Source organism: Rhinichthys klamathensis, unplaced genomic scaffold (genome assembly GCF_029890125.1).
Source record: "Rhinichthys klamathensis goyatoka isolate OS25496 unplaced genomic scaffold, OSU_Roscu_1.1 h1tg000627l_1, whole genome shotgun sequence".
Classification (NCBI taxonomy): Eukaryota; Metazoa; Chordata; class Actinopteri; order Cypriniformes; family Leuciscidae; genus Rhinichthys; species Rhinichthys klamathensis.
Genome location: NW_026607075.1, coordinates 1 through 280,000, shown reverse-complemented (window position 1 = coordinate 280,000; position 280,000 = coordinate 1). Strand labels below are relative to the sequence as shown.

Genomic DNA, 280,000 nt, shown 5'->3' with positions numbered 1-280,000 from the left:
ACTATTATGTGAATATATAGTGAAGTGTAGGCCTAATTTATTCCTGTGATCAAAGCTGAATTTTTAGCATCATTAATATCTTCAGATCCTTCAGAAATCACTCTAATATGATGATTTGATGATCAAGAAACATTTATGATTATTATTTATGTTAAAATCATATTTTTCAAATTGAGCTGATTCATGTTTTTTGTGGAAACTGATCATTACACTTTCCAGGAATATTTGATGAATCGAAAGTTCAAAAGAACATTAATTATTTTAAATAAATCATTTGTAACTTTATAAATGTCTTTACTGTCACTTTTGATTAACTTAATGCATTCTTGATGAATAACAAGAAATTAATGAATATCTTTAAAGTAAAATAAAAAAACTTCTAAAATAAACCTAAAAATAACACCAGAATGCACCAATGAACAGCATCTGATGTCATAAACACACGACTGAAATATGTCCTTCTGTTCGGATGAATTTCTTAATTAATTAAGTAATTAATAACACAGATGTGAGGACTCGTATCATAACGGTGTTGAATTATTACATGTCTGAAGTTGCTTTGATAATTCTTCAGATGAATTATTATATATTCACAATAACATTCCTTCATGTGCTCACTTCAGGGCTAATGCTGATTGCTGACACAGAGCTGATCCTGTAGCGCCTCCTGCTGGACAAACCCTGCACGCACCGTCAGATCAAGGGCTGGTTGATCATGCTTTCACTGTTCTAGCTTTAGTTAGTGTGTAATGTTGCTGTTTGAGCAGAAACAACATCTGCAACGTTACAATGCTCAAAATTCAAAGCAAAGGAAGATATTTGCTTTAAAAGAAATCACTTTTTAAGGACTTCAACAAACGGCTGATAGAGACTACACGAGCTTCCTCCCGGGTTAGTGACATCACCAACCCTAAAATTTACATAAACTCCACCCCCTGGAACTCGATTTATAGATAATCATGACAGAATATGCTAATCAATGACTAGAAGATCGTTAACTCCACATCAGCTGCATAAACTCATCAACTAACCATTCAGAAATGTACATCTTGTCACTTCTCGGGTCTCTCCATCATTGTCTGACTCTGGTTTGAACATAAAAAGCTAAAAATTATAGAAATTTTCAGTGTGTATCTGTGTGAGGTAATCGGAGCTGCTAACACACACACACACACACACACACACACACACACACACACACACACACACAGGAGCTCTTGAAGCTCCGCCCTCTGTGCCGGGAGCAGCAGCTCATTTGCATTTAAAGGGACACGCACGAAAAGGTGCATGTTTGTTCACCCTCAAAAAGTGACAATTCTAACGTGCTGTAAAAAATATCTGTGGGGTATCTTCACATACACACTCTGGGGACATCAAAGACCTATTTTACATCTTGTGAAAAGGCATTATACCACCCCTTTACAGGGTTTAAACACGACTGTGATGCGGCTGTGATGCGGCTGTGATGTTTAAAGGGTGTAAACACGGCTGTGATTCGACTGTGATGCGGCTGTGATGCGACTGTGATGTTTAAAGGGTGTAAACACGACTGTGATGCGGCTGTGATGCGACTGTGATGCGACTGTGATGCGACTGTGATGTTTAAAGGGTTTAAACGGCTGTAATGCGACTGTGATGTGGCTGTGATGTTTAAAGGGTGTAAAAACGACTGTGACGCGGCTGTGATGCGACTGATGCAGCTGTGATGTTTAAAGGGTGTAAACACGACTGATGCGACTGTGATGCGACTGTGATGCGGCTGTGATGCGGCTGTGATGCGGCTGTGATGTTTTAAGGGTTTAAACACGACTGTGATGCGACTGTGATGCGACTGATGCGGCTGTGATGCGGCTGTGATGTTTTAAGGGTTTAAACACGACTGTAATGCAACTGTGATGCGGCTGTGATGCAGCTGTGATGTTTAAAGGGTTTAAACACGACTGACGCGGCTGTGATGCGGCTGTGATGTTTAAAGGGTGTAAACACGACTGTGACGCGGCTGTGATGCAGCTGTGATGTTTAAATGGTTAAAACACGACTGTAATGCGACTGTGATGTGGCTGTGATGTTTAAAGGGTGTAAAAACGACTGTGACGCGGCTGTGATGCGACTGATGCAGCTGTGATGTTTAAAGGGTGTAAACACGACTGATGCGACTGTGATGCGACTGTGATGCGGCTGTGATGCGGCTGTGATGCGGCTGTGATGTTTTAAGGGTTTAAACACGACTGTGATGCGACTGTGATGCGACTGATGCGGCTGTGATGCGGCTGTGATGTTTTAAGGGTTTAAACACGACTGTAATGCAACTGTGATGCGGCTGTGATGCAGCTGTGATGTTTAAAGGGTTTAAACACGACTGACGCGGCTGTGATGCAGCTGTGATGTTTAAAGGGTGTAAACACGACTGTGACGCGGCTGTGATGCAGCTGTGATGTTTAAATGGTTAAAACACGACTGTAATGCAACTGTGATGCAACTGTCATGTGGCTGTGATGCAGCTGTGATGTTTAAAGGGTGTAAACACGACTGACTCGGCTGTGATGCAGCTGTGATGTTTAAAGGGTGTAAACACGACTGACTCGGCTGTGATGCAGCTGTGATGTTTAAAGGGTGTAAACACGACTGTGACGCGGCTGTGATGCAGCTGTGATGTTTAAAGGGTTTAAACACGACTGTAATGCAACTGTGATGCGACTGTGATGCAGCTGTGATGTTTAAAGGGTGTAAACACGACTGACGCGGCTGTGATGCAGCTGTGATGTTTAAAGGGTTTAAACACGACTGTAATGCAACTGTCATGCGGCTGTGATGCAGCTGTGATGTTTAAAGGGTGTAAACACGACTGACGCGGCTGTGATGCAGCTGTGATGTTTAAATGGTTAAAACACGACTGTAATGCAACTGTCATGCGGCTGTGATGCAGCTGTGATTGTTTAAAGGGTGTAAACACGACTGACGCGGCTGTGATGCAGCTGTGATGTTTAAAGGGTTTAAACACGACTGTCTCGGCTGTGATGCAGCTGTGATGTTTAAAGGGTGTAAACACGACTGACGCGGCTGTGATGCAGCTGTGATGTTTAAAGGGTGTAAACACGACTGACGCGGCTGTGATGCAGCTGTGATGTTTAAAGGGTTTAAACACGACTGACGCGGCTGTGATGCAGCTGTGATGTTTAAAGGGTGTAAACACGACTGACTCGGCTGTGATGCAGCTGTTATGTTTAAAGGGTGTAAACACGACTGACGCGGCTGTGATGCAGCTGTGATGTTTAAAGGGTGTAAACACGACTGACTCGGCTGTGATGCAGCTGTGATGTTTAAAGGGTGTAAACACGACTGACTCGGCTGTGATGCAGCTGTGATGTTTAAAGGGTGTTAACACGACTGACGTGGCTGTGATGCAGCTGTGATGTTTAAAGGGTGTAAACACGACTGACTCGGCTGTGATGCAGCTGTGATGTTTAAAGGGTGTAAACACGACTGACTCGGCTGTGATGCAGCTGTTATGTTTAAAGGGTGTAAACACGACTGACGTGGCTGTGATGCAGCTGTGATGTTTAAAGGGTGTAAACACGACTGACTCGGCTGTGATGCAGCTGTTATGTTTAAAGGGTGTAAACACGACTGACTCGGCTGTGATGCAGCTGTTATGTTTAAAGGGTGTAAACACGACTGACGCGGCTGTGATGCAGCTGTGATGTTTAAAGGGTGTTAACACGACTATGATGCGACTGTGATGCAGCTGTGATGTTTAAAGGGTGTAAACACGACTGACTCGGCTGTGATGCAGCTGTGATGTTTAAAGGGTGTAAACACGACTGACTCGGCTGTGATGCAGCTGTGATGTTTAAAGGGTGTTAACACGACTATGATGCGACTGTGATGCAGCTGTGATGTTTAAAGGGTGTAAACACGACTGACGCGGCTGTGATGCAGCTGTGATGTTTAAATGGTTTAAACACGACTAATGCAACTGTGATGCGACTGTCATGTGGCTGTGATGCAGCTGTGATGTTTAAATGGTTTAAACACGACTGTAATGCAACTGTGATGCGACTGTGATGCGACTGTCATGCGGCTGTGATGCAGCTGTGATGTTTAAAGGGTGTAAACACGACTGTCATGTGGCTGTGATGCAGCTGTGATGTTTAAATGGTTTAAACACGACTGTAATGCAACTGTGATGCGACTGTGATGCGACTGTCATGCGGCTGTGAAGCAGCTGTGATGTTTAAATGGTTTAAACACGACTGTAATGCAACTATGATGCGACTGTCATGCGGCTGTGATGCAGCTGTGATGTTTAAAGGGTGTAAACACGACTGACTCGGCTGTGATGCAGCTGTGATGTTTAAAGGGTGTAAACACGACTGACGCGGATGTGATGCGGCTGTGATGTTTAAAGGGTGTAAACACGACTGCCGCGGCTGTGATGCAGCTGTGATGTTTAAAGGGTTTAAACACGACTGTGACGCGGCTGTGATGCGACTGTGATGTGACTGTGATGTTTAAAAGGTTTAAACACGACTGTGATTCGACTGTGATGCGACTGTCATGCGGCTGTGATGCGGCTGTGATGTTTAAAGGGTGTAAACACGACTGTGACGCGGCTGTGATGCAGCTGTGATGTTTAAATGGTTAAAACACGACTGTAATGCGACTGTGATGTGGCTGTGATGTTTAAAGGGTGTAAAAACGACTGTGACGCGGCTGTGATGCGACTGATGCAGCTGTGATGTTTAAAGGGTGTAAACACGACTGATGCGACTGTGATGCGACTGTGATGCGGCTGTGATGCGGCTGTGATGCGGCTGTGATGTTTTAAGGGTTTAAACACGACTGTGATGCGACTGTGATGCGACTGATGCGGCTGTGATGCGGCTGTGATGTTTTAAGGGTTTAAACACGACTGTAATGCAACTGTGATGCGGCTGTGATGCAGCTGTGATGTTTAAAGGGTTTAAACACGACTGACGCGGCTGTGATGCAGCTGTGATGTTTAAAGGGTGTAAACACGACTGTGACGCGGCTGTGATGCAGCTGTGATGTTTAAATGGTTAAAACACGACTGTAATGCAACTGTGATGCAACTGTCATGTGGCTGTGATGCAGCTGTGATGTTTAAAGGGTGTAAACACGACTGACTCGGCTGTGATGCAGCTGTGATGTTTAAAGGGTGTAAACACGACTGACTCGGCTGTGATGCAGCTGTGATGTTTAAAGGGTGTAAACACGACTGTGACGCGGCTGTGATGCAGCTGTGATGTTTAAAGGGTTTAAACACGACTGTAATGCAACTGTGATGCGACTGTGATGCAGCTGTGATGTTTAAAGGGTGTAAACACGACTGACGCGGCTGTGATGCAGCTGTGATGTTTAAAGGGTTTAAACACGACTGTAATGCAACTGTCATGCGGCTGTGATGCAGCTGTGATGTTTAAAGGGTGTAAACACGACTGACGCGGCTGTGATGCAGCTGTGATGTTTAAATGGTTAAAACACGACTGTAATGCAACTGTCATGCGGCTGTGATGCAGCTGTGATTGTTTAAAGGGTGTAAACACGACTGACGCGGCTGTGATGCAGCTGTGATGTTTAAAGGGTTTAAACACGACTGTCTCGGCTGTGATGCAGCTGTGATGTTTAAAGGGTGTAAACACGACTGACGCGGCTGTGATGCAGCTGTGATGTTTAAAGGGTGTAAACACGACTGACGCGGCTGTGATGCAGCTGTGATGTTTAAAGGGTTTAAACACGACTGACGCGGCTGTGATGCAGCTGTGATGTTTAAAGGGTGTAAACACGACTGACTCGGCTGTGATGCAGCTGTTATGTTTAAAGGGTGTAAACACGACTGACGCGGCTGTGATGCAGCTGTGATGTTTAAAGGGTGTAAACACGACTGACTCGGCTGTGATGCAGCTGTGATGTTTAAAGGGTGTAAACACGACTGACTCGGCTGTGATGCAGCTGTGATGTTTAAAGGGTGTTAACACGACTGACGTGGCTGTGATGCAGCTGTGATGTTTAAAGGGTGTAAACACGACTGACTCGGCTGTGATGCAGCTGTGATGTTTAAAGGGTGTAAACACGACTGACTCGGCTGTGATGCAGCTGTTATGTTTAAAGGGTGTAAACACGACTGACGTGGCTGTGATGCAGCTGTGATGTTTAAAGGGTGTAAACACGACTGACTCGGCTGTGATGCAGCTGTTATGTTTAAAGGGTGTAAACACGACTGACTCGGCTGTGATGCAGCTGTTATGTTTAAAGGGTGTAAACACGACTGACGCGGCTGTGATGCAGCTGTGATGTTTAAAGGGTGTTAACACGACTATGATGCGACTGTGATGCAGCTGTGATGTTTAAAGGGTGTAAACACGACTGACTCGGCTGTGATGCAGCTGTGATGTTTAAAGGGTGTAAACACGACTGACTCGGCTGTGATGCAGCTGTGATGTTTAAAGGGTGTTAACACGACTATGATGCGACTGTGATGCAGCTGTGATGTTTAAAGGGTGTAAACACGACTGACGCGGCTGTGATGCAGCTGTGATGTTTAAATGGTTTAAACACGACTAATGCAACTGTGATGCGACTGTCATGTGGCTGTGATGCAGCTGTGATGTTTAAATGGTTTAAACACGACTGTAATGCAACTGTGATGCGACTGTGATGCGACTGTCATGCGGCTGTGATGCAGCTGTGATGTTTAAAGGGTGTAAACACGACTGTCATGTGGCTGTGATGCAGCTGTGATGTTTAAATGGTTTAAACACGACTGTAATGCAACTGTGATGCGACTGTGATGCGACTGTCATGCGGCTGTGAAGCAGCTGTGATGTTTAAATGGTTTAAACACGACTGTAATGCAACTATGATGCGACTGTCATGCGGCTGTGATGCAGCTGTGATGTTTAAAGGGTGTAAACACGACTGACTCGGCTGTGATGCAGCTGTGATGTTTAAAGGGTGTAAACACGACTGACGCGGATGTGATGCGGCTGTGATGTTTAAAGGGTGTAAACACGACTGCCGCGGCTGTGATGCAGCTGTGATGTTTAAAGGGTTTAAACACGACTGTGACGCGGCTGTGATGCGACTGTGATGTGACTGTGATGTTTAAAAGGTTTAAACACGACTGTGATTCGACTGTGATGCGACTGTCATGCGGCTGTGATGCGGCTGTGATGTTTAAAGGGTGTAAACACGACTGACGCGGCTGTGATGCGACTGTGATGTTTAAAGGGTTTAAACACGACTGTGACGCGGATGTGATGCGACTGTGATGTTTAAAGGGTTTAAACACGACTGTGATGCGACTGTGATGCGACTGTCGTGCGGCTGTGATGCGGCTGTGATGTTTAAAGGGTTTAAACACGACTGTGACGCGGATGTGATGCGACTGTGATGTGGCTGTGATGTTTAAAGGGTTTAAACACGACTGTAATGCGACTGTGATGCGACTGTCATGTGGCTGTGATGCAGCTGTTATGTTTAAAGGGTGTAAACACGACTGACTCGGCTGTGATGCAGCTGTGATGCAGCTGTGATGTTTAAAGGGTGTAAACACGACTGACGCGGCTGTGATGCAGCTGTGATGTTTAAAGGGTTTAAACACGACTGTAATGCAACTGTCATGTGGCTGTGATGCAGCTGTTATGTTTAAAGGGTGTAAACACGACTGACTCGGCTGTGATGCAGCTGTGATGTTTAAAGGGTGTAAACACGACTGACTCGGCTGTGATGCAGCTGTGATGTTTAAAGGGTTTAAACACGACTGTAATGCAACTGTCATGTGGCTGTGATGCAGCTGTTATGTTTAAAGGGTGTAAACACGACTGACTCGGCTGTGATGCAGCTGTTATGTTTAAAGGGTGTAAACACGACTGACTCGGCTGTGATGCAGCTGTGATGTTTAAAGGGTGTTAACACGACTGACGTGGCTGTGATGTGGCTGTGATGTTTAAAGGGTTTAAACACGACTGTGATACGACTGATGCAACTGTCATGCGGCTGTGATGCAGCTGTGATGTTTAAAGGGTGTAAACACGACTGACTCGGCTGTGATGCAGCTGTGATGTTTAAAGGGTGTAAACACGACTGACTCGGCTGTGATGCAGCTGTGATGTTTAAAGGGTTTAAACACGACTGTAATGCAACTGTGATGCAACTGTCATGTGGCTGTGATGCAGCTGTGATGTTTAAAGGGTTTAAACACGACTGTGATGCGACTGATGCAACTGTCATGTGGCTGTGATGCAGCTGTTATGTTTAAAGGGTGTAAACACGACTGACTCGGCTGTGATGCAGCTGTGATGTTTAAAGGGTGTAAACACGACTGATGCGGCTGTGATGTGGCTGTGATGTTTAAAGGGTTTAAACACGACAGTGATGCGGCTGTGATGCGGCTGTGATGCGGCTGTGATGTGGCTGTGATGTTTAAAGGGTTTAAACACGACAGTGATGCGGCTGTGATGCGGCTGTGATGCGGCTGTGATGTGGCTGTGATGTTTAAAGGGTTTAAACACGACAGTGATGCGGCTGTGATGCGGCTGTGATGTGGCTGTGATGTTTAAAGGGTTTAAACACGACAGTGATGCGGCTGTGATGCGGCTGTGATGTGGCTGTGATGTTTAAAGGGTTTAAACACGACTGTGATGCGGCTGTGATGCGGCTGTGATGCGGTCTGGCGTGGCTGTACTCACCAATCCCGCTGTTGGCCCCCGTGATGAGCACCAGACGGTCGGACAGGTCTCGGCCGTGCAGCACCTCCAGAGCCGAGCTGTTCCCGTCGAAGCGCTTGGGCTTCAGCTGCACGTCCTCCACGGTGAAGGCCTGCCGCGGGTCGAAGTACGTGCTCCGCTTGTTGATGTGGCTGAGACAAGAGTTCAGCAGCACAACACACAGTTACACAACACCAGTGCAGTAGACTGCTTCATTTAACATGTTATCACAAAGAAAACATGCTGAACAAAATTATAATTAAACAAATGTGGTTGTGAAATGGGCGGGGCTTAGCGTCCTGAACGTCTCTGATTGGATATAAATAAAAACTCTTCTATTTTAACTTATATCGAAGTTTATTACTGTCATTATTATTCAGGTGTGAGTTATTGTCCAGATCACAAGAGTTTTCTCTATGACTTTTTATGACTGCCTCTTTTCTGCCAAAATACCATATTCTGTATATTATAATCCATTTTATATAAAATATTATAATACAAACATAACTATAAAATAACTTCTAAAAACTTCTCTTTATTTATTTATATGACGTCTAAAACCTTTATATTATTTGTTTGTTCATTTATTTCCGTACTTATCATTGTAATATCTCTGTATGTATTTGCTTGTGTTCAAGTTTCATTAATCAGGAAGAAAATGTTTAAAATATTTAGTGTGCATATATCTAAAAATTTATTTGTCAAGTGGATTAAAATTAGTTTGTAACGCTTTACAATAAGGTTTCATAAGTGAAATACATTAGTAAACATGAACAATATTTCTAAAGAATTGTATTATCACATTTAATGTTAATTTCAAAATTTACTAATTCATTATTAAAATCAAAAAGCTGTCTTTGTTTATATTATTTTACTGAATTGAGCTAACATGAACAGCTGTGTTTTATTACCGATCATTAACAAAGATTAATAAATACTGCATCATAAAAATGTATTGCTCAATGTTAGTTTTTGTTATTGAATGAAACCTTATTGAAAAGTGTTACCAATTAATTTATTATTAATTAGCCTGAAAGCTCAGAGACAAATCTGTCTGAAGGGAAACTATAATATATAATATGACTAATTGAACTCACTCAACATAGAGGATTTGGCCTTTATCATCGGTCTCTTGCTCCCATCCATATGGCAAAGCTGGAAAATACAATAAATAAGTGACTTAATCATTGATTTATCATCATTGCATATCAAAACTCTCTTCTGAAAGCTCTGCACACTTCAGTAGAGTGTATTAATGACGTTGAGATATTTTAATACAGTTATGACGGTGAGATGATCAGTTATTGTTCATAAATCAATCCTCAAACCTCCAGCACAGCGCTTCTTCTTCCCAGTTTTGGGATGCTCCCACTGAGTCTTCATTTCCTCATGGCTGAAACGAGTTATGACAATATCATGTGTCTGTCAGTGCTTCTATAAATCTTCTATAGATACTCATTATTATGAACAGTGTGAAGGCGCGCGCTCGTCTCAAACACTCACTTGGCATAATAAACCCATCCGTCTGTCGTGGATCTCTCTTCCCAGCCGGGGGGAAGCTCGTCTTCACTGTCTGTATCATCCATTCCGGCGTATTTAAGAGCTGCCATCGCGGAATGATTGTTTTCAAATAAAATAACTCATTCAACTTCTCAATGAAATTTCGGTAACAGCAAATTCACGTTGCGATAATCCGGCTGGACCACTTCCGCAAATACAACAATGCGTCACACAAGTGGGCGGGGCTTAGCTACCTGAACGTCTCTAATTGGTCAGGTGCGATGTATCTAAATAAAAACTTTATTTTATTTACTTGTGGCTTATATTAAAGTTTATTTTTCTAATTTCTTAAGCGTAAAATAATAATTTACCTTTAGGATTTATCTTTGCAAAAAATTATATGTTTCAATTTTTCCTAACAAAATACCATATACACAAATGAAAATATAGTGGTCTTGTTTTAAAATAATAACTTGAAGATTACTCAATTCTCCTAAAATCTCAAATCAACAACATATGTGGGGCTTTTCTCATAGATTGGTGTGTCTGAACGGAAAAAATCACAAACGTAGGCAAGTCACGTGGTACCTGTTACTTTCCTCAGCGCTGATCAGGATGGACCAACCAGTCTTTTGCGATTACCGCCAAAGGTTTTTTTATCCTTTCTTAATAATGTTATGGATATTTCCCTTCTATCTCATGTACAAATCGCTGTAACTAATATATTACCAAACGACTTAGCCTGCAAATAAATGTTAGTAAGATAAAAGCCGTTATGATATTTCACAGATATTTCGAGTCTTTTGAGCGCCGCCTGATTATTAACGATATTTAACGGCCAACGCTTCAAACAAGCCTTCGACTTTTTCCTAATGGTTAGTCAACACTTATTTACATGAGGTAAAATAGATATTAAAACTCCGAAGCAACACATGACATTTAACTCACATTTGAGATTGTTTCCCCCATAATGACCATAAGCTTTGTTTATACAAAATGTCGATTTGAAAACTCAAAACAAAAAAGCATAGACCTTTGTACATTACTTTATTGCTTAGTTTCATTCAATGAACTTTTTTCTCTTTCATAACAGCTCGTCAATTTGCAGAGTTTTGGTGTCAGTAAACATGTAAATATTACTCACACAATCATACACCTCAGCTTTCACATTAACATGCATGGAAACAACCAGGACAGATAATAATAATAATATCATTGTCAGTGTTATTTTATTGTGGTGATCCAAAAAAAAATATTCATAGTAAATAATCTTTCATGACAGCTGCACAACAATTCTCTGTTTCAGTGTGTGCGTATATTCTGGAATCAAAATCTAGATAATATAAAATTAATGACAATAACTAGCTAACAATGAGTAACTTCACAACCTCTGAGCTCTAAACCCAAACTTAAAACATAAAATCAACATAAAATCAGTTAATCTAAGGCCTCGGTTCAAACAATCAGAAAGTGTATGGCAGGTCCCATCGTCTTCAGCAGTAAATCACAATTAAAACGAGATTAACTATCAACTATTCTTAACAAAAAACATTTTCTCTCTCGCAGTCGCATTTATCTTTGGAAATCCGTGTTTCATTATTCATTTCAGATGGCATGTTCAAAAATAACTTCACAATCAGAAGAAGGGTTCACAGTGATCTTCGTCTCGGTGCATCCGGCACTCGTGTCGTGTCATACTTTATATTTCTCTTTGGCGCTGTCGCTTAATATACAGATATGCTGAAAGAGAAACAGAGCGAAGGTGTTAGGACATCAGACTGGTTATGCACATTTAAAACAGTAAACCAGAAACGAACAGGACTAAACACTCACACTCAAATCCCTGAAATACTCATTGTAGTCTAAAGCATATCCCACCAGGAACTTGTCCGGAACTTCAAATCCAATGTCTGAAGGAAGACGACGTGTAAACATGCACACACACACAAAGGGGGACATTAAACTATATTCAGCAAGAAAAAAACTAAGATGTTTCGCATTATTTTCAAATTAAGCACATTCCAAAAAAAATTATTTAAAAAAATTATATGAATTAATACTATATTAAGAATTATATAATAGTAATAACAACTAAGCACATTAAAAAATATATTAAAATTATATATATATATATATAATTCAATATTTTAAGTCTATATTATTTTCATGACAACTAAGAAAATTCTAAATATTAATACTATATAGTATATTTAGAATTCTATAATATTATTTGAATGAAAATTTAGCACAATCCAAAATAAAAATATGATTGATATATATATACACTCACCGGCCACTTTATTAGGTACACCTGTCCAACTGCTCGTTAACACTTAATTTCTAAGCAGCCAATCACATGGCGGCAACTCAGTGCATTTAGGCATGTAGACATGGTCAAGACAATCTCCTGCAGTTCAAACCGAGCATCAGTATGGGGAAGAAAGTTGATTTGAGTGACTTTGAACGTGGCATGATTGTTGGTGCCAGAAGGGCTGGTCTGAGTATTTCAGAAACTGCTAATCTACTGGGATTTTCACGCACAACCATCTCTAGGGTTTACAGAGAATGGTCCGAAAAAGAAAAAACATCCAGTGAGCGGCAGTTCTGTGGGCGGAAATGCCTTGTTGATGCCAGAGGTCAGAGGAGAATGGCCAGACTGGTTCGAGCTGATAGAAGGGCAACAGTGACTGAAATAACCACTCGTTACAACCGAGGTATGCAGCAAAGCATTTGTGAAGCCACAACACGCACAACCTTGAGGCGGATGGGCTACAACAGCAGAAGACTCCACCGGGTACCACTCATCTCCACTACAAATAGGAAAAAGAGGCTACAATTTGCAAGAGCTCACCAAAATTGAACAGTTGAAGACTGGAAAAATGTTGCCTGGTCTGATGAGTCTCGATTTCTGTTGAGACATTCAGATGTTAGAGTCAGAATTTGGCGTAAACAGAATGAGAACATGGAACCATCATGCCTTGTTACCACTGTGCAGGCTGGTGGTGGTGGTGTAATGGTGTGGGGGATGTTTTCCTGGCACACTTTAAGGCCCCTTAGTGCCAATTGGGCATCGTTTAAATGCCACGGCCTACCTGAGCATTGTTTCTGACCATGTCCATCCCTTTATGGCCACCATGTACCCATCCTCTGATGGCTACTTCCACCATGTCACAAAGCTCTAATCATTTCAAATTGGTTTCTTGAACATGACAATGAGTTCACTGTACTAAAATGGCCTCCACAGTCACCAGATCTCAATCCAATAGAGCATCTTTGGGATGTGGTGGAACGGGAGATTCGCATCATGGATGTGCAGCCGACAAATCTGCGGCAACTGTGTGATGCCATCATGTCAATATGGACCAAACTCCCTGAGGAATGCTTCCAGCACCTTGTTGAATCTATGCCACGAAGAATTGAGGCAGTTCTGAAGGCAAAAGGGGGTCCAACCCGTTACTAGCATGGGGTACCTAATAAAGTGGCCGGTGAGTGTATATATATATATATATCATATTTTAATTTTGGAATGTGCTAAATTTAGAGCGAAATAATATATATATATATATATATATATATATATATATATATATATATAAAATATTCAATATTATAATTCTATAATATTATTTTCATGACAACTAAGCACATTCCAAATTAATACAAAAATGATAATAATAAGTATTATTATTATTTTATATATATATATATATATATATATATATATATATTAAGAACATATTTAAACCCATTATATATATATAAAATATTATAATTATATAATATTATTTTCATGACAACTAAGCACATTGCAAATTAATAAAAAAATGATGATAATATATATATATATATATATATATATATATATATATATATATATATATATATATATATATATATATAATGGGTTTAAATATGTTCTTGGCAGGTCGTAAACGGGTAAACTTCATGGTCCAACAATACCCATATTTAGTGTATGTAATCTGGTGTGTGTTGTGTTTAGGCAAACGGTCCCGTGACTCTGGCTTCTACAGGAAATACCATAGAGTTGATTTGACACTCAATCTTTGACGTCACTGTTTCCATTCATGTTTCTACAGTCGCACTTTATCATCAGTGTGCGAACAGCCGTCGAGGAGGACCTCAGCGGATCAGTGTTTCAGCAGCAGAGAGAGACTCGGGCAAGCGAGGAGAGCACACTGCGTCAGCTCGACAGTGGAAGTCAAGAGCGAAAGAGTGTGCTCAAGGACGGGTGGATATAAAGAGCTTATCAGCTTTCCCTCTAAAAGCATTGCGTAACAGATGAGCGGTGAGTGTGTGTCTAATGTGTGCAACGACAGGGTGTTTTATTTCTCCAAGTGATGTGGATTAAGCACAAAATATTCATAATATCCCATAAAAACCCACGATGAGAAGCACTCACAGTCGGGACGGTATCCTGAGCTCCTGGGTGTCCTTTTCACCAGTAAACTGGAAATAAACCACACTGAATTCAATATCCTGAGATATAGTAAATAAAAAGAACGACGTTTGAATAAACAATAATCTTATTGTAAACACTAAAGCCATTTAACCATTTAAAGACTCGTTCACACCAGGCTTGTGCACAATTCAGAAGTGAATTGAGAATGACTCCTGAATTCCAATTCAATTCTTGAATTTGAATTGAGGTCAAATACAGGATCTAGAATTACAATTCGAATTTGAATTAAAGCAAGCAGAATTGCAATTCAATAAAAATTCAAAGAAATTCAAATAGATATTTTAAGTGAAGTGTTTAACAATGAAGCTTTACAGTATATGTCAGATATGATTGCATTACATATTCTATAAATTATATTAGTTTGAACAACTTTTTGCATTAACAGCAAATGACTTAATGTTAAAAGCTCTAGTCACAGTCACAAATTCAGTTTTATTTATTGTAATTGTAATTTTGTGGAACATGATGGAACATTTTACAGAATTACTGTAGTAAATCTTTAGAAGAAAAAAAAACAATTTGAGGTGGACATTTGTTTATATATATATATATTTTTTTACAAAGGGTTGAGGAGTGACTAGTTACCTGTAATGAAACTATGTTATTGAATTACAAAATGAATTAAACTGTATTTAGTTGTATTACTGAGGTAAAACGTGTAATTCAATTAGTTACTAATCAAATTAAAAGGAAATTACTTTATTTTGATTACTTTATCAATGTAAAGCAATCCAAACCACACTTATAATGGGTAACTTATAACAGTGAGAAATAACATTTCCTAACACTGAATGTGTGTGAGATTCAACACGTATCTCTTTCTGCTGTGTGACTGTGGAATTCCTTTAAATCGCCATGAATGATCAGAACTACATGGGCATCCACACCGGCGGAAGATCTCGCTTGTTTACTCAGGTCTGTGTCTTTAAACGAACTACATGGGCATCCACACCGGCGGAAGATCTCGCTCGTTTACTCAGGTCTGTGTCTTTAAATGAACTACATGGGCATCCACACCGGCGGAAGATCTCGCTTGTTTACTCAGGTCTGTGTCTTTAAACGAACTACATGGGCATCCACACCAGCGGAAGATCTCGCTCGTTTACTCAGGTCTGTGTCTTTAAACGAACTACATGGGCATCCACACCGGCGGAAGATCTCGCTCGTTTACTCAGGTCTGTGTCTTTAAATGAACTACATGGGCATCCACACCGGCGGAAGATCTCGCTTGTTTACTCAGGTCTGTGTCTTTAAACGAACTACATGGGCATCCACACCAGCGGAAGATCTCGCTCGTTTACTCAGGTCTGTGTCTTTAAACGAACTACATGGGCATCCACGCCAGCGGAAGATCTCGCTCGTTTACTCAGGTCTGTGTCTTTAAACGAACTACATGGGCATCCACACCGGCGGAAGATCTCGCTCGTTTACTCAGGTCTGTGTCTTTAAATGAACTACATGGGCATCCACACCGGCGGAAGATCTCGCTTGTTTACTCAGGTCTGTGTCTTTAAACGAACTACATGGGCATCCACACCAGCGGAAGATCTCGCTCGTTTACTCAGGTCTGTGTCTTTAAACGAACTACATGGGCATCCACGCCAGCGGAAGATCTCGCTCGTTTACTCAGGTCTGTGTCTTTAAACGAACTACATGGGCATCCACACCGGCGGAAGATCTCGCTCGTTTACTCAGGTCTGTGTCTTTAAACGAACTACATGGGCATCCACACCAGCGGAAGATCTCGCTCGTTTACTCAGGTCTGTGTCTTTAAACGAACTACATGGGCATCCACACCGGCGGAAGATCTCGCTTGTTTACTCAGGTCTGTGTCTTTAAACGAACTACATGGGCATCCACACCAGCGGAAGATCTCGCTCGTTTACTCAGGTCTGTGTCTTTAAACGAACTACATGGGCATCCACACCAGCGGAAGATCTCGCTCGTTTACTCAGGTCTGTGTCTTTAAACGAACTACATGGGCATCCACACCAGCGGAAGATCTCGCTCGTTTACTCAGGTCTGTGTCTTTAAACGAACTACATGGGCATCCACACCAGCGGAAGATCTCGCTCGTTTACTCAGGTCTGTGTCTTTAAACGAACTACATGGGCATCCACACCAGCGGAAGATCTCGCTCGTTTACTCAGGTCTGTGTCTTTAAACGAACTACATGGGCATCCACACCGGCGGAAGATCTCGCTCGTTTACTCAGGTCTGTGTCTTTAAACGAACTACATGGGCATCCACACCGGCGGAAGATCTCGCTCGTTTACTCAGGTCTGTGTCTTTAAACGAACTACATGGGCATCCACACCAGCGGAAGATCTCGCTCGTTTACTCAGGTCTGTGTCTTTAAACGAACTACATGGGCATCCACGCCAGCGGAAGATCTCGCTCGTTTACTCAGGTCTGTGTCTTTAAACGAACTACATGGGCATCCACACCAGCGGAAGATCTCGCTCGTTTACTCAGGTCTGTGTCTTTAAACGAACTACATGGGCATCCACACCGGCGGAAGATCTCGCTCGTTTACTCAGGTCTGTGTCTTTAAACGAACTACATGGGCATCCACACCAGCGGAAGATCTCGCTCGTTTACTCAGGTCTGTGTCTTTAAACGAACTACATGGGCATCCACACCAGCGGAAGATCTCGCTCGTTTACTCAGGTCTGTGTCTTTAAACGAACTACATGGGCATCCACACCAGCGGAAGATCTCGCTTGTTTACTCAGGTCTGTGTCTTTAAACGAACTACATGGGCATCCACGCCAGCGGAAGATCTCGCTCGTTTACTCAGGTCTGTGTCTTTAAACGAACTACATGGGCATCCACACCAGCGGAAGATCTCGCTTGTTTACTCAGGTCTGTGTCTTTAAACGAACTACATGGGCATCCACGCCAGCGGAAGATCTCGCTCGTTTACTCAGGTCTGTGTCTTTAAACGAACTACATGGGCATCCACACCAGCGGAAGATCTCGCTCGTTTACTCAGGTCTGTGTCTTTAAACGAACTACATGGGCATCCACACCGGCGGAAGATCTCGCTCGTTTACTCAGGTCTGTGTCTTTAAACGAACTACATGGGCATCCACACCAGCGGAAGATCTCGCTCGTTTACTCAGGTCTGTGTCTTTAAACGAACTACATGGGCATCCACGCCAGCGGAAGATCTCGCTCGTTTACTCAGGTCTGTGTCTTTAAACGAACTACATGGGCATCCACACCGGCGGAAGATCTCGCTCGTTTACTCAGGTCTGTGTCTTTAAACGAACTACATGGGCATCCACACCAGCGGAAGATCTCGCTCGTTTACTCAGGTCTGTGTCTTTAAACGAACTACATGGGCATCCACACCGGCGGAAGATCTCGCTTGTTTACTCAGGTCTGTGTCTTTAAACGAACTACATGGGCATCCACACCAGCGGAAGATCTCGCTCGTTTACTCAGGTCTGTGTCTTTAAACGAACTACATGGGCATCCACACCAGCGGAAGATCTCGCTCGTTTACTCAGGTCTGTGTCTTTAAACGAACTACATGGGCATCCACACCAGCGGAAGATCTCGCTCGTTTACTCAGGTCTGTGTCTTTAAACGAACTACATGGGCATCCACACCAGCGGAAGATCTCGCTCGTTTACTCAGGTCTGTGTCTTTAAACGAACTACATGGGCATCCACACCAGCGGAAGATCTCGCTCGTTTACTCAGGTCTGTGTCTTTAAACGAACTACATGGGCATCCACACCGGCGGAAGATCTCGCTCGTTTACTCAGGTCTGTGTCTTTAAACGAACTACATGGGCATCCACACCGGCGGAAGATCTCGCTCGTTTACTCAGGTCTGTGTCTTTAAACGAACTACATGGGCATCCACACCAGCGGAAGATCTCGCTCGTTTACTCAGGTCTGTGTCTTTAAACGAACTACATGGGCATCCACGCCAGCGGAAGATCTCGCTCGTTTACTCAGGTCTGTGTCTTTAAACGAACTACATGGGCATCCAAACCAGCGGAAGATCTCGCTCGTTTACTCAGGTCTGTGTCTTTAAACGAACTACATGGGCATCCACACCGGCGGAAGATCTCGCTCGTTTACTCAGGTCTGTGTCTTTAAACGAACTACATGGGCATCCACACCAGCGGAAGATCTCGCTCGTTTACTCAGGTCTGTGTCTTTAAACGAACTACATGGGCATCCACACCAGCGGAAGATCTCGCTCGTTTACTCAGGTCTGTGTCTTTAAATGAACTACATGGGCATCCACGCCAGCGGAAGATCTCGCTCGTTTACTCAGGTCTGTGTCTTTAAACGAACTACATGGGCATCCACACCAGCGGAAGATCTCGCTCGTTTACTCAGGTCTGTGTCTTTAAACGAACTACATGGGCATCCACACCAGCGGAAGATCTCGCTTGTTTACTCAGGTCTGTGTCTTTAAACGAACTACATGGGCATCCACGCCAGCGGAAGATCTCGCTCGTTTACTCAGGTCTGTGTCTTTAAACGAACTACATGGGCATCCACACCAGCGGAAGATCTCGCTCGTTTACTCAGGTCTGTGTCTTTAAACGAACTACATGGGCATCCACGCCAGCGGAAGATCTCGCTCGTTTACTCAGGTCTGTGTCTTTAAACGAACTACATGGGCATCCACACCAGCGGAAGATCTCGCTCGTTTACTCAGGTCTGTGTCTTTAAACGAACTACATGGGCATCCACACCGGCGGAAGATCTCGCTCGTTTACTCAGGTCTGTGTCTTTAAACGCTCGAGCTCGTTAAAGCAGGACTGACTAAGGATGGGCGATACCATTTATTTCGTTTTCGATACCAGTACTTCTAAACTGAACTTTTAAATTTGAAAAATTCTTAAATTATTGAATTACTAAGATTAAAATGGGTAATGATACCAACTTAACATTATATTTTAAAGGCATTTTAACATTCAATACACCTTAATTGGAACTTATTAGATTATATTTTTATTTACACGTGGTTACAATGTTTACTTGTTGTGGTAACCATGGAAATCTACAAAGTATTATAGGCCTAGTTGATCTATGATCACTGTAATGTTCGTTTTCATAAGAGACTGCTGTTGCACCCATAAAATGCAACCTTTTTATTCTGACAGTGAATGATTTATATTAAAATCAGTTACAGAATAGAACTACCTTTTAACATTCAAAAAATAATTTATTTGCACAAACTACGTAGTTTCTGTCTTCTGATAAGCATTGTTCAGGGCTGCGTTTCCCAACACCATCAATGGTTTCTTGGGATACTTTTGGGAAACGCAGCCCTGTTTGAATGCACTGTCGGCAGTGTGTGAACACTCTCTGTGATTGATTGCTTCTGACTTGCAGCATTTGCGTGTGTTCAGATAAGCAGGAAAATAGTTATACTACACAATTATTTACTAAACAGGTTATTCATCCAATGCAATGCATATTGTACGCATTAAACTTCTTGTCAAATAAACAAAATCACTGGTAAAAAATGTTATTTGAGTATCGATACTTTCGATACTCGACGTCAGTAATCGATATATCGATACGCCCATCCCTAGGACTGACTCTGATTGGCTGTCAGTGTTGTGTCCTTCATCATCAGCTGGATCAGATCGTTCTGAAAGTGATTCTAGTGATATCGTTATAGCTGTGTAACTCTATTCTTTTCGATTTAAAACGACTCTAGCTTTATCATTATCACTATAGTTAGCCTCTCTGGTGTGAACTGGCATTAAATGTTAAATGTCCTGAATACACACGTGTCTGAAATATGGACGCCGATGCTCTCGGTTTGCACCTCGGAGATGTTTACGTCTCACCTGACAACTTTCACCATCTTAGGATGGTATTCATTTAATAGTTTGAGCAGCGTTTCCATAGTTCTCCCCGTCTCGACGATGTCCTGAGGCACAAAGAGAGGACTCAGCATCTGTGTGTGTTTCTCACAGCACACACACTTCACATGACATGCCATACACTGAACCTCACCTCAACTATGAGCACGTTCTGTGAGGAGAGAAAGAAGACAAACTAACAATCTGACCAACATTTCAAAAAGCATAAACACTACTGTTCAAACGTTTGTGCTCAGTGCAAGTTATTCATTCATAAACGTGTTTCAGCAATGATGCATTAAACTGATCAAAAGTGACCGTAAAGACATTATAATGTTACAAAATTATTTTTAATTTATGATTATTTTTTGTTTTAAACTTTCTATCCATCAAAGAATCCAGAAAAAAAATATCAGTTTCCACTCAAATTTAAAGCACATGAACTGTTTTCAACACTGATAATAATCATAAATGTGTCTTGAGCATCAGATCATCATATTAGAGTGATTTCTGAAGGATCATGTGACACTGAAGACTGGAGTAATGATGCTGAAAATACAGCTTTGATCACAGGAATAAATTACACTTTACTGTATATTCACACAGAAAACAGCTGATTTACATTAGAATAATATTTCACAGTTTTTACTGTATTTTTGACAAGATAAATGCAGCCTTGATGAGCAGAGGAGACTCTTTTAAAAACACTAAGCAATCTTACCGACGCCAAATGCTTCGTGGAAATAGAAACTAAACCAAAGAGTGTGGAGGGATCAGACTCACTTTTCCAGACAGAGCCGACAGCTCGTCTCCTCCGATGACCTTCACACAGCTTGTAGACTGGTCATTCTGGAGCGGAATCACATCAGAAATAAACACTTTAAACTAGTGTGAGTGATGAGACATGCTTACAGCAAACACTGCTAACTGTGTGATTTGAGCTTTAAAGCCGTGTAATTATTCCTTTGAGCTGGAACTACTTTTCTATAGCATTAACTTATAGTTTTACTATGTGTAGGCGTTTGGTTAAATGATTATGCAGTTTGTTTATTATGGGCCACCGTAGTGGGTTGTCTCAACCAGTCAGAATGCCCGGTGGTTTTGGTGCACTTCTATCTGGTCTGTATCGGATGCCAGTTATCGAATGTTTGGATTAAACGCAGTCATTTACATTCTGTGTTATCATTGACTCATACAAACAAATACAGACTTTCTACATGGTGTCAGAAGCGAGTACGGACCTCTCGCCAGTGAGTGTTTTTTCTTTCTTTCTCTGTCGTCGTTGAACAACCTGTTGCATTGGACCGCGCTAGCGTAGCTATCGCCAGTTGACAACGTTGTTTTCCTCTACCCAACGTGATGGCGGATGGATTTCGCAGACCCGACCCTCTCGTTTTTGATGAAAATATCGCCGAGAATTGGCGTATTTTTGAGAGGGAGTACGATATTTTTATTGCTGCCGCACATTCGGACAAGTCAACAAAAACCCAAGCTTATATCCTTCTCAACATTGCCGGTCCAGACGCCATCGAACGAGAGCGTTCTTTTGCCTACGCTGCTGAAGTGCGCGCGCCAGGAGATGGCGGAAGGATCATTACCCCTGCTGAATCTCGAGAGGACCCCGAATGTTTAAAGAAAAAGTTTCGGGAAATCTGCAATCCTCAAAACAACAGGACTATGGAAAGACACAAATTTCATACCAGAGGTCAGAAACAAGGTGAGAGCATTGAATCATTCATTAGTGATTTAAGGATTAAGGCTAAAGGCTGCCACTTTAGAGACCTAACAGAGGAGCTAATCTGCGACCGCATCGTGTGTGGCGTTACCAGCGACACGTTGAGAAAAGCTCTGTTAAGGGACAGCGAGCTAACACTTGCCAAAGCCATTTCAATCTGTCGGATACACGAGATGACCGAGGAAAGTAGCAAGACGTTAGCATCGCAAAGTAACTCTGCCAGCGTGAATGCAGTTAAGCTAGTTTCAAACAGAATGCAGTGGCCAAAGCCCCAGCCCTCCTCACAGACTATCACGAGGTGCAACAATTGTGGAGGCAGCCACGCAGCTAAGCGGGAAAGGTGTCCAGCATTCGGACAACAGTGTCACAGTTGCCAAAAGTTTAACCACTTTAAAAGTTACTGCAAGTCTAAACCGTGCAGACAAGATAGGCAACCTCCTAGACAGAAAACTGGCAGACAGAGCGTTAACGAGATAGAAATAGAGGAACAAACATGTGAAGATGGAACGTTTTATGTGGACGGCGTTGAAGTTGACAGTCAGGTTGATTGCGTGAATCTAAAAGCCATTGAAAAGGATGAAGGATTTGTCACAATGCGTATAAACGGCAAGCCCACAGAGATGAAAGTGGACACAGGAGCAAAATGCAATGTGATGTCACTGGACACCCTCAGAAGGCTTAATGGCAGCGAACAACTTGTAAAGCAGAAGAAAGCAGCTAGCCTTGTTGCTTATGGAGGCACCAGAATTGAGACCAGTGGAATCGCCACACTGCGGTGCTGCCTAAAGGAGCAGAACCACTCACTGCCGTTTTTCATTGTGGACAGAGCAGTGCAACCACTGCTAGGATTTCGTGCGTGCATGGACATGGGGGTTGTGAAAATGAGTCTAGACGTCCACCAGATCAGCGTGGAGAGCAGCACGGACTTTAGCTCACAGACATTTACACAGTACAAAGACCTGTTCAGCGACGAGTTAGGAGAACTTCCGGTTACATACTCCATGATTTTGGATACCAGCATACAGCCTGTGGTCCGCCCAGCTCACCGTATCCCCGTTGCAATGCAAGAAAGAGTTAAAGCTGAACTTGAACGAATGCAATGCGTGGGTGTCATAACACCAGTCACAGAACCAACCGACTGGGTGTCGTCCATGGTAGCAGCACATAAGAAGGATAAGCGAGAAATCAGACTATGTATCAACCCCAAAGACCTCAACACTGCACTGAAAAGACCCCATCACCCAATGCGCAGCGTCGAAGAGGTGGCAGCGCAAATGTCTGGGGCAACAGTGTTTTCAGGTTAAACCCGAACAAGTGTAAATTTCGCCTGGGCCAGGTAGCGTACGTAGGCCACATCTTCACAAGCGAAGGCCTAAAAGCAGACCCGTCTAAAACTGCAGCGATCAACGACATGCCAGTCCCAACGGATTTGACCGCACTACAACGCTTCCTGGGCATGGTCAATTACCTCAGCAAGTACATCCCAAATCTCAGCGACATCGCAGCGCCCCTTAGGAAACTCACTCGCAAAGAGACAGCATGGTGCTGGTTTCAACAGCACCAAGAGGCTTTCGAGCGCCTCAAATCATGCCTGTCCAGCCCACCAGTACTGGCATACTACAATGTCAAAGACCCAGTTACACTGACTTGTGACGCGTCATGTTATGGACTAGGAGCAGCATGCTTACAGAACGGTAGACCAGTAGCCTTCGCGTCACGTGCTCTCACAGACACAGAGACGCGATATGCCCAAATAGAAAAGGAGCTTCTGGCTGTTGTGTTTGCCTGCACAAAATTCAAAGACTATGTCTACGGAAAGCCCACAATCGTAGAAACCGACCACCAGCCTTTAGTGACCATCATGAAAAAGCCCATCCATGCCGCTCCTGCCCGTCTCCAGAGAATGTTGCTTCGCCTGCAAAGCTACGACATCAGCCTAGTCTACAAAAAGGGCAAGTACATGTATCTGGCAGACACCCTCTCAAGAGCTCCCAGCTCACAAGCACCACAGAGCCCCGTGGAAAACAGTGACTACGAAGTCATGAGCGTGAGCTACATTTCCTCAACACGCCTGGAGGAACTCCGTAGACACACAGCAGAGGATGAGGTGCTACAAACTCTTGCCACTATCATTCGACGCGGATGGCCCACCAGAGAAAGCCAGCTCCAGTCTGCCATCAGCCATTTTTTTCCATACAGAGATGAGCTGACAGTGGAGGATGGTATCATCATGAAAGGCCATAAATCCGTCATTCCCCGATCCCTGCGAAAGGAGTACATCAACATTGTACACAAAGGCCACCCAGGTATTGAGGCAACCAAGCGTAGAGCTAGAGGTGTAATCTTTTGGCCTACAATGTCAAAGAACATCACAGAAGAGTTGCTCTCATGTGCAGTATGCAATAGCACAAAGTCACATCAGCCGAAAGAGCCCCTCCAGCTCCACCCTGTTCCAGATCTGCCATGGTCCACAGTGGCCGCAGACATTCTTGAATGGCATGGCAAACATTATCAAGTTCTCGTGGATTCATATTCCGGCTGGTTTGAAGTCGACCTCCTTCGAGACTTAACCTCATCAGCCGTCATATCCAAATTAAAAAGACACTTTTCGGTACATGGTACACCTCACATACTCATCACTGACAATGCTAGACAATACACCAGCCAACAGTTCAAGGATTTTGCTGAACAATGGGATTTTACTCATACCACAAGCAGCCCAGAGTTTCCCCAGTCAAATGGACTCGCGGAAAGAGCTGTCCGCAGTGCCAAGCAACTCATGGAGAAATCACACAGGGACGGGTCCGATGTGTTTCTCAATATCCTGAACCTCAGAAACATTCCCCGTGACCCAACATTAGGCTCTCCGGCCGAGCGCCTCATGTCTCGCCAAACTCGTGCAGCAATTCCGGTGAGCACTAAACTGCTGGAGCCTACCACGAGGAATGTCAAGCAAGTCACCGATCAACTCCTCAACAAAAGGCGCACGCTGAAGCGCTACTATGACAAGTCGAGCCACCCACTACAGCCGCTGGCAGAGGGACAAGTGGTCCGCATGCAGACAGCGAAAGGCTACGACAAACTTGGAACGGTGAAGGAGATGAGTAGGGAACCACGGTCCTACATAGTTCAAGCAGATGGGAAGACTTATAGGAGAAATCGCCGCCACATACTCCCTGTGGTTGAGCCGCCACCACCGCAGCTCCTGGACGACCCAGACCCTCAGGACACCTGCCCCCCTACAGTGGACAGTTTTCCTTCACCACAAATGCCGACACCAAACACTGTGCAACCCCAACACCCACCCTCCCCCCAGCCCAAGCCAGCAGCGCACTCACCCATCGAGAGTCACGACACACAATACACCACACGTTCAGGTCGCATCTGCAGACCAAATCCCAAATACATGTAAAAAAAAAAAAAAAAAAAAAAAAAGTTCTTCCTGGTGTAATTTCATCCCAGCTATTCAGCGAGTTCAGTATTGTGACATTTCATGGACTTAAACACCCTTGGTGATTTAGTAGACTATGAAGAGGCCTAAATGTTAAAGTGCAATATGAGGTATTCATTTAACCTTATTTGTTTTAGTTATGTTGCAAAGACATGTTTACCAGTGTTGCCTTGTTTGATAGGGCTAAAGACTAAAAGGAAGGGATGTAGGCGTTTGGTTAAATGATTATGCAGTTTGTTTATTATGGGCCACCGTAGTGGGTTGTCTCAACCAGTCAGAATGCCCGGTGGTTTTGGTGCACTTCTATCTGGTCTGTATCGGATGCCAGTTATCGAATGTTTGGATTAAACGCAGTCATTTACATTCTGTGTTATCATTGACTCATACAAACAAATACAGACTTTCTACACTATGGATACACCGCGATTAAAATTCTGCCCAATACCGATAAATTACTTTTATATTATGGTAATTAAATGATAAACATTGGTAAATGCTAGTAAATTATACCGTATTATACATTGCCTAAAAAGAAAACACTAAAAACTCAATCATTTTAAAAGCCAGGAAGAATTCAGGCATCACTCAATTCTAATATACTGTGTGAAAAGGGAAATTGTTTCATTATGTTATTAGTTTTTCAACTATTTTCAGAATTTAATCAAATGTCATAACTTGATCTTCTCCAGTCATTTATTCTGTTTAAACTCTGTCCCTTTCTTACAATCAACTGCAAGCTTACATTCAGCTCTGCATCATTTTTGTGCGCAGCACTTTCATATATGTATATATATATTTTAGATCTGCATTTCTTTGAAACTTTAAACACTTTTAAAGTGAGCAAAGGCCATCAAAAGGAGATCTTTTGTCTCATACAATGAAAATTGTCCATTACTGAATGAACAAAAAACAAAAAAATATATTTTTCAAAACATCTTTTGTGTTCCTCAGCAGGTTTGGAGTGACGTGCGGGTGAGAAATGATGTCAATTGTCATTCGTAGGCAAACTTCTCCTTTAAAGGCGCAGTAAGCGATTTCAAATCAACCCAAACAAACACATTGCTCCGCCCCTAAACTGCACAAACACACAATTCAAGAGTGGATGTCTATCATTGTTGAAGTAAAATAATGCTTTGTGAAAAATAAAGCGAAGATGACCAACTACAGTAAACAATCAAGAGTTAGTTGTTAGTCTCCAGCAGCTCCAGACAAACAGTGACTCAAACGGTCCTGTTACTATAGCTCACATTACAACAACAGCATATCTTGGTTCTATGAATCACAGTAAAACCAATGTAACTCACATATGGAGAAGAAACAACCTAACCTTGGCGTCCGTTTTCAGGCCTTTCCCTCCAGCACTGGAAAGCTTTTCTAATGTTAACCCGGATCCTAAAGCTCTCGCCTGATTGTAGCCAGTGATATCCTCTGAGATTCTCTCTTTTGCAATGTCTCTCAGCCATCTCTCTTTCTACAGTATGTGGACACGCCCCCTACTGCTGATTGGCTCACTCTCTCTCCTACCCCATCATGAATGGACACGCCCCCTACTGCTGATTGGCTCACTCTCTCTCCTCCCCCATCATGAGTGGGCACCCCTCCTACTGCTGATTGGCTCACTCTCTCTCCTCCCCATCATGAGTGGACACGCCCCCTACTGCTGATTGGCTCACTCTCTCTCCTCCCCCATCATGAGTGGGCACCCCTCCTACTGCTAATTGGCTCACTCTCTCTCCTCCCCATCATGAGTGGACACGCCCCCTACTGCTGATTGGCTCACTCTCTCTCCTCCCCATCATGAGTGGGCACCCCTCCTACTGCTGATTGGCTCACTCTCTCTCCTCCCCATCATGAGTGGACACGCCCCCTACTGCTGATTGGCTCACTCTCTCTCCTCCCCCATCATGAGTGGGCACCCCTCCTACTGCTGATTGGCTCACTCTCTCTCCTCCCCATCATGAGTGGACACGCCCACTACTGCTGATTGGCTCACTCTCTCTCCTCCCCCATCATGAGTGGACACGCCCCCTACTGCTGATTGGCTCACTCTCTCTCCTCCCCCATCATGAGTGGACACGCCCCCTACTGCTGATTGGCTCACTCTCTCTCCTCCCCCATCATGAGTGGACACGCCCCCTACTGCTGATTGGCTCACTCTCTCTCCTCCCCCATCATGAGTGGACACGCCCCCTACTGCTGATTGGCTCACTCTCTCTCCTACCCCATCATGAGTGGACACGCCCCCTACTGCTGATTGGCTCACTCTCTCTCCTCCCCATCATGAGTGGACACGCCCCCTACTGCTAATTGGCTCACTCTCTCTCCTCCCCCATCATGAGTGGACACACCCCCTACTGCTGATTGGCTCACTCTCTCTCCTCCCCCATCATAAGTGGACACGCCCCCTACTGCTGATTGGCTCACTCTCTCTCCTCCCCCATCATAAGTGGACACACCCCCTACTGCTGATTTGCTCACTCTCTCCCCTCCCCATCATGAGTGGACACGCCCCTACTGCTGATTTGCTCACTCTCTCTCCTCCCCCATCATAAGTGGACACACCCCCTACTGCTGATTTGCTCACTCTCTCTCCTCCCCCATCATGAGTGGACACACCCCCTCCTGCTGATTGGCTCACTCTCTCTCCTCCCCCATCATGAGTGGACACACCCCCTACTGCTGATTGGCTCACTCTCTCTCCTCCCCCATCATGAGTGGACACACCCCCTACTGCTGATTGGCTCACTCTCTCTCCTCCCCCATCATAAGTGGACACACCCCCTACTGCTGATTGGCTCACTCTCTCTCCTCCCCCATCATAAGTGGACACACCCCCTACTGCTGATTTGCTCACTCTCTCTCCTCCCCCATCATGAGTGGACACACCCCCTACTGCTGATTGGCTCACTCTCTCTCCTCCCCCATCATGAGTGGACACACCCCCTACTGCTGATTGGCTCACTCTCTCTCCTCCCCCATCATGAGTGGACACACCCCCTACTGCTGATTGGCTCACTCTCTCTCCTCCCCCATCATAAGTGGACACGCCCCCTACTGCTGATTGGCTACAAGTGTGTTGTACAGCGTTTCTCAGAAATCGCTTACTGCACCTTTAAGTTGTATTTAACCCTTATCATTCTTATAAGGAACATGTCAAATGCACAAGCTACTAATAAAATGCTCCATATGTGATAATGTAAGGCAGACTCCATCTGGTCCGTGTTAAACATGACTGTATGAGCTCAGCGATGCAGTGAATGACTGCGGTAGATCTGGCACTCACCGAGTAGCTCTTCAGCCTAATGAAATCCACAGTCATTGGCACAGACTTATCACTGTTTTGATTCAGAGTCTTGATGTAATCCATCAGGTCTGCGAAGAACTTATACCCTCCTTTCAGAACGCAAAGAGCCACGATATGATGTCCGCCCATGTCCCGAACGATATCTCTGGCCAAGCGCTCAGTCCTGCAGAGAAGATCAAAACTGAAGGCTGGAGTATTCTGACATGAATGCTTTCATTAAAGCTGGCTGAAGCCATGCCAATAATGACAGTCAAGAGATTTCAGGGGAAATTTGTTAAACAAATGAATGGGAAAGGCAATTCAAATCACATGCCTCTGCTATTGCGCTAACATCATTAGCTAAATCTACGGGGGGACACAGGGCTCTTTTACTATCCAGGGTAATCACCGGCCACAACACAACTGACACTTCTCACACCACAACCATACAACTCAGTGTTAAAGACACACATGCACTGATCGCAGTACCTGTCCTTAATGAGGCCGTTGGGTATAATGACCCGGTCCAAATCCTCCTCGTAGTGTTTCGGCACACAGAAGAGGCTCAGCTCGTGGCCCTTGCTGTCATCGGATATCTGCAAGATCAAAACTCTATTATAACACATCATTTTATAACGCAGAGCCAATTCTGGTTCCACAACTAACCTTTCAGCGTGTGTGTGTGTGTGTGTGTGTGTGTGTGTGTGTGTGTGTGTGTGTGTGTGTGTGTGTGTGTGTGTGTGTGTGTGTGTGTGTGTGTGTGTGTGTGTGTGTGTGTGTGTGAAACACAAAAAGAAAGTTGCTAGACTGTCTTCTTCAGTGTGAGCTGAGCTTCACTATTAATAATAATGGACAATGGAGCTGATGTGACCATAACTCATACTAAGCAGAATCTCCACACACAGCTACTGTCGTGTCATCAGAAATTGTCTTCAGAAATGTGTTGATAATTCAGGCAGAATTACAATATAGCGCATCGGTCTTATAATATTAACTGGTCATTATCCATTGTGGAGCTTGACAGCGGTAGTCACCTCGGGTTTTCACTTTATTGAAAAGAGCAAACTTCCTTTTGTGTTCTACTGAAGACTTACGGGTGAGTAAATCATGGATGGTTTATATATTTGTAAAGTATTACTTTAAACCGATAATGGCGTGTAGTAGTGTAATCTGTGTCTTGTCAACACACCCGCTCGCGCGTAACCTGAAGACGATCATAGACGGATTTCGCGTTACACTCTATTTATGTAACGTTACATTGAGACTTTCATCACATAGACCTGATGAGAAATATGAATGATTTACTAGTTTGTGGACACACAGTGACGAACCACACCTCAAACGCGGAGTCTTGATCTGACGCGGGTCTCTAAAGGCGCGTTAAACGCAGCATCGCACGCTTTTGGCTCTTACCTCCAGAAATGCGGCCATGATCTGCGGTGTTCGTGCTTCAGCTCGCGGTCCTCGGGCTCATGCTGGAGTGTGTGTGTGTGTGTGTGTGTGCTGGATGAGCGCGTGTCTGCTGTACGTCGAGGCAACGCGACGCGTGCTAAACCCTGACGTCACAAATCCATTTACCCAATAATCTGCTTGACCCGCGGCAACCTGTGCTTTAACACCAGAGGAAGAGAGTCAGCGCGCGCGTGTGTGTGTGTGTGTCAGCAGCACTGAGTGAGTATGTGTTTACATCATCTTCATCATCATCATCAGTGCTTTCTGACGCGATGCTGATAAGGCGCGATGACGTCAGAGGGAGAGTGTGCAACAACTGATAGAGCTGTGTGTCAAACTAATGTAGCACAACCTCTTTATATCTGAAACACACACACACACACACGTCTGGTTCGCTATCTTTGTGGGGACTCTCCATAGATGTAATGGTTTTTATACAGTACAAACTGTATATTCTGTCCCCTTACACTAACCCTACCCATCACACACACACACACAAACCCGACCCCTAAACTTACCCATCACACACACACACACACTAACCTGACCTCTAAACCTACCCATCACACACACACACTAACCCGACCCCTAAACCTACCCATCACACACACACCCGACCCCTAAACCTACCCATCACACACACACACACACAAACCCGACCCCTAAACTTACCCATCACACACACACACACACTAACCTGACCTCTAAACCTACCCATCACACACACACACTAACCCGACCCCTAAACTTACCCATCACACACACACACACACACACACACACACACACACACACACACTAACCTGACCCCTAAACCTACCCATCACACACACACCCGACCCCTAAACCTACCCATCACACACACACACACACTAACCCGACCCCTAAACCTACCCATCACACACACACCCGACCCCTAAACCTACCCATCACACACAAACACACAAACCCGACCCCTAAACCTACCCATCACACACACACCCGACCCCTAAACCTACCCATCACACACAAACACACAAACCCGACCCCTAAACCTACCCATCACACACACTAACCTGACCTCTAAACCTACCCATCACACACACACACTAACCCGACCCCTAAACCTACCCATCACACACACACACTAACCCGACCCCTAAACCTACCCATCACACACACACACTAACCCGACCCCTAAACCTACCCATCACACACACACACACACTAACCCTACTCAACCCCTTAACCTACCCATCACACACACACACTAACCCGACCCCTAAACCTACCCATCACACACACACCCGACCCCTAAACCTACCCATCACACACAAACACACAAACCCGACCCCTAAACCTACCCATCACACACACTAACCTGACCTCTAAACCTACCCATCACACACACACACTAACCCGACCCCTAAACCTACCCATCACACACACACCCGACCCCTAAACCTACCCATCACACACACACACTAACCCGACCCCTAAACCTACCCATCACACACACACACACACACTAACCCTACTCAACCCCTTAACCTACCCATCACACACACACACTAACCCGACCCCTAAACCTACCCATCACACACACACACTAACCCAACCCCTAAACCTACCCATCACACACACACACACACACACACACACTAACCCTACTCAACCCCTAAACCTACCCATCACACACAAACACACAAACCCAACCCCTAAACCTACCCATCACACACACACACTAACCCGACCCCTAAACCTACCCATCACACACACACACACACTAACCCTACTCAACCCCTTAACCTACCCATCACACACACACACACACTAACCCGACCCCTAAACCTACCCATCACACACACACACACACTAACCCGACCCCTAAACCTACCCATCACACACACACACACACACACTAACCCGACCCCTAAACCTACCCATCACACACACACACACACACACACACACACACTAACCCGACCCCTAAACCTACCCATCACACACACACACACACTAACCCTACTCAACCCCTAAACCTACCCATCACACACACACACTAACCCGACCTATCGCACAAAACTTTATGCATTTTTGAATTTACAGATTTACAAATGAGGACGTCCCTAAAGGAAGGTTTTTGGGGATTTTGTCAGGTTTTGGTCACTTCTCGGTACAAATTTGTCCCCAAAATATAGTTATAAATATAGTCAAAATACATCTGTGATGTGAAACAGTTTATTCAGTTGCAATGGAATTTTTATGATCCCTCTTATTTTGTTAAAATTATTTACATATTTAAAAAAAATATACTAATGTATACTCACATTATATATATACACATACACAGCCAATTATGATCGCTTGGGAAACTAACTAAAAGCCTATGTATGACATTCACCTTTGTTCTTATGATTAATAAGGACTGTTTTTAATATGTTTTGTGTTGAATTGATGTAATAAAATATAATTGTTCAGGCCAATCATAAATTTCAACAATAAAACATAAATAACAATAACCTGAACAACTAGTGTGTGTGTGTGTGTGTGTGTGTGTGTGTGCGATCTGAATGTTTTATCAAAAACAGTCTAGACAGATAAAGCCTTCATCATCAAAAATGCCAACAATTTAAATTACATTGAAACATAAAACATAAATTTCATTAAAAATGTAACAATAAAAACGTGATTATTGTGATATATGTGACGTGGGAGGAGAACGTATGCGTGCGTCAGGTTTCCCGAGAGGAACGACTTCGGCATAGGAAACACCTGTGGATCCTCACTCACAACTCCTCGGGAGATCCCTCACGAAACTGACTTTAGACACACTCCTGAGGCAGCGCGACGATTTAATGATCCATAGCGAAACAGAGAGCTTTGGTGACAACAAACTCAATATTTCATTAGTACAATACTAACTTTTTGCTAGAAAAGTCATCAAGAGTGGGAAGAAAAAATTGGTCAAAATGTGCACTTTACACACAAACTGGCCACCAACCTGACACTTCAGACGGCATCTTTACTTTTCAGCTTTACTTCCACAGGCTGGAGCGAGGAAATGAGGAAACGAGGAACTGAGGAAACAAGGAAGTTAGGAAACGAGGAAATTAGGAAACGAGGAAATTAGGAAACGAGGAAATTAGGAAATAAGGAAATTAGGAAATAAGGAAATTAGGAAACGAGGAAGCGAGGAAACGAGGAAACAAGGAAGCGAGGAAACAAGGAAGCGAGGAAACGAGGAAGCGAGGAAATTAGGAAACGAGGAAATTAGGAAATTAGGAAACGAGGAAATTAGGAAATGAGGAAACGAGGAAGCGAGGAAATGAGGAAACAAGGAAGCGAGGAAACGAGGAAGCGAGGAAATTAGGAAACGACGAGGAAATTAGGAAACGAGGAACTGAGGAAACGAGGAAATTATGAAATTAGGAAATGAGGAAATGGGGAAACGAGGAAACAAGGAAACGACGAGGAAATTAGGAAATGAGGAAACAAGGAAATTATGAAATTAGGAAACGAGGAAATAAGGAAGCGAGGAAGCGAGGAACTGAGGAAGCGAGGAAAGAAGGAAACAAGAAAATTAGGAAACGAGGAAATGAGGAAACGAGGAGGAAACGAGGAAATTAGGAAATGAGGAGGAAATGAGGAAGCGAGGAAATTATGAAATTATGAAACGAGGAAATTAGGAAACGAGGAAATGAGGAAACGACGAGGAAATTAGGAAATGAGGAAACGTGTGATTATTGTGATATATGTGACGTGGGAGGAGAATGTATGGGAAATATGTGACGTGTGAGAATGTATGGGGAATATGTGTGATATATGTGACGTGGGAGGAGAATGTATGGCATGGGAAACGAGGAAACGAGGAAACGAGAAAATTAGGAAACGAGGAAATTAGGAAACGAGGAAATGGGGAAACGAGGAAATTAGGAAACGAGGAAACTAGGAAATGGGGAAACGAGGAAATGGGGAAACGAGGAAATTAGGAAACGAGGAAATTAGGAAACAAGGAAGTGAGGAAATTAGGAAATGAGGAAACGAGGAAATGAGAATCAAGAATACCCTTGGTGTGAGGGTATTCTTGAGGGTATTGTTGAAATGGCATCATCTGGTCAACTGGTTTTGGATATTGAAGACTGTGACCCCCTCAAAACAGCTTCCTAAGACCTCAAAACCTCAATTTCATCTGGAACTGTAAGCCAATGGCTGGTTATGGCTGGATTGAGAGCTTGTGAACCAGTAAAGAAGCCATTTATTAGCTTTATCTACTGAAAGAATGTGCCAAAGAGCGTAAGGATAGGGAAGATAAGATAAGATAAGATAAGGAAGATAAGTTCTGCAGTCCGACAACTCAACATGCACCAGTCTAGCATTGGATGGTGTCGGGTGTGTTCATACCAAACACATGCGTGGATCCAGTTCACACAGCATGGGAAACATCATGGGAAACATCATGGGATTGAGGACACTGGTGCTGGAAGGAGCTACAAAGTTGAAAATGGACCAATACGTGGGAATCCTGCTATTAATCCCAATGATGCTCATGCAACAAAGCTGCACACAATTGAAGTGTTCATGCTCAGCATTGAGAAGTCTCAGTCTCCATTGAGAACCTTTGGGGAATTATAAAGCTGTGTTTAGTCATGCAGGGCTTCCAATGAAGCTCAACTTCGGGAGGGTTGGGAAGAAGTTAACTTTAGTGAGTCGATGCCCAGGAGAATGGATCAACAAAAACAAGGGAGAGCCAACTAAATATTAATAACTGATTACATTGTAGTCAACATATGCTTTATTTCCAGTGGGCTTTTTTCCCCTATGCCTTTGCATAATACAATAAAACAGGAAAATGCTGGAAAAATTGCCTTTCTTGACAAATAATTTTGTCATTTTATTACCGTAACCAATTTTAGTGTATATTCATCTTCCCAATGTGACATACTCCTCATATTTTGGATTGTTTAATAGAACCTGAAGTGTAATTAAAAGTACATATAGTGAAAAAATGTGTGTGTGTCAGAATTATGTAAAAATTTTACACCTACAGCAAAACATACAAGACACAAGGGAAAGAACTTCATATCTATCTTTATTCATATAGCAGCACATCTTACAGAAATATAACTGCAGGAGTATACAAATGTACTGATTAAAGCAAAGACAAAAAAACATCAGATGTCATTAGTTCATGTTTCTTCATGATACTGAACGTCATTCGTACACACTCATGAATGAACGGTTGAATCCCTATAAACAGTGGTTCTGAACCAGGAGGCCAGTAGGGGGCGCCGGCCGATTTTCAGAGGGCTTATTTTAAAATAAGTTATAATTAATGTCATTTAAATGTGGAAATAGCTCTTGAACACCAAACCACAATGTGGAAATTTGGTCCAAGCTAACTGTGGAACTGACCAATTCAAGATGAATCCCATTAACAACTGTTGTTGGTACACACAACTCTTGAAATCCCCAAATTAAGCAGAATTATTGATTTGAACCCATCAACACTCCTAGTGTAAGGGAGGGGGTTGAGAACCACTGTCCTGTTACAGCTTTAAAAGCAGTGGACGTTAATCACATCAAACAGAAGCAAACCAATTAAAAACTGTGTAGAAAGAGTGCATTTAAAATGTGCCCCTGACACACACACACACACACACACAACAGCTGGTGACTGGGGTAAGCGCTCTTCAAACCTCTTTTAATTTAACATTTACTAACAGAAATTCTTCACAAACCCACTGCCCGAACAAACAGAAAACCTGTAATCATTGAGATCAACAACAATCTTTAAACCTTGATCTTACAAATGTCAAGAGGCAAGAACCACCAGTGGATGAGAATGTCAATGTTTTAAATAAAATTTAAATAAAAGTGAGTTGAGGCTGCATAGCAGTTTCATGATATAAATGTTCAGATGTATTTGAGACTACACGTACAGACTGGTTAAAGACGATTTGACCAGACATAATGTCAATTAAAAACCAAAACCAAACCGTAGTCTTTTACTTGTGGATTAAGAACTAGTAATCACTACATCGAAGTATTTCATTATATACAAAGGTCCTTTAGAAGTACGAGGAAAGGCTTGCAAAGGCACAAAGTACTTTCAATCAAAAAGCACAATATGATGGAAAGTAAAAATGGAAATCAACCTCTTAAAATGTGAATGATGGATTTGTGCAGAAATATGATTTTGACATAAGCTGGAGCATCAGTACCCAAAAAAAGAACAAGAATGGACAAATGATTACTTTAAATCTTTAAATCAAAAGACATTGATTTTGCTGCCTTGTTTTGAGAAAATATTCTTCTGAATTGGTCCTTAGGTTAGATGTAGAGTGAATCTATATGTCCTACACCATGAGGTAAAACACACACATTCTTCCAGTCCCAGTTGTCTTGTTTTATGGCTTCGCGTGGAACCCGAGTTCCAGAACATTAGCCTAAATATCGAACAAACAAACATCCAGCTCATATTTCACCCCAAAATCAAAACTCTATTTTCATAACTTAGAAAAAACAACACCACAATACTGTAACAGCAATGAAAATCAGCATAACTTCGAGTCAGTACAACGAATATTAAATTTATTGTACTTTACGATTTAAATTAATCATTTTTTTTCATATTACAATAAGATGTGCTCCACTATCAGCTGTTTTCCGGTTTTGTTTTTTGATTTTGGGGAGGAATATGACAAAATTACTACATACTGTGTGAGATTCACCCACAACCAAAACCAGCCTCTTTTTTAATAGTTTAGAAATTGACAATATTTGAATTTCACTTACCAAACAAATAACAATCTCCATTTTGTAACAAAACCCATCATTTTCACCGCTCTGAATATTGACATATGAAGTACAGTACTGCAGAAGGGACAATTCACTTTTACATGTTTAAAATGTACACAGTACATTTGGAAATTCAGTCTTACAAAAATACTGTATGTACGCCTCACCTGCAGGTGAGATATTATGTTTCACTACAAAGAGAGCACGCTTTTAACAAACTGCTACCTCACAAAGGAACAGCACACGTGAATCAGCCGATCTACTATTTACAATTTGTTATGCAAATTTTACATAAAGCATTTTTTTTTTAAAGAAAAGAATTTAAAGACAAGAAAAGGTATGACGTAAAAATAACTGACGCATCAAAGCAAAGGTGTTTATGAAGATTTTACATAGAACTGACTCACATTATGTTTGCATGAGAAAATATTGTCAATGCAAAAGCTGCATCTTAGAATAGAGCACGTCGAAAATATGTCAAGTCTTAAAAAAGCTTTTAAAAAGACTGCATGTGTCTATGCACAAGTAAAATGTCAAATAAATGTGATTTAATCAAATATTCTGAGCAATGATCTCCTGGGTAAGGGTGTGACAGGGAAACTACAATGCTCCAAAATGTAATTATAGCACAAATAATTAACAGCTCAAACCATTTAAAAACTGAACAAGCCATTCGGATCAGTCATGACAAAATGTAGCAGCATTCTGTCTATATTAAACCCTGCACGAGAGTGCCTAAACCAGCGCACACTAGAGAAATCTTCCAGTTCACATCAAATAAGGATTTCTGAGCGGTATGAGCCTTCGTTTTTAAAACTTGTATGACGAGATTGTCGTGCAGTGACGGTGTGAGGCAATCTCTTCCTCAGAGCTTGCTTTAAATCTCGCGGTTTTCTCTGATTTTCACTGGGCCTTGACTCTATCTGATCATAGATGGGGTTTGTTGTAACTTGAATGCAAACCAATTCCTTCTTAAACCCTCATGGGAAATATGGACCTAACTACCATTTTAAGCTGCCCAAAAACACTCATAGCTGTGATAGTTCACATCAGCAATAAATATCCTGTCTTTATTTCTCACACTCGTGTCTTTCAAAATATGTATGATCTTCATTCTTCTGTGGAAGTGCTTTACTAAAGCTGTCAAACTCAGAGCATAAGCGAACAAAATCCTTTAGATGATCCTTGGTATAAACTCTTAAATCTCATTAAAGCAAAATATCTTGAGTTTATGTTTTGTTTTTTGAGGACCACAGATGAGAGAAGGTCATGCGCGTTTGGAACGACATGGTGAACCACCACAACAAACCCTCTTCCAAGCTTGTGCTTATTTGAATAATCTCCATGACCCACATATAACTCAAAATCAAGAACACAGCTGCATCTTATATAGTACAAACAGCAACATGTCTTTCTGTTAAACGCACACACACACACAAACACATCGTAGACCCTCGGCTGAATGATAATACAATCAGTTCACATATCTCAATGGCAATGTTGCACATTTTCACATCCCTGATAGGAATTCATGTCTACAAGTTGGACCTCTTGTTCATTTAAATAAAATAAAATAAAATAAAACTAAAACAGAGGAAAAGAGTAGGAGTGATTGAGCATCTTCACTTTAAATGTCATGAGAAAACGGAGAGATTAGGTGGACATGTCAAACATTCAAACACAAAAAAAACATTAAACATGGCTCATAAAATAGGCTATATTCAGAAAAGAGTCACTGAAGAGTAATGAAACACAAACACATTTTTTTAGAAAAGCATTATGACTATCAAAACATGAAAAGCTTTGACAGCCAAGTAGACACGTATGGGTTACAAAGCTAAAAGGGAGAATCTCCGGTTACGGTAGAAACCCCCTAAAGTGCTAAATATATTTCAAATTCATTCACAATGTATTAGTATCTCAACGGCAACAGAGAGTTTTTGATTTAATATTGTACTAGGTTGGTTTCTACTAAAAACAGGTTAACAGTGGCAATAAATGGAGAAGATTCAACTGGAAGTCAAGAACACAATACAAAGTAGCAAAGTGCCAATATACTTAATGGCTTAATGGGTCACATGATATGCTGACATGCCAAACAGTGGCCTCAATAAAGTGGACCCTTATATGTCCATCAAGAAAAGGAGCCGTGGCGAGATCCATAGCTAACATGTCCCGCCAAAACAACACATTACAAGCTTTCAGAAACATAGATATAAGTGAAGACCCCCAACTGAGACGACCCTTAGATAAGCTTAGATAATACCGACATAAGACGCAAGATGTAAAGGAACGCGACAAGCAGTGAGGACGGTGGTCTACTGAAGTGAGGTTTCGAACTACTCATCTTTAATGGTCCAAGAAATCCCTAGGAAGCGTCTTTCCCTGCTCCTGAAAACGTTCCAGAAGTTCGTCTATCTTCTCGTCAATGTTGTTGGACGGGTCCAGTAAGGTCTGAATCTGCGCATTATTCTGAAGCTGGGTCTGATTCTGATCCGAACCAGGATGACCCATGGTGACGAGCTGATCTGACAACGCCGGACCAGGAGAGTTTATTAGCTGTCCACACTCTAATAAAACACAGAAAGATTAGGCTTTGTGAGGCCGTGAAAGGCACATTCTGCAATAAAGCCAATTTAGAAAGTTAATGCAACATCTGAAGGTGTACACATTGATTTATTTTATCATGAATGTAGGACAGACTTGGTTTTAACCATCTGGAATTCACTGGGTCATTAAATGCTGTCATTCCACAGTGGACGACTACTCCAATACCAGAACCCACTTTTCAATAGGGACTAGGTCAGGGGTGTCTAGTCCTGCTCCTGGAGGTCCACTGTCCTGCAGAGTTTAGATCCAAACCCCAAAGCAACACAGCTAAACCAGCTAATCAAGGTCTCACTATAAAGGTCATACTAGAAACTTCCAGGCAGGTGTGTTGAGGCAAGGATCAGGTTTTGACACCCCTGGGGGCCGGTTGCACCAGCTGGACGTACACCCGGTCGTTAGACTAAGCTTAACGGAAAATGCGCTTTAAGTCCTGTGTAGAATTAATACCTGTTGCGCCATCTGGGAGTAGTGCACGTCTGAGACTAAATCTTACGCCTATTCAAAGGTAGGTATAAAGTGAGAAGTCTTTACTTGTTTCCATGGTGAAAATAAAGATAAATAAAAACGTTGAGACAATGGCGCGTCTGGTATACAGGCTACACGATCAGCGGGCTTTCCGGCGTGAAAGAGAAACAGCACCAATCCCTTAGATATATATGGAGACAGAACTTATTGAACGTTTTCGTTTCGGCAGGGTTGAATTGTTAGAATTAATCAATGAGTTATCACCGCAGTTACAACAAGATTTCCTAGTCCACCCTCAGCTTCATTTACTGCCGCTGTTATCTTTTGCCAGATGTCTAGTTTTGTTTTATTTTTGTTACTGAATTGTTTTGCTTGCATACCAAAATATGCATATACTTACTGAATTGCTCAATAATTTTTCTTGTTTCACAATCTGAGTAATTCAATTTTCTTTTTTTCGGCTCAGCAGTCATTTTTCATCTATTCGTTAGAGTAAATTCAAATTTGTAACCATAGTAATGCGAACGGCATCTCAACTATCAGTACGGTAGAACATGTCAGGGTGTACGCGCATCGGCTACGCTAAGTGTAGCTGCGCCTAGTCGTAGTTTTAGATGGTGCAACAGGTGTAAATATTCATCGGAAAGCTGGACATAACTAAGTCCAGCGTAGAGCTTACACCCAACTTTTTTACGTCCAGCTGGTGCAACCGGCCCCTGGACTGGGTCAAGGACAGAATGATCTTTTAGAACATCTCAACATGACGCAATGGTATTTATATTCTGCAGTCATTTGCTAAGATTTTAACTCTGATTTATGGTTGACTTAATAGCACTGGCCATTGGGAATCTCAAAAAAACTTCTGAAGAGGGTTTTTGACCCGTCACAACTGCATTTCTCCCTCATCTAACACACCTAATTCAACTCACCAGCTCACTTAATAGAGACTGCAAGACTTAAATTAGGTGTGTGCAATGAGGGAGACGTGCAAAATGTGCAGTGATGGGGTGTCCCCAGGACAGGGAAGGACTGCTCCAAAGCATGTCCCAATAGTACCCCGTTTTCCCCCTCAAATCTATTGTTATTTGCTATGACTGCAACTCTAATTGCATGTTGACTTATTTGCACTTACCACTGGGAATCTCAAAGAGAAAAAGGCCTGCTTGTCCTGGCTGTCCAGGCTGGCTGAGAGTCCCCCCAATAGCGGTCTGAAAGAGTTGGCTGGGCGGTTGCTGAGGGGTGGTGGGAGTGGAGTTCTGTAGGCCGCTCACTGCCACACCACTCTGTCCACTGAATATAGTGGCCGCTGCCGCAGTCGGAGGCAAGTCCTGAGAACTTACACCACCTTGCAGGGCTAAAATTGCTGACTGAGGCAAAAAATTGTTGACAGAAGGTTGGTCTGTAGGAGAGACAGGGGTTACGCTGGTGGCACTGGGGACAACCTGCATAGGTTGCTGATCCTGAAAAAGTTCTGTCCGTGTTGAAGGCATACTGGCAGACGAGTCACTCACAATGGTGCTCTGGTCTTGAAAAGACATGGGCTCTGCCGAGTCTTGTTGGGCAACATTCACAACACTGGCTTGCGGAAAAATAATGGATGGATTCTGATTTGACTGGGCTGGCGGAACGGTAGGTTGGTTTGAAGGGTTGTTCGCAGTAACGTTTTCAGAGCTGGGAACAACTTGCATGGGTTGCTGCTCCTGAAAGATATTTTCTGGGAGGCGGTCACTTCCTAGTGAAGCTTGGTTCTGGCCACTGAATAACAGAGCCTGGGGCAGATCATGGGGATTAATGGTTGTGGTACAGAACAATATGCCTGTCTGTGTTTGTTGCTGATTTGGAGATATTGTGGCAATATTTGGGAAAAGGGGGGCTTGTTGGGGTGTTGCCATCTGTTGTTGTTGGGGAGCCTGTTGTTCCATTGGGGTGGACAACTGTGTTTGTCCCTGAAAAAGTGACACAGTCTGGGCGTCTGTTCCAGAGGTCTGCATTGGTGTGAGGAAAGTTATCTGTTGCTGCTGCTGCTGGTTCTGGTTATTATCCGATGGCAGCTGGCTAGGCAACACACTTTGCGTAATAAACAGGCTAGTTGAAGGAGCCTGCTGTTCTGTGGGTAGATTGGTGCTTGTTAGCATTGTCATGGTACCAGGAAATAAGGCTGCTTGAACCTGTGGTGACTTTGTGGATCCAAAGAGTACTGCCTGCGAGTCTTGTGTCTCAGTCAAGGGGTTATGACTCTGAAAGAGCGGCTGAGGGGGGGAAGGTTGAGAGGATGGCTGCTGCAGAAAGCTAGATGTCTGAATGGTCATAAGACCTCCAGTCTGTTGGAAAAGTGCAGTCTGCTGCTGTAACTGCTGCTGGGGTGGGTTCTGGAGGAAGCCTTCTGAGGGCTGCGATAGAGTATTCGTCTGTGAGGAGCTCTGCTGTTCGCTGGTGAAGCTCGGTGTGCACTGCATTGGAATCTGTGTCTGCAAGAGCTCTGACTGCAAATGTTGCTTTAGGTTCTCTAAAACTTCCTGATGCTGAAGAGTTTCTAAATTTATCTGATGCTGTTGCTGCTGTTGAAGATTATCAATTACTTTTTGATGCTGCAGAGTCACTATTGAACTTTGTTGCTGAATGTTCTCGAGAACTTTCTGGTGCTGTTGTTGATGCTGTAGATTCTCCAAAACTTTGTGTGTTTGCTGCTGCTGCTGCTGAATGTTGCCAAGAGCCTGTTGCTGGAGGTTTTCCAAGACTTTCTGATGTTGCTGTAAATTTTCAAGGACTGTTTGTTGATGTTGTAAATCCACAAGTGCCTTCTGTTGCTGTTGATGTAGATTCTCCAATATATTCTGCTCTTGCTGCTGCTGTTGCTGGTTGGTTAGAGATGTCTCATTTCCACCCAACCTTAAACTGTTCATGTTTTCCTGGACGTGTTGCTGAAGGCTCTCCGCAGACGGCGCTGGGCTATAAAGTACAGAGTTTAGCTGCTGTTGTGCTTGCAGCTCTCTTACTGCTCTCTCTAGCTGTGCAACCCCATCCTGGGGTAAATGCGCCTGAACCTGTGGCTGCTGGGATGGAGGATTACGAGAGTCTATGCCCACCAATACCATTCCACTTCCATCTGCACTGTTGTCTTCCGGAGACAAAGTTTCTGGGGTTTCCCGCAAGAACTGCTGAGGGACCTGAGGGGGAACCGGCTGGAGAACCGTTGTGTCTTCTGACAAGGACACTTGGAACGATGCAGGGGAAGGAATGTCCTGCTTCTGTATGGTGGACAAGGTTTCTTGAGTCGTAAATATTTGAGCCGATGACTGTGGTGAGTCGACGGTTTGGAGAGCCACAGGGCTTGGAAAAGACTTAGTGGCAGAGGGAAGGACAGTACTTATCTCCAAGATTTGTTGGGTTGAACTAAGGGCCTCTACAGGCTGCATTGCGAAAATAAGAAAAGAATCTGTTAATTTTCATGCCCCATTCATAAAAACACTTAATCTAAAGGATTCCAAGGTTAAAACTGGAAAATTAACTCAAAAGGGATGTGCTTTAAAAATGATAGTACCTTAAAGATGTCTGAAGGTGTTGCGTTGCAGGAGACATCCATAGGTTCTTCTCGTTTGACCATAGGTAACAATAAGACATTGTTTAGACAACTGGTCTCTGTTTGCATTGCTGTAAACAAAGTTATGAAACATTTGAGCTCAAACTTTAAAGCTGTTCGACAGCAAAGCATGAAAATATTTTTGATAATACCACACCTTTTATCTGCTCTTCAAAAGTACAAGCCTTGACTGTGGCTGGCAGTTCTGACTTCACTGGTATTTCAACTTTCTCTGTATGAAAAGAGTTAAAATAATGAATGATGACATCATCTACTAGTGCGGAAGTGCAATCTTATACTTTGTCCCATTAGGGGGTGTCACCAAAACAAAATTTCACTAGGTAAATTGAAGATACTTGATAGCAATATTCACAAAAACAAAAGCATGTAATCTTTAGCCAAAGATACTAAGACATTGTTTTTGATGTTTTTCTTTTCAACTGGCAGCTGCAGCACTACTATTCATCCTGCCTTTCTGTTGCCTGCTCTGTCAGATAGCATTCAGGAGCAAATGTACCAATACTATAAAATTGGACACTCCAGGAGAGTTACAAAGCACTATCAGCATGACCAAATTAATATTCATGAGCGAAGTCTCAACTATACAAAGATTCACAATTCCACACCTGTTTTAATAAAGTAACTTAGCTTGAATATACTTTACCCAACTTACCCAAGACAGACATGCATGGCTCACCATCCTTTGTTGGTCCTGCAAAACATTCCTTTCAAACCATCACAGGCCAAACAGTATCCTTAACCCCACCCCTAAAATAAGACCCAAATGATTGGTTGTTTAAGCCCCTAACCACATCCATTTAAGACAAATTTTTATTGTAGAGTACTGTATGTCTGGGACTTTACAAATAAGAAAATGACACCCCTTGCTTACAGTCAACACATCCTTACAATTTTTCTATTTAACTTCTGAGCTGGATACCTGTTAATATTGTAAAAAATATCCTCTCGTCACCAACCTGTAAGAGGAGTGTAGGTAAAAGGCTGTAGATCATGCGTTCTCCCTGCGTTTGTCACTACGGCAATCCCAACAGAGACTGGGGCGGCCACTGTCTGGTCAAGATATGGGGGAACCTTCACCACTAGATGATTCTGGGTCGAATAATGTTGAGAAGATGCTTTAGACAAGATATTTTTGAATGATAAGCATTTTTACTAGAACTAAAAACTGTAATGACATGTCTTCCACTTGCCTGATGGAAAAGTTCCATGTCAATTTCTGCTTCAGCTTGCCAGCCACTCTCATCTGAGAAGAAAAATTAAAACAGGAAGGAAAAAGATGTACTTTGGTGCAAAACATTCCACATACGTTGGACAGATAACTGTTCCTAATACTATGCAAGCTAAATTTCATGTGTCATTGCATTCTGAAAGGTGACAGAGCAACAAAAGTATGCAATGCTATCCATCATTGCCATGTTGGCCATTATGCTAATACCCAGTATAAAGTTGTTTTTAAGCATGTTTTTATGGTATAAGATGTCCATGTATGCCGTACCTGTAGAATTTTCCTGAAAAAGAACTTTGGTTCCTTTGAGAAAGTTCTTGCCGATGATAAAGACCTCGTCTCCTCCTGCGACAGAACAACTGTGAAGACTCTTCTTAAGGATTTCTGGCACTCCAGCAGGTTGAGCTGAAAATGTGAGACAAAGAATATAGTTACAACCACTGACAGATTTGGAAAATAAAATCCCATAATATCAAATCTATACCCCGCTACCCTTTGCACTTACTGCATAAGATAGGAGAGGAGAGAGTCTGAAGGGTTAGGACAGATCCGTCAGGTCTTGGGATGTTGACTCTGAAGGCCAAACGAGCTCGAGTGCTCTTCTTTTTGGAGCCAGCAACCCCTATACGAGCTTCAACATCGGCATTCCTCAGCTTCAAGATTCCCACACAGTCCACGCTGCCAACACACATCACATTACACTTTAACAACAACAAAACACATTAACTGAAAGTGATTAGACAACAGTCGGAATGATCCTTACGGTAGGGTCATAGAGCTGGTCGGCTCAAGGTTCACTTCAATAACTGTGGTCCCCTCGATATCCACTTCCTTGCATGCCGTTGTGTTGCGCCCCGTCACTCTGCAGGCTTGATAAAACCCATGAGGCTTCACACGCCCAGCGTCATTAGCCACAAATACTTGGAGCACCACTGGTTCACTGACTCCCTCTAACTGATGTACCACATATAGAAACATTACCATATAAACTGTATTACTTCCATTAATGCATATTTGTCCGGATAATATAATGTTTTTTCAATTCTTACTTTGATTGTAGGGAATCCTTGCTGGGTACGGTCTTTGACGGATCCTCTGCTTCCCTCTGTGAGGTATCGTGCTCTATGCTGTGTCTCTGGCTGAATCAAAATCTTCAGCTCCTTCCCTTCGCTCTTCTGCGGGTACTGAATGGAAAGAATCCCCCCTTTCTGATTGTTTGACACTTCCAGGGAGCTAAAGGTATAGTGAAAGAAAGCAATTCAAACATCTTCTATGACGTTTTTAAAATTCATGTTGAGGCGCAAATGGGGCTGCCCGATTAATCGCAATGAAACCGCACGCGATTTGGCAAAGGCTGTGAGTATGTGCAGCTTGTCAGTGCAGCGGCTGATCGGTAGTAAATGCTGCTCCATCTGAACGCCAGTCTCACACACACCACATATACCTCTGAACACCAGAGGGCGTCTCACACACACACACACGCCAAATATGCCCCGCCACAGAAGTACGGTAACACACATCATTCCAGGAAATCACTATGGGCATCATCGGTGTAGCTGAATAAACAGAAAATTGAAACGGTTTGATTGATTAAAAATGACTAATAAACACACGACTGCCTTATTCTGTTTCAGAAGCACATCATCTCACAGAAGAACGAGCTCAACTGTCCTTATGAAGTGAGTTTGGAGTGAAAGCATGTTATTAAATGTTGTCTTTTGTTAGACAAGAGGTTTTTGTTAGAAAGAGTGCTTTCAGATGGAGCAGCGTTTGAGAGCCGATCATCAATGACAAGCTCCGCATGAAAAAATAATCACGATAAGCCAAAACGGTTTAAGTGTGATTTCATGTAAATTGCGATTAATCCTGCAGCCCTATTGATATTGCATTTTTTTGTGGCGCAAACTTAGAAAATGTAAGGAAACCAACCTCACTTTGGGTGTGACTTTGGTGTCTGAACCCAGTTGTGAAAGAACAAAGTGTGGCGCTTTGGCGCTGTCTGCATCAAACACATCCATGCCGGCCTCCTCGCGGGCCGCGGGTTTCGGCCCCGGCCGCTGCCGAGGAGTCCTCTTTCGAGACTTCCTGGGCACTTCAGTGTTGTCGTTGTATGAACTGCTGCTGCCCATGCTAAAGTTGGACACCGAGTCGTCCATCCACATGCTGCCGCTCTGCTCCGAGTCCGGGTTGGGGAGCAGATCATCCTGGCAGGACATCCGGCTGTCGTCGAGCAGATCCTCGGGAGGCGGGGAGATGCTCAGGACGGTCCGGCGCTTCGAGGGGGTCGCCTGGCTCTCGCCCGCAGCTGAACCGGGCTCCACACACACTCTCTCGGGCACCCCCTCGGGGGCGGGCCCGAGCCTGGGCGCCTGCTCCTGGGCGGAGGTAGCAGAGAGCATGCTGGGACAGGAAGGAAGGGTGCTGAGTCCTCCAGGGGAGGAGGCAGCGGTGCATGTGGCGGCAGCATCTGTAGTGTGCACAATGCAGAACGGTTAAAAACCGGTCCCTTTAAATCTGGCTAGCAGTCCCGATCAAGCAGTGAAACTCGACATGGTATCTGGTCAATGCCCTTTATCTGTTTTGAATGTCTTGGTATTAAATTGCTAATTAAAGTAAGCCTAATTAAGCTTATGCATTGTCCAATACCTTATTTCTTTCATGTTATTTTGTATGATGGCCCAATAACTGAATCCTACCATAAAAAAGCAAAAAATAAACATGCATAAGGGGTATACAGAGCATCTGTTGTCACTTCTGCATAACCCAGTGCTGATCTATTCAAGCCTTTCACAGACAAATTCTAATGGCCAATGATAACTCTGAGTATTGCATGCCGATTGGACGAACTGGTACTGGTTGATGATAACCCAGAGCTGATCTATTCAAAACAGCCTCTCATAGACACATAATATTGGACAATGAAAATTCTGAGGTGTTGACTAATGCATGCCAATTGGACAATTTGGTTGGGACTGAGCGTAGCCATGGAGACAGAATAAACAAGCTTCTGACCTACGAAGCAGAGAACTGCAGACCATTTTATATGCAGACTCTCCCTGATTCAGAGGGAACTCCCTGGAATAAAAACGACAAATGACAGCGAATAAACAATAAGTGCTGGTCATCCAATGTAGATATCTGCAAATTTTGGTCAGAATCATGAGCAAAAAAAATCATCATTTTCATAAAAACATCTGTTTTTATAAATTATTGGGCCAGTTTTGGTACAGATATATAAAAATAAAAAATAGTTTGGTAGTTTGGTACTGGATTTGGTTGAGCTCAAATTTATTGATGCATAAACTGATATTTGTCTGAGCTGCTTTGCTTAAAGATCCTCAGCTTTCTGTCAAAACAGGAGGTAGTGTAACATTAACCTGGCTACTTACTGGCAAACATATTCGCATTCACAGTATGGCCTTTTAATTAGAACTGGGCAATATATTTGGTATTATTTTGTTGATGAAGCAAAGTTGTGAATATCAAAATGATTTTAAACACATCAAACAATAAATAAAAAAAACAGAAATATGATTAATTTCTACAAATGTATTAAATTAACCTAAAGTATAATCGCTCTAGAAGGTTTACAGACATCCTTGTGTGGCATTGGATTTGTCATGTGCCAAATGATTTACTGTACAGGGGACCTATTATTATTATGTCCCTTTTTATGTAATATAAGTCTCAGGTGTCCCCCAAAACGTGGGTCAAGTTTCAGCTCAAAATACCCCACAGGTCATTTATTATACCATGTCCAAAATTCCCGTTTGGATGAAAGCAAAAACATGTTGTTTTCGTGTATCTTTAAATGCAAATGAGCTGCTGCTCCCCGCCCCCATTTCCAGAAGTGGGCGGAGCCTTTACAGCTCGTGCTTCAGATCGTCGGGCAGCAACAAATCAGACGAAACACATTAGGTAATTTCCGCAGAACGCGTTTTTGCCTTCCACTGCGCTGCTTTTTCATTATTTTCTAAATAAATATGTTTCACCCGGACTATTAAATACTGTATTAAGCATTATGCTGTTAATAGGTATTGTTATTAGACATGTGCCAGTATCCGGTAATGCGATAAATCACGGTAATGAATATGCACGATATTGTTATCGCGGGCACTTCAAAATACCGTGAAAAATAATAGATTCTAATTTAGTCTTTTAGAACGCGCATTAGCTTATTTTCCATCAACCGCTTAAACACTGGGTATATGCTGCGCAAAACACGTGCGCACTCTGATGTAAACAATCCCCATGTATAAGCACTGTGTGCATGTGGTGAAGTGTACACTCTAGTCTAATGTAAACAATCCTCACATGGATTAGAAGCATGGCGGAAGGAGGAACGCTGCCGACGGCAGGCCTGCCAACTCTCACGCATTCAGCTTGAGACTCAAGCGCCTTTCAGACAGGACGCGGAACACGCGCGAGTATTTTGCTAAATATGTGCACTATATTACATATTTATTATATGTTTACTTGTCATTACTTAATTGTTATTATAATGAAAACCTTATTGTATTTAATTTCTCTCTGTATGTTTACAGCATTATGTGAGATATATTTTTTTTCTTGAGAAAAATTAACATGCAGACTGTAGCCTACCTAATATTTATCCAAATGAGTCAATATTGAATTAAGATTGAAATCAAATCCAAGAATGTAATTGAATAATACAAACAGTAGCCTACCAGTCACTGTACCATGTAAACATTGTAACATGTTGTCACTAAACTTAATAAAATTGTTTAGTTACCATATGTTTTGAAAAATCACAATTACACATTGTGATGAAAGTTTTTTTTTTTTGATACCCACAATCCATCTGTTTCTCTTGAGCAATTAAAATATCGTGATAATACCGTATACCGTGATAAAAGCTCAATCAATTAACCGCAGCATGAAAATTTGATACCGGCACATGCCTAATTGTTATATTGGTGCATCAAATTATTTTTATATTTGTGCATTTCATTTTTTTTTATTTACTTGACAACAATTAGGCCATGAGACGGGACCCCAAATTTGGGCTTCCGGTACCATTTTGAGGGATTAAATTTCTTTTTGATTTTCATGAAGGTACACATCTCTAGTGTTGGAAAATGTGTGATAGCATCCGATCCATGGTAGCTTTCATTAGAAATCAACACTTATATCATCCTACCTCAAGGTAAGGTGTTCAGTGACTACAAGAGAGAAAAATGTAATTTATAATTTAAAATAAGAAATTTCATTTATCCTTTTTCTTGACATATGTTTGAAAATCGTCCTCCGTAAACAAAAACTACCTTGAATCTAATGCTATCACACATTTTTCAAATACAGGGTCATATACCGACACAAAAATCACCATGCGGTTTAATCCCTCAAAATGGTACCAATCAACCCTCTGTCTCAAGGCCTAAATGGCTGTTGAAAAAACCTAAAAGATTTTTCCGGAGCAAATAAATACATACATACACAAGACTGTATGAATAGTAGGCCTGTAGCGGCGCGTCGATGACGTCGACGCTTCGACGTCAAAAATTCGTCGACGTCATATTTTTTTGTCGACGCTTCTTTATTTATTTATGTATTTATTTTTTTGCACCGTTCCCGGCGGTACAGCTCGCCACACACACGTGGGAGACCGAAACATTGCAGAATCGAGGACGAAACAGCAACCTCTTCACAGAATTCACAACAAAGCCATGCAAAAGTCCCAACAAAAGAAAAAGTCCTAAAAAAAACCAGCTCGCACTAAATCATCGAAGGTATGGGAATACTTCAAATTTAGTCCCAAACGTAAAGGTGTCGTTATTTGCGCTCTTTGTCAAATGGAGTTGACATCCCAAGTCTCCCGCATAGTGATAGCGGCTCCCTGATGACCGCAAATTAGTTAAAATCTCCCGGAATCTAGAGCTCGCGAGCTCCAAACCGTGTAGCGCGCGCAGCGAGGGAGAGAGCGAGAGACCTTGCGCGTGTGTGTGCAAATGTGCGTGTGTGCCTTATGAAGCGCATGTAAACCCCACCCCCGTCAACAAAACCGAAAAATCAGTCCGGATGTTTTTTATGAGCACTGAAAACATTAAAATGAGCACCACATCCAAGTGTGATAGGGCTCATTTGAGTAGCCTACCAAACATTTTACAGTGTAGATACTCTGTAAGAACCAGATCAAAATTGTTGTGCATTGAATGTGCACTCCTGCAATTTCCATGTTACAAAAAAAGAATCGTTCAATTAGTCGTTAGATTAGTCGACTAATCGATAAAATAATCGACAGACTAATCGTTTAATTAATAATCGTTTACCCCAGCCCTAATGAATAGTCATATTAAATATTGGGTTTCTTTTGTAATTCTATATTGCCCAGCCCTACTCTGATTACAAGCCATTTTATTATTAGTTGAAAGAAGCAAAGGCCTTCCCAAAAAGAAGCGCAAAGATTAAGAGAAAAGCCTCAAATTAGGCCTAACGCCAATATATTTGTAGACAAAGATAACAAATGTCTTCTAATGAAATTATTATTCTAATGCGCTATGGACCGCTGCCAGCCAGTGAGTGCTGGTTACATTTCATCATTGACTGGCTTCAACCATAACAGGCCGAGACTCCAGAACATGGTCTGGGCAAAATCAGGAAATCACTCAACCTCAATAACAGGAAGCTCTTTTTAGCAGGTTTATGGGTCAGGTCAAGTAAAGCACTCGAAATGAGCTAGTCTGCAAAATCTGAAATGACCAAAAGGAGAGAGAAAAAAAAAAAAACATGTAAAAGAAAAAGAAAGAAAAGAAAAACTAAAAAGGTCTGGATGTCCAGATGGGTTTTAAAAGAGTGACACGGGAAGCACGGGTCAGAAGCACTAGAAAGAAATGTGCAAAAAAAAAAACCCACAAATATAACAGATAATAACACCACACCACCAAAAGAGAAAAGTATAGTAAAGATCCAGAGACACACAGGAATCAGAGGATTATCTTCACACACACACAGAGGCGAGTGGAGCGGATGAGCGTGTGTGTAGCGTGAGCGCTGGAGTGTGTGTACCTGAGGCCAGGGCCGCAGCAGGAGGAGGGCCCGCCTCTCCACCGCTCTTCTGGCTCATGGGGAACCGGCTGTCCTGCTGAGCGACCGAGGGCAACTGCAGCTCTTTGGGGAGCAGGTCATACACTGACTCTGCAACACAGAGGTCCGCTGCAGATTAGGGCTGACACACAAACATTACAGTTTAGAATATTCCTAGAATAAAAAAATTAAATAAAAAAAAGAATTGTAAAAACCGTGCATTCAAATTTTTGGTGGGTCAAGATTGTTAATTTGAAAGGCTTCCTGCTGACGAAAACCCTCTCAGTCTGCGGCAAAAATGAACGACACACTTGACCAAACCGGCACATCGTGTGTGTGTGTGTGTGTGTGTGTGTGTGTGTGTGTGTGTGTGTTCATCAGCTGAAACACCATCAACAGAAAGCGCTCAGATCAAAGTCGAGCGTCTGGTGTTTGTGATGAACTATATGTAGATGTAGTGAGTAGAAGTGGAGTGTGTTCATGTAGTTCATTACGCTGTGTGTTGAAGTGTGTTTTCTCAGGTTACTGATGCACGAACACCGTTTTCTATGAATCTAATTTTCCTTGCATGCACATTAGAACTATTGTTTCAAAAGTGAATGCACTTTAAAAAGTGAATGTCATTTCATTTCAATAAAAGATGCTTGATTTGGTTTATGTTTCCTTGTTGCCCTCTTGTAACCTGGCCCTTGCCAGATGAATTTCGCTCCGCCTAGCTTCACTCACATCCATCTGGAACCGATCCATTGAAATGGCGTTTCAGAAGGCTGGGCCTTATCAAAAATCCTTGCATATGATTGGATAAGCCACTTGTCTGTCATCTTTATCGACGTGCTATTTCAACCACTCACACCGAAGCCAACCCGTGACGCTGAAGAATCCGGTCGGGAGAAGGCACTGATCTATATAACATCGTTTCCACCAACAAAAGCCTTAAGAGCCGTTCTCTGATGTTCTTTTAATGAAACAATATTAGGTAGATTGGACAACACGGATGAAATAGCAGCATCAATGTTAACGCTTGTTTCCTCGATGCGAGCCGCCATTGTTGTCTGAATCAAAACAGTCTCACGGTCGCTTCTCCACTACGTCACATCTATGAAACTCCCGCCCTGCGTCCTGATTGGCTAAACCATAAAGTTGGTTGGAGAAATCACTCTCAATGGAAGAGGTTCCAGATGGATGTGAGTGAAGCTAGGCGGAGCGAAATTCATCTGGCTAGGGCCAGGTTAGCCCTCTTGTGGGCACAGGAGACAATACAGCACTTTTCTCCTCTAACATTAGGAATTGCCTTTAGAATTCGAATATAATTCAAATTTTGCTAATATTTAAGAAAGAAATTCAAATTTAGCTTTTCAGCCATTTTATAGCTTTTCAAGAACAATACAATGTTGAGCAATAATGAATAATCTTGCAGCATCGGTGCTTCTGCTTTTGAACAGCACTGACAATGTTATTGTTTATTAATGGGTCCCAATCTGTTTCACAAAGGCTGTGTTGACACAATGACGTGATGTCATAAGATATGGCCATAAAAAGCACAGCATGCTCAATAATTCTCATCATAATTCTCATCATTCTGTCCAGGCGTGAGAACCGCGTCTCCTCGCAGCAGATCTTCATTCTCCTTTACACATTTATAAGCCCTTGTAAAAAATGTCAACATATTATGCACATACACAGCATTGGTCTGGATGTTTTGTAAGTTCTGTCACAAGATAATAGTTCTAAAAATTGTTCTCAATATTAAAGAATAGAAGAGTTCACAGCACAGGCTATAACGATAAAGATATAGAGAAACAATATCGTTAGAAAGATTTTTTTTTTTCAGCTGTTGAATGATAAAACACTGACAGCCAATCAGAATCCATTCTAATTTAAGGGCTTGCGTATTTAAAATGGCAGACGACATGACGGAGAAGTTAATCGCCGAGGTCCAGAAAATCCTGCAGTTTGACAAGTCAAGCCCCTTTTCAGGAAATTGGATATGGAAATCAACCGTTCACACCCTCTGAATGAACAGAAGTTTTACCTCAGGTTTCCAGCGCTCGTTTACACAACATTGTCTTGCTTCCTTTAAAGTTGCGGTGAAAAAGACCAGGGCCCGTATGTATAAAACTTCTAATAAATGCTCTTAAGAATAGTCTTAAGCTTTGACTTAAGTGTCAAAAAGTACTTAGTAAAAAGTAGGACATCTCTAAGAGTAGGATACTTTTATAAAGCAGCTAAAAGCAACTTTCAGTAAAGGATAAGACTGATTCTTAAGTGCTGACTGAAGTGGGACTTAAGTGCTGTAAACTAAGGACTACAATGATGTCAACGCAAAATGGCCGCCCTCACCCTCTGCAAGGGTGAGGTCACAGCAGCATGACACCAATTATTTAATGTAATTAAAATAAAATAATTTAATTAAGACACTGAAACTTTAGTATTTAAATGTATTTTTTTAAATTGCTTTGCATTGTGCAAAATTATCACAAATTAGTATTGAAGGAAAATTGTCAGATTCACCCTTTATTCAAATAGTATTAAAAATGTGTTAAATATTTTGTAAGCGTATTGTGTAGTTGTGCCTGGAGTCAATTGTTTATTTGTGATAACACAATAAAACATTCCAAATTGTACAGACATAATTTTTAGCCAGCCTTTCATACATATAAATTATGAACACGTGAAAAAACAAGAGAGGGCAATGAAATATTAAGAAATGATTATTTTGCAGACAATGTATGATTTTTTTTCTCCTGTGAGCTTTTTAATTTTTCTAAAACCTGTAGCTGTAGTTTGCCCTTATTTGTCACTTAATATTTTAAAATAATATTGATCTGCCTGCAATGACACCATTATATGAGAACTGAACTGAGCTGGACGATGACATCACTGTTTTCTCCAGAGCGGCTGTATAGATAAATGAACTAAATAGATAACTAATGATTTTTTACAATGGAAATTAAAGCTTTAGCTTAAGTTCTGCCAGGAAGACTAAATTGTCAAATCACCCGGGGGTCCTTTACCTGTCCATACCTCATACCTCCCAGGGGTCACTCCTTTACCTGTCCATACCTCATACCTCCCGGGGGTCACTCCTTTACCTGTCCATACCTCATACCTCCCGGGGGTCACTCCTTTACCTGTCCATACCTCATACCTCCCGGGGGTCACTCCTTTACCTGTCCATACCTCATACCTCCCGGGGGTCACTCCTTTACCTGTCCATACCTCATACCTCCCGGGGGTCACTCCTTTACCTGTCCATACCTCATACCTCCCGGGGGTCACTCCTTTACCTGTCCATACCTCATACCTCCCGGGGGTCACTCCTTTACCTGTCCATACCTCATACCTCCCGGGGGTCACTCCTTTACCTGTCCATACCTCATACCTCCCGGGGGTCACTCCTTTACCTGTCCATACCTCATACCTCCCGGGGGTCACTCCTTTACCTGTCCATACCTCATACCTCCCGGGGGTCACTCCTTTACCTGTCCATACCTCATACCTCCCGGGGGTCACTCCTTTACCTGTCCATACCTCATACCTCCCGGGGGTCACTCCTTTACCTGTCCATACCTCATACCTCCCGGGGGTCACTCCTTTACCTGTCCATACCTCATACCTCCCGGGGGTCACTCCTTTACCTGTCCATACCTCATACCTCCCAGGGGTCACTCCTTTACCTGTCCATACCTCATACCTCCCGGGGGTCACTCCTTTACCTGTCCATACCTCATACCTCCCGGGGGTCACTCCTTTACCTGTCCATACCTCATACCTCCCGGGGGTCACTCCTTTACCTGTCCATACCTCATACCTCCCGGGGGTCACTCCTTTACCTGTCCATACCTCATACCTCCCAGGGGTCACTCCTTTACCTGTCCATACCTCATACCTCCCGGGGGTCACTCCTTTACCTGTCCATACCTCATACCTCCCGGGGGTCACTCCTTTACCTGTCCATACCTCATACCTCCCGGGGGTCACTCCTTTACCTGTCCATACCTCATACCTCCCGGGGGTCACTCCTTTACCTGTCCATACCTCATACCTCCCAGGGGTCACTCCTTTACCTGTCCATACCTCATACCTCCCGGGGGTCACTCCTTTACCTGTCCATACCTCATACCTCCCGGGGGTCACTCCTTTACCTGTCCATACCTCATACCTCCCGGGGGTCACTCCTTTACCTGTCCATACCTCATACCTCCCGGGGGTCACTCCTTTACCTGTCCATACCTCATACCTCCCAGGGGTCACTCCTTTACCTGTCCATACCTCATACCTCCCGGGGGTCACTCCTTTACCTGTCCATACCTCATACCTCCCAGGGGTCACTCCTTTACCTGTCCATACCTCATACCTCCCGGGGGTCCTTCACCTGTCCATACCTCATACCTCCCAGGTGTCACTCCTTTGCCTGTCCATACCTCATACCTCCCGGGGGTCACTCCTTTACCTGTCCATACCTCATACCTCCCAGGGGTCACTCCTTTACCTGTCCATACCTCATACCTCCCGGGGGTCCTTCACCTGTCCATACCTCATACCTCCCAGGTGTCACTCCTTTACCTGTCCATACCTCATACCTCCCGGGGGTCGGCTGCGCTCCGCCTGCGTCTTCAGGCAGTAAAAACAGACTCCGTTACCCTCAGATTGCGAGCTACGGACGGGGCCTACGCAACAGAACTTTATAACACAATACTTGCTTGATGGGCTGTTAATAAATGTATACTTCGTCACGTCATTTTGCCTCCCGAGTCTTTCTGGTTGAAATTAATAAACACTGAACTTACTTAAGCAGGACAATGACACTATTTTCTTCTAGAGCTGCTGTACAGCCAAGACTAATTTTGTTGCATTATTTTCCAGTAATCTCAGTAAAGCTGCTTTGAAACTGTAATCTGTATTGTAAAACTGTAGAAATAAAGGTGACTTGAAATAATTTTGTCAGATAAATACTTTCACTAAGTTTAGTGTTTTGTTCTTCCCTCATATTTTAAAATATGTAAAAAATATTAATATAAAAATATTTTCCTCATAATTTGACGGTTGAAGCAAACTTGTAGGGTCATAAAAAAATTTTTTTAAACTCTGCACATCACTTTTGGCCACCACTGTATATTTGGTGTGGTCAGTGTCACAATAGTGTTATTCAAGAGCTTATAACTGTGGACTGAAAGGGCACGAGTCATCACCGGTGCACTGCTGCATTCCAGTCCCCAAAAATATAATTATTACTTTAATTTCATTGCTATAAAACTTTTTAAAAGGTAAGATACAAAAAGAATACCTTGATGATTAAACTTTTTTTATCGTTTGATCAACTCATTTAACTACAATACATCATATTTTCGTTGAAAAGTGCATGGCCTAACCTCTCTGCTGCCATCTTGTTACTCCTAACTAGGTTAGGAGACCTCTCCAGCTCTCTTAAATAATTTAGGAGCTGAGACCAAGTCTTAACACTTAGGAACCTTTATGAATCACGCTTATTCTTAAGTTTAGGAATAAGAGTAAAATTATGTAATTCTTAGAATTTTGACAGACTTGAGACTAAAATTTTACTCTGAGTGGCTTTATACATACGGGGCTAGGTGTTTTTTATTCCACTATATTAACTAGGCCAGATAAAACTGGCTTCACTCGAAGCATAGCACGCTGAGGACATCTGCTGGTTAAAGCCGAGTAAATGCAACAAGAACACCAGAAACATGTTCAATGCTAATGTTTTACAGTCTATGGTTCAATGCCGTTCGCAATGCCAATTGCTCGATCCCCCCCCGGTGGCTGGTCCCAGTATAGCTCATAAACCCAGAGTCTCGATCGCCCCCCGGTGGCTGGTCCCAGTATAGCTCATAAATCCAGTCTCGATCGCCCCCCGGTGGCTGGTCCCAGTATAGCTCATAAATCCAGTCTCGATCGCCCCCCGGTGGCTGGTCCCAGTATAGCTCATAAACCCAGAGCCTCGATCGCCCCCCGGTGGCTGGTCCCAGTATAGCTCATAAACCCAGAGTCTCGATCGCCCCCCGGTGGCTGGTCCCAATATAGCTCATAAATCCAGAGTCTCGATCGCCCCCCCGGTGGCTGGTCCCAGTATAGCACATAAATCCAGAGTCTCGATCGCCCCCCGGTGGCTGGTCCCAGTATAGCTCATAAACCCAGAGTCTCGATCCCCCCCGGTGGCTGGTCCCAGTATAGCTCATAAATCCAGTCTCGATCGCCCCCCGGTGGCTGGTCCCAGTATAGCTCATAAATCCAGAGTCTCGATCGCCCCCCGGTGGCTGGTCCCAGTATAGCTCATAAATCCAGAGTCTCGATCGCCCCCCGGTGGCCGGTCCCAGTATAGCTCATAAACCCAGAGTCTCGATCCCCCCCGGTGGCTGGTCCCAGTATAGCTCATAAATCCAGTCTCGATCGCCCCCCGGTGGCTGGTCCCAGTATAGCTCATAAATCCAGTCTCGATCGCCCCCCGGTGGCCGGTCCCAGTATAGCTCATAAACCCAGAGTCTCGATCGCCCCCCGGTGGCTGGTCCCAGTATAGCTCATAAACCCAGAGTCTCGATCGCCCCCCGGTGGCTGGTCCCAGTATAGCTCATAAAGCTTTTACAAAAAGTATGTCGACATACTGCTTTTGTTACATACCGTCTACTATATAGTAGGGAAGTATGCGATTTCGGACGCAGCCTATGTGTCAAACACACAGAAACTCAAAAGTCTTCACGGAAACCCGTCAAAATAACAGTTCGGTTTAACTTGACAGAAATATATTAAAGTTGTACAGTAGAATTTAGACTACACATGTTTAGATTTACACATGTCTCAATGTAATAATAATACTAACACTAATACAAATAAATTATCATCAAAACTTTAATTTTAAGGAATAATCACAATTTTTCTTCCATGTTTTAATTTTAACAGTACAGCTCATTGTGCAGCACGTTGTTTGACAAAAAGTTTGTTTAATTTCATATGATTAAAAGAAATTAAATTAATGTTTTGTCTTCATTTGATTACCAGAAAATGTATGTGGGAAAAAAAAAACATTTCATAGAATTTTTTTTAAATGTTGAAGTTTAATAATTGTATGTTTCATGATTTCAATTAATTAGACATGCTTTTTGTAGAGACCAAGAGCACTGCCATACTAGCCAGCTTAATGTCTACATTTCACTAAAATATTCTCAGCAATCACAAACAGAAATTGTCCTCGTCTCATACGCTTCATAATAAGGAAAGTGGAGCGCTCACTATATATAGTTGTATGATATGGTGTTAGCTCTCTGATGAGCAGCAGATATTAAGAGGAGGTGTTTATGGTTCCCAGAGCTCACGGAGGGACACTTGGTCCCGGGTGCCCTTGTGTCCCGATCAGCATGATTACAGCACTGCTGCTGATAGGCAAGCACTGGAAGCACTGGAGCGGGTTGACCGGCACAGATTCGCTCACATTACCTGGAAACCCTCGCCAAACATAACAGAGTTACTTCCCATGACAAAACAATACTTTGTTTTTACTGCCAAAGATTAATTCTGTTTGAGTGCACTGTACTCTGACCATCTATGAAGGTTTTTTCTTTCTTACGCACTATAAAATTAATGTTTATATGCTTCATGGGGTACAAATTGGTGTCCCATTACATTAAAGTCTCCCTGTGGTAAAAATCAAGTTTTTAATGTCTATGTGGTGTTTTTAATATGCTTTAAGACAAACCATGTGTAAGTTCATAAGTCGACAGCATTGCTGAGTATTTCCTCCTTAAAACTGCAGTGAACCAAAGACAGTCTCAAAAACACGGTGTGAAATCGCTGGTGTTTCTGACGTCACAAACGACCTTGTAACCAATCAGATCAACGTGTGATCGTCAACCAGTGGATCTCTGAGCTGAGGGAGGGAGTGAGTGGAGGCGGGGCTCATTTGCATATTCATAGAACCGCGCATACTAAATGAGGCAAGGGTGTCGAGTTACATTGCAGATATTTTAAGACATGAAGACATTTTTTTCATGGAAAAAACAATTAAATTAGTCAATTTGATGATAAAAGTTGAGTTTTAAGGGATACAATTATTGACTACAGGGGGACTTTAAGGAAAATCGTAGGATCATTTCCCCTATTAAAAATGTAACATAAAAAATAAATTATTTTATTTATTAAATTGTGAAGTTATTAACTATGAATCAACATTTTGCCCCAAACCAGATAGCTCCTGAAGTGTTAAATCTGCAGTCCTGTTACTTGTTCTGTCATATTACTTTATATTATACGCTCCTATGTTTAAAAATGTTGTTAGAAAACATGAAAAGTCAAGGTTTTAAAATGTGTTTAAAAAGTGTTTATTATTTGCTGTGAAGTAAAGTTTTAAATAAAAAAAATTATAGAAATAGAAAAATTGATAGTCACATTGATAGAAAGTATATATATATATATATAATTAAGCCAAAATAACCAAAAATAATAAAAGCTGTGAAAAAATGCCTAGGTGGAAGAACAATATTTTCTGACTTTGTTGAAGATCAAAAATTGGACCGTTTTAAGAGTTTAAGCTCTATATTTTGTAGCCCATTAATAAAGCGTGCCATTGCATGACTATCAGCATAGCATTCTGGCACAGGGAACAGTGGACGAGCGCGGAGATGGAAACGGGACCCTGGATCACAGTAAATACGAGCCCTGGTGCCTGTAGTGAAGCCCAACCCCACGTGTCCGGCATTCCTGCTATTTTAACACTCCGCATCCCTGGACGACAAAGAGATAATGGGATCGTCCGATTCTCCTCGGCCAAGGCAGCGTTTTATATTGCAGGGATTAAATCTGTTCAAAAGAATCCGAAAGGACAGAAAAACTGCTCTTGAAGCTGGAAAAGTGTCACAATAATTACACACTTCATCGTTGAGCGCTGGCTTGTGAAACCTCCACTAAACGCAGGTGGCACCGCATAATGAAAACAATCTTCTACAAAGCAGTTCCTAGGAACTATTAAACACGTCTGTCACTACAAAGTTGGGTGGAGTGAATCGAACACAAAGGCCATGTGACCCAGGTCAAACAGCTTGAGACCGATCACTATACTAGCTTTAGTCCTGTCCTGAAGAACGTGTGTGCTGTTCTCCTCATGCAAAACTCATGCAAGGACGCTGTGTGTGGTTTCCAGGGCAATTCGGCCGACTTTAATTGAAATTAACGTCTGTTTTGCCCCCATACCTTGACATTTCCCACTCTGACTGGAGGGCAGGATGTATATTAAAAGATATATTTGATTTATAATGTTAAAATCACGTTATAAGGATTTATATGATTCAAATGCCGCTGTTAATCAAAGGAATTGCATTGATTCGTAATTGCAAAGATGCTTCTAGAAACTCAGACGTGCTCCCAGGGCTCGACATAAGCAATGGCCCGATGGCCCGGGGCCAGTAAAAGTCTATGTCGGGCTAGTTGATTGGCCAGTCACTTGCCCGCGCGGGCCAGTAACTGGCCATCAGCAAAACAAACAGCAAACGTCATACACAGTGGCGCGAAGAGTGTCAATGTTTCTTCAGGTTATTTATAACGTGTTAAAATGTCAAAGAACTACGAGGCTAATACGAGAAAGAGTACCGAAACCCTGTATTAAACGGGACTGAATTTTGAAAGACCGCGCTGTATCGATAAGCTCGGACGTTATCGGTTCTGCTGTCGGTACTGGAGAAATACACGTAGGCTATCATTTATTATTGCTATAAAGACGTTTTTTTTTTTTTTTTTACCATCTCGCTGAGTCGCCAGCCATTTCTATAATAAAATTAAACCATTTGTCTGTGATGCATTTTTGCTATTCGCGCAGTCCAGAAGAGAGAGAGATCTCACGCGGTGCCACAACACGCACAACACCTGACGGAGGACAGAACTAAACATTCAAGTTATGGTTACACTTTAGATCTGTGATATTAGTATGATTTTATTTTAGATTTCGGCTTCCAAAGATTATAGAATATATTTGAGGTAAAACCATTAAAAACTGCATTCTGTCTAGCGCAACTTCCTTCCCTTCGCAGCAGTACACTGTCATTTCTCCTTAAAACTCAAACTTTAAGACAGAATCAGCACGATCGGTGATTGTTGTAAAATGCAGTCTCGTCTGTTGCTAAATTGCGGGACGCGTTTAATAATAAAAAGAGCTATTAAAAGCACAAAAATCTGCCAAGAGATGCGGTTCCCAATGCAGCGCGCGCTCCGAAACATACCGTAACGAGACAAGCAAATTATACTTTGGGCTTCATGTGCGGGTCTAAACGATCAAATGTACACACAAATGTGTCAAAATGACTGGCTTGGAGATTCACTTAAACAGTTTATGTCTAAAATGGACGCAGTTATGGAAATAGTTGGGAGAAAATATGGTGCATCAGTAGACTATTAGATCTGCACTCGTTCTTAAAGGGGAAGCAGTCTAATAAACATGCTGACGATCACGCCATTACTGAGAATCAAACAACAAAAGGCACAAAGAAAATCACTCGCAGCTCTCTTGAATGAATAACTTTAGCTTTAATAAGTAAGATGAGGAGACTGAGAAAAAAAGAGAGAGGGAGATGAGGAGAAAGCAGGTATTGACAAATTTACTGCACACTGACATTTGGTTATTTTTGCATGTGTCCAGGGGCTCTCTCTTAATTCCTGAACTCCCTTCGCTGTTTTGATTAATCCTAATGTATACAATAAATACAGTTTATTTCTTTCAGGGCCAGTCAAAATATAGAAGGGGCCAGCAAAACTCTGATCTACTGGCCCCGGGGGCCAGTGGGGATTTTTTTTTATGTTGAGCCCAGAATGAGACACTGATGAAGATATTATGATGTTGATTGAAAAGTGATGATTGAGCTGATCTATTAAAAATCTTTTCAGTCCCTTTCTCCTGATAAACTGCAGTCGATTTAAAATGTTTAATCTGAATCTTTGTTAAATCAGGTTGGGTGAATGATTCAATGACTCACTCATAAAGACTTCACTTGTTTCATTACTGGATGAATCAGCGTTTTTGAACGAATCTCCTGAACGAAGGATTCAATCTTTTATCAGTCTCCTGTCGCCACCTACTGGTGTAACGATCCTACTGATACATTATTTATTTAAAGCATCAAGTTCCTTTCAAAAGGTTATTTACTCTATTTCTATCGCTACCGTAGACAGTGTTTAAATCCGAATTATACACTTTTATCCCAGTTCTTTTAGGATAATCTGAATTATTGTAAGATAATGGTTGAAAAGACTTTTATAACATTCAGATCTGAATGTTCCAGTGTGGTTTTGCTTTTGTCAAAGTTTTAATAGACAGAACTGAAACGTTGTCATTTAGGAATGAGATGTGCAGGTGTTTGAACCGAAATCGCAATCTTTTAGCGATTAATCGTGCAGCTCTACTTACAGAACTACCATATTATTGACCATACTACCGATTAAAAATACAGTGGCATCTCAGTATCTCAACTCTACTAACATGTCCATCCGCTATTGTGGTCAATGGAGTAAACTTTGAAAGCGTTTAACCGTGCGTGAGGCGGAGGATAATGTGCAAAACCACGTTTATAAACCTCATGCCCATTTCTGCTGTAATCGCCATTGGTGTCAGACAGAGGATTTGCATTTTCATTTTCATTCAGCCCGTCTGGCGTCTGCCAAATCTATTATTATTATTATTATTATTATTATTATTATTATCTATTAATCTGGACAGACAAATTCTGAAAATTCGTCTGGTGTGAATGGGTTTTTCCCCAGAACGATAACATTTAATCATTAAAAGTCTATGAGAAAAACAAAGTCCACACCACAACTGCACGACACAGAGGAAAGATATTGGTGTTTTCCAGCTTATGAATGATAAAAGTAAAAACATTGACAGCAAACCAGAATCCACAACTTTAAAGAGCTTAACACATTGTAGATGAATTGGTAAATCTAAAACATTTAGTTTATATTCAAATCTGCATCATTATCGGCACATAAACCCCAAAAAGGGATGTTATCCACTTCCCATTGGCTCACCACAGGATAAATATGAATCTGTACCTGTCATCAACATTACAAATGACTGGCTTATTGTACATACGCCTCTAACTGTCCTCATCATATCAACATATGAACATCATATGCTCAAGTCAGGTCTGTTATGTGCTTACCTTCTTATGACAAACACTGCCAGCTATATTCAGCAACATGTTAGCTGTCAAGCTCAATGTCTTGCTGTTGGCAGATGAAATATTAATTATGATAGGTGTGGATCAGTAGCATCATCCATCATGGCACTAGTCCAACTTTTATAGCACTTCAAAGTCAGTGTATATAAAACACCATAACAACAGTGTGTGTCCGAAATACTTGTTTGGTGTTCGACAACAAACCTTGGTTGTCTCGGAGCCACGAGTCACTTATAATGTGTGTAAAGGTAAACAAACACACACCCACTCTCTCTCTCTCACACACACACACATACACACACACGCGAATACACACACGCACACGCATTTATATAGACTCACACACACAAACACACGCATACATAGACTCACATTTACACTCATACATATTCACACATTTATAAATACACACAGCTAGCGCGTGCTCTCCTCTCGTGCTAAGTAACGTTAGCAATTCTTCATATGTATCCACAACTAAACCCTCCGTGAAGACGCATGCAAACCTAAATGAATGAAGAAAGGACGTAGTATCATAAAAACACGTTCTTACCTTTGGAATAGAGTGATTTAGGAGAACCAGGGTCGATATCGGCGCTCAGGAGAGATATAAAATCAGAGGGCATGCTAGCATGCTAAAGCCTCATGAGATCAGAGGAAACGACTCTATCACTCTCGGCTTAAAGAGCAATGCATATAGAAAGAGAGATGCTTTCAATCATAAAATCCTTATAAAGGGTTTACAACACATGTATAGTAGTGAAATTCACACTCAGGAACATTTTAATGTGTTTTTTTCTCCATCTGATTAGCTAGCCAGCCATTAGAGCCATTCACCTTTTTCAGCGACTCCTCCCCCCTTTCTGCGCATGCGCACGATTCCCGACTGTATCTGACAGAATATTATTGTTCGACTGTAACTGACATAGTAAGTGTTAGACTTTGTCTACCAAATTATTATTGAGTGTATCTGAATTATTATTTGGATATGATTAGTTGCAGTGATTATTAGGCCTACTGTTCATCTATTGTTCCTGACACCTTTTTATCAATTCACTAGTTTAATTATAGTTAATATATATAATTTGATATGATACACTACAGCAAAGTGTATTCTTTGCTTTATTAAAGTAACAATAAATACACTTTAATTCATGCAAAGTTTTGTTCACGTACGGATCTTGTAAAATGTATAAAGCATTTGCTTTGAGAAATTAACTGAATTGACTAAAGTCATCAGTCTTATGGATCCTGTTAAATGCTCTTTGCTGCTGCTGCTGCTGATGATGTCACTCCCTCCACGCGTGACGCAATCAGTGATGACGTCAGCTGTACGTCGTCGGTCGTTCCTGATGATGATGTCACTTCCTACCCGCGTGACGCGGTCAGTGATGACGTCAGCTGTTCGTCGTCTGTCATAGAGTGGTGCGGGTACGACCGACGTAAATTTGTTGGCCAAAATGTTTATGATATTTGCACGTTTTGTCCATAAAGATAATTGTCACAGATGAACACAACTTTTATGAATTTTGAAGCATGAATGCAGTCGCCAGAAGAGCTATAAACGAACTACACAGCGGTCCCACGACTTCAACGTCACCGCCACTAAGCTTCCGACAACTCTTTCAGTTTTTATCTAAACACATTTTCCCAGAACGTTTGAGTTAGAACAGTTTATAAGAGCACAATTATATACTCCTGAGACATTTTTGGAAAATTATATTTTATTCATTTGGTATGCTATATCCACTGTAGTGACTCCAGGACTCACTTGTTTAAAAAATAAAATTACATAAAATTACATGTATAGGCAAAAACAAAGGGATTTTTTTTCATTCGCCAATCAATTTTTAGGTTTCAGGATTTTTTTTTAACCAAACTTAAAATGGCAATAAATGTGTTTTCCCATTCAATACAATGCAGCCTATACACAGACACCGTATCTAATCTGCATAATAATGTGTTCCTGGGGCAACATGTAATGAAAAAAGAAGTGTAATAATGGGAGTAATAATTGGCAACATTTTCCTTATAATATCTAATATTTCAATATTGATGTATAATTGCACTTGTGTCTCCCAGAATGCCTGATAAACATGCAGTCCTGGTGTCCTCTTGTGGACGTAAGAAATCAAGGCCCTGTTCTGTAACAGAAAGTCATATTTTGATTAGAAACCCTGTAACATTTTCCTTTTATGTTGATTTACAACAAACAATTTGAAAATGATCATTACAAAACATTATCATATTTCCATAAGAGTGCTTAACTTGATCGCTAAATTAATGCCAGTCATTTTAAAGGCCAATCAGAAGTGTTTGTCCTGTGAAACCTCTGAACATTTAGTGTCTCTGAAAAGCCCTGAATCTGCTCTTTACAGGACATCCCGTGTAAAACCGTAAATTCCCTCAATATAATGTCCACTACAGTGCAGAGGTCTGCATAACGAGGAGGCTGTAACGGTGGACTGAGTTTAGCTGTTCGGCTGATGACGTTTATCTCCTCGACAGACTCTGTCGTCGCATTTAGCCACTTGTTAGCAACCGCCTTTTTCAAGACACGTAACGGCTCAATAAATCACGAGTGGGGCAGTACTGATGTTTTATATCCTAGAATAAAAGTGTCTTGAGCTTGTGTTCATCACAGACCTTATTTCAGCCATTTAACCAAAACCCCACTCAAAAAACCCGGGACGATGAAACTCGTTTTGGCGTTCTGGCCTAAGAAGTGATGTCATACCTGCACCACCCTATTCCTGCCTGCCGCTGTAATCGAGCGAAGCACCACACAGAAAGATGAAACGCGATATTCTCTTGAATCTCTCAGGAAGAGAGAGAGATCCGTGGGAGTTGCTTCAGGAGTCAGAGCCGTCTCTGCGACAGCGGGGGGACGAGCTGCTCTGGGGATATGTGGCACTCTCACAGAGAACACCACACATGCGGAACACTGTGAGATTGTCTATCAAAGAAGATAAGGTGTAGGTCAAAGATTTCAAATGTTTTCATCCCCCAGTGGTTGTTTGTTGATTTTAAACAGCTGTTTTAAAAATTAATTATAAATTTAAGAATATATAAACAAGACTTCCGATTCATTAGCCATTATAGGTAAATACCTAGAAGAATAGGTAACCATATGCACTTATGCTCCGTCCATTGGAACAGGTTTTCATGAATATGCACGTATGCTCCGCCCATTGGAACAGTTTCTCATGAATATGCACGTATGCTCCGTCCATTGGAACAGGTTTTCATGAATATGCACGTATGCTCCGCCCATTGGAACAGTTTCTCATGAATATGCACGTATGCTCCGCCCATTGGAGCAGTTCTTCGTGAATATGCACGTATGCTCCGCCCATTGGAGCAGTTCTTCATGAATATGCACGTATGCTCCGCCCATTGGAGCAGTTCTTCGTGAATATGCACGTATGCTCCGCCCATTTGAGCAGTTCTTCATGAATATGCACGTATGCTCCGCCCATTGGAGCAGTTTTTCGTGAATATGCACGTATGCTCCGCCCATTGGAGCAGTTCTTCATGAATATGCACGTATGCTCCGCCCATTGGAGCAGTTCTTCGTGAATATGCACGTATGCTCCACCCATTGGAGCAGTTTTTCATGAATATGCACGTATGCTCCGCCCATTAGAGCAGTTTTTCATGAATATGCACGTATGCTCCGCCCATTGGAGCAGTTCTTCATGAATATGCACGTATGCTCCGCCCATTAGAGCAGTTTTTCACGAATATGCACGTATGCTCCGTCCATTGGAGCAGTTCTTCATGAATATGCACGTATGCTCCGCCCATTGGAGCAGTTTTTCATGAATATGCACGTATGCTCCGCCCATTAGAGCAGTTTTTCATGAATATGCATGTATGCTCCGCCCATTGGAGCAGTTTTTCATGAATATGCACGTATGCTCCGCCCATTAGAGCAGTTTTTCATGAATATGCACGTATGCTCCGCCCATTAGAGCAGGTTTTCATGAATATGCACGTATGCTCCGCCCATTGGAACAGATTTTCATGAATATGCACGTATGCTCCGCCCATTAGAGCAGTTTTTCATGAATATGCACGTATGCTCCGCCCATTAGAGCAGGTTTTCATGAATATGCACGTATGCTCTGCCCATTGGAACAGGTTTTCATGAATATGCACGTATGCTCCGCCCATTGGAACAGATTTTCATGAATATGCACGTATGCTCCGCCCATTGGAGCAGTTTTTCATGAATATGCATGTATGCTCCGCCCATTGGAGCAGTTCTTCATGAATATGCACGTATGCTCCGCCCATTGGAACAGAGTTTCATGAATATGCACGTATGCTCCGCCCATTGGAGCAGTTTTTCATGAATATGCATGTATGCTCCGCCCATTGGAGCAGTTCTTCATGAATATGCACGTATGCTCCGTCCATTGGAACAAGTTTTCATGAATATGCAGGTATGCTCCGCCCATTGGAACAGTTTTTCATGAATATGCACGTATGCTCCGCCCATTGGAGCAGTTTTTCATGAATATGCACGTATGCTCCGCCCATTGGAACAGGTTTTCATGAATATGCACGTATGCTCTGCCCATTGGAACAAGTTTTCATGAATATGCACGTATGCTCCGCCCATTGTAACAGTTTTTCATGAATATGCACGTATGCTCCGCCCATTGGAACAGGTTTTCATGAATATGCACGTATGCTCCGCCCATTGGAACAGGTTTTCATGAATATGCACGTATGCTCCGCCCATTGGAACAGTTTTTCATGAATATGCACGTATGCTCCGCCCATTGGAACAGGTTTTCATGAATATGCACGTATGCTCCGCCCATTGGAACAGGTTTTCATGAATATGCACGTATGCTCTGCCCATTGGAGCAGTTTTTCATGAATATGCACGTATGCTCTGCCCATTGGAACAAGTTTTCATGAATATGCACGTGTGCTCCGCCCATTGGAACAGGTTTTCATGAATATGCACGTATGCTCTGCCCATTGGAACAGGTTTTCATGAATATGCACGTATGCGCCACCCATTGAAACAGTTTTTCATGAATATGCACGTATATGTGCCGCCCATTGGAACAGTTTTTCACGAATATGCACGTATGCTCCGTCCATTGGAGCAGTTTTTCATGAATATGCACGTATGCTCCGTCCATTGGAGCAGTTTTTCATGAATATGCACGTATGCTCCTCCAATAGAGCAGTTTTTCATGAATATGCACGTATGCTCCGTCCATTGGAGCAGTTTTTCATGAATATGCACGTATGCTCCGTCCATTGGAGCAGTTTTTCATGAATATGCCCGTATACTCCGCCCATAGAACAGTTTTTCATGATAATCCACGTATGCTCCGTCCATTGAATATGCATTGAATATGAATATGCACGTATGCTCCGCATATCAGAACAGGTTTTCATGAATATGCACGTATGCTCCGCCCATAGAACAGTTTTTCATGAATATGCACGTATGCTCCGCCCATTGGAACAGGTTTTCATGAATATGCACGTATGCTCTGCCCATAGAACAGTTTTTCATGATAATGCACGTATGCTCCGCCCATAGAACAGTTTTTCATGAATATGCACGTATGCTCCGCCCATTGGAACTGCTTTTCATGAATATGCACGTATGCTCCGCCCATAGAACAGTTTTTCATGATAATGCACGTATGCTCCGCCCATAGAACAGTTTTTCATGAATATGCACGTATGCTCCGCCCATTGGAACCGTTTTTCATGAATATGCATGTATGCTCCGCCCATAGGAACAGTTTTTTACGAATATGCACGTATGCTCCGCCTATTGGAACAGTTTCTCATGAATATGCACATATGCTCCGCCCATAGAACAGTTTTTCATGAATATGCACGTATGCTCCGCCCATTGGAACCGTTTTTCATGAATATGCATGTATGCTCCGCCCATAGAACAGTTTTTCATGAACATGCACGTATGCTCCGTCTATTGGAACAGTTTTTCATGAATATGCACATATGCTCCGCCCATAGAACAGTTTTTCATGATAATGCATGTATGCTCCGCCCATAGAACAGTTTTTCATCAATATGCACGTATGCTCCGCCCATTGGAACCGTTTTTCATGAATATGCATGTATGCTCCGCCCATAGGAACAGTTTTTTACGAATATGCACGTATGCTCCGCCTATTGGAACAGTTTCTCATGAATATGCACGTATGCTCCGCCCATAGAACAGTTTTTCATGAATATGCACGTATGCTCCGCCCATTGGAACCATTTTTCATGAATATGCATGTATGCTCCGCCCATTGGAACAGTTTTTTACGAATATGCACGTATGCTCCGCCTATTGGAACAGTTTCTCATGAATATGCACGTATGCTCCGCCCATTGGAACAGTTTTTTACGAATATGCACATATGCTCCGCCCATTGGAACAGTTTTTTACGAATATGCACGTATGCTCCGCCCATTGGAACAGTTTTTTACGAATATGCACGTATGCTCCGCCCATTGGAACAGTTTCTCATGAATATGCATGTATGCTCCGCCCAATGGAACAGTTTTTTACGAATATGCACGTATGCTCCGCCTTTTGGAACAGTTTCTCATGAATATGCACGTATGCTCCGCCCATAGGAACAGTTTTTTATGAATATGCACGTATGCTCCGCCCATAGAACAGTTTTTCATGATAATGCACGTATGCTCCGCCCATAGAACAGTTTTTCATGAATATGCACGTATGCTCCGCCCATAGAACAGTTTTTCATGATAATGCATGTATGCTCCGCCCATAGAACAGTTTTTCATGAATATGCACGTATGCTCCGTCCATTGGAACAGTTTTTCATGAATATGCACGTATGCTCCTCCCATAGAACAGTTTACCTAACCCTAACAGGAACTGAATATTAAACTACACCGGAAGCCAGACACATTCAAGTTGCAAATGACTTCACATGCTCCGTTTGATTTAGGAAGCTTATGATTTGCACCTTTTGCAGCATCTGAATGGCCTTTTATTTCCTCACAGACAAATCAGGCCCGCCCACATTTGTTCTCTATCCAGAAGCGTTTCACTCGAATATACGACACAATAGAGAAGGAACGACGAGCGCAACTTCTGCTGCATGCTGACTTTAACCAATAACATAGCATTTAACTTAACCAGCACTGGCACAAAGCACTGCTACTTGAAGCGCTTAAATTAACCATCAACCAGTCATTTGATATTCATGCAATTCTTCTGTGGATGATGGAAGATGATGATATCCATATCCAGGATTTTCTTCTTGTTGTAACGTAAACACACAACAAGTTGAGAGAGCATCATAAAACCTCATTAATTCAACAAGACAACAGAATTTAAATTCCTGGCAATATTGTGCAATAACAGAAAACTTTTTGGAAGGACGTGGTCATGAAAGGAAAGTGTTGCAAACAAACTTTGTTTTGAGGCAAAAAATAAAATATTTTTAGCTATAGTTTCTCTGTCATGTCAATTTCTGATAGACAATAATTTTCTCATTGAATATCCCGTCTCACTATGAAATATGTCATATTACAGAAGTAAAATGGCTTGTGAATTCTGGTTTTATGTTGACTTGAAAAGATTTGAATGGATCATGGTTGACATAATGTAGAGTACTTGGCTTTAATGAGAGTACAGGCTATTAATGGCAACAATGTGCTTTTTGAGGGAATCATGATGACCATTTTGGATCAACAGATGGAAGATCTGCTCGGCTATCTGCTGACGTTAATCCAGTTTGGCACCACATACCTGTGAGGATCAGCCTTGGCACCTTAAAAACAAGCACAGTAACAGACCTGATGATGTCCCAAAACTGAGGTCTCAGTCAACTAACATTCATTTCTGTTTATGGATATCTTTAATTGTATTATAGCCACAGTAAGTCCAACGCTCATTAGACTGTATCCATTTATTTGTGTATGAATATGTTCAATCATTAAATACCAGTTAGTCATCCAGCTTTGAAACATAAGCCTGTAAAACAAAGTGTGTGTATGATAACGTGTATAGCTACACTAACTCAAAGTGTTTGCATTTTCAGAGCACATTTCACAGTGCATCACAAGCACACATGTATTCTCAGCATTGCCACAAGGGGGCGATTGTTGGCGTAAACCGTCTTTAATGGTCAGTTTTCTCTTATTGACCATTCGAGGAGAAGTCTTTCCAGGCGAGTCAGTTAGTTTGGTGGCTATCTTTGGGAGTTTAGCCTCTTCAATCAGGCAAACCCAACAGTAGCGTCATGATGCCGTCATCAAACATCAAGAACCATCACCTTTGTGGTTGTGCACAGGTTGGGATTTTGCAGATTGGTTCTTTTCTTTGGAAGACGAGAATTATTTTACTGGAGCCGCCATATGGGCCGTTGCAATTTCTGCCATTTACTGTAATACCAGTGGACCGTCGACCGTCTCAGACGTAGCCCAGTTTCTGATCTTGCCGACCCGAAACTCTTTTTTAAATATATTTATTTATTGAGTGTTCATCAGAGGACTTTTGTTGCACTTGAACCACAAATACACACACAAAAATGTAATGGATTCGAGGATTTTTGTGGTTTAAATTTTAAAAATTTCAATTTGACCTCTAAGGAATTAATGAAATGGGAGGAATGCTTCAGTACACATAGAAAAACCTAAAAATGCTCAAACTTGACCAAAAACCAAAAAACGATTTTATAATGTCTACATGTGTGTCTGAATGCTTACTGAAGAGAACTGTGAATTGCTTGAAATATGATTGGAATCACTTCAAAAAAGGAAAATACAGTAATGTGCTGTCATATAGGCTACATACAAATATAACGAGGACATTATAATTGTGTGTTTGGGACGTGGCTTTTAATGGTGAGACTTTTGTTTCTGTAATCAGGCTCTCAAAAATTATACAAAAATTTGGAATTAGATTTATCGGCCAATATATATATATCGGTTATCGGCTTTCAAATATAAAGAATTATCGGTTATCGGTATCGTCCAAAATGTTCCTATCGGTGCATCCGAAGCAATTAGTTTGTAAAAAATAGTTTTTTGCATGTTTGGGCTGAGTTATCGACGCATTTACACGATTTTCGAGCACTTCGAAAATGAATAATTTTGCGAAGAAATTGGTTCAATTGATTCAAAGCTTCGAAAAGCTTAGTTTCTTGAATCACTGAGTGGAAAGCGTCAAATTTGAGATGAAGTCGATGTTTATGGCGCTAGCTTCCTGAATTACGGCACAGACATTTGAAAGTAACCTTATCGCCCCCTTGAGTACTGGAGTTGTTACTACCCGACTGAACTTTAATGGGACCATGTGCTAAGCATCTGTACTCAGACAATTGTTCTGGCCTTCAACTACTACGACTATTAGCCAATGGCTGTTCAATGCATAAAATCTTTATATATATATATATATATATATATATATATATATATATATATATATATATATATTTGAATGAACAAAAATGAATTATAATCATCTAAACTCAGATATTCCTCTTTTTTTCCCTCACTTCATCATTATTTCCAAGCCTGTTCTGGATCAGTACACCTCTGCTTATACACTCTAAAAAAATGTTCGGTTGTTTTGACCCAATTTTGGGTCAAATATGGACAAAGTCAAACATTGGGTAAAAAATGTAATAAAACAATGTAACCCAATGGCAGGGTTTATCCATATTTGACCCAAAATTGGGTTAAAATAACCCAGCATTTTTTTTGTGTATATCAACCCTTTTTATTGTCTATGGGCGCACCCCTCCCTCGCTCTCTTCCCCGTTTTGGTGTGTCATGCAGTTGTGTAGTGGCTGACTGCGTTTCTCCAGCGGGACTCTTCATGTGTCAGTGTTGTGCGTGCTGCAGTGACAATAGCAGTGAATGTGTGACTGTGCATGTAGGGGTGGGGAAGAGAGAGAGCGAGAGAGAGAGAGAGAGAGAGAGAGAGAGAGAGAGAGAGAGAGAGAGAGAGAGAGAGAGAGAGAGAGAGAGAGAGAGAGAGAGAGAGAGAGAGAGAGAGAGAGAGAGAGAGAGAGAGAGAGCGAGAGCGAGAGCGAGAGCGAGAGAGAGAGAGAGAGCGAGAGAGAGAGAGAGAGAGAGAGAGAGCGAGAGAGAGAGAGAGAGAGAGAGAGAGGAGAGAGAGAGAGCGAGAGAGAGAGAGAGAGAGAGAGAGAGAGCGAGAGCGAGAGAGCGAGAGAGAGAGTACACGAGACAGGAGGCGCTCCCTCTAATCCTGGCTGCGACGCCAAACAGCATTGCACCGGCCGCTACGAGAGACTTAATGGAGGCTCAGGCAGACTCTAGTGCTGCAGGTAAGAGCAAACATTTCTTCAGACGCATTTAAACACACACACACCCATTGCATTCAATAGCCCGCTGTACGAGCCGCCACCGTGTCCTTTATTCTCCAGCGCTCAGACAAAGCAGGCAGTCAGAGAAGCCGGCGCTCAGCATTCGTGCACATGGGGACAGGCACAGCAACTTGGATGCATGTAGGGTGGAGGCTTATGAATTATAGCAACACGATTACTATAGCTTAAATGCGAATAAACATGAAAGGTCATGAGCGAGAGGGATTTTTGGATGCACAATTTTTTTGAGAATTTGACATTGAGTTGCATCTTTGCAGCGGCTACTTTGAGACAATGGGACTTGGGTACCACTGGGTGATGTTCAAAATATAGCTCGTTTTGGTGTGTACGGTTTAGACGGAGAGCCTTTTGGAATTAACCAGTGTGTAGCAATCCCTGCACCAATATTTGCATGACTGGCACGCACAGAAAGAGAAGCACCAGCGGGATCTGTGTGTGTGTGTGGGCTAATGAGAGGTGTGTGAAGGGAGGGATGACCCGCAGACTGCGGAGAAGAACAGGCGCAGCTGGAAAACTCCCTAAACCTTCACACTATAGATTCTTCACGTGTGGGATGCTATGGGACTGATAAAGAAAGTTTATGTACAGAGAAACTGGATGAATCTGTTAAATATGGTTGATGTAATCTTGCGTCTTCTCACAAAGTCTGTTTTTTTTTCAGGTCTGTCAATTTAATGTTAATGTAGTAGTGTGATTATAAATATTTTTTTCACATTAAATAATGTGAAATAACTAACACAATTAGTCATGCATTCTGACCTGTATGTAAATTTCTGAATGTAATCTCCCGTTTGGCCCTGATGTTTCTGCGAGTCCACAGTCAGCTCAGCCCCAGCTGCTGCTACAGGGAAAGAGCCTCGCAAAACACACACATGCCTTTTCTGTTTATCTTAATTACCCTCATTATGCCATTTTAAAGGTTCCTAATTTTGTTTTGGATACTCTACCAATAGGTTTACATGCATCCAAGGTAAAACAACACTATACATTGCAGAATCAGCTCTTTCCTCACTGTGCCTTTAACTGCTCCTGCAGGGACCCCCTGACAGGCCATGTTTTTGTTTTAACTCTGAAATGGCACACCTGATTCAAGTAATTAAAGGCTTAATGAGTAATTAGAGTAGGAATAGTTCAATTAATCAATTAGTCAACTACTCATTAAGCCTTTAATGACTTGAATCAGGTGTGCCATTTCAGGGTTAAAACAGAAACATGGCCTGTCAGGGGGTCCCTGCAGGAGAGGTTGAGAAACACTGCTTTAACGGTTCGTTCGAAGATTCAGTCTCTCTAAACCCCGCCTTTCTAAGAGACTGCTCTGCTCTGATTGGTCAGATGACCCAGTCTGTTGTGATTGGTCAGAAAGCAAACGCTCATCATCATATCTGAATCTCAGCTCTTGATCACAGTGATATGAACAGTAACGATGGCGTGGGTTTGACCGTATCAATCTCAGAAAACAGCGTCTTCTCGACACGAACCGAACTCTTCCAGTCGCAGATACACTAGTGTTTGATGGGCGGGGCCAAGAGACACCGTTCAGCCAATCAAGACCATTGACTGACATTATGCAAATTAGTTACAAACCTACGCAGGTTCAGCAGGAAGTGAGACTGAATTACTGACGACTCGTTTCAACAGTTCAGAAAAGCATAATAGGGGAACTTTAAATATTTCTATCTACGTAATGAATTGAGATATAGTCAGTTTTAGGGTGAGTTCTATATATATATATATATATATATATATATATATATATATTTAGATCCAGTCGTGCACTTGTTTTCATGTCCCATGTGTGTGATTGAACTGCCTTCAGCCGTATAAAAGGCTTGTCTGCTTTGACTGCTGCCGCCAGAAATCAATAGTTGTCTGGAAGCTCTTCAAACAGTGAGTGAAACACAAGCATCTTCTGTTTCACTTCTCTGGCAACCGCTGACAAACCCCATTAGAGAACGGGACACGAGGAACACCCTAGCGACCGCATAGCAATGCTCCGGCGAATAATGTGCTCACGAGTACCCAGAAGCCCCTGCAACTGCATGGCAACGACCTGGTTACCCCCCAGAACACACTAATATTGTGGCAATGTGCAAAAAATACACATTATAAATTACTTTATATTATAATGTGGTTTGTTCCAGTCCTTGATTCTGATTGGTCGATAGCTGTGTTCTATTAACGATAAAACAACGGTTCTATATATCACTACACAACACCCCTAGCAACCACTCTTAGCAACGTAAACATATATTCTCATTGATATCATTCATTGAAGCTTATAGAGGTTATGCGCCAGAGAATATTGTCTTTGAACGTCCGTTTTTGCGGTCGCTCTGTATATCTAATGGCGAAATAATGTAACTCTGTTGCTGTTCATGGTTAGGGACTATTTTTTCCAGCGGAAGGAAGGCTTTTAGTGATTTTACTTCATGACAGCTGCATTGATACATATTTTTTGGCTTTAATATTTGAATTGTGTGGTAACCGTTTTATAATCTATGTTCTATGATTTCGTTGTAGAGCCACTTAGAGACCGAGAGTTCCAGAAGCTTCTGAAGTCCTCCAGCTCTGCCAGCCTCACCAGCGAGGCGTCCCACAATGCCTCAGGAGAGCATGTCGGCACCCCGGCCCATTACGGCAGCCAGGTGCTGATCACAGAGAAACGACGTGAGTGGACCTGGTGTCGAGGACACGTCTGGGCTATATTCTACCCCCCATCGAAAGAGTTAAATTTTTTGCAACATAAATTAAGACCATTAAGATGTCACAGCATCTTCACTACAATAGACCTTAACATTGACCTAGATTAATAAATGGTTTAAAAATTGTCTCCATGTACTTTATTTTCTTTTGATTTGGGGGAGAAATATAAGAGATGGTCCTCACTGCAGAACACGAAATCCAGGGGGAGGAGTTGGATCCAGATCCAACTCCTCCCACCTTACATATACCTGAACCTACCCATCTCCGCCCCCTGATCCATAAACCCACCCCTAATCCTACCCATCTCCGCCCCCTGATCCCTAATCCTACCCATCTCCACCCCCTGATCCCTAACCCCAACCCTACCCATCTCCGCCCCCTGATCCCTAACCCCACCCCTAAACCTACCCATCTCCACCCCCTGATCCCTAATCCTTCCCATCTCCACCCCCTGATCCCTAATCCTACCCATCTCCACCCCCTGATCCCTAACCCTACACATCTCCGCCCCTGATCCCTAACCCTAATCCTACCCATCTCCGCCCCCTAATCCCTAATCCTACCCATCTCCGCCCCCTGATCCCTAATCCTACCCATCTCCACCCCCTGATCCCTAATCCTACACATCTCCACCCCCTGATCCCTAACCCCAACCCTAATCCTACCCATCTCCACCCCCTGATCCCTAACCCCAACCCTAATCCTACCCATCTCCGCCCCCTGATCCCTAACCCCACCCCTAAACCTACACATCTCCGCCCCTGATCCCTAACCCCACCCCTAATCCTACCCATCTCCACCCCCTGATCCCTAATCCTTCACATCTCCGCCCCTGATCCCTAACCCCACCCCTAATCCTACACATCTCTGCCCCCTGATCCATAACCCCACCCCTAATCCTACCCATCTCCGCCCCCTGATCCCTAATCCTACACATCTCCGGCCCTGATCCCTAACCCCACCCCTAATCCTACCCATCTCCGCCCCCTGATCCCTAACCCCACCCCTAAACCTACACATCTCCGCCCCCTGATCCCTAACCCCACCCCTAATCCTACCCATCTCCGCCCCCTGATCCCTAACCCCACCCCTAAACCTACACATCTCCGCCCCCTGATCCCTAACCCCAACCCTACCCATCTCCGCCCCCTGATCCCTAACCCCACCCCTAAACCTACACATCTCCGCCCCCTGATCCCTAACCCCACCCCTAATCCTACCCATCTCCACCCCCTGATCCCTAATCCTACACATCTCCGCCCCTGATCCCTAACCCCACCCCTAATCCTACCCATCTCCGCCCCTGATCCCTAACCCCACCCCTAATCCTACACATATCCGCCCCCTGATCCATAACCCCACCCCTAATCCTACACATCTCCGCCCACTGATCCCTAACCCCACCATTTTTGAACGAATCTCTTAAAGCAACACTTAGTAAGATTTTTTACCTTAAAATAATGTTTTCAAAATCGTTTCAGTGGTTCATCAAGTCGTGACATGGTGAAATGCACTTATGCCACCGCTTTGCGGTCCTTTATCTGATATACCCACGCTATCTAAGATTGCCAGATCGGGTCGCGTTTCTATAGTCCGAATGAGACATTAGAAAACTACAAATTTGACTTGCTTTACGGCAAGTGTTACAATTGCCGATAGGTGGAGCGCACTCGACAGTAGACTACAACTACATGTAAGATACCTAGCAGCCGGGTAGCTTTTGAATTGTCATCATGATTCCAAAGCCGGTGCCGGATAAACAGAGCATGTGCGTGTGTGCGCGTGCGACAGTAGGATGCGGTAGGCTAAATTATTTACGACAGCAGTAATGGACAATTCCGCTTCCAACCTGTAGGGCGACCGCAGAGGAAAAGTTACTTGGTGTTGCTTTAAATGAATGATTCAATGACAATTTTTTTTAACAGTCACTTGTCGCCACCTACTGGTGTACCGACTTAATGATTTAACCGTCGAAGCGTCAAGTTACTTTCTAAAGGTGATTTACTCTGTTTTGATCACTACTGTAGAAATCAGCGTTTAAATCTGAACTATAAACTTTTCTCCCAGTTCTTCTGCGATAATATGAATGATTGTAAGACAGAAATAATGATACTGTGATGTTGAAAAGACTGTTTGTGAAGCTGTTTCATATCTATACATGACAACGGCTCTCTCTGGATCAGAACACAGATCTGAAGGTTTAATAGACAGAGCCGAATCATAGTCATTAAGTAATGAGATCGCGTGAGTGTTTGAATCGAGGTCACGATCTTTGAACGATTAATCGTGCAGCTCTATCAGTAGTGCACACGTCTGAGCGAGGAACAGTGTGATTGCTCTTTAGCGGTGGCCTGGCCTCAGTGACGATGTCTTGTGCCCGATCGCAGAGCCTCTCAGCAGCGTGTCGTCTCTGGAGGTGCACTTCGACCTCCTGGACCTGACGGAGCTCACAGACATGTCCGACCAGGAGCTCGGGGAGGTGTTCGCCGACTCGGACGAGGAGAGCCATACTGAGTCCCCAGCCAGTGAGTCAACACACTAATCTTTACTTACCATATCAGATTTGAAGTTAGATAACTATTTAGCGAAATCATTCCAGTCCTCAGAAGATGAATAGAGTGATGCAGGGATGACACCAAGTTTCCAACGTTCGCATCACACGCGTCTCGATCAGCCAGAGCTTTAGACTGACTCCATCGCAGCTTTCATTGGCTAAAGACCGTCTGAACGACATGCAGAGCAACCAATCACTGTTCGTTTTTGTTTAGGGGCATGAAAATGTGAAGTCGATGTCCCTACAATAACAGACCGTTCTGTGAAACTCGTGGACGCATTTTAAAAAGTCGTACACAACGGCCTCCATGAGGGGGTTTGGTATCATGAGGACCAATCAGATGACGACTTTGAAACTACCGAAATGTTCCCCATTTAATGTGCCTTATGCATCAGACGTTCAGCCAACAGTCATGGCTGAAACAAGCATCACTCTGGTTCCCTCGACAAAAAGACAATCTTTCAATTTATTATTATTATTACGATGATTATTGCAGAAAATAAGCTCTGGGATCAACAAAAGTTTATCATTCTTATTGTGATTTAAAGTCCCCATGTAGTCAATAATTTTATCCCTTAAAACCATCTCCAAAATGACATTTAAATGTTTCTTTCATCCATTCTGTCACGCCTTTAAAATATCTTGAATGTAACTCGACACCCTTGCCTCATTTAGTATGCGTGGTTCTATGAATATGCAAATGATCTGATTGGTTACAAGGTCGTTTGTGACGTCAGAAACACCAGCGATTTCACACCGTGTTTTTGAGACTGTCTTTGGTTCACTGCAGTTTTAAGCAGAAAATACTCAGCAATGCTGTCGACTTATGAACTTACACATGGTTTGACACCACATAAAAAACACCACATAAATATATAAACAACATTAAAAACTGGATTTTCACCACAGGGGGACTTTTAAAAGATAATCTTCACATATAAACACAACCTTTATGATTTTTGAAGCTTTAACACAATTGCCAGAAGTAAAAAGCTAAAGTTAGACAATAAACAATCTATACCATTATTTAAACGCTGTGTCATTTCTGACTGGTATTTCAATCTTTATTTAAACTCTACAAGTTAGAATCGTTTGCAAGAGAGCAAGTATAATCACACTAGTGTTGCCTTTTCGGTGTGACGGCGTTTAATGTCCACAACAATAGCCCCATTCAGCCTCTTGTTAACAGACTTTTTTCAAGAGTGGGGTTTTACTTGTGTATTTTATTACATAGAACAAAACTTGAAAATCTCTTGAGCTTGTGTTCACCACAGACCTTATTTCAGGCATTTAACCAAAAACCCTTTAAAAAAAATCCATTGACTTTGGGACAAGGGAACCGGATGTGCAAAAATGCTAGTTTCTGTGTTTTAGGACTCACTCCGGCAGCGCTCTATTGTTTACGACACAATGTTCACTGTGTAGCAAGACAAAGAAAACAGATAACATTTCGAGTAGAGAATGATGAATTGTACAGTCGGTTCCATGGAACTCTACACATTATTATTTGATTAAGGCCTGAGCTGAAGTGCACAAATGTGTACATATTAAATATTTAAACTATGAGGCAATGTCAGTGCATCCTCAACTCTGAGCAATATATCTGAGCATTACTTTAAATTACCTTAATTTTCTCCAAGTTATGTGAATAACATTTGTCTTGGCCCAACTTGGCAGTGCTTAAAGGACAAGTTCGGTATTTTACACTTAAAGCTCTGTTTCAAGATCGTTTCTGATGAAATAGAACGGTTAAAGGCCTGTTCACACCGGGATGAATTTCGCGTGCGATATTCGCCGACGTTTAACGCCTCGTGACTAAACAATGGGTGCCAAAGTGAGTGTGCACACCGACGCGTAAAACGGCACGCGTAAAAGCGTCATTTTTTAAAAAACGCCTCGGGTTCGTTTTTTTGGTTTGACGCAGCGCGTCAAAAACTATCCGACCAATGAGATTGGCGCATGTGTCTGGAGCTTCTGAAGTTACAGTAAAACACAACTTGGGGGCGCTCAAACACAAAACGGTCTTGCCGAGCACACATACGTAACGGCGAAGAAGATATACAGCGTCTACACTCTTGCGGGAAGAAATAAGACGAGGAAGATGCAAGGCTAGATGAATGTAGAGCTGCTGGTCTTGTTGGTGTCTTTATAAAGAGACACCAACGACAATAAAGAACTATATGACAAACGCGACAAACTTGCTCTCTTCTTCTAAGTGACAAGCGAATGTCAGAAGCGTAGTTGCGCAGCGCCACTTTGTGGACCGGGGTATTTCTGTTTTACATTAAGCGCCATCTAATGTCAGGGAATGAATTTGCATGTTCACTCGGCTCATCGTCAGCGAAAATCGCTTGGGTGTGAACACAAAAAACGTGTTGAAAAACGCTGACGAATAACGCGAGCCGATATTCGTCCCGGTGTGTACGAGGCTTAAGATTAAAATTTGGACACATGCTGCTGTCCCGAGAAATTTCGGTTTCTGTGGTGGCACCCCCCCACCTCTACAATGGTTGCATAGGTGCACAGAAACAATCCTTCAAAAAACGGTAGTCAATGGTCGAGTTCGCGCTCGGGATCATTGGTAACTAGATAACTAAGGATCGCGCACGCAAACTCGACAATCGACTACTGTGGACTTCGACCAAAAACCGGAAGAAAATGGACTTGGACAAAAACTACGATAAAACCTGTTTGAAAGCATCTTTCGCAGTGATTTTTGTGTGAGCATATCAGTGAACACCCCTGACCACTCGGTGAGTTTCACGTCTTTGTAAACTAAATATTAATGCGTTTTTTGAAGGATTGTTTCTGTGCACCAATGCAACCATTGTAGAGGTGGGGGGGTGCGACCATAGAAACCGAAATTTCTCGGGACAGCAGCATGTGTCCAAATTTTAATCTTAACCGTTCTATTTCATCAGAAACGATCTTGAAACAGGGCTTTAAGTGTAAAATACCGAACTTGTCCTTTAAAATGGATGCTGAGAGGTGCTCACAATGACTAGGTCATGTAATGTTTTTACTTTTGGTTGTTAAGAGGTATTCTGAATTAACTGTCGTTTACAACTATATAGGGTGGTGCAGGTATGACATCCCTTCGTAGGCCAAAACGAGTTCCTTTGTCCCGAAGTCAATGGGTTTTTTGAATGGGGTTTTGGTTAAATGGCTGAAATAAGGTCTGTGATGAACACAAGCTCAAGACACTTTCACGTTTTATTCTAGGATATAAAACATCAGTACTGCCCCACTCGTGATTTATTGAGCTGTTACGTGTCTTGAAAAAGGCGGTTGCTAATAAGTGGCTAAATGCGACGACAAAGTCTGTCGAGGAGATAAACGTCATCAGCCGAACAGCTAAACTCAGTCCACCATTACAGCCTCGTTATACTTATAATTGTGCTCTTATAAACTGTTGTAACTCAAACGTTATGGGAAATGTGTTTAGATAAAAGAGTTGTTGGAAGCTTAGTGAGGGTGACGTTGAATTATAGCCTACCTTTAGCTTTTTACTTCTGGCGACTGCATTTAGGCTTCAAAATTCATAAAAGTTGTTCATCTGTGACAATTATCTTGATGGACAAAACGTGCATGCATCATAAACTTTTGTTGATCACAGAGCAATAATCCAAAAAGCCTTTTGGAAAATCCTACTGGGTTTTTCTCGAGGGAACCAGCGTGATGCGAACTGCCGGATGGCCTTCAAAGTGACGTCATTCCTGCATCACTCTATAGTATTCGCCTCATCTTGTCAGAACTGGGCTTTAACTGAACACCAGCAGTGTCTGTCGCTCGTGTGCCCTCAGATTACCAGCTCTCATTGAAAATGGTTGCTTTGTTACTGCAAATCCCTTTCTGAGAGAAGTAAAACAGATATAAATTATATGAACTCTATTCCAAAACCTAGTGAGCATCTTTGCGTTCTAGGCAGAAATCTTCTGAAGCATGATGGGACGTCATTAGTGACTGGTTTAAAGATCTCTCTGTGATTGACCACTCACACAGCTACTCTTGACACCATTGTCAGCAGGTCAAACTGTTTCAATATTGCCATTAACCTTTCGAGTTGTAACAACAAGACAAAGACATTTCATGAGATTAAAACATAAATGTTATGTATGCCCTTTCCCTAAAACCAGGGGTGTTCAATCCTGCTACTGGAGAGTCAACGTCCTGCAAAGTTCAGCTCCAACCTGCCCTGAACAGACTTGGTTGGACGTTTCTAGTGATCCTGAAGACCTTGAATAGCTGGTTCAGGTCATTAATTGGGGTTGGAATTGAACTGGACAGTGGTCTTCCAGGAAAGAGTGGGATAGCCAACCCTGCTCAACACACTCTCCAGAAACCCTGAACACCTGGATTAGCTGGTCCAGGTGTGTTTGCTTAGGGTTGTAACTAAACTCTGCAGGATGGTGTCCCTACAGAAGCAGGGTTGCTACCCCTGTACTAATGCTTTTCCTATGGAAGTCAAATCAGTGCAAGACACTTGCGTCAAGAGGTGGATTGAAATGGTTGTGTGACTGTGTTAAGTAATTAGGCCAAAACAAGGCAACTGAGGGTACACGTTTACACGACAACCATATGCTTAAAACGAAGAAGTTTTTCCTTTGAGTTTTCCGCGTACAGACGACACCATTGTCAAAACGATCCCCAGTCACACGGATCCGCGAAAACGACTGAAAACTCCTGTATTGTGCTTCCGGGCCACTAGATGGCGATGAAACACTATAGATTGAACACGTAATACACAAGCATGACATCATCGTCTTCAGAGATTTGCGTTTTTGTTGTTTACATGGAGACGGTTTTCAAAAGTTTTTGTTTTCAGGCCCCCAAAATGCAGTTGTTGTGTAAATGAACGGCCAAAATGCATAAAAAGTTTTGGTAACGCTTCCTTTTACAGTACAGTACTTACGTGTACTTACAGTGTACTTACCTAGAAAGTACTGGCTAATATAAGGTAAGTACATGGGTTAGGGGTAGGTTTAGGGGTAGGTTCAGGGTTAGTACCTAGTTATTACCCAGTAATTATAATTACTATAATAAGTACATAGTAAGTACATGGGTAACAGGACTGTAAAAGGAAGCGTTACCAAAGTTTTAAGTTGAAACCGGTGTCGTGTAAGCCCCTTAGAAGACAACTTCTAAACCAGATGTGCCCTATCTTGTTGCTAGAGATCAACCTTCCAGCAAAGTTCAGCTCAAACCCCGATTAAACAACTCAACCAGCTAAAAAAGATCTTCAAAAGCACTTGCTAATTACAGACAGGGGTGTTGGATCAGGGCTGGATCTAAACTCTGCAGGTAGCTAGATCTCTATGAACAGGATTGAGCACCCTTGATCTAAACCTTGATGCCAATCTGTTCATGAAGAGTCTTCATGTCATACGGTGACTTAAAAAATGCCATCTAGGTAGGCGGTACACTAGGTTTTGGAACAGAACTATAGCCTTTTCTTTGTTGTGACTGGCTATGAAGTTGTTTTTCATTGGATGGTTTTGTAAGTTCGCCCCACAGATCGCCAGCAGCCGCCGTTACCTAGATTCCCCCACAGCGGGTACGTGCGCTCACCCTCCTGGACCCGCGGGGGAAAAGGGGATCAGCAGCCGAGAGATCGAAAGCACCACAGCGACTCCGAGAACACAGAGCCAATGCTGAAGATAGAGCGCTCTCAATCCCAGCAGCCTTGAGCCAGGCCAGCTACAGGGGCTTGGGGAGAGGACTCAGCCCTTGTCTGGAGAGGGGAGGTTCCTGGTCAAGCAAGGAGACGGGGAACCTTAGGGATCAAAGGACATGGTGATCCCACTTAAAGATAATGCAATCCCTTCGTCCATTATGGGCAAGAAGACAGCTCCGATTAGCTGGGATAAGTGTAGACTCTTCCTCAAGATGGAACAGACTTTATCCAAACAGGATTTTGGGCCGCCTCTTTGGGACCTAGTCACTTTCAGTCTTTCAGAGAACTTGAAGCAAGATGTAGCATTATGGACCACACCATGAATCCAAGGAGCGACTGAGGAATTACACAGTGATTTGAATCTTCAAGGAACTGTTTAAGGACCAGAGCAATGTGTCGAGGCAGCAACTGTGACGAGCCCACAGCGAAGTTCAGGAAATACCTGTGTGAAGGGACAGAGAGAAGTTACAACAAAAGTGTCCTTCGAGGAGATTCCGCATGAAAATGGGAGACCCAGAATCAAAGTGAATACAACATTTTAGGCCTAAAGGTGAGTCTGAGTCAGCACACTGAGTCTGAGATTTCCGCACGTTAAAAAATAAATACGACCTCATGTTGTCAATCACGTTTACACACTGCCTCCGAAACTTTCGGCTGTCATAAAAAAATTCAATTTCAATTTCCGTACAAGCGAACGCCAAACTCCAGAACTGTTCAGGATCAATTTCTTTTGGAAATTGGTGGTCTTCTATTTAATATGTGGCTCCAGTATCGCTAGCAAAGCATCAAACTGAGCCGCTGACATCCTGAAGTAAACTTTGAATCGCTCGGGATAATCCCGCAGCGAACTCTCCTTCCTCTACGCAATCTCAGGATTGGATGGACCCAATATTTCCTCTTTGTTCCCTCCGTTTAAGAAGAGCGAGGACAACAAAATCATCCTCACTGCTTGAAGACTCCATTTGTATTGCGATTTTTTCCCGCTACAGATTAATTCATACGCATCAGACTCGGTTTCTGTGCGTGACGAATTTTTAGGATGACAAATACGAATAAATGCATACGAAAATTTCGGACTCTGTGTGCAAGGACCTTAGGCCTAAAACATGCCCTACGCAAGTACATGAACAGACACTTCGAGCTACATCAGCTCAATTCAATGCTTCATTCAGTTTCAAAATTTGTCAGAACGCAGTTCATATTGCAGCACAATTACGTAGCATCCTCAACATTGGTGTGGGGTGGGCTTAGCATAAACCAAAAGTGTCCAGTATTTTATGCTATGCCCAATAGGGAGCAGTGAACATGGCTTAGGGGAATATGAGCGCAGCTCAGTTCATGCAACTCTCTCATAAAAAGATAAGAGAGGCATACAAAATGGCCGTGTTTTCCAACCCTGTTGCTGGAGCCACACCCACAGTACAGATTTCCAAACTCTTCCCAAACAAACACACCTGATTCAAGATCATTAGTACACTCCAAGACATCAGATGAATAGGTCAGAAGTAAGACCTCATCCAAAAGGTTGGGAATCATGGTGCAGCAGTTTAAGAGAATAATGTTGAACATGTTATTTTAATTTTGACCAACTTTGTGAAGGTAACTCATCTCCCCATTGAGTACTGAGGTTTGTCACTGCAACAGTAACAGGAACGCACATCATGTACAACAGAACCACACAAGAATACTTGCGTAGATTATGTTTCTGGCCTAACTTATTGAGTAAAGCAATTGCAAAAGTTGCATTTGAATGGATGTAAGGGTGAATAATCTTTCAGCAATATGTTTTTTAACTGCTCTGTATCATTAAATGTCATTTATTAACAATTGAACATAAAAGACATCATCAAAGGCCTAAATTGTGTGATCACCGGTGCACAGCAAGAAATTGTGTCTTAAAATATACCTGATTCACATATAATCCTCAAAGAGAAGAAAGCTATCGGGTGGGGAGTTTCAAATACAGATCCTAAAGAATAAAAGTTTGTTGTGCAAATAAATCTGTACTGTATATGTTACCAGGGTTATTACAGGGTTCAATGATGTCAAGCATGATCTATACACAGGGTCGCATCGGAGAAGAAATGTATTAACTACCAGAATCATTAACAGTCAAATCAAGGAGGGCAAAAATATAACGGGAATAAATGTGAAAAATGTCAATGGTCAGGCTGTTTTTCCCCGATATACTTTACTGTATCTATTACTGTACAAAGCAAGTCTTGTGACACAACAACCTGCCAATTAGCTCTAAATGGAGTCAGTGTGGTACAATTTACTAGAACAGACGTGATAGCAGGATCCAGAAGACTTCACGTGATCATCATTCAGTCTAAAGAACGGTGCTTTTGCACAAGCCTTTCATAAAGAAGATGCACAAACTTACACTGGGCTTTTATTCTCTCTCATACTTTAACAACCACAAATAATAGTGAGATTTGTAGCTCACAACATCATAGATAGCACCGATTCTGGATGTTTCTTGGCTAAATCTCACCCATCTAAAACGAGTGTCCCTGATGAACAGAATGTGATAAATCATCTAGCGTTGCCCTACTTCTGCTGATGTCAGTCTAAGGGCTAGAAATACAATATAACAAAACACTTTTAAGCGCCGAAAAAAGGATATGATCTTTCTGTAGATTAGACGCTGTAAATATAACCCTGATGAAGTGGTGAATTCATACATGCGTATACAAGGATCAAAATACAAGCTGCATAAATGACCTAAATAAAGGGTAAGAAAAAAAAAGGTGGAAATCGGTCATGAGAAAAAATAAGGTCTGTTTTTGGTGCAAGAAACCTTGACTAATATTGTAAGTGTTGAAAAAAAAAAAAAAACATTGTAAAATGTGTGAAAGGACTCATTTAATTTAATATCTTTTTCAAAACTTTTTTCTTAGAACACACAAATGAAAATTGTACAAATATACAGTTGTTTCTTCCACTTCTATTAAGGGGAAGAGTAGCTAAAAGGATAGAATTCAGTTTATGATATAATGGCAGAAATTAAAGGATAAAAGAAATAACTAAAAGGATAATTCTGAGTTCCTGATCTGTCAATAAAGAGTTTGTGGTGTCCGGTGTTAAAGTTTATCCAGCATAGTTTATGGCGACATAATCTTTGCATTAAGGCATTTCAAATTCAATAAACGTCCCCTGCTTAGAATTAACAAGGGAAGTGAAATGCAAATACCAACAAAATTCACAAATCTTTTCTTCAGCCCAGAGTCCCCACAGTAAGGCAAGTCTCAGAGGCAGGCGGTGTTCATTCAAGCAGCCTGTTTTTCCTGTGAAGCTGGAGGCTCCTCCTGGATCTCTCCTCTCTCCTGGTTCCAGTCCTTCAACCCAATGGGAAGACTCGTGTCTTCCTCGAAGCTGCCAGTGCCCTCCACAAAATCCTCATACGTGGACTTCTCCTCGAACGGCCTGGGTCCCAGCAACTCTACCATGTCAGCTTTGTCGAGAACTTCTTTTTCCAGCAAACGGTTTCCAACCTATTCGCAAAAACAAATGCATATTTGCATCAACCAGACAACCAATAAAATGTGGCTGAGCAGGTGACTTTGAAAGCTTAACTTCACTCAAATCTCTTAGTATGAACTAAAATCTCTGCTTTGTGGTAGAGCTAAGCTGAAGATTATACAGCTATGCTGCATTATTAAAAGGAAAAAGCAAGTAGATGAGAAAAATAATGGGACCCAGGACTGAACCCTGAGGCACTCCGCAGCTCACTAGCTTTTGTAATGGCCACTAGTTATGCGTCCCTCCATTTAAAGCTGTAAATCCGCGCTGCCAGATGTTCTCACCATCTCCACCTGCTCTCGTTTCTCAGAGACGAGCTCCAGTGTTCTCTGAAAGGCCCGGTCCACCAGATTTCTGACCTCCTCATCTATGAGCTCTGCCGTGGCCTCGCTGTAGGGCTTCTCCAGAATCATCTCTCCTTGCCGGGGAAGGTCAAAGGACACCTGACCCACTTTCTCACTCATGCCAAACTGCACAATCTACGAGAAAAGTAGGGGAAGACAACTGTCAAATAAAGATAGTGTCAATCAAAAATGTGTTATTAAATACAAATTTCGATTCCTCTTATCGATTCCTTTGTGTGCATTTTAATATGGCTTTAAAGCGCGAGACGACTCGCGCTGTTTTCTGTGCTGAACACACGAGTAACGGTGTATTGTGCAGGTCTTAAAGTGACAGCAACCTAATATTCCTGCTGCTCTCTATAACAACACGAATCAAACAAAAGACAAAGACAAAATTCACTCGCTGTTCTTGACTGAATAACTTTTGTAGCTATATTTGTAATGTATATTGTGGCGAGCAGGACGAGGTGGAGGGCCGTGAGAGAGCGGCGCGAGGCCGGTGGCGTGATCAATGATGAACGACACCGGTCTCGTATCTCTCACGGCCCTCCACCTCGTCCTGCTCGCCACATATATTTATAAAGTGCAGTGTTATTTATATTTGGCTACAGTTTCTGTACCTGAAAATCTTAAAACACTGTTTATATCAAACGTATCTTTGTTCAGTTCTATCGATTTGTTGCGATTGTAAATTTTTTATTTGTTCTTTTAAATTTCTGAGTGTTAACTTGTCTTTAATAATGCTTGAAATTTATTTAAGTGAGGCTAGTTGTTTTCACTATGGTATTTTTAAACCACAGGCAAACGCTCCTTGTGTAAGTGTTTTCTTTCACCTGTTGATTTTTGTTCATGATATTCAGCAACAATGAAATGTTTTGCAAGAAGACTAAATGTGAATGATATCCAAGTTATTGTTTTTTTTACCCAATTTGAATCGAAATTAGGAATCGATAAGCAGAATCGAAATCGTTAAAATTCAAATGATACTCGACCCTAATGAGCTATCACCAATGTGTTGTTCAATCATTGCATTAACAAATATTTTCTGCTAACAATCTAATGATTGTTAAAGTGATTCATTGACTATTCTGAATGTCAGTTTCAGCTCTACTCAAAATGAACTGTTCCTATATTGTACATTGCTTTGGATAAAAGCTTCTGCTAAATGGAAATTGTGTAGCACACAGAGCAAGCCCAATCTCTGCACCTGAGCGTACGCTGACTGCGTGACCTTCTTAAGGTCGTCTTGAGCCCCAGTCGTGATCCTGCCGAAAAACACCCGCTCGGCCACTCGCCCGCCCAGCATCATACACATCCTATCGAAGAGCTGCTCGCGGGTGTACAAGTACTGCTCTTTCGGGAGGTACTGTGCATAGCCCAGGCCTTTACCTCGAGGAATTATGGAAACCTGGAACACATACATTTCAATAAAACAATTTACAGACGAATGACTCAATATAAGCTATAATCCTAGATTTCGGGCCCTGACCTTGAGCAGTGGGTCAGCATGTTGGAGGAACCAGCCCACGACAGCATGGCCTGCTTCATGATAGGCTACAGTCTTTTTCTCAGTGGGTTGTAATACCTGAGTCTTCTTCTCCAGCCCTAAAAGAGGAGCACAAAATATCAGTGACTAAAAATGTATTTGATTTGAACCTTAGGATATTTAACGTCCCATCCCTTAAAACTCATCTTTAAATCACCAAAATTACATATTTAAAAAAACTTCTTGAAAAAAATTAAAAAAAATATCTTGAATGTAACTCGACACCCTTGCTTCATTTAGTATGCGCGGTTCTATGAATATGCAAATGAGCCCCGCCTCCACTCACTCAGCTCAGAGATCCACTCGTTGACGATCACATGTTGATCTGATTGCTTACAAGGTAGTTTGTGATGCCAGAAGTGGTGCAATGGATCACAAAATTCACGGTTTGTGAGACGCGGATCAGATAATTTTTCAGAGCAGCAAAAAAAATAAAAAAAAATAAAAAAAAAATAAATAAAAAATAAAGGTATATATATAAGGTGGGGGGGGGGGGGGGGGGTGATGTAATTTTGCTTTTCATTTATTACTTGAAATGCTTCGATACTACATCAAAAACTACTAGCCTAACTGATAAATTTACAAAGTCTAACAGTATTATTCAGGTACAGAAATTAATAATTCAGCCTAAAAGTAAAATAACACTATTTTTTCACTATGGAAATTAAATTTAGTTTTATCTTTGTTAAAGCTGTATTTTGTTGTTTTATTAACATTAATGACAGACGACAGTAGGAATATTAGGCTGCTGTCACTTTAAGACCGAAAAAACTTCAGCTCCACTAAAGAGGATAGAATTAACCAAGTAAGGTCATATCCCTACTTTACATTATCTGAAGGAAGTAGATTAGAAACCGATGGGACCCAGGACTGAGCCCTGAGGTACACCACAGGTCACTGTGGACGTCACTGATATCTCCAAGACATTAGACGACTGCAGATAGAGAGGCAGGCCCTACCAATAACTCAATTACTCCTGATGTCTGCTACATCCAGTGCTGTTATTTTGGCTACAGATCTGAACATGTAGATCACAAGCATCAGTCTGTGTGTTAGTAGGGTGTTTGTAAGATGTTCTGCATGTCTGAGCTCACCTCCGATGACTCTGTCGATGGCCTGCTCAAAATGCTTAACACCGATGAACTCATTCAGATGTCTGGCAGCAATGAGAGCGGCTTCATTACAGACATTTGCAATATCAGCACCTGGAGGAGAGAAAATACTCCGTCCTTATATAGCAATATTATGGCAACACTTATGATTTCTTAATTATCATATCAATTACATCAGCCTACTCCCAAACATGAATTTCAAATATGTAATTATCATACAACGTATAATTTTCGTGCTTTGTCTTGCACAATCACTCTTCTCAATAGGATAATGAGCATGCGTGTAACCCACCGGTGAAGCCAGGCGTGGCGGCGGCCATCTTCCTGGCGATGGCGTCCCGGTCCAGACTGGGGTCCATTTTGAGCGGCCGCAGGTGAACTCTGAAGATGGATGCCCGACCCTTAATATCAGGAGGTCCTGAAGGATAACAGAACACAAACCTTAGACGCTCTTCAGTCCGACATATTCGTTCTAAGCAGGGATGCACGATATATCGGTATCGGCTGATACATGTTCATGTATAAGGTTATCGTTATGAAAAGAAAATTTGGCTCATATATTAAAGCTGATAAATAATGTATTATTTCCTTTAACTGAGACGCTTCAGATGCGCTCTGTTCAACATGATGCGTTTGAGCTGCTTGAAATATGATGGATAAAAAGGAAAATACAGTTCAGTGCAACATGTGCAGCACAAGTCATATAAGCTGCATAAAATTATAATGAGAACCTTATAATTGTGTGCTTAGGACATGGCTTTTAATGTTGAAACTTTTGTTTTGTAATCAGACACTCAATTATATAAAATTTTTTATTTAGATGTATCGGCCAATATATCGATTATTGGCTTTCAAATATAAAGAATTATCGGACAATTTTCATACCGGTGCATCCCTAGTTCTAAGCCCACGGCACAAGAGCTTCATTAGCGGTCGACCAATATAATTTTTTTATTTATATGCCAATAGCTTAGAGAGCAGATTTCTATGGAAGCTTGTTTCCGCCACTGAATAAAAAAAAATAAAATAATAATTGCGACTTTTTATCTCACAATTGCGAGATATGAAGTCAGAATTGTGAGAAATAAAGTTGAAATTCTGACTTTATAACTCGCAATTCTGACTTTATAACACGCAATTGCAACTTAATATCTCGCAATTCTGACTTTATAACATAACAATTGCGACTTTATAACACGCAATTCTGACTTTATATCTCGCAATTCTGACTTTATAACATAACAATTGCGACTTTATAACACGCAATTCTGACTTTATATCTCGCAATTCTGACTTTATAACTCGCAATTCTGACTTTATATCTCGCAATTCTGACTTTATATCTCGCAATTCTGACTTTATAACACGCAATTGCAACTTTATATCTCGCAATTCTGACTTTATAACACGCAATTCTGACTTTATATCTCACAATTCTGACTTTATATCTCGCAATTCTGACTTTATAACTCGCAATTCTGACTTTATAACTCGCAATTCTGACTTTATAACTCGCAATTCTGACTTTATAACTCGCAATTCTGACTTTATAACACGCAATTGCAACTTTATAACACACAATTGCAACTTTATATCTCGCAATTCTGACTTTATATCTCGCAATTCTGACTTTATAACTCGCAATTCTGACTTTATAACACGCAATTGCAACTTTATATCTCGCAATTCTGACTTTATAACACGCAATTGCAACTTTATATCTCGCAATTCTGACTTTATATCTCGCAATTCTGACTTTATAACTCGCAATTCTGACTTTATAACACGCAATTGCAACTTTATATCTCGCAATTCTGACTTTATAACACGCAATTGCAACTTTATATCTCGCAATTCTGACTTTATAACACGCAATTCTGACTTTATAACACGCAATTCTGACTTTATAACACGCAATTCTAACTTTATAACACGCAATTCTGACTTTATAACACGCAATTCTGACTTTATAACACGCAATTCTAACTTTATAACACGCAATTCTGACTTTATAACACGCAATTCTGACTTTATGACACGCAATTCTGACTTTATATCTCGCAATTCTGACTTTATAACTCGCAATTCTGACTTTATAACACGCAATTGCAACTTTATAACACGCAATTGCAACTTTATATCTCGCAATTCTGACTTTATAACATCACGCAATTCTGACTTTATAACACGCAATTCTGACTTTATGACACGCAATTCTGACTTTATGACACGCAATTCTGACTTTATGACACGCAATTCTGACTTTATATCTCGCAATTCTGACTTTATAACTCGCAATTCTGACTTTATAACACGCAATTGCAACTTTATATCTCGCAATTCTGACTTTATAACATCACGCAATTCTGACTTTATAACACGCAATTCTGACTTTATGACACGCAATTCTGACTTTATGACACGCAATTCTGACTTTATGACACGCAATTCTGACTTTATATCTCGCAATTCTGACTTTATAACTCGCAATTCTGACTTTATAACACGCAATTGCAACTTTATATCTCGCAATTCTGACTTTATAACATCACGCAATTCTGACTTTATAACACGCAATTCTGACTTTATGACACGCAATTCTGACTTTATGACACGCAATTCTGACTTTATGACACGCAATTCTGACTTTATATCTCGCAATTCTGACTTTATAACTCGCAATTCTGACTTTATAACACGCAATTGCAACTTTATAACACGCAATTGCAACTTTATATCTCGCAATTCTGACTTTATAACATAACAATTGCGACTTTATAACACGCAATTCTGACTTTATATCTCGCAATTCTGACTTTATATCTCGCAATTCTGACTTTATAACTCGCAATTCTGACTTTATAACTCGCAATTCTGACTTTATAACACGCAATTCTGACTTTATAACACGCAATTGCAACTTTATATCTCGCAATTCTGACTTTATAACTCGCAATTCTGACTTTATAACACGCAATTGCAACTTTATAACACGCAATTGCAACTTTATATCTCGCAATTCTGACTTTATATCTCGCAATTCTGACTTTATAACTCGCAATTCTGACTTTATAACACGCAATTGCAACTTTATATCTCGCAATTCTGACTTTATAACACGCAATTGCAACTTTATATCTCGCAATTCTGACTTTATATCTCGCAATTCTGACTTTATATCTCGCAATTCTGACTTTATATCTCGCAATTCTGACTTTATATCTCGCAATTCTGACTTTATAACTCGCAATTCTGACTTTATAACACGCAATTGCAACTTTATATCTCGCAATTCTGACTTTATAACACGCAATTGCAACTTTATATCTCCCAATTCTGACTTTATAACATCACGCAATTCTGACTTTATAACATCACGCAATTCTGACTTTATAACATCACGCAATTCTGACTTTATAACATCACGCAATTCTGACTTTATAACATCACGCAATTCTGACTTTATAACATCACGCAATTCTGACTTTATAACACGCAATTCTGACTTTATAACACGCAATTCTGACTTTATAACACGCAATTCTGACTTTATAACACGCAATTCTGACTTTATAACACGCAATTCTGACTTTATAACACGCAATTCTGACTTTATAACACGCAATTCTGACTTTATAACACGCAATTCTGACTTTATAACACGCAATTCTGACTTTATAACACGCAATTCTGACTTTATAACACGCAATTCTGACTTTATAACACGCAATTCTGACTTTATAACACGCAATTCTGACTTTATAACACGCAATTCTGACTTTATAACACGCAATTCTGACTTTATGACACGCAATTCTGACTTTATAACACGCAATTGCAACTTTATAACACGCAATTGCAACTTTATAACACGCAATTGCAACTTTATAACACGCAATTGCAACTTTATAACACGCAATTCTGACTTTATATCTCGCAATTCTGACTTTATAACTCGCAATTCTGACTTTATAACTCGCAATTCTGACTTTATAACACGCAATTGCAACTTTATATCTCGCAATTCTGACTTTATAACACGCAATTGCAACTTTATATCTCGCAATTCTGACTTTATATCTCGCAATTCTGACTTTATAACTCGCAATTGCAACTTTATATCTCGCAATTCTGACTTTATAACACGCAATTGCAACTTTATATCTCGCAATTCTGACTTTATAACATCACGCAATTCTGACTTTATAACATCACGCAATTCTGACTTTATAACACGCAATTCTGACTTTATAACACGCAATTCTGACTTTATAACACGCAATTCTGACTTTATAACACGCAATTCTGACTTTATAACACGCAATTCTGACTTTATAACACGCAATTCTGACTTTATAACACGCAATTCTGACTTTATGACACGCAATTCTGACTTTATAACACGCAATTCTGACTTTATATCTCGCAATTCTGACTTTATAACACACAATTCTGACTATATCTCGCAATTCTGAGAAATAAAGAAATAAAGAAAATAAAATGGATCAGGGATTTTATGACTTCAGCTTCTCATCACATCTCCTGTCCAATCAAATGCTCTCTAGAATCTGAAGCTCCGCCCCCTCTGCTATAAACACCACCTGGCCGAAGCGACCGTTGACACACACGTCACGCAGCAATATGGGTCAGAGATGTGTGTTCTGTTGCTCAAGCGCTCGAGTTTTATTCCATTTTCCAACTGTACGTTGGTTAAGAATGAAACGGCTAGTGTTCATTCACACCTCTAACGTTACTATTAAATGCAGCGTATCCTCAGCGCGCGGATTCGCTTCCACGATGCCGTCAAGTACGACTCCGTCTGTGATGTAAACTAAACGCTATTGGCTATTTGAAAAAGGGGAGGAGCCATTCAATATGTCCCGCCTTAGCTTCCTGTTTCAGTGGAAATTACGTCAACGCATCATACAAAGGCACTTCAGTGGGGCTTTAAACAAAGACTGTAAAATAATGAAGCTCTGATGCTGGCTTTCTCTGTGATGTCAATAATAAAAGTTCAGGTGCTGTGAAAATAAAGGCCAACACTTCAAACACTTAAACAGAAAACTAAAAACGGCCGTGACGATATATCAGTCGATATAAGGCCAACAGTTAAACAGAAAAAAAAAAAAATAATCAGTCGACTGCTAAGTATTATATTATACTTGATATGCTAAGGCACTGAAGAGATGTAAAGGGAAAGCTCTTACCCAAGTAAATCTGCCTGTCGAACCTGCCGGGCCGCATCAGCGCCGGGTCCAGCACATCCGGCCGGTTCGTGCCGGCCAGAACTACTACATTCGTACTTGTATTGAAACCTGTAAAAACAAGCAAGTTACACTGTTGATTTGGCATTTTTCAGGTTAAATAAATAATCTAAATAAACTATGAGTTGTATCCAACATGAGTGTGTTCGCAGCGCGCACCGTCCATCTCCACCAGCAGCTGATTGAGTGTGTTCTCCTGCTCGCTCTGCCCGCCGAAGTTCCCGCCGCCCCTCTTCCTGCCCACCGCGTCGATCTCGTCGATGAAGAGGATGCACGGGGCGTTCTTCCTCGCCATCACAAACATGTCTCGGACCTACACAGAAACACACGCTACAATCAGTTCACTAAACTGGAATTTACAAAGATCTGACACTACAGATGCACCGATATTACATTTCTCCGCCGATTATGCGTAATGATATCGGCCGATGCCCATAACGATAGATAGATTTTTCTTTAAAAAAAAAAAAAAAATCCCAAATTTGCATTACAAATAATGCTGCAAACTATACAGGGAACCCTCTCATTTGGTACACTTTAATATTAGAGGTTAAAATTAAACTGCTCTTCATTTCCAGATATTATATTTACACTAAAATAAAAGTTGAAATGTTTATACACGAGTTTTCATAAACACTTCAAGGCAAATTCATTCAAACATACATACAGGTCCTTCTAAAAAAATTAGCATATTGTGATAAAGTTCATTATTTTCCATAATGTAATGATACAAATTAAACTTTCATATATTTTAGATTCATTGCACACCAACTGAAATATTTCAGGTCTTTTATTGTTTTAATACTGATGATTTTGGCATACAGCTCATGAAAACCCCAAATTCCTATCTAAAAAAATTAGCATATCATGAAAAGGGTCTCTAAACGAGCTATTACCCTAATCATCTGAATCAACTAATTAACTCTAAACACCTGCAAAAGATTCCTGAGGCTTTTAAAAACTCCCAGCCTGTTTCATTACTCAAAACCGCAATCATGGGTAAGACTGCCGACCTGACTGCTGTCCAGAAGGCCATCATTGACACCCTCAAGCAAGAGGGTAAGACAGAAAGAAATTTCTGAACAAATAGGCTGTTCTCAGAGTGCTGTATCAAGGCACCTCAGTGGGAAGTCTGTGGGAAGGAAAAAGTGTGGCAAAAAACGCTGCACAACGAGAAGAGGTGACCGGACCCTGAGGTAAATTGTGGAGAAGGACCGATTCCAGACCTTGGGGGACCTGAAGCAGTGGACTGAGTCTGGAGTAGAAACATCCAGAGCCACCGTGCACAGGCGTGTGCAGGACATGGGCTACAGGTGCCGCATTCCCCAGGTCAAGCCACTTTTGAACCAGAAACAGCGGCAGAAGCGCCTGACCTGGGCTACAGAGAAGCAGCACTGGACTGTTGCTCAGTTTTGCATGTCTGAAATATTTCAGATGGTGTGCAATGAATCTAAAATATATGAAAGTTTAATTTTTATCATTACATTATGGAAAATAATGAACTATCACAATATGCTAATTTTTTGAGAAGGCCCTGTATACACATATATACATTAGGGGTGTAACAATACACGTATTCGTATTGAACCGTTCGGTACGAGGCTTTCGGTTCGGTTTTCGGTACGCATTTTTGAACCGAACGGTTCGTTGGACCATTTTTCCTGCCCACCAAAATTTGGTTATTTCAAATGTAGGTGCGTCACGCGTGGCAAGCGCACTCATAATGTAAGAGACGCTGACGTGACCACAACATTGCCCAACATCAAATGGCAAATGTAATGTAAGCTGAACGAAACTGAGCTACTTGTTAATGTGTGGTTGACGGACCGTTTATCAGTCTGGACCAATGCAGCGCGAGCCGATCTTGATCATCAGCACTGTTACTACACAGCCAAATCCAGTAAAGAAAACATTTGAGTTCGCAACTGAAGTAATAACATCGCTGCGAGATCTAGTGAGAAACATTCACATTTCTCCGTTATTAACGGATCAAACAGCGCTGACGTGGAAACCAGGAAGAAACATTGTGCAATGAATGAACTATTCAGTGTCCAGATCAGCAACATTCACCATGTGTTTACTGTAGTAACACTACTAACTGTAACCATGGAAGTTTGGCAGGAATAGTAGGCTATAATGCTTTCAAGTAACATTACATCGGTTTTATTGACAATATGAATACAATTGCTGCCCTCAAATGTTAATCTGAACTAAAATAAACCTGTGTTTATAACTACTACAAATATTACATTTCATTTTGTCCAAGGAGCTGTTTTGTTTTATATGCTCCTAAGAAAAGTCAAGTATAGCTCCATCATTGCACAAAGTGAAAAAATATCATACTTTATGGTGTTAGTTTTAATAAAAATATAATTAAAAAAATTAAATCCAGGAAATTTCTCTGGCATTTCTTTCTATTTGCTGTATCGAAAAACGTACCGAACCGAACCGTGACATTTATTGTTTGAATTTCGTGATAATTGTACAGAATTTGAAATCTGAAGACTTTGTATTATCAGAATTAACAGAGCACAAAGCTCTTTGCGATTATTGGATGAGGCACTACAAATAATGTTTGATGTAGGAAGACCCACAGATCTGGCAGCCGAGGCTTGAACTACGGATGATTCATAGGGTCAAATAAAGCCTTCGTTAATGTCTCTATTTTTTAAACTGTTAATGCGTTATTGTCACGTTAACTTTCCCTAAATTCAACACGAGAGATTTCCTTCACACACAGAGTGAGTTGCAAGTCGGACAGGTTTTTCCACACACTTTTGATTGACCGGATATAATCGGGACTGATCATCGGCTGTTTTCTATAATCGACCGATAGAGAAAATAATGGCTTTAATCAGCCGATACCAATTAGTGGCCTCTATTTCTATTTGAAACCAATAGTTCAGACTTACTCTGGCTGGACCGACACCGACGAACATCTCGAGAAACTCTGAGCCGTTGACTGTAATGAAGGGAACATTCGCTTCTCCGGCGGTGGCTTTAGCCAGCAGCGTTTTACCCGTTCCTGGAGGACCGGACAGCACAGCACCCTGAAGAGACACACAGGAGGATCAATAATCACACAGGAGGATCAATAATCCCACAGGAGGATCAATAATCCCACAGGAGGATCAATAATCACACAGGAGGATCAATAATCACACAGGAGGATCAATAATCACACAGGAGGATCATCAATAATCACACAGGACGATCAATAATCACACAGGACGATCAATAATCCCACAGGAGGATCAATAACCAGAGGAGGATCAATAACCAGAGGAAGATCAATAACCAGAGGAGGATCAATAACCAGAGAAGGATCAATAACCAGAGAAGGATCAATAACCACAGGAGGATCAATAACCACAGGAGGATCAATAACCAGAGAAGGATCAATAACCACAGGAGGATCAATAACCAGAGAAGGATCAATAACCAGAGAAGGATCAATAACCACAGGAGGATCAATAACCAGAGAAGGATCAATAACCACAGGAGGATCAATAACCAGAGAAGGATCAATAACCACAGGAGGATCAATAACCAGAGAAGGATCAATAACCAGAGAAGGATCAATAACCACAGGAGGATCAATAACCAGAGAAGGATCAATAACCAGAGAAGGATCAATAACCAGAGAAGGATCAATAACCAGAGAAGGATCAATAACCAGAGAAGGATCAATAACCACAGGAGGATCAATAACCAGAGGAGGACCAATAACCAGAGAAGGATCAATAACCAGAGAAGGATCAATAACCACAGGAGGATCAATAACCAGAGGAGGATCAATAACCACAGGAGGATCAATAACCACAGGAGGATCAATAACCAGAGAAGGATCAATAACCACAGGAGGATCAATAACCAGAGAAGGATCAATAACCACAGGAGGATCAATAACCACAGGAGGATCAATAACCACAGGAGGATCAATAACCACAGGAGGATCAATAACCACAGGAGGATCAATAACCAGAGAAGGATCAATAACCAGAGAAGGATCAATAACCACAGGAGGATCAATAACCAGAGAAGGATCAATAACCACAGGAGGATCAATAACCAGAGAAGGATCAATAACCAGAGAAGGATCAATAACCACAGGAGGATCAATAACCAGAGAAGGATCAATAACCAGAGAAGGATCAATAACCAGAGAAGGATCAATAACCACAGGAGGATCAATAACCAGAGAAGGATCAATAACCACAGGAGGATCAATAACCAGAGGAGGATCAATAACCAGAGAAGGATCAATAACCACAGGAGGATCAATAACCAGAGAAGGATCAATAACCACAGGAGGATCAATAACCAGAGGAGGATCAATAACCAGAGAAGGATCAATAACCACAGGAGGATCAATAACCAGAGAAGGATCAATAACCACAGGAGGATCAATAACCAGAGGAGGATCAATAACCAGAGAAGGATCAATAACCACAGGAAGATCAATAACCAGAGGAGGATCAATAACCAGAGGAGGATCAATAGCCAGAGGAGGATCAATAATCACACAGGAGGATCAATAATCACATAGGAGGATCAATAATCACACAGGAGGATCAATAATCACACAGGAGGATCAATAGCCAGAGGAGGATCAATAACCAGAGGAGGATCAATAACCAGAGGAGGATCAATAACCAGAGGAGGATCAATAGCCAGAGGAGGATCAATAACCACAGGAGGATCAATAACCAGAGGAGGATCAATAACCAGAGGAGGATCAATAACCAGAGGAGGATCAATAACCAGAGGAGGATCAATAACCAGAGGAGGATCAATAACCACAGGAGGATCAATAGCCAGAGGAGGATCAATGACCAGAGGAGGATCAATAACCAGAGGAGGATCAATAACCACAGGAGGATCAATAGCCAGAGGAGGATCAATAACCAGAGGAGGATCAATAACCACACAGGAGGATCAATAGCCAGAGGAGGATCAATAACCAGAGGAGGATCAATAACCACAGGAGGATCAATAACCAGAGGAGGATCAATAACCAGAGGAGGATCAATAACCACAGGAGGATCAATAACCAGAGGAGGATCAATAACCAGAGGAGGATCAATAACCACAGGAGGATCAATAGCCAGAGGAGGATCAATAACCACAGGAGGATCAATAACCACAGGAGGATCAATAACCAGAGGAGGATCAATAACCAGAGGAGGATCAATAACCAGAGGAGGATCAATAACCACAGGAGGATCAATAACCAGAGGAGGATCAATAACCAGAGAAGGATCAATAACCACAGGAGGATCAATAACCAGAGAAGGATCAATAACCAGAGGAGGATCAATAACCAGAGGAGGATCAATAACCAGAGGAGGATCAATAGCCAGAGGAGGATCAATAACCAGAGGAGGATCAATAACCACAGGAGGATCAATAACCAGAGGAGGATCAATAACCAGAGGAGGATCAATAACCACAGGAGGATCAATAACCAGAGGAGGATCAATAACCAGAGAAGGATCAATAACCACAGGAGGATCAATAACCAGAGAAGGATCAATAACCACAGGAGGATCAATAACCAGAGGAGGATCAATAACCAGAGAAGGATCAATAACCACAGGAAGATCAATAACCAGAGGAGGATCAATAACCAGAGGAGGATCAATAGCCAGAGGAGGATCAATAATCACACAGGAGGATCAATAATCACACAGGAGGATCAATAACCACAGGAGGATCAATAGCCAGAGGAGGATCAATAACCAGAGGAGGATCAATAACCAGAGGAGGATCAATAACCACAGGAGGATTAATAGCCAGAGGAGGATCAATAACCAAAGGAGGATCAATAACCACAGGAGGATCAATAACCAGAGGAGGATCAATAACCACAGGAGGATCAATAACCAGAGGAGGATCAATAACCAGAGGAGGATCAATAACCAGAGGAGGATCAATAACCACAGGAGGATCAATAACCAGAGGAGGATCAATAACCAGAGGAGGACCAATAACCAGAGGAGGACCAATAACCAGAGGAGGACCAATAACCACACAGGAGGATCAATAACCACAGGAGGATCAATAACCAGAGGAGGATCAATAACCACAGGGGGATCAATAACCAGAGGAGGATCAATAACCACAGGAGGATCAATAACCACACAGGAGGATCAATAACCACAGGAGGATCAATAACCAGAGGAGGACCAATAACCAGAGGAGGACCAATAACCACACAGGAGGATCAATAACCACAGGAGGATCAATAACCAGAGGAGGATCAATAACCAGAGGAGGATCAATAACCACAGGAAGATCAATAACCAGAGGAGGATCAATAACCAGAGGAGGACCAATAACCAGAGGAGGACCAATAACCAGAGGAGGACCAATAACCACACAGGAGGATCAATAACCACAGGAGGATCAATAACCAGAGGAGGATCAATAACCACAGGGGGATCAATAACCAGAGGAGGATCAATAACCACAGGAGGATCAATAACCAGAGGAGGATCAATAACCAGAGGAGGATCAATAACCAGAGGAGGATCAATAACCACAGGAGGATCAATAACCAGAGGAGGATCAATAACCAGAGGAGGATCAATAACCACACAGGAGGATCAATAACCACAGGAGGATCAATAACCACAGGAGGATCAATAACCAGAGGAGGATCAATAACCAGAGGAGGATCAATAACCACACAGGAGGATCAATAACCAGAGGAGGATCAATAACCACAGGAGGATCAATAGCCAGAGGAGGATCAATAACCAGAGGAGGACCAATAACCAGAGGAGGACCAATAACCACACAGGAGGATCAATAACCACAGGAGGATCAATAACCACAGGAGGATCAATAACCACAGGAGGATCAATAACCACAGGAGGATCAATAACCAGAGGAGGATCAATAACCAGAGGAGGATCAATAACCACAGGAGGATCAATAACCACAGGAGGATCAATAACCACAGGAGGATCAATAACCAGAGGATCAATAACCAGAGGATCAATAACCACAGGAGGATCAATAACCAGAGGATCAATAACCACAGGAGGATCAATAACCAGAGGAGGATCAATAACCACAGGAGGATCAATAACCAGAGGATCAATAACCACAGGAGGATCAATAGTGCCGGCGGCGTACCTTGGGGATCTTGGCTCCCAGGTCCTGATACTGCTGCGGGTTCTTGAGGAAGTTGACGAACTCCATGATCTCCAGCTTGGCCTCTTCACAGCCCGCCACGTCCTTGAACTTGATGTCTATGCTGTCCTTCATCATCTTGGCGGTGGACTCGCTCATGCTGAAGGGCCCGCCCCTTCCCCCGCCCATCCCTCCTCCCATTGGCCCACGCCGCAGAGTGAACAGCAGGAAGCCAATCAGCAGCAGCGTGGGGATGAAACTCATCAGGAAAGACCTGCAGAAAGAGGAATATTACTATTAATAACTACATTAGCAACGTTTAATGTTATTTATTTCTGCTGAGCGCCTGAACATTCATTTCAGACATGTTGGTTAGTTTTTATGTTTTATTTTTTAAATAAGCAATTAGAAACATTTATAAATGGTGCTCAAAGGTTTCGGGTCAGTAAGAGTTTGTTGTTTTAAACTGATCAGAAATCACAGTAAAGACATTATCAATGTTACAAAAGAATCCTGAAAATACAAAATGTATGATGGTTTCCTAAAGAAATCTGAAGCACCGCGACTGTTCTCAACACTGATAATAATCATAACTGTTTCTTGAGCATCAGATCATCATATTAGAGTGATTTCTGAAGGATCATGTGACACTGAAGACTGGAGTAATGATGCGGATCCAGCTTTGATCACCTCAGAGACACAGCCACGTCCAAGTGATCTGAGGGCGCCGGCGCTTCGGTCTGCGTTACAAGAGGTAAAAACGATATAAATACTGTTCGTTTTCTCACACAAACCGCTCGTTTCGTGTCTTAGGCCATCAATGTGTACTTACATTTACGAGTCATTAAATCATGTTTAATTTGGACTTCTCTGTGCATGCTCTTTGAGGTGATGACCATAGACCTGCATTATATGACTGACAGACAAGAACGGTTTGACCTAAAAATATCCAAATTGAAAATACTGCGGAAACAAAGACACCTACATCTTGGATGCCCTTGAGGTAAGCTAAAACATACCAAAAATTAATTTCAAAGTGAACTATCCCTTTAATAGACAGAGCCGAACCACTGTCATTTAGGGATACGATCCGAGTGAGTTTGAATCCAGATCATCACACACACACACACACACCCGTCGCTCTCTGAGGTGTATATAACCGCTGCTCTGTGTGACGGCACACACACACACACACTCACCCGTCGCTCTCTGAGGTGTATATAACCGCTGCTCTGTGTGACGGCACACACACACACACACTCACCCGTCGCTCTCTGAGGTGTATATAACCGCTGCTCTGTGTGACGGCACACACACACACACACTCACCCGTCGCTCTCTGAGGTGTATATAACCGCTGCTCTGTGTGACGGCACACACACGCACACACACACGCACGCACACACACGCACACGCACACGCACACGCACACGCACACGCACACGCACACGCACACGCACACGCACACGCACACACACACACACACACACACACACACACACACACACACACACACACACACACACACACACACACACACACACCGTCGCTCTCTGAGGTGTATACAGGTCCTTCTAAAAAAATTAGCATATTGTGATAAAGTTCATTATTTTCCATAATGTAATGATAAAAATTAAACTTTCATATAATTTAGATTCATTGCACACCAACTGAAATATTTCAGGTTTTAATACTGATGATTTTGGCATACAGCTCATGAAAAGCCAAAATTCCTATCTCAAAAAATTAGCATATCATGAAAGGGGTCTCTAAACGAGCTATTAACCTAATCATCTGAATCAACTAATTAACTCTAAACACCTGCAAAAGATTCCTGAGGCTTTTAAAAAACCCCAGCCTGTTTCATTACTCAAAACCGCAATCATGGGTAAGACTGCCGACCTGACTGCTGTCCAGAAGGCCATCATTGACACCCTCAAGCAAGAGGGTAAGACAGAAAGAAATTTCTGAACAAATAGGCTGTTCCCAGAGTGCTGTATCAAGGCACCTCAGTGGGAAGTCTGTGGGAAGGAAAAAGTGTGGCAAAAAACGCTGCACAACGAGAAGAGGTGACCGGACCCTGAGGAAGATCGTGGAGAAGGACCGATTCCAGAGCTTGGGGGACCTGCGGAAGCAGTGGACTGAGTCTGGAGTAGAAACATCCAGAGCCACCGTGCACAGGCGTGTGCAGGACATGGGCTACAGGTGCCGCATTCCCCAGGTCAAGCCACTTTTGAACCAGAAACAGCGGCAGAAGCGCCTGACCTGGGCTACAGAGAAGCAGCACTGGACTGTTGCTCAGTTTTGCATGTCATTCGGAAATCAAGGTGCCAGAGTCTGGAGGAAGACTAGGGAGAAGGAAATGCCAAAATGCCTGAAGTCCAGTGTCAAGTACCCACAGTCAGTGATGGTCTGGGGTGCCATGTCAGCTGCTGGTGTTGGTCCACTGTGTTTTATCAAGGGCAGGGTCAATGCAGCTAGCTATCAGGAGATTTTGGAGCACTTCATGCTTCCATCTGCTGAAAAGCTTTATGGAGATGAAGATTTCATTTTTCAGCACGACCTGGCACCTGCTCACAGTGCCAAAACCACTGGTAAATGGTTTACTGACCATGGTATTACTGTGCTCAATTGGCCTGCCAACTCTCCTGACCTGAACCCCATAGAGAATCTGTGGGATATTGTGAAGAGAAAGTTGAGAGACGCAAGACCCAACACTCTGGATGAGCTTAAGGCCGCTATCGAAGCATCCTGGGCCTCCATAACACCTCAGCAGTGCCACAGGCTGATTGCCTCCATGCCACGCCACATTGAAGCAGTCATTTCTGCAAAAGGATTCCCGACCAAGTATTGACTATTGTGCATAACTGAACATAATTATTTGAAGGTTGACTCTTTTTTTGTATTAAAAACACTTCTTTTATTGGTCGGATGAAATATGCTAATTTTTTTAGACAGGAATTTTGGGTTTTCATGAGCTGTATGCCAAAATCATCAGTATTAAAACAATAAAAGACCTGAAATATTTCAGTTGGTGTGCAATGAATCTAAAATATATGAAAGTTTAATTTTTATCATTACATTATGGAAAATAATGAACTATCACAATATGCTAATTTTTTGAGAAGGACCTGTATAACCGCTGCTCTGTGTGACGGCTCCAGACTGACACACATACACACACACACACACACACACACACACACACACTCACCCGTCGCTCTCTGAGGTGTATATAACCGCTGCTCTGTGTGACGGCTCCAGACCCAGCTCGTAGTGCGCAGCTTCCAGGTTCCTCTCGAATGTGTCCACGCTGCCGATGTTGAACCACACGTAGCTCTGCAGGCAAACACTCCAGATCAGCGACAGACACACACACACACACTACTGTACAGGGAACCATCATAACTCACAGCTTCAGAGGCGTCGACCCCGGGGACCAGGATCACCCGCACGAACTGCTTGTTCACCACCTCTAAACGCTCCACCTGCGCACAGAAGAGCCTGTGTGAGACGAGCGGTGACCCCTGACCTTTCAACCGCAAGAGGAAACAACCCAGCGCACTCCAGTAATTCGTTTTTAGAAAAATATAAAATATATACGGCACACCTACGTTGTGGCCAATTAGCCTTCATCAGGGTGTGTGTGACCTTTCACACGTGGTCATCAGATTTAGCGCCCGTTTACACGACACCGTTTTCAAATAAAAACTTTTTATGCATTTTGGCCGTTCGTTTACACGACAAGTGTTTGGGAGTCTGAAAACACAAACTTTTGAAAACGGTCTCCATGTAAACAACAAAACCGTGAATCTCTGAAGACGATGACGTCATGCACATGCGTATTAATCTACAGTGTTTCATAGCAATCAATAATAATTAATCATATAGTAATCAATCAACAGTGTTCCATCGCCATCTAGTGGCCTGGCAGCAGAATACAGCGCTTTTAGCAGTTTTCACGGATCCGTGTGACTGGGGATCGTTTCGACAGTGGTGTCATCTGTACACGGACAACACACACACACTCCTGGCAGCGCTCTAAAAGCCCCTCACCAGCCCTCGGTCCAGGTAGCGATGCACGAAGTCCTTCCAGGTGATCTCTCGGCCCGGGTCTCTGAAGTAGAGGATCAGCAGGAGCGACACGACTCCGCCCGCCATCACCAGGGCATAGAGGAAGTCCTTATCGTCCCACGGCACGTCTCCCTGAAACACAGGACACACACACCTCCTCAGAACACTGGACACACACACATCTCGTCAGAACGCACATGCCTCCTCAGAACACAGGACACACACATCTCCTCAGAACACTGGACACACACACCTCCTCAGAACACAGGACACACACACACCTCCTCAGAACACAGGACACACACACACCTCCTCAGAACACAGGACACACACACACCTCCTCAGAACACTGGACACACACACACCTCCTCAGAACACAGGACACACACCTCCTCAGAACACAGGACACACACACACCTCCTCAGAACACAGGACACACACACCTCCTCAGAACACAGGACACACACACACCTCCTCAGAACACAGGACACACACACCTCCTCAGAACACAGGAGACACACACACCTCCTCAGAACACAGGAGACACACACACACACCTCCTCAGAACACAGGACACACACACCTCCTCAGAAAACAGGAGACACACACCTCCTCAGAACACAGGAGACACACACACCTCCTCAGAACACAGGAGACACACACACCTCCTCAGAACACAGGACACACACACCTCCTCAGAACACAGGACACACACACACCTCCTCAGAACACAGGACACACACACCTCCTCAGAACACAGGACACACACACCTCCTCAGAACACAGGACACACACACCTCCTCAGAACACAGGACACACACACCTCCTCAGAACACAGGACACACACACACCTCCTCAGAACACAGGACACACACACACCTCCTCAGAACACAGGACACACACACACCTCCTCAGAACACAGGACACACACACACCTCCTCAGAACACAGGACACACACACACCTCCTCAGAACACAGGACACACACACCTCCTCAGAACACAGGACACACACACCTCCTCAGAAAACAGGAGACACACACCTCCTCAGAACACAGGAGACACACACACCTCCTCAGAACACAGGACACACACACACCTCCTCAGAACACAGGACACACACACCTCCTCAGAACACAGGACACACACACACCTCCTCAGAACACTGGACACACACACACCTCCTCAGAACACTGGACACACACACACCTCCTCAGAACACTGGACACTAGGGGTGTAACGGTACATGTATTCGTATTGAACCGTTTCGGTTCGAGGCTTCCGGTTCGGTACGCATACAAACCGAACGATTCCTTGGACCATTTTTTCCTGCCGACAAAATTCGCGCTGGCGCGATCACCACAACGTTGCGCAACATCAAATGGCAAGCGTAATGAAAGCGGAACGAAACTGCGCTTCTCATTATTGTGCTTCACGGACCGTTTATAAGTTAGGACCAGCAACATCTGTGCAGCGCGCGCCGATCTTGATCAAGCGACACTGTCACTACACAGCGCTAAGAGATCCAGTGAAGAAAACATTTGAATTCGCCACTGAAGTAATAACATCGCTGCGAGATCTAGTGAGAAGCATTCACATTTCTCCTTTATTAACCGTAGATCTCTATTAGATCAAACAGCGCTGACGTGGACACCAGGAGAAACATTGTGCCGTGAATGAACTAGTAATACTTTACGTCCACAGACCAGCAACATTCACCATGGATTTAATATAGTAACACTGACTGTAACCAGTTTGGCTGGAATAGTGAAATGCTTTCAAGTACTTCACACATCTTTTTCCAGCACTTCAAAACTCAAATATTATATAAATAAATATATGAAGAGTTCAGATGCAAAAGCCTCTAAATGCCATTTGAAATTTTCTTCTAGAATGATCATTTTTATGAAGCTTGTATATTTAAGTTCAGTAATTTCACTCAAATGACAATTAATAGGTAATCTTCATTGCCATTTAAGTGAAATTACTGAACTTAAATATACAAGCTTGATAAAAATGATCATTCTAGAAGAAAATTTCAAATGGCTTTTGCATCTGAACTCTTGATATATTTAAATGTTATTTTTAATGTGAGGATGACCAAAACATTATTTGTTCATCCTTCAAAGATGACACCCATTTATAAACCTGAAAGTTTCAAGATGTAGGAAAACTCACACTTATTTAAAAAATATTTTTTTCTTTTAACAAATAGGAAATTCTCTGGCATTTCTTACTTTTTGCTGTATCGAAAACGTACCGAACCGTGACTTTAAAACCGAGGTACGTACCGAACCGTGATTTTTGTGTACCGTTACACCCCTACTGGACACACACACACCTCCTCAGAACACTGGACACACACACACCTCCTCAGAACACTGGACAAACACACACCTCCTCAGAACACTGGACACACACACACCTCCTCAGAACACAGGACACACACACACCTCCTCAGAACACAGGAGACACACACCTCCTCAGAACACAGGACACACACACCTCCTCAGAACACAGGACACACACACCTCCTCAGAACACAGGACACACACACACCTCCTCAGAACACTGGACACACACACCTCCTCAGAACACAGGACACACACACACCTCCTCAGAACACTGGACACACACACACCTCCTCAGAACACTGGACACACACACACCTCCTCAGAACACTGGACACACACACACCTCCTCAAAACACTGGACACACACACACCTCCTCAAAACACTGGACACACACACACCTCCTCAGAACACTGGACACACACACACCTCCTCAGAACACTGGACACACACACCTCCTCAGAACACAGGAGACACACCTCCTCAGAACACAGGACACACACACACCTCCTCAGAACACAGGACACACACACACCTCCTCAGAACACAGGACACACACACCTCCTCAGAACACAGGACACACACACCTCCTCAGAACACAGGACACACACACCTCCTCAGAACACAGGAGACACACACCTCCTCAGAACACAGGACACACACACCTCCTCAGAACACTGGACACACACACACCTCCTCAGAACACAGGAGACACACCTCCTCAGAACACAGGACACACACACACCTCCTCAGAACACAGGAGACACACCTCCTCAGAACACAGGACACACACACACCTCCTCAGAACACAGGACACACACACACCTCCTCAGAACACAGGAGACACACACACCTCCTCAGAACACTGGACACACACACACCTCCTCAGAACACAGGACACACACACCTCGTCAGAACACAGGAGACACACACCTCCTCAGAACACAGGACACACACACACCTCCTCAGAACACTGGACACACACACACCTCCTCAGAACACAGGACACACACACACCTCCTCAGAACACTGGACACACACACACCTCCTCAGAACACTGGACACACACACACCTCCTCAGAACACTGGACACACACACACCTCCTCAGAACACTGGACACACACACACCTGGACACACACACACCTCCTCAGAACACTGGACACACACACACCTCCTCAGAACACTGGACACACACACACCTCCTCAGAACACTGGACACACACACCTCATCAGAACACAGGACACACACACCTCCTCAGAACACAGGAGACACACCTCCTCAGAACACAGGACACACACACACCTCCTCAGAACACAGGACACACACACACCTCCTCAGAACACAGGACACACACACCTCCTCAGAACACAGGACACACACACCTCCTCAGAACACTGGACACACACACACCTCCTCAGAACACAGGACACACACACCTCCTCAGAACAGGACACACACACACCTCCTCAGAACGCACACGCCTCCTCAGAACACACCACACACACACCTCCTCAGAACACAGGACACACACAACTCCTCAGAACACAGGACACACACACCTCCTCAGAACAAAGGACACACACACCTCCTCAGAACACAGGACACACACACACCTCCTCAGAACACACACGCCTCCTCAGAACACACACACCTCCTCAGAACACAGGACACTGGACACACACACCTCCTCAGAACACAGGACACACACACCTCCTCAGAACACAGGAGACACATACCTCCTCAGAAAACAGGACAAACACACACCTCCTCAGAACACAGGACACACACACCTCCTCAGAACACAGGACACACACACCTCCTCAGAACACAGGACACACACACCTCCTCAGAACACAGGACACACACACCTCCTCAGAACACAGGACACACACACACCTCCTCAGAACCCAGGACACACACACACCTCCTCAGAACACAGGACACACACACACACCTCCTCAGAACACAGGACACACACACACACCTCCTCAGAACACAGGACACACACACACACCTCCTCAGAACACAGGACACACACACACACCTCCTCAGAACACAGGACACACACACACACACCTCCTCAGAACACAGGACACACACACCTCCTCAGAACACAGGACACACACACACACCTCCTCAGAACACAGGACACACACACACACACCTCCTCAGAACACAGCACACACACCTCCTCAGAACACAGCACACACACCTCCTCAGAACACTGGACACACACACCTCCTCAGAACACAGGACACACACACCTCCTCAGAACACAGCACACACACCTCCTCAGAACACAGGACACACACACCTCCTCAGAACACAGGACACACACACCTCCTCAGAACACAGGAGACACACACCTCCTCAGAACACAGGACACACACACACCTCCTCAGAACACAGGACACACACACACCTCCTCAGAACACAGGACACACACACCTCCTCAGAACACAGGACACACACACCTCCTCAGAACACAGGACACACACACCTCCTCAGAACACAGGACACACACCTCCTCAGAACACAGGACACACACACACACCTCCTCAGAACACAGGACACACACACCTCCTCAGAACACAGGACACACACACCTCCTCAGAACACAGGACACACACACCTCCTCAGAACACAGGACACACACACCTCCTCAGAACACAGGACACACACACCTCCTCAGAACAGAGGACACACACACCTCCTCAGAACAGAGGACACACACACCTCCTCAGAACACAGGACACACACACCTCCTCAGAACACAGCACACACACCTCCTCAGAACACAGGACACACACCTCCTCAGAACACAGGACACACACACCTCCTCAGAACACAGCACACACACCTCCTCAGAAAACTGGACACACACACCTCCTCAGAACACTGGACACACACACACCTCCTCAGAACACTGGACACACACACACCTCCTCAGAACACAGGACACACACACACCTCCTCAGAACACAGGAGACACACACCTCCTCAGAACACAGGACACACACACCTCCTCAGAACACAGGAGACACACACCTCCTCAGAACACAGGACACACACACCTCCTCAGAACACAGGAGACACACACCTCCTCAGAACACAGGACACACATACACCTCCTCAGAACACAGCAGACACACACCTCAGAACACAGGAGACACACACACCTCCTCAGAACACAGGAGACACACACCTCCTCAGAACACAGGAGACACACACCTCCTCAGAACACAGGAGACACACACCTCCTCAGAACACAGCAGACACACACCTCCTCAGAACACAGGAGACACACACACCTCCTCAGAACACAGGAGACACACACACCTCCTCAGAACACAGGAGACACACACACCTCCTCAGAACACAGGAGACACACACACCTCCTCAGAACACAGGAGACACACACACCTCCTCAGAACACAGGAGACACACACACCTCCTCAGAACACAGGACAATCATCGGTATAGAGACACCAAATGTCATTCTCATTACTGTAGTGCGACAAAAACATCAATGTATGCATTCCCCCCTCAATTTCATGAAGATAATGCTAAAAATAAGTCACAGATTTCCATGGAAAAATGATTTTCTAAAAAATACCTGGACATTTTTATAAACTTGCATGAATTAATTCAGTACAAAAATGTATACTGCGATGTAAACTTACAATTTGGCATTACAAATAAATTATAAATTATAATTTCTCTATTTAATGTGTATATTAAACTACTAAATATGACCCATTTATTTAATAATAAAATAATTTGCATCAAGAAACCAGAGGATATTTTTAGAGTTTGAAAAATCTCATTCCTGTTACCATAGTGTGACAAAAACATGAATCATTAATAATCATACAGCCATAACGCAAATGTATAAATATCTTCATGAACATTTCCCTCAGGAAAGTTCTCATGTCCACAGTTCGTTAGTTAGCTATAAACACACGCCAGAGAGGAGCTTATTTACTGTTATTGTTTTATATATATATATATTAGTGCTGGTCAACGATTAATCGCATCCAAAATAAAAGTTTGTGTCATAAATGTATTCGTATATATAATTATATTAGTACAAATTATATATTATATATATATATATATATTAAAAAATAATAATTATACACCACACACACACATATATTATGTAATCACAAAGTTTTATTTTGGATGCGATTAGTCGTTGGCCAGCACTAATATATATATTAGTGTGTATATATTTAAATATATATAATATATAATTTGTACTAATATAATAATATATACAAATAAATTTGTAATGAAGACAAGTGGGAGTGTTCCTGTATTGTTTACAGCATTAGAAAATTCAATGTATATGTATGTATATATAATGTCACGTATAAATGTCAAATGTATAGTTTATAATAATCATAAATACAACTGTTTTGACATGTGGATTTGATATGTTCCAGAAAAAAAGATGATTGGGTTTAAATGTCATGAAAATAATGAGAAAAACATTTTAATGATGTAAAAATAGGCTTAATACGTTTTATTTAAAATATATTTGTTTTGGGGGGTAAAGGATGAGGCAGAGCGGTTGAGGAGGGTTTACCTGCAGTAATCGACTCTTCCAGTCGTTCCTCCCTCCTTTCCTTCCTCCTCCTCCCGGTCCGCCGGCTTTCCCATCTGAGGATGAAGAGGCTGTGAGTGAAGAAGACTCCGGTGGACATCATTCCGTCACTCATCTAGTGTCATCTTACCTTTAGGAGCCTCCGTAGAGTAAGAGGAGATTGGGATCCGGCAGGGACTCCCTGTGGATGCCACCGCTTTCAGGCGCTTCAGGGATAAACACTGAGAAAACAAGTAAAAAACACATCTAGGGGTTATGTCACCTGGACACGCTTATTACATCATAACAAAGACCAAACATATGCCAGATCATCCATATATCCATCTACAGTAGTCAACATTTGAAGTGGATCAAAACCTTTCATCAAAGTTAGACATGAATTTTGAACAATAGCCATTCTTGTCTTAGGACAACTCTACATACATGCCAGATAATGTAACAAGACCAAGCAAACAGCAATGATCACATTTCAACACACACACACACACACACACACTTGATCTGATCATACACCAGTGTGATGAAACATAAACACATGTGTGTTCAGGGATAAAAACTGAGAGAGGAAGGAATTATGAGCCAGAAATGACTGAAACACGTCTAGGAGTTATGTCACCTTGACACGGTTTATGTTACATCATAACTATGACCAAACATTTGCCAAATCATCCATGTGTATAACGTTATACACACAGACAAGTATATAGGTCAGATAATGTAACAAGACTAAACAAACAGCAGATCATCATATCACACACACTTGATCTGATACATCAGTGTGATGAAAAAAAAACACGTGTGTGTGTGTGTGTCTGACCGGCGGCTGAGCTCCAGTGAGTCCCGCGGCTCCTCGACGGTTGACGCCGCGCAGGAGAGCTCTGATCCCGCAGCGCACAGAAGCAGCGGCCGCCGCGGAGAACAGCGCTGCCATCGGGCCAGAACACGGTCACAGACCCCGGTCACTCCAGTCTCAGATCCCAGTAACTCTCGACACAGACCCGGTCACTCTCGACTCAACCGAGCTTCATTCTCCATCACAGAGAGTTGAGTAACGGCTGCCTGCGCTCAATGACATCTCCGCCAGCAGGACCCCACGGGCCGCTTCTGTGCGACGCCTGAGGAACATTTCTGATCTCTTACTTAACACTAAAAAAAAAACTTTTTGGGAGAAACGAGTCATTTTATTAATTAAATGAGTTGTGGATGTTATAATTCTTTTTAGTATTATAAATCCATGGGGAAAAAATGATTTACTTATAAACAGGCGGTAAAAGTCGACTTGGGGTCCTTATAATGCAGTACATAACGTCAAGCCCCGCCCCGACACCGATGCTGAAGATTTGATTGGTCATGTCAGAGAACGCTTTGGTCATGTCAATCACGTGGAAGTATTCTCTTCCTCCACTAGAAGGCGCTCAGAGAGCGAGCGACTCACATAGTCCATGGGCCAGACCAGATATTGGTACCATCTGGGTGGGCAAAACCTTACCTGTATTAAATTGTTTATGGGGTTAATATAAGCTATTTTTAATATGATAACCTTTCCACAGTCCCAGCTTTTTATACTTTTTTTTTAGAATTGCATTTTCCTACTTTTATGAATTAGAATTATGTTTGAAAAATACACAAACGCCCAATACCATAATAACAGTGATCTAATATTAATACCAAGCAAACTAAAATATTTGTAAATATTAACAGGCATAATAAAGTCAATATCTTTGAATTCACACTGATATTTTGTTGTTTTGAGTTGTAAAAAATATAAAAGAAAAGAAAAATAACATGTATTGTCGACTCTGTCTACCATTGGAAAGTCATAAAATGTACGTACGATTTGTTCTTAATTTTTGTATAATATATTTCAATAAGTTTTGTTTTCAGGTTCATGTGGAATTTATTAGGTAACAGCTTTGTAACACAAGAAAATAAGAAACGTTGAATTTCAGGTAAATATTAACCCTTAAAGACCTAGACCATTTTTGTAGCACATGACTCGCCTTCTCTTTTCTTTGTTTTTCTAACCCATTATAGCAGTCAGCATCAAGTGTCATATATCATTTTAAACAAGAGAACTTGAAGTCTCAATCTAGCTAATTAAAATGACCAATTTTACATTTATTTTGTCTTAGAATGGATGAATATACCAGATTTAAGAAAAAACGGCAGCAGATTTTTATTGAATTTTTTTACTCAACTCAAACAAATCCTTCTGAAGTTTGGATTTTTTCCTTTAGAAAGTTGTACTTGGATATTCTAGATTTTCAGATGAAATTTTGACTACATGTAACAATGCCTAAGCAAGTTATAGGCATTTATTATAACATTATAATAGGCGATTTTCAGTGAAAAGCTGGTGTTTTTTTATTTTTAGATGTGTCCAAAAAAATTCAGTAAGTAAAATAAATATAAACATTGTCATAGAACACTGAAGCAAAAGTGACTTTATATATATATATATATATATATATATATATGTAGTTTCAACCAATCTGGGCATGGGGGTGGGACTAAGCATCAACAATCATTCATGTTTGGCTCAGAGGAACAAACCGCATGGGTTTCTTTGACTAATCAATGCTGATCAAAACTTGATGACGCAATCACATTCCACCTGATGTGGCAAATTAACTACTTGAGGCCAAGAAGATTGGAGAAGAGGTTTACCAAAATTTCAAGACAGAATTTCTGGAAACAAGAGTGCTACTTTTCTGCGACACGATGACCAAGAAAAAACTGAAAACATTCTCAGAGATCAAGAAGAAGCAACGCAGCCAGGAGCAAGCCAAGCAGGTAGTCTTGAAGGCCGACAGAAACCTCTTTGGTCACATGATCTTGGTGGCACAGAGCCGACAACTACACATGAGTGATGTCTTGGCTCATCCTCTGGGACCTCTGCCTTGGGTCCTGGCTAACAATGATGGGTCTCTACGCAAGATCAACAAGGCAGTTTTGGCCAGAGAGTTGGAGAAGAGCGTGTCCCCAGCTGAGGAAATCCCAGAGCCATCAACAACCGCCATTGATGGAATGAGCCTGTTACAGAAACTGAAGGGCCAAGACAATTCCTTTTTCGCAGTTGGCTGTCTCAGCTCTGGACAACGAGCTGCACGAAGGGGGGAAGAGCCAGCGTATAGATGTTGTCTTTGATGTGTACAAGGACATCTATTACACGGAACGTGAAAATAGAGACACCAGCCACCATAGTCACATGTTTGCCGGGAGCCAGAGCACCTGACATCAAAGCAAATTTAAAAGTGCTGGCTAATGCTAATCGTAAATTATCTAAGATTATTATTCACGTCGGCACTAATGATGTTCGACTCCGTCAAAATTAATGTTAAAGTGGTGTGTGAACTCGCAAGTATGATGTCAGGCACTGAAATTTGCTCTGGCCCCCTTCCTGTACGCAGGAGTGATGAGATAGTTAGCAGATTGTCATCACTCAATAGGTGGCTGTCTAAATGGTGTCCGCAAAATAATATAGAGTTCATAGACAATTGGAAAAGTTTTTGGGGCAAGCCTGACCTGTTGAAAAGAGATGGTATCCATCCCTCCTGGGCTGGTGCTGCTCTTCTCTCTAGAAATTTGGCTCATAGTCTTAGAGCTAAAACATGACAATCTGGGGCTCAGGTCAGGAAGCAGACAGACTGGCTAAGCCGACCGTCTGCTAGCGGCCTCACGTCACCAAGGTCAGATAAATCCCATCACATAGAGCCTCTTTCACCTAGATATCATCATATAGAGACTGTGTCTGTTCCCCGAATTTGGAAATACAAAAAACCTCCAAACCCATCTAAGGGTAAAAATTTAATTGATGTTCAACAAATAAAAAACAGATATAATACAATTGAGCAAATGATAAAGCTTGGGTTGCTGAATATTCGATCCCTTACTTCAAAAGCACTTATTGTTAATGATATGATTACAGACTATAACCTAAATGTGCTGTGTTTGACAGAAACCTGGCTAAAACCAAACAATCACATTACTTTAAATGAGTGCTGTTATAAACATTGAACCTCGTCTGAAAGGCAAAGGGGGAGGTGTTGTTGTAATTTATAGTAATACTTTCAAAATTACTAAGAAGTCTAGTTTCAAATATAATTATTTTGAAGTGTTGGTGCTTAATGTAACAACATCGAGTGTAAATGATAAATCACGTTTAAATTTGTGCTGGCTACTGTATACAGGCCACCAGGGCACCATACAGACTTTATCAAAGAATTTGCTGAGTTTCTATCAGAGTTAGTACTGGCTGCAGATAAAATCGTAATTGTTGGTGATTTTAATATACATGTAGATAAAGAAAAAGATGCATTGGGATTGGCATTTAAATATATTCTTAACTCTATTGGAGTTAGACAACACGTGTCAGGACCTACTCATTGTCGTAATCATACTCTAGATCTAATATTATCACATGGAATAGCAAGCAAGCAAGCAAATTTTATTTATATAGCACTTTTCCAAACAATTGAATGCAGTTCAAAGTGCTTTACAGGCACACAAATTAAAAGCAAATACAAAATACAGGTAAAAAATGATTGACATTAAATTACAAACATCACAAAATATTAAAGGCCAAACTGAAAAAATATGTTTTTAATTTAGACTTAAAACTATTTATATTTTCGGCACGTCTTACTTCTTCTGGAAGATTATTCCAGAGACGAGGAGCATAGCGGCTAAAAGCAGCATCACCAAATCTTTTACTTCTACTGTGTGGTACTGTTAAAAGTAAAGAATCTGATGATCTGAGGGTCCTTACTGTAAACTTATAAACTGTAAGCATTTTTAAAAGATAGTCTGGAGCAAGTCCATGCAGTGCCTTATAAACTAATAAAAGACTTTTAAAATCAACACGAAAACTAACAGGTAACCAATGTAGTGATTTTAGTATAGGTGTAATGTGTTCTCTCTTTTTGGTCTTTGTCAATACTCGAGCAGCAGAGTTTTGTATTAATTGTAGTTGATTAATTGTAGTCTTTGGTAGACCAGAGAGGAGGGCATTACAACAGTCAAGCCTGCTAGTTATAAATGTATGCATTAATTTTTCTGTATTGCACAGGGAGAGATATGGTCTTATTTTTGCAATGTTCTTTAAATGATAAAAAGCTATTTTAGTAACATTACATACATGCGCTTTAAAATTAAAATCAGAATCAAAGACCACACTTAAATTTTTTGCCACTTTACTTGGGTTTAATCCCAGGATATTTAGTTTAGGGATTATTTTTTCTCTCTGTTCTTTTGATCCAATTATTAAAACTTCTGTTTTATCTTGATTGAGTTGTAAGAAATTTTGCGACATCCAATCATTTATGTCTTGGATGCAATATGCAAGTGAATCAATTTGCCCTGCAGTGTCATCCGGAGATACGGCTACATATAACTGTGTATCATCAGCATAACTATGAAAAGAGATACTATGTCTCCTGATGATACGTCCGAGAGGTAACATATATAGATTAAATAGTAGTGGTCCTAAAATTGATCCCTGAGGAACTCCACAATGTACCTCATAATGTTCAGACAAGGTATTATTAATAGATACTGCAGATGTTCTACCACTAAGATATGATAAAAACCAATTTAAAACGGTTTCAGATAAGCCAACATACTCGCGTAGTCTATTTAAGAGAATCTGGTGATCCACTGTATCAAACGCAGCGCTCAAGTCCAGCAGCACCAGAACTGAAGGCCAATTTCTATCTAAGTTTATTCTTATGTCATTTACTACTTTAATAAGAGCGGTCTCTGTGCTATGATGTTTTCTGAAACCCGACTGAAACATCTCTAATTTTGAATGTGTATTTAAGAATATACTTAACTGATTAAAAACTATTTTCTCTAATATTTTACTCAAAAATGCAAGATTTGAGATGGGTCTATAATTACTAGGAGTTAAGATATCTGAATTTCCTTTTTTTAGTACAGGTTTTACTAGGGCCAATTTAAGATCACACGGAAAAATGCCAAGCTGTAGAGAGTGATTTACTATCTCAAGAGTATCATTAGATATTACATTAAAGATAGATTTAAAAAGAGAGGTAGGAATTGGATCAAGAGAACAAGTGGATGGTTTTAGTTCTGTTACTACCTTTCTCAAGGTCTCAACATCAACCAAAGTAAACCTTTCCATCTGGATAGTATTATATGCGCTAGGTAAAGGAGGGAACATCTTGTTTTTATTTTTGTTTGCCGAGCAGATTCCTGATCTAATATTTATAACTTTATCTCTGAAGTAGCCAGCAAGCTCTTCACATTTGGAACTTGGTAACGCAGAACTGCAATCAATTTTGTGATTTATTAGTGAATCTATGGTACTAAATAAGAATCGTGGGTTATTAATATTTTCATTTATAAGGTTTGAAAAGTAAGCTTGCCGTGATTTTTGAACTTCTCTGTTATAGTTTTTAAGATTTTCAGTGAGTATATTTAGGTGTATTTCTAATTTAGTTTTTCGCCATCTTCGTTCAGCACTTCTACAGTTTCTTTTCATTTTCATGGTCAAATCTGTCTTCCAAGGAATGACCTTATTATTAGTGTCCTTTTTTGTTTTAAGTGGAGCAACTGCATCAAGGGCTGTTCTCAATTTTTATTAAACTCATCAACTAAGACATCACAGGATGATGGTAAAATATTATTTTTGTGAGTCATATAATGCATTGTAAAATTTTCTGCTACTTCAGAGGTAATAAAACGTTTTTTAACAATACGTTCAGTTGTATTAGGCACAGAAGGATCAATACTATTAAAGAAAACACAAAAATGATCGGATAGTGCAAGATCAACAACAGAAGTTATATTGATATTTAATCCATATGCTATGACTAAATCCAATGTGTGACCATGTTTGTGGGTCGGTATGTTTACATGTTGTTTAAACGACATACATTCTAGCAGTTCCAAGAATTCATTTGCTCTGATATCTGACAAATTATCAACATGTATATTAAAATCCCCAGTTAAAATACAGTTGTCATAATTCATATGAATAACAGATAGCATGTCAGAGAAATCCTTTATGAAAGGAGATATAAGTAATTTTGGTGATCTGTATAGTGTCACTGCAAGAAGGCGTGGCTGGAAGTTTAAAATAATAGCATTATATTCAAAGGTAGGAAATGTACCAAGGTCTATATCCCTTCCCTAATCCCGAATCCCTAATCCCTTCTACAGGGATTCTCTGTAGATTGCTGCAGTCCCTCCCCCTCTTTTTCCATTTCTAGTTGAAAATGAGTAAGTAAAGTCGGGAGGACAGGTCTCAATCAGTGTGGCCGGTGCATCTGTGCTAAGCCATGTCTCAGTAAGAAACAAACAGTCCAGGTTATAATCACTAATGAGATCATTAATACAAAATGATTTGTTTGTTAATGCCCTTACATTAAAAAGAGCCATGTTAATTTCTGTTTGTTTTGTTTCCATAAGTGATGATATGCTGGAAGTGGGAATTTTCAGTAGATTGTTCATATTTATTCCCACTATGTTTTTCTTAGCAGTAGTGTAACGAACTGATATAATAGGTTTTATACAATTTACAGAAGTGTATAGGTAGTCACATTAAAATATGTTGTTTGATATGATGTGCAAGCATGTGAGAGCCCCTGTGATTTGGGTGCAGGCCATCCCACCTAAAAAGTGCTGGACGTCCCCAAAACAGATCAAAATTATCTATAAAAATTAAATTGAAATTTTCGCATGTCATTTTTAACCATGAGTTCAAGGAAAGCAGACGACTAAATTTTTCAATACCCCTTTTATAGGCAGGAAGTGGACCTGAGATAGCTATATTTTTCCCAGTATCAGTGAGAGAAACTAGCAGCGTTTTAAAATGTTCCTTTAAAATCTCAGATTCACGACATGAAGTGTCATTGCTACCAATGTGCACTATCACTGTGTTTGCATTTACGTGTTTCCCAAGCACGTCAGAGAGTTTTGTGTTTATGTCCAGTACCTTAGCTCCGGGAAAACAGTGTACTGCTGCTTTACTTCCGTGGGAAGGGAGCGAAAGTCCCCGGATGATAGAATCCCCAATCACCACAGTAGAGACAGGCGATGGCAGTGAAAGTGCAGGAGATGTAGGAATTTGGTCATGAACAGGAGGTGAGTCATGAATCAACACCTCAAAACGATTCGCTAGTTTTAAGTCCTGAAGTGGCCGCGTTCTACATATTCCTCGTTTTCCTCCGCCATTCACCCGTTTCCATTTATATTCCCTTGAGCATGGTGTTGAGCAGGAATCTGTTGAGCTTCTCACAACCGGCACAGTGGCGTTGGAGATCAGTGGTGGTAAAAGTTCCTCTGCCGATGTACCCTCTTGAACTGGGAGAGTTGATGCGAGAAGTGCCGAGTTTTGTACACCCATGCCAGCAGATCCAATTAATACAGTAGAATTAAAAGTATCTTGTATTTTTGAAGCTTCTTTTAAAACGGCGTTTAGCTCAGTCATTCGCCGGAGTTTCATGTGCACGTCGATTAGTTTATCTTGTAATTCTTTAATTTGGTTACATTTGGAGCAAATAAAATTTTGCACAAAATCCTCTGCACTAGTGATTAAAAACATCTCACAAAGTTCACATTTTTGAGCCCTCCTGTTCTCAGATATAGGTTGCTCCGCTATAGATTGTTTCGTTTCTTGCTCCGCCATAGTCGCCATGCAAAAACAAAGTTAAAAGGTTAAATGATCCTGGAAAGACACTTGTGCTGCTCGAGGTAAACACTCGCGAATGCCAAGCAACAATAGATGTTGATGCCGTTGAAATTCTGCAGCAGAGCGACGACATCTCAGATCATTATCTAGTCTCATGTAAACATCATTTAGCCAAGGCTGCAAAGCCGACTCCTTGTTACAAATATGTTATAACTATCACTTCTGCCACTAAAGATTGCTTTATTAATAATCTTCCTGATCAGTTCCATCATTTCAGCATCCCGGATAGCCTAGAAGAACTTGATATTGCGACAGAAACTTTTAACTCTCTTTTTTCTAGTACTTTAGACACAGTTGATTCGTTTCGCTTAAAGAAGATTAAAGAAAATAATCCATCTGGGTGACCAATGTGGTTCCATTCTGGCCATGCATGCTCTTTCGGTATGTGATACCACCTCGGGAAGGGGAAGGTGTCTGCATTCAAGGCCATGAGAGTCATTCCTTATAAGCTTCTCCACTGTATTAGAGAGGCAGAAGCCACAGATTTACAGATCACAAAAGCAACAAGGGCTTTCTTTCTGCCTCTGTACAATCAGAGGAACTCTGTAACCTTGGATGCAACCCGGTATGAAATTTACCGGAAGCGGAACAGTCCCCCATTTTGCTGATGTGCAAAACCCCATTAATATGTATCGTACAGTTTCATGATCCAAGTTATGTTAAATATCCACATTGATTTTTCCTCCAGAAATGCATGACATTCAGCCTAACAAAGATTCATCGTTTATCCAAAAAGCAATTTAAATTTTTTAAAAGTGTCAGGATGGGATTCAGCCTCACTACACCCGGAAAACAATGCATCAACATTCACAATAGCACTCATGATTGTGAAATGTAAAATTATTTTGTTTACTATAAAAATAACCGAAAATTATGCCTGAAAGTAATCATAATCTGCCTAAATAAATCAAAATATGTCATAAAATTATCTCTTTGAAATCTGAAAATGCCAGAAATTAAATCAGCATCCTCTAAAACCACTCACATATTGTAGAAATTGACCATACAGTGCAAACTATCTGGTGAAAATGGACAATTAAGCTAATAATGCTAATTGCTCAACATATGCAAATTAATTAGCATCCGGCAGTTTCTGTATGCTGGGGACCCATACTTCACATTTCTGCAATAAAACTTTGGTGTACTCAACATTTCCGGGTTCACCTAGTTGGCTAGACTATTTCATGATATTGGGGTATTACGGTTTGACATGCTAAAACTGCCAAATTTAGCAATTTTTAGCCATTTATTTTGGAATGATTGCCTTTATCTCATTATTTCACTAATTTGGAACCTACTTTATTTGTGATGAATGAACCACTTGATGAATTATCAACTGGATGAACCAGATTATTTCCATGGAAGGTACTTTAGCCATTTTTTCCGCTTACAGGGGTCAGTCACAGCGGTCATAACCACTACCAAGCTGCCAGTTGGCAAGGGTTATCATGTCAAAACATTATCTAGGGATGCATAGGATGTAAAAAATCACAACTAAAATTTGCCTACCCAGATGGTACCAGTACGTGAAATTTTGGGTCTTGGCCCAAGGACTAACAAAGCCAAAACCTCCCATTCAAAATTCTGCACAGTATTGTCTTATTGCAGACCCTACATTTAGAAGAGTGATAGTTTAAAGTCCCCATGAATTCAAAATTGACCATACTTACTTTGTTTGCCTAAATTGATCGTTTTGTGGTGAACAATTCATCCATGCAAGTCAATCCACACAAAAATTGTTTTTGGCTTTGTAATCTTTAATCAAAATCTGAAATTTCCCCTCCCCTCTGCGTTGGAGGACCTTCCCTGATGACGTAGGTTTCACGGTTTGGGCGTCTGCTTAACATCCGTAACCACGCCCCTCCAACTGACAGTAGACAGGCTGAATGAAAACACCTACTTTTCTAGATCCAATCAGGTGCTAGTTGGGGAAAAAGCCACGCCCACTATTTTGCCTCATTTAGTATTCCGTTTCTCTCGGAAATACGTCACAACACTGGAGAAAAGTCGTTTGCAACTTCCGGTTCACGGGGACTTTAAGATTATTAATTCCACGAATTAGAAATTTACTAGAAATTCGCCAAACACATCTAAAAAAAAGAAAAAAGAATGAACGACTGTGATTGGTTCATACACGACTACACTGAAAAAATAACAGGCACAGTTTGCGTGGAGAAAAAAGACAGAAATCAACGGTTTGAAAAGGATACACTGTGTAATTACCATAGACTGTAAAAAAAAATATGGACGAAGTGTCCGTGACGTCACCCGTAGGTTTCTGAAGAGCGTTTTGTTTTTGAAGCCTAAAGTGGGCGGGGCCGCCCGTCGCCATCTTGGCAGCGCGTCACCTTTCGTCACTACCGGATAACAAAAAAAATGGGCAAAAAGGGAGGACGTGGGTGGAGCTACTGCCTCCCGTTAAAGTGACAGCTGATTGAAGAATTAATAGTTTAGTTCATGTTTTTGCCCTTCGAAATATTATAATAGTTAAAAGACGTAACTAAAAGTGAGACTGTGTATTGTGATGTATTATTATTCTGCTATAAAAATGTATTATCATGCAGTAACACTTACAATATTGCTCTGAGCTTGTGCGTGTGACCGAAGCCCGTCTACGGAAAGCCTGGCCACTCCCAATTGAGTCCTATTGAACCGAATTTTGGTTGTAGTTCCACCAGAGTTCCACTGGGGGCGATCGTCCGAGTGCAGAATGAATGGGAGTCTATGGAGCTAGACGGCTAAATTTGTCTCTTTTACACGATTACCGTTGAGAAATCTCAGATTTTATTGTAGGTTTTATAAGTTCAACATGGGTTATAGGTCGAAAGTTGAATGAACGAGTACTTATGTCCTTTCGATTTCTTACAGGCTGAGTTGTTGTTGCCCATAACACGCTAGCATTCTGCTAATAATACGATGTGTATGACGTCATTGACATTTTAAAAGACTTTTTAAAGCAAATAAGTGACTCTAAAAAATCTATCACCCAGCAGTGTGTAATTTCTTTGCATCTACTTTCGAATACAATATTCAAATTACTAGACAAAAAATTATATCCAGAGAAAAGTGGATTTCTGGGGGTGAAACCCCATAGACTCCCATTCATTCTGCACTCGCCTGCGAGCGCCCCCGCATGGACAGAGACGTGTTACTGCAGCCAGTCCAGAAACCGGAAGTAACCAGAGAGTGCCAGTTCTCCCCTTATTAGACATTCTCTGGTGTGACAGTGGGTGCTTCTCAATATCTTCTGTAGACTTCAAGAAGAAGGGGGGGGGGGGCCTTTGCCGAGGGGCCTGTCGGCGCCCCTGCAGGAACCACTCGTCCAGTCGGCTGCGGGCGGGTTCTTCCGGGGAAGACCAATCGAGCCCGAGGTCTTCCACGGCCTTAGACAGGATGCGGACGATCTCAGAGTCCATGCTGGAGCCCGCGCTCGTGCCCGCTAATGTCGATGGCGCGGGGTCGAACGACGAGCCCGGCCAGTCGTCGGATGCAGCGTCACAGGAAAAACTGTCATCCTTGTCATCGTCATCCCCTGACGCGCCAAACGAGACGAGCCCCATCGCTCCGCTGGAGGGGTGCTGGTCCGCCTGTGTGAACTGGACTGGCGGCGGGGAGTCATCAGGTGGTGGTGAAGCACGCGGGGATTGGCCCGGCATGACATCACTGCAAACCACTTGCTCCGGCGGCCTCTGTGAGCGGCGCTTTTTCTTGCGCGGCTCGACCAGAGGAGATGGCAGCACGGAAGAGGTGGGCTCTTTCGCGGTGAAAACGGCGAAGCGAGCGCGCAGCTCGGTGAGGCCCAGGGCGTCACACTCGGGACATCCGCCTCGAGTAAGGGCAGCCTCTGCGTGGTCCGGTCCCAGGCAGCGGGCGCAAATGATGTGACGATCCCCGTCCTGAAGAGGGCCTCGACACGTGGCACAGGAAGGCATTTGAAACAACGCCTTGTTAAATTTGCTCTTTTAGAAAGTGTCGCGGGGGCGAACACTGAAAGCTTTTGAAAGGATATTAGATGATGCGCGCCGGATGGCTTAGCAGAAGGGCGATCGAAGGCGGCTGAAGGCGCCGGCGTCCTCGAAGCAGTCCTGCCGTAGGCTTGTCGACGGCGGCGGCGAAAAGACTCCAACAAATCCGGAGGATCCAGCGAAGAGAAGGTTCTTTGCTGAAGGAGATTAAATCTAAAGAACTCAGACGACGGGGCGCCCAATATATAGCCCTTGGTCACGCCCATCTTGGCGGGCTCTGACGCACGTGGGCGCGAAGCACGCTCATTGGAAGCGGGTTCAGAGTCGCCCCGTCATTGGTTCGTGCAGTTGCCGCAGCACAGCCAATGACCGAGCTGCCTCGCTCACTGCTCTCTGCTGTGCAGCTGCAATGCGTTTTACATAAAGACTTCAATATTTCTCGAGAAAAGGAGTTTTCCCATAGCGTAAGCTACTTACGCAATAAGAGGAACCTCTCGAAAGAGAACGAAGGCAGGCAGAAAGTTTTCCTATCCGGTCAGCAGACCACCATAAACTTATGAAGAACAACAACAATGGGGTGATAAAATTCTCTTCAGTCATGGGACAAATCGGTCGGCTGGAGTTGCCATATGTTTCAACAGATGCCCTGGTAAGATTCTGGGTGGAAAAGCAGACATGCGGGACACTGGGTAGCCTGTGTTTTGGAAATTGATGGTAATCTTGTTATTCTGATTAACATGGTTATAACAACGATACCAAAAATAGAAATCTGTTACATCAAATATCAGAAGTTATCATAGAACTAAAAGCAAAATTCCCCACAGATCATATTATTGTTGGAGGGGATTTCAATTTATCTCCTGATGAGTGGATGGATAGATGGCCTTCCAAGTTATTGAGTGAACATAGAAACACAATTTTGGAAGCTTTTGCTAATAATAACCAATTGATAGACATCTGGAGAAGTTTACATAGTGGAGTGAAACAGTTTACCTGGCATAAACCTAATGGTCAAAACAAATCTCGAATTGATTATTGGTTGATATCAAACTCAATATCAGATCGTGTCACAGAAACAGAAATTGCTTGCTGTCCTTTAAGTGATCATTGCATTATTAACCTGAAAATTCGAAACAGTAATAAAAATAACAAACCAAAAGATTATTGGAAATTTAACTCTCAGTTACTAAAAAACTCAGAGTTTTGTCATTCCATTAAAAAAAATATTTTTGATATAAAAAATGACAATACACTAGACACATCTATACTAAAATGGGAATTTTTGAAATGTAGTATTAGAAAGCATTCAATAACGTTTGGTAAAAAAGTGAATAAAGAAAAGAGAGCTCAAGAAGTAACAGTGGTTAAAGAACTCATGACACTTTATAGTAAATCAGATTGGAGTGAAGTGGACAAAGAAAAAACAAGTAATTTGCAATCCAAATTGGATAGAATGTATATAGATAAAGCTAAAGGTGCATATATTAGATCCAGGGCCCGGTGGATTGAAGAAGGAGAAAAGAATACTGCATACTTTTGCAAATTAGAAATACGCCGACAAGAAGATCATTCGATTTGTAGTCTTACAGTTGATGGAGAGGAATGCAGAACCCAAATGTATTGAAAAAGAAGTTTTCAATTTTTATAGGAATCTTTATAAATCTTCCTACTCAGAACAAGATGTCTCATCTTTTTTTGATAGAATTAACAACTTGATTCCTGTTATTGATGAACATTTTAAAGAAGTTTGTGATGAGGAATTGTAGAATTTGATTATGCTATAAAAAAATGGCATCTGATCGTTCGCCAGGTCCAGATGGTATTACTTCTAACTTTTATAAACACTTTTGGGAAGACTTAAAACACCTATTGTTTCAGGCTATAAAGGAATGTATTAATCAAAAATAACTGATGCAAACTATGAAACAAGGAATTGATTCCAAAACCTGGAAAAGATAAAAAAATATTAAGCAATCTAAGACCTATTACACTGTTGAATACAGACTACAAGATTCTAACAACAGTTTTGGCAGCAAGATTAAAGACGGGTATATCTAAATTAATCAGCCCAACACAATCTGGTTTTCTTAAAGGAAGATCCATTCATAATAACATCCGCCTGGTCCTGGATCTTATTGATTATAATTATTTAATTAAGGAAGATGGTTTTATCTTTTTTTTGGATTTCCAGAAAGCATTCGATTCAGTGGAACACTTATTTATTGTTAACACACTGAGACACTTTGGCTTTGGAAATAAGTTTCTTGATATGATCATTATGTTGCATACGGATATTAATAGCTGTGTTTCCCTCTCAGAAGGTACATGTCCTAGATTTAAGGTTGAACGAGGAATAAGACAGGGCTGTAGTATTTCTCCTCTTTTATTCATTGCTGTGACTGAACTACTAGCAATTGCGGTTAAAAATTCAAATATTAAAGGTTTAGAGATAAACAACCATAAGTTACTCATAAGTCAGCTCGCTGATGATACAACTCTGTTTTTACAAAATAAGGAACAAATACCAGTAGCTGTAATAGAGCGATTTTCACTAGCATCGGGTCTATATCTAAATCTGACTAAATGTGAACTGATGAGCATTCATAACTGCTCTGAATCCTCACTATATAATATACCAGTCAAAAATGACATTAGATATCTAGGTATTTGGATTTCCAAATCTTCAGATACAAGTGAAAAAAAGAATATCCAAGATAATATGGATAAATGTGGAAAAACATTAAACAGTTGGCTACAAAGAGATTTAACATTATTTGGAAGAACGATGTTGACTAAGATTGAATCTATTTCCAGACTGATATATCCATCCTACTCTCTAGCTATTTCTCCAAAGTTAATTAAAGAAATTAATAGAATCAATTTTAATTTTATTTGGAAAAATAAACATCACTACATTAGAAAAGGAGATCTGTTGAAAAATTATGAGGAAGGTGGCATAAAGGCAATCGACTTTGAAATTATGAATGGAATATTGAAAGTTAAATGGCTCCAATCTTTTTTGAGGAACGGTGAAGAGATATGGTTCTCCTTACCGGCATATATCTTTGATAAAGTGGGAGGTATTACATTTTTAATAACATGTGACTTTGAAATATCTAAATTGCCTATAAAACTTTCAACTTTTCATCAACAGGTGTTGTTACAGTGGAAACTGATGTTCAAACATAATTTTAGTCCCCACAATGTTCCATTCTGGAACAACAGAGTTATATTGTGTAGAAGGAAATCTATGTTTCTGAAAGACTGGTGGGAAAAGCAAATATGGTCAATTGTTCATATATTGGATGAAAATGGTAATATTCTTGAACTGGAGGAATTTAATTCTAAATATAATATTAACTGCTCAATTGTGGATTACAACAAAGTAACACAGAACATTCCAAAGGTACTTATTCAAGCAATAAAGAATAATATTATGAATATTGCATCGCCAAGACTACACAAAATTAAAATCGATTATGTGGACCTGGTAGATACAAAATGTAATAATAAATTCCTTAAGCAAACTCTGGTTAAATTTTTGTACCCGGGTAGAACAAGGAGCACTCCCTTCTTTCTTGGTTATGACAAATATGAAATATCTTCAATTAGAACAAAATTCTTAAGATATCCAATTCCTCCTAAATTTAAGGAAGTACATTTTAAAACAATTAATAACATATATCCCTCTAATGAGTTTGTAAAGAAAAGATTCAAGTTTGAGGTAGACAATTGTCATATCTGCAACATTAATGTTGAAACAACCGAACACCTGTTTTATGAATGTCAAATGGCTCAGAATTTATGGAAATCTCTTCATAGCATGTTGTCCTCCAGATCTATAAATAAACATAGATTTCTTTTCATATCAAAATATTCAGATGGGTGTAATTCTACAAAATAAAAATGATGAATTTTTGGTTAATAATCTAATTATTGCTACAAAATATTACATACATAAATGTCGATTCGCTAAGTCCTCCCCCACATGGTCTGCTTTTAAAAATGATCTCTTGCTGTTTAAAAACTGTCTTATAAAGGTTGAGAATGCCCAGGCTAAAAAACTGTATAATTGTTTAATAACACTTCAGATGAGCTGAGTCCCTCTTTTTGGTTTGTTTTTTGTCATTATTTTGTTTTAGTTTATTTTTATTGCTTTGAGTTCTTTCAGTCTAGTTTGTTCTCCCTTGTCATGTGAACAGTATAGAAAATGTCTTTTCAGATGATTTGCAGGAGGTGTGACTATTAGTTTATAATACAATAAGGTTATATTGTGCATTTTGAGGATGTTATAGTTTTCTTCTCTGTCAGACGTCTTTATTGTATATTGTGATAAGGAAAATTGTCAATAAAAAAAAAGGAAAAAAAAAGAAAAAAAAAAGAAAAGAAAAAGTCATAACTGTTTCGAAACACATAATTTCAATGGTTCACCGCTGGGGGCAATAATCTGTCAACCCATGAATCATGAGGATTCACTGAGAACCATTGAACAAGTGTCTGTGGGTTTACCTGATCTCTGATCAGTTTCATACATTTGTAGACTATTTGATTAGACATTAGTATAATTAAAATGAATAATGGTAGTTAGTCTAATTGGCCTGTTTAGCTGAGCCATTCATAGAAATAACAAAACAAACCCTGACAATTGATAAAAGAACAGATACACACTTGATAATCTGAATAGATAATTGCATTTGAAAGATTTCATTTTCAATAAAACATTTGCAATAGATTTGTAAAAGGGGTTTATATGCATGTTTGTCCTGGCTTTTTGTTGCATTTACACTGTTCTGACCACTGGGTCACCGTGGAGATAGGTGTCGGATTGTTTCGAAGCCTCGACACAATACAGCACATTTGCTTCAACTGTTTCAGTATTTCACAAAGCCTTGATCTGGCCACCACTATGAATTCTCAGCTTCATCACTACAACAATTATTTCCCATCTGCTTTTCTGCTGTTATCTCGGGACGCTAGTCCCGAGGTAAATAGCGTTCGTCAGCTCCAGTTTGTATCCAGCCTCTCACGGAGACTTCAGATGCCCCAACACCTGCGATGAGACGACTCGACGCCTGTGAAGAGACGACTCAACGCCGGCGATATGTTATGCCCTAAATTAATACATGATGATTAACTAACTATATTCTTCTATGTACATTTCTGAAATGCACTTTCTGTAAAGCTGCTTTGAAACAATATGTATTGTGAAAAGCGCTATACAAATAAATTTGAACACACCCCTTACACCATTGGTCCTGGCTTTTGTTCACACAAGGCACGTTCCAGGACTGATTCCAGCATCAAACCCAGGACGTGTTTGCATTCACACAGAAGGTACTCTGGCAATTTCCCAGGATCAACGCACTGTGTGAAAGGGGCTCTAGTGTTACGCAGCACGTTTGAGCTTCAGCAAGAACCAACGAGGTTCATTTGTTTTATGCAACACATTTGAGCTACAGCAAGAACCAATGAGAACAAGTTGACAGGTGCTTTATGATCCACCTGCCTCCCATAGAGGCCCAGGGAGATTTGTAAAAGTCGGGAAGTTACAGTTGTCCTCAACATACCAAATAAAACAAGAACAATTTCATGTTGGTAGCGTTGCACAAAATGTGGTCACACAAGGTCAAGGTTTAATATCATTTATTAAATACTCAGAGAATCAGTCTCACTTCTCCACTAGAAACCACAGTTTGGCCAGAAGTGGTAGCGTTTAAACGAACGTCCCTTCCTAAAAGTGCAAGAAAACAAACAAATAAAAATGAACACTCCCACAACACAAGCTAAATTAAACAGTTTAAAATAACAGGAAGCACTGACTTTGCCTGGAGCAACTTTGCTGACAAGAGCCAGAAGAGGGATGGCACACCTCTGTACTGCAATGGATGAAGACCTGAGACGAGAACCAAAGCTGACATTAGGAACCAAGAGACAGTTGAAAACTGACACACTGGGTACTGTACCGTTTCTTGCAGAGGAGCCAGTGATGCTGGATCTACAAATGTGAACATCTTCACAACAAAGCGCTTGTAGTGGGTTGGGAACTGAAGACCAGATGATCCAGCCACTGGAACCAATGTGGTCAGGTAACGATCATCCTGGTAAGCGCATCTGAAAGGCAAAGAGGCAGTCAGAAACGCCTTACTGCACACTAGATGGATAAAGACTGGCCTTACCCATCAACCAGAAGGTCCCACTGGGGTAGACTGAGTGGCCTAGGGGTTGATGTCACCCAGCAATGTCCCAGCATCAAGACAATGTTGGGGTCGGTCCTCTCCAAAATGTGCACCTCAACATACACAGGTTCCCGCAAGACTTTTGTGACCGGATAATCAGCATCACTGTAGTAGGACGTGTACGCCTCGTCCCCTGAGGAAGCATACAGTGTCCAACTTGAAACTTCTGCAAACTGGAGTTTTAGAAAGGCTTTAGGCATACTTGGGACAAACACTTACCTTCTGCACAGCCTTTGGTGACACATTGACCATTTGCCAGTCTAAGTTCCACTCTGAGGGGTCCAGGAGCAGCTACTGGTGGAGGTGGAGGAACAGTGTTGACCTCCACAACCAGAGCTTCCACAGACGTACCAGAGTACCTACACTGGAAGAGAAGCCTGGACAACAAACAGTGAGCTTGTAGCATTTGTCCAGGATTAACATTTATGATAAAGCATGCATCACTTACTCAAAATGGCTGTCCCTTGTGATGGAACCAAGTGGTCCCATACCCACTTCATACGAGGAGGTCATTCTGTTTTCATACACCACGTATCCACTGTCCTCCTGCAAATAGTAACCGTTGGCATCCAGTCCATTCCAAGCCATGCAGAACAAAACCACAAGCAGCTACTCACCATCATGCTTGTTCCACATGCAGTGACAGGGAACTGATATATAGCAAAGAAAGGTGTGGATCCCACAGGACTGCAAGCTGGATCATTTCCACCCAGGAGACGGACTGAATCCAGGCTCAATCGAGGCAGCGTAACGTCTCTAGCCACCACTACCACAAACTGACCATCTCTTATACACTGGACAGTCACTGAAACAAGGTACAAGAGCAGGTTATTGCTGAAGATCAGTTTAACATGAACACCTTTACTTTGACTCAACACTCTTACCTGCCTTCCCATAGTAACACTGCTGTCCGTTAAAGCAGCAGTTGATAGCTGCACACTCAGCACCACTAATACCAGGTGGTCCACATTGGATCTGCTCATAATCAGCTACAGTACATTTGTCAAGGGGCTCTGCCTGTGCCACTGGCTGCTTAGGCTGAAACTGCTGAGGAAACTGTTGACTAGCTTGCTGTTGAACTGACTGAGGAAACTGTTGACTAGCTTGCTGTTGAACTGGCTGAGGAAACCGTTGACTAGCTTGCTGTTGAATCGACTGGGGAAACTGTTGACTAGCTTGTTGTTGAACTGACTGAGGAAACTGTTGACTAGCTTGTTGAACTGGCTGAGGAAACCGTTGACTAGCTTGCTGTTGAACTGACTGGGGAAACTGTTGACTAGCTTGCTGTTGAACTGACTGAGGAAACTGCGGAGAAAACTGTTGACTAGATTGCTGTTGAACTGGCTGAGGAAACCGTTGACTAGATTGCTGTTGAACTGACTGAGGAAACCGTTGACTAGCTTGCTGTTGAACTGACTGAGGAAACTGCGGAGAAAACTGTTGACTAGCTTGCTGTTGAACTGGTTGTTGAAACCGCTGGTCAGTTTGCTGGAACATCAGAGTTTGAGGATTCTGGGGAAGATTACTCCACTTTGGAACAGCATGACAGAAAACACCGAACCAGACACAAAGTGCCAGAGACTGAACAGCATACCAACTTCCTGCCATTGTTCAACAGCTAGTCACACTGTTGAGATGCTGCCCTTTGGTCTTTTTGTACTCTACAGATTTGGGCAAATAATGATAATCCCTCCCTCTTCGTTAACAGTCATGATTCTCCAGACTTGTATGAGTGGGAGTTTATGCAACTGGGTGATTCCATTGGTTCACAAGAATAAAGTTATTCCTTGTTCTTTTCCACCCTTATTAAACATACATAAAATCACATATTAGTGGATTTCGCACTGGAGGTGGTGTTGGTAGAAACTTGCCTTTTTCGAAAATACGAATCAATTGTGATTCGAAAAAGCAACACACTGGTGTTATGCAGCACGTTTGAGCTTCCTCGAGAACCAGTGATGTTCATTCTTGTTATGCAGCCCTTTTTGAGTATCCAAAAGAACCAATGAGGTTCATTCTCGTGTTACACAGCATGTGTGAGCTTTAACAAAAACCAGTGAGGTTAATTCTAGTGTTATACAGCACGTTTGAGCTTCAGCAAAAACGAATAAGGTTCATTCTCATGTATTATGGAGCACGTTTGAGCTTCAGCAAAAACGAATAAGGTTCATTCGAAGCCCCTTTCACACAGAGATTCTGGAAAATATACGGATAATGTGTCCCGGGATCGTTTGATTTTGGTTCATTCACACTGCCAGTGATCTTCCGGAATTTGTGAGTGTGTTCACACATCCCCATAAAGACATGTGACGTCAGGATGTGACGTGTAATATCTCCACAGCGTCTAAGTTTGCTTATGACCTGCAATTTCTCAAGAAATAACACATGCTTTTTTTTTTTTTTTATTCAACCATAAACTAGCGCATCGCATACTGTTCCGCTAAGCTGACGAATTATCTCAGCTTCATCACTACGACACAGCCCTTACACCATTGGTCCTGGCTTTTGTTCACACAAGTCACGTTCCGGGACTGATTCCAGCATCAGTCCCAGGATGTGTTTGCGTTCACACAGAAGGTACTCTAGCAATTTTATGGCAATTTCCCAGGATCAATGCACTGTGTGAAAAGGGCTTTAGGTGTTACGCAGCACATTTGAGCTTCGGCAAGAACCAACGAGGTTCATTCTAGTGTGTTACACAGCACGTTTGAGCTTCGGCAAGAACCAACGAGGTTCATTTGTTTTATGCAACACATTTGAGCTACAGCAAGAACCAATGAGAACAAGTTGACAGGTGCTTTATGATCCACCTGCCTCCCATAGAGGCCCAGGGAGATTTGTAGAAGTCTGGAAGTTACAGCTGTCCTCAACATACCAAATAAAACAAGAACAATTTCATGTTGGTAGCGTTGCACAAAATGTGGTCAGACAAGGTCAAGGTTTAATATAATTTATTAAATACTCATAGAATCAGTCTCACTTCTCCACTAGAAACCACAGTTTGGCCAGAAGTGGTAGTGTTTAAACGAACGTCCCTTCCTAAAAGTGCAAGAAAACAAACAAATAAAAATTAACACTCCCACAACACAAGCTAAATTAAACAGTTTAAATAACAGGAAGCACTGACTTTGCCTGGAGCAACTTTGCTGACAAGAGCCAGAAGAGGGATGGCACACCTCTGTACTGCAATGGATGAAGACCTGAGACGAGAACCAAAGCTGACATTAGGAACCAAGAGACAGTTGAAAACTGACACACTGGGTACTGTACCGTTTCTTGCAGAGGAGCCAGTGATGCTGGATCTACAAATGTGAACATCTTCACAACAAAGCGCTTGTAGTGGGTTGGGAACTGAAGACCAGATGATCCAGCCACTGGAACCAATGTGGTCAGGTAACGATCATCCTGGTAAGCGCATCTGAAAGGCAAAGAGGCAGTCAGAAACGCCTTACTGCACACTAGATGGATAAAGACTGGCCTTACCCATCAACCAGAAGGTCCCACTGGGGTAGACTGAGTGGACTAGGGGTTGATGTTGCCCAGCAATGTCCCAGCATCAAGACAATGTTGGGGTCGGTCCTCTCCAAAATGTGCACCTCAACATACACAGGTTCCCGCAAGACTTTTGTGACCGGATAATCAGCATCACTGTAGTAGGACGTGTACGCCTCGTCCCCTGAGGAAGAATACAGTGTCTAACTTGAAACTTCTGCAAACTGGAGTTTTAGAAAGGCTTTAGGCATACTTGGGACAAACACTTACCTTCTGCGCAGCCTTTGGTGACACATTGACCATTTGCCAGTCTAAGCTCCACTCTGAGGGGTCCAGGAGCAGCTACTGGTGGAGGTGGAGGAACAGTGTTGACCTCCACAACCAGAGCTTCCACAGATGTACCAGAGTACCTACACTGGAATAGAAGCCTGGACAACAAACAGTGAGCTTGTAGCATTTGTCCAGGATGAACATTTATGATAAAGCATGCATCACTTACTCAAAATGGCTGTCCCTTGTGATGGAACCAAGTGGTCCCATACCCACTTCATACGAGGAGGTCATTCTGTTTTCATACACCACGTATCCACTGTCCTCCTGCAAATAGTAACCGTTGGCATCCAGTCCATTCCAAGCCATGCAGAACAAAACCACAAGCAGCTACTCACCATCATGCTTGTGCCACATGCAGTGACAGGGAACTGATATATAGCAAAGAAAGGTGTGGATCCCACAGGACTGCAAGCTGGATCATTTCCACCCAGGAGACGGATTGAATCCAGGCTCAATCGAGGCAGCGTAACGTCTCTAGCCACCACTACCACAAACTGACCATCTCTTATACACTGGACAGTCACTGAAACAAGGTACAAGAGCAGGTTATTGCTGAAGATCAGTTTAACATGAACACCTTTACATTTACTCAACACTCTTACCTGCCTTCCCATAGTAACACTGCTGTCCGTTAAAGCAGCAGTTAATAGCTGCACACTCAGCACCACTGATACCAGGTGGTCCACATTGGATCTGCTCATAATCAGCTACAGTACATTTGTCAAGGGGCTCTGCCTGTGCTACTGGCTGCTTAGGCTGAAACTGCTGAGGAAACTGTTGACTAGCTTGCTGTTGAACCGACTGGGGAAACTGTTGACTAGCTTGCTGTTGAACTGACTGGGGAAACTGTTGACTAGCTTGTTGAACTGGCTGAGGAAACCGTTGACTAGCTTGCTGTTGAATCGACTGGGGAAACTGTTGACTAGCTTGTTGAACTGGCTGAGGAAACCGTTGACTAGCTTGTTGAACTGACTGGGGAAACTGTTGACTAGCTTGCTGTTGAACTGACTGGGGAAACTGTTGACTAGCTTGTTGAACTGGCTGAGGAAACCGTTGACTAGCTTGTTGAACTGACTGGGGAAACTGTTGACTAGCTTGTTGAACTGGTTGAGGAAACCGTTGACTAGCTTGCTGTTGAATTGACTGGGAAAACTGTTGACTAGCTTGTTGAACTGGCTGAGGAAACCGTTGACTAGCTTGTTGAACTGACTGGGGAAACTGTTGACTAACTTGCTGTTGAATCGACTGGGGAAACTGTTGACTAGCTTGTTGAACTGGCTGAGGAAACCGTTGACTAGCTTGCTGTTGAACTGACTGAGGAAACTGCGGAGAAAACTGTTGACTAGCTTGCTGTTGAACTGGTTGTTGAAACCGCTGGTCAGTTTGCTGGAACATCAGAGTTTGAGGATTCTGGGGAAGATTACTCCACTTTGGAACAGCATGACAGAAAACACCGAACCAGACACAAAGTGCCAGAGACTGAACAGCATACCAACTTCCTGCCATTGTTCAACAGCTAGTCACACTGTTGAGATGCTGCCCTTTGGTCTTTTTGTACTCTACAGATTTGGGCAAATTAATGATAATCCCTCCCTCTTCGTTAACAGTCATGATTCTCCAGACTTGTATGAGTGGGAGTTTATGCAACTGGGTGATTCCATTGGTTCACAAGAATAAAGTTATTCCTTGTTCTTTTCCACCCTTATTAAACATACATAAAATCACATATTAGAGGATTTCGCACTGGAGGTGGTGTTGGGAGAAACTTGGCTTTTTCGAAAATACGAATCAATCGAACCAATTGTGGTTCGAAAAAGCAACACACTGGTGTTACGCAGCACGTTTGAGCTTCCTCGAGAACCAGTGATGTTTATTCTTGTGTTATGCAGCACTTTTTGAGTATCCAAAAGAACCAATAAGGTTCATTCTCTGAGGAATATATTTCCCTGCTATATATCAGTACTCTTTATATAAGGGTATTAGTCAAGCTTCTATTTTACGGCTGCAAAAGGTCCAAAATGCGGCAGCGAGATTATTATTGAATATTAAAAAACGAGAACACATCACTCCATCTTTGATCGCTCTACATTGGCTTCCTGTACAATATAGAATTGATTTTAAACTTCTTTTATTGGTGCATAAATCACTCCATGACCTTACACCGACTTATTTATCAGCTCTGTTAATAGAGTATCAATCAGGAAGAACCTTGAGGTCATCAACTCAAAAGTTGCTGAAAATTCCACGGACTAAGTTAAGCCAGAAAGGGGATCGGGCTTTTGCAGTAGTAGCGCCAAGACTTTGGAATAGTTTGCCATCATATGTTAAGTATGCTGACTCTGTACATGTTTTTAAAGTACAACTTAAGACATATCTGTTTGCCATGGCTTATTCGTCTTAAATGTTTTTTTTATTTTTTATTCTATTACTATTGTAGTATGTTTCTCTTTCTATTTTTCAGTGAGAATGTAAAGCACATTGGTCAACTTGTGTTGTTTGAATAGTGCTATATAAATAAAGGTGACATTGACATTCTCGTGTTACACAGCATGTGTGAGCTTTAACAAAAACCAGTGAGGTTAATTCTAGTGTTATACAGAACGTTTGAGCTTCAGCAAAAACGAATAAGGTTCATTCTCATGTATTATGCAGCACATTTGAGCTTCAGCAAGAACCAGTGAGGTTCATTCTAAGCCCCTTCCACACAGAGATTCTGGAAAATATACGGATAATGTGTCCCGGGATCGTTTGATTTTGGTTCATTCACACTGCCAGTGATCTTCCGGAATTTTTCACACATCCCCGTAAAGACATGTGACGTCAGGATGTGACGTGTAATATCTCCACAGCGTCTAAGTTTGTTTATGATCTGCGATTTTTCAAGAAATAACGCTCATGCTTTTTTTTTTCTGATTCGACCATAAACTAGCGCATTACATACCGTTCCACTAAGCCAGGGGTCGGCAACCCAAAATGTTGAAAGAGCCATATTGGACCAAAAAAAATCATTCTGGAGCCGCAAAAAATTTAAAGCTTTATATAAGCCTTATAATGAAGGCAACACATGCTGTAAGTCAGTGGTTCTCAACCTCTCCTGCAGGGACCCCCTGACACACCATGTTTCTGTTTTAACCCTGAAATGGCACACCTGATTCAATTAATTAAAGGCTTAATGAGTCATTATTAGAGTAGGAAGTAGGAATTAGTTAATTGATCAATTAGTCAACTACTCATTAAGCCTTCAATTAATTGAATCAGGTGTGCCATTTCAGGGTTAAAACAGAAACATGGTGTGTCAGGGGGTCCCTGCAGGAGAGGTTGAGAACCACTGCTGTAAGTGTTATATTAGCTTTATTAGCCCCCTAGTATCAAAATGATAAGTTGGCTAAAAATTAGAGCTTAGATCGGGCCCAAAAAATCAAGCCCGGCCCGGCCCGGCCCGGCCCATTAAACGTAATTATGAGCCCAAGCCCGATTTTAACCCGACCATTTTTTAATGCGTGGGTCGTTATAACTGACGTTCTCAACTTTCTTTCTCCCGCCCGCAACATTTATGTTTTGTCCCGCTTCCACCCGCAAATAGACTTTTTTCTGTACCTCCAAATACTTTCAAGTTAGCCTACTTGTTGCCACCATACATCCTCCTGATAAATTATTTGTTATTAAAGCATTAAAACACAAACCACTGTTAATTTAACATAAGCAATGCATGGTTTGGCATGACTGAATACACGCAAAGTGCGCTCTCTTAATAATTCCTAAAAAGCTGACAGTTCATCGCGATCTCACACATCTCTGTTATTATCAATGAAGCTGACTGCACAATGAATCTTTCATAATATCCACACTTTGTTTGTTATAATTAGAGGATTTGCCAGCATACAGAATTCAGCACTTAAAAAAAAAGTCAGTTTTGAGCGGTGAGGGAAGTCTCTTAAATGCTTCTGATTGGCCATTGCGTTCAAGAAAACACATATGTCTGTGATTGGCTATATCACTCAACGCTGCAAACATGTTACGAATAGAAATTCTGGCCTGTAAATCGTTTCTATTTTTTTCTAAATTCTTCGTTGACAACGCACTGTGTGAAAGGGGCTCTAGTGTTACACAGCACATTTGAGCTACAGCAAGAACCAATGAGAACAAGTTGACAGGTGCTTTATGATCCCCCTGCCTCCCATAGAGGCCCAGGGAGATTTGTAGAAGTCTGGAAGTTACAGCTGTCCTCAACATAGCAAATAAAACAAGAACAATTTCATGTTGGTAGTGTTGCACAAAATGTGGTCAGACAAGGTCAAGGTTTAATAAAATTTATTAAATACTCATAGAATCAGTCTCACTTCTCCACTAGAAACCACAGTTTGGCCAGAAGTGGTAGCGTTTAAACGAACATCCCTTCCTAAAAGTGCAAGAAAACAAACAAATTAACACTCCCACAACTTTTAAAACACAAGCTAAATTAAACAGTTTAAATAACAGGAAGCACTGACTTTGCCTGGAGCAACTTTGCTGACAAGAGCCAGAAGAGGGATGGCACACCTCTGTACTGCAATGGATGAAGACCTGAGACGAGAACCAAAGCTGACATTAGGAACCAAGAGACAGTTGAAAACTGACACACTGGGTACTGTACCGTTTCTTGCAGAGGAGCCAGTGATGCTGGATCTACAAATGTGAACATCTTCACAACAAAGCGCTTGTAGTGGGTTGGGAACTGAAGACCAGATGATCCAGCCACTGGAACCAATGTGGTCAGGTAACGATCATCCTGGTAAGCGCATCTGAAAGGCAAAGAGGCAGTCAGAAACGCCTTACTGCACACTAGATGGATAAAGACTGGCCTTACCCATCAACCAGAAGGTCCCACTGGGGTAGACTGAGTGGACTAGGGGTTGATGTTGCCCAGCAATGTCCCAGCATCAAGACAATGTTGGGGTCGGTCCTCTCCAAAATGTGCACCTCAACATACACAGGTTCCCGCAAGACTTTTGTGACCGGATAATCAGCATCACTGTAGTAGGACGTGTACGCCTCGTCCCCTGAGGAAGAATACAGTGTCTAACTTGAAACTTCTGCAAACTGGAGTTTTAGAAAGGCTTTAGGCATACTTGGGACAAACACTTACCTTCTGCGCAGCCTTTGGTGACACATTGACCATTTGCCAGTCTAAGCTCCACTCTGAGGGGTCCAGGAGCAGCTACTGGTGGAGGTGGAGGAACAGTGTTGACCTCCACAACCAGAGCTTCCACAGATGTACCAGAGTACCTACACTGGAAGAGAAGCCTGGACAACAAACAGTGAGCTTGTAGCATTTGTCCAGGATTAACATTTATGATAAAGCATGCATCACTTACTCAAAATGGCTGTCCCTTGTGATGGAACCAAGTGGTCCCATACCCACTTCATACGAGGAGGTCATTCTGTTTTCATACACCACGTATCCACTGTCCTCCTGCAAATAGTAACCGTTGGCATCCAGTCCATTCCAAGCCATGCAGAACAAAACCACAAGCAGCTACTCACCATCATGCTTGTGCCACATGCAGTGACAGGGAACTGATATATAGCAAAGAAAGGTGTGGATCCCACAGGACTGCAAGCTGGATCATTTCCACCCAGGAGACGGACTGAATCCAGGCTCAATCGAGGCAGCGTAACGTCTCTAGCCACCACTACCACAAACTGACCATCTCTTATACACTGGACAGTCACTGAAACAAGGTACAAGAGCAGGTTATTGCTGAAGATCAGTTTAACATGAACACCTTTACATTGACTCAACACTCTTACCTGCCTTCCCATAGTAACACTGCTGTCCGTTAAAGCAGCAGTTAATAGCTGCACACTCAGCACCACTGATACCAGGTGGTCCACATTGGATCTGCTCATAATCAGCTACAGTACATTTGTCAAGGGGCTCTGCCTGTGCCACTGGCTGCTTAGGCTGAAACTGCTGAGGAAACTGTTGACTAGCTTGCTGTTGAACTGACTGGGGAAACTGTTGACTAGCTTGTTGAACTGGCTGAGGAAACCGTTGACTAGCTTGCTGTTGAATCGACTGGGGAAACTGTTGACTAGCTTGTTGAACTGGCTGAGGAAACCGTTGACTAGCTTGTTGAACTGACTGGGGAAACTGTTGACTAGCTTGTTGAACTGACTGAGGAAACCGTTGACTAGCTTGCTGTTGAACCGACTGGGGAAACTGTTCACTAGCTTGCTGTTGAACTGACTGGGGAAACTGTTGACTAGCTTGTTGAACTGGTTGAGGAAACCGTTGACTAGCTTGCTGTTGAATCGACTGGGAAAACCGTTGACTAGCTTGTTGAACTGACTGGGGAAACTGTTGACTAACTTGCTGTTGAATCGACTGGGGAAACTGTTGACTAGCTTGTTGAACTGGCTGAGGAAACCGTTGACTAGCTTGCTGTTGAACTGGTTGTTGAAACCGCTGGTCAGTTTGCTGGAACATCAGAGTTTGAGGATTCTGGGGAAGATTACTCCACTTTGGAACAGCATGACAGAAAACACCGAACCAGACACAAAGTGCCAGAGACTGAACAGCATACCAACTTCCTGCCATTGTTCAACAGCTAGTCACACTGTTGAGATGCTGCCCTTTGGTCTTTTTGTACTCTACAGATTTGGGCAAATTAATGATAATCCCTCCCTCTTCGTTAACAGTCATGATTCTTCAGACTTGTATGAGTGGGAGTTTATGCAACTGGGTGATTCCATTGGTTCACAAGAATAAAGTTATTCCTTGTTCTTTTCCACCCTTATTAAACATACATAAAATCACATATTAGAGGATTTCGCACTGGAGGTGGTGTTGGGAGAAACTTGGCTTTTTCGAAAATACGAATCAATCGAACCATTTGTGGTTCGAAAAAGCAACACACTGGTGTTACGCAGCACGTTTGAGCTTCCTCGAGAACCAGTGATGTTCATTCTTGTGTTATGCAGCACTTTTTGAGTATCCAAAAGAACCAATAAGGTTCATTCTCTGAGGAATATATTTCCCTGCTATATATCAGTACTCTTTATATAAGGGTATTAGTCAAGCTTCTATTTTACGGCTGCAAAAGGTCCAAAATGCGGCAGCAAGATTATTATTGAATATTAAAAAACGAGAACACATCACTCCATCTTTGATCGCTCTACATTGGCTTCCTGTACAATATAGAATTGATTTCAAACTTCTTTTATTGGTGCATAAATCACTCCATGACCTTACACCGACTTATTTATCAGCTCTGTTAATAGAGTATCAATCAGGAAGAACCTTGAGATCATCAACTCAAAAGTTGCTGAAAATTCCACGGACTAAGTTAAGCCAGAAAGGGGATCGGGCTTTTGCAGTAGTAGCGCCAAGACTTTGGAATAGTTTGCCATCATATGTTAAGGATGCTGACTCTGTACATGTTTTTAAAGTACAACTTAAGACATATCTGTTTGCCATGGCTTATTCGTCTTAAATGTTTTTTTTAATTCTTTATTCTATTACTATTGTAGTATGTTTCTCTTTCTATTTTTCAGTGAGAATGTAAAGCACATTGGTCAACTTGTGTTGTTTGAATAGTGCTATATAAATAAAGGTGACATTGACATTCTCGTGTTACACAGCATGTGTGAGCTTTAACAAAAACCAGTGAGGTTAATTCTAGTGTTATACAGCACGTTTGAGCTTCAGCAAAAACGAATAAGGTTCATTCTCATGTATTATGCAGCACATTTGAGCTTCAGCAAGAACCAGTGAGGTTCATTCTAAGCCCCTTTCACACAGAGATTCTGGAAAATATACGGATAATGTGTCCCGGGATCGTTTGATTTTGGTTCATTCACACTGCCAGTGATCTTCCTGGATTTGTGAGTGCATTCACATCCCCTTAAAGACATGTGACGTCAGGATGTGACGTGTAATATCTCCACAGCGTCTAAGTTTGTTTATGATCTGCGATTTTTCAAGAAATAACGCTCATGCTTTTTTTTTTCTGATTCGACCATAAACTAGCGCATTACATACCGTTCCACTAAGCCAGGGGTCGGCAACCCAAAATGTTGAAAGAGCCATATTGGACCAAAAAAAAATTATTCTGGAGCCGCAAAAAATTTAAAGCTTTATATAAGCCTTATAATGAAGGCAACACATGCTGTAAGTGTTATATTAGCTTTATTAGCCCCCTAGTATCAAAATGATAAGTTGGCTACAAATTAGAGCTTAGATCGGGCCCAAAAAATCAAGCCCGGCCCGGCCCGGCCCGGCCCATTAAACGTAATTATGAGCCCAAGCCCGATTTTAACCCGACCATTTTTTAATGCGTGGGTCGTTATAACTGACGTTCTCAACTTTCTTTCTCCCGCCCGCAACATTTATGTTTTGTCCCGCTTCCGCCCGCAAATAGACTTTTTTCTGTACCTCCAAATACTTTTAAGTTAGCCTACTTGTTGCCACCATACATCCTCCTGATAAATTATTTGTTATTAAAACACAAACCACTGTTAATTTAACAAAAGCAATGCATGGTTTGGCATGACTGAATGCGCGCAAAGTGCGCTCTTAATAATTCCTAAAAAGCTGACAGTTCATCGCGATCTCACACATCTCTGTTATTATCAATGAAGCTGACTGCACAATGAATCTTTCATAATATCCACACTTTGTTTGTTATAATTAGAGGATTTGCCAGCATACAGAATTCAGCACTTAACAAAAAAGTCAGTTTTGAGCGGTGAGGGAAGTCTCTTAAATGCTTCTGATTGGCCATTGCGTTCAAGAAATCAACACATATGTCTGTGATTGGCTATATCACTCAACGCTGCAAACATGTTACGAATAGAAATTCTGGCCTGTAAATTGTTTCTATTTTGTTTTAGTAGAGTGAGTGCATTACCGCACGCGCTCAGCCATCAAATCTAGTCCCGCGCCGCACTATTGCGTTGGGAGTGCTAAGCTATATTTCTCTTTTTCCCCTTGGGATCCATGGCCCATCCGCCGGTTTGTTTGTTAGCCACCGGTCTGGCATCACGCCGATCTGACAGACACGTGTGTGTCAGTCTATGACATAAATTCTTCGTTGACAGAAATGTTGAAATTAAATATTTATTATACACATTTTTACAACATTGAAAAACTTTAAGAATGTTTGTTATGTTTTTCCTCCTACAGAAATAATATTAAAACAAAATATTTTCCATTTTCAAATTTGCGAAAAAGCTCCAGGGAGCCACTAGGGCGGCGCTTAAGAGCCGCATGCAGCTCTAGAGCCGCGGGTCTATGCACTAAGCTGATTCCGGCATCAGTCCCAGGACGTGTTTGCGTTCAGACAGAAGGTACTCTAGCAATTTTATGGCAATTTTCCAGGATCAACGCACTGTGTGAAAGGGGCTCTAGTGTTACACAGCACATTTGAGCTACAGCAAGAACCAATGAGAACAAGTTGACAGGTGCTTTATGATCCCCCTGCCTCCCATAGAGGCCCAGGGAGATTTGTAGAAGTCTGGAAGTTACAGCTGTCCTCAACATACCAAATAAAACAAGAACAATTTCATGTTGGTAGCGTTGCACAAAACGTGGTCAGACAAGGTCAAGGTTTAATATAATTTATTAAATACTCATAGAATCAGTCTCACTTCTCCACTAGAAACCACAGTTTGGCCAGAAGTGGTAGTGTTTAAACGAACGTCCCTTCCTAAAAGTGCAAGAAAACAAACAAAAATTAACACTCCCACAACACAAACTAAATTAAACAGTTTAAATAACAGGAAGCACTGACTTTGCCTGGAGCAACTTTGCTGACAAGAGCCAGAAGAGGGATGGCACACCTCTGTACTGCAATGGATGAAGACCTGAGACGAGAACCAAAGCTGACATTAGGAACCAAGAGACAGTTGTAAACTGACACACTGGGTACTGTACCGTTTCTTGCAGAGGAGCCAGTGATGCTGGATCTACAAATGTGAACATCTTCACAACAAAGCGCTTGTAGTGGGTTGGGAACTGAAGACCAGATGATCCAGCCACTGGAACCAATGTGGTCAGGTAACGATCATCCTGGTAAGGGCATCTGAAAGGCAAAGAGGCAGTCAGAAACGCCTTACTGCACACTAGATGGATAAAGACTGGCCTTACCCATCAACCAGAAGGTCCCACTGGGGTAGACTGAGTGGACTAGGGGTTGATGTCACCCAGCAATGTCCCAGCATCAAGACAATGTTGGGGTCGGTCCTCTCCAAAATGTGCACCTCAACATACACAGGTTCCCGCAAGACTTTTGTGACCGGATAATCAGCATCACTGTAGTAGGACGTGTACGCCTCGTCCCCTGAGGAAGAATACAGTGTTTAACTTGAAACTTCTGCAAACTGGAGTTTTAGAAAGGCTTTAGGCATACTTGGGACAAACACTTACCTTCTGCACAGCCTTTGGTGACACATTGACCATTTGCCAGTCTAAGCTCCACTCTGAGGGGTCCAGGAGCAGCTACTGGTGGAGGTGGAGGAACAGTGTTGACCTCCACAACCAGAGCTTCCACAGACGTACCAGAGTACCTACACTGGAAGAGAAGCCTGGACAACAAACAGTGAGCTTGTAGCATTTGTCCAGGATTAACATTTATGATAAAGCATGCATCACTTACTCAAAATGGTTGTCCCTTGTGATGGAACCAAGTGGTCCCATACCCACTTCATACGAGGAGGTCATTCTGTTTTCATACACCACGTATCCACTGTCCTCCTGCAAATAGTAACCATTGGAATCCAGTCCATTCCAAGCCATGCAGAACAAAACCACAAGCAGCTACTCACCATCATGCTTGTGCCACATGCAGTGACAGGGAACTGATATATAGCAAAGAAAGGTGTGGATCCCACAGGACTGCAAGCTGGATCATTTCCACCCAGGAGACGGACTGAATCCAGGCTCAATCGAGGCAGCGTAACGTCTCTAGCCACCACTACCACAAACTGACCATCTCTTATACACTGGACAGTCACTGAAACAAGGTACAAGAGCAGGTTATTGCTGAAGATCAGTTTAACATGAACACCTTTACATTGACTCAACACTCTTACCTGCCTTCCCATAGTAACACTGCTGTCCGTTAAAGCAGCAGTTAATAGCTGCACACTCAGCACCACTGATACCAGGTGGTCCACATTGGATCTGCTCATAATCAGCTACAGTACATTTGTCAAGGGGCTCTGCCTGTGCCACTGGCTGCTTAGGCTGAAACTGCTGAGGAAACTGTTGACTAGCTTGCTGTTGAACCGACTGGGGAAACTGTTGACTAGCTTGCTGTTGAACTGGCTGAGGAAACCGTTGACTAGTTTGTTGAACTGACTGGGGAAACTGTTGACTAGCTTGTTGAACTGGCTGAGGAAACCATTGACTAGCTTGCTGTTGAACTAACTGAGGAAACTGCGGAGGAAACTGTTGACTAGCTTGCTGTTGAACTGACTGAGGAAACCGTTGACTAGCTTGCTGTTGAACTGACTGAGGAAACTGCGGAGAAAACTGTTGACTAGCTTGCTGTTGAACTGGCTGAGGAAACCGTTGACTAGCTTGCTGTTGAACTGACTGAGGAAACTGCGGAGAAAACTGTTGACTAGCTTGCTGTTGAACTGGTTGTTGAAACCGCTGGTCAGTTTGCTGGAACATCAGAGTTTGAGGATTCTGGGGAAGATTACTCCACTTTGGAACAGCATGACAGAAAACACCAAACCAGACACAAAGTGCCAGAGACTGAACAGCATACCAACTTCCTGCCATTGTTCAACAGCTAGTCACACTGTTGAGATGCTGCCCTTTGGTCTTTTTGTACTCTACAGATTTGGGCAAATTAATGATAATCCCTCCCTCTTCGTTAACAGTCATGATTCTCCAGACTTGTATGAGTGGGAGTTTATGCAACTGGGTGATTCCATTGGTTCACAAGAATAAAGTTATTCCTTGTTCTTTTCCACCCTTATTAAACATACATAAAATCACATATTAGTGGATTTCGCACTGGAGGTGGTGTAGGGAGAAACTTGGCTTTTTCGAAAATACAAATCAATCGAACCAATTGTGGTTCGAAAAAGCAACACACTGGTAGCACGCAGCACGTTTGAGCTTCCTCGAGAACCAGTGATGTTCATTCTTGCGTTATGCAGCACTTTTTGAGTATCCAAAAGAACCAATGAGGTTCATTCTCTGAGGAATATATTTCCCTGCTATATATCAGTACTCTTTATATAAGGGTATTAGTCAAGCTTCTATTTTACGGCTGCAAAAGGTCCAAAATGCGGCAGCAAGATTATTATTGAATATTAAAAAACGAGAACACATCACTCCATCTTTGATCGCTCTACATTGGCTTCCTGTACAATATAGAATTGATTTTAAACTTCTTTTATTGGTGTATAAATCACTCCATGACCTTACACCGACTTATTTATCAGCTCTGTTAATAGAGTATCAATCAGGAAGAACCTTGAGATCATCAACTCAAAAGTTTCTGAAAATTCCACGGACTAAGTTAAGCCAGAAAGGGGATCGGGCTTTTGCAGTAGTAGTGCCAAGACTTTGGAATAGTTTGCCATCATATGTTAAGGATGCTGACTCTGTACATGTTTTTAAAGTACAACTTAAGACATATCTGTTTGCCATGGCTTATTCGTCTTAAATGTTTTTTTTATTTTTTATTCTATTACTATTGTAGTATGTTTCTCTTTCTATTTTTCAGTGAGAATGTAAAGCACATTGGTCAACTTGTGTTGTTTGAATAGTGCTATATAAATAAAGGTGACATTGACATTCTCGTGTTACACAGCATGTGTGAGCTTTAACAAAAACCAGTGAGGTTAATTCTAGTGTTATACAGCACATTTGAGCTTAAGCAAAAATGAATAAGGTTCATTCTCATGTATTATGCAGCACATTTGAGCTTCAGCAAGAACCAGTGAGGTTCATTCTAAGCCCCTTTCACACACGAGATTCTGGAAAATATACGGATAATGTGTCCCGGGATCGTTTGATTTTGGTTCATTCACACTGCCAGTGATCTTCCGGAATTTTTCACACATCCCCGTAAAGACATGTGACGTCAGGATGTGACGTGTAATATCTCCACAGCGTCTAAGTTTGCTTATGATCTGCGATTTCTCAAGAAATAGCGCTCATGCTTGCACGCAAATAGACTTTTTTCTGTACCTCCAAATACTTTCAAGTTAGCCCACGTGTCGCCACCATATCCTCCTGATAAATGATTTGTTATTAAAGCATTAAAACACAAACCACCAGGGTTCTCAAGTTTGATCAAAAGCTTGGAGTGAGATCACATGCGGTTAGGGGAGGAGCCTTAATTGAGCCCCGCCCCCTCCCCCAATTTTACCCATTGTTCATAATAACCAGCACAAATTGAAATTATAGCAGTTGGTAAATCTGATAAATGACAGAGCAATTCATCACATCAAATATAGGCCTACTCTTTAATGTTATATTTCAAAATTACAAATAACAAATTGTTTCAAACAGTTTGGAAAAACAAATCTTTTTGCATTTTTCCCTGACATCTTTGAAAAATACAAATGCAATAGCAATGATTAGGCTATGATTAGTATGTTTTGACAGGATATAAAATATTACCCAGGGCACTCTGCTTTAATACACGTAGCCTTAATGTAACTAGAAAGACTATTAATACAGAATAATATATAATTTAAAATAAAATTAAGAAATACATCTTAATTCCTTCCCATAACATTTCCCTTAGTTTCAGATAACTAGCCAAACTGAGTCAAAGCTTCTGGCCTGGTTGCAAAGTAGTTTTAGAGTTTTTGACTGCATCAGTAATGTATACGAGGGGCTATATATTAAATGTTCTAGCCTAAAAATGTTTTGCGAGCTTTCTTCCAACTTACATTCTCCATGACGACGTGTGTTCGCGCGATGTCGCGGTGGCCGAGAATATGTCCGTCAACTTCCGTGTGTTCGCGGACTTCACGCATATGTTGCCTAGTAACGAACGCAATCTGGCCGAGATACGGACGCGCTGGCGGCAGGAAACTTCACTTTGTGTGCCTGCGCCTCGTATACAACGTTATATAAAGCTTGCAGGACAACTTGGTTGGCATTGCCTTTTCAGCGTGAGAAACACATGGTGTGGCGTGTGAGCGTGTGAACTGGTTGAATTGCGTGTGTCTCACGGCCAATGCGTGAGACTTGAGAACCCTGCAAACCACTGTTAATTTAACATAAAAGCAAGCAGTTTACTGCGTGCATGGTTTGGCATGACTGAATGCGCGGAAAGTGCGCTCTCTTAATAATTCCTAAAAAGCTGACAGTTCATCGCGATCTCACACATCTCTGTTATTATTGTGGTGTTGTTGCTATGGTGTTCGAGGTTGGCGCAATGGAGATGATGTCACGGGAAGTGCGACGAGGAAGCGCCAGTGAATTGTTATGTATGTTTAACGTTCCCTAAAGGAAGTAAATTAAACACGTTCACACAGTTCGAATCCAGAGTCATTATTCAAAAGACACGACATGGTGTCAGAAGTGCTGTAGTTTGACGTGTTACCTGCTTTAGTTTTGCTTGCGAAGCCCGGATATGTGGATAGAACGTGCGAGCTGAAATGGATGGCGGAGATATTGCGGTCGCTGCACTGAGAGCAGCGGGACCGAGCGCTACGTTCAGCATACGGCTGCCCGAGCCGTTCGACTTTTCTAAGCCACAACAATGGGCAAAATGGATCCGGAGGTTTGAACGGTTCCGATGGGCTAGCAACTTGCAAGAAAATTCAGATGAAAACCAGGTGAATACTTTCATTTACTGCATGGGAGATGAGGCGGATGATATTCTCCGTGGGTTACCACTGGCAGACACTGACAAAACAAAGTATGACGCAGTAAAAGCAGGTTTCGAGACTCATTTCATTGGGAAGAGAAATGTAATTTACGAACGGGCACGTTTCAATATGCGTAAACAGGAAGAAAATGAGACAGTTGATTCAATTGTGACAGCTTTGTATGCTCTGGCCGAACATTGTAATTATTTAGCATTACATGACGAGTTAATTCGGGACCGGCTCGTTGTGGGGTTGGCTGACAGACGGCTTTCAGAGCGTATGCAGCTGGATCATGAGCTGACCTTGGAAAAAGCAATCGCAATGGCGCGGCAAAGTGAGGAGGTGAAACGACAGCAAGCTGCGCTGAGAAGTTTGACAGACACTGTTGCTGCAGATGCAGGCTCTGTCGATAGAGTGTACAAAGGAAAGTATAACGCGGGGAGACCTCAAAAAGGAAATGGTCCTAAACTAAAATCACATATAGCACACTCCAGCAAGATGAATAGCAACCAGTGCCATAAGTGTGGTAGCTCCCCAGCTCACGCAAAACGTGACTGTCCAGCAAATGACGTAAAATGTCACTCCTGTGGGAAAAAAGGCCACTACAAGCGGGTGTGCACATCATCAAAAACTGTGCGTGAAGTGTGTGAGGGGGACCCTATATTTCTTGGCAGCATCACAGGTGCTGGGGAACCATGGATGGTGGACTTGGACATTGGACACAAACGTGTGCCGTTTAAGATTGATACCGGCGTGGATGTCACTGTCATTCCAGTAGAGGTGTTCGAGGAGATTTTTAATAAAGATCTACCTACCCTCAAGGAGGCAACAAGGCCATTGCTAGGTCCAGGGCAAGTTCCCTTAGATGTTGTCGGAGTTACTAGTCTGCTGCTGAAGAGAGGTGAAAAACAGTCTGAGGAAGATGTGTACATAATCAAAAAAATGCACACTGCACTTCTGGGCATTGCACATCTGCACATTATTTCTGCCGATGGTATTAGTCCCGACCCAATGAAAACAGCAGCCATTAGGGACATGACGGAGCCCTCAAATGTGAGTGAATTGCGGAGCTTCCTGGGGATGGTAAATCAGCTTGGGAAGTTTATTCCCCAACTGGTAGACAAAGACAAAGTTATCCGAGACCTGCTGTAGAAAAAGAACTGTTGGATTTGGGACATTGAACAAGCCAATGCGTTCCAGGCTCTGAAAGACGCACTGTCGTCCCCCCCCCTGTTCTGGCCATCTATGACGCAATAGAGACTGTAAAGTGTCAGCGGATGCTTCGTCCTACGGACTGGGAGCCGTCCTACTGCAGAGGTGGCCAGAAGGTTGGAAGCCAATAGCTAATGCATCAAGATCTCTTACTCAGACCGAGCAGAGATACGCTCAAGTGGAAAAAGAAGCCTTGGGGCTCACATGGGCAATCGAAAGATTCAAGGACTTTCTCATTGGCAAACATTGGCAAACATTTTGAATTGGAAACTGACCACAAGCCATTACTGAGTCTCTTAGGATCTCAAGTTCTGGATGCTCTCAGTATGGTGGCCAGTGTTAAGTAATCAGCTGAAGGAAATGGTGCTCAACTGCAGGACATGCCTCAAGGAGCCAAAAGAACCACTCATGCCCACTCAGTTTCCAGACAGACCCTGGCAAAGGTTAGGGGCTGATTTATTCATGCTGGGAACTAAAACGTACCTGCTTGTGGAGGACTACTATTCCAGGTATGTGGAGATTGCTCAGTTATCACTCAGCAGGTCTACTGACGTCATTGTCCACATGAAGTCCATATTCGCACGTCATGGAGTTCCAGAGACGCTAATTACAGACAACGGGCCACAATTCTCTGGGCACTCATTTTCATCCTTTGCTGCTTCGTATGGATTTGTCCACGTTACTAGCAGCCCAAAGTTTCCCCAGAGCAATGGAGAGGCTGAACGTGCGGTCAAGACAATAAAGGCTCTTTTCAAGAAAGCTAATGACCCTTACCTTGCTCTCCTAACATATCATGCTACTCCCTTGCAGAATGGGTACAGCCCAGCTCAGCTTCTTATGGGAAGAAGGCTGCGAACAACTGTGCCCACACTCTCATCGTTGCTAGATCCAGCACTCCCTGATACTGATGCAATGTTCATAAAAGAGAAGGGAAGAAAGAGTGCGGATGCAGAGCGCTTCAATAAACATCACAGAGCTAGAAAACTCAGGACCAGGAGGACTTACAACCAGGAGAAGTAGTCTGGGTGTCTGATGCTAAAGAATCAGGAACGATTGTTGCCAGTCACTTTGCTCCACGCTCTTACCTTGTGAATACGCAGTATGGGACTGTGAGACGTAACCGCCACCATCTGGTACCTTTGCAAGCATCAGCTAAGGAGGATAAAAGTGATATACAAGATCGGTCCTCGGATACATTCTCTGAGTCACACCCTGTCACTCAGGAATCAGAGGAGCAGGACATTCCTGACTTGGTGTCAACACCTAGAACTAGGTGTGGGAGACGGGTCGTGAAACCTGTAAGGTTGAACCTGTAAACAAGTGTGTGTGGTTAACTATTGCATTATAGTTACAAATGCATTGCCCACTTAATGTACATACAGAAAAAAAGATTGTTCAAAATATGAAGACAAATGTTAATTAGATAGGAGCAGACCTTCCAGCAAAATAGTCAGAATAATCCTCTAAGGTCTGTTGAGACAAAGGTAGTCTACCCTTTGATCTTTAGAAAGGGGAGATGTGGTGTCATTGCTATGGTGTTCGAGGTTGGCGCAATGGAGATGATGTCACGGGAAGTGCGACGAGGAAGCGCCAATGAATTATGTTGTTCTAAATTGTTATGTTGTAATTGTTATGTTGTTCTAAATTCAATATGTTATATTGTTATGTTAAACGTTGCCTAAAGGAAGTAAATTAAACACGTTCACACAGTTCGAATCCAGAGTCATTATTCAAAAGACACAACAATTATCAATGAAGCTGACTGCACAATGAATCTTTCATAATATCCACACTTTGTTCATTATAATTAGAGGATTTGCCAGCATACAGAATTCAGCTCTGAACAAAAAAGTCAGTTTTGAGCGGTGAGGGGAGTCTCTTAAATGCTTCTGATTGGCCATTGGGTTCAAGAAATCAACACATGTCTGTGATTGGCTATATCACTCAACGCTGCAAACATGTTACGAATAGAAATTCTGGCGTGTAAATCGTTTCTATTTTGTTCTAAATTCTTCGTTTATAGAAACGTTGAAATTAAATATTTATTATACACATTTTTACATTGTTTAAAAACTTTAAGACTGTTTGTCATGTTTTTCCTCCTACAGAAATTAAAACAAAATACTTTTTCCATGTTCAAATTTTTAAAAAAGCTCCAGGGAGCCACTAGAGTGGCGCTTAAGAGCCGCATGCGGCTCTAGAGCCACGGGTTGTCGACCTATGCACTAAGCTGACGAATTATCTCAGCTTCATCACTACGACACAGCCCTTACACCATTGGTCCTGGCTTTTGTTCACACAAGGCGCGTTCCGGGACTGATTCCGGCATCAGTCCCAGGACGTGTTTGCGTTTACACAGAAGGTACTCTAGCAATCTTATGGCAATTTCCCAGGATCAACGCACTGTGTGAAAGGGGCTCTAGTGTTACGCAGCACGTTTGAGCTTCAGCAAGATGCAACAAGGTTAATTTGTTTTATGCAACACATTTGAGCTACAGCAAGAACCAATGAGAAAAAATTGACAGGTGCTTTATGATCCACCTGCCTCCCATAGAGGCCCAGGGAGATTTGTAGAAGTCTTGAAGTTACAGCTGTCCTCAACATACCAAATAAAACAAGAACAATTTCATGTTGGTAGTGTTGCACAAAATGTGGTCAGACAAGGTCAAGGTTTAATATAATTTATTAAATACTCATAGAATCAGTCTCACTTCTCCACTAGAAACCACAGTTTGGCCAGAAGTGGTAGCGTTTAAACGAACGTCCCTTCCTAAAAGTGCAAGAAAACAGACAAATAAAAATTAACACTCCCACAACACAAGCTAAATTAAACAGTTTAAAATAACAGGAAGCACTGACTTTGCCTGGAGCAACTTTGCTGACAAGAGCCAGAAGTGGGATGGCACACCTCTGTACTGCAATGGATGAAGACCTGAGACGAGAACCAAAGCTGACATTAGGAACCAAGAGACAGTTGTAAACTGACACACTGGGTACTATACCATTTCCTGCAGAGGAGCCAGTGATGCTGGATCTACAAATGTGAACATCTTCACAACAAAGCGCTTGTAGTGGGTTGGGAACTGAAGACCAGATGATCCGGCCACTGGAACCAATGTGGTCAGGTAACGATCATCCTGGTGAGGGCATCTGAAAGGCAAAGAGGCAGTCAGAAACGCCTTACTGCACACTAGATGGATAAAGACTGGCCTTACTTACCCATCAACCAGAAGGTCCCACTGGGGTAGACTGAGTGGACTAGGGGTTGATGTCGCCCAGCAATGTCCCAGCATCAAGACAATGTTGGGGTCGGTCCTCTCCAAAAGGTGCACCTCAACATACACAGGTTCCCGCAAGACTTTTGTGACCGGATAATCAGCATCACTGTAGTAGGACGTGTACGCCTCGTCCCCTGAGGAAGAATACAGTGTTTGACTTGAAACTTCTGCAAACTGGAGTTTTAGAAAGGCTTTAGGCATACTTGGGACAAACACTTACCTTCTGCGCAGCCTTTGGTGACACATTGACCATTTGCCAGTCTAAGCTCCACTCTGAGGGGTCCAGGAGCAGCTACTGGTGGAGGTGGAGGAACAGTGTTGACCTCCACAACCAGAGCTTCCACAGACGTACCAGAGTACCTACACTGGAAGAGAAGCCTGGACAACAAACAGTGAGCTTGTAGCATTTGTCCAGGATTAACATTTATGATAAAGCATGCATCACTTACTCAAAATGGCTGTCCCTTGTGATGGAACCAAGTGGTCCCATACCCACTTCATACGAGGAGGTCATTCTGTTTTCATACACCACGTATCCACTGTCCTCCTGCAAATAGTAACCGTTGGCATCCAGTCCATTCCAAGCCATGCAGAACAAAACCACAAGCAGCTACTCACCATCATGCTTGTGCCACATGCAGTGACAGGGAACTGATATATAGCAAAGAAAGGTGTGGATCCCACAGGACTGCAAGCTGGATCATTTCCACCCAGGAGACGGACTGAATCCAGGCTCAATCGAGGCAGCGTAACGTCTCTAGCCACCACTACCACAAACTGACCATCTCTTATACACTGGACAGTCACTGAAACAAGGTACAAGAGCAGGTTATTGCTGAAGATCAGTTTAACATGAACACCTTTACATTGACTCAACACTCTTACCTGCCTTCCCATAGTAACACTGCTGTCCATTAAAGCAGCAGTTAATAGCTGCACACTCAGCACCACTGATACCAGGTGGTCCACATTGGATCTGCTCATAATCAGCTACAGTACATTTGTCAAGGGGCTCTGCCTGTGCCACTGGCTGCTTAGGCTGAAACTGCTGAGGAAACTGTTGACTAGCTTGCTGTTGAACCGACTGGGGAAACTGTTGACTAGCTTGCTGTTGAACTGACTGGGGAAACTGTTGACTAGCTTGTTGAACTGGCTGAGGAAACCGTTGACTAGCTTGCTGTTGAATCGACTGGGGAAACTGTTGACTAGCTTGTTGAACTGGCTGAGGAAACCGTTGACTAGCTTGTTGAACTGACTGGGGAAACTGTTGACTAGCTTGTTGAACTGACTGAGGAAACCGTTGACTAGCTTGCTGTTGAACCGACTGGGGAAACTGTTCACTAGCTTGCTGTTGAACTGACTGGGGAAACTGTTGACTAGCTTGTTGAACTGGTTGAGGAAACCGTTGACTAGCTTGCTGTTGAATCGACTGGGAAAACCGTTGACTAGCTTGTTGAACTGACTGGGGAAACTGTTGACTAACTTGCTGTTGAATCGACTGGGGAAACTGTTGACTAGCTTGTTGAACTGGCTGAGGAAACCGTTGACTAGCTTGCTGTTGAACTGGTTGTTGAAACCGCTGGTCAGTTTGCTGGAACATCAGAGTTTGAGGATTCTGGGGAAGATTACTCCACTTTGGAACAGCATGACAGAAAACACCGAACCAGACACAAAGTGCCAGAGACTGAACAGCATACCAACTTCCTGCCATTGTTCAACAGCTAGTCACACTGTTGAGATGCTGCCCTTTGGTCTTTTTGTACTCTACAGATTTGGGCAAATTAATGATAATCCCTCCCTCTTCGTTAACAGTCATGATTCTCCAGACTTGTATGAGTGGGAGTTTATGCAACTGGGTGATTCCATTGGTTCACAAGAATAAAGTTATTCCTTGTTCTTTTCCACCCTTATTAAACATACATAAAATCACATATTAGAGGATTTCGCACTGGAGGTGGTGTTGGGAGAAACTTGGCTTTTTCGAAAATACGAATCAATTGAACCAATTGTGGTTCGAAAAAGCAACACACTGGTGTTACGCAGCACGTTTGAGCTTCCTCGAGAACCAGTGATGTTCATTCTTGTGTTATGCAGCACTTTTTGAGTATCCAAAAGAACCAATAAGGTTCATTCTCTGAGGAATATATTTCCCTGCTATATATCAGTACTCTTTATATAAGGGTATTAGTCAAGCTTCTATTTTACGGCTGCAAAAGGTCCAAAATGCGGCAGCAAGATTATTATTGAATATTAAAAAACGAGAACACATCACTCCATCTTTGATCGCTCTACATTGGCTTCCTGTACAATATAGAATTGATTTCAAACTTCTTTTATTGGTGCATAAATCACTCCATGACCTTACACCGACTTATTTATCAGCTCTGTTAATAGAGTATCAATCAGGAAGAACCTTGAGATCATCAACTCAAAAGTTGCTGAAAATTCCACGGACTAAGTTAAGCCAGAAAGGGGATCGGGCTTTTGCAGTAGTAGCGCCAAGACTTTGGAATAGTTTGCCATCATATGTTAAGGATGCTGACTCTGTACATGTTTTTAAAGTACAACTTAAGACATATCTGTTTGCCATGGCTTATTCGTCTTAAATGTTTTTTTTAATTTTTTATTCTATTACTATTGTAGTATGTTTCTCTTTCTATTTTTCAGTGAGAATGTAAAGCACATTGGTCAACTTGTGTTGTTTGAATAGTGCTATATAAATAAAGGTGACATTGACATTCTCGTGTTACACAGCATGTGTGAGCTTTAACAAAAACCAGTGAGGTTAATTCTAGTGTTATACAGCACGTTTGAGCTTCAGCAAAAACGAATAAGGTTCATTCTCATGTATTATGCAGCACATTTGAGCTTCAGCAAGAACCAGTGAGGTTCATTCTAAGCCCCTTTCACACAGAGATTCTGGAAAATATACGGATAATGTGTCCCGGGATCGTTTGATTTTGGTTCATTCACACTGCCAGTGATCTTCCTGGATTTGTGAGTGCATTCACATCCCCTTAAAGACATGTGACGTCAGGATGTGACGTGTAATATCTCCACAGCGTCTAAGTTTGTTTATGATCTGCGATTTTTCAAGAAATAACGCTCATGCTTTTTTTTTTCTGATTCGACCATAAACTAGCGCATTACATACCGTTCCACTAAGCCAGGGGTCGGCAACCCAAAATGTTGAAAGAGCCATATTGGACCAAAAAAAAATCATTCTGGAGCCGCAAAAAATTTAAAGCTTTATATAAGCCTTATAATGAAGGCAACACATGCTGTAAGTGTTATATTAGCTTTATTAGCCCCCTAGTATCAAAATGATAAGTTGGCTACAAATTAGAGCTTAGATCGGGCCCAAAAAATCAAGCCCGGCCCGGCCCATTAAACGTAATTATGAGCCCAAGCCCGATTTTAACCCGACCATTTTTTAATGCGTGGGTCGTTATAACTGACGTTCTCAACTTTCTTTCTCCCGCCCGCAACATTTATGTTTTGTCCCGCTTCCGCCCGCAAATAGACTTTTTTCTGTACCTCCAAATACTTTCAAGTTAGCCTACTTGTTGCCACCATACATCCTCCTGATAAATTATTTGTTATTAAAACACAAACCACTGTTAATTTAACAAAAGCAATGCCTGGTTTGGCATGACTGAATGCGCGCAAAGTGCGCTCTCTTAATAATTCCTAAAAAGCTGACAGTTCATCGCGATCTCACACATCTCTGTTATTATCAATGAAGCTGACTGCACAATGAATCTTTCATAATATCCACACTTTGTTTGTTATAATTAGAGGATTTGCCAGCATACAGAATTCAGCACTTAACAAAAAAGTCAGTTTTGAGCGGTGAGGGAAGTCTCTTAAATGCTTCTGATTGGCCATTGCGTTCAAGAAATCAACACATATGTCTGTGATTGGCTATATCACTCAACGCTGCAAACATGTTACGAATAGAAATTCTGGCCTGTAAATTGTTTCTATTTTGTTTTAGTAGAGTGAGTGCATTACCGCACGCGCTCAGCCATCAAATCTAGTCCCGCGCCGCACTATTGCGTTGGGAGTGCTAAGCTATATTTCTCTTTTTCCCCTTGGGATCCATGGCCCATCCGCCGGTTTGTTTGTTAGCCACCGGTCTGGCATCACGCCGATCTGACAGACACGTGTGTGTCAGTCTATGACATAAATTCTTCGTTGACAGAAATGTTGAAATTAAATATTTATTATACACATTTTTACAACATTGAAAAACTTTAAGAATGTTTGTTATGTTTTTCCTCCTACAGAAATAATATTAAAACAAAATATTTTCCATTTTCAAATTTGCAAAAAAGCTCCAGGGAGCCACTAGGGCGGCGCTTAAGAGCCGCATGCAGCTCTAGAGCCACGGGTCTATGCACTAAGCTGATTCCGGCATCAGTCCCAGGACGTGTTTGCGTTCAGACAGAAGGTACTCTAGCAATTTTATGGCAATTTTCCAGGATCAACGCACTGTGTGAAAGGGGCTCTAGTGTTACGCAGCACATTTGAGCTACAGCAAGAACCAATGAGAACAAGTTGACAGGTGCTTTATGATCCCCCTGCCTCCCATAGAGGCCCAGGGAGATTTGTAGAAGTCTGGAAGTTACAGCTGTCCTCAACATACCAAATAAAACAAGAACAATTTCATGTTGGTAGCGTTGCACAAAACGTGGTCAGACAAGGTCAAGGTTTAATATCATTTATTAAATACTCATAGAATCAGTCTCACTTCTCCACTAGAAACCACAGTTTGGCCAGAAGTGGTAGCGTTTAAACGAACGTCCCTTCCTAAAAGTGCAAGAAAACAAACAAAAATTAACACTCCCACAACACAAACTAAATTAAACAGTTTAAATAACAGGAAGCACTGACTTTGCCTGGAGCAACTTTGCTGACAAGAGCCAGAAGAGGGATGGCACACCTCTGTACTGCAATGGATGAAGACCTGAGACGAGAACCAAAGCTGACATTAGGAACCAAGAGACAGTTGTAAACTGACACACTGGGTACTGTACCGTTTCTTGCAGAGGAGCCAGTGATGCTGGATCTACAAATGTGAACATCTTCACAACAAAGCGCTTGTAGTGGGTTGGGAACTGAAGACCAGATGATCCAGCCACTGGAACCAATGTGGTCAGGTAACGATCATCCTGGTAAGGGCATCTGAAAGGCAAAGAGGCAGTCAGAAACGCCTTACTGCACACTAGATGGATAAAGACTGGCCTTACCCATCAACCAGAAGGTCCCACTGGGGTAGACTGAGTGGACTAGGGGTTGATGTCGCCCAGCAATGTCCCAGCATCAAGACAATGTTGGGGTCGGTCCTCTCCAAAATGTGCACCTCAACATACACAGGTTCCCGCAAGACTTTTGTGACCGGATAATCAGCATCACTGTAGTAGGACGTGTACGCCTCGTCCCCTGAGGAAGAATACAGTGTTTAACTTGAAACTTCTGCAAACTGGAGTTTTAGAAAGGCTTTAGGCATACTTGGGACAAACACTTACCTTCTGCACAGCCTTTGGTGACACATTGACCATTTGCCAGTCTAAGCTCCACTCTGAGGGGTCCAGGAGCAGCTACTGGTGGAGGTGGAGGAACAGTGTTGACCTCCACAACCAGAGCTTCCACAGACGTACCAGAGTACCTACACTGGAAGAGAAGCCTGGACAACAAACAGTGAGCTTGTAGCATTTGTCCAGGATTAACATTTATGATAAAGCATGCATCACTTACTCAAAATGGCTGTCCCTTGTGATGGAACCAAGTGGTCCCATACCCACTTCATACGAGGAGGTCATTCTGTTTTCATACACCACGTATCCACTGTCCTCCTGCAAATAGTAACCGTTGGCATCCAGTCCATTCCAAGCCATGCAGAACAAAACCACAAGCAGCTACTCACCATCATGCTTGTGCCACATGCAGTGACAGGGAACTGATATATAGCAAAGAAAGGTGTGGATCCCACAGGACTGCAAGCTGGATCATTTCCACCCAGGAGACGGACTGAATCCAGGCTCAATCGAGGCAGCGTAACGTCTCTAGCCACCACTACCACAAACTGACCATCTCTTATACACTGGACAGTCACTGAAACAAGGTACAAGAGCAGGTTATTGCTGAAGATCAGTTTAACATGAACACCTTTACATTGACTCAACACTCTTACCTGCCTTCCCATAGTAACACTGCTGTCCGTTAAAGCAGCAGTTAATAGCTGCACACTCAGCACCACTGATACCAGGTGGTCCACATTGGATCTGCTCATAATCAGCTACAGTACATTTTTCAAGGGGCTCTGCCTGTGCCACTGGCTGCTTAGGCTGAAACTGCTGAGGAAACTGTTGACTAGCTTGCTGTTGAACCGACTGGGGAAACTGTTGACTAGCTTGCTGTTGAACTGGCTGAGGAAACCGTTGACTAGTTTGTTGAACTGACTGGGGAAACTGTTGACTAGCTTGTTGAACTGGCTGAGGAAACCATTGACTAGCTTGCTGTTGAACTAACTGAGGAAACTGCGGAGGAAACTGTTGACTAGCTTGCTGTTGAACTGACTGAGGAAACCGTTGACTAGCTTGCTGTTGAACTGACTGAGGAAACTGCGGAGAAAACTGTTGACTAGCTTGCTGTTGAATCGACTGGGGAAACTGTTGACTAGCTTGTTGAACTGGCTGAGGAAACCGTTGACTAGCTTGCTGTTGAACTGACTGAGGAAACTGCGGAGAAAACTGTTGACTAGCTTGCTGTTGAACTGGTTGTTGAAACCGCTGGTCAGTTTGCTGGAACATCAGAGTTTGAGGATTCTGGGGAAGATTACTCCACTTTGGAACAGCATGACAGAAAACACCAAACCAGACACAAAGTGCCAGAGACTGAACAGCATACCAACTTCCTGCCATTGTTCAACAGCTAGTCACACTGTTGAGATGCTGCCCTTTGGTCTTTTTGTACTCTACAGATTTGGGCAAATTAATGATAATCCCTCCCTCTTCGTTAACAGTCATGATTCTCCAGACTTGTATGAGTGGGAGTTTATGCAACTGGGTGATTCCATTGGTTCACAAGAATAAAGTTATTCCTTGTTCTTTTCCACCCTTATTAAACATACATAAAATCACATATTAGTGGATTTCGCACTGGAGGTGGTGTAGGGAGAAACTTGGCTTTTTCGAAAATACAAATCAATCGAACCAATTGTGGTTCGAAAAAGCAACACACTGGTAGCACGCAGCACGTTTGAGCTTCCTCGAGAACCAGTGATGTTCATTCTTGTGTTATGCAGCACTTTTTGAGTATCCAAAAGAACCAATGAGGTTCATTCTCTGAGGAATATATTTCCCTGCTATATATCAGTACTCTTTATATAAGGGTATTAGTCAAGCTTCTATTTTACGGCTGCAAAAGGTCCAAAATGCGGCAGCAAGATTATTATTGAATATTAAAAAACGAGAACACATCACTCCATCTTTGATCGCTCTACATTGGCTTCCTGTACAATATAGAATTGATTTTAAACTTCTTTTATTGGTGTATAAATCACTCCATGACCTTACACCGACTTATTTATCAGCTCTGTTAATAGAGTATCAATCAGGAAGAACCTTGAGATCATCAACTCAAAAGTTTCTGAAAATTCCACGGACTAAGTTAAGCCAGAAAGGGGATCGGGCTTTTGCAGTAGTAGTGCCAAGACTTTGGAATAGTTTGCCATCATATGTTAAGGATGCTGACTCTGTACATGTTTTTAAAGTACAACTTAAGACATATCTGTTTGCCATGGCTTATTCGTCTTAAATGTTTTTTTTATTTTTTATTCTATTACTATTGTAGTATGTTTCTCTTTCTATTTTTCAGTGAGAATGTAAAGCACATTGGTCAACTTGTGTTGTTTGAATAGTGCTATATAAATAAAGGTGACATTGACATTCTCGTGTTACACAGCATGTGTGAGCTTTAACAAAAACCAGTGAGGTTAATTCTAGTGTTATACAGCACATTTGAGCTTAAGCAAAAATGAATAAGGTTCATTCTCATGTATTATGCAGCACATTTGAGCTTCAGCAAGAACCAGTGAGGTTCATTCTAAGCCCCTTTCACACACGAGATTCTGGAAAATATACGGATAATGTGTCCCGGGATCGTTTGATTTTGGTTCATTCACACTGCCAGTGATCTTCCGGAATTTTTCACACATCCCCGTAAAGACATGTGACGTCAGGATGTGACGTGTAATATCTCCACAGCGTCTAAGTTTGCTTATGATCTGCGATTTCTCAAGAAATAGCGCTCATGCTTGCACGCAAATAGACTTTTTTCTGTACCTCCAAATACTTTCAAGTTAGCCCACGTGTCGCCACCATATCCTCCTGATAAATGATTTGTTATTAAAGCATTAAAACACAAACCACCAGGGTTCTCAAGTTTGATCAAAAGCTTGGAGTGAGATCACATGCGGTTAGGGGAGGAGCCTTAATTGAGCCCCGCCCCCTCCCCCAATTTTACCCATTGTTCATAATAACCAGCACAAATTGAAATTATAGCAGTTGGTAAATCTGATAAATGACAGAGCAATTCATCACATCAAATATAGGCCTACTCTTTAATGTTATATTTCAAAATTACAAATAACAAATTGTTTCAAACAGTTTGGAAAAACAAATCTTTTTGCATTTTTCCCTGACATCTTTGAAAAATACAAATGCAATAGCAATGATTAGGCTATGATTAGTATGTTTTGACAGGATATAAAATATTACCCAGGGCACTCTGCTTTAATACACGTAGCCTTAATGTAACTAGAAAGACTATTAATACAGAATAATATATAATTTAAAATAAAATTAAGAAATACATCTTAATTCCTTCCCATAACATTTCCCTTAGTTTCAGATAACTAGCCAAACTGAGTCAAAGCTTCTGGCCTGGTTGCAAAGTAGTTTTAGAGTTTTTGACTGCATCAGTAATGTATACGAGGGGCTATATATTAAATGTTCTAGCCTAAAAATGTTTTGCGAGCTTTCTTCCAACTTACATTCTCCATGACGACGTGTGTTCGCGCGATGTCGCGGTGGCCGAGAATATGTCCGTCAACTTCCGTGTGTTCGCGGACTTCACGCATATGTTGCCTAGTAACGAACGCAATCTGGCCGAGATACGGACGCGCTGGCGGCAGGAAACTTCACTTTGTGTGCCTGCGCCTCGTATACAACGTTATATAAAGCTTGCAGGACAACTTGGTTGGCATTGCCTTTTCAGCGTGAGAAACACATGGTGTGGCGTGTGAGCGTGTGAACTGGTTGAATTGCGTGTGTCTCACGGCCAATGCGTGAGACTTGAGAACCCTGCAAACCACTGTTAATTTAACATAAAAGCAAGCAGTTTACTGCGTGCATGGTTTGGCATGACTGAATGCGCGGAAAGTGCGCTCTCTTAATAATTCCTAAAAAGCTGACAGTTCATCGCGATCTCACACATCTCTGTTATTATTGTGGTGTTGTTGCTATGGTGTTCGAGGTTGGCGCAATGGAGATGATGTCACGGGAAGTGCGACGAGGAAGCGCCAGTGAATTGTTATGTATGTTTAACGTTGCCTAAAGGAAGTAAATTAAACACGTTCACACAGTTCGAATCCAGAGTCATTATTCAAAAGACACGACATGGTGTCAGAAGTGCTGTAGTTTGACGTGTTACCTGCTTTAGTTTTGCTTGCGAAGCCCGGATATGTGGATAGAACGTGCGAGCTGAAATGGATGGCGGAGATATTGCGGTCGCTGCACTGAGAGCAGCGGGACCGAGCGCTACGTTCAGCATACGGCTGCCCGAGCCGTTCGACTTTTCTAAGCCACAACAATGGGCAAAATGGATCCGGAGGTTTGAACGGTTCCGATGGGCTAGCAACTTGCAAGAAAATTCAGATGAAAACCAGGTGAATACTTTCATTTACTGCATGGGAGATGAGGCGGATGATATTCTCCGTGGGTTACCACTGGCAGACACTGACAAAACAAAGTATGACGCAGTAAAAGCAGGTTTCGAGACTCATTTCATTGGGAAGAGAAATGTAATTTACGAACGGGCACGTTTCAATATGCGTAAACAGGAAGAAAATGAGACAGTTGATTCAATTGTGACAGCTTTGTATGCTCTGGCCGAACATTGTAATTATTTAGCATTACATGACGAGTTAATTCGGGACCGGCTCGTTGTGGGGTTGGCTGACAGACGGCTTTCAGAGCGTATGCAGCTGGATCATGAGCTGACCTTGGAAAAAGCAATCGCAATGGCGCGGCAAAGTGAGGAGGTGAAACGACAGCAAGCTGCGCTGAGAAGTTTGACAGACACTGTTGCTGCAGATGCAGGCTCTGTCGATAGAGTGTACAAAGGAAAGTATAACGCGGGGAGACCTCAAAAAGGAAATGGTCCTAAACTAAAATCACATATAGCACACTCCAGCAAGATGAATAGCAACCAGTGCCATAAGTGTGGTAGCTCCCCAGCTCACGCAAAACGTGACTGTCCAGCAAATGACGTAAAATGTCACTCCTGTGGGAAAAAAGGCCACTACAAGCGGGTGTGCACATCATCAAAAACTGTGCGTGAAGTGTGTGAGGGGGACCCTATATTTCTTGGCAGCATCACAGGTGCTGGGGAACCATGGATGGTGGACTTGGACATTGGACACAAACGTGTGCCGTTTAAGATTGATACCGGCGTGGATGTCACTGTCATTCCAGTAGAGGTGTTCGAGGAGATTTTTAATAAAGATCTACCTACCCTCAAGGAGGCAACAAGGCCATTGCTAGGTCCAGGGCAAGTTCCCTTAGATGTTGTCGGAGTTACTAGTCTGCTGCTGAAGAGAGGTGAAAAACAGTCTGAGGAAGATGTGTACATAATCAAAAAAATGCACACTGCACTTCTGGGCATTGCACATCTGCACATTATTTCTGCCGATGGTATTAGTCCCGACCCAATGAAAACAGCAGCCATTAGGGACATGACGGAGCCCTCAAATGTGAGTGAATTGCGGAGCTTCCTGGGGATGGTAAATCAGCTTGGGAAGTTTATTCCCCAACTGGTAGACAAAGACAAAGTTATCCGAGACCTGCTGTAGAAAAAGAACTGTTGGATTTGGGACATTGAACAAGCCAATGCGTTCCAGGCTCTGAAAGACGCACTGTCGTCCCCCCCCCCTGTTCTGGCCATCTATGACGCAATAGAGACTGTAAAGTGTCAGCGGATGCTTCGTCCTACGGACTGGGAGCCGTCCTACTGCAGAGGTGGCCAGAAGGTTGGAAGCCAATAGCTAATGCATCAAGATCTCTTACTCAGACCGAGCAGAGATACGCTCAAGTGGAAAAAGAAGCCTTGGGGCTCACATGGGCAATCGAAAGATTCAAGGACTTTCTCATTGGCAAACATTGGCAAACATTTTGAATTGGAAACTGACCACAGGCCATTACTGAGTCTCTTAGGATCTCAAGTTCTGGATGCTCTCAGTATGGTGGCCAGTGTTAAGTAATCAGCTGAAGGAAATGGTGCTCAACTGCAGGACATGCCTCAAGGAGCCAAAAGAACCACTCATGCCCACTCAGTTTCCAGACAGACCCTGGCAAAGGTTAGGGGCTGATTTATTCATGCTGGGAACTAAAACGTACCTGCTTGTGGAGGACTACTATTCCAGGTATGTGGAGATTGCTCAGTTATCACTCAGCAGGTCTACTGACGTCATTGTCCACATGAAGTCCATATTCGCACGTCATGGAGTTCCAGAGACGCTAATTACAGACAACGGGCCACAATTCTCTGGGCACTCATTTTCATCCTTTGCTGCTTCGTATGGATTTGTCCACGTTACTAGCAGCCCAAAGTTTCCCCAGAGCAATGGAGAGGCTGAACGTGCGGTCAAGACAATAAAGGCTCTTTTCAAGAAAGCTAATGACCCTTACCTTGCTCTCCTAACATATCATGCTACTCCCTTGCAGAATGGGTACAGCCCAGCTCAGCTTCTTATGGGAAGAAGGCTGCGAACAACTGTGCCCACACTCTCATCGTTGCTAGATCCAGCACTCCCTGATACTGATGCAATGTTCATAAAAGAGAAGGGAAGAAAGAGTGCGGATGCAGAGCGCTTCAATAAACATCACAGAGCTAGAAAACTCAGGACCAGGAGGACCTACAACCAGGAGAAGTAGTCTGGGTGTCTGATGCTAAAGAATCAGGAACGATTGTTGCCAGTCACTTTGCTCCACGCTCTTACCTTGTGAATACGCAGTATGGGACTGTGAGACGTAACCGCCACCATCTGGTACCTTTGCAAGCATCAGCTAAGGAGGATAAAAGTGATATACAAGATCGGTCCTCGGATACATTCTCTGAGTCACACCCTGTCACTCAGGAATCAGAGGAGCAGGACATTCCTGACTTGGTGTCAACACCTAGAACTAGGTGTGGGAGACGGGTCGTGAAACCTGTAAGGTTGAACCTGTAAACAAGTGTGTGTGGTTAACTATTGCATTATAGTTACAAATGCATTGCCCACTTAATGTACATACAGAAAAAAAGATTGTTCAAAATATGAAGACAAATGTTAATTAGATAGGAGCAGACCTTCCAGCAAAATAGTCAGAATAATCCTCTAAGGTCTGTTGAGACAAAGGTAGTCTACCCTTTGATCTTTAGAAAGGGGAGATGTGGTGTCATTGCTATGGTGTTCGAGGTTGGCGCAATGGAGATGATGTCGCGGGAAGTGCGACGAGGAAGCGCCAATGAATTATGTTGTTCTAAATTGTTATGTTGTAATTGTTATGTTGTTCTAAATTCAATATGTTATATTGTTATGTTAAACGTTGCCTAAAGGAAGTAAATTAAACACGTTCACACAGTTCGAATCCAGAGTCATTATTCAAAAGACACGACAATTATCAATGAAGCTGACTGCACAATGAATCTTTCATAATATCCACACTTTGTTCATTATAATTAGAGGATTTGCCAGCATACAGAATTCAGCTCTGAACAAAAAAGTCAGTTTTGAGCGGTGAGGGGAGTCTCTTAAATGCTTCTGATTGGCCATTGGGTTCAAGAAATCAACACATGTCTGTGATTGGCTATATCACTCAACGCTGCAAACATGTTACGAATAGAAATTCTGGCGTGTAAATCGTTTCTATTTTGTTCTAAATTCTTCGTTGATAGAAACGTTGAAATTAAATATTTATTATACACATTTTTACAATGTTGAAAAACTTTAAGACTGTTTGTCATGTTTTTCCTCCTACAGAAATTAAAACAAAATACTTTTTCCATGTTCAAATTTTTAAAAAAGCTCCAGGGAGCCACTAGAGTGGCGCTTAAGAGCCGCATGCGGCTCTAGAGCCACGGGTTGTCGACCTATGCACTAAGCTGACGAATTATCTCAGCTTCATCACTACGACACAGCCCTTACACCATTGGTCCTGGCTTTTGTTCACACAAGGCGCGTTCCGGGACTGATTCCGGCATCAGTCCCAGGACGTGTTTGCGTTTACACAGAAGGTACTCTAGCAATCTTATGGCAATTTCCCAGGATCAACGCACTGTGTGAAAGGGGCTCTAGTGTTACGCAGCACGTTTGAGCTTCAGCAAGATGCAACAAGGTTAATTTGTTTTATGCAACACATTTGAGCTACAGCAAGAACCAATGAGAAAAAATTGACAGGTGCTTTATGATCCACCTGCCTCCCATAGAGGCCCAGGGAGATTTGTAGAAGTCTTGAAGTTACAGCTGTCCTCAACATACCAAATAAAACAAGAACAATTTCATGTTGGTAGTGTTGCACAAAATGTGGTCAGACAAGGTCAAGGTTTAATATAATTTATTAAATACTCATAGAATCAGTCTCACTTCTCCACTAGAAACCACAGTTTGACCAGAAGTGGTAGCGTTTAAACGAACGTCCCTTCCTAAAAGTGCAAGAAAACAGACAAATAAAAATTAACACTCCCACAACACAAGCTAAATTAAACAGTTTAAAATAACAGGAAGCACTGACTTTGCCTGGAGCAACTTTGCTGACAAGAGCCAGAAGAGGGATGGCACACCTCTGTACTGCAATGGATGAAGACCTGAGACGAGAACCAAAGCTGACATTAGGAACCAAGAGACAGTTGTAAACTGACACACTGGGTACTATACCATTTCCTGCAGAGGAGCCAGTGATGCTGGATCTACAAATGTGAACATCTTCACAACAAAGCGCTTGTAGTGGGTTGGGAACTGAAGACCAGATGATCCGGCCACTGGAACCAATGTGGTCAGGTAACGATCATCCTGGTAAGGACATCTGAAAGGCAAAGAGGCAGTCAAACACCTTACTGCACACTAGATGGATAAAGACTGGCCTTACCCATCAACCAGAAGGTCCCACTGGGGTAGACTGAGTGGACTAGGGGTTGATGTTGCCCAGCAATGTCCCAGCATCAAGACAATGTTGGGGTCGGTCCTCTCCAAAAGGTGCACCTCAACATACACAGGTTCCCGCAAGACTTTTGTGACCGGATAATCAGCATCACTGTAGTAGGACGTGTACGCCTCGTCCCCTGAGGAAGAATACAGTGTTTAACTTGAAACTTCTGCAAACTGGAGTTTTAGAAAGGCTTTAGGCATACTTGGGACAAACACTTACCTTCTGCACAGCCTTTGGTGACACATTGACCATTTGCCAGTCTAAGCTCCACTCTGAGGGGTCCAGGAGCAGCTACTGGTGGAGGTGGAGGAACAGTGTTGACCTCCACAACCAGAGCTTCCACAGAAGTACCAGAGTACCTACAATGGAATAGAAGCCTGGACAACAAACAGTGAGCTTGTAGCATTTGTCCAGGATTAACATTTATGATAAAGCATGCATCACTTACTCAAAATGGCTGTCCCTTGTGATGGAACCAAGTGGTCCCATACCCACTTCATACGAGGAGGTCATTCTGTTTTCATACACCACGTATCCACTGTCCTCCTGCAAATAGTAACCGTTGGCATCCAGTCCATTCCAAGCCATGCAGAACAAAACCACAAGCAGCTACTCACCATCATGCTTGTGCCACATGCAGTGACAGGGAACTGATATATAGCAAAGAAAGGTGTGGATCCCACAGGACTGCAAGCTGGATCATTTCCACCCAGGAGACGGACTGAATCCAGGCTCAATCGAGGCAGCGTAACGTCTCTAGCCACCACTACCACAAACTGACCATCTCTTATACACTGGACAGTCACTGAAACAAGGTACAAGAGCAGGTTATTGCTGAAGATCAGTTTAACATGAACACCTTTACATTGACTCAACACTCTTACCTGCCTTCCCATAGTAACACTGCTGTCCGTTAAAGCAGCAGTTAATAGCTGCACACTCAGCACCACTGATACCAGGTGGTCCACATTGGATCTGCTCATAATCAGCTACAGTACATTTGTCAAGGGGCTCTGCCTGTGCTACTGGCTGCTTAGGCTGAAACTGCTGAGGAAACTGTTGACTAGCTTGCTGTTGAACTGACTGAGGAAACTGCGGAGGAAACTGTTGACTAGCTTGTTGAGCTGGCTGAGGAAACCGTTGACTAGATTGCTGTTGAACTGACTGAGGAAATTGCGGAGAAAACCGTTGACTAGCTTGTTGACTAGCTTGCTGTTGAACTGACTGAGGAAATTGCGGAGAAAACCGTTGACTAGCTTGCTGTTGAACTGGTTGTTGAAACCGCTGGTCAGTTTGCTGGAACATCAGAGTTTGAGGATTCTGGGGAAGATTACTCCACTTTGGAACAGCATCACAGAAAACACCGAACCAGACACAAAGTGCCAGAGACTGAACAGCATACCAACTTCCTGCCATTGTTCAACAGCTAGTCACACTGTTGAGATGCTGCCCTTTGGTCTTTTTGTACTCAAATTAATGATAATCCCTCCCTCTTCGTTAACAGTCATGATTCTCCAGACTTGTATGAGTGGGAGTTTATGCAACTGGGTGATTCCATTGGTTCACAAGAATAAAGTTATTCCTTGTTCTTTTCCACCCTTATTAAACATACATAAAATCACATATTAGTGGATTTCGCACTGGAGGTGGTGTTGGGAGAAACTTGGCTTCTTCGAAAATACGAATCAATCGAAACAATTGTGGTTCGAAAAAGCAACACTCTGCTGTTACGCAGCACGTTTGAGCTTCCTCGAGAACCAGTGATGTTCATTCTCGTGTTACACAGCATGTGTGAGCTTTAACAAAAACCAGTGAGGTTAATTCGGTAACACTTTATTTTGATAGTCCACTTTAGACATCCTACTAACTATAAGTAACTTTGGAGCTACATGTCAACTAACTGTCATTAGAGTATTAGTAGACTGTCTGCTTAATATCTGCTAACGATTTATTTTGTTGGCCCCCTAACAGACACTCTACTAACTATAAGTAACTTCGCAACTACAAGTAAACTTGTTCTCCTAACCCGAACCCTAACACCTAACCATAACCTAACAGTCTTTTGACAGTCTCCTACAGTCTACTAATACTCTAATGACAGTTAGTTGACATGTAGTTGAAAAGTTACTTATAGTTAGTAGAATGTCTAAAGTGACTATCGAAATAAAGTGTAACCGTTAATTCTAGTGTTATACAGCACGTTTGATCTTCAGCAAAAACGAATAAGGTTCATTCTAAGCCCCTTTCACACAGAGATTCTGGAAAATATACGGATAATGTGTCCGGGATCGTTTGATTTTGGTTCATTCACACTGCCAGTGATCTTCCGGAATTTGTGAGTGTGTTCACACATCCCCATAAAGACATGTGACGTCAGGATGTGACGTGTAATATCTCTACAGCGTCTAAGTTTGCTTATGATCTGCAATTTCTCTCAAGAAATAACACTCATGCTTTTTTTTTTCTGATTCAACCATAAAGTAGCGCATTGCATACTGTGCCGCTAAGCTGACGAATTATCTAATGCTGGGTACACACCAAAAGATAATCGGGCTGGTTTTGGGCCGATTTTCCCCCTTCCGACAATCCTAGCTATGTCCTGATTATCTTGATGGTTCTACAGATTATCTTATCAGATTTTCCCTTGGTGTGAGGTGTGTTAAGAGTGTCCGAACCTGCTCGGAAGAACGTCGGAGCCGCCCCGATCGCGAATCGTAAATATTCAACATGTTGAATATTTAAGATCAGAAATCCTGATGTGTGGGGGGAACCCCGATGACAAACGTGCGCACGCTCTGGAGATTATCACGTGAAACGAAACAATATCCAATCAGAAAGCGAGATGATGGAAGATGGAAGCATAACAAACGCAGTCATGGCGTTGCAAAAAGTTAAATTGATGTGGACAGCAGAGATGGAGGATCAGCTTGTTGATTTGTGGCAACAGTACGAATGTTTTTCTGTGAAAATCATTCCAAACACTATCATCGCAATTTCTTGCTGCATATCGTCCGCCAAGCTTATTCTGAAGTCTCGCGAGATTTTGTGAGATTTCCTTTGTTCACAGTCGAGACTCTGGTTGAAAATCTGTTCGTGTGTGGTGTGCTGTCTTTGTCACATCATGGCACACCACAAACTATAGGAGCAAAACACTTAAATCTAGGATTTTTTGTCCTCATGTTTGTGGTCTATCACATTTTGAAAATCTTATAAGATGTAAAAAATCTTTTGGTGTGTACCCAGCATTAGCTTCATCACTACGACACAGCCCTTACACCATTGGTCCTGGCTTTTGTTCACACAAGTCACATTCCGGGACTGATTCCGGCATCAGTCCCAGGATGTGTTTGCGTTCACACAGAAGGTACTCTAGCAATTTTATGGCAATTTCCCAGGACCAATGCACTCTGTGAAAGGGGCTCTAGTGTTACGCAGTACATTTGAGCTTCGGCAAGAACCAACGAGGTTCATTCTAGTGTGTTACACAGCACGTTTGAGCTTCGGCAAGAACCAACGAGGTTCTTTTGTTTTATGCAACACATTTGAGCTACAGCAAGAACCAATGAGAACAAGTTGACAGGTGCTTTATGATCCACCTGCCTCCCATAGAGGCCCAGGGAGATTTGTAAAAGTCTGAAAGTTACAGTTGTCCTCAAAATACCAAATAAAACAAGAACATCTTCATGTTGGTAGCGTTGCACAAAATGTGGTCACACAAGGTCAAGGTTTAATATCATTTATTAAATACTCATAGAATCAGTCTCACTTCTCCACTAGAAACCACAGTTTGGCCAGAAGTGGTAGTGTTTAAACGAACGTCCCTTCCTAAAAGTGCAAGAAAACAAACAAATAAAAATTAACACTCCCACAACACAAGCTAAATTAAACAGTTTAAAATAACAGGAAGCACTGACTTTGCCTGGAGCAACTTTGCTGACAAGAGCCAGAAGAGGGATGGCACACCTCTGTACTGCAATGGATGAAGACCTGAGACGAGAACCAAAGCTGGCATTAGGAACCAAGAGACAGTTGAAAACTGACACACTGGGTACTGTACCGTTTCCTGCAGAGGAGCCAGTGATGCTGGATCTACAAATGTGAACATCTTCACAACAAAGCGCTTGTAGTGGGTTGGGAACTGAAGACCAGATGATCCAGCCACTGGAACCAATGTGGTCAGGTAACGATCATCCTGGTAAGGGCATCTGAAAGGCAAAGAGGCAGTCAGAAACGCCTTACTGCACACTAGATGGATAAAGACTGGCCTTACCCATCAACCAGAAGGTCCCACTGGGGTAGACTGAGTGGACTAGGGGTTGATGTCGCCCAGCAATGTCCCAGCATCAAGACAATGTTGGGGTCGGTCCTCTCCAAAATGTGCACCTCAACATACACAGGTTCCCGCAAGACTTTTGTGACCGGATAATCAGCATCACTGTAGTAGGACGTGTACGCCTCGTCCCCTGAGGAAGAATACAGTGTCCAACTTGAAACTTCTGCAAACTGGAGTTTTAGAAAGGCTTTAGGCATACTTGGGACAAACACTTACCTTCTGCACAGCCTTTGGTGACACATTGACCATTTGCCAGTCTAAGCTCCACTCTGAGGGGTCCAGGAGCAGCTACTGGTGGAGGTGGAGGAACAGTGTTGACCTCCACAACCAGAGCTTCCACAGATGTACCAGAGTACCTACACTGGAAGAGAAGCCTGGACAACAAACAGTGAGCTTGTAGCATTTGTCCAGGATTAACATTTATGATAAAGCATGCATCACTTACTCAAAATGGCTGTCCCTTGTGATGGAACCAAGTGGTCCCATACCCACTTCATACGAGGAGGTCATTCTGTTTTCATACACCACGTATCCACTGTCCTCCTGCAAATAGTAACCATTGGAATCCAGTCCATCCCAAGCCATGCAGAACAAAACCACAAGCAGCTACTCACCATCATGCTTGTGCCACATGCAGTGACAGGGAACTGATATATAGCAAAGAAAGGTGTGGATCCCACAGGACTGCAAGCTGGATCATTTCCACCCAGGAGACGGACTGAATCCAGGCTCAATCGAGGCAGCGTAACGTCTCTAGCCACCACTACCACAAACTGACCATCTCTTATACACTGGACAGTCACTGAAACAAGGTACAAGAGCAGGTTATTGCTGAAGATCAGTTTAACATGAACACCTTTACATTTACTCAACACTCTTACCTGCCTTCCCATAGTAACACTGCTGTCCGTTAAAGCAGCAGTTAATAGCTGCACACTCAGCACCACTGATACCAGGTGGTCCACATTGGATTTGCTCATAATCAGCTACAGTACATTTGTCAAGGGGCTCTGCCTGTGCCACTGGCTGCTTAGGCTGAAACTGCTGAGGAAACTGTTGACTAGCTTGCTGTTGAACTGACTGAGGAAACTGTTGACTAGCTTGTTGAACTGGCTGAGGAAACCGTTGACTAGTTTGCTGTTGAATCGACTGGGGAAACTGTTGACTAGCTTGTTGAACTGACTGGGGAAACTGCGGAGAAAACTGTTGACTAGCTTGCTGTTGAACTGGTTGTTGAAACCGCTGGTCAGTTTGCTGGAACATCAGAGTTTGAGGATTCTGGGGAAGATTACTCCACTTTGGAACAGCATGACAGAAAACACCGAACCAGACACAAAGTGCCAGAGACTGAACAGCATACCAACTTCCTGCCATTGTTCAACAGCTAGTCACACTGTTGAGATGCTGCCCTTTGGTCCTTTTGTACTCTACAGATTTGGGCAAATTAATGATAATCCCTCCCTCTTCGTTAACAGTCATGATTCTCCAGACTTGTATGAGTGGGAGTTTATGCAACTGGGTGATTCCATTGGTTCACAAGAATAAAGTTATTCCTTGTTCTTTTCCACCCTTATTAAACATACATAAAATCACATATTAGTGGATTTCGCACTGGAGGTGGTGTTGGGAGAAACTTGGCTTTTTCGAAAATACGAATCAATCGAACCAATTGTGGTTCGAAAAAGCAACACACTGGTGTTACGCAGCACGTTTGAGCTTCCTGAGTATTTTGAGTATCCAAAAGAACCAATGAGGTTCATTCTGGTGTTACACAACATGTGTGAGCTTTAACAAAAAACAGTGAGGTTAATTCTAGTGTTATACAGCACGTTTGAGCTTCAGCAAAAATGAATAAGGTTCATTCTCATGTATTATGCAGCACATTTGAGCTTCAGCAAGAACCAGTGAGGTTCATTCTAAGCCCCTTTCACACAGAGATTCCGGAAAATATACGGATAATGTGTCCTGGGATCGTTTGATTTTGGTTCATTCCAACTGCCAGTGATCTTCCGGAATTTGTGAGTGCGTTCACACATCCCCGTAAAGACATGTGACGTCAGGATTACAGGATGTTGTTTAATGCCTCAAACCGGGCATAAAAGGAGTTAAGGGCGTCAGGTAGTCGGGGGTCTCTTTACCTGGTCAAAAACAGCTCTGTTTTCAGCACGCCGTTCATGTGTCTTTAAATGATAATGAGTTTTGAACTCCGCTCCTCCGTTCTGTGGGGCGTTTTGACACAACACACATGGAGTGTTGCCTTGACAAGAGTTGAGGGTGTATTTTGGAGAAAGAATGGCAGGGGGAGTCTCTGAGGACACATCTGTGCAAGCGTATCAGTTTGAGCTGGAGTCGGACCCGGAACTAAGATGACGGCCCCGAAGAAGTTCAACAATTAAGGCTCGAACAGGCCGTTTCTGAATGGTTGGTTAACGTAATGTGACTTTGATCTATCTTTGTGTACTGGCAGGGTAGAGTAGTGCGATACGAACGTTATGCGTTTACTGATGTATACGTTTGTTCGTTGACAGATTGATGTTACAGTTAATGGTCATGAAAAACTTTTTTGCGCGATTTGCAAAGATTAATATAAAGGTTAATAAAACTTTACACTCACTTCTTCTGGAGTTGCCGCAGGAACACGAATAGTTGGTACCGATTCTTTTTTCAGGAGCAGCTTCTTAGCAAAACCAGCTCATACTGACACTCGTTTATAAAGCAGTCTGGTGAGAAATGATTCGTGCAAACATGAAAGCATTGACTCTGATCGTGGGGAATATTCCCTTCGAAAACAAAACTCAGCCACTGCGTCTTCAGCGGTTCGGATTTAGGAACATTTCACGAGTTCACACTTACATATAATTAGAGTGGATAAGATTTGATGCGTATTTGGTGTGCTGTCCGGGGGGAGGGCTCCGAGCTCGGAGTTTGGCCCGAACCCAGAGTACTCCCCCCTTTGTAAGTGTTTAGGACTGGAAGTGTGGAGAAGGGGCAGTGGAGGGATGCTGCTAAACTATCAATGGAGTGAGGTGAGATTGCTGAATCTATATATACCTCTTATCATTGATTGCGGAGTGCACTCCACTCGTGTTAATTGACTGAACGTGCTCCTCCCGAACTTTGTTGATAAAACATCATTAAAAGAAAATGTAAAAATAAACATAAAATGCACTTTTGTTTCATTTCCTGAAAATTGTACAAATGCTCTATGAGGTAAATGAAGAATAAAATACTAACTCACCGTTTGTATTGTTCAGTCTGACACAAATATTTATGACATAAATGTCCACTATAAAGCTCTAGATCAGGGGTCGGCAGCCTATGGCATAGTCCCTAACACATGACAATAGCTAAAGTATGTATTTAATTTAAATAAAGTCTCTCAAACTTGCATATGGACGTACATTCTGAGGTAATCATTCCTCATGGTCATACAGCGGAGAGAAAGCACTGACACCTGCAGGATTTCATTTGACGGTACTTTTTATTTTACACTAAAAAGTTAAACAAGCATATCTGTTCTGTGAGAGCAACAGTACCGCATAATGAGTGTGGGGTCTCTATATCTATAGAATTTTTAGCAATCCATTGACGTTAGTCCATGCGAGGAAAACAACTGGAAATACAGCGCTGGTTGTTCTCTCAATACTCGACAACGACGGAATCCAACGGCGTGGGTGAAGGTATAATGCGTGTATTAAATTGTATGAAATAATCCCGAAAAAAGCACAAACACGGCAGAGATGGCAAGTACAGCAGCGGCTGGAATTAGCTGAAAGTGACAGACAAACGGCCGCAATCCACCTGTCACTCAAGTGGCCACGCCCTTAATTATGCAGGCTTAATATAATTTAAACGGATGAGTTGTAAAAAAATTCACCCCCCCTCACAGTTGTCATGAAGGGCAAAATAAGCTATAAAGACCAAAACCACTTTTTGCTCCAGGCTGTAAACATGTTTTTTTTTTCTGCTGTAAAGTTGGGCATTTTAACATGGGGAGATACAGATTTGACTCTCTTCTGCAGCCTGCCTCAAGCGGCCAGTAGATGAATTGCAGTTTAATTCACTTCCGTGTTGGTTTCAAGAGAGAGACCGGGAGGTTGCCGCTTGGTAATTACCTTATACAATATTTCGTATCATTATCGACAGTGTGTTAGATGAGGAGGGGAGACGCGCACCTCACTTTTCCATTCAGTGAAGAGTTAAAATAGAGATGCTTCCGAACTGACCAATCAGAGCCAAGTTCAGCATGTTAAGCCACGCCCAGTCAGGAGGATGAAATCAAATCGCATCCTCTTATAAAACAAGGAATAACCGTGAACCAGCAGTATTTTTTATGCCTAAATTGCTTAAGTAAGGGACATGTTTAATTTAGCTTATTTGATAATTTGCTTTTACATATTTCGGTTTAATTTTTCGTTTTTTTTTATTGATGTTTGTAATTATTGTTTCTTCCCCTTTCAATAGGAATATGAATATTAAAGATAATGCATGTTCGTTATTTGAAGGGGTTTAATAAAGGTTAAAAAAAGGAATTCGCAAATAACTTTCATGCATGAATTATGACAACCTCAGTCAGGATTTTTCTTGTTTTTATTGCTAACTAAAGAGATATTGCATTAAACATAATAGAGTAATAACAAAGCAATATTGCATGTTCTTAACAAACCAATGAATAAAAAATATATAAAATCATGTGAAAAATATACACAAAAAAACCCGCAAAATATTGCAAACCCAATTGAACTTCATACAAGTTGAACTTTGCATATCTTTGATATCAGAATATGAGTATGCGATTTCATCTCTTCAACCTGTCAAGGTACAGCGGTGGAAACCCAACGCAGATGATTTACCCTTATTAGCGGATCATCCTGATCATGTTCAAGATGGACACATTTCTACCATAGCTCTTCTCTGAGAAAGCCTAGTGATCAGGTGTTTTCAATCTCATCGTAAATGAGCAGGGTTGGGGGTAACGCATTACAAGTAACGTGCATTACGTAATCAGATTACTTTTCTGATGTTATGAGTAAAGTAATGCATTACAATGATTATGTAAATATGTAATGTACATTACTTGTAAACCATTACTTTACTCGTTACATCAAAAAGGGATTATGTAATGCATTACTCGTTGCATCAGAAAGTAATCTGATTACATACTGCAGGTTACTTGTAATGCAAGGGTATTGACCCCATTTATTTTTTAAGCACATTTTATGTATCTTACTGTAAACGATTCATTCGTGCATTTTTATTTGTATTTTACTCGCCTCAATTTCTAATCAGAATTTCAACTCAATCTGGTGACGTACACAGGACTTCTCCAATCATTTAGTCCACTTAAACCCCGCCCCTTTATTATGATCGACTGCAAGCCTCCAACCAACAAAAAAACAACTGATAGAACCAAGCACCGCTCTACTTTTTTTTGATAAACAGTTTTACTCGGAAGAAGCCAGAGATATTTTCTTTTGTGTTGTGGCGTACATTCGTGTCATGGTGACTAAGTTCACAAACCATGACAGAAATCGTATGCTTGGTGTCACTTTATTGCTTCTTAAAGAACATGTGAAATTGCATGTTATTAGACAATGTGTAGTAATTAATGAAATACAAACTTAAATATTCATATAAAAGAACACAAACAAAAACACTTCACATTATAAGCACTGCAAGCAAAGCAGCGCTTCACAACAAGGTCGACGCTCAAGTGGACATTTATACTGATAACAAAACTAGTGCAACTCAAAGACGCAGTTTAAAAGATACCTCAACACAAATGCTAAAAAGAAAACAAACATTATTATTATTATTATTACGGTAACACTTTATTTTAAGGTGACGTAGTTACATGTTACTACATGTACTTACTATAGTAAACAGTAAATTATGCATAATTACAAAAAATTAACCTTAAACAAAACTCTAAACATAACTCTATAGTAAGTACATGTAGTTAATTAATATTACTCCGTACATATCTGAGTAAGTACAATGTAAGTATGTCATCTTAAAATAAAGTGTAAGCATTATTATTGTCCTATAGGCAGTGAAACTGATGTGGAGGCCGATGTGCTCAGTCGCTGTCGCTGTCGCTCTCGGAGCTGACGAAACAGCCGTCCTCTCCCAACTCAGCCTGGAACCAGTGCCCTGAGGACCACAAACACCCGTCACACTCACTGAAACACTGAGGGACCACAAACACCCGTCACACTCACTGAAACACTGAGGGATCACAAACACCCGTCACACTCACTGAAACACTGAGAGACCACAAACACCCGTCACACTCACTGAAACACTGAGGGACCACAAACACCCGTTACACTCACTGAAACACTGAGGACCACAAACACCCGTCACACTCACTGAAACACTGAGGACCACAAACACCCGTCACACTCGCTGAAACACTGAGGACCACAAACACCCGTCACACTCACTGAAACACTGAGGGACCACAAACACCCGTCACACTCACTGAAACACTGAGGGACCACAAACACCCGTCACACTCACTGAAACACTGAGGACCACAAACACCCGTCACACTCACTGAAACACTGTGGGACCACAAACACCCGTCACACTCACTGAAACACTGAGGGACCACAAACACCCGTCACACTCACTGAAACACTGAGGGACCACAAACACCCGTCACACTCGCTGAAACACTGAGGACCACAAACACCCGTCACACTCGCTGAAACACTGAGGGACCACAAACACCCGTCACACTCGCTGAAACACTGAGGGACCACAAACACCCGTCACACTCGCTGAAACACTGAGGGACCACAAACACCCGTCACACTCACTGAAACACTGAGGGACCACAAACACCCGTCACACTCACTGAAACACTGAGGGACCACAAACACCCGTCACACTCACTGAAACACTGAGGGACCACAAACACCCGTCACACTCACTGAAACACTGAGGGACCACAAACACCCGTCACACTCACTGAAACACTGAGGGACCACAAACACCCGTCACACTCACTGAAACACTGAGGGACCACAAACACTCGTCACACTCACTGAAACACTGAGGGACCACAAACACCCGTCACACTCACTGAAACACTGAGGGACCACAAACACCCGTTACACTCACTGCAACACTGATGGACCACAAACACCCGTCACACTCACTGAAACACTGAGGGACCACAAACACCCGTCACACTCACTGAAACACTGAGGGACCACAAACACCCATCACACTCACTGAAACACTGAGGGACCACAAACACTCGTCACACTCACTGAAACACTGAGGACCACAAACACCCGTCACACTCACTGAAACACTGAGGGATCACAAACACTCGTCACACTCACTGAAACACTGAGGGACCACAAACACCCGTTACACTCACTGCAACACTGATGGACCACAAACACCCGTTACACTCACTGCAACACTGATGGACCACAAACACCCGTCACACTCACTGAAACACTGAGGGATCACAAACACTCGTCACACTCACTGAAACACTGAGGACCACAAACACTCGTCACACTCACTGAAACACTGAGGGACCACAAACACCCGTCACACTCACTGAAACACTGAGGGACCACAAACACCCGTCACACTCACTGAAACACTGAGGGATCACAAACACTCGTCACACTCACTGAAACACTGAGGACCACAAACACCCGTCACACTCACTGAAACACTGAGGGACCACAAACACCCGTCACACTCACTGAAACACTGATGACCACAAACACCCGTCACACTCACTGAAACACTGAGGACCACAAACACCCGTCACACTCACTGAAAGACTGAGGACCACAAACACCCGTCACACTCACTGAAACACTGAGGGACCACAAACACCCGTCACACTCGCTGAAACACTGAGGGACCACAAACACCCGTCACACTCACTGAAACACTGAGGGACCACAAACACCCGTCACACTCACTGAAACACTGAGGACCACAAACACCCGTCACACTCACTGAAACACTGAGGACCACAAACACCCGTCACACTCACTGAAAGACTGAGGACCACAAACACCCGTCACACTCACTGAAACACTGATGACCACAAACACCCGTCACACTCACTGAAACACTGAGGGACCACAAACACCCGTCACACTCGCTGAAACACTGAGGACCACAAACACCCGTCACACTCACTGAAACACTGATGACCACAAACACCCGTCACACTCACTGAAACACTGAGGACCACAAACACCCGTCACACTCACTGAAACACTGAGGGACCACAAACACCCATCACACTCACTGAAACACTGAGGACCACAAACACCCGTCACACTCACTGAAACACTGAGGACCACAAACACCCGTCACACTCACTGAAACACTGAGGGACCACAAACACCCGTCACACTCACTGAAACACTGAGGACCACAAACACCCGTCACACTCACTGAAACACTGAGGACCACAAACACCCGTCACACTCACTGAAACACTGAGGACCACAAACACCCGTCACACTCACTGAAAGACTGAGGACCACAAACACCCGTCACACTCACTGAAACACTGATGACCACAAACACCCGTCACACTCACTGAAACACTGAGGGACCACAAACACCCGTCACACTCACTGAAACACTGAGGGACCACAAACACCCGTCACACTCGCTGAAACATTGAGGACCACAAACACCCGTCACACTCACTGAAACACTGAGGGACCACAAACACCCGTCACACTCACTGAAACACTGAGGGACCACAAACACCCGTCACACTCACTGAAACACTGAGGACCACAAACACCCGTCACACTCACTGAAACACTGAGGGACCACAAACACCCGTCACACTCACTGAAACACTGAGGGACCACAAACACCCGTCACACTCGCTGAAACACTGAGGGACCACAAACACCCGTCACACTCATTGAAACACTGAGGGACCACAAACACCCGTCACACTCACTGAAACACTGAGGGACCACAAACACCCGTCACACTCACTGAAACACTGAGGGACCACAAACACCCGTCACACTCGCTGAAACACTGAGGACCACAAACACCCGTCACACTCGCTGAAACACTGAGGGACCACAAACACCCGTCACACTCACTGAAACACTGAGGGACCACAAACACCCGTCACACTCGCTGAAACACTGAGGGACCACAAACACCTGTCACACTCACTGAAACACTGAGGGACCACAAACACCCGTCACACTCACTGAAACACTGAGGGACCACAAACACCCGTCACACTCACTGAAACACTGAGGGACCACAAACACCCGTCACACTCACTGAAACACTGAGGGACCACAAACACCCGTCACACTCACTGAAACACTGAGGGACCACAAACACCCGTCACACTCACTGAAACACTGAGGGACCACAAACACCCGTTACACTCACTGCAACACTGATGGACCACAAACACCCGTCACACTCACTGAAACACTGAGGGACCACAAACACTCGTCACACTCACTGAAACACTGAGGGACCACAAACACCCGTCACACTCACTGAAACACTGAGGGACCACAAACACCCGTTACACTCACTGCAACACTGATGGACCACAAACACCCGTCACACTCACTGAAACACTGAGGGACCACAAACACCCGTCACACTCACTGAAACACTGAGGGACCACAAACACCCGTTACACTCACTGCAACACTGATGGACCACAAACACCCGTCACACTCACTGAAACACTGAGGGATCACAAACACTCGTCACACTCACTGAAACACTGAGGACCACAAACACTCGTCACACTCACTGAAACACTGAGGGACCACAAACACCCGTCACACTCACTGAAACACTGAGGGACCACAAACACCCGTCACACTCACTGAAACACTGAGGGATCACAAACACTCGTCACACTCACTGAAACACTGAGGACCACAAACACCCGTCACACTCACTGAAACACTGAGGGACCACAAACACCCGTCACACTCACTGAAACACTGATGACCACAAACACCCGTCACACTCACTGAAACACTGAGGACCACAAACACCCGTCACACTCACTGAAAGACTGAGGACCACAAACACCCGTCACACTCACTGAAACACTGAGGGACCACAAACACCCGTCACACTCGCTGAAACACTGAGGGACCACAAACACCCGTCACACTCACTGAAACACTGAGGGACCACAAACACCCGTCACACTCACTGAAACACTGAGGACCACAAACACCCGTCACACTCACTGAAACACTGAGGACCACAAACACCCGTCACACTCACTGAAAGACTGAGGACCACAAACACCCGTCACACTCACTGAAACACTGATGACCACAAACACCCGTCACACTCACTGAAACACTGAGGGACCACAAACACCCGTCACACTCGCTGAAACACTGAGGACCACAAACACCCGTCACACTCACTGAAACACTGATGACCACAAACACCCGTCACACTCACTGAAACACTGAGGACCACAAACACCCGTCACACTCACTGAAACACTGAGGGACCACAAACACCCATCACACTCACTGAAACACTGAGGACCACAAACACCCGTCACACTCACTGAAACACTGAGGACCACAAACACCCGTCACACTCACTGAAACACTGAGGGACCACAAAAACCCGTCACACTCACTGAAACACTGAGGACCACAAACACCCGTCACACTCACTGAAACACTGAGGACCACAAACACCCGTCACACTCACTGAAACACTGAGGACCACAAACACCCGTCACACTCACTGAAACACTGAGGGATCACAAACACTCGTCACACTCACTGAAACACTGAGGACCACAAACACTCGTCACACTCACTGAAACACTGAGGGACCACAAACACCCGTTACACTCACTGCAACACTGATGGACCACAAACACCCGTCACACTCACTGAAACACTGAGGGACCACAAACACTCGTCACACTCGCTGAAACACTGATGACCACAAACACCCGTCACACTCACTGAAACACTGAGGGACCACAAACACCCGTCACACTCACTGAAACACTGAGGGATCACAAACACTCGTCACACTCACTGAAACACTGAGGACCACAAACACCCGTCACACTCACTGAAACACTGAGGGACCACAAACACCCGTCACACTCACTGAAACACTGATGACCACAAACACCCGTCACACTCACTGAAACACTGATGACCACAAACACCCGTCACACTCACTGAAACACTGAGGGATCACAAACACTCGTCACACTCACTGAAACACTGAGGACCACAAACACCCGTCACACTCACTGAAACACTGAGGGACCACAAACACCCGTCACACTCACTGAAACACTGATGACCACAAACACCCGTCACACTCACTGAAACACTGAGGACCACAAACACCCGTCACACTCACTGAAAGACTGAGGACCACAAACACCCGTCACACTCACTGAAACACTGAGGGACCACAAACACCCGTCACACTCGCTGAAACACTGAGGGACCACAAACACCCGTCACACTCACTGAAACACTGAGGGACCACAAACACCCGTCACACTCACTGAAACACTGAGGACCACAAACACCCGTCACACTCACTGAAACACTGAGGACCACAAACACCCGTCACACTCACTGAAAGACTGAGGACCACAAACACCCGTCACACTCACTGAAACACTGATGACCACAAACACCCGTCACACTCACTGAAACACTGAGGGACCACAAACACCCGTCACACTCGCTGAAACACTGAGGACCACAAACACCCGTCACACTCACTGAAACACTGATGACCACAAACACCCGTCACACTCACTGAAACACTGAGGACCACAAACACCCGTCACACTCACTGAAACACTGAGGGACCACAAACACCCATCACACTCACTGAAACACTGAGGACCACAAACACCCGTCACACTCACTGAAACACTGAGGACCACAAACACCCGTCACACTCACTGAAACACTGAGGGACCACAAAAACCCGTCACACTCACTGAAACACTGAGGACCACAAACACCCGTCACACTCACTGAAACACTGAGGACCACAAACACCCGTCACACTCACTGAAACACTGAGGACCACAAACACCCGTCACACTCACTGAAAGACTGAGGACCACAAACACCCGTCACACTCACTGAAACACTGATGACCACAAACACCCGTCACACTCACTGAAACACTGAGGGACCACAAACACCCGTCACACTCACTGAAACACTGAGGGACCACAAACACCCGTCACACTCGCTGAAACATTGAGGACCACAAACACCCGTCACACTCACTGAAACACTGAGGGACCACAAACACCCGTCACACTCACTGAAACACTGATGACCACAAACACCCGTCACACTCACTGCAACACTGAGGGACCACAAACACCCGTCACACTCACTGAAACACTGAGGGACCACAAACACCCGTCACACTCACTGAAACACTGAGGGACCACAAACACCCGTCACACTCACTGAAACACTGAGGGACCACAAACACCCGTCACACTCACTGAAACACTGAGGGACCACAAACACCCGTCACACTCACTGAAACACTGAGGGACCACAAACACCCGTCACACTCACTGAAACACTGAGGACCACAAACACCCGTCACACTCACTGAAACACTGAGGGACCACAAACACCCGTCACACTCACTGAAACACTGAGGGACCACAAACACCCGTCACACTCACTGAAACACTGAGGGACCACAAACACCCGTCACACTCGCTGAAACACTGAGGACCACAAACACCCGTCACACTCACTGAAACACTGAGGGACCACAAACACCCGTCACACTCACTGAAACACTGATGACCACAAACACCCGTCACACTCACTGCAACACTGAGGGACCACAAACACCCGTCACACTCGCTGAAACACTGAGGGACCACAAACACCCGTCACACTCACTGAAACACTGATGACCACAAACACCCGTCACACTCACTGAAACACTGAGGGACCACAAACACCCGTCACTCACTGCAACACTGAGGGACCACAAACACCCGTCACACTCACTGAAACACTGAGGGACCACAAACACCCGTCACACTCACTGAAACACTGAGGGACCACAAACACCCGTCACACTCACTGAAACACTGAGGGACCACAAACACCCGTCACACTCACTGCAACACTGAGGACCACAAACACCCGTCACACTCACTGAAACACTGATGACCACAAACACCCGTCACACTCACTGAAAGACTGAGGACCACAAACACCCGTCACACTCACTGAAACACTGAGGGACCACAAACACCCGTCACACTCACTGAAACACTGAGGGACCACAAACACCCGTCACACTCACTGAAACACTGAGGGACCACAAACACCCGTCACACTCACTGAAACACTGAGGGACCACAAACACCCGTCACACTCACTGAAACACTGAGGGACCACAAACACCCGTCACACTCACTGAAACACTGAGGGACCACAAACACCCGTCACACTCACTGAAACACTGAGGGACCACAAACACCCGTCACATTCACTGAAACACTGAGGGACCACAAACACCCGTCACACTCACTGAAACACTGAGGGACCACAAACACCCGTCACATTCACTGAAACACTGAGGGACCACAAACACCCGTCACACTCACTGAAACACTGAGGGACCACAAACACCCGTCACAATCACTGAAACACTGATGACCACAAACACCCGTCACACTCACTGAAACACTGAGGACCACACACACCCGTCACACTCACTGAAACACTGAGGACCACACACACCCGTCACACTCACTGAAACACTGAGGGACCACAAACACCCGTCACACTCACTGAAACACTGAGGACCACAAACACCCGTCACACTCACTGAAACACTGAGGGACCGCAAACACCCGTCACACTCACTGAAACACTGAGGGACCACAAACACCCGTCACACTCACTGAAACACTGAGGGACCACAAACACCCGTCACACTCACTGAAACACTGAGGGACCACAAACACCCGTCACACTCACTGAAACACTGAGGGACCACAAACACCCGTCACACTCACTGAAACACTGAGGGACCACAAACACCTGTCACATTCACTGAAACACTGAGGGACCACAAACACCCGTCACACTCACTGAAACACTGAGGGACCACAAACACCCGTCACACTCACTGAAACACTGAGGGATCACAAACACTCGTCACACTCACTGAAACACTGAGAGACCACAAACACCCGTCACACTCACTGAAACACTGAGGGACCACAAACACCCGTCACACTCACTGAAACACTGAGGGACCACAAACACCCGTCACACTCACTGAAAGACTGAGGACCACAAACACCCGTCACACTCACTGAAACACTGAGGGACCACAAACACCCGTCACACTCACTGAAACACTGAGGGACCACAAACACCCGTCACACTCACTGCAACACTGAGGGACCACAAACACCCGTCACACTCACTGAAACACTGAGGGACCACAAACACCCGTCACACTCACTGAAACACTGAGGGACCACAAACACCCGTCACACTCACTGAAACACTGAGGGACCACAAACACCCGTCACACTCACTGAAAGACTGAGGACCACAAACACCCGTCACACTCACTGAAACACTGAGGGACCACAAACACCCGTCACACTCACTGAAACACTGATGACCACAAACACCCGTCACACTCACTGCAACACTGAGGGATCACAAACACCCGTCACACTCACTGCAACACTGAGGGATCACAAACACCCGTCACACTCACTGAAACACTGAGGACCACAAACACCCATCACACTCACTGAAACACTGAGGACCACAAACACCCGTCACACTCACTGAAACACTGAGGGACCACAAACACCCGTCACACTCACTGAAACACTGAGGGACCACAAACACCCGTCACACTCACTGAAACACTGAGGGATCACAAACACCCGTCACACTCACTGAAACACTGAGGGACCACAAACACCCGTCACACTCACTGAAACACTGAGGACCACAAACACCCATCACACTCACTGAAACACTGAGGGACCACAAACACCCGTCACACTCACTGAAAGACTGAGGACCACAAACACCCGTCACACTCACTGAAACACTGAGGGACCACAAACACCCGTCACACTCACTGAAACACTGAGGGACCACACACACCCGTCACACTCACTGAAACACTGATGACCACAAACACCCGTCACACTCACTGCAACACTGAGGGATCACAAACACCCGTCACACTCACTGAAACACTGAGGACCACAAACACCCATCACACTCACTGAAACACTGAGGACCACAAACACCCGTCACACTCACTGAAACACTGAGGGACCACAAACACCCGTCACACTCACTGAAACACTGAGGGACCACAAACACCCATCACACTCACTGAAACACTGAGGACCACAAACACCCGTCACACTCACTGAAACACTGAGGACCACAAACACCCGTCACACTCACTGAAACACTGATGACCACAAACACCCGTCACACTCACTGAAACACTGAGAGACCACAAACACCCGTCACACTCGCTGAAACACTGAGGACCACAAACACCCGTCACACTCACTGAAACACTGAGGGACCACAAACACCCGTCACACTCACTGAAACACTGAGGACCACAAACACCCGTCACACTCACTGAAACACTGAGGGACCACAAACACCCGTCACACTCACTGAAACACTGAGGGACCACAAACACCCGTCACACTCACTGAAACACTGAGGGACCACAAACACCCCTCACACTCACTGAAACACTGAGGAACCACAAACACCCGTCACACTCACTGAAACACTGAGGGACCACAGACACCCGTCACACTCGCTGAAACACTGAGGGACCACAAACACCCGTCACACTCACTGAAACACTGAGGGACCACAAACACCCGTCACATTCACTGAAACACTGAGGACCACAAACACCCGTCACACTCACTGAAACACTGAGGACCACAAACACTCGTCACACTCACTGAAACACTGAGGACCACAAACACCCGTCACACTCACTGAAACACTGAGGGACCACAAACACCCGTCACACTCACTGAAACACTGAGGACCACACACACCCGTCACACTCACTGAAACACTGAGGACCACAAACACCCGTCACACTCACTGAAAGACTGAGGACCACAAACACCCGTCACACTCACTGAAACACTGAGGGACCACAAACACCCGTCACACTCACTGAAACACTGAGGACCACAAACACTCGTCACACTCACTGAAACACTGAGGGACCACAAACACCCGTCACACTCACTGAAACACTGAGAGACCACAAACACCCGTCACACTCACTGAAACACTGAGGACCACAAACACCCGTCACACTCACTGCAACACTGAGAGACCACAAACACTCGTCACACTCACTGAAACACTGAGGACCACAAACACCCCTCACACTCACTGAAACACTGAGGGATTACAAACACCCGTCACACTCACTGAAACACTGAGGGACCACAAACATCCGTCACACTCACTGAAACACTGAGGACCACACACACCCGTCACACTCACTGAAACACTGAGGGACCACAAACACCCGTCACACTCACTGAAACACTGAGGGATTACAAACACCCGTCACACTCACTGAAACACTGAGGGATTACAAACACCCGTCACACTCACTGAAACACTGAGGGACCACAAACACCCGTCACACTCACTGAAACACTGAGGGACCACAAACACCCGTCACACTCACTGAAACACTGAGGGACCACAAACACTCGTCACACTCACTGAAGCACTGAGGGACCAGAAACACCCGTCACACTCACTGAAACACTGAGAGACCACAAACACCCGTCACACTCACTGAAACACTGAGAGACCACAAACACCCGTCACACTCACTGAAACACTGAGGACCACAAACACCCGTCACACTCACTGCAACACTGAGAGACCACAAACACTCGTCACACTCACTGAAACACTGAGGACCACAAACACCCGTCACACTCACTGAAACACTGAGGGATTACAAACACCCGTCACACTCACTGAAACACTGAGGGACCACAAACACCCGTCACACTCACTGAAACACTGAGGGACAACAAACACCCCTCACACTCACTGAAACACTGAGGGACCACAAACACCCGTCACACTCACTGAAACACTGAGGGACCACAAACACCCGTCACACTCGCTGGAACACTGAGGGACCACAAACACCCGTCACACTCACTGAAACACTGAGGGACCACAAACGCCCGTCACACTCACTGAAACACTGAGGGATCACAAACACTCGTCACACTCACTGAAACACTGAGGGATCACAAACACCCGTCACACTCACTGAAACACTGAGGGATCACAAACACCCGTCACACTCACTGAAACACTGAGGGACCACAAACACCCGTCACACTCACTGAAACACTGAGGGACCACAAACACCCGTCACACTCACTGAAACACTGAGGGACCACAAACACCCGTCACACTCACTGAAACACTGAGGGATCACAAACACTCGTCACACTCACTGAAACACTGAGGGACCACAAACACCCGTCACACTCACTGAAACACTGAGGGATCACAAACACTCGTCACACTCACTGAAACACTGAGGGACCACAAACACCCGTCACACTCACTGAAACACTGAGGGACCACAAACACTCGTCACACTCACTGAAACACTGAGGACCACAAACACCCGTCACACTCACTGAAACACTGAGGACCACAAACACCCGTCACACTCACTGAAACACTGAGGGACCACAAACACCCGTCACACTCACTGAAACACTGAGGACCACACACACCCGTCACACTCACTGAAACACTGAGGACCACAAACACCCGTCACACTCACTGAAAGACTGAGGACCACAAACACCCGTCACACTCACTGAAACACTGAGGGACCACAAACACCCGTCACACTCACTGAAACACTGAGGACCACAAACACTCGTCACACTCACTGAAACACTGAGGGACCACAAACACCCGTCACACTCACTGAAACACTGAGAGACCACAAACACCCGTCACACTCACTGAAACACTGAGGACCACAAACACCCGTCACACTCACTGCAACACTGAGAGACCACAAACACTCGTCACACTCACTGAAACACTGAGGACCACAAACACCCCTCACACTCACTGAAACACTGAGGGATTACAAACACCCGTCACACTCACTGAAACACTGAGGGACCACAAACACCCGTCACACTCACTGAAACACTGAGGGACCACAAACACCCGTCACACTCACTGAAACACTGAGGGACCACAAACACCCGTCACACTCACTGAAACACTGAGGGACCACAAACACTCGTCACACTCACTGAAACACTGAGGGACCACAAACACCCGTCACACTCACTGAAACACTGAGAGACCACAAACACCCGTCAAACTCACTGAAACACTGAGAGACCACAAACACCCGTCACACTCACTGAAACACTGAGGGATCACAAACACCCGTCACACTCACTGAAACATTGAGGGACCACAAACACCCGTCACACTCACTGAAACACTGAGGGACCACAAACACCCGTTACACTCACTGAAACACTGAGGGATCACAAACACCCGTCACACTCACTGAAACACTGAGGGATCACAAACACCCGTCACACTCACTGAAACACTGAGGGACCACAAACACCCGTCACACTCACTGAAACACTGAGGGACCACAAACACCCGTCACACTCACTGAAACCCTGAGGGATCACAAACACTCGTCACACTCACTGAAACACTGAGGGACCACAAACACCCGTCACACTCACTGCAACACTGAGGGACCACAAACACCCGTCACACTCACTGAAACACCGAGGGACCACAAAAACCCGTCACACTCACTGAAACACTGAGGGACCACAAACACCCGTCACACTCACTGAAACACTGAGGGACCACAAACACCCGTCACACTCACTGAAACACTGAGGGATCACAAACACCCGTCACACTCACTGAAACACTGAGGGACCACAAACACCCGTCACACTCACTGAAACACTGAGGGACCACAAACACCCGTCACACTCGCTGAAACACTGAGGGACCACAAACACCCGTCACACTCACTGAAACACTGAGGGACCACAAACACCCGTCACATTCACTGAAACACTGAGGACCACAAACACCCGTCACACTCACTGAAACACTGAGGACCACAAACACCCGTCACACTCACTGAAACACTGAGGACCACAAACACCCGTCACACTCACTGAAACACTGAGGGACCACAAACACCCGTCACACTCACTGAAACACTGAGGACCACAAACACTCGTCACACTCACTGAAACACTGAGGGACCACAAACACCCGTCACACTCACTGAAACACTGAGAGACCACAAACACCCGTCACACTCACTGAAACACTGAGGACCACAAACACCCGTCACACTCACTGCAACACTGAGAGACCACAAACACCCGTCACACTCACTGCAACACTGAGGGACCACAAACACCCGTCACACTCACTGAAACACTGAGAGACCACAAACACCCGTCACACTCACTGAAACACTGAGGACCACAAACACCCGTCACACTCACTGCAACACTGAGGGACCACAAACACCCGTCACACTCACTGAAACACTGAGGGACCACAAACACCCGTCACACTCACTGAAACACTGAGGGACCACAAACACCCGTCACACTCACTGAAACACTGAGGGACCACAAACACCCGTCACACTCACTGAAACACTGAGGGACCACAAACACTCGTCACACTCACTGAAACACTGAGGGACCACAAACACCCGTCACACTCACTGAAACACTGAGAGACCACAAACACCCGTCACACTCACTGAAACACTGAGAGACCACAAACACCCGTCACACTCACTGAAACACTGAGGACCACACACACCCGTCACACTCACTGAAACACTGAGGGACCACAAACACCCGTCACACTCACTGAAACACTGAGGGATTACAAACACCCGTCACACTCACTGAAACACTGAGGGACCACAAACACCCGTCACACTCACTGAAACACTGAGGGACCACAAACACCCGTCACACTCACTGAAACACTGAGGGACCACAAACACTCGTCACACTCACTGAAACACTGAGGGACCAGAAACACCCGTCACACTCACTGAAACACTGAGAGACCACAAACACCCGTCACACTCACTGAAACACTGAGAGACCACAAACACCCGTCACACTCACTGAAACACTGAGGACCACAAACACCCGTCACACTCACTGCAACACTGAGAGACCACAAACACTCGTCACACTCACTGAAACACTGAGGACCACAAACACCCGTCACACTCACTGAAACACTGAGGGATTACAAACACCCGTCACACTCACTGAAACACTGAGGGACCACAAACACCCGTTACACTCACTGAAACACTGAGGGACCACAAACACCCGTCACACTCACTGAAACACTGAGGGACCACAAACACCCGTCACACTCACTGAAACACTGAGGGATCACAAACACTCGTCACACTCACTGAAACACTGAGGGATCACAAACACCCGTCACACTCACTGAAACACTGAGGGATCACAAACACCCGTCACACTCACTGAAACACTGAGGGACCACAAACACCCGTCACACTCACTGAAACACTGAGGGACCACAAACACCCGTCACACTCACTGAAACACTGAGGGACCACAAACACCCGTCACACTCACTGAAACACTGAGGGATCACAAACACTCGTCACACTCACTGAAACACTGAGGGACCACAAACACCCGTCACACTCACTGAAACACTGAGGGATCACAAACACTCGTCACACTCACTGAAACACTGAGGGACCACAAACACCCGTCACACTCACTGAAACACTGAGGGACCACAAACACTCGTCACACTCACTGAAACACTGAGGACCACAAACACCCGTCACACTCACTGAAACACTGAGGGACCACAAACACCCGTCACACTCGCTGAAACACTGAGGGATCACAAACACCCGTCACACTCACTGAAACACTGAGGGATCACAAACACCCGTCACACTCACTGAAACATTGAGGGACCACAAACACCCGTCACACTCACTGAAACACTGAGGGACCACAAACACCCGTCACACTCACTGAAACACTGAGGGATCACAAACACCCGTCACACTCACTGAAACACTGAGGGATCACAAACACCCGTCACACTCACTGAAACACTGAGGGACCACAAACACCCGTCACACTCACTGAAACACTGAGGGATCACAAACACTCGTCACACTCACTGAAACACTGAGGGACCACAAACACCCGTCACACTCACTGCAACACTGAGGGACCACAAACACCCGTCACACTCACTGAAACACTGAGGGACCACAAAAACCCGTCACACTCACTGAAACACTGAGGGACCACAAACACCCGTCACACTCACTGAAACACTGAGGGACCACAAACACCCGTCACACTCACTGAAACACTGAGGGATCACAAACACCCGTCACACTCACTGAAACATTGAGGGACCACAAACACCCGTCACACTCACTGAAACACTGAGGGACCACAAACACCCGTTACACTCACTGAAACACTGAGGGACCACAAACACCCGTCACACTCACTGAAACACTGAGGGACCACAAACACCCGTCACACTCACTGAAACACTGAGGGATCACAAACACTTGTCACACTCACTGAAACACTGAGGGACCACAAACACCCGTCACACTCACTGCAACACTGAGGGACCACAAACACCCGTCACACTCACTGAAACACTGAGGGACCACAAAAACCCGTCACACTCACTGAAACACTGAGGGACCACAAACACCCGTCACACTCACTGAAACACTGAGGGGCCACAAACACCCGTCACACTCACTGAAACACTGAGGACCACAAACACCCGTCACACTCACTGAAACACTGAGGGACCACAAACACCCGTCACACTCACTGAAACACTGAGGACCACACACACCCGTCACACTCACTGAAACACTGAGGGACCACAAACACCCGTCACACTCACTGAAACACTGAGGACCACACACACCCGTCACACTCACTGAAACACTGAGGGACCACAAACACCCGTCACACTCACTGAAACACTGAGGGACCACAAACACCCATCACACTCACTGAAACACTGAGGACCACAAACACCCGTCACACTCACTGAAACACTGAGGACCACAAACACCCGTCACACTCACTGAAACACTGAGGGACCACAAACACCCGTCACACTCACTGAAACACTGAGGGACCACAAACACCCGTCACACTCACTGAAACACTGAGGGACCACAAACACCCGTCACACTCACTGAAACACTGAGGGACCACAAACACCCGTCACACTCACTGAAAGACTGAGGACCACAAACACCCGTCACACTCACTGAAACACTGAGGGATCACAAACACCCGTCACACTCACTGAAACACTGAGGGACCACAAACACCCGTCACACTCACTGAAACACTGAGGGACCACAAACACCCGTCACACTCACTGAAACACTGAGGACCACAAACACCCGTCACACTCACTGAAACACTGAGGGACCACAAACACCCGTCACACTCACTGAAACACTGAGGACCACACACACCCGTCACACTCACTGAAACACTGAGGGACCACAAACACCCGTCACACTCACTGCAACACTGAGGACCACAAACACCCGTCACACTCACTGAAACACTGAGGGATCACAAACACCCGTCACACTCACTGAAACACTGAGGGACCACAAACACCCGTCACACTCACTGCAACACTGAGAGACCACAAACACCCGTCACACTCACTGAAACACTGAGGGATCACAAACACCCGTCACACTCACTGAAACACTGAGGGATCACAAACACCCGTCACACTCACTGCAACACTGAGAGACCACAAACACCCGTCACACTCACTGAAACACTGAGGGATCACAAACACCCGTCACACTCACTGAAACACTGAGGGACCACAAACACCCGTCACACTCACTGAAACACTGAGGACCACACACACCCGTCACACTCACTGAAACACTGAGGGACCACAAACACCCGTCACACTCACTGCAACACTGAGGGACCACAAACACCCGTCACACTCACTGAAACACTGAGGGACCACAAACACCCGTCACACTCACTGAAACACTGAGGACCACAAACACCCGTCACACTCACTGAAACACTGAGGGACCACAAACACCCGTCACACTCACTGAAACACTGAGGGACCACAAACACCCGTCACACTCACTGAAACACTGAGGGATCACAAACACCCGTCACACTCACTGAAACACTGAGGGACCACAAACACCCGTCACACTCACTGAAACACTGAGGGACCACAAACACCCGTCACACTCACTGAAACACTGAGGGACCACAAACACCCGTCACACTCACTGCAACACTGAGGGACCACAAACACCCGTCACACTCACTGAAACACCGAGGGACCACACACACCCGTCACACTCACTGAAACACTGAGGACCACAAACACACGTCACACTCACTGAAACACTGAGGACCACAAACACCCATCACACTCACTGAAACACTGAGGGACCACAAACACCCGTCACACTCACTGAAACACTGAGGGACCACAAACACCCGTCACACTCACTGCAACACTGAGGGACCACAAACACCCGTCACACTCACTGAAACACCGAGGGACCACACACACCCGTCACACTCACTGAAACACTGAGGGACCACAAACACCCGTCACACTCACTGAAACACTGAGGACCACAAACACCCGTCACACTCACTGCAACACTGAGGACCACAAACACCCGTCACACTCACTGCAACACTGAGGACCACAAACACCCGTCACACTCACTGAAACACTGAGGACCACAAACACCCGTCACACTCACTGAAACACTGAGGGACCACACACACCCGTCACACTCACTGAAACACTGAGGGACCACAAACACCCCTCACACTCACTGAAACACTGAGGGACCACACACACCCGTCACACTCACTGAAACACTGAGGACCACAAACACCCGTCACACTCACTGAAACACTGAAACACCCGACACTCAGACTCACAGACACATATTTATTCCTCACCGTTCACTGGAGAAGAACGAGTCTCATCGATGTGGTCAAACTCATAGCTGACGAAGGCACTCTGTTGAGAAAGATTTCAAATCAGTGTGATTCTACACAATACAGCACAATTCATGCATCTCTGGCCACATCTGAAGAAGATATACATGCCTTGTGTTTGAGGAGCGTCGTCCAGTCCTGCTTTTCCTTTTTCATCAGCTTCATCACGGGCTCATTGCACCTGATTTCCCATGAGCACCTCTCTGCGATGATGTCACCGGACAGCTCCAGCTTTGCGTGGTAATGCCGGTCATTCACGTACCCACTGAGATCACATGCATCAAAAGATCCCCATTAAACACCATACAATGCACATGTTCTCTGCTTCTTCTGCTTAATTACAGACAGTAAAGTGACATCATGTCAAGTATCCATACGGATAAGATGACAGTATGATCATGTGACCTGTAGATGACGGTGTCAGAGCTGAATTCACACTTCTGCATCACTGGATTGATGAGCTTCACACAGATGGTCACAAACTCGCCCCTCTGAAACCACTTGATCTGCGGGTGGAAACTGCAGGAAATGCTGGCCGTTATTGACAGACATGAGAAATCATCAGACGCTATGGCTGATCGATATCACACACACACACACACACACACACACCTGGGAGGCTGGAATGATAAAAGTGCTGGATTATGGAGTAACTGCGGTTTATTAGCAGCCTGTAATCTGTTGACGCTCAGGGCTTCATCTTTGTCTGCATAATCAAAACCAAGTGTCACTACAAGTGCTAATGAACGGACTAGTGCTTATATCCGCATGAACATGAACATGCCTGTTTCACAGCTGGTCTGGTCTGGAGATGAGAATCCGTTCACATCCGGGCTAAAACAGAAAAACAAACAAAAAATAAGAATGAGAACGTGAGTCATTTCCAAACGAAAACTGGGAGTCAATCCTTATTCATAACCGGTTAAATGAAAAAAAAAAATACTGGAACAATAAAATTTTTTGATATGTCTGATATACAAACAAACTTTTTTTTTTTTATGAATCCGCATCAAAAAGACTCGTGATTCAGTCTTGAATTTAAGTTGGCTAAAATGGCTTTTCTCCATGTCTTGAGACTTATAAGAACATGACATGGATTTTTTTTATTTGAATATGTTCCTTGTGTTTCACTTATAACATTAATCAAGTTATATTTTGGTATATGTAGTGAAAAACATAAAACCAAGGCAAAAGTGGCCTAAATCAGACTTTTTTGCTCACATGTGACTCAGATCGTTTTTTTCCATGTGTGAACGGCACAAACCACATGGATAAAATAGTTTTAAAGGATAAAATTATTGAATACAGGGGGACTTTAATTGTTTTCTATAAAGTAAAGAAGCTATGAAAAGAAGTGCATGTAGAGACTAGCCTGGTCTCCTCTGCCGGCTCCTGATCTGCGCTGCTGCTGTGGATGAAGCGCAGGGCATTATGGGTACTGACCACATCCTTCATCCGGCTGGTCAGCATCTCCTCAGAAACGCTCAGCGCAGGGCTCTCACTCCTGACAACACAACACGCATTACAGATAACGACAATAGGTATGTGTGTGTTTATAAGAAAACGAAAGTATAACAATAATAATAATCATTTATTTGTATAGCACTTTTCATACATAGAATGCAACTCAAAGTGCTTCACAAGCATAAAATACAATAATACAATCACACAATGTAAATATAAAAACATTCGAAAACAACTATAAAGGTTCAGCGTGTAAAATAAAGTAAATTGGCAATATAGTTTGACCACAATATCAATATAAAATAAAATAAATAAAACAAAGAGAAAAAATTAGAAGGTAAAATGGAACATAAAACTGACTTACACACAGCTTTGTTATATTACAACACCATATAGTTATATTGATAAGCAACTTTAAAACTTATGTCTTAACCCGCTTTTTAAACATATGAATGCTAGTAGCCTCTTTTACTCCATCTGGGAGACAATTCCACATTTTTGGAGCATAGTAAATGTTAGGGGTGTGCAAAAAAATCGATTCACATTTGAATCGCGATTTAATCTTTACCGATTCAGAATCGATTAATAGAATTCCAAAAATCGATTCATATATATTTTTTTTAATGGCGTGCACGGGCGGAGTGGCAATCGGGTGAGTCGGGACTTTTCCCGGTGGTCCGGTAGTGTTTCGAGGCTGCGAGGGCCGGTCTGATAAATAGTTACATTGCAAGTTCTTGCCGGCCGCTGGTCAAACTGCAGCCTCTCTGCTCAACCCGTAAATAAATGCATCGATCCGCAGATCTTATGTTTGAGTTCTGTAGATCTTTTGCCAAGCGTGTCAGAGGTTACGGGTTCTAAACCGCACTCGTATAGTTTTTTCTCTCTCTCATCAAAACCCAATATGTTCATCACGTTTGTGTGCATTTTATTTTGTGATTTCACCGGAGTCTCCACAACGGCGATAGATTGAAGCGCGCGTCCGAGTGAAGACTGCGCGAGCCACAGAGAACACTGTATCCATGACACTGATAGCAGCGGACACGAGCGCGCAGCTTGATTTCAAAATCAACAGATCTCTTATTTAATAGCGAACTAAATGAAGGCTCTGCTAGTTAACTGGAGATACCCGCAAATTACGCCTATGAACGACTTCATTGGATCTAAACAAATCAATCTAACCATAGATGTTACCAGTAGCGGTGGCTTTTTAAAATCTATTTAAAAATTATTTCGCAAGGGTTCTATGACATTATATATTTTTAGGAAGTTCAATGTGCCCAGTCAAGTTCACATTTCAACAGTCAGCCTGGTAGCTGAAGTAGTCCTTAAACCACATTTAGCATAATTGTTTGATCTGACTACAGCACTTTAAAGCTAAATGTAAAAGCTTCTATTTAAGTTTTATTTTAAACTTGAATTAAATGTATTTGAAAGCTGGCCAAAGCTTGGCACTTTGCACTTTTTAGTTGCAAAAGTTTTTATTTTTGTATGAAAACATATAAAGTAATATCAAACTACATTTAATTTGTTATGGGTTTTTTTCTTTTAAATTGTGTCTACTGCAATCAAACACATAGGAAAAAGTAAATACATTTATATACTGCGAATCGTTTTTTGAATCGAATCTTGAGACAAAAAAATCGGTATCAAATCGTGACATTTTCTGAATCGTGCACCCCTAGTAAATGTACACATAATGGTAGTAATTGATATAATGCACTTTATTTTATCTGTCAATCACAACGTAAAGCAGCCTTAATGATCCTAAAAATATGATTTTCTTAGGGTGCTTTCACATCTGTAGTTCGGTTCATTTGGTCCGGACCAAAAGCGAAAAATTATACTTTGTAGCATTTTCAGGCGTTTTGGTCTCTTTTCACACCACACTGATTGCTCTGGTCCAAATCAGTTGATGAAACGACCCAAAATGCAGTCACGTGACAACATCCACATCGCTCGCTGGCCAGATGTGTCTTGAACGTATTTCCATAACTGCACTTCGATTGGTCAGAATTGGTCAGAGTAGGAAAATCCAGCAGAATTCGCTCAGTATGTTCAGAATCAGCACAAGCTTTATCCTTTCGCAAACCCCCTCATAAACAACAGAGTCTAGACGCGATGTAAATAAGAGAAGTGTGAAAGCACCCTTAAAATATATATTTTTTAATTCCTTTTTATTGACTGAATATCTTGACATCAGTGATAAACCCAGTCGAATCTGGTGGCCCGGCAGTTTCATAATGAACCGGAACAATTTTTACACTTCTCATGATAACATAAAGGTCTCTAACATTGTTTTTTTGAGTGAGTTTTTTGTCAGGCATCTGATGAAACCGCTTTAAGGCTTGTGATTTAACGGTTCACACGAGCAGCTCATCATCAGATCGGTCGTCTCTGCACACGCCGTCAGTTTAACACGCATTTCAGAACGCTTTACTTTCACAGACGCATCATTTCTGGGACCCATGATGATCACAGCATTTCACTAGTTTTGTAATGAGATGTGTTTGTAAACCTGTTTTTACAGAAACTGCAGTTTTCCATTATAATAAAGCTGCAAGAACTCTTGCAAGTGAATAAATTAAAGCACACATATTGAAATTTTACTATGAAACTAATTAACCTGTTAACTGCCACCCCCTTTTCGAGCCAAGATTGAACTTCATTAGTTGTTGTTCATGAATGCTTTGGGATACAGACCTATAGTTAGGATCTGTTTTAAGAAAACACTGCAGATTATTGGTGGAAAAAAATTAAACTGTAAACAGTTTGTTGACTATAAAGAAATGTTCTGAACTAATTTTATACTATATATATATATTTTACTACTCTAAAAAATTGCGATTAAAAATCAAAGCCACATGTCTAATCAAGTTGAGTTCCAGATTAAGTTAATATCACAAAAATAGAGTTTCCTGTGAGATTTTGTTTAGGCGCTGTACTCAAAATAGCCACCGGGTGACACGCACACCCCATTTGACACGTTCTTCTGTCATATTTCTGTTGTAATATCACTTCTATCGCAAAACAGCGGCCAAATATGGAGCTTGAGTCTCAGAGCTTTCCAATGATACGCGTTTCGTCAAGATTAGAAAAAGATTTGATTATAAAACAGCAGTAAATTGTTAATGTGAAACATGAGATGGCCACTAGGGGGAGGAGCCTGCTGAAGGGATTTAAATATCGTTCTCTTGGATTGAATGTGTATTTTATATATGCGTGGGTTTCCTATAGGGAAAGACTGCACACCTGTCGTCTGTCAGGTGCTGGTCCAGCGTGCCGAGGTTCTGCTCTCCCTGGAAAACCCTCTTCAGCAGGTCCAGGTGCTGAGGGTTATTGACGCCGAACCCAGAGGCCAGGATCTCAGCGTGGACGTTATACTCGTTGATGTAGGTCTTCAGACCCGGCACTCGCGTCATGCGCACCTGTGTGAAGAGAACCAGCGCTAGAACCAAGCGGAAACCTCTCCCTCTAAACCAGTGTTTCTCAAACTTTTTCTGCCATTCCCCACTTTGAAGGTAAGGAAGGGTTCGTGCCCCACCTGTCCTCATGCAATCGCCCCAACAAAATGTTAATAAACTAAGCTTTAAGTTAAAATGTATTTTATTAACATGACATTTTAAAAACATAAACATGACAGTAGATAAAAATAATAATGCAATTGTGTTTGTATTTTGCCTCTGATAACATCAAATTCAGAAACGGAGAAAATAAAAGTGTGGACTAAATGTGCTTTGCTTTATTTTGTCACTTCGCAAACTGCATCCAAAAAGAACAAACAAAATTGAAAAAGAATAATAAAAATCTCAGGGTTTTTCCTGGCTCAAAACGAGGCGGAGGTGGTAAAATCCTAATAATGTACGTATTTTAGGAAATTTTATAATAATAATTGTATTTTGTATTTTTCGAAGACTATCATAATAAGCTACTGTGTTTCCCACAGTATTTTGTGTGTGGTGTGGACCTCTGCACCCGGGTCCGGGGGCATGCTCCCCGGAAGAAAAGTTTGTACGTTTTAAAGATAAATTCATAAATATGGTGCACTTTGAAAGTTCAAAATTAAGTGATTTAATGTCTGCAATGAGCCGGTTTTTTAGTAGGCTACACATATTTTCTGAACCAGAAAATCGCCGCTCACCGCTTGACATCACAACTATTCAGTGTTTTCAACCACATAATGTTTATTTTAGGTTTCAGACATTTACATTCACATAAATAAGTTATTAAAAAGCAATACATTTAGAGTTTGTCAAATACACACTTATATCTATGGAAGCGGGAATATTAATTATTTCCATTATAATTAGACGACACGTATTATTCATATCAAATACACATCGTGTAAGTAAATTTCAAGTTTACTCTATGCTTCTCTCAGTTCACCAGCCACTTAACGTTACTTTCATTTCGGGAGAAGTGGATAAATTGACGTTTGTTAAATCCAACAGGTCCGATCCTCTAAAATCCGGCATAAACTAACGCCCATCGCGTATAGCTCAACTAAGGTGTTTAAACAACAAAACACATCCACTTGCTCATATTTGACAATCGGAATATCAGATATTTCCTGCTATAGCCAACACATTTGTGAAATAAAAGCAGATAATCAGTCATTCAGCGCTATTGTGGCTGCGGTGTGACAAGCAATGACGCGTCACCATGGAAACCATAAAGGGATATGATCTAAATAACGGGCGCCTCTAAAAACTTTTAAACTTACGTGTGAAAAGGTTAAGTAAGGCTTCCATTTAAATGTGTCGTTGTTTTGTTTTGAGTTTATGCTCAATAAATAAAGGAATTAATAGAGATGGGCACAAAAATTACCACATTTTCTCCCGTTTGTCGCGCCCCACTTGTCATGTTTCCATTCCCCACCAGTGGGGCGCGCCCCACACTTTGAGAAACGCTGCTCTAAACCAACACACAACTGACTTAAACTGCAGTTCATCGACTGGCCACTAGACCGGCTGCAGAAGTGAGTCAATCCCATTGACCCCCATGTTAAAATGCCCAACTTTACAGTAGAAAAAAATTGGTGCAAAAAGTGGTTTTGGTCTATATAGCTAATATTGCCCTTCATGACGACTGTGAGGAAGTGAATTATTTTATAACTCGTCCGTTTAAATTATATTAAGCCTTAAAGTTCTGCATAATTAAGGGTGTGGCCACTTGAGTGACAGGTGGATTGCCGCTGATGTAGCTGTTTGTCTGCTCTCTGTTAACGTCATTTAGGTTTATCTGTGAGTGACGCACTGCCAAGATGATGACGGCCACTTTGGGCTTCAAAACGCTCTTCAGAAACACTACGGGTGACATATTTTTTTGGCTAGAACACACTTTCAGACCGGACCAGCAAACATGACGTCCACACCTACCATCGGATCGACCCAGACAGTGTTCCCCACGCTCATCACGACCCTGGCCTGATGAAGCTTCCCTCTGATCTTCAGGCTCACGGCTCTGGTCACCTGAACACACACACACACACAGATCTGTTCACACTGAACATGTGCATATGCTGAAGAAGTGCTGGCCGGTGTGACCAAACATTTATATCACGGTATTTTTCAAAATGATAGCGGTTTCACGGTATATGACAGTATTTTTGTTTTCAAGCAGTAGTGTGTGCTAACCACATTTTCTACTGATTGAGAGGAAATACTGCAGTAGATTGACTTAGAATGGCATATTTTACTGTCATGAGGGAATATTGTAGAAAAACTCCACACTAGTATTAATACAGGTTTGCAAGGCTGTTTACAAAGACGTGCAGCGCTCATAAACACTGCTTTATCAGGAAAGATGAACATCGAAACTTTTCTAAAGACAGTCAGTTTCCTGTAAAGATACATTAATATAAAAACACCAGCGCTGCGTTTTGACTTTGAAACATGTTTATTCAACGATGTCAAAGCCTTTTGGAAAATCTAGTGTTGATATTGTGAACCAGTGTGTGGGAAACACTGTAATATAATTTGACAGCTATCGATTATATTTGAACCTCTCCATCCTCATCGTCACAGTAATGCACACACACATCTGTGCGTCAGCAGTGCAACAGTGAACACACCCTCTCAAACAGTGTCGCGCCGCATTCCCAACGTTGTTAAAGCCACATACACCAGTATTGCGGTATATTAAAAATGAATATAATAACAAAAATAGACACCGGTATTCGGTATGAACCGGCACACCGCCCAGCACTATGGAGAAGAGATTGAGCGTTTGTGCTGTTGAGACCTTGGGGTTCCAGTCCACCTCGCCGTCGACGGGCTGCGCTCGGCACAGGACGATCTCCACAGCCTGGCCCGGCAGCTCCTGGAACTGAGCAGGAAGCTGGAGCAGCTGGTGTGACTTCACTTCCTGTGTACGGCCCTCGTCGATGAAGCAGGCCGTGACGCTGCTGAACAACTGCTCTCCTTTATCCGGCACCTCCATCACACGCACACTGACACCGGTGTGCAATCAAACAATCAGTTCACATAAACATCTGTCATTTAATAAATTACATACACTGAAAAGTTAAAGTTAAAGTCCCTCTGTGGTGAAAATCCAGCTTTTAATGTTGTTTATGTGTGTATGTGGTGTTATTAATACGCTTTAAGACACACCATGTGTAAGTTCATAAGTCGACAGCATTGCTGAGTATTTTCTGCTTAAAACTGCAGTGAAGCAAAGACAGTCTCAAAAACACGGTTTGAAATCGCTGGTGTTTCTGACGTCACAAACGACCTTGTAACCAATCAGATCAACGTGTGATCGTCAACCAGTGGATCTCTGAGTGAGTGGAGGCAGGGCTCATTTGCATATTCATAGAACCGCGCATACTAAATGAGGCGAGGGTGTCGAGTTACATTCAAGATATTTTAAGGCATGAAGACATTTTTTTTCAAGGAAAAAAACGTTTAAATATGTCATTTTGGTGATCAAAGATGAGTTTTAAGGGATATAATTATTATATATAATATAATATAATTATTAACTACAAGGGGATTTTAAGAGGGTCGGTCAGACGTAATGTTTTTGAAAGTCTCTTCTGCTCACCAAGGCTGCATTTATTTGATCAAAAATACAGCAAAAACAGTAATATTGTTTTGTAAAAAAGTATTACAATTTAAAACGTCTGTTTTCTGTGTGAAGAATTTATTCCTGTGATCAAATCTGAAGTTTCAGCAACATTTCTGTTTATTATCAATAATGAAACATTTCTGATTATTATCAATGTTGAAACCAGTTGTGGTTTTTTGAGGAAACCTTGATGCATTTTATTTTTCAGGATTCTTAGAAAATTCAAAAGAGCAGCATTTCCTTGAAACAGAATCTTTTGTAACTTTTGGTCAGTTTAACTGCAGTATTAGTGTCAGTATGTGATGTAGTAAATGTTATCAGAGCGAGGTGTGTGTTCACCGGCTGTAGGTGTTCTCCTCCTGGACGGCGTACAGTTCTCCCTCCAGCACCTCCACAGCGCAGCGTCTCTCTCCGGCGTAGTGCGCGCTCATGGCAGCCGCCAGAGCCTCGTAGCGGTCCTCCCTCCGGCTCACGATACGCCCCGAGTACACGCTCGCCGTCTTTATCAGCAGCGGCAAAACCTTTCGACATTCGGAAGAAATGAAACTGTAACATTCAAATCGAACTGAAAAGTCCAGAATTCATAATTACTCCTACTAAAAAATATATGACATGAGCTCAAAATTTGCAATATGACAAAGTCAGAAGAACAGAGACTGAGGAAACGCACAGATTGTAATACAAGCGCACTTCTGTCTGATGTTAGCGTGGCTTTCAGTGATCTGAGGCATTGGGCACGTTTGAACACACCCAAGGTGCATCAGAACCGCATCACTTCAATGCAAACACGCTGATCCTCAAAGTAACAGCAGGACTTTGAGTGTAATAATTAGGGCTGTCAGTTAAACGCATTATTAACGGCGTTAACGCAAACCCATTTTAACGGCGGCTATTTTTTTATCGCGCGATTAACGGTCTTTTTGGCCTAGCAAACTTTGTAGTTTTTTTCACATGCGTTTGCGACAGGACGCGGCATGCGGTGCGCTACACTATGAAACCCATTCATTTCAATGGCTTGCGCCGCGCGAGGACGTTCTGTTGCTTCGTCGACCAAAGCGCAAGCGGATCTAGCTAGACCGGAAACAAAACAACAGGCACAACGCCATACATTGTTTAGGCTTGCGAGCCGGCCAAATAGTTGGTTAACGTTACGTTTTGAGTGGATGACGAGTGCGAGACGCCGAAATGGATGCCAATAAGATTCTGAATTGAAAGTTTACTTTTAAAAAGTTGCCAAATGGTTCCATTGACGAGACCAAAGTGATCTGTGTGTTTTGTCGTTGTGAACTGAGCTATCATCATCGCAGCACGTCCAGTCTGAAATACCACTTGATGATGGCCAAGCACACACACACACACACACACACACACACAGCTGATGCAGATTCTCCACCCGCTCGTCAATATCAGGGCTTCGTCAGTATTTCTTTCACTATTTTATTGATGGACAGTGTTACATTGTGTGAGAGATTATTTGCTCCAAGTGAGAATGTTAGTGTGAAATTGAACACAGTATATGCCAATGTTGTTTTCAATAAAAAACATTTGCACAAAGCAAGCCGATCCACTTTTCCATGTTGATAAGAGCATTAAAATGAGAAAAAAATAATGGGACAAAAAGAAATCAAGAGACATTTAGAATAGATAAAAATGTGCGATTAATTACGATTAATCGCGAGTTACCTATGACATTAATTGCGATTAATCGCGATCAAATATTTTAATCGTTTGACAGCACTAGTAATAATACATTCAAAATGTTTTATTTTAGACCATTTGTCTGCTCTATTTTTGCTTTGCCAACAGAAATATTTCCAAACAAAAGCAAAAGCAGGATAACAGTCCATCTGAAACATGGACAAGCGGAGACAGAGTTTGAAACAATCCTGTGATAATTTTGACTATTTGGACTCTGAAATTGGCATAAAATCAAAGCCACATGTCTAACCAAGTTGTGTTCCAGATTTTAAGTTGATATCACAAACATTGGGTTTCCTGCGAGATTTTGTAAACTTTATTAAATATATTCATTTTAACAATAACTGAGCCCTATGAAATGGTTTTAATTCAATTCAATCTTTTCGTGTCTATTCAATGTGTTTTTTACGATTTAATTCAAATGTTTTAAAACCTGAAGTAATTCAAATTAATTCATACAACCTAATAAAACAATTTAATCGTAACATGTAATTAAGTGAAAATATAGCAATTCTGGTAACACTTAACCAATGTAAACCAATGAAACCTTATTGTAAACTAACATGAACTAATAATGAACTACAATTCTACTGTATTTATTCTGCAATTCTACTGTATTTATGCTGTAAATGTTAATTTCAACTAAAAACGTTGAACATTAGTAAACTAGTTAACATTAGTTATGCACTGTGAACATGAACAATGAACAACTGGATTTTTATTAACTAACAATGAGGAATACAGTATTTATTAATCTTTGTTAATGTTAGTTCATGTTAGTTAATACATAACTGATAACATAATGATAACAAATGAAAGTGTTACCTCTATTTTTTTACTTTTGATTTCCTTTACCTTTATCTGTGTCAATTAGTGCTGTACAAGAAAAGTTTACTGAATAAATTATTTAAAACATGGATGACAAAAAATCTCTTGATTGTGTGATATTCCTTAAAAAGAATGCTTTAATAAATTGTATTTATAATTATTATGATAAATGACTTATGCCTTTACTCTACAACAGTAATATAATTGTCAATTTCTTCAAGTTAAACTGAACTTTTGTCCTTTGAGTTTCTGACTATATTGGATGTTTTTTTGTGGTTTAATAATCATACACTAAATGCATATCGCAGTATGAATGTGATGAGTTCTACAGCACTACTTCTGATTTGCCCAATTCCGTGACATTCCACATTCTACAATAAACTTTGTTTCAATGACTGAATTACACGATTCCATCAGAAACCAGATGTTTCTTATGATGGTCTGCTTTGAACTGACCATTACAGTGCCAGAGTCCGGGTGCTTTGGATGATCCAGGGATTTGTTGATCATGTGTCTATCTGGACAAACTGTGCTGTCTCTGCAAAGAGGAGGAACCCATTAGCCAGTCAGACGCTGTAAATCTCTGATGTGTTGAGTTACGTGAGTTCTGTGATGTGTGTTGAGTTACGTGAGTTCTGTGATGTGTGTTGAGTTACGTGAGTTCTGTGATGTGTGTTGAGTTACGTGAGTTCTGTGATGCGTGTTGAGTTACGTGAGTTCTGTGATGCGTGTTGAGCTACGTGAGTTCTGTGGTGTGTGTTGAGTTACGTGAGTTCTGTGATGCGTGTTGAGTTACGTGAGTTCTGTGATGCGTGTTGAGCTACGTGAGTTCTGTGATGCGTGTTGAGTTACGTGAGTTCTGTGATGCGTGTTGAGTTACGTGAGTTCTGTGATGCGTGTTGAGTTACATGAGTTCTGTGATGCGTGTTGAGTTACGTGAGTTCTGTGATGAGTTATGAGTTACATGAGTTCTGTGATACCTGTTGAGTTACGTGAGTTCTGTGATACCTGTTGAGCTACGTGAGTTCTGTGATGCGTGTTGAGTTACGTGAGTTCTGTGATGTGTGTTGAGCTACGTGAGTTCTGTGATGCGTGTTGAGTTACGTGAGTTCTGTGATGCATGTTGAGCTACGTGAGTTCTGTGATGCGTGTTGAGTTACGTGAGTTCTGTGATGCGTGTTGAGTTACGTGAGTTCTGTGATGCGTGTTGAGTTACGTGAGTTCTGTGATGAGTTATGAGTTACGTGAGTTCTGTGATACCTGTTGAGTTACATGAGTTCTGTGATACCTGTTGAGTTACGTGAGTTCTGTGATACCTGTTGAGTTACGCGAGTTCTGTGATGAGTGTTGAGCTACGTGAGTTCTGTGATGCGTGTTGAGTTACGTGAGTTCTGTGATGCATGTTGAGCTACGTGAGTTCTGTGATGCGTGTTGAGTTACGTGAGTTCTGTGATGCGTGTTGAGTTACATGAGTTCTGTGATGCGTGTTGAGTTACGTGAGTTCTGTGATGCGTGTTGAGCTACGTGAGTTCTGTGATGCGTGTTGAGCTACGTGAGTTCTGTGATGCGTGTTGAGTTACGTGAATTCTGTGATGCGTGTTGAGTTACATGAGTTCTGTGATGCGTGTTGAGCTACGTGAGTTCTGATGCGTGTTGAGTTACGTGAGTTCTGTGATGCGTGTTGAGCTACGTGAGTTCTGTGATGCGTGTTGAGTTACGTGAGTTCTGTGATGCGTGTTGAGCTACGTGAGTTCTGTGATGCGTGTTGAGTTACATGAGTTCTGTGATGCGTGTTGAGCTACGTGAGTTCTGTGATGCGTGTTGAGTTACATGAGTTCTGTGATGCGTGTTGAGCTACGTGAGTTCTGTGATGCGTGTTGAGCTACGTGAGTTCTGTGATGCGTGTTGAGCTACGTGAGTTCTGTGATGCGTGTTGAGTTACGTGAGTTCTGTGATGCGTGTTGAGTTACGTGAATTCTGTGATGCGTGTTGAGCTACGTGAGTTCTGTGATGCGTGTTGAGTTACGTGAGTTCTGTGATGCGTGTTGAGTTACATGAGTTCTGTGATGCGTGTTGAGTTACGTGAGTTCTGTGATGCGTGTTGAGCTACGTGAGTTCTGTGATGCGTGTTGAGTTACGTGAGTTCTGTGATGCGTGTTGAGTTACGTGAGTTCTGTGATGCGTGTTGAGCTACGTGAGTTCTGTGATGCGTGTTGAGTTACGTGAGTTCTGTGATGCGTGTTGAGTTACGTGAGTTCTGTGATGCGTGTTGAGTTACATGAGTTCTGTGATGCGTGTTGAGTTACGTGAGTTCTGTGATGCGTGTTGAGCTACGTGAGTTCTGTGATGCGTGTTGAGTTACGTGAGTTCTGTGATGCGTGTTGAGTTACGTGAGTTCTGTGATGCGTGTTGAGTTACGTGAGTTCTGTGATGCGTGTTGAGTTACGTGAGTTCTGTGATGTGTGTTGAGTTACGTGAGTTCTGTGATGAGTTACGTGAGTTCTGTGATGCGTGTTGAGTTACGTGAGTTCTGTGATGCGTGTTGAGTTACGCGAGTTCTGTGATGAGTGTTGAGTTACGCGAGTTCTGTGATGCGTGTTGAGTTACGTGAGTTCTGTGATGCGTGTTGAGTTACACGAGTTATGTGATGCGTGTTGAGTTACGTGAGTTCTGTGATGCGTGTTGAGCTACGTGAGTTCTGTGATGCGTGTTGAGTTACGTGAGTTCTGTGATGCGTGTTGAGTTACACGAGTTATGTGATGCGTGTTGAGTTACGTGAGTTCTGTGATGCGTGTTGAGTTACGTGAGTTCTGTGATGCGTGTTGAGCTACGTGAGTTCTGTGATGCGTGTTGAGTTACGTGAGTTCTGTGATGCGTGTTGAGTTACGTGAGTTCTGTGATGCGTGTTGAGTTACGTGAGTTCTGTGATGCGTGTTGAGTTACGTGAGTTCTGTGATGTGTGTTGAGTTACGTGAGTTCTGTGATGAGTTACGTGAGTTCTGTGATGCGTGTTGAGTTACGTGAGTTCTGTGATGCGTGTTGAGTTACGCGAGTTCTGTGATGAGTGTTGAGTTACGTGAGTTCTGTGATGCGTGTTGAGTTACGTGAGTTCTGTGATGCGTGTTGAGTTACACGAGTTATGTGATGCGTGTTGAGTTACGTGAGTTCTGTGATGCGTGTTGAGCTACGTGAGTTCTGTGATGCGTGTTGAGTTACGTGAGTTCTGTGATGCGTGTTGAGTTACACGAGTTATGTGATGCGTGTTGAGTTACGTGAGTTCTGTGATGCGTGTTGAGTTACGTGAGTTCTGTGATGCGTGTTGAGTTACACGAGTTATGTGATGCGTGTTGAGTTACGTGAGTTCTGTAATGTGTGTTGAGTTACGTGAGTTCTGTGATGTGTGTTGAGTTACGTGAGTTCTGTGATGCGTGTTGAGTTACGTGAGTTCTGTGATGCGTGTTGAGTTACGTGAGTTCTGTAATGTGTGTTGAGTTACGTGAGTTATGTGATGCGTGTTGAGTTACGTGAGTTCTGTGATGCGTGTTGAGTTACGTGAGTTCTGTGATGCGTGTTGAGTTACGTGAGTTCTGTGATGCGTGTTGAGTTACGTGAGTTCTGTGATGCGTGTTGAGTTACACGAGTTATGTGATGCGTGTTGAGTTACGTGAGTTCTGTAATGTGTGTTGAGTTACGTGAGTTCTGTGATGTGTGTTGAGTTACGTGAGTTCTGTGATGCGTGTTGAGTTACGTGAGTTATGTGATGCGTGTTGAGTTACGTGAGTTCTGTGATGTGTGTTGAGTTACGTGAGTTCTGTGATGCGTGTTGAGTTACGTGAGTTATGTGATGCGTGTTGAGTTACGTGAGTTCTGTAATGTGTGTTGAGTTACGTGAGTTCTGTGATGTGTGTTGAGTTACGTGAGTTCTGTGATGTGTGTTGAGTTACGCGAGTTCTGTGATGTGTGTTGAGTTACGTGAGTTCTGTGATGTGTGTTGAGTTACGTGAGTTATGTGATGCGTGTTGAGTTACGTGAGTTCTGTGATGCGTGTTGAGTTACGTGAGTTCTGTGATGCGTGTTGAGTTACGTGAGTTCTGTGATGCGTGTTGAGTTACGTGAGTTCTGTGATGCGTGTTGAGTTACACGAGTTATGTGATGCGTGTTGAGTTACGTGAGTTCTGTGATGTGTGTTGAGTTACGTGAGTTCTGTGATGTGTGTTGAGTTACGTGAGTTATGTGATGCGTGTTGAGTTACGTGAGTTCTGTGATGCGTGTTGAGTTACGTGAGTTCTGTGATGCGTGTTGAGTTACGTGAGTTCTGTGATGCGTGTTGAGTTACGTGAGTTCTGTGATGCGTGTTGAGTTACACGAGTTATGTGATGCGTGTTGAGTTACGTGAGTTCTGTAATGTGTGTTGAGTTACGTGAGTTCTGTGATGTGTGTTGAGTTACGTGAGTTCTGTGATGCGTGTTGAGTTACGTGAGTTATGTGATGCGTGTTGAGTTACGTGAGTTCTGTGATGTGTGTTGAGTTACGTGAGTTCTGTGATGCGTGTTGAGTTACGTGAGTTATGTGATGCGTGTTGAGTTACGTGAGTTCTGTAATGTGTGTTGAGTTACGTGAGTTCTGTGATGTGTGTTGAGTTACGTGAGTTCTGTGATGTGTGTTGAGTTACGCGAGTTCTGTGATGTGTGTTGAGTTACGTGAGTTCTGTGATGCGTGTTGAGTTACGCGAGTTCTGTGATGCATGTTGAGTTACGTGAGTTCTGTGATGAGTGTTGAGTTACGTGAGTTCTGTGATGTGTGTTGAGTTACGTGAGTTCTGTGATGAGTTACGGGAGTTCTGTGATGAGTGTTGAGTTACGTGAGTTCTGTGATGAGTGTTGAGTTACGTGAGTTCTGTGATGAGTGTTGAGTTACGTGAGTTCTGTGATGAGTGTTGAGTTACGTGAGTTCTGTGATGCGTGTTGAGTTACATGAGTTCTGTGATGCGTGTTGAGTTACATGAGTTCTGTGATGTGTGTTGAGCGTGAGTTCTGTGATGCGTGTTGAGTTACGTGAGTTATGTGATGCGTGTTGAGTTACAAGAGTTCTGTGATGGGTGTTGAGTTACGTGAGTTCTGTGATGCGTGTTGAGTTACGTGAGTTCTGTGATGCGTGTTGAGTTACGTGAGTTATGTGATGCGTGTTGAGTTACGTGAGTTCTGTAATGTGTGTTGAGTTACGTGAGTTCTGTGATGTGTGTTGAGTTACGTGAGTTCTGTGATGCGTGTTGAGTTACGTGAGTTCTGTGATGCGTGTTGAGCTACGTGAGTTCTGTGGTGTGTGTTGAGTTACATGAGTTCTGTGATGCGTGTTGAGTTACGTGAGTTCTGTGATGCGTGTTGAGCTACGTGAGTTCTGTGATGCGTGTTGAGTTACGTGAGTTCTGTGATGCGTGTTGAGTTACGTGAGTTCTGTGATGCGTGTTGAGTTACATGAGTTCTGTGATGCGTGTTGAGTTACATGAGTTCTGTGATGCGTGTTGAGTTACGTGAGTTCTGTGATGAGTTATGAGTTACATGAGTTCTGTGATACCTGTTGAGTTACGTGAGTTCTGTGATACCTGTTGAGTTACGCGAGTTCTGTGATGCGTGTTGAGTTACGTGAGTTCTGTGATGAGTTATGAGTTACATGAGTTCTGTGATACCTGTTGAGTTACGTGAGTTCTGTGATACCTGTTGAGCTACGTGAGTTCTGTGATGCGTGTTGAGTTACGTGAGTTCTGTGATGTGTGTTGAGCTACGTGAGTTCTGTGATGCGTGTTGAGTTACGTGAGTTCTGTGATGCATGTTGAGCTACGTGAGTTCTGTGATGCGTGTTGAGTTACGTGAGTTCTGTGATGCGTGTTGAGTTACATGAGTTCTGTGATGCGTGTTGAGTTACGTGAGTTCTGTGATACCTGTTGAGTTACGTGAGTTCTGTGATGAGTGTTGAGTCACGTGAGTTCTGTGATGCGTGTTGAGTTACGTGAGTTCTGTGATGAGTGTTGAGTCACGTGAGTTCTGTGATGAGTGTTGAGTTACGTGAGTTCTGTGATGAGTGTTGAGTCACGTGAGTTCTGTGATGAGTGTTGAGTTACGTGAGTTCTGTGATGCGTGTTGAGTTACATGAGTTCTGTGATGCGTGTTGAGTTACATGAGTTCTGTGATACCTGTTGAGTTACGTGAGTTCTGTGATACCTGTTGAGTTACGCGAGTTCTGTGATGAGTGTTGAGCTACGTGAGTTCTGTGATGCGTGTTGAGTTACGTGAGTTCTGTGATGCATGTTGAGCTACGTGAGTTCTGTGATGCGTGTTGAGTTACGTGAGTTCTGTGATGCGTGTTGAGTTACATGAGTTCTGTGATGCGTGTTGAGTTACGTGAGTTCTGTGATGCGTGTTGAGCTACGTGAGTTCTGTGATGAGTGTTGAGTCACGTGAGTTCTGTGATGCGTGTTGAGTTACGTGAGTTCTGTGATGAGTGTTGAGTCACGTGAGTTCTGTGATACCTGTTGAGTTACGTGAGTTCTGTGATGAGTGTTGAGTCACGTGAGTTCTGTGATGAGTGTTGAGTTACGTGAGTTCTGTGATGCGTGTTGAGTTACATGAGTTCTGTGATGCGTGTTGAGTTACGTGAGTTCTGTGATACCTGTTGAGTTACGTGAGTTCTGTGATGAGTGTTGAGTCACGTGAGTTCTGTGATGCGTGTTGAGTTACGTGAGTTCTGTGATGAGTGTTGAGTCACGTGAGTTCTGTGATACCTGTTGAGTTACGTGAGTTCTGTGATGAGTGTTGAGTCACGTGAGTTCTGTGATGAGTGTTGAGTTACGTGAGTTCTGTGATGCGTGTTGAGTTACATGAGTTCTGTGATGCGTGTTGAGTTACATGAGTTCTGTGATACCTGTTGAGTTACGTGAGTTCTGTGATACCTGTTGAGTTACGCGAGTTCTGTGATGAGTGTTGAGCTACGTGAGTTCTGTGATGCGTGTTGAGTTACGTGAGTTCTGTGATGCATGTTGAGCTACGTGAGTTCTGTGATGCGTGTTGAGTTACGTGAGTTCTGTGATGCGTGTTGAGTTACATGAGTTCTGTGATGCGTGTTGAGTTACGTGAGTTCTGTGATGCGTGTTGAGCTACGTGAGTTCTGTGATGCGTGTTGAGCTACGTGAGTTCTGTGATGCGTGTTGAGTTACGTGAATTCTGTGATGCGTGTTGAGTTACATGAGTTCTGTGATGCGTGTTGAGCTACGTGAGTTCTGATGCGTGTTGAGTTACGTGAGTTCTGTGATGCGTGTTGAGTTACGTGAGTTCTGTGATGCGTGTTGAGCTACGTGAGTTCTGTGATGCGTGTTGAGTTACGTGAGTTCTGTGATGCGTGTTGAGCTACGTGAGTTCTGTGATGCGTGTTGAGTTACGTGAATTCTGTGATGCGTGTTGAGTTACATGAGTTCTGTGATGCGTGTTGAGTTACGTGAGTTCTGTGATGCGTGTTGAGCTACGTGAGTTCTGTGATGCGTGTTGAGTTACGTGAGTTCTGTGATGCGTGTTGAGCTACGTGAGTTCTGTGATGCGTGTTGAGTTACGTGAGTTCTGTGATGCGTGTTGAGTTACGTGAGTTCTGTGATGTGTGTTGAGTTACGTGAGTTCTGTGATGAGTTACGTGAGTTCTGTGATGCGTGTTGAGTTACGTGAGTTCTGTGATGCGTGTTGAGTTACGCGAGTTCTGTGATGAGTGTTGAGTTACGTGAGTTCTGTGATGCGTGTTGAGTTACACGAGTTATGTGATGCGTGTTGAGTTACGTGAGTTCTGTGATGCGTGTTGAGCTACGTGAGTTCTGTGATGCGTGTTGAGTTACGTGAGTTCTGTGATGCGTGTTGAGTTACACGAGTTATGTGATGCGTGTTGAGTTACGTGAGTTCTGTAATGTGTGTTGAGTTACGTGAGTTCTGTGATGTGTGTTGAGTTACGTGAGTTCTGTGATGCGTGTTGAGTTACGTGAGTTCTGTGATGCGTGTTGAGTTACGTGAGTTCTGTAATGTGTGTTGAGTTACGTGAGTTATGTGATGCGTGTTGAGTTACGTGAGTTCTGTGATGCGTGTTGAGTTACGTGAGTTCTGTGATGCGTGTTGAGTTACGTGAGTTCTGTGATGCGTGTTGAGTTACGTGAGTTCTGTGATGCGTGTTGAGTTACACGAGTTATGTGATGCGTGTTGAGTTACGTGAGTTCTGTAATGTGTGTTGAGTTACGTGAGTTCTGTGATGTGTGTTGAGTTACGTGAGTTCTGTGATGCGTGTTGAGTTACGTGAGTTATGTGATGCGTGTTGAGTTACGTGAGTTCTGTGATGTGTGTTGAGTTACGTGAGTTCTGTGATGCGTGTTGAGTTACGTGAGTTATGTGATGCGTGTTGAGTTACGTGAGTTCTGTAATGTGTGTTGAGTTACGTGAGTTCTGTGATGTGTGTTGAGTTACGTGAGTTCTGTGATGTGTGTTGAGTTACGCGAGTTCTGTGATGTGTGTTGAGTTACGTGAGTTCTGTGATGCGTGTTGAGTTACGCGAGTTCTGTGATGCATGTTGAGTTACGCGAGTTCTGTGATGCGTGTTGAGTTACGTGAGTTCTGTGATGAGTGTTGAGTTACGTGAGTTCTGTGATGTGTGTTGAGTTACGTGAGTTCTGTGATGAGTTACGGGAGTTCTGTGATGAGTGTTGAGTTACGTGAGTTCTGTGATGAGTGTTGAGTTACGTGAGTTCTGTGATGAGTGTTGAGTTACGTGAGTTCTGTGATGAGTGTTGAGTTACGTGAGTTCTGTGATGTGTGTTGAGTTACGTGAGTTCTGTGATGCGTGTTGAGTTACGTGAGTTCTGTGATGAGTGTTGAGTTACGTGAGTTCTGTGATGAGTGTTGAGTTACGTGAGTTCTGTGATGAGTGTTGAGTTACGTGAGTTCTGTGATGAGTGTTGAGTTACGTGAGTTCTGTGATGAGTTACGGGAGTTCTGTGATGAGTGTTGAGTTACGTGAGTTCTGTGATGAGTGTTGAGTTACGTGAGTTCTGTGATGAGTGTTGAGTTACGTGAGTTCTGTGATGAGTGTTGAGTTACGTGAGTTCTGTGATGAGTGTTGAGTTACGTGAGTTCTGTGATGCGTGTTGAGTTACATGAGTTCTGTGATGCGTGTTGAGTTACATGAGTTCTGTGATGTGTGTTGAGCGTGAGTTCTGTGATGCGTGTTGAGTTACGTGAGTTATGTGATGCGTGTTGAGTTACAAGAGTTCTGTGATGTGTGTTGAGTTACGCGAGTTCTGTGATGCGTGTTGAGTTACGTGAGTTCTGTGATGTGTGTTGAGTTACGTGAGTTCTGTAATGTGTGTTGAGTTACGTGAGTTCTGTGATGTGTGTTGAGTTACGTGAGTTCTGTGATGAGTGTTGAGTTACGTGAGTTCTGTGATGCGTGTTGAGTTACGCGAGTTCTGTGATGTGTGTTGAGTTACGCGAGTTCTGTGATGAGTGTTGAGTTACGTGAGTTCTGTGATGTGTGTTGAGTTACATGAGTTCTGTGATGAGTGTTGAGTTACGTGAGTTCTGTGATGCGTGTTGAGTTACATGAGTTCTGTGATGCGTGTTGAGTTACATGAGTTCTGTGATGCGTGTTGAGTTACGTGAGTTCTGTGATGCGTGTTGAGTTACATGAGTTCTGTGATGCGTGTTGAGTTACATGAGTTCTGTGATGCGTGTTGAGTTACATGAGTTATGTGATGCGTGTTGAGTTACATGAGTTCTGTGATGAGTGTTGAGTTACGTGAGTTCTGTGATGAGTGTTGAGTTACGTGAGTTCTGTGATGAGTGTTGAGTTACGTGAGTTCTGTGATGCGTGTTGAGTTACATGAGTTCTGTGATGCGTGTTGAGTTACATGAGTTCTGTGATGCGTGTTGAGTTACGTGAGTTCTGTGATGCGTGTTGAGCGTGAGTTCTGTGATGCGTGTTGAGTTACGTGAGTTCTGTGATGCGTGTTGAGTTACGTGAGTTCTGTGATGCGTGTTGAGTTACGTGAGTTCTGTGATGCGTGTTGAGTTACGTGAGTTCTGTGATGCGTGTTGAGTTACGTGAGTTCTGTGATGCGTGTTGAGTTACGTGAGTTCTGTGATGCGTGTTGAGTTACGTGAGTTGTGATGCGTGTTGAGTTACGTGAGTTCTGTGATGAGTGTTGAGTCACGTGAGTTCTGTGATGAGTGTTGAGTTACGTGAGTTCTGTGATGCGTGTTGAGTTACGTGAGTTCTGTGATGTGTGTTGAGTTACGCGAGTTCTGTGATGTGTGTTGAGTTACGCGAGTTCTGTGATGAGTGTTGAGTTACGCGAGTTCTGTGATGAGTGTTGAGTTACGTGAGTTCTGTGATGAGTGTTGAGTTACGTGAGTTCTGTGATGCGTGTTGAGTTACGGGAGTTCTGTGATGTGTGTTGAGTTACGCGAGTTCTGTGATGAGTGTTGAGTTACGTGAGTTCTGTGATGAGTGTTGAGTTACGTGAGCTCTGTGATGTGTGTTGAGTTACGCGAGTTCTGTGATGTGTGTTGAGTTACGTGAGTTCTGTGATGAGTGTTGAGTTACGTGAGTTCTGTGATGAGTGTTGAGTTACGTGAGCTCTGTGATGTGTGTTGAGTTACGTGAGTTCTGTGATGTGTGTTGAGTTACGTGAGTTCTGTGATGCGTGTTGAGTTACGTGAGTTCTGTGATGCGTGTTGAGTTACGTGAGTTCTGTGATGCGTGTTGAGTTACGTGAGTTCTGTGATGCGTGTTGAGTTACGTGAGTTCTGTGATGCGTGTTGAGTTACGTGAGTTCTGTGATGTGTGTTGAGTTACGTGAGTTCTGTGATGCGTGTTGAGTTACGTGAGTTCTGTGATGCGTGTTGAGTTACGTGAGTTCTGTGATGCGTGTTGAGTTACGTGAGTTCTGTGATGCGTGTTGAGTTACATGAGTTCTGTGATGCGTGTTGAGTTACGTGAGTTCTGTAATGTGTGTTGAGTTACGTGAGTTCTGTGATGAGTGTTGAGTTACGTGAGTTCTGTGATACCTGTTGAGTTACGTGAGTTCTGTGATGTGTGTTGAGTTACGTGAGTTCTGTGATGTGTGTTGAGTTACGTGAGTTCTGTAATGTGTGTTGAGTTACGTGAGTTCTGTGATGAGTGTTGAGTTACGTGAGTTCTGTGATGCGTGTTGAGTTCCGTGAGTTCTGTGATGCGTGTTGAGTTACGGGAGTTCTGTGATGAGTTATGAGTTACGTGAGTTCTGTGATGCGTGTTGAGTTACGTGAGTTCTGTGATGTGTGTTGAGTTACGTGAGTTCTGTGATGTGTGTTGAGTTACCTGAGTTCTGTGATGTGTGTTGAGTTACGTGAGTTCTGTGATGCGTGTTGAGTTACGTGAGTTCTGTGATGCGTGTTGAGTTACGGGAGTTCTGTGATGAGTTATGAGTTACGTGAGTTCTGTGATGCGTGTTGAGTTACGTGAGTTCTGTGATGTGTGTTGAGTTACGTGAGTTCTGTGATGTGTGTTGAGTTACGTGAGTTCTGTGATGCGTGTTGAGTTACGTGAGTTCTGTGATGCGTGTTGAGTTACCTGAGTTCTGTGATGTGTGTTGAGTTACGTGAGTTCTGTGATGAGTGTTGAGTTACGTGAGTTCTGTGATGCGTGTTGAGTTACGTGAGTTCTGTGATGTGTGTTGAGTTACGTGAGTTCTGTGATGCGTGTTGAGTTACGTGAGTTCTGTGATGCGTGTTGAGTTACGTGAGTTCTGTGATGTGTGTTGAGTTACGTGAGTTCTGTGATGAGTGTTGAGTTACGTGAGTTCTGTGATGAGTGTTGAGTTACGTGAGTTCTGTGATGAGTGTTGAGTTACGTGAGTTCTGTGATGCGTGTTGAGCGTGAGTTCTGTGATGCGTGTTGAGTTACGTGAGTTCTGTGATGTGTGTTGAGTTACGTGAGTTCTGTGATGAGTGTTGAGTTACGTGAGTTCTGTGATGAGTGTTGAGTTACGTGAGTTCTGTGATGCGTGTTGAGCGTGAGTTCTGTGATGCGTGTTGAGTTACGTGAGTTCTGTGATGTGTGTTGAGTTACGTGAGTTCTGTGATGCGTGTTGAGTTACGTGAGTTCTGTGATGCGTGTTGAGTTACGTGAGTTCTGTGATGCGTGTTGAGTTACGTGAGTTCTGTGCAGTGCAGGTGTGTGAGGCAGACCTGCAGAAGCCGAAGCTCTTGAGCGCGCAGCAGAGCGGGCGCTGGGTCTTCTGCTCCTCCTTGGCCTGCTGGACACCGAGGGCGAACTGCAGCAGCTCGGGGGGCAGGCGAGCGCCGGCTCTCCTCAGGTACCGAAGCACACCGCACACGTGCCGGGCGTTCAGCTCCGACAGCAGCAGCACAGACTGAGCCGCCGGACACCAGCTCTCCCCGTGATCCTGCACACACGCCAGTTACATCACCATCACACTCAAACTACAGGAAAGAGCATACACCAAAGCTCTCGCCGTGAGACTGGCCGGTAGGCTCGCTAGCTAACTTAACACACGCAGGCACTTATGGAGATTCTCACTTCCGAAAACGTTTGAGCACATTTTCGATTCGCCATAAATTTTCGTAAAAATTTCAATATTTGAAATCTACACAGTTGATTTCTCGCATCAAATGTTCTCAGAAGTGAAATTAGTAATGACTTAGCATACGAAATTGTAGAAAAACTAACTACTGTATTGACCTGCCTTTCCTTCCTCGAATGCCGAAATGAATGCTGGGATATTTCTGCCGCCAAGTTCACACAAGTTACCAACCGATGCATCCTCGGTAAAATGGGCGTGTTAAGAACACATCCGGGATTTTCAACCGTTCTTGCCAAAATGCAAACTTGTGTATTGGGACATTACTTGGGCCACAAAAGATGACGTTTCACAAGAACACAAGTACAGACAAGAACACAGATTGAGAAAGGCCCTTACTGTCTCAAGCGAACGGGGAGATCTATCACCCACACCGGGACAGGGTGGCTCTCTGGGCTTGGCCCATGAGAGGACAAACCTAAGCGCACTAGGGTTTCCCCCGCATGTGGTTGCTACTATACAGAATGCCAGGGCCGTTTCTACACAGTCCTTATATGGCTGTAAGTTGCATGTGTTTGAATGGTGGTGTGATGGGCACGATCTCACATCATATCAGGGCTCAGTTCCTGATATTTTGTTTTTCCTTCAAGACCTTATGGATAAAGGCAGGTTCTTTTCCACAATCAAGGTCTACCTGGCGGCGATTTCTGCTTGTCAAGTGGGATTTTGAGGGCTCAACGGTTGGGCAGCATCCTTTAATCCGCAGATTTATGAACGGTGCCTGTCGCTCCTTGCCAGTTATCAGGAGAACTGTTTCTGAGTGGGACCTCTATATGGTCCTGGACGCTCTGTCTCAATATCCTTTTGAGCCTCTGGGGAGTATTTCCCTAAAGCTGCCATATTTCAAGACGGCGTTGCTCTTGGCCTTGGCAGCAGCTAAACATGTCAGTGAGCTTTATGCACTCTCGGTTCATTCTTTGTGCACTAAATTCTCTCATAGTGGGAATAAGGTTTTCCTAAAGCCTAGTCCGGCTTTTATGCCCAAATGCTTCCCTGCATTCACATTGGAGATGTTAGAGCTGTCCACTTTTCACCCTCCACATTTCTCCTCTGCGCAGGATCAGATGCTGAATGCTCTGTGGGCTGTCCGTGCCTTACAGACATATATGGCCAGGACCAGTGCTTTCAGGAAGAGTAACCAGCTCTTTATTTCATGGGCACCCCCTCACACAGGGAGTCCCATCTCTAGGCAAGGCAAGGCAAGGGTACATTCTGTTTTAGGGGTGGGGTCTTCTTAGCCCTTCCCAGTTACCCTCCTTTTTCTTTCCAGTTCATATTGGAGTTAAAGAACAGGGGGTGAATGGGCCGGCATGCTACGCGCATTCCTGTCACCAAGCATACATTTATATTCCTGCCTGGGTGTGTGTGTGTATATATATATATATATATATATGTGTGTGTGTGTGTGTGTGTGTGTGTGTGTGTTGCGGAGATTAATTTCGTGTGTGTGCCACACACATTTCATGCAGTATGTGTGTGCATCAGGATTGCTGGTTCAGGCACCGCCTCCCTGGGGTAAATTGGGCAATCGGGGAGCTGTCCATGTCTCTCCCATAGGTGGATCTCGAACACGAGATGAAAGAAAACAATATAGTCCAGTCATTTTATGAAAAAAGTTTGAACAAATTGCAACAGAAGCCAACTCAACTGATTTTGTATCCTCAATATGTCCTGAGTAAGGAAAAAAAAGCCCCGAAGAATCCCATTAGGGGAAAGTTTAAAAAAAGACTCAAATATATCCCATTCATACGCCTATTCATTCTTTTTCTCACATGAAAAGGGTCAAATTTTTAACCTTTAGATATCATCATGAAAATCACTGAGTTGATTACTTGCATCAAGACAAACAAAAAATGTATTACAAGTTTTTTGCAATTGTTTGTTAACATGGACAAATGGTCCATAATATAATTACATATGTGCTAATTTGCATAATTACCCAAACAGATCTAAAAATTGGGTATATAGCAGGTGAAAATGTCTTGTAGAATTTTGTTGACATATAACAGTAAAAGACTTAATGTTAAGGTCTGAATGGAACCCATTTAGGCTACCCATGAACATTAATACAGGAAGAAGTACTTTAGAAACCAGCCTTTATTAATTATTATTGCAGAGATTATTGATTGTATTCATTACTTAAATTAGCTCTTTGTTCTGCCTTAAATTAATACATTAGCTTACTGTACATTTTTATATGTACATTTCTGAAATGCACAACTGATAACATCACTCTGAATTGTAGGCTAAAGTAGATGCAATGCATGCATTTTAGTTAAAGCTGCTTTGAAACAATATGTATTGTGAAAAGCACTATACAAATAAATTGGAATTGAATTGAAAGAGTCTGGACTAGCCTATTAGCTCTGCCTTATAATGAATCGCGCTGAAGCAGGCAGGCACGCAGCTATGCAGCTCGCGTTTACACTTGCGTGCATGCCGGGCCCGTGCCGCGGTTCGCGTGAATGTGAAAGCAACACGGACTCGGTGCGCGTTTTAGCTGATTATGTATTTAGTTAAATAAAACACATGTAAGGGATGATAGTGTTGATGATTTACCTTGGATACGAGCGAGAGAGTCTGCAGTGTATTCGCGCTTAACGCTTGGAATCAGGGCAACACATTTGGAAAAGTGTCTCCTCAAAAGAGTCCCTTTGCAAGCAGCAGAAGGCCACCTTATGCGACACACGCACCTGTGTTGTTCACTCAGCTGCGCATAATAGCACAGAATTAATAATAAAAATACAAATAAATATATATATATATATTGACCCACGTTCTGTTTTCTATTATGCGCCGTGCACGTTTGCAATGGCGTAAGATGCACGCAAACACACCAAGGTTCGGTAGAATTAAGTTGAGTGTGAAACCAGACCAACGCTGCGCGGGCGCCGGGAACAATCGCGCTCGGGCCGCAGCAAACGAGCCCAGTGTGAAAGCACAGTCACCTGCCTCCTCAATTTTTCATATCAAAGCAGTGAAGGCGGGGGAGGGGGAAGGACGAGGATGGCAGATTAACCAGCAGGGCGCGCACAGACTGGTGTGTGGAGGTGAATTACAGTGAGCCGTTTGAGACGGGAGACCAAAAATAAATATGCGGTCAATAGTAAAACGACACGTTTGGCGTGAATTGAAAAAAAATTGCCGTCGACTAATTTGCATGGTCGATTATGACGACTAATCGCGGCAGCACTAGTCATAACCCCGGTTCTCTAAAACATCGAGTGGAGAGATACACCAGCTTTGTCCCACTTGCCGCACGAGAAACGAATATACCTCCTGGAGAACAGCAGCGCTTGCAGGGGTTATATGCCCTCAGGTAAGGGGGTGGGTACTTACCTGGCATTGGCTGCGCTTCTGTCTGTCCAGCCAGTCTTGGTTCAATTGGATGCTTCTGCAGAGGTCAGGTACGGATGCCCTTCCCATTGGTGGATCTCTCCACTCGATGTTTCAGAGAACCGGGGTTACAACAGATTCCCATATCGATTCCTGTACCATTTGCTGAACACTTACAGGGTGGCTTTGAGAGTTGTTGGCTTTGAGTGTCTAATTTAAAGTGGTTTTAGAGAATGAAAACCAAGTGTGCAATATCTAGGGCCCTATGAAATCAGTTTTATTTTTTCCCAAATTCCGTTTTATTTTTCCCAAATTCCGTTTTTTCCGTTTTAATTTTGGGGATTTTTTTTTTTTTTACCCTTTACTGTTATTTTAGTCATAAAAAGAGTGTGCTTTTAAAGTTAATGATTAAAATATATACAAATAAAATAGGAATGACCTTAAATTACAGACATTTACTGAGTAGCCTTTTCAGGACAAATACTGCATGATGACACATGACACTGCACTCTTCAAGTAACAACAAAATATGGTTATGAGCTTTAAACTGTCCAGTAAAATAAATAATATTAGTTTATATAAGCTTAAATAAAAGTCACACTCTGTCTCTCTCTCGCCGCGCTTTTGTCCAGTCCGGCGCCTCATAGACAGACGCGGTGTGTTTGTGTGTGTGTGTGCGTGTATGTGAGAGACGCGTGAGTGATAGAGAGACGGAGGGAGAGCAGGGAAAGGAAAGAATACGCTGCGTGTTTTAAATAGCATAAAAAAATTAACGAAACGCAATATGTGGCGGCCGGAGTTGATTTTGTGGCCGCGAATTAGTCTATGTGTGGGAAACACTGCATAAAAGTCACGTGCGAACTGCTCGGTACTGAGGGCTTAAAGCGTCGAGTTTCTTAACTTTATCGCCGACGAAAGCAGAGCCGTGGAGAGTCGCTTCGCGGTAAATTAACATTACCAAAGATTAATAAATGCTATTTATTTATAAAGATTAAGAAGTGCAGTTTATGAATAGTTAATATTAACTAGTTTGGTGTTATCGATTTGTTATACACCGATTCAGATCTGTTTTGAAGAGACAGATGTTGGACAGATCAGTAATTTTAACCATTCATAAAAGTAAATCGGTTCAAATGAGTCATTAGTTCGCGAATCGGACGTGCCATTAGCTGACACACACGGCACGCGTTGTGTGATAATCCCAGCAGATAAGGACATCGCACAAGATTTGTCTCAACTCTCAACACAGAAAACATTTAATCACTGGATAGGTTTTTTGTTTATTGAAAATGTGTTTTATGTCAGCTGAATGTGCGGAACGCTTTTCAGAGAGGATAGGGCAATTTTAGTCGGCTGCAATTCACACTCAGCTGTAATTCAGGAAAAAAAATCTCCACGTGAAACTTTGGTCTTTTGATCTTTTACTATCGTGTCAATTCTCAATAGATTTTGATTAATATGCGCGATGGAGGGAGAGCAAGGCAGTTTGCAGTGAGAGTGCGCGCGCGACCGGCTCTCTCTCTATATATATGCTCGTTCTTTCAGCGCCCTGTCACGAGCGCAGCATAACAAAGCGGTAGCTAACGTTAATTGAATCAAGCAAACAACTAGCTGTTGTTTTTGCTCCAAAAAAGCTTGATTTACCTCGAATTTCACATAAGATTCCTTCACGTTATGAGTTTCCATCAGACTCGCGTGGTAGCCAGGTGTCTCATCCAATGGCGATTCTGACACAAGTGCTAAGATTCCGATTGGCCAAGATAAAAAGTACTAAGATTCCGATTGGCCCAGAGAAATGTCAATTATAAGAATTATCCAATAATGTTTCGCAATCCGAGCCTGCGTGCAGATTAAGGGCAGCCTCCGGTTCTACGTGATTCACGTGGGATGACCCAATTGACCAAGAAAACGGCGATTATCGCCGAAAAGCGACAAGTTTGCAGGTCTGAAAAATCCAGTCGCATACTGCAACGTCATGCCGCGACGCGGGAATGGATGGAACGGAACATTCGGAATCGTTAACGTGTGGACGTGTACGATTCCGATGGATCGGAACGTTTGGAACCGGTTCCAAACCGGAACCTGGAACCGATTCCCAAGCCTAGTACTGACTGTCTTTAAAGAAAGATTCTATTGAAATAACATCGAAACTTTTCTATCTTTCCTGATAAAGCAGCGTTTATGAGCGCTGCACGTCTTTGTAAACAGCATAATTTTGTAAACAGCCATGCAAACCTGTATAAATAATAGTGTGGAATATTTCAACAATATTCCCTCATGACAGTAAAATATAGCATTCTAAGTAAATCTACTGCAGTATTTCCTCTCAATCAGTAGAAAATGTGGTTAGCACAGTCATGCTTGAAAAAAAAAAAATGCTGTCATATATCGAGAAACTGGTATAATTTTGAAAAATACTGTGATATAAATTTTAGGTCATACCGCCCAACACTACATCCCCATCACACTCAACTACAGGGATAAAGCAAAGCACCGTGTCTGGAAGGGTTCTGAAGTTCTCCGACATGCAGAAGAGGCGTCGGCCGAACAGCTTGGGGGAGCTGGGGAACCCGTAATGGACCACGCATGTGGCGTCCCGGATACCAAGAGCCTTGAGGCAGTCGTTGGTGGTCACTGGAGGAACAATGAGAGTCAGACAAGAAGCAAAATACTGAATGTTCCCTAATATATGTCCACTAACCTTCCCAGAACATTGCAGGCAGGTTTTGGTAACAACCTACTGTTTTTTTTTTATCATTTGAAACTGAAGCGACTTATATAATGCTATTAAAGGCACAATATGTAAGATTTTTGGACTAAAATGTTCAAAAACCACTAGAACAAGGTTATATATTTGGTTGATTTGTATACTTACATTATCCCAAAAGTTTCTAAGAGTGTTTAAATCCAGAGAAATAAGCAGTTTTAACCAGAACATGGGCCGTGTCTGTGCGTTGCCTATCAATGACATCATACCCGCAGTTACCCTCGATTTCTGTGTTTTCGTGCTGTGTGTTTTATTAGACAGGTGAGCATCTGATTGGATAGATTCTTCGGCAGAAAACTAGTCATTGTTATACAGCTCAACACAGTTAGTCATATTGTTTAAATCTCGTTTTCTTGATTTACAGCAAGTACCATGTTTTACCATGCCTAATATCGATCTAGCTCACTGCAGTGTGTAACAAGTGTCTCATATCGTAGAGTAGCATTATAACAACTTTCATCACACTCAAATGTAATATGATAAAACAACGCTGCGTTAAACATACGCATGACCAGAAGAAGCGGAAGCTTCGGATAATAAAAGCTCCACTATTCTCGAACCGTGTGTCGCTCTCGTCTCTCATTAGCAATCGCTCCAGCACCTCGTTCCGCTCCAACAGCTTTCACAACATTAATTAATTTTTTAATACATTACGGGTCATCCATGAATATCATTTCTGCCCGAGTCCCTTCTTATTCTCCACTGGCTGTAGAGGTTGAGACAACAACTCCTATGATTCCGCCAAATCAAGGCGTCATCAAGCTACGCCTTTGTTTTGAATAAGCGACCTCTAGTGGCGAAAAATTACATATTGTGCCTTTAACACACACAAATTCGCACGAAAAACAAATCAGTTCTTGCGTTGCTAATCTGACATCATAGCCTCCTCATCATAACTACAATGCAGTCAACGAAAAACAGAAAGTTAACTAAAGTTGAATTAACCCATCCAGAACACTGCATGGAGGTTTTTGTGCAATAAACTAATTAACTGTAATAATTAACTTCAATATCTCCACATAATGTCCGGTGCTGAAGTAACACACATTAAAACCCAAGTTATGATAAATGTTTATCATCATAGTTTAAATGATAAACTGGCTTTTATTTTTTTAAATAATTGAATTATTTTAGTCTTTTTTTTTTCTATGAGATTCATGGCTTAAGTAGGACTAATTATTGACTAATAGCAGATAAAGGATGTCAGAGGTTAGGAGGAACGTTCTCCAAACCTTAAAGGAACATTTCATTTACATAAAGAAAACCTTCTTGGCTATCCAAAAGAATGTAAAAACATAACTAGAACAATAATTGTCAATATACATATAGTCAAATTCTGTCTAGTGAACGAATCTCACTTAAAGAACTAAACAAAAAACACTTAAAACAAACAACAACAACAATAGGCAGCATCAAACAGCAACAATTACTTAAAAATGATAACAGAGAATGTCTGCTTTGTAGCTGGAAAAACACGGAAAGAAAACTCCTGCATCTGATGGAAAAACATCTTAAGGCATTTAGTTTAACAGATGAAACGTCAAAAAGCAAACACTTACCCAGAATGACCTGAGTTCCTTGGCCGATGTCTTTCCTCCACTGATCAATGACGAAGTCAAATTGGTCCGTCACATCTTCATGAGCTTTCAGTGTGAATACGGCAGTGTTGACCACAGCCTGAACGACAGATGGTAAAATCCATCAGATGCAGGAGCCAAACAGCATTACATTAGTGGTTCAACACATTGCCATAATGACAACAAGCAAACAGGGTTCGTACAGATACTGTATAAAGAAATTCCAGGGAGGTTATCAGATGGACTACAGTGTTAATTTTCCGTGAAAAGATTGTATGTGTAATTTGTCAAAAAAAAAAAAAAAAAAAGTCATATATATTGTATTTAAATAAGTCAAGCCTCTTCGTAAATATGGCTGTTTTCAAGGGTTTTCCAGGAGTTAAAAAAAAAAAAAAGTCAAATTCAAGTTCTTCAAGCACCTTGTACGAACCCTGAAACCACTCATGAATTTCACTAATTTATTCTGCAATGTTGAGGATGAAAGCAAAATGTTTGTGATATCTGAAATCTAATTGGTGGATTGTTACTCCCTACCTTATACACATGCTCTGTCTCCTCGGCCGAGTTGGTAATGATGAGGGTTTTCTGGGGTTTGGGCGGGTGGAAGTCCAGAGATCCGAGTAGAACGGAGATCTTGTCGCAGTCCAGACACAGCTGAACCCTCTGAGACACAAACAAGTCAGAGCTCAGAGGACAGGACAGAAACACCAGCGCTCCAGAGGACAGAAACCCCAGCGCTCGAGAGGACAGAAACACCAGCGTTCGAGAGGACAGGAACACCAGCGCTCAAGAGGACAGAAACACCAGCGCTCGAGAGGACAGAAACACCAGCTCTCGAGAGGAGAGAAACACCAGCGCTCGAGAGGAGAGAAACACCAGCGCTCGAGAGGAGAGAAACACCAGCGCTCGAGAGGAGAGAAACACCAGCGCTCGAGAGGAGAGAAACACCAGCGCTCGAGAGGAGAGAAACACCAGCGCTCGAGAGGACAGGACAGAAACACCAGCATTCGAGAGGAGAGAAACACCAGCGTTCGAGAGGACAGAAACACCAGCGTTCGAGAGGACAGAAACACCAGCGCTCGAGAGGACAGAAACACCAGCGTTCGAGAGGACAGAAACACCAGCGTTCGAGAGGACAGAAACACCAGCGTTCGAGAGGACAGAAACACCAGCACTCGAGAGGACAGAAACACCAGCTCTCGAGAGGAGAGAAAAACCAGCGTTCGAGAGGACAGAAACACCAGCGTTCGAGAGGACAGAAACACCAGCGTTCGAGAGGAGAGAAACACCAGCGTTCGAGAGGACAGAAACACCAGCGCTCGAGAGGACAGAAACACCAGCATTCGAGAGGAGAGAAACACCAGCGTTCGAGAGGAGAGAAACACCAGCGTTCGAGAGGACAGAAACACCAGCGTTCGAGAGGACAGAAACACCAGCGTTCGAGAGGACAGAAACACCAGCGCTCGAGAGGACAGAAACACCAGCGCTCGAGAGGAGAAAAACACCAGCGTTCGAGAGGACAGAAACACCAGCGCTCGAGAGGACAGAAACACCAGCGCTCGAGAGGACAGAAACACCAGCGCTCGAAAGGAGCGAAACACCAGCGTTCGAGAGGACAGAAACACCAGCGCTCGAGAGGACAGAAACACCAGCGCTGGAGAGGAGAGAAACACCAGCGCTCGAGAGGACAGAAACACCAGCGCTGGAGAGGAGAGAAACACCAGCGTTCGAGAGGACAGAAACACCAGCTCTCGAGAGGAGCGAAACACCAGCGCTCGAGAGGAGAGAAACACCAGCGCTCGAGAGGACAGAAACACCAGCGCTCGAGAGGACAGAAACACCAGCGCTCGAGAGGACAGAAACACCAGCGCTCGAGAGGACAGAAACACCAGCGCTCGAGAGGACAGGACAGAAACACCAGCATTCGAGAGGAGAGAAACACCAGCGCTCGAGAGGACAGAAACACCAGCGTTCGAGAGGACAGAAACACCAGCGTTCGAGAGGACAGAAACACCAGCGCTCGAGGACAGAAACACCAGCCTTCGAGAGGACAGAAACACCAGCGTTCGAGAGGACAGAAACACCAGCGTTCGAGAGGACAGAAACACCAGCGTTCGAGAGGACAGAAACACCAGCGCTCGAGAGGACAGAAACACCAGCTCTCGAGAGGAGAGAAACACCAGCGTTCGAGAGGACAGAAACACCAGCGTTCGAGAGGACAGAAATACCAGCATTCGAGAGGAGAGAAACACCAGCGTTCGAGAGGACAGAAACACCAGCGCTCGAGAGGACAGAAACACCAGCATTCGAGAGGAGAGAAACACCAGCGTTCGAGAGGACAGAAACACCAGCGTTCGAGAGGACAGAAACACCAGCGTTCGAGAGGACAGAAACACCAGCGCTCGAGAGGACAGAAACACCAGCGTTCGAGAGGACAGAAACACCAGCGTTCGAGAGGACAGAAACACCAGCGCTCGAGAGGACAGAAACACCAGCGCTCGAGAGGACAGAAACACCAGCGCTCGAGAGGACAGGACAGAAACACCAGCATTCGAGAGGAGAGAAACACCAGCGTTCGAGAGGACAGAAACACCAGCGTTCGAGAGGACAGAAACACCAGCGTTCGAGAGGACAGAAACACCAGTGCTCGAGAGGACAGAAACACCAGTGTACGAGAGGACAGAAACACCAGCGCTCGAGAGGACAGAAACAACAGCGTTCGAGAGGACAGAAACAACAGCGTTCGAGAGGACAGAAACACCAGCGCTCGAGAGGACAGAAACAACAGCGTTCGAGAGGACAGGACAGAAACACCAGCGCTCGAGAGGAGATAAACACCCGGTTCAAAAGGACAGAAACACCAGCGCTGGAGAGGAGAGAAACACCAGTGTTTGAGAGGACAGAAACACCAGCGTTCGAGAGGAGAGAAACACCAGCGTTTGAGAGGAAAGAAACACCAGCATTCGAGAGGACAGAAACACCAGCGCTTGAGAGGACAGAAACACCAGTGCTCGAGAGGACAGAAACACCAGCGCTCGAGAGGACAGAAACACCAGCGTTCGAGAGGACAGAAACACCAGCTCTCGAGGAAAGAAACACCAGTGCTGGAGAGGAGAGAAACACCAGTGTTTGAGAGGACAGAAACACCAGCGTTCGAGAGAACTGAAACACCAGCGTTTGAGAGGACAGAAACACCAGCGTTCGAGAGGACAGAAACACCAGCGTTCGAGAGGACAGAAACACCAGTCCTCGAGAGGACAGAAACACCAGTGTACGAGAGGACAGAAACACCAGCGCTCGAGAGGACAGAAACAACAGCGTTCGAGAGGACAGGACAGAAACACCAGCGCTCGAGAGGAGATAAACACCCGGTTCAAAAGGACAGAAACACCAGCTCTCGAGGACAGAAACACCAGCGCTCGAGAGGACAGAAACACCAGCGCTCGAGAGGACAGAAACACCAGCGTTCGAGAGGACAGAAACACCAGCTCTCGAGGAAAGAAACACCAGCGCTGGAGAGGAGAGAAACACCAGTGTTTGAGAGGACAGAAACACCAGCGTTCGAGAGAACAGAAACACCAGCGTTTGAGAGGACAGAAACACCAGCGTTCGAGAGGACAGAAACACCAGCGTTCGAGAGGACAGAAACACCAGTGCTCGAGAGGACAGAAACACCAGTGTACGAGAGGACAGAAACACCAGCGCTCGAGAGGACAGGACAGAAACACCAGCGCTCGAGAGGAGATAAACACCCGGTTCAAAAGGACAGAAACACCAGCTCTCGAGGACAGAAACACCAGCGCTCGAGAGGACAGAAACACCAGCGTTCAAGAGGACAGAAACACCAGCTCTCGAGAGGACAGGACAGAAACACCAGGGTTTAAGAGGACATAAACACCAGCGTTCAAGAGGACAGAAACACCAGCGTTCAAGAGGACAGAAACACCAGCGTTCAAGAGGACAGAAACACCAGCGTTCAAGAGGACAGAAACACCAGCTCTCGAGAGGACAGGACAGAAACACCAGGGTTTAAGAGGACATAAACACCAGCGCTCGAGAGGACAAAAACACCAGCGTTCGAGAGGACAAAAACACCAGCGTTCGAGAGGACAGAAACACCAGCGTTCGAGAGGACAGAAACACCAGCGCTCGAGAGGACAGAAACACCAGCGTTCAAGAGGACAGAAACACCAGCTCTCGAGAGGACAGGACAGAAACTCCAGGGTTTAAGAGGACATAAACACCAGCACTCGAGAGGACAAAAACACCAGCGTTCGAGAGGACAGAAACACCAGCGTTCGAGAGGACAGAAACACCAGCGTTCGAGAGGACAGAAACACCAGCGTTCGAGAGGACAGAAACACCAGCGTTCGAGAGGACAGAAACACCAGCGCTTGAGAGGACATAAACACCAGCGTTCGAGAGGAGAGAAACACCAGCGCTCGAGAGGACAGAAACACCAGCGCTCGAGAGGACCGAAACACCAGCGTTCGAGAGGACAGAAACACCAGCGCTTGAGAGGACATAAACACCAGCGTTCGAGAGGAGAGAAACACCAGAGTTCGAGAGGACAGAAACACCAGCGCTCGAGAGGATAGAAACACCAGTGCTCGAGAGGACAGAAACACCAGCGCTCGAGAGGACAGAAACACCAGCGCTCGAGAGGACAGAAACACCAGCGCTCGAGAGGACAGAAACACCAGCGGTTGAGAGGACAGAAAAACCAGCGTTTGAGAGGACAGAAACACCAGCGTTCGAGAGGACAGAAACACCAGCGCTCGAGAGGACAGAAACACCAGCGCTCGAGAGGACAGAAACACCAGCGCTCGAGAGGACAGAAACACCAGCGCTTGAGAGGACATAAACACCAGCGTTCGAGAGGAGAGAAACACCAGAGTTCGAGAGGACAGAAACACCAGCGCTCGAGAGGATAGAAACACCAGTGCTCGAGAGGACAGAAACACCAGCGCTCGAGAGGACAGAAACACCAGCGCTCAAAAGGACAGAAACACCAGCGCTCGAGAGGACAGAAACACCAGCGGTTGAGAGGACAGAAACACCAGCGTTTGAGAGGACAGAAACACCAGCGTTCGAGAGGACAGAAACACCAGCGCTCGAGAGGACAGAAACACCAGCGCTCGAGAGGACAGAAACACCAGCGCTCGAGAGGACAGAAACACCAGCGCTTGAGAGGACAGAAACACCAGCGCTTGAGAGGACAGAAACACCAGCTCTCGAAAGGACAGGACAGAAACACCAGCTCTCGAAAGGACAGGACAGAAACACCAGCTCTCGAAAGGACAGGACAGAAACACCAGCTCTCGAAAGGACAGGACAGAAACACCAGCTCTCGAGAGGACAGGACAGAAACACCAGTGTTGAAGAGGACAGAAACACCAGCGCTCGAGAGGACAGAAACACCAGCGTTCAAGAGGACAGAAACACCAGGGGCACGTTCAAGTTCAAAACGGTGCGCAACGTTTTGCTTCGGTTTCCGGGTTGAACGTAGGGCTGGGCGATAAAACGATAACGATAATTATCGCGATATAATTTTTCTCGATAAAACGATATCAATAGGTCGATAAATGTTCGATAATGTTTATGCGCCAAAAGCGGAACGAAACTCATTTGAACCGCGCGCGCCTCACGGACCGTTTATCCGCTCGGCTCAAAGTCCAAACGGCAGCGCGCGCGAGCTCACTAGACTAGAGCAGACGCGTTTACTCTGATCGTCTCGCTCACGAGATCCAGTGAGAAGCGCTTGAGTTCAGCGAAGAACTCAAATGTTTAAAGGCAGATGAAACACCGCTGACAAACAGGAGAAACACTGCGCGCAACGATACAGTCAGAATCTGAATTGATACTGAATCCATTTAGCCTACCATGGATTTACTGTAAGGTTAGCCTAGTAATATTAACTGCACCATGGAATGTGGGATACATATTGAATTGTATAATATTATTAATGTAGACAATGTATTAAATGACTAATGGAATATAATTATAGTATTTAATAATGTATTTAACTGTCAGGCTACTGTTTTTCATGCAAATACCATAGAAACCATAAAGTTACATTTTGCCATGATAGTGAGGTGCTATAAGTTAGGCTTTGCCTGGTTTGATCTGTGGTTATCATGATCTAAATGCATGATACTGGATGACCAATGGTTAATTTTAATAAAACTCAAACAGTCAGAATATTACATTTTACCAAATTAAACAGATGTTACTGTTTTTGTTAATGAACATAAATTTAACAGAGTAGTATTAGCTTGAGTTAGGATGCAGATTTACTGTCAACTCACTGTCAAATATGCATTTCGAGACAAAACATGTAATTTGAATATTGCAAGCTGCACTGCAAACTGTGCTGAAGAAATATTTTTCTATTCAGATATTAATTTTATTAAGGAAAAATGACAAATATTTGAATGTTCTACCTCAGATTTGTGAAATGTTTACCTGTTTGGCAAGTGTTTGTCATGATATGTTCTGACAATAAAGAGTTAAAACCACAATTAACGCTCTGGTTTATACAACTTTCACTTAGGAGCAAAAATCTGCCTTTAAACTTGAAAGAAATAAAGATTTGACATTTTTCGTGATAATTATCGATATCGACTGATATAAAAAAAATATCGTGATAATTTTTTTGGGCCATATCGCCCAGCCCTAGTTGAACGTCATGTTTCCTGGAAACGGCGTGCACCGGGGTTTGAGATGCGTTTTCTCTTGTTTGGTGGGTGTGTCAGAACTGCAGTCCAATCAGCAGCAACATGTATATAAAGCAAGCGGTATTAAAGTGAACTGCACAAGGTTCAAGGAGATTAATTTAGTGTGTTCGATGCAGCTCGGTATACGCAACAACTGCGGATATTAGAAGACATGTTTGTCGTAAGTTTTATTGTAAAAATATAGGATATCAACATAATGATGTAGTTGTTTATATTTTTAGCTTCATTGCAAGTGTATGACATTTGGTATAGAAATAAACAATGGTAATTAAGTGCTTTTCCTAAAAATGAGAAAGAAAATACAGGGTATTAAAACAGTATGAACTACAAATAAAGTCAGTATGTGAGGCTGAATAGATGTGTTTTAGTCAGAATTAGGTAAGATGTGTGCTTCCATTTCAGTTTTCACAAATCCCTTCACTCGATTGGGATGTTATCTTGTGTTCTGGGGGGCAAGTGCAGTAACTGTAACATCGGGCATATTTTGTAGTATTAAACACATATTTATACCGACTTCATCAGGCTCCGGAAATTCTTCACAAAGAACACTAAGAATGGCCTTTCTCAGCTGCCATAGATGCAACTCTTGCGTCATCAGAACAGTGCGTTCAACGCATCACCGTTTCTGTTTAAAAAACGTTGTGCAACGTTTTGTTGGGGCTGAACGCAGCCCTGCTCTTGAGAGGACAGGACAGAAACACCAGCGTTCAAGAGGACAGAAACACCAGCGCTTGAGAGGACAGAAACACCAGCTCTCGAGAGGACAGGACAGAAACACCAGCGTTCAAGAGGACAGAAACACCAGCGCTCGAGAGGACAGAACAGAAACACCAGTGTTGAAGAGGACAGAAACACCAGCGCTCGAGAGGACAGAAACACCAGCGCTCGAGAGGACAGAAACACCAGCTCTTGAGAGGACAGGACAGAAACACCAGCGTTCAAGAGGACAGAAACACCAGCGCTCGAGAGGACAGAACAGAAACACCAGTGTTGAAGAGGACAGAAACACCAGCGCTCGAGAGGACAGAAACACCAGCGTTCAAGAGGACAGAAACACCAGCTCTTGAGAGGACAGAACAGAAACACCAGCGTTCAAGAGGACAGAAACACCAGCGCTCGAGAGGACAGAAACACCAGCTCTCGAGAGGACAGAAACACCAGCGTTCAAGAGGACAGAAACACCAGCGTTCAAGAGGACAGAAACACCAGCGCTTGAGAGGACAGAAACACCAGCTCTCGAGAGGACAGGACAGAAACACCAGCGTTCAAGAGGACAGAAACACCAGCGCTCGAGAGGACAGAACAGAAACACCAGTGTTGAAGAGGACAGAAACACCAGCGTTCAAGAGGACAGAAACACCAGCTCTTGAGAGGACAGAACAGAAACACCAGCGTTCAAGAGGACAGAAACACCAGCGCTCGAGAGGACAGAAACACCAGCTCTCGAGAGGACAGAAACACCAGCGTTCAAGAGGACAGAAACACCAGCGTTCAAGAGGACAGGACAGAAACACCAGTGTTGAAGAGGACAGAAACACCAGCGCTCGAGAGGACAGAAACACCAGCGCTCGAGAGGACAGAAACACCAGCTCTTGAGAGGACAGGACAAAAACACCAGCGTTCAAGAGGACAGAAACACCAGCGCTCGAGAGGACAGAACAGAAACACCAGTGTTGAAGAGGACAGAAACACCAGCGCTCGAGAGGACAGAAACACCAGCGTTCAAGAGGACAGAAACACCAGCTCTTGAGAGGACAGAACAGAAACACCAGCGTTCAAGAGGACAGAAACACCAGCGCTCGAGAGGACAGAAACACCAGCTCTCGAGAGGACAGAAACACCAGCGTTCAAGAGGACAGAAACACCAGCGTTCAAGAGGACAGAAACACCAGCGCTTGAGAGGACAGAAACACCAGCTCTCGAGAGGACAGGACAGAAACACCAGCGTTCAAGAGGACAGAAACATCAGCGCTCGAGAGGACAGAACAGAAACACCAGTGTTGAAGAGGACAGAAACACCAGCGTTCAAGAGGACAGAAACACCAGCTCATGAGAGGACAGAACAGAAACACCAGCGTTCAAGAGGACAGAAACACCAGCGCTCGAGAGGACAGAAACACCAGCTCTCGAGAGGACAGAAACACCAGCGTTCAAGAGGACAGAAACACCAGCTCTCGAGAGGACAGGACAGAAACACCAGCGTTCAAGAGGACAGAAACACCAGCTCTCGAGAGGACAGAAACACCAGCGCTCCAGAGGACAGAAACACCAGCTCTTGAGAGGACAGAAACACCAGCGTTCAAGAGGACAGAAACACCAGCTCTCGAGAGGACAGGACAGAAACACCAGCGTAGAAGAGGACAGAAACAACAGCGCTCGAGAGGACAGAAACACCAGCGCTCGAGAGGACAGAAACACCAGCTCTCGAGAGGACAGAAACACCAGCGTTCAAGAGGACAGAAACACCAGCTCTCGAGAGGACAGGACAGAAACACCAGCGTAGAAGAGGACAGAAACAACAGCGCTCGAGAGGACAGAAACACCAGCGCTCCAGAGGACAGAAACACCAGCTCTTGAGAGGACAGGACAGAAACACCAGCGTTCAAGAGGACAGAAACACCAGCGCTCGAGAGGACAGAAACACCAGCGTTCAAAAGGGCAGAAACACCAGCGTTCAAGAGGACAGAAACACCAGCGTTCAAAAGGGCAGAAACACCAGCGTTCAAGAGGACAGAAACACCAGCGTTCAAGAGGACAGAAACACCAGCTCTTGAGAGGACAGGACAGAAACACCAGCGTTCAAGAGGACAGAAACACCAGCGTTCAAAAGGGCAGAAACACCAGCGTTCAAGAGGACAGAAACACCAGCGCTCGAGAGGACAGAAACACCAGCGCTCGAGAGGACAGAAACACCAGCGTTCCAAAGGGCAGAAACACCAGCGTTCAAGAGGACAGAAACACCAGCGTTCAAGAGGACAGAAACACCAGCTCTTGAGAGGACAGGACAGAAACACCAGCGTTCAAGAAGACAGAAACACCAGCGTTCAAGAGGACAGAAACACCAGCGCTCGAGAGGACAGAAACACTAGCGTTCAAAAGGGCAGAAACACCAGCGTTCGAGAGGACAGAAACACCAGCTCTTGAGAGGACAGGACAGAAACACCAGCGTTCAAGAGGACAGAAACACCAGCTCTCGAGAGGACAGGACAGAAACACCAGCGCTCGAGAGGACAGAAACACCAGCGTTCAAAAGGGCAGAAACACCAGCTCTTGAGAGGACAGGACAGAAACACCAGCGTTCAAGAGGACAGAAACACCAGCTCTCGAGAGGACAGGACAGAAACACCAGCGTTCAAGAGGACAGAAACACCAGCTCTCGAGGGGACAGGACAGAAACACCAGCGTTCAAGAGGACAGAAACACCAGCTCTTGAGAGGACAGGACAGAAACACCAGCGTTCAAGAGGACAGAAACACCAGCGCTTGAGAGGACAGAAACACCAGCGTTCAAGAGGACAGAAACACCAGCGCTCGAGAGGACAGAAACACCAGCGCTCGAGAGGACAGAAACACCAGCGTTTAAGAGGACAGAAACACCAGCGCTCGAGAGGACAGAAACACCAGCGTTCAAGAGGACAGAAACACCAGCGCTTGAGAGGACAGAAACACCAGCGTTCAAGAGGACAGGACAGAAACTCCAGCTCTCGAGAGGACAGAAACACCAGCGTTCGAGAGGACAGAAACACCAGCGTTCTAGAGCAGTGGTTCCCAAAGATGATTTAAAAAAAAAATATATATATATATATATATATATTTATATATATATATATATATATATATAACGATTAGAAATAGCATATTGTATTCATAATTGTAACAAAATACAAAAAATAGTTGTAAAAAAACAACAACAAAAAAACATCAGCCTTTTCATTTTATTGACCGTTGGTCCTGAGGTGATGACGAGAGATTAACGACAATTAGCGGTCACTTTACTACAGCACCAAGATAAACAGTCTTTCTGACACGTAGGTATTTTTTTAGGCTTTAAGTATAGGATAATATTGTTTTCGAAATGAAACATTGGTTAATATCGACCAAAGACAACAAAGGAAGGCCAGCAGAGGTGCCAGCGGAGGAGAAGTACCACCGTCGGAAATGCCATCGACCTCAGATACGGAAAGAGGCCGGCGTGTGCATAAAGAGCACATCTGATTTATAAATCACATGAATAAGTAGAAGGATCCAAAATGCCGGTGGAAGGTGCGCACAGGTTAGCAGGTGCTGAGCGCCCTTTACTAAAACCGTCTAAACTTTTTAAACTTTTTATAGCACGCTGGTTTTTAGTATTGTACGTGTCCACAGTACTTGTGATATGCATGAGAAAAAACTATCTGCAAAGAGTTCAAAGAAAATGCGATAATATCGTTGTCACAGAGTGCCAACATGCTCTCTATACAAAACTGCTTAACAATGGATATACTGCAACTGCCTCAAAGACGCATGAGAGGAAGAGCAAGTGCAAGTATGCAGAAGTTGAGCTATTAATTGTGCTGCTACTTGCCGGGGATGTGGAACTCAATCCTGGACCACAGCAACTGGCTTCATGTGCCACATCGTCGGCTTCTTCTCCAAACAGCTCCCGGCGTCCTGGTTTTGGTGGTCCGGTTGGTAAGGATTGCTCGCCATCATTGGGGCCTGGCTGTGTACGCGGCGAAAGGTTGGGAATTGTTAACGTCCCCGTGGCTGGCGGTGGCTGTTTGTTAGCTTGTTGCACGGCCGTGAGAACGATACGTGCTCCTGGTTTGATTTCTGTTGAGCGGTTTGCATCGATGGAAACCCCGGAGGCTAGTGGGTGTGACACAGAGGATTGCATGGATGTGTTCAAGCCAGGGAATCCAATGGCCAGTTTGACTATTGTAAATGGCGTTGCGCTGCCTTCACATGATTTAACAACTTCCATTGAGGTAAGAGGATGTGCCTATACATCCACAAACACAGATATGCCTCAACAAACTGTGAAAGCGAAAGATAAAAACGCTCCGGTTAACCCTTTAATATCCCGTGTATATTCGGACTTGGATACAGACCCATGTATAGACCGTGCAGCCTTAAAGCAGACAACGTTTAGGTTGTTTCAGACCGTAAACCATGCAAAAATACTCTGGGACCCCAAAGTTAAACCAAAGGGTATTCTTGGTGGACATTTGAATATTAGGAGTGTTGTGTCAAAGACTGAGCAACTGGAGCATTTGCTGATAGACTCTTAATTTGGATTTTTTGTGTCTGTCAGAGACTTGGTTAAAACCATCAACTCCACAGAGTGTCTTTAACGTACAAGGGTATAACATTTTTAGATGTGATCGAAAACAAGTAAAAGGTGGAGGAGTAATGATGTATGTGAAAGGGAAGTTTAACTGTACATTAATTGAAAATCTCAGTGATTCTTTGGAATGTGTGGGTATAACCATCAAACTCTCACCAGAAATGTCATTTGTGGTTATTGTGTTGTATAGACCTCCAACAGCAAAGGACATTTTCTTTACCCATCTCACTGAGATACTAAAAAAATGTAACAATAAGGAAATTATTTTATTAGGGGATTTTAATATCAATTGGTTGGATAAAAGCTGCAGGAAAAAATTAAAACAAATGACAATTAAATTTCATATGGCCCAAATGATAAACAATGCAACTCGTATAACTAAATCATCCCAAACATTGATTGATCTTATATTCACAAATAGAGAAGAACGAATTGCAAAATCCTATAACCTGATAACTGGTCTATCTGACCACAATCTTACTTTGATAGTCAGGAGGCTATCAAAGACAAGATATAAAACTTCGAATAGAATTGATATCAATGCAGGGGCTTCATATATATCAAAAAGAGACTTGGAATTGTTTTATAATGAAATAGAACAAATTCAATGGAATCAGATAACTAGTGGCAAAAATTGCCAATCGGCAAGTAATGACTTTATGACAACCTTTAGTGATCTCCTATCGAAATATTCCAAAGAATCATCTCGGAAGATCAAAAATAAACCGTCTATCCCCTGGATGGATGAGACGGTGTGGAATTTAATGAAACTAAGAGATGCAGCACTTAAAAAGTCTTTAAAAACAGGCCTTTTGACAGATTCGCTTTTGTACAAGGAGCTCAGAAATAAAGTTACTACACTGTTATGAAAAACTAAAGCAAATTTTTTTATGAATTTAATTGATCAAGCAAAAGGAAATACTAAAAGACTTTGGCAAACCATTGATAAAGTAACTGGTAGGAAGAGTTGTAAAGGTCATAAATTAGAAATTAATAATAAAGGATATTTGGAAACTGATGCGCAAAAAGTGGCGAATCATTTTAATAATTACTTCATAGAATCAGTCAAAGAACTGGGAATACAAAATAGAGATTGAAATAATTATGTACGAGCATCTGATTGTATTGATTTATGTAAGAGATCTGTTTGTATCTCACATGAACAAAATATGCTAAAATTTAAATTGGCAAATGAATTTGAAATAAAACATTTTTTGCAATCATTGACAAATTCTAAAAGTAAAGATATTTGGGGAATGGATAATGCTCTTCTTAAAAAACATAAAGACATTTTTGTAACTCCTATCACATACCTGATAAATAAATCAATAGAAGAGAGTTTGTTTCCCACTACTTTTAAAACTGCAGTAATCACTCCAGTTTTCAAATCGGGGGATAAAAATGAGGTCAGCAATTACAGGCCGATTAGTATACTTCCAGTTGTCTCAAAGATTGCTGAGAAAGTAATTGCGGAGCAGATAAAAGAACATTTAAATAAAAACAATATATTACATTCTATGCAATTTGGATATAGAAAACACCATTCCACCGAAACTGCATGTTGTTATTTTATGGAAGTGGTGAAGTCAAAGCTGGAAAAGGGCGGGGTCGTGGGAGCCGTGTTTTTGGATCTAAGCAAGGCGTTTGACACGGTCAAACACTCTGTGCTACTGGGAAAACTGAGTAACTGTAATCTGTCTCTAAGTGCACTGCAGTGGGTAGAATCATATCTCAGTAACCGTGTCCAATGCGTAAGAGTCAAAAGTAAGTTATCAACAACTAAGGCTAATGACATGGGTGTCCCACAAGGCTCTGTTCTTGGGCCATTGCTGTTTGCGCTTTACATAAATGATCTTCCTTCAGTATGTGGTGAGGTGGATATGGTAATGTACGCGGATGATATTGTAGTTTACGTGCATGGAAGTGATGCAACCATTGTAGCTAATAGGTTAACCAATGTTATGGGAAAAATCTTAGGTTGGCTTACCTCTGCCTCGCTCACACTGAATGTAAATAAAACAGTAGCAATGTGTTTTACCAAAACTAATCGACTGAAGTCCTCCTCGCCATGCATCTATGCAAATCAGAGTCAAATAAAAGTAGTGAAAGAATTTAAATATTTAGGTCTTGTTTTGGATTCTACTTTTACTTTTAAAAAACATATTAAGAAAGTTTGCAGCAAGCTAAAATACAGTTTGTCTGGTTTTAGACATATTAGAAATGCATTGACTCATGATGCTGCAAAAATTTACCTGGAGGCAATGATAATTCCTCATATTAATTACTGTATTTCTTGTTGGTCACAGACGAGTGAAACAACAATAAAACCTTTAAAATCTTTATATAATCAAGCTGTTAAAGTATTAGATAAAAAACCACTGAGATATCATCACTGTCTGGTTCTGGGAAAATACAGTATGTTAAACTTTGATAATATAATTGTGTATGCCAATGTGCGATTAGTTTTTAAAATTTTGAATAATATAGCGCCTCCTCCCCTGAAAACATTTGTACAGTTTTGTTCAGAACAGATGACTAGGAGCACCAGGTCAACAAGTTGCAATGATTGCAGGCTGCCTAAACGTAGCTCGGCCTTTGCACAGACAGCCTTCTCATTCAAGAGCATTAAAGAATGGAACAAACTCCCACAGAGTCTAAAACTTACTTTTGACCTGAAGATTTTTTCTCGTAATACAAGGAAAGTGCTATTGGACAACCAGTTGTGCCAGCATAGATAATTGTGTATGTAAATATGACTTTTTAGTGAGGTTTTATTGTAGTAATATTGGTATGATTTAGTTAGACTGATGGTTGTAATGGGGAATGGTTGAATGCATTAACTAATAGCTGTATTTTAGTGATTAATTATTACATTTTATATTGTATATTTTGTATTGCAACTTACCTGCTCGGGGACTGCAGATGGAAACTAGCTTAAGCTAAATCTGGTGCAAAGCATCTTTAATTAATGTTTTTTTGCACATTGTCCCTGTTGAAATAAATAAATAAAAAAAATAAAAAAAAATCAGCAGTCGGATCAGCCTTCCTCCAAGTGTCGAAAGTATTGAGACGGATTTAACCAGTATGGATTCACATGCATCATCGTCAACGAAGTACAACATCCCCAGTGTGTAGTGTGCACTGTGGTGCTTGCACATGAAAGCCTAAAACCTGTAAAAATGCTACGACACTTGAAAACCAAGCACCCCTCTCTTGCTGCTAAACCAGTTGATTTTTTCCGACGAAAGGAGCGAGAGTTGCAAGGCCAAAAGAAAGTTCTAACTAAACAAACAACAATCCCTGCCAAAGCTCAACAGGCATCATATGAGGTGGCTTATTTAATTGCACTGGCAAAAAAGCCACACACGATCGGGGAAACCCTTATCAAACCCGCTGCAAGTCGGGCTATGCATGGGGATAAACTGGCCCGTGAGCTAGAAGCAGTGCCTCTGTCTTATGGGACTATTGCCCGGCGCATCTCCGACATGGCCCAGGACATAAAGTGTCAGCTGGTGGACAGAGTGAAGAAAGGGAAATATGCTTTACAATTAGATGAATCCACGGATGTATTAAACTCTCCCCAGCTGCTTGTATTCGTCAGATACAGTTTTGACGGAAAACTTAACGAGGAAATTCTGTTTTGCACCGCGCTTGAGGGAACGTGCACAGGCGAGGACATTTTCACAAAAGTTGACAAACTAAAAGAAGAGGGACTGTCTTGGGGTGAGTGCATCGGTGTGTGTACAGATGGTGCTGGAGCGATGCTGGGGAAAAAGAAAGGTCTTAAATCAAGAGTCTTGCAAGTGGCCCCTCACATAAATTTCACGCATTGTATTATACACAGAGAAGCTCTTGCGAGCAAAACACTTGATCCAGAACTTAAACGTGTTCTTGAGACCGCGATTAAAATTGTCAACTACATAAAAGTGCGTCCACTCAATATCAGGCTGTTTGCCACTCTCTGTCACGAACTGGGATCGGAGCATGAGTGCTTGCTGTTCCACATAGAAGTCAGGTGGCTTTCGCGAGGGAATGTGCTCAGCCGCCTGTTTGAGCTGCGGGACGAAGTACGCTTCTTTCTGATGGAGCATGGGTCCCAGCTCGCTGACCACCTCACTGATCCTGACTGGTTAACAAGGCTAGCGTATTTGTCTTGCATATTTGAAAAACTGAATGGCCTTAATATGTCATTGCAAGGTGAAAACAAGCATCATGTCACTGAATGATAAAATCTACGCATTCACGAGAAAACTTGAGCGCTGGACTGAGCGAGTTGAAATGTGTAGGATTGACATGTTTTCTGAGCTGGACGAATTCATTGAGGAAAATGAACTGAGTGTTAACATAGTGATGAAGTCTATCACTACCCACCTTCAAGCCCTACTGGAACACTTCAACAAGTATTTCCCAAAGGAAACAGCTCCAGAACAATATGACTGGGTAAGATCACCGTTCACTGTAACAAGGGCTAATCATCTGACATCCAACCTGGAGGACGCATTGGTCACTGCAACTGTCAGTGCGGTCACTGTCAACTGTCAAGCGACCGAACCTTAAAGACAGCGTTTAATTCCAAGACGCTGGCTGAGTTCTGGATTTCTGTTGAGAGGGAATACCCACAGCTATCCAAGGCCGCTATGGATGTACTGATGCCTTTTGGCACTACCTACTTGTGCGAAAAGACTTTCTCGGCACTCACGTACATTAAAAATAAACACAGATCGCGACTGAATGTAGAGAATGAACTCCGAGTGGCGGTCTCCAAAATTAAACCAAGAATGGACTTGCTGTGCTCCAAGCATTGTGACCATCCATCTCATTAGGAGATGTTAGGCTATTAAAATGAAAGTAATGTGTAAATTACTATAAAACAGTATTATAGTTTGATTGTTGTGTTCTTTTTTGTTGTAAACTAAACATGCTCGTGTTTAGATAGGCCTATTTGTGCGTGTGCGCCTTTGTCCGCAACGGCATTGTGCCCATCCATCTCATTAGGAGATGTTAGGCTAATATTTAAATGAAAGTAATGAGTAAATTACTATAAAACAATATTAGAGTTGTTTGATTGTTGTGTTCTTTTTTGTTGTAAACATGCTTGTGTTTAGATAGGCCTATTTGTGCGTGTGCGCCGTTGTGCGCAACGGTATTGTTGGACAGAAACACCAGCGTTTGAGAGGACAGAAACACCAGCGCTCGAGAGGACAGGACAGAAACACCAGCGCTCGAGAGGACAGGACAGAAACACCAGCGCTCGAGAGGAGAGAAACACCAGCGCTTGAGAAGACAGAAACACCAGCGCTCGAGAGGACAGAAACACCAGCGTTTGAGAGGACAGAAACACCAGCGCTCGAGAGGACAGGACAGAAACACCAGCGCTCGAGAGGAGAGAAACACCAGCGCTTGAGAAGACAGAAACACCAGCGCTTGAGAAGACAGAAACACTAGCGCTTGAGAGGACAGAAACACCAGCGTTCAAGAGGACAGAAACACCAGCGTTCAAGAGGGCAGAAACACCAGCGTTCAAGAGGACAGAAACACCAGCGTTCGAGAGGACAGAAACACCAGCGCTCGAGAGGACAGAAACACCAGCGTTCAAGAGGACAGAAACACCAGCGCTCGAGAAGACAGAACAGAAACACCAGCGTTCAAGAGGACAGAAACACCAGCGTTCGAGAGGACAGAACAGAAACACCAGCGTTCGAGAGGACAGAACAGAAACACCAGCGTTCGAGAGGACAGAACAGAAACACCAGCGTTCGAGAGGACAGAACAGAAACACCAGCGCTCGAGAGGAGAGAACAGAAACACCAGCATTCAAGAGGACAGAAACACCAGCGTTCGAGAGGACAGAACAGAAACACCAGCGTTCGAGAGGACAGAACAGAAACACCAGCGTTCGAGAGGACAGAACAGAAACACCAGCGTTCGAGAGGACAGAACAGAAACACCAGCGCTCGAGAGGAGAGAAACACCAGCGCTCGAGAGGAGAGAAACACCAGTGTTCGAGAGGACCGAAACACCAGCGCAGAAACACCAGCGCTCGAGAGGACAGAACAGAAACACCAGCGTTCGAGAGGAGAGAAACACCAGCGCTCGAGAGGAGAGAAACACCAGTGTTCGAGAGGACCGAAACACCAGCGCAGAAACACCAGCGCTCGAGAGGACAGAACAGAAACACCAGCGTTCGAGAGGACAGAACAGAAACACCAGCGCTCGAGAGGAGAGAAACACCAGCGCTCGAGAGGAGAGAAACACCAGTGTTCGAGAGGACCGAAACACCAGCGCAGAAACACCAGCGCTCGAGAGGACAGAACAGAAACACCAGCGCTCGAGAGGACAGAAACACCAGCGTTCGAGGACTAACCTGATGAACCCTGCCGTACAGCGCGGCCTCCTCCATCACGGTGATAATGACGGAGGGGTAGATCATGTGCTCTCGCACCAGAGCCTGGATTCCCGCGCTCCAGCGACCGCCCACTGCGATGATCTGCCTGGGGCATGAGGACCTCTCCTCTCCGGACACCACCTTCTGGAAGTGCTTCAGGATCACCGACATCTACACAGAGACATGTTCAAAATTAAAATCTGAGGGTCCCTCTTTATATTAGAGAGGACCCATTATGCCTATTCACAAAGTCTTGATGTTGTTTTTGGGCTCTACTTTGTACTTTTAATGTTAAGTAAATGACGTTGAATGTAATTTATTGTTATTGGGCTGTGTAATACCTACCAGCTTTAACTGAATGTGTAATATTTACCAACTCAGACCTATGTGCAATATATTTTAGGCTTTGTGAAATTCACTGAAAATTGTCCTTGGTGAAAGGTCCTGATGTATATGATGTAGTTCTGTGCAAAAGTTAAAATTAAGAACGGAAAGAACCGAAAACATGGGGATTTCTTTAAAAGAGAATAATCGCACAACCTATCCGATAGTCTATAATAAAATCAACTAATCGAATATTAGAAAATCGTGAATTATCCCTTATTTAAAGTGGGACAAATTTGGTCTGAAATGGCACACACTGTGCACTCCTCCTCTTTGGCGTCACCTGCTCAGGAGCTTGTGAATACAGGACATCGGCCTCGTCCAGCACCAGGTGACACAGCCTCAGGAACAGAAAGCACTGAGCGTCCAGCAGTCTCATCATGGAGAACGGGGTCGTCACCAGCAGCTGACCTGTAACGACATCGCAACCACCTCACAGCTTTGGGTTTCGGTCCACACTCAACATCTCGTGTGCTATGGACGGACACTCACAGTTCCTCTGGATCTTGAACTTCTTGGGCTCGTCCTGGTCCAAGCCCAGCAGAGCACTGGTGGGATGGAGACTGTGAGTGGCTCTGCTGTCCTCCAGGAGCTCCAGCACCGTCTGGACTTTCTCCCAGCCCGGACACAGAATCACCGCCACAGGCTGCAGGCAAACACACACACTCAAGGTGTAGCAGCACAACTGGGGTCAGATCATGACAAGAGCATTAGAGGAAAACAGAGTTTAGAACTGTGTGCTCTGAGATGAAAATCCCATTTCTGTTCTTGGCCATTTGGTTTTTTGGATTTGGATAATACCGTGAACACACAGCTAGGACATTTTTGAAAGAATGTGTGGGGAAATGCATTTGATTGCAGTTTGAGTGAGAAATAATTGCAGTGCTCTGGTCAACATCTATAAAGTTGGTATCGCTATAGAGTGAAAACCGGTGAATGCAGTTTACAGGTTTCATAAAAAGAGAACGATATGAGCGCGTGAGTTGCAGCCAGTGAGAATACGGTCATGTTTGCGGACCAAATAGAGATGCAACAAGGAACACAAAGACATGTGAAATAAAATCACATCATCATGTTTTAAAGAAGAGTAGTTTTGATTAAGTGGTGGAAATAACGGATGATGGCCACAGAACGCTAACAATTACACCGCGTGCAGTGCAAACTCAAAACACATCATTACATAGGCTACATTAGTTTAAATAGATTTTGTGTGTGTGTTTCATGGATGTTTAGATTACTACAAGAGTTCGCATATTCTCTTTTCTTGAAAATATTTAACACATAAATTTCCCCCTGGGGGATTAATAAAGTAAATAAAATAAAATAAAATCAAATTTAGAAATTAGATCTATTTAAATGTTTCAGTTTGTTTTCATATTATAATAATATAATATGAAAACAAATTGAAGCATTTAAAATGATATATTATACCACATCAAAATCAAATACTTCAATTAATTTTTTTATATTATATTAGGCCTGTATTTTATTATATTATAAGCCTACTAAAGAATTGATCTCACAAGGACATTGTTTAGGGCTACTTTAAAAAGTTTGAAACTCCCTGCTAAAGAAAATATTGGAAATTCATAAGCAATAAACAATCATTTAACTTTGCTGGTTTAAAGCTATATTGATCCTCGTTTTATTTCTCCTTTTGTCCCAAAGTCTGCCTGCCATGGTCCATAATGTTTGAATGAAACAACAACAGCGTGAGCGTGCCGCTAGACGTTACGCAGTTGTCCACGTCTGTCGCTATGGTTACTATGGCAGTACGAGCGGAAACTACTCGGTTACTCACGTAACCTCAGTTCCCTGAGTTAGGGAACGAGTATTGCGTAGCAATACGCAGTGGGGAAACTCCTTTTCCTCGATTTACTGAAGCCTTTATGTAAAGCGCATTTGCAGCTGCACAGCAGAACATGAGCGTCTGGCTCACTCATAGGCTGTGCTGCGGCAACTGCATATACAAGGCGCGGGCGCCTCTGACGTGCGACCAATGAGATCACTCTGCCTCATACATGTCAGAGCCCGCCTAGGGGGCGTGTCCTTAGACTATAATAGTCCCCGAATTCGCCATTATAGCAGGTTTAACGACTGAAGCGACAACTTGCCATGTTACTATAGTGCGGCTGGCTACGCAATACTCGTTCCCTAACTCAGGGAACTGAGGTTACGTGAGTAACTGAGTAGTTCCCTTTCGAACCGTCACTTCGTATTGCGTAGCTATACGCAGTGGGGACGCCATGCAAAACGCCGCACTGGATAACTGGCTGCTACTGCAACTCAGGACCCCATAGCATACAGAACAAGCCATAACCGCATAATTATGTATAAATAGACCAGACATCGTCAGGTCTAAATAGTACACCTCAGTTAGTAATAACCCAACCTACTACACCAATGAACCCAGACCCTGTCGGGGTTATTAGTATATGAACATACCACCAGACAAGTGGGTTTATATATATAATTATACCCGGCCAAAGCGGGTTTATATATGTATGGAATATAACCGGCCAAAGCGGGTTTTATATATATATATATATGTGAATGTGATTGTGCACAGTAATATATGACAAGACCAGCCACCGACGGGTCTTAATCATACCGAAAGCACCTTCGCCTGCAGGGAAGGCACTTTCATATTATAGAAATTCATAAATGTGGAAGGCGAGGACCAGCCGGCCGCATCACAAATATCCCTGATGGGAATGCCAGATGACCAAGCCCATGACGAGGCCATACCTCTGGTCGAATGGGCCCTGATGCCTATAGGGCAAACTTGACCCGTTGCGGTATAAGCCATAGAAATAGCATCCACTATCCATCTAGACAGTCTTTGCTTAGTGACTGGATCCCCCTTGGATTTACCACCAAAGCAGACAAAAAGCTGTTCTGATTGTCTAAAAGACGCAGAACGGTCCAGATAGATTCTCAGCGCTCTGACAGGGCAGAGAAGATTAACCTCTCCATCCTCTGCAGAAGGAGGGAGGGCTGATAACGTCACCACCTGTGCTCTGAATGGTGTTGAGAGCACTTTAGGAACGTAACCATGTCTGGGCTTGAGGATGACTCTGGAGCCATCTGGACCCAACTCCAAACATGCAGGGTTCACAGAGAGCGCCTGCAGATCTCCCACTCGCTTGATAGATGCCAACGCCATAAGGAGAGCGGTCTTCAGCGAGAGTGGTTTTAAATCAACCGATTGGAGCGGTTCAAAAGGCGGACCTTTCACAGCCCCCAGGACCGTGGAGAGGTCCCAAGACGGCACAGACGGAGGTCTGGAGGGGTTCATTCTCCTAGCACCTTTAAGGAATCCCACGACCAGGTCGTTTCTTCCCAGTGACTGGCCAGCCACCAGAACATGATGTGCTGCTATGGCTGTCAGATACACTTTGAGCGTGGACGGGGAGCGATCTGCATCCAGCAGCTCCTGTAAGAATGAGAGAACCACAGATATCTCACATGACTCTGGGTCAGCCTGATTTTCCGAGCACCAGCTGGAGAAACCCGACCATTTTGAAGCATAAAGGCGCCGAGTCGAAGGGGCCCTGGCTTCAGATATGGTGCTTAGGACCTTCTCAGGAAGGACCTTTGGTACCCGTTGAGGGGCCAAACATGGAGGGCCCATAAATCGGGTCTCAGATGCCACAGTGTCCCGTTCGCCTGTGTGAGGAGGTCTTTCCTCAGTGGGACAGGCCATGGGATTGTGTCCGATAACTGAACCAGTTCCGGGAACCACGGTCTGGTTTTCCAGAGAGGGGCCACCAGAAGGACTGGGCAAGGAATGCCCTCGTGCAGCGCTCCCCAACCCAGGTTGGACGCATCTGTAAGAACCACTTTCCTCCTGGAAATTGTTCCCATTGTCACCCCCTTGTGGTACCAGTTCTGAGCCCGCCAGGGAATCAGGGTTCTTAAACAACCGTGATTCACCATAACGCGCAAGTTGCCTGACTGCCATGCATGAGTTGGCACACGGCGTTTCAGCCAATGCTGCAGCAGGCGCATGCGCAGTAATCCCAAGCGGAGTACTGGCGATGGTGCTGCCATGAGACCAAGCAGTTTCTGAAATTTCTTCAGTGGCGCGCGCTCTGAAAGTGCCTGCAAGCGCTCGCATTGAGAGTGCGCGCTCTGGCGTGAGTCGCGCTGTCATAGCTCTCGAGTCTAAAACTGTGCCCAGAAAGATCACGCTCTGGCTGGGGGTTAGTTTGCTTTTTGAAACATTGATGGTGAAACCCATGCATTTTAGATGGCCATCAAATCCCTGTGAGCTAATAGCTCGATTCTCGACTGTGCCAGCACCAGCCAGTCATCGAGATAATTCAACACGCGCACTCCCTGATGTCTCAGAGGAAAAAGCGCTGCATCCACACACTTCGTGAATGTGCGGGGTGCCAAAGATAGACCGAACGGCAGAACGGTGTATTGATAAGCCTGGCCCTCGAAGGCGAATCTCAAGAATGGCCTGTGACGAGGATTTATTTGAATGTGAAAGTAAGCATCTTTCAGATCCATTGTGACAAACCAATCCCCCGGGCGCACTTGCGCAAGGATATATTTGATAGTTAACATTTTGAACGGCCGCCTCATGAGAGCTTTGTTCAAATGTCTCAAATCTAGAATGGGTCTGAGACCGCCGTCTTTTTTCGGAATCAGAAAATAGCGGCTGTAAAAACCCATATGTTTTAGCGCGGGGGGGACTAATTCTATCGCCCCTTTTGCTAAAAGATTCTGTACTTCGGTGCGAAGCACGTGACCCACGTTGCTTCTCACCAAAGTGTCGAGAACCGCCTGAAATTTTGGGGGTCTGCGAGCGAATTGGAGCGAGTAACCTCTTTTTTTAGTGTTTATGACCCAACTCGACACACCGGGGATAGCTTGCCAGGCTAGAACCCGTGTGGCTAGGGCTTGACACACAGATTGGGGCTGGTCGCCTAATGCAGGGGGACCTGATACCCTTATATTGTGATTTTTGCACACATTGAGTATTGGACTGACTATACAAGCATTTGCGTGTGGGGAAGTCAGTGTTACAACAGGGGAGGGGCCGCCTGATGAAGGGGGACCGTGAACCCATGGGTTGTGTTTGTGAAACATGCTCTTTTTGTGCTTTATTTGGGTCGCCGTGAAAACGGCGTTTGTTTGCAAGAACGCACTTACTGTTGCGGGCCTGTTTGCAGTAATAAAATCCCCAGCCGCCTGAACTGAACAGTTTTCTTGGCTTCTTCGAGGGTGGTCCGGCTAGTGCGGGACCCGTGCCCTCTCTCTTTCCTCAGCGTGCTAGGACGACTTTGGCGGCGCTGAGTGGGGCGCGGCGCTTGGTCTCGGGCCTTGGCGTCGGGGAAGTGGGAAGCGCTTGCTTGCTCTCGCCTGGCGCTGGGCATCAGCCACAGGGCGGGGCTGAGAGGCCTGTTTCGCGGGCTTTGTTGGCCGAGGCGTCGACGGGGCTAGCTTGTGAGCACTCGACGCCGAGCTAGAGCGTTTAGGCAAGAAGTGACGCATGGCCTGGGACGCTTTCTGTGCCTCGGTGTATCTCTCCGAGAACACCTTCACCGCCGGGCCGAAGAGGCCGGTGCTGGATACTGGGGCGTCGGGGAACCTCGTTCTCTCCGCGTCCTTAATGTCAGTGAGGGTAAGCCAGAGGTGGCACTCGAGCACGACCAAACTCGCCATATTCCTCCCGATAGCCTGTGCTGTGGCCTTGGTAGCTCTCAAGGCCTAGTCCGTGGCGCTTCGCAGGTCCCGAAAGGCCTCAGGGTCCGGGCCAGCCTCGTCCATAGACCGGAGGAGTTTGGCCTGGTAAACCTGCAGCACGGACATCGTGTACAGGGCCGATGCAGCCTGACCGGAGGCGGAATACTCGCGTCCAGCGAGGGCTGAGGTGCTACGGCACGGCTTGTTTGGATGAACAGCTCTAGCTCGCCAGCTAGCAGCTGTGTTCGGCAGAGATGAGCGGCCAACGCCTCTTCGAGGGGTGGCAACGACTCATAGCCTTTTTCCGCTGCTCCGTCCACGGAGGAGACCGTCGTGGAAACTGCAGGGCCTTGTGTACAATAAGGAGTGCGCCAGGCTTTGGTGAGCACCTCGTGAACTTCAGGAAAAAATGTCGCTGGCTTGTGACGAGGGGCCTGTTGATACCCCGGCAGAAACCAGCCATCCAGCCGACTTGGAGGGGGTTCAGCGGGCGCGGCCCACTCGAGCTCGAGGTCCGCTACGGCCTGCGTCAGGACCCGAAGCATTTCCGCGTCGGAGTTAGTCCTGGTAGCAGAGGCGCTGGGAGATGAAGGAGCTGGAGAGAGTGAGGCACGCGGGGACGTGGCTGGCGTGCGTTCACTAACATCCATGCTCTCCGGTTACCGTTGGCTGCGGCGCTTCTTCTTCTTCGGCTGAAGTAGGGCCGGAGAGGGAAGCGCGGTTGAAGCGGCGAACCCATCACGGGAGAGGGCTAGCCGAGTTCGCATGGGCATGCTCTCGCAGGCCGCACATCCGCCGGCAGACAGTGCTTTCTCCGCCTGAACTGTAGCTCGCTCAGGCTGAAGGCTTGTTCGACGGCGAATGTTTCAATAAATGGTCATAGACGTGAAGTTTGTCGCTGAAGGAGTAAAATCTGCTATAATGGCGAATTCGGGGACTATTATAGCCTGAGGACACGCCCCCTAGGCGGGCTCTGACATGTATGAGGCAGAGTGATCTCATTGGTCGCACGTCAGAGGCGCCCGCGCCATTGGATATGCAGTTGCCGCAGCACAGCCTATGAGCGAGCCAGACGCTCAAGTTCTGCTGTGCAGCTGCAAATGCGCTTTACATAAAGGCTTCAGTAAATCGAGGAAAAGGAGTTTTCCCACTGCGTATAGCTACACAATACGAAGTGACCGTTCGAAAGGGAACCAGGGATAACGCGGATATTACGTCATTGACAGGGGACAAGTGAACAGGGACAGGCATTATTTAAAATTGTGAATTTCTCTAAATTGACAAATTCTTGAAAACATTTAGGATAACTTAAGTACACAATTTAAAGAAATATATAACACTGTTGTGGTTTTTGGATATTTTGATACAAAATTCTTACATATTGTACCTTTAATGCTGCCTGTACAAAATTAATTGACTGAACAATAACACTTTATGGTTTTCCCAAACCATCTCAGTGTAACAGCTTAATTTTTTTCATACTAAATTATATTGTAAAGAATTGAACATTGTTTTTGTACATTATTTTTTATAGAATTTTATGGTAAAGACTGGTACAGTTAATAGGACTGTAAAAAGAAAATCTCAGGTAACCTAAAATGTTTAGTGACTTCTTAATTAACTGCTTGTTTTCAAAAATATGATTTAATACCAATAAGTTACATCAAGGTAGGGCTGGGCGATAAAACGATAACGATAATTATCGCGGTATCATTTTTCTCGATAAAACAATATCAAGAGGTCGATAAATGTTCGATAATGTGTATGCGCGAAATGCGGAAAGCAACGAAACTCATTTGAACCGCGCGCCACACAGACCGTTTATCCGCTCGGCTCAAAGTCCAAATGGCAGCGCGAGCTCACTAGAGCAGACGCGTTTACTCTGATCGTCTCGCTCACGAGATCCAGTGAGAAGCGCTTAAGTTCAGCGAAGAACACAAATGTCCAGTTTAAATCAGTTTAAAGGCAGATGAAACACCGCTGACAAACAGGAGAAACTCTGCGCAGCGAATTCAGAATCTGAATTGATACTGAATCCATTTAGCCTACCATGGATTTACTGTAACGTTAGCCTAGTAATATTAACTGCACCATGAAATGTGGGATATACATATTGAATTGTATAATATTATTAATGTAGACAATGTATTAAATGACTAATGGCATATAATTACAGTATTTAATAATGTATTTAACTGTTAGGCAACTGTTTTTCATGCAAATACCATAGAAACCATAAAGTTACATTTTGCCATGATAGTGAGGTGCTATAGGCTGTACCTGGCTTTATCTGTGATTATCATGATCTAAATGCATGATACTGGATGACCAATGGTTAATTTTAATAAAACTCAAACAGTCAGAATATTACATTTTACCAAATAAAAATGTGGTCCTTAAAATAAAATAAAAACAGATGTTACTGTTTTTGTTAATGAACATAAATTTAACATAGCAGCATTAGCTTGAGTTAGGATGCAGATTTACTGTCAACTCACTGTCAAATATGCATTTCGAGACAAAACATGTAATTTGAATATTGCAGCCTGCACTGCAAACTGTGCTGAAGAAATATTTTGTTAAGGAAAAATGACAAATGTTTGAATGTTCTACCTCAGATTTTTAAAACCACAACGCTCTGGTACAACTTTCACTTAGGAGCAAAAATCTGCCTTTAAACTTGAAAGAAATAAAGATTTGACATTTATCGTGATAATTATCGATATCGACTGATATAAAAAAAAATATCGTGATACATTTTTTGGGCCATATCGCCCAGCCCTACATCAAGGGTCAAATAAAATAGAAATGGCACATTAAAGTTCAAAGTTACAACTGCATGTTGAAACCGCTCTACAGGTCAGGTGTAAAGAATGTGTTTGCTCAGGTGCGAAAAATGTCCGCCCAATAGAGAAAAGTTTTGCTCAGCAAGAAAAACATGAGAGGGAGCATTGCCGTAAGTGAACGCTACTGTCCTCTGAGCTGTAGGAGTGCATCTCACCCCAGTGCGAGCAGCGAGGCTGGAGACGACAGACACCGTCTGTAACAGCATCAGCAGAGGAGGAATATAGGTCAGAGGATTGTCACCGCTGGGAGACACCAGCACCGTGTCAAAGCCCCGAGCCACCGCGGGCCAACAGTAGCTCTCCGCTACATTCGGCCCGTTATACTTCCTCCACAGCAGGAACTGAAACATCAGCACATGATCAGATACAACAGGTAAAGTCATCTTAAAATTAGTGCTGGGCGACGATTAATCGCACCTCAAATAAAAGTTTCTGTTTACATAATATATGTGTGTGTGCTGCGTGTAATTATTATTTATATATATATATATATATATATATATATATATATATATATATATATAAATAAAATACACACAAATGCATGTATATATTTAAGAAATATTTGCAGGTATACATTTATACTAATTTATATTATATATAAATATTTTTTATATAAATAACAAATTTTTCTTAAATATATAGATGCATGTGTGTGTATTTATATATACAAAATAATTACAGCACACATATTATGTAAACAAACTTTAATTTTGGATGCGATTAATCGTTGCCCAGCACTAATTAAAGTATAATTATAGCACTAATTAAAGTATAATCCCATATCCTCTAACACAAATGTTAAAAGTCACAAATAATACCTCAGAAGCAAGAAAGTTAATTAAGTTGGGCGCATGGCCATAGCACTTTGCAGTGGAAAAGTGTCAAATAACGCAAAATGATAAATAAAGCAATGGATATTCCAATATGGCATTATTAAGGCACGCGGATGGACCTTTCTGAACTGCTCGCTGATGGGAGCGCGTGCCAGGTTTCTGCAGGGTTCGACACGCAGGGCGGAGTGCACTAACACACCCAGGTGACCCGGGTCACAGCGCGCAGCCTGTGGAACAGCACAGGCCCGGTTAGACAACACCACACACCAGCACCATCAATACAGAAAAACCAACACTGAGGCTCTTACTTTGGCATCAAGAGATTCTTGGTCTGGATTGAGTGGATCAGGGTTCAGAAACTGCATGAGTCTGTCCAAAATAGGGTTCACACAAATAGGGGAAACATTTCTTTACGAAATAGGCAAGATAAATTAGATTGAGAGAAAATGTGTGACATGTTTGTTTGTTTAGTAAGGACAGTAATGTAAAGCCTGCCTTGACGAGGCCAGCAGATCATCAAGATTGGACTCTTGTGAGAGAGATGCCTCTTTCTGCTCCTCTGAGGAGCCACTGGCACTATGAACACACACACACACACATACACACACACACACACAGGTTTCAGATTCACTTGACGGGAATCAGACGTGCTCGTGTTGAAAACAGTGCGACGGCCTGAAGGGAAAGTGTGTTTGGCCTCACCATGATGCCGAACTCACGGCTGGTGCTGAAGCCACGCCGCTCTCCTCAGTCTGATCAGGATGGTGCCGCTTCTCCTCAGTCTGATCAGGACGGTGCCGCTTCTCCTCAGTCTGATCAGGACGGTGCCGCTTCTCTTCAGTCTGATCAGGACGGTGCCGCTTCTCTTCAGTCTGATCAGGACGGTGCCGCTTCTCTTCAACAGACTGAAAATATTAAAAGCACTTTATTTTACAGTCACTCATTTATCTGCTCGTTTACTAACTATTTCTGCAGATACAAAAAAAATTATTTAAGAATTTTGAGTGCTTACTTCAGGAATCTGCTTTGAATGTAATTTAAACTTCATGTATCTGTGAAAGAAAAACAATTTATTATATTTCTAAACGTTATATTATCATTATATTACACTAATTAACTGATTGCCGACCACAAGTAGCAGAATCTGCCAATACGATCCCCGATACCAATCTATTTGAAGAATTATTTATAGGGAATTTTACATTTATTCAGGGCCTGATTTCATTTTTGAAAATGGGAAGGTGACTTGCATTTTTTTATACAATTTTCAAAAAATATATAATTATCTCATGTTTGATCATGTAGTGGATTTTACAGTTTGTACAATGGGGCAATTGTTGCACAATAGCGTACACACAGAAAAAACCTGATTTCAAACTATGTACTGAATTCACAAAAGACAAGTAAACAGTCAGTAATAAAAGAAGAACATAAATAAACAATTTACAAGCAGTAGCACAAATAAATTAAATTAAAGATTCAAATAAAATAAACTACTTTTTTTTTAGGTAGGTCTAACAGCAGTGTTGAGTATTGTAAGAAATACTAAAGAAATGTAATAGGAAATCAAATGTAAAATAATGCTGGATGGTCTTCCCTGAATAAATTAAATACAGATTAATCCTTACAATTAAGCTTACAAAAGTTAGTCATTCAAGAGCAGCGAGTGTCATACATTTTAATTAAACAACAAAAGATTTTTAAAAATCATTATTATTCGGCTGCGGTCACTTTAAGAGCTGTACGGATCCAATATACAGTTACTAAACTTCCTCAGCTGTTTACGTTCACTTAAGACAAAACCGACTCTGTTTACGTGCATTCTAGTCAAGACGGTAATAATGTACGATCGTGTGTATTTGACCATTTAAGGGCAATCGTGTACTGGCGAGCTGTTTGTAAGGCGGCCATGTGTGTGTGACCGCGAGTGCTGAGGGGTGTAAACACTAGCAAGACTTAAAAAGAAATGCAAATTATAAACTTTAGTGATGATGCGACACTGTCTCGATTGTGCAAGTGACACAATTATTTGTGAAATTACATCTTACAGTAAGTTTTCAAATTACTTTGGTGTGAGTTATTTAATAAAGAAATATGAATTGTACCTCACCTTCAGCATTATTATAGTCATTATCATTATTAGTCTTATGCGTCATCAGCATGAGATCGGCCTGATAGATTTTGTATTTTCAGTCATCCGATTAATTTACATTGTGACTCTGTATCAGATGTAATCCACTCTGTCTGTGTCTGCAAAGGTGTGTGTCAAATGGCCCATAGAAACTGATTGGTGTGAATGAATAAGAAGAATCAGCATTGCTCAGAGTGTATTAGCAAGTTAGATCGATCTTCTGTGGGAGGTTTCTAACAGGTCCAAATCCTCCTAACAGGTTTCTATTGTTTTTAGCCCATAGGATATGTCTTCATGTATAAAGTTCTGTCTCACAGACAGAACTTTGGGTTACGATTGTTGAAGGGCGACATGCTAACATCGCTGCTGAAGGATTGCTACACTACAAACCTTCAATAAATTCTTCTCCCCACAAGAACTGGTCAAGCTTACTTATTTTATGCATTGGAGAAATCTAATACATTGGCGAGCCACCCAAACCACTGCTCGGCCAAATACACCAAAATCTAACAATTTGGCGAGCCAGCCAGGAGAGACTGACAAGAATAGAACTTACCATCTGCAACAAGGAGTAAACCAAAAACTCACCAGCTTCAACAAGAAGTAAACGGAATAGTTTTCGAGTATCTGAAGTTCAAAAGACTGCATCTGTGGACACAATTTATTTGAATCAACTGGATCCGGTCTCAAATATCCTAATTTGGTGAGTTAGACTTATGAGCTCTCTAAAAGAACATCTTCTGAAAAGAATAATAGTAGACCAGTAAAGATTTGTAGAGTAGTCACACACACAGTGTATTGTTGAGAATTTTAGGCTTGGGCCTTTTTCGTGAGTCTGTAGGAACCTTTTAAATGATTAATTCTCCTGAAACTGTAGGAGCTATAGAAATAAGTTTTATAGCTTGGCCCTGTTCTGGTTTGGTCTGTTCTCGTGGGATTGTAGGAGCTATTGAAATAAAGTATAAGTTTGGTCCTTTCTCTGGAGTCTGTAGGAATTCTTAAAGAAACAATTTAGTCCGTTCGTCCAGAGATTGCAGAAACTGTATAGGGTTTGGTCTTTTCTTTGGGCCTTTCTCATGAGTCTGTAGGTGCCTTTTACATGATATAGTTAATTCTTGTGAAACTGTAGGAGCTATATAAGTTTTATAGCTTGGCCATGTTTTCTTAAGTCTGTAATAATAATTTAAGAAGAAATTTTAGTCCGTTCTCATGAGACTGTAGGAGCCATTGAAATATAGTATAAGGTTTGGTCCTTTTTTTGGAGTCTGTGGGAATTGTTAAAGAAACAATTTAGTCCATTCGTCCAAAAATTGTAGAAACTGTATAAGGTTTGGTACTGATGTTGCTGCAAGAATTGGATTGGGAATTCTTGACTGGGTGCTAATTCAGTAGCCAATATTTTAGTTTTGAATTAAACATTCTAATTGTGTTAGAAACTAGAAGTTTATTTGCCTTCTGATGAAAGATGCAGAAAGATTGAAAGTCTAATCTCTAAGGGACAAATTTAAACCAATTCAGGATAGGACTCAGAAAGAACTGAACAAGTCTTATTAATCAGGAGTTTTTCAGAAATGAAACAAGGAAACTTACTCTGAAAGTGAATTTTTGTTTTGAATGTAGTATTGAAAACTAAGCCGAGTAAGTAAACTAATGACTTGTCAGTGTAACTGAAATGGTCAGTCTAAAGACTGCTGAGAATTTAAATAAGCACCTTTAACGGCTCTAACACTTTTTGTTTCGTTTCCACACCTCTGAGGGCACTTCTCATATACTTGCCATGGCTGAGTCTGCACTAACAAATGCCCTGCACTGAGGCCAACAACAGAAAGACATGGGACAGAACCTCCAAATGTTACCATTGATCAGATGATGGACAATCTGAATGCATATTTGGGCAAAAGGCTGGGACTGAGGAAGTGCCATGATGACATGTGCCAGAAGTACGACATCAAGCACTCAGAGAGCGGACTATGGGCCTTGCCGGACATTAAAAGGGCTTATGGAAAGATGCAGCGCTTAAGGACAAACACCAACAGAGATGGCTTGTCTGTGATTTTGGTAAAACAAATTCTACAGCATCGGCAGAAGTGTGAGACTGACAAATCACAGCGCGAGTACAATGCAGAGAAAGCAAAGGTTCGAGCACTGGCTGAACAATTGCAGAAAGACAAAGAAAGACTCTTAAATGATAATGACAAGCTGTTAAAGTTGCTTTCCACACAACTGGAATCAAAAGACTGTTCTGGACCAAAAACTCCCATAAAATCTAGCAGCAAGATATAGAAAGAGTCACTCTACCCATTTAAAGACCTCAAGAAGATTGAGGATCAACAACGTCATTATCTACTAGGAGAAAGTGACAGCAGCTCGACGGGGAGCCCTGATGACAGTGATGTTGAACCTGAGACACATGCTCATGTCACCAAGAAGAACAAAAAGGTTAGACTCGCTCCTGTAATTGTCAAGAACAGAAGGACTGAAATTGAAGTTGACAATGAGGAGGAGTATGAGGAAGGAGAAAGACGAACCCGCATCGTAAAAAAAACTATTAAGAAATATGTTCCCTGTAAAACATACCAGCCAGCTTCACCGGAGCAAGTAGACAAGTGGTCTAAGGAGAGAGGTGCACATACAGCGGCATTAAGACAACTTCAGCAAGTTTTGCCATGTAAACTGATTCAAGATGAAGCATCCAGAAAGCAAATGCCATCAGTGAAAGAAGCTAAAACAAAACTGCATAATGACAAGCAATGCAGTAAGGATGACCACAAGGAAATTGGACTATGCCCTTTTGAACATGTCACCGGCCGGCCCATGTCCAATGAAAATCTAACATCTGACAGCCTTGCCCAAACTGATGAAAGACTCAGCCTGGTAGAACACAATGCCAAGAATCAATTTTCACCATTAGAATCCAGGAGGGAAAGCCTTCAGGATCTCATGGTAACTGATGAAGCAGTTAAGGTGCAGAGAAAAGATGAGTGGACCGACGTGAGCCATTGGGATTTGAAACATCTGCCTAGAGACGAGGGAAAGACGGCAGTAGTGTTTATCAGAGTCCAGATATGGCGGGACTAGGGTTTTTAGGCTCTAGCTTGTCGCCTGAGGACGAAGACATAAACCTACAGCCACTGATAAACACAGTAGTGTCCTGCCAATATTAAATAGGGACAGTTTTTCAGGCAGTTATGAACTATGTGTTCAAAATATTTTCCTTGGCAAAGATACGTTCCCCGTTTCTCTTTTGTGTGATTGCAGGTGTTCCAGCGTTCCAGAGGATGAGCAAAGACATCCAACGTTTAGACTGCACTGGCCACCTAGATGAAAACTCATGAATATACACAGAACACATCACTATCTGCCATTTCCAAAAGATCACAACTCCAAAATAAAAGCTTCCAGAGGATTCAAGCATTCAAGAGGATGCAAAGTTTCACCAAGAACTCTTATACTGTAATTTTAAGAAGGAACCTGTATACAGCATGTGTATATGATATCATTATATCTATTTGTTTTATGTTCTTTATTTTTTTATGTGATCAAATATGATCAAAGGAGGGATTGATAGATTTTGTATTTTCAGTCATCAGATTAATTTACATTGTGACTGTGTATCAGATGTAATCCACTCTGTGTGTGTCTGCAAAGGTGTGTGTCAAATGGCCCATTCAGATGAATGGCCCATAGAAACTGATTGGTGTGAATGAATAAAAAGAATTAGCATTGCTCAGAGTGGATTAGCAAGTTAGATCGATCTCCTGTGGGAGGTCCTCCTAACAGGTTTCTATTGTTTGTAGCCCATAGGATATGTCTTCATGTATAAAGTTTTGTCTCACAGACAGAACTTTGGGTTAAGATTGTTGAAGGGCGACATGCTAACATCGCTGCTGAAGGACTGCTACACTACAAACCTTCAATAAATTCTTCTCCCCACAAGAACTGGTCAAGCTTACTTATTTTATGTATTGGAGAAATCTAATACATTGGCGAGCCACCCAAACCACTGCTCGGCAAAATACACCAAAATCTAACAGGCCTTTATAGAGGCCGCCGGTCAATCTCTCTAAAGCCATTATTGACTGATAGCGATCGGTAGCCGATCAATCAGAGCACCCCTAATTTGTTGGCTTGTTAACTAAATTACTTTGTATTATCACCTTCATAAAATCAGATCTATTTAGAGGCAAGTCGGGTGTCAATCTAAACTCAAACATACAATCCAAAACTCAATTATACGAGTTATGAGCTCTTTAGGAGGAACCAGATTCAGATGAGTCTTACTGGGCCTTGTTCATGCCGGTCTGCGCACAGGTTTCATCTGTGGTAATGCCCGTGGCCTCGACTCTGATCCGCCATCCTCTGCCGATCTGAATCAAACCACAGGAGTCACAGTTAAACTGGGATCCGGCGTTCACTGGTGCCACTATAAAGCCCAACTCTGTGCTCATCTGTCGAGCTTGATCGCTCTCTTGTGTTATAAATGGACACTTACAGTGTCGGTGCTGGCATTGCGGGTCAGTTTATGGACTCGAGGTTTGACCGGAGCAGGCGTGTGTTCTTCCTCCGACACCTGCGGTTTCTGCGGCTCGCTTTCTAAAGGAGAAACACACAGAAATACTCCCAATCACAAGACATTCACTAACCAGGCTGCCAATGTTACATTCATTTTAGTGTGATTAAATACAAATAAAAAAAATGTTAATGCAATTCTATTATTTGAGGAGAACAATAGCAATCAGACCAGCAAGAGGCAACAGTATAGAAGTGCTGTAACAAGTCTTAGTTAGTCTAGCACAGTGCACATAGCAAGGTTTTGTTTTGTTTTAAATCAGAAAAACAAATAGAATAGAAAAGAAAAGGTAAGTGCAAGTATTAATTGGTCCGGTGCTGACGAAAAAGATGTTAATATAATAATATTAATAAAACGGGAATGTGCAATTATTTTTCTAATAATTAAATTAACCAGATTCAATTATTCCTCTTATACTACGGTAACCACACCTCAAGACATTGGGTCTCATTTACTAAGCAAATGTGTGCAAGAACGATTTTAAGAACAAAAACAAAACAAAAATCACGATTCACCAAAAATTTCATAATACATTTATTTGAAATTTCCCAAAAAAATATAGGAACTGAAACCACACGTACACAAAAAGCACTTGCCCTGTGCAGCCTTATAATCGTGTAAAGAAGTTATATTTCATCCCAACACGACTATAATCATTTTGAGGTATGCTGCATTAATTGTATTATATAATCCATATATGAAATAATACAATTGAATTCCATCTTACTGTAAATAAATTCCATCATTCAGTTAAAGAGTCAGGAAAGCTGCGCTATAGCTTCAGCTATTCGCAAGTTTGACGCGAGTGATGAAGAGCTGTAAGGAAAGCTCTTATGTGGAGCTGGTTTGGGCGTGTTTTATGCTAATGTGTTTTATGCTAACGACTGACCCTGTGCACGCCGGCGCTCATTTAGAAATACTCCCAATTCACTAACATCAGAACGATGTTAAGAACAAATTCATGTGCGTACGAACGTGTTGAGACATTTTTCGTGAGATGGTCTCCTGTGTGTACAAATACTAAATAATCCACGCAATTATTAGTGAATGAGACCCACTGTCCTTAAAGCGCTCTTGTATGTGTGGGACTAATTTCTTACGCATCTCATCCATTGCCAATTCCAAAATAGTAATTGTAGAGCTAGTAACCAAGGTTTTTAGCCACTGAGAGCAGACTAATGCAGTTATATATATATATATATATATATATATATATATATATATATATATATATATATATATATATATATAACTATATATATATATATATATATATATATATATATATATATATATATATATATATAGAGAGAGAGAGAGAGAGAGAGAGAGAGAGAGAGAGAGAGAGATTAAGTGTGTGTGAATTACCCGAGTCTGTGTGTCTCTCAACAGTGTTCGGCACCAGCGTCTCTAATATTGAAACTGTAGAGAGAGAGAGAGAGAGAGAGATTAAGTGTGTGTGAATTACCCGAGTCTGTGTGTCTCTCAACAGTGTTCGGCACCAGCGTCTCTAATATTGAAACTGTAGAGAGAGAGAGAGAGAGAGAGAGAGAGAGAGAGAGATTAAGTGTGTGTGAATTACCCGAGTCTGTGTGTCTCTCAACAGTGTTCGGCACCAGCGTCTCTAATATTGAAACTGTAGAGAGAGAGAGAGAGAGAGAGAGAGAGAGAGATTAAGTGTGTGTGAATTACCCGAGTCTGTGTGTCTCTCAACAGTGTTCGGCACCAGCGTCTCTAATATTGAAACTGTAAGTTGATCTGCTTCAAGAACAGCGCAGTTATTTCCTCACTAATGAGAAACGTCATGTAGCTTTGATGATTTTATCAGTAAAATAGTTCAGCAACTTAAGAGCAGCGCTGAGTGTGTGTCCGTGCTGTGTGTGTGCGTTTGAGCGGCAGAAAGAGAGTAAGTGCTAGGGATGGCTCGATACCACAATTTTGGCTTTGGTACGATACCAGAACCTAATACCTCGGTATCGATACTAAATCGATACCACAGGTAAAAAAAAAAAAACAGTCTCAAAATTTAAGTGACACTTAAAAAACACTGCTTGAAATTCTCCACTACCAAATGTGCAAAGAAAATTTATCAAATTGTAAAAAAAAAAAAAAAAAAAAAAAAAAAACTGAAATTATACAATTAAAATAGGTTAATATCTATAATAATAGATTCACATATAATAATAGAATAATGAAATGACATGTAAACCATTAGCTGTCATGCATCAACAAAGATTTATCAACATTTATTGCATTTATTCATCTTGGTTTGGTTACTGTTTGGGTTCATATTAGTTTAATGCATTGCATAAAGTAATGTTAACATGCTAAAAACATGTATTAGTAAATTCAATTTTCTAGGTCATTTTAATTACTGATTGATATAGATTAACAAATGATATATTACTGTTAGGTCAGGTTACCTAATGAATGTTGACAAATGTAGCTTAATTGTAATATTAGTAATATTCATATTACTACTGTTACTCTCTCCCTCTCTCGGCTTATTGCTCTAGGGGTCACCACAGCGGCACTAATATGCCATTCATTTTACTATCACTAATACTAAAATGAATATTATTCACATTTTTATTCTTTATTCATTCAAATTCAATTAATACATGTTTGTTTGAAAGTGCAAAAATGATGAGACCTACACTTAATTGGTTCTAGCGTGTCATGCAAGCAGATTTGAGCCTTCGTGTTTACCGTATCATAAATGATAAGCTCGTATGTGCGCTGTTCAATGTTCAATAAAAGTCTAAATTAAATCAGTTGAATGATGGACTAACCTGTCGATCTCTGAACTCTTTGAACAAGTCAAGATGAGCAACTGACAAGTCAAGTGCTATAGGCAGATTTGATGTGTTGCCTCCCCGTTTGCAGAGTGGTGAATTGAGATCTGTTTCTTTACTTTTCTCATTACTTTTGTTGGCAAAGTAATGCCTTATTTCACTCATACTGCTCTCTCTGTTTATTAATTTCGGGCGTGTAGAAATTCGAATGACTTTCGTTTGATCCATCGTGTTCCTCGGTTGTTGTCACCGTTTGCCGGTTTCGCGTGACCCAATTTTCACAGTTTAGGTAGCGCACCGCCGCCTAGCGGTGAACTTCGAAACAGCAGCGCATCAAATACCGAATTGAACAAAATTATGATATTGTACCGTTTGAAATATAATATATACCGGTATTTTTGCAGTACCGGTATACCGCGCATCCCTAGTAAGTGCTTTTCCATAATAAATAATAAATACAAAATAAAATGAAACTTTTAAATATAACTGAAAACAACTGCATATCTTATTATAATGTTCGTCAGCCAATCAGATTCAAGCATTCAACAGCCCCATTGGATAAATATATATTATACACTTTTATTCAGCAAGGATTCATTAAATTGATCAATAGCGAGTAAAAACATTTATGTTACAAAAGATTTATATTTTGAATCGATGCTGTTCTTTTTGTTAACTTTTTATTTAAGGATCCTGAACAAAAATTATATGAAAATATGAAGCAGCACGACTCAAATCATCATATTAGAGTGACTTCTGAAGGATCATGTGACACTGAAGACTGGAGTAATGATGCTGGAAATTCAGCTTTGATCACAGGAATAAATTACACTTTACTGTATATTCACACAGAAAACAGATATTTAAAATTCTAATAATATTTCACTGTTTTTTTTATCAAATAAATAAATGCAGCCTTGGTGAGCGGAAGAGACTTCTTTCAAAAAGAGTAAAAGATCTCCCCAAACTTGACCTGTCTGTGGTTGTGGATCATCTCTCCGCTCGGTTCGGTGGGGATTCTGGGGAATATCGGGCGCGGGCGAAGCTTTGACCGGACAGCAGCCCTTCATCTCTAAGAGCTCTTGAGGACAGGAGTAAATGTCCCACGCCAGGCTGACAGGAACCCGGTCTCCATTCCTGTTCCCGTCCGGCACGCTGGACTTCTCACTCACGAAACAGGCAAACTTCTTGGCCACGAGCTCATGGTTCACACAGATCTGCTCAACGACAGTGGACTGGCACTTAGCAGCTGTCTGAGATCCTGCTCAGCACGTCACATAAATAAACACACTTTACCTTTGTATCATTGATAGTCAAGTAGAGTTCAACGGCAGAGCAACCGGCGTGCGTCTCACACAGAACGGCTTCCACCAGAGTCGACACTAGAAACACACAGAGCGTCTATAAACACACAATGGAGGGAATGCATTGAGGAACAGCGAGTGGCAGAAGAGCTGCTGAGGGACTGGAGTAAACAGGGAAACTGAGAAAACACCAGTAAAACAAACCATTATTAGTTTAAACAAAAGCTTGGACTCGATATAGTGTTCCTTACAACTCACACAGATCCAGTGATCGTGGATCTCGACATGCAGCAGGAATCATGTTTCCTGATTTATATGAGCCGGATTTCCACACCGGGGAAATACATCAAGCAAATTTGCCTTATATAATAACAATATAGGTTTAAATCCATGTGATCACTCATATCAATGTTATATATATCATCATATCGTCCAGCTAGGGCTGCACGATTTGGGGAAAATGTCATATTGCGATTATTGAGGTCAATATTGCGATATGCGATTGCGATATAATAAACAAATGGTTTCATGAGTCAACTTGCTTGGTTCTAAAGCAAAATGCACACACAGATTAGTGATAAATCTGAAATGTGTATTTCTCAACTCAAACTAGCAACAACAACTTAATGATTGACAACACCTATAATGATCAATAAGCCATTGATGTCTGGATAAAAATTAATTTAATTTGAATTTAAGTGAACTTCAAACAATCCTCACATAAACCCATAATAAATGTCATATTTACCTGTGCTCTTCCTGTCTACAGGTAGGACATACAGTAATTGAATAAAGTTATCAAACAGTCTGCGCTGCATAAATTATAAATTATATGGACTAAAATGCTATTTAAAGCTACACAAGTTCTTTGGTCAAGAGCAGTGAGTGTTTTTCTCTGTTCCCTTTGTTCTTTGATTAACTTTACTGACAGAAAGCATTATTGGATGCTGGCCCTTTAAGAGTTGCTGACAGAGACGCGGATCTCACACGCGCCTCATTCTCTCACAACTCTTTACGACCATCATAAGACTGCTCTTATGATATGAAGACACTCGACAAATTATATTTTGGCATAATTGTGCGTGTTATTGTTCGTTCACTTCGAGCGGAAAGAGAACTGTATTCTGGCGCGCGGTCTGCGCACGCGCATGATACTGGTGCGCGTCTTTCAGTCAGGACATTCACAGGCAGCGCGCTCTCTTTTGACTTGTCTCGCTGAATGGTTTAAAGCATTCGCATGAATAAGAGCGGGATCATGTAACACTAGCCAATAGGGGTGTAACGGTACATGTATTCGTATTGAACCGTTTCGGTTCGAAGCTTCCGGTTCGGTACGCATACAAACCGAACGATTACTTGGACCATTTTTCCTGCCGACAAAATTCGGGCTGGCGCGATCACCACAACGTTGCGCAACATCAAATGGCAAGCGTAATGAAACCGGAACGAAACTGCGCTATTGTGCTTCACGGATCGTTTATCAGTTCGGAGCAGAGCAGCAACATCTGTGCAGCGGGAGCCGATCTCGATCAAGCGACACTGTTACAACCGTTACAACACAGCGCTAAGAGATCCAGTAAAGAAAACATTTGAGTTCGCCACTGAAGTAATAACATCGCTGCGAGATCTAGTGAGAAGCATTAACATTTCTCCGTTATTAACCGTAGATCTCTATTAGATCAAACAGCGCTGACGTGGACACCAGGAGAAACATTGTGCCGTGAATGAACTAATACTTTACGTCCACAGACCAGCAACATTCACCATGGATTTAATATAGTAACACTAAATGTAACCAGTTTGGCTGGAATAGTGAAATGCTTTCAAGTACTTCACACATCTTTTTCCAGCACTTCAAAACTCAAATATTATATAAATAAATAGCCTATATGAAGAGTTCAGATGCAAAAGCCTCTATAAGTGCCATTTGAAATTTTCTTCTAGAAATGAGAATGATCATTTTTATGAAGCTTGTACATTTAAGTTCAGTAATTTCACTCAAATGACAATTAATAGGCAATCTTCATTGCCATTTAAGTGAAATTACTGAACTTAAATATACAAGCTTGATAAAAATTATCATTCTAAGAAAATTTCAAATGGCTTTTGCATCTAAACTCTTCATATATTTAAATGTTATTTTTAATGTGATGACCAAAACATTATTTGTTCATCCTTCAAAGATGACACCCATTTATAAACCTGAAAGTTTCAAGATGTAGGAAAACTCACTTATTTAAAAAATATTTTTTCTTTTAACAAATAGGAAATTTCTCTGGCATTTCTTACTTTTTGCTGTATCGAAAACGTACCGAACCGTGACTTTAAAATCGAGGTACGTACCGAACCGTGATTTTTGTGTACCGTTACACCCTACTAGCCAAAGGATGACAAAAAATAACAGATGCTGCGTTGACAGCCCTAATTTGTTTATTTCATATAAAATCGCAGTATTTTGCGTCATATAATCGCATAGGTTTGACATCGCGATTACGATGTGATTAATTGTGCAGCACTAAAACTTGTGTAGTTTTTAGTCAGTGTTTATTTAAAAACACCCAATTATGCAGAATATATGATGGTAAATATTTAATTTAGTTGTGAATACAATATATAGGGTATGATTTTACCCCATAATTCGGCATATTGACACAAAATGACTGCAAATCCAGCTTTATCTGTCTGGATCCAGTCGTTTCTGTGATTCATTTGCTTCTCAGTTCTGCAGCTTTCGGCAGTCAGAAAAAACGATACCTCAGATTTCTTGTCAAATCTAGTTATACGGTCAATCTCAAAGCTCTTTCCCGTTTTAGATGCGTTTTGTGTGTTTTTCGCAAGTGAAAACCAATGGTCAGCGTTTCTGCCACTCAGTGTGTGTGTGACCGCAGTCACTCCGGCCGGCGGTGACGTCACACGCATACCCTCATACACACAGCAAACAGGAGAATCACCACAGCACACTCTTACCTTGTAACAGATTGTGCAAGTATTTGGTGGCAGAGCTGTCCCACGTTGAGGAGGGCCTGAGATCAGACAGAGGGAAACAGAGCATCAGAACACATGCGAGTGCAGCACAGAGACTTCTTCAGGAGAGGGACTTACACGAGCTCGGCCGGGTCTCCAGAGACCGGCACCTGAAGGGTCATGGGGCGAACCCCAGCCAGGCTGAAGCGGCGCACCCTGAAGGACAGCTGCAGGAACTTCTCCAGAGGAGTTCTGACACTGAGAGCAAATCAACAGGGCAGATATAAGCCAGTCCTGGGTGAAGCTCTACAGTGTTTTGCCAACCGTTAGGAGACGCATCACATCCTCACTAGTGGTGGGGGGAAAATCCGCACGCAATTACATCGATACAGTAGCGCAAAGTATTGCAATATTTAATGATAAATTATCTGTTTTACTTTCGGGTTTTCTCCATTGGTTTTCTCTGAGTTTACTCCAGTGTTTCCTCTAGGATTTTTTCCAGCCGTGGTGGCAGGCCCATTTCGCCAGGGGGAGGGGGCGTGGCCCATGAGTGATATTCCCATTGGCCACGCCCCCTTATCCCAGGTGTTTAAACCTCCCCTAAGCATTATAACATGAAAGGCGCCAATAAGAGCGGCAAAGCGATTATGCGCATCCCGTGCGCAGAGTGATGCACTTGAAGCAACGTGAAGTCACAGCGTGCAGCGCTTCGCATTGAAAAGTTCAAAGCACAAAGTGAAGAGATTATATCTATCTATGCTTAATGTATTATATCTATGCAACAGTTTATTGAGCCTTTTCTTTTAACAGTTTTAAATTTCAGTTAACTTACAGTGCGCATGAAGAACAATTCATAGTGCTCTCTACTCTACTGCTGTAGTAACAGACACCCGGGAGAAAGGAATATGATTTAGAAAGCGCTATAAACTCCAGCAAGATAAAGTAATTTTATGCAAACCATAGACCTTTACCTACAAATAAAGTATAATAATGGGAACATTGATCTTGAAGAGAGTGTCGTCGTGTTACTGTCGTACCCGAACGCGACGCGCTGTTTGAATGCTGAATGGAGAATGACCGAGGATGAGTTTACATTAACTTTAACTTAACGACTTAAATATAAATTTTTACCTCACATTATGCTATTGAATGACTTTAGAAGTCTTGGAATATAGTGCCAAGAGGTGTGGCGGCCCGCCACGGCAGAATGAATGTAGCGGAAACACTGTACTCTGATAGTTTACATTTGCGTATTATATCCACAAGGTGGCGCTTGTTGCAGTGCTTTGTTGTCGTGCATTTAACAGCAAATTCAAATGAAAATAGCTTCACCATCACAACCGGCTGAACACGACGCTCCGCCTTCGAAAGTGTGAGTAAATCAAATGGTTGATGACCTTGCAGCCAACAGGACTGGACTCTAGCAGTACACATTTTTGTTTATTTTTCTCAATTTGATTGAAGCTCCAAGTTACTCTTATTTATATGATTATTCTCAGGTTTATGTTACTCTATTGTATTTAAATTAGTGGTGGGCCGTTATCCGCGTTAACGTGCTGCGGTAAAAAAAATATCGCCGTTAATCTATTCTCAAAGTTGGGTTGGGAGCTGGGTCTATACTACGCAAGCTATGATGACTTTCACCTTGATATTTTAGCGCGGATGTAACCGAATTGCATTGTAGGGAGCATTTAATACCAATATATTGAAACGTCTGTTTATCCATACTCCCTTAATAAAGATTTCAGATAATATTACAAAGATAATAAAAATATCAGTCTACACATGCGTTTTATACTTAATATGAGGGAAATACACATCTGTAACCGACGTGACACAAAAAAAACTTACAACTTTTAGGTGGCAAAAGTACAAAAAGTAATACTACCCACAGGATGAAGAAGGGTTGGCTCTCCACAGAACATCAAATATTCATTTTGTCTTATTTTCCGTGTACGCATTTATGAGGGAAAAACAATGTCACGTGACAGTTCCCCGTTACGGACGCGAGTGCTCTGAAAGCGGCACTGAAAGACTGCTTTAAAACTTTCAGAGACATCAAACATAAAGCACAAAGCCTTTCATTAAGGTGAATTTCGTTTTGTATTAATTGTATCTTAATTTTAATCAATGTTTCATCAACCATTTGCCTGGATTTAATAAATAAGAAGTAAATATAGCAGACAATAGATAATCACGACACGGAGGCGCCGGCGCGTGAACTGGAGCTCGTCTCATGAGTCATAAATGAACCGAAACACAGCGTATAAGGAGTACAGTGGGTGGCGTGAGGTGCAAATGTATAATGTAGAGAATAGTTACGAAAATGGAGAGAAAATATAAATCGGGCGCATTAAAAAGAAAATAACGAGATAGTCTTTGTGTTTTATTTAACATAAGCTTACTTGGCTCAACAAGTGACACATTATTACATATGCATTCATTAGATATTTAACATTTTTTTTTTACGGTTTTAATTTTAAAATGACTTTGTAGCAGAGGGCCCCATGATGAAGCTCCGCCCCCACTGTACTGAGAGTCTAGCCCCGGCCCCACTGTACTAAGAGTCTAGCTCCACCCCCACTGTACTAAGAGTCTAGCTCCGCCCCCACTGTACTGAGAGTCTAGCCCCGCCCCCACTGTACTGATAGTCTAGCTCCGCCCCCACTGTACTAAGAGTCTAGCTCCGCCCCCACTGTACTGATAGTCTAGCCCCGCCCCCACTGTACTAAGAGTCTAGCTCCACCCCCACTGTACTGAGAGTCTAGCTCCGCCCCCACTGTACTGATAGTCTAGCTCCGCCCCCACTGTACTAAGAGTCTCGCTCCGCCCCCACTGTACTGATAGTCTAGCTCCACCACCACTGTACTGAGAGTCTAGCTCCGCCCCCACTGTACTGATAGTCTAGCTCCGCCCCCACTGTACTAAGAGTCTCGCTCCGCCCCCACTGTACTGATAGTCTAGCCCCGCCCCCACTGTACTAAGAGTCTCGCTCCGCCCCCACTGTACTGATAGTCTAGCTCCGCCCCCACTGTACTAAGAGTCTCGCTCCGCCCCCACTGTACTGATAGTCTAGCCCCGCCCCCACTGTACTAATGGCGCTTTTCCACTACACAGTACTAGCTCGCCTCGGCTCGGCTCGGCTCGCCTTTGTTTGGTTTTCCACTGTGTAAAAGTTGTACCTGTACCTGCTCTCGGGTACTTTTTTTCGTACCACCTCCGGCGAGGTTCTAAGCGAGCTGAGGCGAGCTAAGCCGATACTAAAATGTGACGTGAAAACAATGCCGACTGCTGATTGGTCACAGAGAATCTGCGTCATCATTGCACGCGCCAGATGGAGTATCCAGAATAACCCCGCCATTTTTAAAATAGTTTGGCCAGAGATAGTTACTAAACTTACTACTATTATTATGGCAACTCGGAAGAATACGCCGTGGTCAAACGAGGAGGTGCAGACATTCCTTTGTTTGGTTGCCGAAGAGAGGATCCAGCGAGAGCTTGATGGGGCAACGAGGAACGAAATGCGTCGCTATGACGACCGGGTACTATTTGTGGCGGTACTTTCTGCAATGGAAAACGGAGCGAAAAGCGAGCCGAGTCGAGGCGAGCCAAGGCGAGTCGAGTCGAGCTGGTACTGGTAATGGAAAAGCGCCATAAGAGTCTAGCTCCACTCCCACTGTACTAAGAGTCTAGCTCCGCCCCCACTGTACTGAGAGTCTAGCCCCGCCCCCACTGTACTGATAGTCTAGCCCCGCCCCCACTGTACTAAGAGTCTAGCTCCACCCCCACTGTACTAAGAGTCTAGCTCCGCCCCCACTGTACTAAGAGTCTAGCTCCGCCCCCACTGTACTAAGAGTCTAGCTCCGCCCCCACTGTGATGATAGTCTAGCTCCGCCCCCACTGTACTGAGAGTCTAGCTCCACCCCCACTGTACTGAGTCTAGCTCCGCCCCCACTGTACTGAGAGTCTAGCTCCGCCCCTGCACATCTTACCTGTGAGGTTATTTATTTGGGTAGCACACATATTCTGAATGCCTTGGCAGAATTCAAATGAGCCATTTTAATCTATATTAATTCCAAGATTACAGTGAGATTAATCTAGATTAAAAAAATTAATCTATGCCCATTTTTTAAATAATTGTAAGTTATGTGCTGGGAGTTCAGCATTCATGTGAGAGGTCTCCTATTCAGAGACTAATGACGTCCTGTCCTGTAATAAGGTCCTGTGTCCTGAATGTTCAAGGACTAAGTTTCTGCACTTCAGTTAATGTGTAGAAGATAATGTTCACAGAAATAAATGTGACATTTGAAGTGAGTCTTATTTTCCTCATTTTTTGTAATGCCTTTGAATAAAATGGGGGACATGAATCGCAATATATCGCAGACTCGAATCGAGAATCGAATAGCAATACTTGCTGTATTGCAATATGTTAAGAATCGCAAAAATATTGAATCGTGGCCCAAATTTTGCAATACTATCGAATCGTCACATTTTTGCCAATTCCCAGCCCTAATCTTCACACTGAGTGGAAGCAAAGTGGACAGCTAAAATAAAGTGGAACTAAAAATACTTCATGCATTTAAAGGACTTTTAATTATAAAGACGTCAAAAAACACACTGGGACTATTTTGAAATGTCCATGCTTTACTTTTTCCGGCTGCTCATTCAAAATGATGGGGAGATAATTATATGCACTAGTTTCTTATAACTCTTTACAACATATTACAAACATCATGCAAACACTGTCATAATTCATCAAAAGTAGTCCATCGGCAACCGTTGCATGGTAATCGCTGACTGAACTGCTCTAAAACCAGCGCTTTGACTCCGAACCAGCAGCACTTGCATTCATATAAATCATACTTTTAAAATGTAATAATCACATTAGGCCGTTTTTTTCTGTCCCCAAATTAAGACCTCTTAAAATGATAGTTAAGACTTCTGTTACACCACAAGATATTTATGACCTTAAAGGGATAGTTTACCCAAAAATAAAAATTCTCGCATAATTTACTCACCCTCGTGCCATCGCTTTCTTTCTTCAGAACAACACAAACAAAGATTCTTAGGAAAATAATGAATAATAAACCAAACGCAGCGATGGCAATCCACACGACCCCAGTGGACGGATCGAAGTTTTCTGAAGCCAAACGATAGGTGTGTGTAAAAACAAATTGCAATATTTTTATTTTAAACTCTTAACTATAAAGCATTGCTTCACAGCAACTGTTCTAGGGACAGAAACGACTTCAGCTTAACACAAACGTAAGGGCGTTTTAAAGTTTGCGTGGCGCTCGTATGACAGTAGATCGAAAACAATGATTTATTCTTTAAAGAAGACATTGATGGCATGAGGGCGAGTAAATGCTGAGAGAATCTATCCCTTTACACTTGATAAAACCAATTCAGGACATTTTAAAAGGCTTCATACTCATCCGCTCTGACGATGATGTGATCTCCATGGTCTACCAGCAAACACCAGGCCTGAGAGTCCAGCGTCCCCCTCGATGACGGACTCGACCACGGCACGACACCAGCTCTTCAGAGCCAGACTGAACACCACACACACCTGAGACAGAGAGAGAGAGAGAGAGGAGGAGGAGGAGGAGAGAGAGAAAGAGAGAGAGAGAGAGAGAGAGAGAGAGGGAGAGAGGGAGAGAGGGAGATAGAGAGAGAGGAGGAGAGAGGAGAGAGGAGGAGAGAGAGAGAGAGGAGGAGGAGGAGGAGAGAGAGAAAGAGAGAGAGAGATGGAGAGAGAGATGGAGAGAGAGGAGGAGAGAGAGGAGGAGAGAGAGAGAGAGAGAGATAGGAGGAGGAGGAGGAGGAGAGAGAGAAAGAGAGATAGAGATGGAGAGAG

At 43.0% G+C, this 280,000-nt stretch overlaps 14 protein-coding genes and 1 long non-coding RNA gene across 19 annotated transcripts in view; 2 read left to right on the top strand and 13 right to left on the bottom strand.

Moving 5' to 3' along the window:
- The window catches only part of wwox (WW domain containing oxidoreductase), a 113,756-nt gene extending 103,294 nt beyond the window's left edge, over positions 1-10,462 (bottom strand). The window contains exons 1-4 of the mRNA XM_056241037.1: positions 10,233-10,462; positions 10,058-10,122; positions 9,827-9,884; positions 8,712-8,881 (exon numbers count right to left, since the gene is read on the bottom strand). Coding sequence (XP_056097012.1) covers positions 8,712-8,881; positions 9,827-9,884; positions 10,058-10,122; positions 10,233-10,339 — 400 coding nt within the window. The 5' untranslated portion in view covers positions 10,340-10,462. The remainder of the gene's footprint in view (positions 1-8,711; positions 8,882-9,826; positions 9,885-10,057; positions 10,123-10,232) is intronic.
- A 1,262-nt stretch (positions 10,463-11,724) lies between these two features.
- hprt1l (hypoxanthine phosphoribosyltransferase 1, like) lies at positions 11,725-30,675 on the bottom strand. 2 transcript variants are annotated; one of them, XM_056241046.1, is made up of 9 exons: positions 30,436-30,675; positions 29,512-29,618; positions 29,023-29,206; positions 21,337-21,402; positions 20,708-20,725; positions 20,539-20,621; positions 14,650-14,696; positions 12,063-12,139; positions 11,725-11,969 (listed from the first exon to the last, which is right to left on the bottom strand). In XM_056241046.1, exons 1-9 carry the CDS (start codon positions 30,451-30,453, stop codon positions 11,922-11,924), a joined length of 648 nt encoding a protein of 215 aa, XP_056097021.1. In that variant the 5' UTR covers positions 30,454-30,675; the 3' UTR covers positions 11,725-11,921. The 2 variants fall into 2 exon arrangements, with proteins under 2 accessions (XP_056097021.1, XP_056097022.1); XM_056241047.1 differs by lacking the exon at positions 20,708-20,725.
- A 7,720-nt stretch (positions 30,676-38,395) lies between these two features.
- On the bottom strand, positions 38,396-65,230 carry nfat5a (nuclear factor of activated T cells 5a). 3 transcript variants are annotated; one of them, XM_056241032.1, is made up of 13 exons: positions 64,926-65,230; positions 52,182-52,341; positions 47,085-47,622; positions 46,205-46,388; positions 45,919-46,109; positions 45,661-45,833; positions 45,426-45,560; positions 45,121-45,173; positions 44,887-45,019; positions 44,067-44,141; positions 43,871-43,980; positions 41,462-43,739; positions 38,396-39,824 (listed from the first exon to the last, which is right to left on the bottom strand). In XM_056241032.1, exons 2-13 carry the CDS (start codon positions 52,237-52,239, stop codon positions 39,604-39,606), a joined length of 4,149 nt encoding a protein of 1,382 aa, XP_056097007.1. In that variant the 5' UTR covers positions 52,240-52,341; positions 64,926-65,230; the 3' UTR covers positions 38,396-39,603. The 3 variants fall into 3 exon arrangements, with proteins under 3 accessions (XP_056097007.1, XP_056097006.1, XP_056097008.1); XM_056241031.1 differs by having other exon boundaries at positions 52,182-52,310; XM_056241033.1 differs by lacking the exon at positions 64,926-65,230 and adding an exon at positions 48,168-48,230 and having other exon boundaries at positions 52,182-52,312.
- Positions 65,231-74,566: 9,336 nt separating this feature from the next.
- On the top strand, positions 74,567-86,188 carry dbndd1 (dysbindin domain containing 1). 2 transcript variants are annotated; one of them, XM_056241049.1, is made up of 4 exons: positions 74,567-74,694; positions 77,275-77,421; positions 79,845-79,982; positions 85,526-86,188. In XM_056241049.1, exons 1-4 carry the CDS (start codon positions 74,664-74,666, stop codon positions 85,696-85,698), a joined length of 489 nt encoding a protein of 162 aa, XP_056097024.1. In that variant the 5' UTR covers positions 74,567-74,663; the 3' UTR covers positions 85,699-86,188. The 2 variants fall into 2 exon arrangements, with proteins under 2 accessions (XP_056097024.1, XP_056097023.1); XM_056241048.1 differs by having other exon boundaries at positions 85,514-86,181.
- A 1,876-nt stretch (positions 86,189-88,064) lies between these two features.
- afg3l1 (AFG3-like AAA ATPase 1) lies at positions 88,065-116,748 on the bottom strand. The gene is made up of 16 exons (XM_056241034.1): positions 116,470-116,748; positions 115,783-115,873; positions 115,635-115,708; positions 108,673-108,822; positions 108,030-108,104; positions 107,831-107,955; positions 104,620-104,890; positions 100,389-100,526; positions 97,636-97,789; positions 97,420-97,527; positions 92,505-92,630; positions 92,195-92,305; positions 91,044-91,159; positions 90,762-90,962; positions 89,495-89,689; positions 88,065-89,182 (listed from the first exon to the last, which is right to left on the bottom strand). Exons 1-16 carry the CDS (start codon positions 116,581-116,583, stop codon positions 88,958-88,960), a joined length of 2,274 nt encoding a protein of 757 aa, XP_056097009.1. The 5' UTR covers positions 116,584-116,748; the 3' UTR covers positions 88,065-88,957.
- Positions 116,749-134,502: 17,754 nt separating this feature from the next.
- LOC130076109 (zona pellucida sperm-binding protein 4-like) lies at positions 134,503-136,225 on the bottom strand. Its single transcript, XM_056241045.1, has 5 exons — positions 135,451-136,225; positions 135,184-135,371; positions 135,015-135,112; positions 134,786-134,943; positions 134,503-134,699 (listed from the first exon to the last, which is right to left on the bottom strand). Exons 1-5 carry the CDS (start codon positions 136,172-136,174, stop codon positions 134,503-134,505), a joined length of 1,365 nt encoding a protein of 454 aa, XP_056097020.1. The 5' UTR covers positions 136,175-136,225.
- A 1,275-nt stretch (positions 136,226-137,500) lies between these two features.
- Positions 137,501-140,083, bottom strand: LOC130076104 (zona pellucida sperm-binding protein 4-like). The gene is made up of 8 exons (XM_056241040.1): positions 138,994-140,083; positions 138,727-138,914; positions 138,558-138,655; positions 138,329-138,486; positions 138,050-138,242; positions 137,837-137,984; positions 137,694-137,766; positions 137,501-137,605 (listed from the first exon to the last, which is right to left on the bottom strand). Exons 1-8 carry the CDS (start codon positions 139,895-139,897, stop codon positions 137,529-137,531), a joined length of 1,839 nt encoding a protein of 612 aa, XP_056097015.1. The 5' UTR covers positions 139,898-140,083; the 3' UTR covers positions 137,501-137,528.
- A 2,602-nt stretch (positions 140,084-142,685) lies between these two features.
- On the bottom strand, positions 142,686-145,051 carry LOC130076105 (zona pellucida sperm-binding protein 4-like). Its single transcript, XM_056241041.1, has 8 exons — positions 144,182-145,051; positions 143,915-144,102; positions 143,746-143,843; positions 143,517-143,674; positions 143,238-143,430; positions 143,025-143,172; positions 142,882-142,954; positions 142,686-142,790 (listed from the first exon to the last, which is right to left on the bottom strand). Exons 1-8 carry the CDS (start codon positions 144,969-144,971, stop codon positions 142,714-142,716), a joined length of 1,725 nt encoding a protein of 574 aa, XP_056097016.1. The 5' UTR covers positions 144,972-145,051; the 3' UTR covers positions 142,686-142,713.
- LOC130076110 (uncharacterized) lies at positions 144,199-164,206 on the top strand. Its single transcript, XR_008805605.1, has 4 exons — positions 144,199-144,370; positions 149,618-149,689; positions 158,749-158,820; positions 164,060-164,206. It is a non-coding gene; the product is annotated as an uncharacterized LOC130076110 (long non-coding RNA).
- LOC130076108 (zona pellucida sperm-binding protein 4-like) lies at positions 147,978-150,347 on the bottom strand. Its single transcript, XM_056241044.1, has 8 exons — positions 149,465-150,347; positions 149,198-149,385; positions 149,029-149,126; positions 148,800-148,957; positions 148,521-148,713; positions 148,308-148,455; positions 148,165-148,237; positions 147,978-148,080 (listed from the first exon to the last, which is right to left on the bottom strand). The coding sequence occupies exons 1-8, from the start codon at positions 150,159-150,161 to the stop codon at positions 148,004-148,006; spliced, it is 1,632 nt and encodes a 543-aa protein (XP_056097019.1). The 5' UTR covers positions 150,162-150,347; the 3' UTR covers positions 147,978-148,003.
- LOC130076106 (zona pellucida sperm-binding protein 4-like) lies at positions 157,098-159,607 on the bottom strand. Its single transcript, XM_056241042.1, has 8 exons — positions 158,596-159,607; positions 158,329-158,516; positions 158,160-158,257; positions 157,931-158,088; positions 157,652-157,844; positions 157,435-157,582; positions 157,292-157,364; positions 157,098-157,202 (listed from the first exon to the last, which is right to left on the bottom strand). The coding sequence occupies exons 1-8, from the start codon at positions 159,419-159,421 to the stop codon at positions 157,126-157,128; spliced, it is 1,761 nt and encodes a 586-aa protein (XP_056097017.1). The 5' UTR covers positions 159,422-159,607; the 3' UTR covers positions 157,098-157,125.
- LOC130076107 (zona pellucida sperm-binding protein 4-like) lies at positions 162,418-164,821 on the bottom strand. Its single transcript, XM_056241043.1, has 8 exons — positions 163,907-164,821; positions 163,640-163,827; positions 163,471-163,568; positions 163,242-163,399; positions 162,963-163,155; positions 162,750-162,897; positions 162,607-162,679; positions 162,418-162,522 (listed from the first exon to the last, which is right to left on the bottom strand). Exons 1-8 carry the CDS (start codon positions 164,634-164,636, stop codon positions 162,446-162,448), a joined length of 1,665 nt encoding a protein of 554 aa, XP_056097018.1. The 5' UTR covers positions 164,637-164,821; the 3' UTR covers positions 162,418-162,445.
- A 7,083-nt stretch (positions 164,822-171,904) lies between these two features.
- On the bottom strand, positions 171,905-173,581 carry LOC130076101 (zona pellucida sperm-binding protein 4-like). The gene is made up of 6 exons (XM_056241036.1): positions 173,066-173,581; positions 172,799-172,986; positions 172,630-172,727; positions 172,401-172,558; positions 172,122-172,314; positions 171,905-172,058 (listed from the first exon to the last, which is right to left on the bottom strand). The coding sequence occupies exons 1-6, from the start codon at positions 173,484-173,486 to the stop codon at positions 171,905-171,907; spliced, it is 1,212 nt and encodes a 403-aa protein (XP_056097011.1). The 5' UTR covers positions 173,487-173,581.
- A 2,320-nt stretch (positions 173,582-175,901) lies between these two features.
- Positions 175,902-177,891, bottom strand: LOC130076099 (zona pellucida sperm-binding protein 4-like). The gene is made up of 8 exons (XM_056241035.1): positions 177,396-177,891; positions 177,129-177,316; positions 176,960-177,057; positions 176,731-176,888; positions 176,452-176,644; positions 176,239-176,386; positions 176,096-176,168; positions 175,902-176,006 (listed from the first exon to the last, which is right to left on the bottom strand). Exons 1-8 carry the CDS (start codon positions 177,886-177,888, stop codon positions 175,930-175,932), a joined length of 1,428 nt encoding a protein of 475 aa, XP_056097010.1. The 5' UTR covers positions 177,889-177,891; the 3' UTR covers positions 175,902-175,929.
- A 4,651-nt stretch (positions 177,892-182,542) lies between these two features.
- On the bottom strand, positions 182,543-279,712 carry tdrd12 (tudor domain containing 12; the record flags this gene model as incomplete). The annotated part of the gene is given in 33 exon segments (XM_056241051.1): positions 182,543-182,667; positions 200,732-200,792; positions 200,882-201,035; positions 201,176-201,289; positions 201,383-201,527; positions 201,564-201,604; positions 202,143-202,274; positions 205,484-205,659; positions 207,610-207,702; positions 208,475-208,682; positions 209,642-209,823; positions 212,285-212,366; positions 224,077-224,294; positions 230,320-230,459; positions 232,152-232,269; positions 232,704-232,832; positions 250,596-250,787; positions 251,284-251,411; positions 251,493-251,646; positions 259,699-259,884; positions 260,499-260,606; positions 260,688-260,748; positions 260,875-260,955; positions 261,241-261,284; positions 261,392-261,431; positions 266,792-266,877; positions 267,003-267,103; positions 270,849-271,092; positions 271,172-271,257; positions 274,147-274,202; positions 274,282-274,401; positions 279,575-279,645; positions 279,647-279,712. Coding segments are annotated over 33 exon segments (3,891 nt in total), but the record flags the coding sequence as incomplete, so codon positions are not given.
- Positions 279,713-280,000: the final 288 nt, after the last annotated feature.

Bases quoted from the DNA above. Each gene is read 5' to 3' on its own strand.
- hprt1l (XM_056241046.1), bottom strand. The intron at 21,403-29,022 runs GTGAGTGCCAGA...ATTCCGCTCCAG, and splicing joins TTAGGCTGAAGAGCTACTCG to AATGACCAGTCTACAAGCTG. The intron at 11,970-12,062 runs GTGAGTGTTTAG...TTTCTCTTTCAG, and splicing joins AGTATTTCAGGGATTTGAGT to CATATCTGTATATTAAGCGA.
- nfat5a (XM_056241031.1), bottom strand. From the start codon at position 64,998: ATGCCCTCTGATTTTATATCTCTCCTGAGCGCCGATATCGACCCTGGT. The intron at 43,740-43,870 runs GTACTATCATTT...TTCGCAATGCAG, and splicing joins CACCTTCAGACATCTTTAAG to CCTGTAGAGGCCCTTAGTTC. The intron at 39,825-41,461 runs GTAAGTGCAAAT...GTGTTTTATTAG, and splicing joins TCTCTTTGAGATTCCCAGTG to AGTGTGGACAGCTAATAAAC.
- dbndd1 (XM_056241048.1), top strand. From the start codon at position 74,664: ATGGAGGCTCAGGCAGACTCTAGTGCTGCAG. The intron at 77,422-79,844 runs GTGAGTGGACCT...GCCCGATCGCAG, and splicing joins GCTGATCACAGAGAAACGAC to AGCCTCTCAGCAGCGTGTCG. The intron at 79,983-85,513 runs GTGAGTCAACAC...TGGTTTTGTAAG, and splicing joins CCATACTGAGTCCCCAGCCA to TTCGCCCCACAGATCGCCAG.
- afg3l1 (XM_056241034.1), bottom strand. From the start codon at position 116,583: ATGGCAGCGCTGTTCTCCGCGGCGGCCGCTGCTTCTGTGCGCTGCGGG. The intron at 97,528-97,635 runs GTGCGCGCTGCG...TTGTTTTTACAG, and splicing joins GCTGCTGGTGGAGATGGACG to GTTTCAATACAAGTACGAAT. The intron at 92,306-92,504 runs GTGGGTTACACG...TCTCTCCTCCAG, and splicing joins CGCCACGCCTGGCTTCACCG to GTGCTGATATTGCAAATGTC.
- LOC130076109 (XM_056241045.1), bottom strand. From the start codon at position 136,174: ATGGCAGGAAGTTGGTATGCTGTTCAGTCTCTGGCACTTTGTGTCTGG. The intron at 135,372-135,450 runs GTAAGAGTGTTG...ACCTTGTTTCAG, and splicing joins GTGTTACTATGGGAAGGCAG to TGACTGTCCAGTGTATAAGA. The intron at 134,700-134,785 runs GTAAGTGTTTGT...ATGCTTCCTCAG, and splicing joins CACCAAAGGCTGTGCAGAAG to GGGACGAGGCGTACACGTCC.
- LOC130076104 (XM_056241040.1), bottom strand. From the start codon at position 139,897: ATGGCAGGAAGTTGGTATGCTGTTCAGTCTCTGGCACTTTGTGTCTGG. The intron at 138,487-138,557 runs GTAAGTGATGCA...TTTGTTGTCCAG, and splicing joins ACAAGGGACAGCCATTTTGA to GCTTCTATTCCAGTGTAGGT. The intron at 138,243-138,328 runs GTAAGTGTTTGT...ATTCTTCCTCAG, and splicing joins CACCAAAGGCTGCGCAGAAG to GGGACGAGGCGTACACGTCC.
- LOC130076105 (XM_056241041.1), bottom strand. From the start codon at position 144,971: ATGGCAGGAAGTTGGTATGCTGTTCAGTCTCTGGCACTTTGTGTCTGG. The intron at 143,173-143,237 runs GTAAGGCCAGTC...TTTGCCTTTCAG, and splicing joins TGGGACCTTCTGGTTGATGG to ATGCGCTTACCAGGATGATC. The intron at 142,955-143,024 runs GTACAGTACCCA...TTCTCGTCTCAG, and splicing joins TGGCTCCTCTGCAAGAAACG to GTCTTCATCCATTGCAGTAC.
- LOC130076108 (XM_056241044.1), bottom strand. From the start codon at position 150,161: ATGGCAGGAAGTTGGTATGCTGTTCAGTCTCTGGCACTTTGTGTCTGG. The intron at 149,386-149,464 runs GTAAGAGTGTTG...ACCTTGTTTCAG, and splicing joins GTGTTACTATGGGAAGGCAG to TGACTGTCCAGTGTATAAGA. The intron at 148,714-148,799 runs GTAAGTGTTTGT...ATTCTTCCTCAG, and splicing joins CACCAAAGGCTGTGCAGAAG to GGGACGAGGCGTACACGTCC.
- LOC130076106 (XM_056241042.1), bottom strand. From the start codon at position 159,421: ATGGCAGGAAGTTGGTATGCTGTTCAGTCTCTGGCACTTTGTGTCTGG. The intron at 158,258-158,328 runs GTGAGTAGCTGC...TACTATTTGCAG, and splicing joins CATGTGGCACAAGCATGATG to GAGGACAGTGGATACGTGGT. The intron at 157,845-157,930 runs GTAAGTGTTTGT...ATTCTTCCTCAG, and splicing joins CACCAAAGGCTGCGCAGAAG to GGGACGAGGCGTACACGTCC.
- LOC130076107 (XM_056241043.1), bottom strand. From the start codon at position 164,636: ATGGCAGGAAGTTGGTATGCTGTTCAGTCTCTGGCACTTTGTGTCTGG. The intron at 163,156-163,241 runs GTAAGTGTTTGT...ATTCTTCCTCAG, and splicing joins CACCAAAGGCTGTGCAGAAG to GGGACGAGGCGTACACGTCC. The intron at 162,898-162,962 runs GTAAGGCCAGTC...TTTGCCTTTCAG, and splicing joins TGGGACCTTCTGGTTGATGG to ATGCCCTTACCAGGATGATC.
- LOC130076101 (XM_056241036.1), bottom strand. From the start codon at position 173,486: ATGTTCCAGCAAACTGACCAGCGGTTTCAACAACCAGTTCAACAGCAA. The intron at 172,987-173,065 runs GTAAGAGTGTTG...ACCTTGTTTCAG, and splicing joins GTGTTACTATGGGAAGGCAG to TGACTGTCCAGTGTATAAGA. The intron at 172,728-172,798 runs GTGAGTAGCTGC...TACTATTTGCAG, and splicing joins CATGTGGCACAAGCATGATG to GAGGACAGTGGATACGTGGT.
- LOC130076099 (XM_056241035.1), bottom strand. From the start codon at position 177,888: ATGGCAGGAAGTTGGTATGCTGTTCAGTCTCTGGCACTTTGTGTCTGG. The intron at 177,317-177,395 runs GTAAGAGTGTTG...ACCTTGTTTCAG, and splicing joins GTGTTACTATGGGAAGGCAG to TGACTGTCCAGTGTATAAGA. The intron at 176,645-176,730 runs GTAAGTGTTTGT...ATTCTTCCTCAG, and splicing joins CACCAAAGGCTGTGCAGAAG to GGGACGAGGCGTACACGTCC.